The sequence below is a fragment of the Chionomys nivalis genome, chromosome 3 (genome assembly GCF_950005125.1).
Source record: "Chionomys nivalis chromosome 3, mChiNiv1.1, whole genome shotgun sequence".
Taxonomy (NCBI): domain Eukaryota; kingdom Metazoa; phylum Chordata; class Mammalia; order Rodentia; family Cricetidae; genus Chionomys; species Chionomys nivalis.
In genome coordinates this window covers 90120221-90375752 of record NC_080088.1, presented here as the reverse complement: position 1 = coordinate 90375752, position 255532 = coordinate 90120221, and the positions used below count along the sequence as shown (strand labels likewise).

Below are 255532 nucleotides of genomic sequence, written 5' to 3'. Positions count from 1 at the left end.
GGCACTGTGCAGGAAGATGTCTCCGGATGTTCCCTGCCCCAGACCTAGAAAGGAACTGTGCTCTATAGAACAAGCAAACCTTGTCATGTAGTCAGGCACATTTGGAGGGCTGCCTGATCACACCCAGGAAAGACTAAGCCCGGGCCGTTAGCTGGTGGCTCTGGGTGACTGCCAGGCACCGTTGGGCTGGGGCCCACCATCTATCCTCTGTTTGCTATGTGCAGCCACAGCTGAACTGTGCTCCAGTCCAGCTGTAGGCTGGGGGGGGGGAGCTCTGGGAGTGACAGCGTGCTCAGGGAGGCGTTGGTGGTGCCTGGAGCCCCCACCCGAGAAGATTTCCCCCTGTTCTCAGCATGACTCTGTGTATCAAACTTCAGGCAAAACTTAGGCACCCAAGAGTGTTCTGCTCAGGAAGTTATTCAGTTGATATCTGCACGCAAGCGATCATCGGGGTTGAAAGAGCCCTAGGGTTCGTTTAGAGGGACACACACTCTCCGGGAGAGGGTGACAGAAAACTGAGTTGAGGCGAGAGTGGTGCTTCAGGTGAGATGCTCTGGGCCTCTCATGGCTTTGCACAGGCATGGTAGGAGCTCCCTGAGTGTAGGTGTTGAAACCAGAATGGCTTCGTCCATATATGGACTGGAGCAGTGGCCCTGCATGAAGGCTGGACCGACTTCCTTGTACTCGGCTGTGCTGCTGGTAGCCGCGCACTTTGATGTTGCATAGGCCTTCAGGGTGGAAGGGTGACCCCAGCATGTCCTGAAAGTACACCCTCAGCTTCAGAGCTACCCAAGAGATTTGACAAAAGTCTTCTGCAGTCACCAGCCCTGGGCCTGAGAGAACTTTCCCAGCCTGTCCCCTCCCTGCCTCCCGGGGACGGGACTGCCCTGGTCCTGGCCCTGTATCTCTCGATTGTTCGGGCAGGTTGCCAGCTGCCTGAGGACCTGCCAGCCCTGCAGTTCACAGGTGGGGGTGGGGCATGGCGAATACCACCTGTCAGTGAAGACTGCCTGAGTGTTCCCAGAGGATCCCTGGCGGGGTACAGGGGAGGATGTGCTACCTACCACCAGGGGTGCAGGATGAGGTGGGAACCTCTGTGTGACACCAGGCAGCTTTACTAGGAAGGAACAGACCAGATTCCCAGGCAGGCAGGACCTGTGTTGCCACTCTGTCACCCCTTGGTCCTGGGACCGGTCAAGGGGCAGGCACTGGGGCCCCACCCGACCTCTGGAACAGTTCTCATCTATGCCACTGACTTATGGTTCTGTCTGTCTGCAGTGGCCATTTTCTAGTGTTCTCTTACACATTCTTGAGAGAGGAAGAGAAATTGATTCTCTTGGTTTATTAGAAATGTGTGTGTGTGTGTGTGTGTGTGTGTGTGTGTGTGTGTGTGTGAAGGGTTGTTTTTTGACAGGGCCTAGGCTGGCCTCAAATTCACTGTGTAGCCAAGTAAGCTTGAACTCCTGATCCTCCTGCCTCCACTTCCTGAGTGCTGTGATTCCAGGCATGTGCCACCATGCCCAGCTTCTCTTGTTTGTAACAAGTATCTTCCTATATAGCCCAGGCTGTCCTCAAACTCCTGATCCTCCTGCCTCAGCTTCCTGAGGAGCTAGAAGCCAGTCATGGTGGCTATTCAGCCTAGTCTTTTTTTTTTTTTTTTGGTTTTTCGAGACAGGGTTTCTCTGTGGTTTTGGAGCCTGTCCTGGAACTAGCTCTTGTAGACCAGGCTGGTCTCGAACTCACAGAGATCCGCGTGCCTCTGCCTCCCAAGTGCTGGGATTAAAGGCGTGCGCCACCACCGCCCGGCTCAGCCTAGTCTTAATACTTCAGTACCATCCCCAACCCCCACAACCTCAAACAAGCCAGCCCTTTGAGGGGCTCCATCACCCCCACTTCCTCCCACGACACACACACTGAGGGGTTCTGTTCTGTCAGATGAATGAGAGGCTGCCTGGCCTGGGCGTTCTCAGGCCTGAGGGAGGGGAAGGACCCTGAGAGGACCCCAGGGCAGGAGGGGGCCTGTGCTATTGAGTTTGGGGTGTAGACAGGGATACACTGATCTCAGAAAACAGGGTGGGGGTGGGGAGAAAGAGGAAGTGGAGGAAGGGAAAGGCAGAGGAAGTGAAGCTGGTCTCTGGAGAACTTTGCCCTCACAGAGAGCAGTCACTGTCAGGCAGTCAGGCTGACCCAGCCGATGCACGACACCTGTAACTTGAGTCCATTTTTTTTTTCTTCAAGAGTCCCCTATCCTGAAAGACCTTGGGACAAAAGAATTTTTACGGTCTCATTCAAGGCCTGTTCCCTGCCCTTCACTGGGAAGTTTCACTTCTGCTGGGAACATTTGAGCCCAGTTATCCAGGAAGACCCTAAGCCACACATTTTTAGAGAAGAAATTGAGGAAGAAGAGAACTTCCTGTTACACTGGCAAGGGTTCTGTCCAAGAGGGCGGGTTCCTGGAGACAGCAGGATGTCAGTTACCAGTGAGACAGTAACTAGATGAATGAGGGAGGGCCTGGGGTGTTCCAGAAAACAACCCCTTTTTACAGACTAGGAAACTGAGGTGGGACTGATCACTGCCCAGTGCCTTGAAATCCAGTCATAGGCCTCTGTACTCAGGGCCCCTCCCTGGGTAAAGTGACCTCTGGAATGTCCCCGGGGACTGGGTCCAAGGACCGCTCTGAAGCTGGAATTCCTGGCCCCACCCCCTCCTTCGTACATATTTCTAACTCCTGGGGTTCCATGGGGGCAAGCCGAAGGCTCCTGGTCCCAAGGTACCACTACAGGAGTCTCCTGGAAACCCGCGGGCAGGGTCCTCCCCAACCACGCTCCGACAATTCCAAGTCAGGCAGGGATTTTTTTAAAATAAGGTTATGGGGTTCCTCTAACTTGTCAGCCTTTGGGGCCCTTTCCAGGTCCAGGAAGAGCAAGTGATCCAGGTAACAATATGACCCAGAAAAGGAATAGCCTCGGGTCAAAGCAGAGAGACCTTTCCTCCCAAGCAGCTGCTGAGTTACACTGTTGCAGTACCTACTGCCTACTCTGCCGCTCCAGGAGCCGGAGGCACCGGGTGGGGGAGGGGGGAGGGGTGCTTTATCAGGCCCTGATTTGAGCAATGGGAATAATGTAGATACTTTGAGTTGACCCTCAAATCAGAGAATGCTTGCTGGTGTCAAGAAGGAAAACAAAAGATTTCTTTTTTCTTCCCCACGCCAGACAGACAGAAATTTTGGAGCCAGTCTTGGAACTAGATCTTGTAGACCAGGCCTCAAATTCACAGAGATCCGCCTGCCTCTGCTTCCCAAGTGCTGGGACTAAAGGCCTGAGCCACCACCGCCCAGCTGCAAAAAAAATCTCTTTAAGGCTGGCTAGGTAGTATAGTGGATAGAGGTACTTGCTTCCCAGCCTCACTACCTGAGTTCAGTCTCTGGAACCCAAATGATGGAAGGACAGAGACTAACTCCCTCAAGCTGTCCCCTGACCTCCGCGTCAGAACCGCACTGTGCATGCCCCCCCCAGACATAAATAAATAATAAATGTAGGGTTTTCTTTTTTTCTTTTTTTGGTTGATGTTGTTTGCCTTTGAGATAGGGTCTCACTGTGTAGCTCCAACTGGAACTTGTTATGTAGACTTAGCTGGTCTCAAACTCACTGAGCTCTGCCTCTCAAATGCTAGAACTGGGACTGGGATTAAAAGTGTGTGCCACCATGCTCCGGCTCTGAACTATTTTTTTAAAGATTTATTTATTACTTTTATTTATGTGTATGTATGTCTGTGTGCCTGTAGGAATTTGTGGGCACCATGTGAATGCAGATGCCAGACAGTTGAAAGCCACCTCATGGCCAGGCAGTGATGTCACATGCCTTTAATCCCAGCACTCGAGAGGCAGAGGCAGGCGGATCTCTGTGAGTTCGAGGCCAACCTGGTCTACAAGAGCTAGTTCCAGGACAGGCTCCAAAGTTACAGAGAAACCCTGTCCTGAAAAACCAAAAAAAAAAAAAAAAAAAAAAAAAAAAAGGTTTCCACCAGGCATGATGGCACACACCTAATCCCAGCAAAGGAGAGGCAGGCAAAGCTCTCTGTGAGTTCAAGGTAGGCTGGTCTACAGAGTGAGTTCCAGGACTAGGACTATGTTCAGAGACCCTGTCTCAATCAAGGCATCAATTAATCAGTAAGGTTTCCTTAGGAAGGGCACATGCTGAGGGTGCTTTTTAGATCTTTGTTATTTCTATTACATTCATTTATTTGTGTGTGTGCCACAGCGAACTTGGGGAGGTGGCTCTCCCCTACCACCTAGGTCAGGAGCTGGAGCCCCCTAAGCCACCTCACTGGGCTTTTTGTCTTTTTCTTTGCTTTGCACAGTCGCTCATAGTCTGGGCTGGCTTTGAATCCCACTGGATAACACAGACGTGCCCCACCATGCCCAGCTGTCGTTTTTGTTTTGAAACAGTCTCCCAAAGCTGACCCGAATCAGCTGTGAAGGGAGGACAATGACCTTGAGCTCTCTCTCTCTCTCTCTCTTTTTGGAACTGGAGTTATAGGCAGTTGTGAGCCAAATCCAGGTCTTCTTCTGAAAGAACAGTTAAATGCTCTCGCACTCAGTCTCCACAGGATTGATTGATTGATAAACCGTGTGTGTGTATATATGTGTGTGTGTGTGTGTGCGCACACGTGCACAGTGCGCTCCCTGTGATAGAAGAATCAGGTCCCTCTCTCTACCACCACATGGATTGCTGGGGATTGAACTCAGGTCATCAGGCTTGGTGGCAAGCTTCTTTACCCACTGAGACATCTCACTAGGCCACGTTTGCTTTTCTTAAATAATTTATTCATTTATGTGCACTGGTATTTTGCCCTCATGGATGTTGGTGTGAGGGTGTCAAGTCCCCTGGAACTGGAGTTACAGACAGTTGTGAGCCGCCATGCGGGTGCTGGGAATTGAACCCAGGTCCTCTGGAAGAGGAATCAGTGCTCTTAGCCCCTGAACCATCTCTCACATTTGCTTTTTTTTGGAAGGCAAGTTCTCATACTATAGCATAGCCTGGCCTCAAACTCACAGCCCAGTGTCGAGATTAGAAGCATGCTCCCCTGCCCTAAGCCAGGAATTGGGGAACTTCTTAGGCTTCTTGGGAGAGTTTTTAAAAATCCTTTTAAAAACTACCTTCTGTCTTAGTCCCCGAGGGCACCAGGAAAAACTGCCGCACCCTTCTGGGGAGTTCCCAGACTTGCAAATTCAAAGTGATTTATTCAGAAACAGAAGGGAAACTTCCAGGTCTTCCTTCCCCTGTGCACACACCAGTTGAGCCCTTTCTCTTGTCCCAGGGTGGGCAGAACTCCAGTCCCTTCTTCCAGATGGAAAGACCACTCAGTGTTCAGTGGAAAGGCAGTCAGAGGGATGGAAGGAGGCTAGTGTATCCACTAATCCCTGGATCCAAATCAACAACCTGCAAGGGTGTGGCCACCAGCTTGTCACCTGAAGGCTAAGGCATTCCTGGGGACCTTGGTCTCTTCAGGTTGTCCAGGTATTTAGAATGCTCAGTCGGGATGATCACCAGTTCAAGGCCTGCCTAGGGTGTATAGAAAGCCTGTTTCAAAAAGAGTTGGGAGAAAGAGCTTCATAGAACACCTGTCTAGAATCCCCAGTGAGGGGCTGGGGTGTGGCTCAGTGGTAGAGCACCTGTCTAGAATCCCCAGTGAGGGGCTGGGGTGTGACTCAGTGGTAGAGCACCTGCCTAGGATCCCCCAGTGAGGGGCTGGGCTGTGACTCAGTGGTGAAATACCTACCTAGATTCTCAAATTGAGGAGCTGAAATGTGTAGCTCAACAAAGTATGATTCCTAATTTATGTTGTGTGCTGTGGTCCAGATGTTTAATCCTAGCACTCAGGAGGCAGAGGCAGGTGGACCTCTGTGAGTTCGAGGCTAGCCTGGTCTACAGAGTGAGTTCAAGGACAATACCCAGGGTTGTTACACAGAGAAACCCTGTCTTGAAAAATAAAACAAAGCAAAACAAAGAGTGGTCCCTAACACATCCAAAATCCTGGGTTCCATTCCCAGCCTAATAAATAAACAATAAAATAGGTAGGTATTCTGGAATATATAGGGAGTCACAGTCTGAAGGTCAGGCCATTGCTGGGTCCTGGGGTCAATATGAGGGGCTTGTTCCCTTCCTGGTAGAGAGGGTTTAGCTTTAACAATATTCTGCCTAAAGCCGGGCGGTGGTGGCGCACGCCTTTAATCCCAGCACTCGGGAGGCAGAGGCAGGCGGATCTCTGTGAGTTCGAGGCCAGCCTAGTCTACAAAGGGAGTTCCAGGCAGGCTCCAAAGCTATAGAGAAACCCTGTCTCGAAAAACCAAAAAAAAAAAAAAAAAAAAAAATATTCTGCCTAACCAGTGTGATGGCGCACGCCTTTAATCCCAGCACTGAGGAGGCAGAGGCAGGGGGATCCCTGTGTGTTGGAGGCCAGCCTGCTCCAGAACAGCCAAAGCTACATGGTGAGACCCTGTCTCAAAAAAAAAAAAACAAAACAAAAAACAGACCACCACCACCAACAACAACAAAAAACCCTGCTTGCCGGAGATTTGGGGGGAGGGCTATGTTTGGAAATGCCCCTCACAAGTGGAGAAGTAGAGTTTTTACTGAGGGGGATGCCGGCCTTGGAGGAAGTGGGATTGGGAGGGAGTGCTGGGTAGATAGATGTAGGTGTGTCTGGCCACAGCTGACTCATAAACTGAGCTCCAGGGGTCAGCCTCAGTCCTGGCCTCCCAACCTGCTGAGTGCCTACAGGGTACTGCCTGCTACCCCTAGCTTACCACACCCCTACCCAGTCAGCCGGAATCTCCCCATCCCTTAGATGAACAATCAAGACAGTGTAAGACCAAATATGGTGGCATAGACCTATCCGTCCAGTTATCCCAGGGGCTGAGGCAGGATGATTGGGAGAACTGGAGGCTAGACTATCTAAAAAAACAAAACAGAACTTAACTAGGCATGATGGTTCATGCCTTTAATCCTAGTACTCAGAAGGCAGAGGCAGGTGGATCTCTGTGAGTTTGAAGCCAGCCTGGTCTAAAGAGCAAGTTCCAGAACAACAGCCATGGCTACATAGAAAAACCCTGTCTCCAAAAACATATATATTCTATTGAAATAAATAAATAAGGGGGCGGAGAGATGGCAGTGTGGCTGTGGTTAAGAGCATTTCTTGCACCAAGCGGTGGTTACACGCATCTCTAATCCCAGCACTCAGGCGGCAGAGGCAGGTGGATCTCCGTGAGTTGGAGGACAGCCTGGTCTACAAGAGCTAGTTCCAGGACAGGCTCCAAAGCTAGAGAGAAACCCTGCCTTGAAAAACAAAAAAACAAAAAAGTAAGTAAATAAAAAGGGCTGGTAAATCAGTCATGCTGGTTTATTCTTGTAAACCAATCACTTGGAAGAATGACACAGGAGGATTGCCCAGAGACCACTGGGGCTACATGTTGAGCTTCAGGTCAAGCTAAGCTATAGAACCAGACACCATCTCAGAAACACAAAAGCAAGGGCTGGTTCGTGGCTGGGCTGGTGGAGTGCTTGCCTAAGAAGCACAAAGCTCAATGTACCTTCTGCAACTCCACGTAAAACAGGAATGGTGGCACTCACCTGTAATCCGGGTATTTGGAAGGCAGAGGCAGGCAGATTGGAAAAAAGTCACCTTCAACTACATACAGAGTTCCAGTCCAGTCCGAACTCCACGAAGTCCTGTTTCAAACATACGAATATACCAACAGAAAGTGTGGTAGGCCAGTGAGCTGGCCCAAGCAGACAAAGATCCTGAAGTAGCAGACCTGACAGCCTGGGTTGGCTAGCCAGAAGTCACAAAAGCTGTCTGTCTTTCTACCTCCGTGTGCTTGTCACCACAGGTCTGTGTCTGCGGCCACACACACATCACACACACTATTAATATGACTTTAAATTTAAATAAAACCATCTTTAAGACGACAGGTTCTCACTTTGTAGAACTGGTCACCTTGGAACTCTCTGTGTAGACCAGGCAGGCCTTGAAATCACGGAGGTCTGCTTGCCTCTGTCTCCTGTGTGCTGGGATTAAAGACCTGCACCACTATGCCTGGATTAGAAAACAAAAATTTAAGATGGTGGAAATGTTGCTCAGTGGTAGAGCACTTGCCTAGCATGTAAGGGCCCTGTGCTTAAACCCTAGTTTGAGGACAGTGTGTACTACTTGAGAGCTTATGACCAAAAATAAATAAATAAATAAATTAATAATAATAATAATAAAACCAAAACCAACCAACCAAACAACAAACAAAAACAAAACAAAACAAAACAAAAAACAAAACCCAAAGCTAGGAGCTGGAGAAATGGCTCAATGGTTAAGACCACTGGCTGCACTTCCAGAAGACCCAGCACCCAGCATCCACATGGTGATTCACAATGGTCTGTAACTCCAGCTCCAGGGAATCCAACACTCTCACACAGACACACATACATGCGAAACACCAATACACGTAAAATTAAAAATCAATAAATTCTTAAAAAAACAAAGCTAGATGGTGATGGTCCACACTTTTAATCCCAGCACTCAGGAGACAGAGGCAGGCAGATCTTTATGTGTTTGTCGCCAGCCTGCTTTGCAGAGGGAGTTCCAGGACAGCCAGGATTACATGAAGAAACCCTGTCTCAAAAAAACAAACAAACAAACAAACAAAAAAACACAAACCAAAAACAAGACAAAGAGCTGGAGCGAGGCCTCAGTGGTCAAGAACACTCACGCAATGGCTCAAAATTGTCTGTAACTCCAGTCCTAGGGGATCCAGAAGCTTCTTCTAGCCTCTGACAGTACTGGGCACACATGTGATACACAGACATATATACAGAGAAAACACCCATGCACACAGAATAAAACAAAAATCTCCCGCCCGGCGGTGGTGGTGCACGCCTTTAATCCCAGCACTCCAGAGGCAGAGGCAGACGGAGCTCTGTGAGGCCAGCCTAGTCTACAAGAGCTAGTTCCAGGATAGGCTCCAAAGTTACAGAGAAACCCTGTCTCGAAAAACCAAAAACAAAAAACAACAACAACAACAAAAAAAAACCAAAGCAGAAAAACTCCTTTTAAAAAAAAAGCAATGCCGGGCGGTGGTGGCGCACGCCTTTAATCCCAGCACTCGGGAGGCAGAGGCAGGCGGATCTCTGGGAGTTCGAGGCCAGCCTGGTCTATAAGAGCTAGTTCCAGGACAGGCTCCAAAACCACAGAGAAACCCTGTCTCGAAAAACCAAAAAAAAAAAAACAAAAAAAAAAAACAAAAAAAAAAAATAAAAAAAAAGCAATAAAATAAAATAAGAACACAGTCTGATCATCACTAGAATGTACCAGAAGGCAATTGTTTGGGGCCTAGCACAGCACCATAGGAGGGCTTTGGGCCCTTCACAGAGTCCTGGATTTTGGGGGTGCTGCTGTTTTCGAGGCCCAGTTCAATGGGCACACAGAGGCTCTGCGAGCTCTGGCTCCTGCAGCTACAGGGCCTGAGCCCGGCCCAAGTTTGGAAACTTGATCAGCTGCAGGCAGGTCACCTTGTAACTAGGCTTTTCCCAGCCAGAAATCTCAGCCTCTTTCTGGGCTGGCCAGGAACTGGGAGCCGCCTGATGGCCCAGCTATCCAGGCTCTCAGAGTGCCTGGCCCCATGCCAGCTGTTGGGGATCATCATGCTATCGATATACACTATGTCCCACTGGGGACAAGCAGCAATACACTGCTTAGTAGAGCTCAATCTCGGCTTTGTGGGGTTTGTTGTTATTTGCTTGCTTGTTTGTTTTTGCTTTTTTGTTGTTTTATTTATTAAAAGACAGGGTTTTTCAGTATAACCTTGATTGTCCTGGAACTCACTATGTAGACCAGGCTAGCCACAAACTCACAGAGATCCCCCTGCTTCTGTCTTCCGACTGCTGGGATTAAAGGCATGTGCCTTTTTTGAGACAAAGTATGCCATTTAGTTTTGGTTGGTCTGGGACTCATTTGGTAGACCAGGGTGGCCTCAAACTCACAGATATGCTTGCCTCTGCCTCCCAAGTAAGTAGGATTAAAAACCAATTTGCAATTTGCACTGGGCAGGGGTGGCACATGCCTTTAATCCTAGCCCTTGGGAGGTAGAAGCAAATGGATCTCTGTGAGTTTGAGGTTAGCCTGGGTCTACAAAGTGAGTTCGAGGAAAGCCAGGACTATACAGAGAAATCCTGTCTCAAAAAACCAAAATCAAACAAACAAACAAAACATCAAAGCCAACTAGCACCACTCAGCTGTCTAGCACAGGCAGGGGCACAGAGGTTCCTGAGACTGGGGACCAGTTCATGGAGGGACCAGGCTGCAGAAATGATCCAGGCCCACCTTGGACTTGGTGGCAAACCCATTTTGCACATTGCCAGGGGCCAGAATCTTTGCCTTGATCATCCCAGAGAGCGCAGAGCAGCTGGGAACACATCTGTTTCCTCCCTCCCTCCCTCCCTCCCTCCCTCCCTCCCTCCCTCCCTCCCTCCCTCCCTCCCTCCCTCCCATTGAAGGTCTCACAGAATAGTCCAAGGTGGATCCTAGGAGCCACCTCAGGCTTTGTGTCAAGGATTCAGCTGTGTCACCTGCTGATGTCACCAGGGTCTGGATGTCCTTGGAAAGTCACTTGTAAAAATCTGGTGTTTTTTGGGGTGTGGGGGGATCATGGTTTCATCACAGTGCCTGAAGAGTATCCAGGAAGCTATTGGTGAAAGCATGGCCCAGCTGCAGCAAGAGATCCCAGAGTTTTGGTGTGCCGGTACCATGGGAGGACCACCAAGAACAGCCGGGGCTGTGGAGTGCAGCCAGTCAGAGCCTAGAAGACAAGCTGTGTGTGCTGCAGAGGGCAGAGCCAGAGAGGAGCCCAGGAGATCCTGAGTGAATCCCAAACACTGGACATTTATTTATGCAGTTGGAATTCAGTTTTGCTTTGATTCGATAGTGATAGTAGCTTGGTTCTTCTCTCTCTCTCTCTCTTGAGACAGGGTTTCTCTGTAGCTTTGGAGGCTATCCTGGAACTAGCTCTGTAGACCAGGCTGGCCTCGATCTGCCTGCCTCAGCCTCCCAAGTGCTGGGATTCAAGGCGTGCGCCACCACTGCTCGGCCAGTTCTTCCCTCTTGAAGTAGGAAGTATTTAACTTATTTTTTTATTTTATCAGAGCCCGCAGTTGAGAGACTTGAATTTTTAAAAGAGGTTTTGGAGTTTTGCATTTTGTTTGTTTGTTTGTTTTTAGGAGACTGAATTTTCTTTTCCTTTCTTTCGTTTTTTTTTTTTTTTTTTTTTTTGTCTGGTTTGTTGAGACAGGGTTCCTCTGTAGCCCTGCCTGCCCTGGAATTCACTCTGTAGACAAGACTTGCCTCAAACTCAGAGATTGGCCTGTCTCCACCTCCTAAGAGGTATATTAAAGGCATACACCACCACCAGAGATTGAATTTTTAACACATTTTAATTTTTAAGGCTCTGGGACTTTTTAAGTTTGTAAAATGTTTCTATTGTCATGTTGATAATATGTGTGATCTTGGGGATGAACAAGAAAGGAAAGGCTGTGGCTTGACGGTGGTAGCTTTGTGTGTCAAGCAGACAAGGGGTCAGTTGTGCCGGACAGCTGGACACTTCCTATGTAAACTTAACACAAGCTAAAGTCATCAGAGAGGAGGGAGCCCCACTGAGAAAATGCCTCCAGAACACCATGCTGTAGGCAAGCCTGGAGGACATTTTCTTAGTTAGTGATTGATGAGGGAGGAGCTAGGTCGTTGTGTATGGTGCCATCCCTGAGCTGGTGGTCCTGGGCTCTGTAAGAAAACCAGGGAGCGCCGGGTGGTGGTGGCCACGCTTTTAATCCCAGTACTTGAGAGGGAGAGGCAGGTGGATCTCTGTGAGTTCAAGACCAGCCTGGTCTACAAGAGCTAGTTCCAGGACAGGCTCCAAAACCACAGAGAAACCCTGTCTCGAAAAACCAAAAAAGAAAAGAAAAGAAAAGAGAAGAAAAGAAAAGAAAAGAAAAGAAAAGAAAAGAAAAGAAAAGAAAAAAGAAAACCAGGGAGCAGGCCAGTAAGCAGCACCCTCCATAGTTTCTGCATCAGTTCCTGCCTCCAGGTTCCTGCCCAGCTTGAGTTCCTGTCCTGACTTCCTTCAATGTGGATGCAGAAGCCAAACAAGCCCCCTCCTTCCCACTTTGCTTTGGGTGGTAGTGTTTCATCACAGCAATAGTAAGACCAACTAAGACATTCGCGCAGCTCAGTGGTTAAAAGCCCTGGCCGGCTGCTCTTGCAGAGGACCCAGGTTAGAGTCCCAGCACCCATGTGGCAGCTCACGACCATGTATAACTCTAGTTCCAGGGGATCCAGTGACCTCTTTTGGCCTCCACGCGCACTGGCACGGCATACATGAGGCACAGGGACAGCCACACAGGCAAAGCACTCATACACAAAAAACACAATTTAAGGCCGAGCGGTGGTGGCGCAAGCCTTTAATCCCAGCACTCTTCTGGGAGGCAGAGGCAGGCGGATCTCTGAGTTCCAGGCCAGCCTGGTCTACAAGAGCTAGTTCCAGGACAGGCACCAAAGCTACAGAGAAACCCTGTCTCAAAAAACCAAAAAAAAAAAAACCAAAAAACAAAAACAAAAAAACCCCACAATTTAAAAATAGTAAAACTTAATATATACTAAAAGCATAAATGTGTACTAATATAATAAAAATGATTATGTAGTTAAAATAAGTAAATAAAAGCTCCTTTGTCCGTCCCTGTGTCCTCAGGAATGAGACCGCACTCCTGACATGGTTAGACCTTGTCATGTAGGCTCCCCACATGGCCAGGCAGTGTCTTTTTTCTTTTGCGTTTTGGTTTGGAAGGACAGCAGGAAGGAAGGGAGGAAGCAAGGGAGGGAGGGAGGAAGGAAGGAAGGAAGGAAGGAAGGAAGGAAGGAAGGAAGGAAGGAAGGTAGGAAGGAAGGAAGGAAGAAGGAAGGGAGGAAGGGAGGAATACAGGAAGGGAAAGGAAAGATAAGCAAAAGAGGGAAGGAAGGAGGGAGGAGGAACTGACTCAGTATGGTATCAAAAGGGGCGGGACAAGGTGAGGCTGTGTGGTGACTGGCTGGGGAGGTGTCCCTGTTCAGGAGGGTGTGACACAGTCCTGGCAGGGAGTGTTTGTGACGCAGGGTGACATACAGGGAGGAAAGGACTGAGTTAGCTTGGTGCTTCCACCCCACAGCGGACGTTGGCAGCAGGGAGCAGGGGCGTGTCCCAGGAAGTCCTGAGCTCAGTGAGCGGCCACTGACTCACCCATAGGACTCACAGTTCAGACTCTAGCCTTGCTCTCCAGGGGCCCCCAGGGAAAGCAATGAAGTCTGATAGCTCAGACTGTGTAGCTGGGAGGGAGCCTTTCTGAAGGTCTGAAGTCTTTCAGAGTGGGTTTTGTAGTCTGAATAGGAGTCCACCTAGGAGTGGGCTTGGAAGAGGGGTTGACATAAAGGCATGTTGGGAAACCACGAGCTCCTGACACTTTAGGAAGGGTCTCTAGGGGCTTTCCCGAGATGGAGGAGGTGCAATAGTATTCTTTTTCTTTTTTTTTATTTTCGAGACAGGGTTTCTCTGTAGTTTTTGGTGCCTGTCCTGGAACTAGCTCTTGTAGACCAGGCTGGCCTGGAACTCACAAAGATCCGCCTGCCTCTGCCTCCCGAGTGCTGGGATTAAAGGCGTGCGCCACCACTGCCCGGCTGCAATAGTATTCTTGTGTTGGCCAACACCCATGCTGCCCATATCCTCAGGAAGGTTCCACCTGAGGAAGAGCCTAGTCAGCTGAGGGCTGGACAGCTGTGAGGGTTTGCTGGGGAGCCCTCACAGCACTGCCTGCTCCTTGTCTTTCTAGGACACAGCTTGGGAGAGGAAGGTCAGGAGGGACATCATACCCTTGGCCCTGTGGGATGTGCTGACCTTCACGTTGAGGTTCTGTTATCCGGCAGAGAAGTGGATGCTCCCACGTCTTTGCTCAGAACATCTTGGGCTCTGGACATCACAGGGGTAAGAGTGAGGTGTGGCTGGAGAAATGGCTCATCGGGATAGGAACACTGGTTCCAGAGAACCTGGGTTCAAGTCCCAGCACTCGTGGCAGCTTACCATCATATGTAACTCTAGTTCTAAGGGACCTAACAGCATCTTCTGGCCTCTACAGGCACTAAGCACGCGCAAGTGGTGCTAGACACGCGTGAGGGCCAAACATCCATACACAGAAAATTTCAGAAACAAGAGGTGGGATTCCCTGGGATTAGGCACTCCGACACAGGTGGACCCAGTGCCTCAGGAACTTAGCAGAGGGTCGGCGGTGGCTCAATTGGTAGAGTGCTTACCCCACAGTCAGTAGGCCCTGGGTTCTAGTTCCACATCACTGTAATGTCAGCCTTGGGGAGGCAGAGAAAGGAGGATCAAAAGATCAAGGTCATCCTTGGCTCCCTGGGAAGGTTTGAGGCTAACCTAGGCTACGTGAGAACCTGTCTCAAAAATAAAGAACTTGGTCGAAACTGGAAACCATGCTCCAGGACAGAGAAAGAAAGGAAGACCGCTGGGCGGTGGTGGTGCACGCCTTTAATCCCAGCACTTGGGAGGCAGAGGCAGGCGGATCTCTGTGAGTTCGAGACCAGCCTGGTCTACAAGAGCTAGTTCCAGGACAGGCTCCAAAACCACAGAGAAACCCTGTCTCGAAAAACCAAAAACAAAAACAAAAAAACAAAAAAAGAAAGAAGGAAGACCAAATGACAAGATGGTTCACTAAGTAAGAGTACCTGCCGCAAAGCCCGAACACTTGAGCTTGAGCCCCAGAATACACAGAGCGGAAGGAGAGAACTGACTCCCGGGAGTAGTCCTCTGACCTCCACACGTGTGCCTTGGCCTCCAGAACCCATACCTACACACCCACAGGACAGATTGTCACATAGGGCCACACAGCAGAATGTGCCTTGGGAACCCAGCCAGGTGGTGATAAAGCACTCTAGCAGGCTGGAGACTTGCTGGTGTCCTCAAAGGCCTGGGCCAAAGGTGTTCTTTGGTCCCAGGGCTGGCCAGGCCTCTCTGCAACTGTGACTTTGCTCTTGGAGGGTAAGAGGGGGCCGCTGAGAGTGTTTGAGGAGGAAAGGGGCAGGGGTAGGGGTCCGGAAGACGGGTCAACGTTGTAAAAGTCCCAAGGGACAACAAAAGGAAGAACTGAGTGGATAACCACAGAACCCACGTGGTAGAAGAAGGGCATGTCGTGTCTGCAGGGCGGCCTCGCCTGTGCATGTGTGTCAGCATACGCACAGCTCATGCCTGCAATAAAAACGGTGGATAAGTGCAATAAAGGCCTAAGAGGACTGGGCATGGAACTCAGCAGAAGAGTCCGGGCTTAGCATGGGAAAGCCCTGGGTTTGCAAGATAAGAAAATAATAATAATAATGAGAAGAAGAGGATTAATAGGGTTGAAGAAATCTCAGGAACTTTGGATTTTTAAAACAATGATGGTTTGGGCTGAGTGGTGGTGGCGCACGCCTTTAATCCCAACACTTGGGAGGCAGAGGCAGGTGGGTCTCTGTGAGTTTGAGGCCAGCCTGGTCTACAGAGAAAGTTGCAGGACAGGCTCCATAGCTAAAGAGAAACCTTCTTTCAAAAAACAAAAAAAAAAAAAAAAACAAAAAAAAAAAACAAAAAAAAAAGAAAAGAAAGATAGACTCCAAAGTTACAGAGAAACCTTGATTTGGAAAAAAAAAAAATGAAAAATGATGGTTTGGAGAGATTTGTTTTTTTTTTTTTTGGTTGTGTGTGTGTGTATGCCCATAAAAGAGGTGCCCATTTCCTGGAACTGGAGTTATAGGCAGATATGAGCAGCCATGTGGGAGCTGGACACTAAACCCAGGCCATCTGCAAGAGCAGCCATGGCTCCCAAATGCTCAGCCCCAGGGAACCTTGGATTTTAGGTTTTGCTTTGGCTGAGTTCGAGTCTGTTTGTGTTGTTACTAGTCAAACCCCAGAGGTTCCCGGAAGAACAACCTGTGTGTCTTATGAAGTCTTTTCACTTTTGGCATGTTTTGTAATTTGGCAGGTACCCGTGGAAACCTCAGAGGCAGCCGGTGCAGGGATTTTAGGGTTGTGGGTACTTTGCACCACTGTGGAGGTCTGGGACCTCTCTGGAGTGATGGGTGTGGCTGTGGCTGTGTTCACCGGGATGAGGTGAGGAGGTACTGAGCCTCTGTCCCTTGGCAGCTGGCCGGATACCTCTGAGGGTTGTCAAGGGCTGGGCCTGGAGGCACAAGCCTGTCATCCTGACTACAAGGGAGGCTGAGGCAGGAAGATCAAAAGTTCAGCATTACACAATGAGTTCCAGGGCAGTCTGGGTAACTTAGTCTCAAAATTAAGAGTAAAAAGAGGGTTGGGGTGTAGCTCAGTAGCAGAACACAGGCCTTGAATCCCCCAGTGAGGGGCTGTGGTTTGGCTCAGTGGTGGGGCACCTGCCTAGAATCCCCAGTGAGGGGCTGGGCTGTGGCTCAGTGGTAGAGCCCCTGCCTAGAATCCCCAGTGAGGGACTGGGGTGTGGCTCAGTGGAAGAGCACCTGCCTAACATTTCTTTGTTCCTGGATTCCATCCCCAAACCTAGCTGCCAGCAAAACTTCAGAAACTTCAAGCTATTTGATTACTGCTCATTCCTGGGAGAAGCCCAGGCCATCTGCCTGGAAGGAGGGGCAAAGGCAGGAGAAAAAAGAGTGTTCAGGGGTCACCTGATGTGCTAAATTTCCTGGTTAGATGATAGATAATCCAGACCCAGGGGCCCCTGAGCCCAGGGCAGAGAGCAAAGGGTGAAGGGTTGGGACACAAGGCAGCCTCCGCCCTATCATCCAAGGACTGCGGGTGTTGCCTATGCTGATAGTCTCCCTTCCCCCCTGCGGGTGTGCCAGGTGTGGCGCCAGCTGCCAGCTGAGCTCCCTACTTTTTGCTCCCCCATCCCTACCCCAGTCACTCAGGCCCTGGGGGCTGGAAAAAGGTATTTGCTAAGAGTCTCAGAAAGGCCAGGCACAGAATTTTTGTTTTGTTTTGTTTTGTTGTAATTTTGGCATAGTCAAAAGCTGAGGCAGTAGGATAGCTGGGGGGTTAAAGTTCAGCTGGAATTACCAAGTGAGTTCCCTATCTGACAAGGGTACAGAAAAGTCTCAAGAAAGAAAATACTGTAATAAGTAAGAGTAGTTAGTTAGGTGATGGTGGTGCATGCCTTCAATCCCAGAACTCAGGAGGCAAGAGTTAAGTGGATCTCTGTGAGTTCGAGAACAGTCTGGTTTACCGACTGAGTTCCAGGATAGCCAGAGCTACACAGAGAGACCCTGTTTCAAATAAACAAAACTTAAAAAAATAAAAATAAATAAAGTTAGTTAAGTTAGGCATGATGGCACAAGCCTGTGGATCCCCCCCCATCCCGCTCTGGTGATGTGGAAGTGGGTTCAGTCATTTCTGCTACATAAGGAGTTTGAGGACAGATGCTGGACTACCTGAGACCCTGTCTCCAAAAATAAAAATAATAAAAAATAAAGAAACAGGTGCTAGGGAGACAGCTTAGTGGGTCAAGTCCTTGCAGAACACCAGTAAGGACCTGAGTTTGGGTGCTCAGCACCTGTGACCCCAGGCTGGAGTCAGAGAAAAGAGGACCTGGGAGGAGAGCCAGGAAGACATCGGCATCCACCTACAACACAGCAGCACAGCGCGGGCAGGATAGAAAGGAACATCTAAAGTAGAGACATCATGCTTCCAGTTCCAACATTTGAGAGGCTGAAGCAGGGGGATCAGAAAAGCAACCTTGACTCCATAGCGAAAGTTGGAGGTCAGCATGGGCTCCAAGAGACCCTGTCTCAAAACTTAAATAACAGGCCAGTGATGGTGGCGCAGGCCTTTAATCCCAGTAGGGATTAAATCTCAGTAGGTAGAGAGGCAAGCAGATCTTTGTGAGTTCGAGGCCAGCCTGGTCTACAAAGCGAGTTCCAGGACAGCCAGGGCTACACAGAGAAACCCTGTCTTGAAAAACCAAAGGAAAAAAAAAAACAAAACAAAAACCAAATAACCCTTCCAAAACCAGTTCCAGCAGCTTTCAGACTGAGAGGGCTGAGATTGCTGGGGGTCAGACAGGCCCTGGGAACCCCAAGAACAGTGGCGGCACTCAGCAGAAGAGAAGGCAGCTTCTGGGTGTGGAAACAGGGGCGGGGTTGGGGGACTGTCTCCTGAGACTCACAGCCTGCGACCTCCACCTTGGGTGTGGCTGTGTCCTTTGCCAGAGGCCTGGCCATCTCTTAACCTCTGGCCACCCATTGGGACCCTTCCTGGGAGTCCTCAGAACAATAATTCCACTGTGGATACTTGTCAGGGACCCACACTTCAGAGACAGAACCACCACACCGCTCCTCCAGGGCCTGTGCTCTGCCATGTCAGCCCTGGGACTCCCCACAAAACGGGTAATGGAGGGTCTGGCCTCAGAGAGCACACACACACCCACACCATCCCCAGGGTGACAGGGGAGCTGCATTGCAATATAGAAAATGACTTTTTTTTCTTCAAAATATAGAGAATGATTTTTGTTTGTTTGTTTTCCGAGACGGGGTTTCTCTGTAGCTTTGGAGTCTGTCCTGGAACTCACTTTGTAGACTAAGCTAGCTGACCTTGAACTCACAGAGATCCACCTGTCTCTGCAACCCGAGTGCTGGGATTAAAGGCATGCGCCACCACTGCCAGGCTGAGAAGGACTCTTGATGGGAGTCAAGGAGGGTACGGAGGCTGAGAGGGGACGGAAGAACCCCAGTGGAAGGAGTTCCCCTTTTTTCTCTCGAGACAGAGTCACACTAAGTTTCCGAAGCCGACTTTGAACTTCCAGTCCTCCTGCCTCAGTAGTAACTGAGATGACAGGCTTTGGCCACCAGGCTCAGCTGGAATTTTGCTGTCAGTGTTATTCTTTTTTTTTTTTTATTTATTTGTTTGTTTGCTTGTTTAATTATTTCTGAGCCCAGGACCAGGGGTTTAGGTTGGGATTCACAGGCTCAGTAGCACAGGGCTTTGGGGCAGGTGATTACCTTTTATCAGACGCTAAGCTCAGGCTGGCCTGGCTTGGCTTGGCGCCTTCTGAATGTCCTCTAGCTATCTCAGTCCCAGGGCTATCTCAGTTCTGGCGATAAGGCCATCAGCCCCCTGCCTGTCCCTGTCCAGCACAGCCTGGCCCAGGCTCCCTGCAGGCCTAGGCCAGTCCCTACCCCACCCCCTCAGCTGGCCCAGCCCACTTGGCCTAACTTCCTCTCCTTAAAAGGCTAAGTTTGGGAGAAGAGTAGGGAGGGGGTGCTGGAACCTCAAAGCAGCTGTCCCCTCTACCCCGAGGGAGCAGTGGACCAGTCTGGGGAAACAGGATACGACCCCAGCTGCTGGGGTCCATGAAATCCCTGTCTGGGCCCCTACTCCAGGCTTCTGCTCAGGACCTTGTCATTTCTCTCTTTATCTCCTCTCTCCATCCCAAACTGTGCCTTTGAAGAAGATATTGAGGCCCCAGGGTGGCCAGGCCTGGGCAGTGGAGCTGTGGTTGGGGTGTCATAGGCAGAGTCTAGAACAGACAGCAGATGTCCTGGGGCCCCAAGGGGCTACCTTAGGTATACTTTTAACCCCCTCTTTTTTTTTTTTTTAAATAAAGATTGAACCCAGGGTCTTGTACATACCAAGAGTTCTATCCCACTGAGCAATATCCCTGTGTCTCTTTCTCCTTTTTATCTTGGGACAGAGTCACACTCGGTTTCAAGGGTCGGCTTTGAAGGTGAATCCTCCTGCCTCAGTGGTAACTGAAACGACAGGCTTGTGCCACCAGGCCCAGATGGGGTTCAGCTGTTGTTATTGTTCTCTGTTTCATTTGTTTTTAGTTTTGTTTTTGATTTTTGAGACAGAGTTTCTCTGTAGCTTTGGTTCCTGTCCTGGAACTAGCTCTTGTAGACCAGGCTGGTCTCGAACTCACAGAGATCCACCTGTCTCTGCATCCCGAGTGCTGGGATTAAAGGTGTGCACCACCACCCGGCTCTTGTTTTTTTTTTTTTTTTTGGTTTTTCAAGACAGGGTTTCTCTGTGGCTTTGGAGCCTGTCCTGGAACTAGCTCTTGTAAACCAGGCTGGTCTCGAACTCACAGAGATTCACCTGCCTCTGCCTCCCGAGTGCTGGGATTAAAGGCGTGCGCCACCACCGCCCGGCCCGGCTCTTGTTTTCATTTGAGGCAAGAGCTAGCTACATATCCCTGGCTGGCCTAGAACTTGCTGTATAGATCAGACTGGCCCCAAACTTGTAGTGATCCTCTTGGCTATGCCTGCAAAGCACTGTGTCTGCAGGCGAGGGTTGCCATGGCTGTCTTCTCTGTGTGTGTGTGTGTGGTATGTGTGTGGTGTGTGTGTGTGATGTGTGTGTGTCACACTGTGGAATAAACTAGCTGTGTTGATGGCCGTCCATAATGCCAGGACTTGGGAGGCGACGGCAGAAGGATGGGAAAGTAGCGGCCATCCTTGCCTACATAGGATAGCCTGTGCTATGTGAGACCCCATCTCAAAAACAAATAATAGCGGCTGGAAAGACGCCTCAGCGGTTGTTAAGAGTGATAACTGCTCTTGCAGAGGACCTGAGTTTGGATCTTGGCTTCCATGTCAGGTGGCTCCCAACGACTGCCTATAACTCGAGTTCCAGAGGATCCCGTGTGTCTAGTCTCTAAGGGCACACGCATACACAGACTCAAACAAAATGAATGGCAAGAAGGGCGTTGATACTACACAGCACACACCTTTGCTGGCAGAGCCTTGTGCTCACAGAGTTCCGGGCCAGCAGGGTCTACAGGAGACCCTGTCTCACCCCCCACCCACCAGATAAAGAAACAAATCTTAGCTGGGAGTGGTGGCACCCGGCTTTAATCCCAGCACTTGGTAGGCAGAGGCAGGCGGATCTCTGTGAGTTCAAAGCCAGCCTCATCTACAGATGAAGTTCCAGGCCAGTCAAGGTGCACAGTGAAACTCTGTTGGTTTTTGTGGGAGGGGTTTTGTTTGTTTTTGGAGACAGGGTTTCTTTGTGTAGCCCTGACTGTCCTGGAACTCGCTGTAAACCAGGTTGGCCTCAAACTCAGAGATCCATCTGCCTCTGTCTCAGCGCTGGAAGTTCTTGGTGTTTTGAGAGAGGGTCTCATCACTACGTAGCCCTGACTGACCTGGGACTCTCTATGACGAGGCTGGCCTTTAACTCACAGAAATCCGCCTGCCTCTGCCTCATCAGTGTTGATAGGCCAGTGTCACCATACCTGGCCACAAATACTGTTTTTAAAAAGAAAAGAAAAAGGAAGGCTGTGGCTATGGCTCCTTGGAATGTTCTAGGCCCTGGGTTCAATTCCCTAAAGAGCAACCCTGCCCACTTCCCCACCCCTTTTGGGAATGTCAGTCATCCATCCAAGCCAAGGGGCTGGAGAGCACAGTCCTTGGGTGTCCTTTGGCTTTAAGTACTGGGCAGGGACCTGCTGTTCGCCATCTAGCTCAGGGCCTCAGTTTCCCTTTCGGTACTTCAAGGAGGGCGGGGCTTGGCCTGCATATGGGGGAGGGTGGTGAGCAGCTGGGTTGAAGGAGGGTCAGGGGTTTGGCGGAGTTGGGGGGCTGGGGAGTCCCGTCCCTGTGGTCCCCGCCCGCGGCCGCTGCCCACGAGTCGTCCATAAAAGGCAAGGAGTGCAGGTCGCGCCAAACTTAGTCATGCGGCGGCGGCCGGCGGCTGCCCGCGCGACTTCCTCCGCCGACTTCCCGTTTCGAGAGCGGAGCCCGCAGGGGATGCGAGGTGTGGTCCTGCCTTTCGAAATGGGCCCTGATTCCCCTAAGGGGACCTGCGGGTCGCTGGGGACCCGCGATGCCTGGCTACCGCGCTGTAGAGGGGACCGCGAAGCGTCTGCAGGCGCACACCCGGGCTTGTGTTGGAGAGAGTGGGGGCTGTATAGCCCAGGCTGGCCTGCTTCAGCCTGGGAGTGCTGGGATCACAAGAGTGAGCCATTACTCTGGGTTTAGGAATGCATGAAGGGCTTCCAGGAGGCCCAGCTGTTATCCTGGAGGAGGGAGGGAGCTCGGATAGGAAGGTCTGGAGGGGGCATTGTTTGTTCGTTTTTTTTCTTCAGTGCTGCTGGTAGAAGCTGGTGCCTCACCTGCTAGGTCAGTGTTCCCCCTCTGAATGTTCTAGACTGTATATTTCTTTGAAACAGGGTCTCATGTGACCCAGGCTGGTCTTGAACTCTTGTTTTGTTTTGAGACAGGGTCTCTATGTATCCTTGATTGGTTTGGAACAAACTATATAGACTAGACTCGCTTCAAATTCACTTGCCTCTGGAGTGCTGGGATGATTCTCTCTCCACCTCGGGAGAGCTGGGGTGAAGATGTTTGCCACCATACTCAAATTTTTGTTTGTTTTATTTTCTTTCTCTATTGTGAGACAGGGTTTCCGTATGCAGCTCTAACTGGCCTAGAACTCACTCTGTAGACCAGGCTGGCCTTAAACATACAGAGATCTGCCGGCCTCTGCCTCCCAAGTGCTGGGATTAAAGGTCTGACTCATAATGCGTGCCTTATTTTCATTTCTTAACCATTTATAATGAGACAGGATCTTTTTTTTTCTTTCTTTCTTTTTTTTGTTTTGATTTTTTTGAGACCTGTAGCTTTGGAGCCTGTCCTGGAACTAGCTCTTGCAGACCAGGCTGACTTCGAACTCACAGAGATCCACCTGCCTCTTCCTCCCGAGTGCTGGGATTAAAGGTGTGCGTCACCACTGCCTGCCTGAGACAGAAGTTGCCCAGGCTGGCTTGAACTCATTCTGTATCCAGGTAGGCATTGATTTTTTTTTTTTTTTTTTTTTGAGACAGAGTTTCTCTTTGTAGCTTTGGAGCCTGTCCCCGAACTTTCTCTGTAGACCAAGCTGAGCTCAAACTCACAGAGCTCACAGAGATGTGCCTACCTTTACCTCTGGAGTGCTGGAATTAAAGGTGTGCACCCCACTGCCCGACTTTTTTTTTTTAATATTTATTTATTTTTTACGGGCACGGATGTCTGTGTACCACGTGTGTACAGTGCCTGAGGAGGCCAGAAGCCACCAGAACTGTAGTTCTAAATAGTTGTGAGCCACCACGTGGGTGCTGGGAAGTGAACCCTAGTCTTCTAGACGAGCAGCCAGTGTTCTTACCCACAGAGTTCCCCAGACCCAAGCACTGAACTTTCGATCCTTCTGGAATCACTGCAACACCAGGCTGAGTGAAGGGGACAGCTCTGATATCTCACTTTTCTTTGAGAAAAGAGCTGAATAAACATGAGATGAATCTGTTAGTCTGTGGGAGCCATAGTTCGATCCCTTCAGCTTCCCCTCCATAGATTGGAAACGTCTTACCTGGTGTGGTGATACATTCCTATAATCCTAGCACCAGGGAGATGGAGAGGCCAGGAGAGACCAGAGGAGTGGGAGTTGAATTCAAGGTCATTCGATTTGCAACAGTGAGACCCTGTCTCAAGAAAAGAGATGTTTCATGCTAGCTAGAAACGAGAGGGGAAAAAAAAGATAAAATGGCTATACCGACCTTAATGAGCAACCTCTTGGACCCTTTGTTTCTGGTAGGGCCACAAGGCACTGATCTCCCTAAAGCGGTGGTTCTCAGCCTCCCTTTAATACAGCTGCTCATGTTGTGACCTCCAATCATACAATGATTTTCATTGCTATTTCATAACTGTAACTTTGCTACTGTTACAAATCATAATGCAAATATCTGATGTGCAGGATATCTGATATGCGGCCCCCGGGAAAGGTCCGTCCGACCCCAGGGTTGAGAGCCGCTGCCCTGGGGGCTGTTTGTTATGGAACTGTGACACAGAGGACAAGCATGGGTCCCGTGTACACAGTAGGTGTTCAGCAAAGGAGGTTGCTGTATTAGGCTCTCCTTTGCTTCCGCCCCTCTGGGACGTCTCAAGATTTGTTAAGGTGGCTCACAATTCACCATAGCTAGTTTATGGCTGGCTGGAAAGGCTTCTGTTTCTAAGGAATGGGGTCAGCCAATCCCAGGCCCAGTCTGTTCAGTCCTTTCCTGTCTTCTGTCCCTGTCCCTCAGCCTGGGGTCACTCCAGGGAAGGCTCAAGGCCAGCGCACTTAACAGAACCCAGTTGGGCAGGTCACTTAGAGTCCAGTTCCAGGTGTCAGGACCTCAGCAGCCTGTTTGGGCACTGAGGACATCTTGGGCCAGGTGCAGTGTTCTGAGAACCCATGAGGTGGAAAGAATTATGGGATGATAAAGGCTCCAGAGACAGAAGAGCAAAGGGAACAAGCCTGGTGGCACATGCCTGGAATTCCAGGACTCAGGAGGCTAAGGTCAGAGTCCAGAAAGTTCCAGGCCAGGGCGAACAAGATGGCTTAGGGAGCGATAGCTTTGTACGTCTGAAGTCCTGAGTTCAGTGGCCGGAACCCATGGCAGAAGAAGAGAAGCAAAGAGTCTCCAAAGCGCTGTCTTCTGACCTCCACATGTGTGCTTCACATATATGTGCCTGCACACACACACACACACACACACACACACACACACACACTACAAAATGAATAAAAATTAAGACAGTGTTTCACTATCCCAGGCTAGCCCAGAACTCAGGTTCCTGCGTCTTTCTCCTGAGTACTGGGAATAAGGGCGTGGGCCACCACCGCCTGGTCAAAATTTCATTTTCATTTTTACACGCATATGTCTGTTTGCCCGCATGTATATCTATGCACCTGATACCCTTGCGGGTCAGAAAAGAGCGTTGGCTCCCCTAGAACTGTAATTACACGTGGTTGTGAGCCTATGGTGTGGTCTGCTCTTAACCCCTGAGCCTTCTCTCCAGCTCCGAGTCTTCCCCCAAGTGCAGGGAGATTTGAGCAACTTGGTCAGAAATAACTAAGGGTGGGGCAGACCTGGGGCAGCTAAGGCTCTGTTAGGAGCAGAATGGAAAGTGAAGGCAGGGAAACGGTTGAAGGAAGCGCGGGCGGTCCGCACAGAAACTGCGGAGGGCTTAGTCAGCGCAAGACTAGCAGGTCAGAGGCTCCTCTCGGGCGCCATCTAGTGGATGACCTTCTCTCTAGTCAACTCCCTGCTAGGTGAGCTGGAGCCGGTAATTTCCCTACCAGATGCATTAAGGACCCGGAGGAGCCAGCCTTGGCAGCTCACACCTACACCCTGAAGGTTTATCATGAATTCAAGATCAGCCTGGGCTGCCCGGTGAGTTCAGGATTACCCAAAACTACAGCAGGAGACCGTTTCTCAAAAAGACAAAATCAGGCTGGGTGGTAGTGGTGCACATCTTTAATCCCAGCACTTGGGAGGCAGAGGCAGGCGGATCTCTGTGAGTTCGAGGCCAGCCTGGTCTACAAGAGCTAGTTCCAGGACAGGCTCCAAAACAAAACGTGGGCTGACGAGATGGCTCAGCAGGTAAAGATGCTTGCTTCCAAGCCTGATGACCTGGTTCAGTTCCCGGCACCCACATAGTGGAAGGGGACAACTGTCTCCTGTAGCAGTCTTGTGACCTTTCTCAAGTGCCTTGGCAGGTTCACACACACACAGGAAGTACATAAAAATAATTGTAAAAACCCACCCATTTGTAAGTGACTTGGAATATATATAAGACGAAAACGATAAGCAAAGTGTTACTATACTTATTGCTTATTGACCAGAAAAAGATGTCAGTATGTTCAGTGCAGACAGTTTTGTAGGAAGTATTTCTAACAAAGCGTGGTAGCACATTCCTGTGTCTTAACATTCCGGAAGCTGAAGCAGGAGTGGGGGTCAGGCTAGGCTGGGTTACGTAGTCAGATTCTGTCCCTAAATAACCAAATAAAGGAATAAAAATTGGGGTCAGAGAGATGGTTCGATGGCATTTATCGAAGAAGCATGTATTACTGCTCTTGGAGAAACCCAACTTCGGTTCCCAGCACCCCACTGAAGGACGCACAATCACCTATAAGGAAGGGGATCTGACATTCTGGCCTCTGTGGGCATCTGCACTCACCCACCCAAACCGAAACAGTTATAGGTAATTACAGATAAAATAAGCCCCCCCCCCAGTGGTGGCGCATGTCTTTCATCCCAGCACTCAGGAGGCAGAGGCAGGCGGATCTCCAAATTTGAGGGTAGCCTGGTCTATAGAGTGAGTTTCAGGACAGTCAGGACTGCACAGAGAAACCCTGTCTTGAAGCTACCCACTAAAATATATATACAATATATAAATATATAATAAAAACATATAAAATTATATATAAGATGTGTTGCATTCTCTTATGTTGCATTTGTTTAACTCTGTGAAGCTGTGATTCTTTTTTTTTTTTTTTTCCAAGACAAGGTTTCTCTGTAGCTTTGGAGCCTGTCCTGGAACTTGCTCTTGTAGACCAGGCTGGCCTCGAACTCACAGAGATCCGCCTGCTTCTGCCTCCTGAGTGCTGGGATTAAAGGCGTGCACCACCACCGCCCGGCGAAGCTGTGATTCTTTGTCTGAAACACCAGATAGTCTAATAAAGAGCTGTACAGCCAATAGTGAGACAGGAGAAAGGATAGATGGGGCTGGTGGGAAGAAAGAACAAGAACAAGGAGAGGAGGACACTAGGGGCCAGCCACCCAGCACACAGCCACCCAGCACACAGCCACCCAGCACACAGCCACCCAGCACACAGCCACCCAGCACACAGCCACCCAGCACACAGCCACCCAGCACACAGCCACCCAGCACACAGCACACAGCCACCCAGCACACAGCCACCCAGCACACAGCCACCCAGCACACAGCCACCCAGCACACAGCACACAGCCACCCAGCACACAGCACACAGCCACCCAGCACAAGCCACCCACCCACCCAGCACACAGCCACCCAGCACACAGCCACCCAGCACACAGCCACCCAGCACACAGCCACACAGCACACAGCCACACAGCCACCCAGCACCCAGCCACACAGCACACAGCCACACAGCACACAGCCACCCAGCACAAGCCACCCACCCACACAGCACACAGCCACACAGCACACAGCCACCCAGCACACAGCACACAGCCACCCAGCACACAGCACACAGCCACCCAGCACACAGCCAGCCACAGAGCAAGAGTGAAAGCAAGATCACAGAAGTGAGAAAAGGAAAAAGCCCAGAGGCTGCAGGTAGATGGGATAATTTAAGAAAAGCTGGCTAGAAGCAAGCCAAGCTAGGCCAGGCATGTATAAGTAATAATAAACCTCCATGTATGTTTGGGAACTGTGTGGTGGGCTCCCCAAAAGAGTAAAAAGCCAAAGATGTAAAAAACAGCCAGAAAATATATATGTTACTTTTCAAAAGAAATAATTAAGAGTCTACGTATGTGGCCTTGGCTGGCCTGCAGCTCTCCATGCAGAACAGGCAGCCTTGAACTCAACAGAATCTCTGCCTCCTAGTGCTGGCATTCATTATGCAAGCACCACCACGTCTGGCGTCTGGCACCACTTCTTCTTTCTCCTCCTCTTCCTCCTTCTTCTTTTTCTCAAGACAGGGTTTCTCTGTGTAATAGCTGTGGCTGTCCTGGAACTCACTCTGTAGACCAGGCTGGCCTAGAACTCACAGAGATCCACCTGCCTCTATCTTCCAAGTGCTGGGATTAAAGGTGTGCCCCATCATGCCCAGTTTAGTCTTTCACTGTGATCCTCCTGCCTCCACTTCCCAAGTGCTGTGATGACAGGGACACAGTAACTCTTTCAGGGAATGACTATCATATCATGTCTATTTTTGTTTTGAAACTGGGTGTCACTATGTAGCCCTGGCCGGCCTGGAACTCAGAGAGATCCACCTGCCTCTGCCTCCCCCAGGGCTGGGATTGAAGGCTTGTGTGTCACCGTGCTTAGCATTATTTATGTTTGTTTATTCATTGTTTCAGAGCATGCTTCTGTGTAAGGGCCCTCAGAATTGACCCATAGGGAGGTCAGCTACAGACAAGTTGAGCTCTGGTGCCTCCAGTTTAATAGGGAACTGGCTGTCTGGCATCTGGGAGATATTGTCAGATCCTGTGGTCCAGAGACAAGTGGGTGAGGAGCTGGGAGCCAATAGCTCTGGGGCTAACACCAGGCCATCAGGGACAGTTTACTCTGGGGCTAACAGTACCTATGCTGCCCAGTCACATGGCTCTGGGCACATGGCTGCCCACTGGCACCACCCCACATCTGGACACTTCGAGTTTGTGCCTGGACAATTTTGTCCATCTGACCGGCCATCCGCGCCGTCTGGACTTGTAGATGTCCCTTTGCTGGACCAGGGACTTTGGCTGTGGCAGTGAACGGATGTCTTGGCTTGCAGGTGCACCGGGCACAGAGTACAGCTGGTGCACAGGTCCTGTGATGGCAGCAGGTTGCCGGTACAAGGGAAGTCAGTAGGGAACATGGTTAGCTTAGCTTCCTAGGTCATTGACCAAGCATTTACCAGTGGGTGAGCTTGCAGCCTCATGTCCTGAAAGATGCTTATTGTTCCCACAGCTGCAGCTGTGGGGCTTCGGACGTGACTCTGAAGCTGTTTCCTGGGAGACGGGTGGAAGAGAAGAGGTAGGAAGCAGCTGGGTAGGGCCAGGGAACAGGAGTCCAGACTGACAGCCTCGGGGTCTCTCCTCCCTAAGACCTCTGCAGACACAAGTGGCAGGGTAGGGGAATACCCCATGAAGGCCTAGCGTGGGAGAGGAGAGTTCCTTGTCGTTGAGGTGGGGATTCCACCCTGTCCCCTGCGAATTCCCATCTCTCAGTGTGGCCTAGGGCGGGGGTCTGACTCTATTTTCAGTCTGGAGCCTAGGCAGAGGTCTGGGCGAGCAAGATCCTTTCTGGAGTCTAACTCTCTCCCTCCAAATAAAGGCAGTCATGGGACAGAGAGGAGGATGGGGTCCTCGGGCATCAGTTACGGCATCACAGGTAGCTGATGGGGTATTATTAGGGGCAATGAGGGTAGTAGTAGCCCAGGCTGGGGCGAGGCATGCCTTAAGATCTGAGAGCACTGGACCAGCGTAGTGGTGCCAATTGCCCCTGTTCAGCCTTAGTCCGCACGCACGGAATGGGCTTAACAACCCTAAGAATGATTCTTGTTGGATTGGTAGGCTGAGCATTTGGGGTGGCACTCATCGGAAATAAATGACACTCCTAGGTCCCGAATCTAACTTGTCCTCCTTAGGGAAGAGGTCCACTATTGCCAGGAAGACAGCTCCAGGCCGGGGTCAACTCCAGCGTTGCTCCTTCCTAGAGACGGAAGAAGGGAGGCTCCCACTCTTGAATCCCAAGTAACCTAGATCTGAAAAGCCTAGCTCCTGGGTGGGTTGCTATGCTCCTAGCAGCCGCCAGGTGGCGATAGAGACGCAGCCACCGGGTCCGGCTGGGCGTGGCTGTACCTGCTAGGCTGAGGACTCCAGACCCATTTGAAAACCATTTAGAAGGAGAAATACTGGGTTCGAAAAGGCAAAAGAGTCTTGGCTTGGTGGCAGAGGTCTTTAAACAGGCACTCGGGAGGCAGAGGCTGGTGGATCTCTGTGAATCTGAGGATGGCCTGTTCTACATAGTGAGTTCCAGGACAACCAGGGATATGAAGATATATAGAGAGGCCCTGTCTCCATGGTCTGAGTTTGATCATCATACAAAAAGCAAAACAAACAAGAAAACAAAACAAACAAATAACAACAACAACAACAACAAAACTGAATTCAGTGGCATGCATCTGTAATCCCAGAAATCCTACACCACGAGAATCTTCCGGAAACTTGCTGGCTCATTGGTCAGCTAACCTGGAATAGGGGTAGAACAGCAGCAGAAATAAGATACCGTGCCTCAAAATCCTGGGTGAAGGAGCGAACCTTTAGCCTTCCAGAAACCATGACACAAATAACTAAATCAAAATTAAAAACAGAAAACGTTCACGTGTGGGTGTCAGTGTTGTGGCATGCGTCCTTCATACTGGCACAGAGGAAGCAGAGGCCGGGTGCGGGGTCTCCGGCGGCACGCAGCTTTCCTAAGAGTGCTGCTGTACACCTAAGTCAGGTCTTCATGTGTTTTTGCCAACTGAGCCATCTCCTCGGCACCGAGCTATTTTTTTGTTTGTTTGTTTGTTTTGTTTTATGATGGCCTCACATAGCCTGGGATAGCCTCAAACTCCTTATGTAGCTGAAGAGGACACTGAACTCCTGTTCTTCCTGCTTCTGCCTCCTGAGTGCTGGGATTGAAAGGCTTGTGCCACCAAGCCTGGCTTGTTTTCTACTGTTTTGTTTGAGACAGGGTTTCTCTATGTCCTGGAACTCCCTATTGAGATCAGGTTGACCTCAAACTCACAGAGACAGAGATCCGTCTGCCTCTGCCTCCCGAGTGCTGGGATTATAGGTGTGAGCTAGCACGTTGGCATTATCAGGTTTCTGGTTATCTAGTCTGTAGCCCAGGCTGACCTCAAACTGGTAGCATTCTCCCACCTCAGCCTCCTAAGTGCAGGGACCACACATCTTTCAGAAGATTCAGCCTTCTCTCTTCCCCCTCTTCATTAATTTTACATCCAAATATATCCCGAGACACCCGCTCCATTTTCCCGGCTTTGCGTTAAGAGGCCTACTGAATGCTGTGTGATTTTACAAGTCTGCAGCTTCTCTGGACTCCCACGCAGCACGTGGGCACAGGGAAGGGACTGTGGCAGCTCCGGCCTGTCTGTAGGAGTTGGAGAATCTTGTTTTCCTGGATCTCATTGGATTTAGAAAAGCAAGTTCCACAGAAGCCAGCCATCTATGTCCTGACCAGAAGCAGTCAACTCCGATCTGCTGAACTCCCAGCGGCCTCTGCAACGGGAGACAAAGGGTGGAGGTAGACACGACTCCCAGGGGTCTGCAGGTTATGATCCATCTCCCCAGAATCCCAAGCTCTGGAACCCTCCAGCTTCTCCCGAGAGCTCTGCCCACACTCCTCTGTTCTCGGATAAGTCAGCGGTTTCCGCTGGAACTCTCCAGATTGGTCCATCTCCCGTAGGTCCCACCCTACGGCACAAAGAGAGCGACACAAAGCAAGTTTTGATACACCCACTTCGCCAAGCCGCGCCCCCAGGTCCCCTAAAGTGCCCATCGCTCCCGTTTTTTGTTTCGGACACAGGGTCTATACTGGCCTGGAGCTAATTATGTGTAGCAGGGGACAAGGAACTTCTGATTCTCCTGCCTCCACTCCCCAAGTGCTGAGATAGCAGGCATTCACTACCATGAAATAGATGGGGAACGATGAACCCAAAGCCTTGTGCGTGCTAGCGAGCACTCCTCCAACTAAGCCTCAGTCCCAGCTCTTTGTTTTCCTGGTTTTGGAGCCTCTGTAGTCCATACTGGCGTGGAACTCGTGGTAATCCTCCTGCTTCAACCTCCTAGATTCTTGGATTAGAGTGAGTGTCCCGCAACAGTTTTTTTTTTTTTTTTTTTTTTTTTTTTTTGGTTTTTCGAGACAGGGTTTCTCTGTGGCTTTGGAGCCTGTCCTGGAACTAGCTCTGTAGACCAGGCTGGTCTCGAACTCACAGAGATCCGCCTGCCTCTGCCTCCCGAGTGCTGGGATTAAAGGCGTGCGCCACCATCGCCCGGCCCGCAACAGTTTCTTAAATGTTATAATTGTATTGTTACACTTGACCTACAGGAGGCCGGGAGCTGGATCCTGAATGGTGTGTGTGTGCAGATACAAGGATGGAGGCCAGAGAAGGACGTCCACTGGGCCAGCAGGTCCCAGACTTCTCTTGTCTCGTCAGCACTGTGCTTATACCTGGCTGTTTACAGGGGTGCTGGGGATTTGAACTCAGGTCCTCATGCTTGAGCCACAAGTGCTCTTACCCACCCCTCCTGTGTCTTTCTTGTCACTGCTGGCCTGGTTGAGGTGCCACCGATAATCTCTAAACCTACAGAGAGAAACTGGGAGTCTGGGCGTGGCTGTGCATGCCTGGAGTCCCTTGAGAGGAAGAGGCAGAAGGGTCAGGGTTTGGAAGGCTTTGGCTGCAGGGCAGTGTCCAAGAAAGGGAAGGTGGGAGGCCACAGAGATGGCTCAGCAGGTAAAGGTGCTTGCTGTCAGCCTGCCAACCTCAGTTTGACCTCTGGAACCCACGTACTGGAGAGAATTGACTCCTATGAGTCGTCTTCTGACCTCCACATATGTACCAGGGTCCATGTGCAAGAGCACACACACACGCACACTCACAAGCTTGTACACACACACACACACACACACACACACACACGGAAACAGAAAACAAAAGCAAAGACAGAACCAGGCGGTGCACACCTTTGATCTCAGCACTCCAGGAGGCAGAGACAGGCGGATCTCGTTAAGTTTGAGGCCTGCCTGGTCTACAGAGTGAGTTCTAGGACAGCCAGGGCTTCAGACTTGTTGTGTAACAGAGAATAACCTTGAAATCTTGTTTGTCCTGCCTCCTCTCCCAAGTGCTGGGGTTACAGTACAAAGAAACCTTGTCTCAAAAAGCAAAGCAAAACACCCCCCCAAAAAAATCAAACAAACACATACACACAAAAAGAAAAAAACAAAAAACAAACCAAACCCAAAACACCCCAAGACAGGAGCCTCTTTATAGGGTTAAGCTCCCGCAATGACTCAGAACATAGCAGAACAAACATCAAGTCAGTTGGCCATGCTGAGTTTCAACTGAGCGGGTGGAAAAATCACCTGTTGTCCGATCTTCAAAGAGATCCATAGATGGGCATAGCAACCTCATTTTCTGCAGACCAGTTTAAACCGCCAGGTAGCGAAGTTCAGGGAACCAGGAGGTAGCAGCGCGTGCCCTTTATCCCAGCCCTCTATGAGTTCGAGGCCAGCCTGGTCTATAGCGTGAGTTCCAGGACAGCCAGGGCTACACAGAGAAACTCTGTCTCGAAAAAAAAAAAAAAAAAAAAAAAAGAAATAAAGAAAAAAGACACTGGGATCAAGCAGGAGGGAGTAGATCAAACCTTAGTCTCTGCCTCCTGAGGTCTTTCTGCTGTCCTTTTAGCTCTAATGCAAGCCCCTCCCCAAGCACAGGACACTCCTGAGTCGATCTTTATGTGAAAAAGTTTTTTTTTTTTTTTTTGCTTTTGTTTGTTTGTTTGTTTTTTGAGACAGGGTTTCTCTGTGTAGCTTTGGCTGTCCTGGAACTTACTCTGTAGACCAGGTTGGGGTCAAACTCACAGAGATCCACCTGCTTCTGCCTTCCGAGCGCTGGGATTAAAGGCGTGTACCACCATGACCAGCTGTGAAAAAGTATTTGTAAAGATTTATTTTATTTTTTTTTTAAGATTTATTTATTTATTTATTTATTTATTTATTTATTTATTTATTTATTTATTTATTTTGTGGTGCTGGGTTCCAACCCAAGTCTTAGTCCATGCAACCTTATACGGCAAAGGCAAGGAGACAACCTGAGGTGGTTTGAAAGAAAATGGCCCCCAAGAAGGTGGCATTATTATAATAGGTGTGGTCTTTTGAAGAAAATGTGTCTCACTCAGAGTGACAGCCAGTTGGCTTCCTGCTGCCTTCTGGTGGAGATGTAGCGCTCTCAGCCCCAGCCCGCATCGACCTGCATGCCACCATGTTCTCTGTCACAATGATAATGGACTGACCTCTGAAACTGTAAACCACCACCTCAACTAAATATTTTCTTTGTAAGAGTTGCCAGGGTCAGCCGGGCGGTGGTGGCGCACGCCTTTAATTCCAGCACTCGGGAGGCAGATCTCTGTGAGTTCAAGGTTGGCGTGGTCTACAGAGGGAGTTCCAGGACAGGCTCCAAAGGTACAGAGAAACACTGTTTTGAAAAACAAACAAACAAAAAGAGTTACCATGGTCATGGTGTCTTTTTTTTTTTTTTTTTTTTTTTTTTTTTTTTTTTGGTTTTTCGAGACAGGGTTTCTCTGTGGTTTTGGAGCCTGTCCTGGAACTCGCTCTTGTAGACCACGCTGGACTTGAACTCACAGAGATCCGCCTGTCTCTGCCTCCCGAGTGCTGGGATTAAAGACGTGCGCCACCACCGCCCGGCGGTCATGGTGTCTTTTCACAGCAATAAAAACCCTAAGGCTCAGCTCCAAGTTAATTTTTAAAAAAAAAATTATTTATTTATTATGTATACAATGTTCTCTGTGTGTTGCCTGCAGGTCAGAAGAGGGTACCAGACCTCATTACAGATGGTTGTGAGTCACCATGTTGTTGCTGGGAATTGAACTCAGGACCTTTGGAAGAGCAGGCAATGTTCTTAACCACTGAGCCATCTCTCCAGTCCTCCAAGTCAATTTGACTTTTATTTTTATTTTTAAAAAACTCTGAGACTAGAGAGACAGTACAGTGGTTAAGAGCAAGTACTGTTCTTTTTTTTATTTTATTTTATTGATATTTATTGAGCTCTACATTTTTCTCTGCTCCCCTCCTTGCCTCTCTCCTCCCCCCTTCAATCTTCCCCCAAGATCCCCATGCTCCCAATTTACTCAGGAGATCTTGTCTTTTTATACTTTCTACTTCCCATGTAGATTAGATCTATGTAAGTCTCTCTTAGTGTCCGCATTGTTGTCTAAGTTCTCTGGGGTTGTGGTTTGTAGGCTGGTTTTCTTTGCTTCATGTTTAAAAACCACCTATGAGTGAGTACATGTGATAATTGTCTTTCTGAGTCTGGGTTACCTCACTCAAAATAATGTTTTCTAGCTCCATCCATTTTCCTGTAAAATTCAAGCTGTCGTTATATTTTTCCACTGTGTAGTATTCCATTGTGTAAATGTACCACATTTTCCTTATTCATTCTTCGGTCGAGGGGCATTTAGGTTGTTTCCAGGTTCTGGCTATGACAAACAAAGCTGCTATGAACATAGTTAAGCACATGTCCTTATGGCACGATTGAGCATCCTTTGGATATATACCCAAAAGTGGTATTACTGGGTCTTGAGGAAGGTTGTTTCCTAATTTTCTGAGAAATCGCCACACTGACATCCACAGGGGTTGTACCAGCTTGCATTCCCATCAGCAATGCAAGAGTGTTCCCTTTTCTCCACATCCTCTCCAGCATAAGTTGTCATCAGTGTTTTTGATCTTGGCCATTCTTACAGGTGTAAGATAGAATCTCAGAGTTGTTTTGATTTGCATTTCTCTGATGACTAAGGATGTTGAATATTTCCTTAAGTGTCTTTCAGCCATTTTAGATTCCTCTGTTGAGAGTTCTCTGTTTAGGTCTGTACTCCATTTTTTTTTAATTGGATTATGTGATCTTTCGGTGTCCAATTTTTTGAGTTCTTTGTATATTTTGGAGATCAGACCTCTATCTGATGTGGGGTTAGTGAAGATCTTTTCCCATTCTGTAGGCTGTCATTTTGTCTTGTTGACTGTGTCCTTTGCTTTACAGAAGCTTTTCAGTTTCAGGAGGTCCCATTTATTAATTGTTTCTCTCAGTGTCTGTGCTGCTGGGTTCTATTTAGGAAGTGGTTCCTGTGCCAATGCGTTCAAGTGTCCTTCCCACTTTCTCTTCTGTGAGGTTCAGTGTGGCTGGCTTTATGTTGAGGTCTTTGATCCATTTGGACTTGAGTTTTGTGCATGGTGATAGATATGGGTCTATTTTCATTCTTCTACACGTTGATATCCAGTTATGCCAGCACCATTTGTTAAATATGCTTTCTTTTTTTCCATTTGATATTTTTTGCTTCTTTATCAAAAATCAGGTGTTCAAAGATGTGTGGATTGATATCCAGGACTTCTATCAGTTCCATTGGTTCTCTTGTCTGTTCTTATGCCAATACCAGGCTGTTTTCAGTACTGTAGCTCTGTAGTAGAGTTTGAAGTCAGGGATTGTGATGCCTCCAGGAGTTCTTTTTTTTTTTTTTTTTTTTTTGGTTTTTCGAGACAGGGTTTCTCTGTGGTTTTGGAGCCTGTCCTGGAACTAGCTCTTGTAGACCAGGCTGGTCTCGAACTCACAGAGATCCGCCTGCCTCTGCCTCCCGAGTGCTGGGATTAAAGGCGTGCGCCACCATCGCCCGGCTCCAGAAGTTCTTTTATTGTACAGGATTGTTTTTGCTATTCTGGGTTTTTTGCTTTTCCAAATGAAGTTGAGTACCATTCTTTCGAGGTCTTTGAAGAATTTTGCTGGGATTTTGAATCTGTAGATTGCTTTTGGTGCAAGTACTGTTCTTGCAAAGGGCCCAAGTTCAGTTCTCAGAACCTACCCAGAAGTTCATAACTGCCTGTCCTCCAGCTTCAGGGGAACACTCTCTTCTGGCCACCTCAGGCACCTGCACACGTGTACCACCATAAGACACACACATATGTTTAAAAAAAAAAACTTTAAAAAATAAAAAAATAAAAATAAACCTTTTAAAAAGTTCACTCATTTATTTACTTAGAGACAGGGTCTTGTGTATCCCAGACTTACTTCAAATTCAGTATGTAGCTGAGGATGACTTTGAACTCTTGTTTCCCCTGCCTCCACTCCTGAGTGCTTGGGGTACAGGCATGGATCACCACGTCTTATGACTTTTAGTTTGTTTGTTTTTGTTTTTTGAGACAGGGTCTTTTAATGTAGCCCTGGCTGTCTTGACTCTTGCCATGTAGACCAGGCTGGCTTTGAACTCACAGAGATTCTCCTGCCTCTGCCTCCCAAGTGCTGAGATTAAAAGTGTGTGCCATCAAACCCAGTTTGTTTGTTTGTTTAATATTGAGAAGCCTAAATTATCTTTAAAAAGAAGAAGGTAGGTCTGCAGAGACAGCTCAGTGGGTATAATGCATGTACAATGTGTGCATGTGTGTCTGGGCATATGAGCTGGAGAAATAGCTCAACAGTGAAGGGTGCTCGCTGCTTTTCCGGGAGACCTGAATTCAGTGCCTAGCATGCACACCCAGTCCCAGGGATCTCACACCATCGTCTGGTCACCACAGGCACCCGTACACATGTGGCATACACTCACACAGACCCACACATTCACATAAATAAGAAATATAAATAATTTTGAAATTAAAAATAGTTTTTTAAAAAAGTTAACAGGGTGGGGGTGTAGCTCAGTGGTAGAGCATCTACGTACAACCCCCAGTGAGGCGCTAGAACTGGCTTGAATGGGTACAGGACCCGCCCATTTGGAAACCCTGAGTGCAGTCCCAACACCACAGAAACCAATTCTAGACCCTATGCACACTCTGCTGCTTTGGAGTCTTGCTTCCTTTTTATTTTTCTTCCTCCTTCCTTTCTTCCTCCCTTCCTTTCTTTCTTCTTTCTTTTTAATTTGAGACAAGGTCTTATGCAGCCCAGGCTGGCCCCAGAACAACTACAGACGCTGGGCTGGTCTTTATCATGATGCTCATGCCTCTGCCTCTTCCCAGTGCTGGGTTCGCCGTTGTGTGCCTTCGAGTCTGGTGTAGGTGGTGGCGGGGGATGGAGCCCAGGGCGTTGAGCACACTTCAGTGACTGAGCCCCCACACACCCAGTTCAGCTCCTCCTTCATTTTGTAGTCACGTGATTTGAAGGCTCCTCACGTCTCTCCTGGAACTGCGTCTGCCCCGGAGGAGGGTAAGGTCACTTCGGACCCCTCAGGATCCGAAGGGGCTGGGCCTGGGATCCTGCTAGTTGGATGGTACTAGCGGGGTCCGGTGAAGTAGAAGTGTTCTTCCTTGCAGATAATAGACTAAACCTGTGGCTGGAGATAAAAGGCCTTGCTGGCCAGGAGCCGCAGTCACGTGGCTCTTTTGCACTCTCGAGGGGACGGCTTCTGGCTTCCTGTCCCTTTACCTTGCAGTAGACCCATGAGAGACAAGGCTGGGAGCCTCTGCCAGGGTCGTTGGAATGGGATGATGGCTATGAAGTTGGGGTCCTGGAGACCCCTGACCCCGCCAGCGTGCCCTTCCTGACTGCTGTCAGCCATGTGTGGTGACACGCGCCTGTGATTTCAGCGCCAAGGGAGCTAAGACTGGAGGACTGTGAGCCTGAGGACAGCCTGGACTTGCACAATGAGGGGCTGAGAAGGAAGGGAGAGAGGGAGGGACGAGGAAAGAAAGGAGGGAAAGACCGAGGGCGGGAGTAAGGAGGGGCTGAGGGAGGGAAGGAGGAAGAAAGGAAGGGAGGGAGGGAGGACTCTTAAGGTCTCTGTGTATACTAGGCAGATGCTTTACCAATAAGATAGTTCCCAAAGTAAACTTTAAAAAATATTCCTATTAGGGGGCTGGAGAGATGGCTCAGTGGTTAAGAGCACTGCCTGCTCTTCTGAAAGGTCCTGAGTTCAATTCCCAGCAACCACATAGTGGTTCACAGCCATCTGTAATGAGATCTGGTGCCCTCTCCTGGCCTCCAGGGATACATGCAGACAGAATACTGTATACTTAATAAATGAATAAATCTTAAAAAAAAACTTAACATCATGTTTAAAAATATTTATTTTAAGTTATGCATGTATTATGTGTCTGTGTATAGGTCTATGCACGTGAGTGTATTGCTTGTAGAGGCCAGAGGAGATTTTTTGGCACGGAGACGGAGTTACACGTGTCGTGTGTCACCTAATGTGGGCACTGGGAACTGAGCCCAGGTCCTCTGGAAGAGTAGGGAATGCTCTTAACCATGAGCCACCTCTCTAGCCCAAAGATTTTATTTTATTTTATTTTTTTGGTTTTTCGAGACAGGGTTTCTCTGTAGCTTTGGAGCCTGTCCCGGAACTAGCTCTTGTAGACCAGGCTGGCCTCGAACTCACAGAGATCCGCCTGCCTCTGCCTCCCAAGTGCTGGGATTAAAGGCGTGCGCCACCACCGCCCGGCAAGATTTTATTTTTTAATTATGTGTATTGTATGTGTCTGTATATGGATGGGTCTGTGCACGTGACTGTGGGTGCCCTTGGAGGCCAGAAGAGGGCACTGGATCCCCTCTAGGAGTTCTAGGTGGTTGTGAGCTGCCTGGTGTGGGTGCTGGGAACTGAACCCAGGTCCTCTACAAGAACATTGAGCACCTTTAGCCTTTGAGCCATCTGCCCAGAGCCTTAAATTGTTCCTGGAACTAGCTCTTGTAGACCAGGCTGGTCTCGAACTCACAGAGATTCACCTACCTCTGCCTCCCAAGTGCTGGGATTAAAGGCGTGTGCCACCACCGCCCGGCATTTTAAATGTGTAGCCCAGGCTGGCCTCGAACTCGTGATCCTCCTGCCTCTGCCTCCTTCAGCAAATCCTACCGGCGTGCGCCACCACAACCGGCTAAATTGTTCTTAAAGTTCCATCTCGCCCTAGGCACGGACCTCTTGAGGAAGGGTTCTGTGCCTATCTAGGATTCTACCGCTGCTTACTGGTGGTGGTGAGGTCTCTGGGGCATCTCTAAGTGAGAATCTGGGAGGAAGTCAGAACCCAAAGTTGAGCATCTGGACTAGAGGTGGTTCAGGGGTAAAGAGCGCTGGCTGCCTTCTATCCCCAGCACCACACAGTGGCTCACAACAGTCTGTCACTCCTGCTCCTGGGGATCCCAAACACTCTTCTGGTCTCCATCCTCCCCATTCCTCCTCCATCCTCCCCCTGTTCCTCCTCCATTCTTGCCCTGTTCCTCCTCCATCCTGCTCTGTTCCTCCTCCATCCTCCCCCTGTTCCTTCTCCATTCTCCCCGTTCCTCCTCCATCTTCTCCCTGTTCCTTCTCCATCCTCCCTGTTCCTCCTCCATCCTCCCTGTTCCTTCTCCATCCTCCCCGTTTCTCCTCCATCCTCCCCATTCCTCCTCCATCCTCCCTATTCCTCCTCCATCCTCCCTGTTTCTCCTCCATCCTCCCCCTGTTCTTCCTCCATCCTCCCTGTTTCTCCTCCATCCTCTCCCTGTTCCTCCTCCATTCTCCCCGTTCCTCCTCCCATCCTCAAGGAACCCTCCTGCCCTTCCTCCTCTTTCCTCAGTGTGAACTTCCCCCCACGCCTGCCTCCTCCAAAGATCTGGGGATCTCATTAAGAGGGAGCTAGGGCTCAGGCTTCAGGTCTTTCCGGTGAAGAGGCCTTCCTTTCCAAACCTTCCTGGACATAAAGAGAAACAGCTGGCTGGGATTGCAGGGCTGTCCAAAAAACAGAACAATTCTGTTTCCTGGCCAGCACACTGTCAGGACTTCCTGAGGCTGCTCTGGCTCCCTGGGCCACTGCAGGAGGTCCGGCTGTTTACCTCATGTCCCCAGCTGGCTGGGTGCCCCTCTCTATGGGTGATGCCATCCTCTCAGCACATATGAGTCATCGAGGGGGTCACCCGCTGACTTTACAGATCCCCCAGCCACCTGGTGTGTGTGTGTGTGTGTGTTGTGTGTGTTGTGTGTGTGTGTGTCTAAGTGCAGGTGATGCATCCCCTGGTACTCAAGTAGAGGAGTTTTCAGAAGTCAGTTTCACCTTCCATTTTTTAAAGATTTTTATTTATTATGTATATAGGTTTCTTCCTTCATGTATCCTGCAGTACAGAAGAGGACACCAGATCTTATTACAGATGGTTGTGAGCCACCATGTGGTTGCTGGGAATTGAACTCAGGACCTCTGGAAGAGCAGCCAGTGCTCTATTCCTCTGAGCCATCTCTCCAGCCACCACCTTCCACTTTTTTTTAGGTAGCGTCTCTATATAAGACGCTCTATTATATCCGTTGCTTTGGCTGCTTCAGACTAGCCACGAGCCGCCCTTGGTGATTCTCCCGTCCCGCCTCCCACCTCACTGTAGACAGGCACCATGGAACCCAGCTTTTCTTCATGGTGTCCAGGAACGGAACCCAGGCTCTCAGGGTTGGGTGCCAGTGCTTTTACCTACCGAGTTATCTCACTAGCCCAGCGTTTTGAGGCAGAATCTCATACTAAACCAGACAGACCTCAAACTCAAAAGGTGCTGAGCCGCGACACTTGGCTTGTTTTGGAAACAGGGTCTATGTAGCACTTGGCTTCTGGAGATGCTGTGGTTACAGACCTGGGCTACCACGCCTTGCTGGGCTTTTTGTTTGCTTGTTTTGATAGGGAAGGTCTTTTGTGTCCCAAATAGGCCTTGAACTCATTGAGTACTAGTGACTAGCCTTGAACCTCAATTGTATACGGTCACACTCAGCTTCAGACGTGCTGAGGATCAAACCTCAAGCAAGCTGACAGCGGAGTCACTCCCCAGCCCCTCATTTCATTTTCTCTGCATGTGACTACACATGTGTGCATGCAGAGATCAGAGGACGACCGCCCTGTCATTGTTCAGGCAGGAACTTGTCAAGTAGTGTAGTCTAGCGGGCCAGTGAGTCTAAGTCTCAGAGATCTGTTGGTTTCTGCTTCTCCAGTGTGTGTGTGTGTAAGAGAGTCTGTGTGTGAGTGTGTGTCTGTGTGTGAGTGTGTGTGAGTGTGTGTGTGATGGTGTGTGTCTGTGTGTATGAGTGTGTGAGAGTACTGTGTCTGTGTGTGACAATGTGTGTATATGTATGTGTATGTGAAAGTACTGTGTCTGTGTGAGAGTGTGTGTGTGACGGTGTGTGTCTATGTGTATGACAGTATGTGGATGTGTATGTGAGAGTACTTGTCTGTGTGAGTGTGTGTCTGGGTGTATATGTGTGAGTGTGTATGAGAGTGTGTGTCTGGGTGAGTGTGTGTCTGGGTGTGTATGTGTGTATGAGAGTGTGTCTATGTGTGTGAGTGTGTGTGAGTGTGTATGAGAGTGTATGTCTGTGTGAGTGTGCATGTCTGTGTGTGAGTGTATGTCTGTGTGTGTGAGTGTGTGTGCATCTGTGTGAGTCACTGTATGTGTGAATGTGTGTCTGTGTGTGTGAGTGTGTGTGCGTCTGTGTGTGTAAGTGTGTGTGTGTGAGTGTGTGTGTGTGTCTGTAGGCAGGGGGGGGAGGCTGACCACCTCTGCATGTCAATTACTCTATTTATTGAGTAGGGTCTTGGCTGACCTGGAGCTCACCGACTGGACTAGTCCAGCTAGCCCCCTTGCTTTGGGGATCCTTTGCCTCTACTCCCCATCTGACACTTTATGTGGGTTCCGGGACCCACACCCATACCCTCACGCTCGGCCACAAGCACTTTACCCATTGGCCACCTCTCCGTCCCTGGGTGTGCACATTTCTTTGTTTTATTTTTTAAAATATTTTAACATGTTTAGATTTATTTATTTTGTGTGTATGAGTGTTTTACTTGTATGTACGTCTGCACACCACGTGCCTGCCTGATGGCTGAGAAGAACAGAAGAGGGCATTGGATCTATTAAAACTGGAGTTACAGGGCTGGAGAGATGGCTCAGAGGTTAAGAGCACTGATTGCCCTTCCAGAGGTCCTGAGTTCAATTCCTAGCAACCACATGGTGGCTCTCAATCATCTGTGACGAGATCTGATACCCTCTTCTGACCTGCAGAACACTGTATACATAATAAATAAATCTTAAAAAAAAAAACAAACAAACTGGAGTTACAGCCAGGCATGGTGGCGCACACCTTTAATCCCAGAACCCGGGAGCAGAGGCAGGCAGATCTCTGTGAGTTCGAGACCAGCCTGGTCTACAGAGCAAGTTCCAGGACAGCCAGAGCTACACAGAGAAATCCTGTCTCAAAAAACCGAAGCCAAACAAAACTAGAGTTGCTAAAAATAGTTGTGAGCCACTATGTGGGTGCTGGGAACTGAACCCAGGTCCCCTGACAGAGCAACAAGCACTCTTAACCACTGAGCCATCTCTCCTGCAGAATGTGCACGCGTCTTAATAAAGCATTAAAGACATCCAGGTGGCCGGGTGGTGGTGGCGCACGCCTTTAATCCCAGCACTTGGGAGGCAGACAGAGGCAGACGGATCTCTGTGAGTTCAAGACCAGCCTGGTCTACAAGAGCTAGTTCCAGGACAGGCTCCAAAACCACAGAGAAACACTGTCTCGAAAAACCAAAAAAAGGCCGGGCGGTGGTGGCGCACGCCTTTAATCCCAGCACTCGGGAGGCAGAGACAGGCGGATCTCTGTGAGTTCGAGACCAGCCTGGTCTACAAGAGCTAGTTCCACCAAAACCACAGAGAAACCCTGTCTCAAAAAACAAAAAAAAAAAAAAAAAAAAAAAGAAAGAAAAAAAAGAAAAACCAAAAAAAAAAAAAAAAAAAAAGACATCCAGGTATGGTGGTGCTTGCCTGGCATCCCAGTGCTCAGGGAACTGAAGCAGGAGGATTAAAACAACAAGTCAAATCAGTGGTGGCACATGCTTTTAATCCCAGCACTTGGGAAGCAGAGGCAGGCAGATCTCTGTGAGTTCCAGGACAGCCAGGGCTACCCAGAGAAACCCTGTCTCGAAAAACCAAACCAAAAAAAAAAAAAAACAAAAAACAAAACCCCACAACAAATCAAACCAACAAAACTGCAAAATAACAACCAGTGTCAACAATGAAACCCAAAGGAGTCTACTGGGTGAGAACTTTGCAGGGAAACTGAGCCTGAGTTAATTGCAGTTAACCTTCCCTAACGTAACCCACCCATTAGTGTCAGATCGAGGCATTTACCCACTGGCCGGGCAGAGACAGCCTCCTCCGTGGCGGACACTGAGCTCCGCTATGTTGATTGCTCAGGATTTTGGGAGGAGGATGTGGGATGTGGCGGTGCTGATTTGTAATCCCAGCACTCAGGAGGTAAAGGTGGGAGGATTCAAGGCTACACCCCGGCCTGGAGCTGCACACCGTTAGTCCCAGCATTCGGGACACAGAGGATTTCTGTGAGTTAGTTCAAGGCCAGCCTGGTCTACAGAGTGAGTTCCAGGATAGCCAGGGCCACACAGAGAAACCCTGTCTCGAAAAACCAAAACCAAAACAAAACAAAACAAAACACCAAAAGAGTTCAAGTCTAGCCTTGGACCCAGAGCAAGTTTAAAAGCCTGGGCTACAGGAGAAACCAATAAACAATGCTGGGTGATGGTGGAGCGCACCTTTAACCCCAGTATGGAGGCAGATCTCTGTGAGCTTGAGACCATCCTGGTCTACAAGGCAAGTTACACAGAGAAACCCTGTCTCAAACCCCGCCCCACCCTCCCCCCCCAAAAAAAAACAATAAATAAGTAAATACAAACTTTGAAGGGCCTGGTTTAGGTAAAGTCAGGGAGAGAAGATGTCTGGAGCCCAGGAAGCCACCTCAGGACTCCAAAGCTGTTTGTCCAGGGCATCCAAGACAAGGTGTAGAGAATATTCCAGGGTCTTTCCTGGCTATGTTCTAGTATAACCCTGGGAATCCCCCTCTTTGGGGGCTTTTTTTGTTTCTAGCCCTAATTCCTGTCTTCCTGTGTAACCAGCAGAATTGAACTTTTCTGGGTCTCCAATTTCAGCTCTCAAGGCAGAAAGGGGAGTCCCTTAGTAACCCGGGGAAGTTGACAGGGCAGACTCCAGCTGGCCTGCTCTGTACTTCCTGTCAGTAGAGCTGCCTGGCTGGGCTGGGATCTGACTTCCAGCAACTGCACTGGGGGCCTGAGAAAGGAGGCAAACACTGTGGAGAGTGGTTGGGTCTTAAGTCTCCCGGGGCTGCAGTTACAGGCAGTTGTGATGTGGGAGCTGGGATTCAAGTTTGGTTCCTCTGTTTGGTTTGAGACAGGTTTTTCCCTGTAGCCCTGGCTGTCCTGGAACTCCCTCTATAGACCAGGCTAGCCTTGAACTCAGAGACTGTCCTATCTCTGCCTCCTGAGTGCTGGGATTAAAGGTGTGCATCACCACTGTATGGCCCAAAAATACTCTTAAGAATCAGAACTCAGCTATCTCTTTAGTCCTTCAAACTCTTGGTATTTCTCCTGCCTCAGCATGAGGGTGTTGGAATAGGTGTGTGCCACCATGCCTGGCTGTTTTTCTCTCTTGAACACGGGACAAGCGCTTGGAGTTTATTGGATTAGGAAACCGTGAGGCAGGGTTCTGGAAGCTGGCTCGGCCACTCCAGCTTAGAGGGGAGTTGCCTGAGGTCCAGGCACTCTGAAGGACAGATGGAGTCTGAGGCCAGACTCTGGGCCCCAGCTCACCAGAAGTGGAACCTCGAAGTCTCTGAGGGGACAGACTAGGGTGGCTGCCAGGCAGGCAAGGCCAAGACCTGGCATCAGCCAGTGGCCCCTTTCCTGGCACAGATTCTTGGCATGTGCCTGGCTCTGCCCATGACACTAATGCTCTCTTAATTAGCCGGGCTCTTGCCAAGCACTGGCCACCATTGTCTCGTTTTAAAGGATTCACCTTGGATGCTGAGCAGCTCTGGCCCAGATGGGGACGGTGGACAGCCAGGTATTTTGTCCTTCCTCCGGGGGAGCTGGGCTCAAGGCTGGCTCCTGGGGCCAGCCCAGGTTTCTCTCTGAGAAACTGAAACCTGGCAATTGTGCACGATGGAGCACACCTCTATTCTGGAACTTGGGGCAGGATTGCTGAGAATTTGAGGCCAGCCTTGGCTAAATGGGGAGATCCTATCTCTACACACGTCCCCCGAAAATGCTGGAGAGACTGGGGAAGATATCTCAGTGGTTAAGGGCACTTGCTACTCTTGCAGAGGACCTAGGTTTGAGACCCAGAATCCACAACATGGTGGCTCCCAGCTGTCTGTACCTCCAGTTCCAGTGTTTCAATCAGCACCCTCTTCTGGCTTCTGGGGCACCTGCACTCATAAATGAGCACACAGAGACATGCACGCACACACACACACACACACACACACACCTGCACTCATAAATGAGCACACAGACACATGCACACACATATCCCACAAATGAAAATAAAATAATCTTAAACACAACAATGAGAACAACAAAGTACTGGACATGGGGACACCATGGAGTTAGAGGCAGGAGGATCAAGGATTGGATGCTCAAAGGTTAAGAGCACTAGCTCTTTTTCCAGAGGTCCTGAGTTCAATTCCCAGCAACCACAGTCCCACAACTGTCTATAGTGAAATCTGGTGCCCTCTTTTGGGGTGCAGGCATACATGCAGACAGAACACTGTATACATAATAAATAAATGAGTCTTAAAAAAAAAGACTTGGAAGCTAGCTTGAGCTAGGAGACCCTGTCGCAAACAAACAAAAACCCTTCAGGAATAGGTTGTAGGCTGCCTCCATCCTTTGGCCTCTGTCTCTTTTTTCAATGTATATCTGTTTTCAATATATCTGTGTATGTGTGTATGTATGTATATATGTGGGGTTTTTTATTTGTTTGTCTTTTTGAGACAGGGTTTCTCTGTCACTTTGGAGTCTTTCCTGGAACTAGCTCTGTGGACCAGGCTGGCCTCGAACTCACAGAGATCCTCCTGACTCTGCCTCTTGAGTTCTGGGATTAAAGGCGTGTATTTGGTTTTTTGAGACAGGGTTTCTCTATGTTGCCCTGGCTGTCCTGGAACTCACTCTGTAGACCATGTTAGCCTCAAACTCAGAGATCTACCTGCCTCTGCCTGCCGAGTGCTGGGATTAAAGGCGTGCGCCACCACCGCCCAGTTTCCTTGTTTATTTTTAAGACAGGGTCTCATGTAGTCCACGCTGGCCTCAAACTCACTATGAGCCAAGGATTACCGAGAATTCCAAGTTCAGGGACGACAAGCCTGCCTCACTCCTGGTTTGTGCAGTGCTGGGAATGGAACCTGGGGCTTCCCATGTCAGAGAAGCACTCCACTGAGCCTCTTCCCTACCCCCTCTCAGACTCCTTTTGTGACAGACTTTGGCAGGCCTCCTCCATCCTATCCCCCATCTCTTGTCTCCTGAGCACTGGGATAACAGCTGGGTGCGAAGCACTCAGCTGATATGGACTTTCTTTTTTTTTTTTCTTTTTTTTTTTTTTGGTTTTTCAAGACAGGGTTTCTCTGTGGTTTTGGAGCCTGTCTTGGAACTAGCTCTTGTAGACCAGGCTGGTCTCGAACTCACAGAGATCCGCCTGCCTCTGCCTCCCGAGTGCTGGGATTAAAGGCGTGCGCCACCACCGCCCGGCTGTTGATATGGACTTTCAAGGCGATCACATCCTCTGCTAGGCTAGTCTCGTGACTCTAATTGGGGCCACAGGGCGGGTCTGGTGTCTACGTTGGAGGGGGCATTTTAGGACCCAGGTGGAAGGTCACAATTTGTCTATTCAAGTCTGCTAAAAAAAAAGTTAGCTATTGTGCTGGGCGGTGGCGGCGCATGCCTTTAATCCCAGCACTCAGGAGGTTGAGGCAGGAGGATAATCACAGGTTTAAGGCCAACTTGGACTACACGAGACTGTCTATAAAAAAGACCAAACCAGGAGCTGCGAAGGTGGCCAATAAAACGCCTGATGAGCAAACTTGAGGACCTGTGTTTGACCCCTAGAACTTATTAAAAAGCTGGGTGTGAAGCCGGGCGGTGGTGACACCTGCCTTTTATCCCAGCATTGGGAGGCAGAGGCAGGAGGATCTCTGTGAGTTCGAGGCCAGCCTGGTCTACAAGAGCTAGTTCCAGGACAGCCAGGGCTGTACACAGAGAAACTCTGTCTCGGTGACGGGAGCTAGGTGGAGCTAAATGTGTTTATAATCCTGGCACTGGGGAAGCAGAGGCAGGTGAGTGAGTCTCAGGTTCACCAGCTAGTCTAATCTGTGAGCTCTAGGTTTGGGGAAATAGCCTGTCTAAATAAATGCAAGCAGGTATCTTCAGGAAGGACACTCAAGGCTGACCTCTGGCCTCGACACTCAAGGCTGACCTCTGGCCTCCACACGCATAGGCATGTTGCAAGGAACTGTTTGTTTGTTCTGGCCGCCCAGAGCTGAAACAATCACACAGAAACTTTATTAATTAAAACACTGCTTGGCCCATTAGCTCTAGCTTCTTATTGGCTAACTCTTACAACTTAATTTAACCCATTTTTATTAATCTGTATATCAACACGAGGTCGTGGCCTACCAGCAAAGTTTTAGCACAGCGGATCCATGGCATCTCTCTGACTCTGCCCTTTTTCCTCCCAGCATACAGCCTAACTTTCCCTGCCTACCTAAGTTCGACCCTATCCACAGGCCAGGCAATTTCTTTATTCATTAATGGTAATCACAGCACACAGAGGGGACTCCCACATCACCAGCAAAGATGTGCAACCCACACAAATGCACACACGCACCACAGCAAGCAAAAACAATAACAAAAACAAAACCATATTCTGCTGAATTTAATTTAGTTTGTGTGTTCGGGTACTTGGCCCGCATGTATGCCTCTGTGTCACAAGCATGCCTGGTGCTCTTGGAGATCAGAAGAAGGCATCGAATCCACTGGAGCTGGAGTTACAGAAGACTGTGAGCCACCTTTAGGGTTCTGGGAATTTAATTTGGATCCTCTGGAAGGTCAGACCATACTCTTAAATGCTGGACCATATAGATAGCTTCCCAAACCCATATTTTATAAGAGCCACGAGGGCAGAAAACTCTAGGCCAGATCCTGTTTGCTGTGTGCAGGCCTCAGTTTCCTTGAAGGCAGAGAGTATCTCGGTTGTTGACGGGGACAAAGCAATGGTAGGTGACAGCCTGGTCTGCCCTCCTGGTCAGGGGGAGCAGGACTGGAGTGGCTCAGGGCTGGGGGCAAAGCCCAGCTGGGGACTCAGCCCTTGAGTTGGCCCCTCCCACTTCCTAGACTCTGATGGGCAAGTGGCGCCAGTGGTACCAGGCTGCCTTGAGGGGCCCTTGGAGCAGGTGACCACAGAGCCACAAAGAGGCTATTCATGGTCTCTGGTTCACGGAGGCTGCCCCTTTATTGAGGGCTTGAACTGCAGACAGCTATGTGGTTTGCAGGGAAGCTAGCTTTGAGCTGTCTGGCCAGCTAATTTTACAATGCTAAAAATTATCCTACCATCACTTATACTTCTACCCCTAACATGACTCTCAAATAACAAAAAAGTGTGAATCAATGTGACAACTTATAGCCTCCTACAGTGATCTGTGTGTGCACATGATGCTTATCTATCTATCTATCTATCTATCTATCTATCATCTATCTATCTATCTATCTATCTATCTATCTATCTATCTATCTATCTATCATCTATCCATCCATATCTATGTATCATTTATCAGTATCTATCCATCCATATCTATGTATCATTTATCAATATCTATCTATCATCTATCTATCTATCTATCTATCTATCTATCTATCTATCTATCCATATCTATGTATCATTTATCAATATCTATCTATCTACCTACCTAGCTACCTGCCTGTCTACTTACCTGTGACAGGCTTTTATGTAGCCCCACTGACTTTAACACACTTCTTAACAGAGGATGGTCTTGAATTTCAGACCCTCCTGTCTCTACCTCTTGAGTGCTGGGATCACAAGTTTGCACTGCCATGCCTGGTTTATGAGGTTTTTCAGGCGGAACCTAGGATTTCACTACCAACTGAGCCACATCCTCAGTTGTATTCAGTATGCTTTCTTTGACATTCTTCTTTATGTGTGTGTGAGAGAGAGAGCACGTGTGTCATGGTGCTCATGTGTGGAGGTCAGAGGACAGCTGTGGGAGGCAGTTCTCGCCTTCTATCCTATGGGTCCTGGGAACCCAGGTCGTCAAGGCTGGTAGCAAGTGCTTTTACCTGCTGGGCCATCTTGGCCACCTCGCTGGCTGTATTATTTGCTCCTTTGAAATAGGGTCTTATGTAGCCAAGGCTGGCCTTCAATGCACAATATAGCCGAGGCTTGCTTTGAACATCTTAGTTTCTTGCCTCTGCCTATTAGGCACTGGGATTTCAGGTTTTGTGCCGTCATGCCCAGTTTTCTTGTCCCTTTGAGTGAAGGTCTTATGTGGTAGCTGGCAATCTTCCCGCCTCGGCCACCCTACAGTGGTCCAGCACTGATGTCCCATTGAGAGCAGGGAAACTGAGGTTCAGCTAGGACAAGGTCTCACGGAACTGTGAGGAGCCCAGTGAGCAGATCTCCTATGATGGCCTCTCAGGACCAGGCCATCTGTGTCCTCAACCACCAGAGCAGTGGAAAGCTGAACCCAGCCGCGCTCCTCCCCATAGCTGGGAGCTCCTGGGGAAGTGTGAATGAGATTTCCTGGAAAGCCAGGAGGTGGGAGACTGCAAAGGTGCAGTAGTAAGGGGTGCTAATCAGACAAGAGCCTGAAGCCTCCAGGGAGCTGGGGATGGTGGTACAAGCCTACCATCTCAGCACTTGGGAGGTAGAGGCAGGAGGATCAGGAGTTCAAGGTCATCCTTAGCTGCAGAGTAAATTTGAGGCTAGCCTGGGCTATATAGGTTCTTTCACAAAGAAAGGAAAGAAAAAAAAATCTTGTGACAACATGGGAGATGGGCGTTGTGCAGACCAGGGAATCACTGCTGGTCCCTGCTTTGCAGTGGCAGTCCTAGGGGATCTTTGGGATTCTGGGGACCCCCCAAGAATCCTCCCTCAGGGAATAAGTACAAGGCAGGTGTCAGGGAGCAGGGCAGCCTGTCCCTGTGGCCTTAATTCCTGTCTGGAACAAGTGCAGGGCACGGCATCCAGCCAGGAGCGACTCAGGCCTGGCCTCTGCTAAGTGCTCTGTTTTGTGCTGTGCCCTCATCCCAACAAGGATCAGGTGGCACTTGGAGCCCCATGGGGCCCAGGGACACAGTGTTCATGTCTCCATCTTTCCCCAGAGGGACCTGAGGCAGGATTGACGAGAAGACCTCGTGATGTGTACAGGGCTAGCTCATCCCTTGCAGGACACGGGGTGCCAGGGTTAGGGACACTTGGGGAAGGTGGGGCGGAGAGCAGGAGAAGCTCAGAGTGGCCCTCTCTGAGCTGGCCTACAACAGCGAGGCAGCAGCAGCAGCAGCAGCAATAGCAGCCCCGTGAAAAGCTCAGCAGGTACCAGACCCAGGCAGCTGCAGAGGTCTCAGTCCACAAGGACATCCTCCATCCCAGGAGCTCACCAGGGGACCTCGCCCCCAAGCCTTCACCACATCTAGAGCAAACGTTTATGTATCACCCACATTAGCTCAGAGCAGAGCGTGAAGGGGCCTCCCTGTCACCAGAGGCATCCAGTCTGAAAACATACAGCTGTGCTCCTGTGTGGTGTGCATGTGTACGTGCATGCGTGTGTGTGATGTGCATGCATGTGTGTGTGTGTGTGTGTGGTATGTATGCAGGCAAAGAAAAGTGGAAAACATTGGGAGTTGGTGATTGAAGGGTTACTTGTTGGGGATTTGGTTCAAACAAGCTCACTGTATGTGTCTGAATATTATGATGTATTGAAAAGGAATGAGAAAGCGATTGTTTTTCACAGAGAATGGATAGCAAAAGTAGAGCTGAAGACAGTAAGTGCTTACAGTACAAACACAAGGACCCGAATCCCATCCTGGAGTCCAAGGAAAAGCTAGGCTAGGTGTGGCCAGGCATGGTGGCACACACCTTTGGTCTGTGAGTTTGAGGTCAGCCAAGGCTACATAGCAAAACTCTGTATAAAAAAAAAAATAAAAAAAAAAATAGAAGAAGAGGAGGAGAAAAGAAAAGACAAAAAACAAGCAACCACATAGCTGGGTGAGAGGGTGCTTGCCTGTAATCCTAGCGCTCGGGAGGCTGAGAAAAGAGGATCAGGAGTTGGTATGCAGCCTTGGCTATATGAGAGCCTTTCTCATAAAACCAAAGTCAAAGAAGTAAAACAATATGAGATAGTGACTCAGCTGCAGAGTGCTGCCTAGTGAGGGGCTGGGGTGAGCTCAGTGGTAGAGCCCCTGCCTAGAATCCCCCAGTGAGGGGCTGGGATGTGGCTCAGTGGTAGAGCCCCTGCCTAGAATCCCCCAGTGAGGAGCTGGGGTGTGGCTCAATAACAGACTGCTCACCTAACATGCGCAAGGCTATGACTTTCATTGAAAATATCACAAAACAAACAAAGCCATCAGTAGAGCTGAATATGTATCCATGTTTACTTGTCTCCATTTAAAGATGAATGCAAGCAAGATCAGTAACAGGATGGAGGGGGTGGGAATGGGGCGGTGAAGGGTGTTTCCTCATTTATATTGAACTTTGTGGCTGTAGATGTATTGTTTGTTCCCAAGGGTGGCACATGAAATGATAACAATGGAGGTTTTGGTTCTGCTGAGATGAACCTTAATTCTGCACAGATGACCTCACCCCGAGGCAGATGGACTTCCCCCCAACATTTAAGCCTCTATTCTGAGTACTGGACCTGGGTTTGTTCCAAGGGGAAACCCAAGGATCCTCTCTGTGGTGTCCACATCTCATGTGTGTGTGTGTACACGCGTGTGTGTCTGTGCATGTATTTACACGTGTGTCAGGTAGACACTTCTTTCTCAATCACTCTCCACCTTATTTCTATTTTTGTGTGTGAGTGTCTGTGGGCACTGCATGGCATAGCATCGGGGGGGTCAGAGGAGAGCTATGGGAATCAGTTCTCTCCTTCCACTGAGTAGGTCTTGAGGAACTAATTCAGGTTTTCAGGCTTGGAGACAAAGACCTTAACCTGCAAAGACTTCTTGCTGGTTCCTCCATCTTTTTTTTTTTTTTTTTTTTTTTTTGGTTTTTCGAGACAGGGTTTCTCTGTGGTTTTGGAGCCTATCCTGGAACTAGCTCTTGTAGACCAGGCTGGTCTCGAACTCACAGAGATCCGTCCACCTCTGCCTCCCGAGTGCTGGGATTAAAGGCATGAGCCACCACCGCCCGGCTGGTTCCTCCATCTTATAAAAATTCTTGGGCTGGAGAGATGGCTCAGAGGTTAAGAGAAGTGACTGCTGTTCCAGAGGTTCTGAGTTCAATTCTTAGCAACCACATGATGGCTCACATCAATCTATAATGAGATCTGGTGCCCAGAACACTATATACATAATAAATAAATTTAAAAAAATTCTTAAAAGATCTACTCATTTTATTTTTCAAGACTGGTTTCTCTGTACAGTCTTGGCTATCCTGGAACTTTCTCTATAGACCAGGCTGGCCTTGAACTCAAAAAGATCCACCTCTTCTGCCTCCTGAGTAAAGGCATGCTCTACCACCATCCTGCCTGGGCCCTTTAGAAGAGCAGTCAGACCGGGTACTTGTGGCACATCCCTCTAATCTCTGCACTTGGGAGGCAGAGACAGGCAGATCTCTGTGAGTTCGAGGCTAGCCTGGTTTGCAGAATGAGAATGAGTTTCAGGACAGGCTCCAAAAAGCTAGAGAAACCCTGTCAGGAAAAACAAAACGAAGAAGAAGAAGAAGAAGAAGAAGGAGGAGGAGGAGGAGGAGGAGGAGGAGGAGGAGGAGGAGGAGAAGAAGAAGAAGAAGAAGAAGAAGAAGAAGAAGAAGAAGAAGAAGAAGAAGAAGAAGAAGAAGAAGAAGAAGAGCTCTTAACTGCTGAGCCGTCTGTCCAGCCAACCATCTTAGTTTTGAGATTTTCATACTGAACCAGAAGTCACTGACTTGGCTAGTGACTGGTCAGTGAGACCTAGCAATCCCCCTGTCTCCACTTTCCCAGTGCTGGGGTTTTAGATGTGCACCATATGCCTAGTTTTTTATTGGGCGTTAGGGATACAACTCCTATCTATCTATCTATCTATCTATCTATCTATCTATCTATCTATCTATCTTTCAGAACAGGGTTTCTCTGTGTAGTCTTGGATGTCCTGGACCTTGCTCTGTAGACCAGGCTGGCCTCGAACTCACAGAGATCCACCTGCCTCTGTTTCCCTAGTGTTGGGATTAAAGGCGTGCGCCACCAACCTCCACCGCTAGTCTGAACTTGTCCTTATTGCTTGTACAATCGGTACTTAGCTGATTGAGTCGTTTCCCAGACCTTATTTTTATTTAAATATGCATGTATGCATGTATGTATGTACGTATGTATGCATGCATGTATGGCGGGAGTGCTGGAGGACAGTTTGAGGAAGTCGTTTTTCTCCTACCACGAGGGTCCTGGAGCCGGAATTCAAATCTTCAGCCTTGTTTGGTGCGTGCCTTTACCCTTGGAACCTTCACTCCAGCTCCCACCTTTTTTTTTTTTAATTAAGCTTTTAAAATTTTTTTTTACTTAATTTTATTTTTATGTGCATCAATGTGAGGATGTCAGATTCTCTGGAACTGGAGTTACAGACAGTTCTGAGCTGCCATGTGGGTGCTGGGAATTGAACCTGGGTCCTCTGGAAGAGCATTCAGTGCTCTTAACTGCTGAGTCATCTCTCCAGCCCCCTTGAGGCAAGGTTTCATATAGTTCAGACTGGCCTGGAGTTCAGTATGTAGCCTAGGATGATTCTGTACTCCTGATCCTCCTGCCTGGTCCTCTGGTGTGCTGAGGTTAGAGGTTCGCACCACCACACCCGGCCATCCCCCACGGCTGGAGCCTAAGCTCAGGACGGATGGTGAATGCAGCCATGTCCTGACGATGCCAAGTGACTAATCAATAGCTAACCTTTATGGAGTCCTGACACATATCAGGCATTGGCTTAACTGCCTGGTGTGTAATGCGGCTGACTTGTCCGAGTCTGCCCGAGATGCTCATGGGCTAGACAGGTTTGAACAGAGTACCAGATCCCAGGCATCCCTCAGTAAAGGTTTCTCGGTGTTAATGCTTCCAGTCTTCGGACTTGTTCAAGGCTGGCCTTGAACTTGTAGCAATCCTCCTGCCTCTGCCTCCCACGTTCTGTATTACATGTGTGAATCACCATACCCGGGAATATATATCTTTACTACAGAAGAGGGAAAGCTCAGAGAGTCCAAGGAAATCTATCCAAAGTCACACAGCCAGAGAGGGTGGCTAGGCATTAACCTAATTCTTGATGACCTTTTCTGTGACCTCTAAGGGATTTCCCAGCAGGGATTGCTAGGGGCTTGTCTGGACTGACCTTTGCCATCTATGCTTTCTCTTCGAGGGTCCCTGGAAGGGACTGCCTGAGACAGGGATCTCCCTGAGGATTGGTCTGCCTGGGGCGGGGCAGGGCTAGAGGGCCAGATCTTGTGGGCAGCCTGTAGTAGGGCCAGCATTCCAGAGGCCGGCCTGGCATGTAGGGAATGCCCCATAGGTCTCAGTCTTCCAGAAACTCAAAGGAAAGTGTTCTTACATGGGGTGGTGGGTGGGTGCGAAGTGGTCTAGAACCATGAGGGGCTGTGCCATTCCAGGGAATTGTCCTGCTTTCTGGTCTTCCTCATAGAGACTGCAATTCCTGTCTTACTTTCCCTGCTTTCTGATCGACCAGCATCCCAGGGCTTGAGCATCTCTCGTAGGAACGTTGGTCACTGACTTAGGCCACAATCACCTCGGTTTATTTAGAGTCAGCAGGGTAGCTGAACTCTATGCTGGCTCTGGAATAGAAATCTCAGCTCCCGCGCAGGAGGCCCAGGCTGCAAGAAACCCTAAGGCGGGCGGGTAGGGCTCTGTATGTTTCTCCCTAGAGTCCAACGTCTGTTCTACCCCAGATCCCGTTTTCCAGTCTGTGTCTTCCGGTGTCTCTGGCCCCTTCAAGGAACATCTCTAAGACTACTTCCTGGTGCACCCTGGACCCCTCCCTCCATCGGGAACGCATTATTACCTTAAAGCTGGCTGATCCTTTCCATCTGTCGGGTTTGGGGGTGGAGTGCTCCAGGGTGGCCTCAGAGAGCAGGGGAAAGTTGAGGATCGGCCAAATACTGCAGTGGAGGAGCAGTTAAATGGACGAGCCAACACCCACGAGCCAGAGGTAGAAGGATTGCTAAGAGTTCGAGTCCAGCCTGAGTCACACAGCGACCTCAAGGATAGTCTGCACTACAGGGTGCGACCCTGCTTTAAAACCCAGAAAAACCCGCAGGAGACTCAAATGCAGGGGCCTCGGCGCGCTCTGCAGAGCCCCCTCCCCTAGCAGGACGGCTAGGGGCGTGGCCTAACACAGTGACGTCACCCGCTTATAAAACCCAGGGCGCCGCCGGGCTGGCTTTGTGGAGCGCTGCAGCGGGTTAAGCCGTGCTGAACAAAGAAGGTCCCGCACAGCCACCCAAGCTCCCGGGGCCACCGGGCCGCCCTTCGCCACCATGACTGCCAACGGCACAACCGAGGCGGTGCAGATCCAGTTCGGGCTCATCAGCTGCGGCAACAAGTACCTGACAGCCGAGGCGTTCGGCTTCAAGGTGAACGCGTCTGCCAGTAGCTTGAAGAAGAAGCAGATCTGGACGCTGGAGCAGCCTCCCGATGAGTCGGGCAGCGCGGCCGTGTGTCTGCGCAGCCACCTGGGTCGCTACCTGGCCGCCGACAAGGACGGCAACGTGAGCTGCGAGCGCGAGGTGCCCGACGCCGACTGCCGCTTCCTCGTCGTGGCGCACGACGACGGCCGCTGGTCGCTGCAGTCCGAGGCTCACCGGCGCTACTTCGGCGGCACCGAGGACCGCCTGTCGTGCTTCGCGCAGAGCGTGTCGCCGGCCGAGAAGTGGAGCGTGCACATCGCCATGCACCCACAGGTCAACATCTACAGCGTCACCCGCAAGCGCTACGCGCATCTCAGCGCGCGACCGGCCGACGAAATCGCGGTAGACCGCGACGTGCCTTGGGGCGTCGACTCGCTCATCACCTTGGCCTTCCAGGACCAGCGCTACAGCGTGCAGACGTCGGACCACCGCTTCCTGCGCCACGACGGGCGCCTTGTGGCTCGGCCCGAGCCCGCCACGGGCTACACGCTCGAGTTCCGCTCCGGCAAGGTGGCCTTTCGCGACTGCGAAGGTCGCTACCTGGCCCCGTCCGGGCCCAGTGGCACCCTCAAGGCTGGCAAGGCCACCAAGGTGGGCAAAGATGAGCTCTTCGCCCTGGAGCAGAGCTGCGCTCAGGTGGTGCTGCAGGCGGCCAACGAGAGAAACGTGTCCACGCGCCAGGGTGAGTTGGGGACATGTCCCCTTCTTAGGTCCCGATAAAGTGCACAAAAGCATTCCCCGACTCCTGCATCCTTCTGTTTCCTGATCTCCCCGTGCGCTTCCGTTAGGCCCACAGGCCTCTATGCCCCGCCTTGGGGAGGTGGTCTTCTGTTTTGAAAAACCCGGTCTCCTGTGTAGCCCTGGCTGGCCTGGAACTCACTCTCTGTAGACTAGGCTGGCCTTGAACTCGCAGAAATCCTCCTGCCTCTGTCTCTTGAGTGCTGGGATTAAAGGCATATGCTACCACCCCCTGTCTGGGACGTGCACTTCTGCCGGGAGGAGGTGACGTGGGGTGCGGCCTAGCACATCCTAAAGCAGTACTGTCCACCTCCCCGACCCCTTTTGGGGGCGTGGGGCTCCCTAGACCTTGGGTAGATCTCTGTCCCCTTTTCCCAATCTGGGTTGTCCCATTTGTGGGCTGATCCTCAAGGATAGGTTGCCCGCGGTCTTGGGAAGGAAGGTTTCCGCCTTGTCCATTTCCTCGTGCACCCTTCCTCCTGTTCCTCAGGCCTTTGGCCAGAGGGCCAGGGGACAGTCACCCCTGCTCTTCCTGCCTTTCCTGGCGAAGTGGTGGAGGTTTGGCGGGGCTTTTGATCGCGGCGGGGTGTGCGGGGCGGGGTCGGCACTGCTATGGGGAGGGGGGGCGTCCACGGGGGCTGCCCCTCCCCCACCCCGCCTCCCTTCGCTAAGGCCTGGCGCTCCGGGCCGCGGCCTTTGTGAGCAGGGGGGCGGGTCGCCTCGGCTGGGCCCTCCCTCGTCCCCTTTGTCCTGCTAGGGCTCTGCAGATGGGAAAACCAGATGCAGCGGGGCTGGGGGAGGGGATAGACTTAGGCGGTTCCCTCTGCGGAGGAGCCACCCCTACACCGCCCCCCCCCCCCCCCCCCCCCGGCGTCGTCCTTAGTCCTGGGTCCTGTGAGGAGGCGCGGAGCGCAAACGCCTGGGTCTTCCTTCGCACCCCGCCAGGCGGGCGGCGTGGCCCGGGTGGCTGCGCGCCAGGCACCCTTGCCCTCTCGTGCACACCTCGCGGTCCGGTTCTTGGCCCTGCGAGTGTCCAGCTCGCTCCAGAAGCCTCTACCCTCGAGTGAACCGGTCCCCAAGGCCATGGCTGGGAACAATCGTTTGCAACTGGATCTTCCCCATCCAGGGCCTCTAACAGTGCTGGAAGGCCATTCCGACCGGCATGGGCATGGGCGTGCCACAAGTAGACGCCTCCTTTCTGGTGTACCCCCTATTTATTTGCCAAAGGGTCTTTGCTGCCTACTGGCAGGCGCTTGTGAGATCTCGCTTCCTTGGGTGGGAAACTGGGCTCCAAGCCTTTGGAGATAGCTGGATGGGAGCCGAGTCTGTGGCGAGAAAGACCCTCCTCCCCCAATGCAGAGGGCTAAGCCCTGGGTGGGGCCTGCCTGAGTTTGGCTGAATTAACGCTCGGAAAGGTATAGCCGTTTGCTTTAAGTTACACAGTAAATCAGCAGCAACATGCTGCACTGGGTGTATTTGATTCCAGAATGTTCTCTCATTTTACACACACACACACTCCAACGCGTGTCAGCTTCTCTTGTTTCTGGGTGAAGGGAGTCAGAGTTCCCACCTGTTTAGCAAACACTGAGATACAAGAGAGAATAAGTGTCTCTTGGGAACGTGACTGGCACGTAAAGCAAGATTGGGGGTCCAGAACCAGGGTACTAGATGATCGGGGTCAGAGGTCCTTTCTGAGGATACATGAGCTGCCCCAGGAGAGTGGACAGAAGTTAGCAGGCATCAATTGTATGTATGGGCTGGTCTTGCAGGCAGAGGGCTCAGCCTGTGCCAAAGCCCCGGCAGGGAGGGGCAGTGAGCAAGCCCTGCATTTCTGGAAGGCTGGAGGAAGTCAGCCAGGCATTTGGGACTGGAGGGAACCCTGCAGATGCTAGGGACTTCCTAGCATAGAGACACTGGCTAGCTGTGAACTGTGTCCAAGGCTTGCTGCCCTGAGGAAGGTTAGGTGACTTAGGCCCTTGGGGCTACGAAGGAGCTGGAGGGTGTATTTTTGCGAGCCTGGGCAGGTATCCTTTTGAGGGTGTCCTGATTGTGGGTGATTCAGGCTGATGGGGCAGGAGGGGGCGGAAACTGGAGGTAAAGGGAACGTGGGGTCATGGTTAGACCTCTTCTGTCCTCATATGTCGGGGTCTGAGCCTCAGTCCCATGTTAGCCAACTCCTCCCCGTGCTTTTTGGGGTAGCTGTTGGGTGGGTGTGCCGGGGAGGCCATTTTGGGCAGGCCTGCGTGGCAGGGAGGCGGGACTGCGCTTCGGAAACACGTGCTGGGAACTGCTGGCCAGGATTAGGGGGAGGGAAGCCGCAGTCTGGGGTTGTGAATCATCCCTGCCGAGTTGCTTCCTGCTCCTCGGCCTCAGTTTCCCCATTTGTAAAACAGAGGTTCTTGGGGCTAGGCTCTGTTCCTGGGAGATGGAGATCGCATGAGAGGAGTGAGTAGTACGTAACTCAGGATTGGGGGGGAGAGTACCCCCAAATACCCACAAGCCCTTGCTGGCTCAAGAGACCCCTGTTGTGTCTCCCTACACTGCTCAGCCTCATTCACATGTAGGGTTCTAATCCTTGAGCATGTCTTTTATTTAGAAGGATCTTGTCCCCACCCTTCCTAGGGTGGCCGGCTGAGGAGTCGAGGATGAGGCTGGGCTTTGTAGGGTGTCTAAGAGGTCCCCATCCTTGGCAGGAATGGCACAGTTTTGACCACTGAGTAGACTCTGGTGGGGTGAGGTGAAGTCCTGGAGGATTCTAAGCTAAGCCCTCTTCCTAAATGAGATAGATGGGTTGTGGAGGATGCTTATTTGGAACAAGGCAAGAGAATCTGGCAAGTTGCTAAGCTCAGGAAGGAGGGTGAGGGTTGGGGGACCCTCTGAGTCACCACAGCCTGTGAAGCTGGAAGATAGCCACGCCCCCTCGCCTCCTAGGAGCCTGTGACTCAGGTTTTCGGTGCTGCCACTGTTGAAAAAAAAATCCCACAGAAATTCTGTTACCATGGCAACGCAGCTCCAATGTGATTCCAAGGCCAAGTGGGGCCTCCCCCCCCCCCTGGGCTGGGCCTTGGAGGGGCCCGCTCCTGCAAGGGGGCTAACTGCTTTCCCAGCCCTTCCTGCTGAGGTGGGAGGACCCCGTGTCTCCTTGGCAACAGGCCTTCACATCCTTTTGGGGTCCCAACAGAGATGGTCCTTTTTGACAGGGTGGGGAAACTGAGGCAGAGAGGGAAGTGCATTCTAACAAAGGCTGCCTGGAGTCCACCTTTGGTGCCTCTCCGGCCTCCTAGGCCTTTTGACACAGATTAGATGCAACATGCCTTTTGTCCCAGTACCTGGCGATGAAAGCCAGATGCTGGCCTGGATGAGCGCTTTTTGTCCTCGTCAGGATGACTCGGTTCTCGGAATCACTGCAAGGCTGATGGTTAGTGTCTGTCCCCTGCACTGCCCCACCTTGAACTCGGTGCCCACAACGTCTTGACCCTTGTTCAGGGATGGCTAGCATGTGGGGAAGCCGACTCCTCTGACTCCTTAACCCCGCTCACCTTAGTTTTGATTTTTTTTCTTGTAGCCCGTCTGGTTTTCAACTCTATTCTCCTGCCTCGGTCTTGAGTGTGCTGAGATGAGGGGCCTGGCTACCAGTTCTGGTTGGCTTCCTGCCCCCTTTTGCTCAACCTATCTTGGAACAGCATTCTGCGCCTGGGATGGCTGGGAGGGGCTTTTCTTTTTTCTTTTCCTTTTTTCCTGAGACAGGGTTTCTCTGTGTACTCACTCAGTAGACCAGGCTGGCCTTGAACTCAGAGATCCACCTGCCTCTGCCTCCCAAGAGCTGGGATTAAAGGCGTGCACCACCACTGCTGGGCAGCTTCTATCATTTGAGAGTTAAACTCAGAGATCCGCCTGTCTCTGGCGATTGTGTGCTGGGATTAAAAGTGTGCTTTTCTCTTATTGTGGGAATGTGATGTTGAGACTTGAGGCCTTGAGCAGGACAGGCAAGTACTCTACCAATGGCCACACCATCAGCCCCTCCGGGAGGGGATTCTAGACAATTGCCCAGTCACTGACCCACGCCCCCAATGTTGGCTTTTCTTTCTTTCCTTCTTTTTTTCAAAATAAAAAATTTAATCTAATTTCCTTTATGGAGTTATTTGTATGTGGGAGTGTTTGTATAGTGCATATAATTTGTATGTGGGGGCGTGTATATGATGTATATTATTTGTATGTGGAGGCATGTGTATGGTGTATATTATTTGTATATGGGGTGTGTATAGTGTATATTTTTGTATGTGGGGGTGCGTAAAGTGTATATTTTTTGTATATGGGGTGTGTATAGTGTATATTATTTGTATGTGGGGGCGTGTGTATAGTGTATATTATTTGTATGTGGGGTGTGTATGGTGTATATTATTTGTATGTGGGTGTGTATGGTATATATTATTTGTATGTGGGGGGTGTGTATGGTGTATATTATTTGTATGTGAGGGCGTGTATATGATGTATATTATTTGTATGTGGAGGCGTGTGTATGGTGCATATTATTTGTATGTGGGTGTGTATAGTGTATATTATTTGTATGTGGGGGTGTGTATAGTGTATATTATTTGTATGTGGGGGCGTGTATATAGGGTCACAACACACACATGAAGCCCAGGGGACAACATGGGAATGAGTTTTCTCCTTCAGCCAGTTGGGCTCTGGAGATGGAAGTCTGGAGGCCTGGTGACAAGAGCCTTTACCCACTGAGATCCCAATGATGGCTTTTACTGGCTGTTCCATCACCCTATGGGATTCCTTGCCCTCGCTGGCACTGGGTGTGGCTGTTCTGCCCAATGGGCTCTGCTGACTCAGCTTTCCCTGCACGTGGCAGCCCAATTCCAGGCAGGCAAGTGACAGTGGGCAGCACCTCACATTCACGTGGCCAGCTGTCTCCTCAATGCTTAGCGGTCTCTAGTATGGGCCAGGGACAGGAGCGAGGTTGAGCAGACTCCAGTCCAGAGCTGTGGCTTCAGGGTGGCCGCCTAGCCTGAGAGGGCCTCTCTACCCTCTACCATGCTTCAGTGGTAGACCCTGTGGGGGACACTGGGTCAGGATCACGGGTGACCCACCATGGAAGCCACACCTGCTGATCCATAGGTCTAGAAGGGAGGGATAAGGCATGGCCAGGCATTTGTCCATGCCCACTCCTGAGAGCCAAGAAACCCCTTGGTCTTGCTGGGTGACTTTGCCTAGGTCATGCCACCTCTCAATCTCATCTCCCACTCTGTGAGGTAAGGATCCCAGCTGCACAGCACAGACAGAGACATCGTTGGGTTAGGGTGGCACTGGTACACCCTTGGGTGGATTGTCAACTAAGGATGGGCTCCTAAGGGCAGGGTGGAGTAGGTGGCATCTGCCATCTTCTACTTGGTCCATGCTTCATAAAGACAAACAGGGAGCCCGGCAGAGTACACTGTGACCTGGCTGAGGATATTCTAGAAATGAGTCTGTCTAGGACCCAAGATCCTGCTTCCAGGTGGAGTCAAAGCCAGTGTACAGAGCAGGACTGCAGAGAAGGCCTTGGGAGCAACACCTTATTTGGGCTCAGTGGGGTCATGTGACACAGAAATTGCACAAGAACTCAGCAAGCCATGCTTGGGGTGCACACCTGTAATTCCAGCACTCAGGAGGCGGAGGAAGATAGATCACTGAGTTCGAGGCCAGCCTGGGATACACAGTAAGACCTTGACTCAAACCAAACCAAAAAACGAGAGCGGGCAATGGAGAGATGGCTCAATGCTTTAGAATCCCCTTTTTTGGGGGTGGGGCAAAATATCTCTGTGTGTCCTGGAACTCACTCTGTAGACCAGGCTGAACTCTAACTCAGTCCACCTGCCTCTGCCTCAGGAGTGCTGGGGTGAAAGGCGTGTGCCACCACCGCCTGCCTCTAGAACACTTGTTCTCACCAGCACTTACATGGCAGCTCATAGCCACGTGTAATCCAGTTCCAGGAGATCTGGCCTCTGAGGCACCAGGCACACATGTGGTACATACCCTACACACAGGCAAAGTATTCAGACATAGAAAATACAAGAAATCTTTTCTTTTTTGGGGGTTGGTGGGGGACCGACTGACCTCCAACTCACAGAGATCTGCCGGCTTCTGCCTCCTGGGTGCTGGGATTAAAGGCGAATTCCACCATTGCCTAGCAAGAAATCTTCTTTAAAATTAAAGAAAACCAATTTTAAAAAGAGGATATTATAAGGAGGCTGCCTGTTCATTCCCGGCTACTCAGCCCTGATATAGTCACACAGAAACTGTATTATTTAAATCACTACTTGGCCCATTAGCTCTAGCTACTTATTGGCTAACTCTTACATATTAATTTAACCGATTTTTCTTAATCCTCTTACATATTAATTTAACCGATTTTTCTTAATCTGTATATGGCCACGTGGCTGTGGCTTACCGGCTAAAGTTCCTGCATCTGTTTCCAGGAGCTCCATGGCTTCTCTCTGACTCCGCCATTCTTTTTCCCAGCATATAGTCTAGCTTTTCCCACCTAGTTCTGTTCTTCCCTGCCATAGGCTCAACGCAGTTCTTTATTAACCAACACAATAATAAATAATAAAAATAATAAAAGCAACCCATAGACAAAAGGACCTCCCACAGCAAGGGGAGAGGATGGAGGCTCAGTGGTCCTGTTTGGGTGGACATGTCCACTGGCCGGCAGATGCTACAGAGCAGGGTGAGGCTTCCGTGTTTGTGGCTGGCGGGGACAGGCTTAGAGAATGACTTCAGGCCTGGAGGGATGGCTCAGCCGTTAAAGGCTAGGCTCACAACCAAAATATAAGAGAATGACTTCATCTTTAGCCTTTTTGAGCATTTTTAGTTTTTCAAAGGGACATGTGGTTTTGTGTGTGTGTGTGGTACTGGGGATGGAATCCTGGGCTTCCCACCATGCTGGGCAAGCACTTGACCACCGAGTTATATTCCCTTCCCCTGTACATTTTATTTGTAGCCTTGGCCGAGAACTCATTAGCTAGACTAGGGTGCTCTCAAACTCAGAGTCATCTCTGCGTCCTGAGTGCTAGGGATAAAGACCACCACATCCATCTTCTCTCAAAAGAGGTCTGCTTCAGCCCGCGGGCCTCTGGCACACTTGTGTGGTGAGGGTGGGTGGCCCCCAAACTGTGGCAAAGGTTTAGATAGCAGAGTCAGTTCCCCTACCTCCGTGTTGGTCCCAGAGATCGAAGTCAAGTTGTTAGGCTTGGTGTTCGTGGCAGGTCCCTGCAGCCCTTCTGTGTGTGTGAGCACTTGTGCACATACACAAGGGGTGGTGGTAGTGTTGTCTCGTGTAGCTCAGGCTAGCCTTGAACTTCTGATCCTTTTATGCAGTTCTGGGGATGAACCCCAGGACTTTGCTCTATTTTATTTTTTGAGATAGGGTCTCACTCATGGCCGAGGCTGCTCTCGCCTCCTGAGTGCTGGGATGGTAGGCGTGGGTGGCCAAGTATAGCTCATTCTTCATTTTACTTTCACACATCCCCTCCACAGGAAGCGGGTAGCAAACCCCCTTTTGCCAGCACCCCACAATGTGACATTCTGCAGAACCGGCACCATCTGTGTGTTTATTCAATGGTTTTGGTTGTATTTAAAGCAAACTCCCGACACTGGAGCGACTTACCCGGAAACACCTCCATCTGTACCTACGAAACCAGGCCTACCTTACATAACGGCAGCATTGCTCAACTGGAACCAATCTTTAAAACCAGTCTCGGCCACAGGAGAGTTCTCATGCTTGGCTTTAGAACATCTTTGTGGGTGGTTCGTTTTGAAGTTTGAAGGCTTTCTTCCTTCCTTGTCTTTGGGGTGCTAGAGATTAAAGAAACCACCAATGACTGAGCTAAATCCCCAGTTATATATATATATATATATATATATATATATATATATATATACATACATATATATTCTTTTTTTTTTTTTTTTTTTTTTTGAGAGTTTCATGTATCCTGGCTGGCCTGCTTCAGTCTTCTGAGGACTGGCACATTGAATTTTTCTTTCTTTTTCTTTTCTTTCTTTCTTCCCTCCTTTCTCTCACTCTGTCTCTGTCTCTCTTTCTTTCTTGTTTTTTTTTTTTTTTTTTTTTTTGGTTTTTCGAGACAGGGTTTCTCTGTGGTTTTGGAGCCTGTCCTGGAACTAGCTCTTGTAGACCAGGCTGGTCTCGAACTCACAGAGATCCGCCTGCCTCTGCCTCCCAAGTGCTGGGATTAAAGGCGTGCGCCACCACCGCCCGGCTCTTTCTTGGTTTTTTGAGACAGGGTTTTGCTGTAGCTTTGGAGTCTGTCCTGGACTAGCTCTTGTAGCCCAAGCTGACCTCAAACTCACAAAGATCCGCCTGCCTCTGCCTCCCGAGTGCTGGGATTAAAGGCGTGCACCACCATCGTCCGGCTGGTGGATGGATTTAGGATCTGAGCAAGTGCCTAGTGCCCAGGATTACCATCTGAAGGATCTGAGCCACACTCGAGGAAACCCTCAGCCCGGTTGTGTACTGAGTGTGGGTGAGACAACAGTGGCCTGATTGTCTGGGGTCCCCCTCTACAGGAATGGACCTGTCGGCCAATCAGGATGAAGAGACTGATCAGGAGACCTTCCAGCTGGAGATTGACCGGGACACAAGGAAGTGTGCCTTCCGCACCCACACGGGCAAGTACTGGACGCTGACGGCAACCGGAGGGGTGCAATCCACTGCGTCTACCAAGTGAGTGAAACCCCGCCCCTGAGACACGTGGGCTGGCTGCCTGCCAGGCAGCCTGCTCGACCCTATGCTGCCAACCCCCCTCCTCTTCCCCAGGAATGCCAGCTGCTACTTTGACATCGAGTGGTGCGACCGGCGCATCACCCTAAGGGCGTCCAATGGCAAGTTTGTGACCGCCAAGAAAAATGGTCAGCTGGCTGCCTCCGTGGAGACAGCAGGTAGCCGCATGGGCATGCACCCCAAGCCTGTTTCCTTAATGTCTTAGAGGGTCGGTCACCCCATGGTCAATCACCTGTCCCACCTGAACCTCTGTGTGTGTACAACCCTTCCCTTAGGTTGGTGTACCCTCTGGCTGGCACCTTAGCTTCTTGAGATCCTTCTCTGAGGTACGCCCTGGCTGACCCATCCCTGTTGCTATAAATTCAATGGCCCCTTTCTCTGTGACAGGGGACTCTGAACTCTTCCTCATGAAGCTGATTAACCGCCCCATTATTGTGTTCCGTGGAGAACACGGGTTCATTGGCTGCCGCAAGGTCACGGGCACTCTGGATGCCAACCGCTCCAGCTACGACGTCTTCCAGCTGGAATTCAATGATGGCGCCTACAACATCAAAGGCAGGTTCTCTGGGTGGGGCTGCTTACAGCCATTCACGGTCATAAGGGAACGTGTGTCCTATGGCCATTGGGGCTAGCGACTTCCCCTCTTGTATGTAGAGAGAACTTTCCTAGTCTGTCCCAGGCAGATAGAGAAGGTGGGAAGTACCTGGGGATGGTAGGGAACAGCTTAATCTGGGAATCTGAGGCAGGAGGATAGTCTAGACAAGAGAAGAAAGGATGAAAGATGGAAGGTAAGGATATGACACCTTGGCTGTAGGACCAAAACTAGGGTGAGAGGACCCCAGCAGTCTAGAGGTGGTAAGTTGGAATCAGGACCCTGTGCTGTGTGTGGTCCCCTCCTTTCTTTACAGTACTGAGTACTGAACTCAGAGCCACACCCCAACCCCTCACTGGGGGATTCTAGGCAGGGGCTCTACCACTGAGCCACACCCCAGCCCCTCACTGGGGGATTCTAGGCAGGGGCTCTGCTGCTGATCTACATATCTATCTATCTATCTATCTATCTATCTATCTATCTATCTATCTATCATCTATCTATCTATCTATCTATCTATCTATCTATCTATGATGGAATATGATTATGTGGCTCTAGCTGTCCTAAAATTTGCTTTGTAGACCAGGCTGGCCTAAAGTCAGATCTACCTGCCTATGCCCCAAGGATGCTTGGATTTCGATATGTACCTATGTACCATCATGCCCAGCCCCAGCGCCTCCCCCCCGTTTTTTTAGTTTGGAATGAGGTGTCAGTAAATTTCCCAGAAGAGCCTTGAATTTTAGATAATCCTCCTGCCTCGGTATTAGGATTGAGTATTAGTGTTGTAGGAGTGTGCCCCACATCCAGCTGGCCGCACTCGGTTCTGAGGCTGACTGCGGGAGGGAATATCAATTCTTTCAGAGAATGGATTTATGGATCTGGGGTGGGAAACACAGCCTGACATGTAGTCGCCCTTCCCAGACTCCACGGGCAAGTACTGGACGGTGGGCAGTGATTCCTCGGTCACTAGCAGCAGCGACACCCCCGTGGATTTCTTCCTGGAATTCTGCGACTACAATAAGGTGGCCATCAAGGTGGGCGGCCGCTACCTGAAGGGTGATCACGCCGGGGTCCTGAAGGCCTGTGCGGAGACCATTGACCCCGCCTCGCTCTGGGAATACTAGGGCCACCTGCCCTCTGCGGGCCACTCATCCAGTCCCTCCTGCTATCCCCACTCGCCAGGTGGCCCTGCAGCAGGTGGCAAACCCCTTGCCTTTCAAACTGGAAACCCCAGAGAAAATGGTGCCCTTGCCTGTTGCCCTCTGTGGGTCCCCTCCCCCCTAACTCTCTGCTCCCCGTGGGTCAGCGGCTGCAGACTGTCCCTGGGAGGGACTTCGGGTCCCTCTGCACCCTTCTTTGCCATGGGGCATGCTGGCACCTTTCTTCTGAGCCTTATTTCCCCAGGAAGTGGCCTAGGAGAAGTTGGGGAGGGGGCACGAGGGAGCGGCCCCACCCCTGAGCTTGTAACTGGAAGCCCCTCCCCTGGAGATCACACCTCTCTCCGGTGTACCTGTTCTGGCCCCAGCACCTGGAGGCAAGCCTTTCGTGGGACTGAAGGCAAGTGTGGCCTGGTTTGCCCACAAGTTTTTTTTTCTGGATCATGGTTGGAGAGCGGTCTTTGTCGGACCCTGCAGAGGTCCGAATTGGCTCCTTGACTCAAAACTAGCTGGGTAGCACTGCCATGTGACCCCTGCACACTCTGGGATGGGGGTGGGCCTTGCTGCCATCTCTCCTCTTCACCCTGGCCTGACTGGAAGCAGAAAAATGACCAAATCAGTATTTTTTTTTTTTTAAAGGAAATGTCACTGTTGAAAGGGCCCCAGGCAAACTTGCCTGATTGGTTGTAGCTGTAAGTGGGGGAGATGCTTGACACCTGGCCTCCCCAGTGGGTTCCCTTCCTCCTTCCCTCTTGCCTGCTCACCCCCAGCCCTGGCCCTGTGATTGGTGCTCCATGTCATCCTGACATCTCGGGGCTCCTGGGGTGGGAGAAAACCAGGCGTGTCCCTTCCCCGGGGAGCCCTGGAGTAAACCTCAGGGGGGCACTTCCCAGACACCTCATTCTACCAGTTCCCCAACACCGTGCATCTCACTCACTCGGGGTGTCTCGGTCTTTTATTTTTTGTAACTGTCCTTTGTATTAACTCTGAAGACCCGTGATAGTAGCTTTGAACTGGAAAATAAAATAATGCCAAGTCTGCAGCCTCCCACATCTCACAGAGGAAGTGGGTGTGGGAGTGGGCGGAGGGTGGAAGGGAGGGAGCCTGCACCGATCCAGAGGACAGTCCCGTGTTCAGGGCTCAGACCCTGGTGGCTCCTGCACGCGCAGTAGTAGCCCTGTGCTGAGAAATGGCTGAACGTGGAGCTCCTGGATCTAGCAAGCCGGATCTTTAAAAGTGCAGGCCAGGGTCTGGGGAGAGGAATCAGCAGGTGACGTCATTGCCACTTGCCAAGCCTGATGTCCGACACCCACGTGGAGAAGTCCTGTGCGGTGGTGTGCACCCACCCTAGGGTTTGGGGGAAGGGGAGAGACAGGAGGATCCCTGGAGTTTGCTGGCTGCCCAGCCCTACCTAATCTAGGAGCTCTGGGTTCGCGACAGGCCCTGTCTCAGTAAGGTGGGGATGGGTTGAGGAAGACACCCCAAATAGACCTGGCCTCCACACATACACCCACAAAAGAAAAATAAGCCAGGCCTGTCATCCCAGCTACTCGGGGAGGTGGAGGCACGAAGATCACAGGTTCAAGGCTGCCTAAGTCGCAGAGTGAGTTCAAGGCTAGCCTGGGCACCTTGCTAGATATTTTTGAGACAGGGTTTTTATATGTAACAGTCCTAGCTGTCCTGGAACTAGCTCTGTAGACCAGGCTGGCCTCGAACTCACAGAGATCCGCCTGCCTCTGCCTCCCGAGTGCTGGGTTGTGGGATGTAGTTTGTGGGTAGCACAAAGTGGGTCAAACCGGGCATGGTGGCGCACGCCTTTAATCTCAGCACTGGGGAGGCAGAGGCAGGCAGATCTCCGAGTTCAAGGACAGCCAGGACTGTTAACACAGAGAAACTTTATATCCGGCGGGGGAAGGGGAGTGTAGGCTGCTGGTAGGTCACGTTCACGCTTGGAAGGCAAGCTAGGTTCTTGGTAGTGTGCCAGAGGGCCACTGGTTGGAGCCTAGAGGATTCCGGTGGCTTGCCTATGTACAGGTAGGTATTTTGCTGGGAGTTTTGGAGCATCCCAGAGTCCCATTTTATGGAGGGAGACACTGGGGTGTGAGGAAAAAAAATAAAAACAACAACCTTTGCTGGCTGGTGTGGGAGACTGCACCCCCAAAGCCCCAGCAGCTGGAGGCTCCGCAGAGGCGGCTGGAGACTCCGCAGAGGCGGCTGGAGAGCCACACTGATTGGTTGCTGATGACGAAATGAAGAGAGCGCGCTGTGATTGGCCGTTCCCGAGGGAAGGCGTGCGGGAGATTGACTGGGGCAGATGGCCACAAAGGGGCCAGTGGCCCCTCATGGTGGGAGCTCGGCCCCAAGCCAGGAAAAGTGTCAGTGACACGGAGCGACAGATGAGACCTGCCGAGTCCAACTCAGGCTCGCGCTGGGGGGAAGGAACACCGTGTCCATCACCACCAAGCACAGCATGGCCACCTGATGACTGTGGAAGTCCCACACGTGACTCTAGGCTCCTGCGGCCCTGGAGAGGAGGGTCCGATGGAGGGGACACGTGCTGAGTTGAATGGTGGGGGCTCAGCGTGTTGGGAAGTTCAGGGTCTAAGGGAGGAGGCACGAGTCTGAAGGGGATGGGAATGCAAGGGAGGACTGACAAGGCAGACTAGGGAGGTGTGAAGGACCTAATCCAGAAAAAGCGTCAGAAGAAACTCCTGGGCAAGGGACTTCCGGAAGCACAGACGCTGAGTAGAGGAAGCTATCAGAGAAAGGCTGGGCTATTGAAGCCAGGTTTTAGGGGCCCAGGCACCTTGGAGGGAAGGGGGCACCCGTGGACTAGCACACACCATAGATATGTCGATGTCCAAACCCTGAACTCGTGCATGTGGGTGGGCATGTAGAAGCACATTTGCACACACAGTGCCCTTACAGCCAGCTATGGCTGGGGACCAATGTCCCTGTCCCCTGTCCCCTCGTTTCTTCCAGTTGAATCAGGGGCCACCAGGGAGCCCGCAGCTCTGAGAAGGATCCCTATAAATCTATTTCTGGGTGTGAGTGTACCAATCCCACTCCTGTTAAACAGATGGGAAAAAGTGTGTGGATGACTGTTCTTCCTGCATGCATGTACACCACTGTAACACCCGAGTCAGTGTCACCCCCTCGGTACAGTTCGCACGCCACTGTACCGTATACAAGTCGGGCAAGGGCCTGGAGATTGAAAGAACACACAAAGAGACCTGGGTCATTTGAAAGGAGATCAGCCGAATGCCATTTATTTAACCTAGCTGCTGCACAAGAATTTCCGCCCAGGTAGGTGGGAAATTACCATGCCAAAGATGGAGTCAACAATGCCCTACAGCTAATCACCAGGCGGGTCGGGGAGCACAGGAACAAACAGAATGCTTTAGTTAGCTGACCAGAAACTGTCCTCAAGATGAACCCCAGGAACAAGGGTAGACCCGGGCCCTACACACCACGTATGTGTATCTGCTGCTTGCAGGGATCAGAAGGCATCGGGTCCTTGGAACTGGAGTTACGGATGGTTGTGAGCCACCATGTGGGTGTAGGTCCTCTGCAAGAGCAGCCAGTGCTCTTAACCATGGTGCCATCAGTGACCTCCACCACCATTGTTTTTGCTGGTCTGTTTTGGTTTTTGGAGACAGGGTCTTCTGTGGCTCAGGCAGTAGTCAAGGGTGACCTTAAATTTCTGCCTTTTGCCTCCCCCTCCTGAGCGCTGGGCATCACAGGTGTGCTGCCTTTGAACCTGTAGCCTTATGCATGCCAGGAGAGCACTCTACCAGCTGAGCCACATCCTTGTTTTGTTTTTTGTTCTGAACGAGGTCTTGCTATGTAGCCCAGGCTGGCTTCTCAGACTCACCTTCCTGTCTCCATTTCCCAAATGCTGCAATTACAGACTTGAGCCACTGTAGGAAAGAACAATGGGAAGCTATTCCGGGCCTCATGGGTTCCTCCAGTTCTGTCAGAGTTCAGAAGGCTTGGTGGGTGGGTGACAGTCCCCTCTGGAGCTCCTCAGGGCAGACTTCAGCTTGAGCACCTCCAGTTCTATCCCACAGGTCTGGCCTTCAGGAAGCCTCGATGAGATGGGGCACAGCCCTGACTGGTGCTGGCTAGATCTTTCTGGTAGGGAGCTGATGAATGTCACCTGGGAATTTCCCGACCAAATCCACACTGGACACCCTGTCCAAGACCTGCTTCTAATCCCTGCTGTGAGGACCTACACATCTGAGTCCCTGTAGGGCCCCATTTTCTCCAGAGCTGAGTGGCCTCTCCTACTGGAGAGACAAGACCTGACCTCACTAAAATGTTGAATGCAAGGAGCTGAGGAAATGTGGGTAAAATGCTTGCCTTGTGTCTTAGTCAGGGTTTTTAGTGCTGTGACCATGACCACAGCAACTCTTTTTTTTGTTTTTATCTTTTTTTCTCTGTGGCTTTGGAACCTGTCCTGGAACTAGCTCTTGTAGACCAGGCTGGTCTCGAACTCACAGAGATTCTGCACAGCAACTCTTAAAAAGAAAAACATTTAATTAGGGCTGGCATACAGTTCAGAGGTTTAGTTCATTACCATCATGGTTGGAAGCAGGGCAGTGTGCAGGCAGATATGGTGCTGGAGAAGGAGCTGAGAGTCCTTACATCTTGCTCCTCAGGCAACAGGAAATGAACTGAACATAGCTTGAGTAAAGGAGACCTCAAAGCCCACCCCCACAATGACATGCTTCCTCTAACAAGGCCACACCCATTCCAACAAAGCCACTCCCTTTGAGGGCCATTTTCTTTCAAACAACCACACCTTGCAAGCAAGCAATCGACTTGAGTTTGGTCTCCCGAGCTGGGAAGGTAGGAACCCACTGGGTTTCATTGGCCCCCACCAGCTGGTCTGAATTGGCGAGCTCAGAAACCAAGATGAATGATTCTTGAGGATCGGCACCCGAGGTTGAGCCCTGGCACCCTTATACGTGTGCACAGAAGCGTCTGCACACATGCACACATTCATATAAAACCCTAATCCTTTTGGGAGTGCATGCATGTAATTCTTGTACTTGGGAGTCGGGTAGAGGGTCACCTCCAGGTTGAGGCCAAACTGGTCTACATATCCAATTATTATTATTTTTTTTTGATTTTTCTTTTTTTTTTTAATTTCTTTTGTTTTTTCGAGACAGGGTTTCTCTGTGGCTTTGGAGCCTGTCCTGGAACTAGCTCTGTAGACCAGGCTGGTCTCGAACTCCCAGAGATCCGCCTGCCTCCGCCTCCCGAGTGCTGGGATTAAAGGCGTGCGTCACTACCGCCCGGCTACATATCCAATTATTAAGTGAGACTCTGTTTCCAACTCGAGGGGTGGCTCACACTGCAAATCCCAACACTCGGGAGGTCAAGACTGAAAGATGCCTAGAGAGGAAAGTTACTTAGAGTTCAGGGCCAGCCTGGACTACAAAATGAGTTTCAGGCCAGACTGAGCTAGCATAAGACCCTGTCTCAAAACTAACCAACCAAAAGATTCTACTGCATTTCCTTCAGAAAGAAACTTGCTGTGGTGGTGCACACCTTTAATTCTAGCACTCAGGAGGCAGAGGCCTGTGAGTTCGAGGCCAACCTGGTCTACAGAGTTTCAAGATAGCTAGGGCTACACAGAGAAACCCTGCCTTGAAAAACCAAAGAGGGGGGAGAAAAGATAATTTGAGCACACAAGCTGTGTGTGTGTTTGTGTGTGCATGCTTACTGTTACAGTAAGTCTAAGAGGCATCCAAGAACATCCTGCTGGCCTGTTTTTTCTGCATTTCTGTCAGTTCCTGGCCTCTCTGGGTTGTCACATTCTTGTCTAGATGTGGAGATAGGAAGGGACTCTGGTCCCTTGAGGATGATAACAGCAGAGGGAACAGATGGGGTCTCCCAGGGAGAGGGCTGTCTGGGAGGAAAGAGGAGGGGGGCTTTAAGTTTACCATGAAACCGGAGCCTCTTCCTGGGCCTCTGTCTTAAAGCCTCCCACAGTGGGCAAAGCCATCCCCCCGGGGGGCTGAGGGGATGGTCAGCATTCCTTTCCTGTTTCCTGGTATGAGTGCTGACCCTGGTGGGGAAGGGAAGGATGGGGGCACCGTCTTCTTGAGTCCCCTAACTACTGGCCAGGTTTCAGTAAACAATGCCAATATTTTTATTATCACTGCAAGAATAAAGATCCATGAGACAATCAGTGGGCAAGGTTGTTGACACCCTGGGGCCCATCCCTGAGACCCACATAAGGGAAGGAAAGAATGACTCTTGTAAGCTGTCCTATGACATCCACATGTGTGCGTGGTATAATTGCATGTGTGCCTATGCACTCTCTCTTTTGTATGCACATGTGTGTATGCACACACACATGCAAATAATTGAGTAAATGTAATAAAAATATAAACTAGGCAGATGTCTGTGAGTTCAAGGACAACCTGGTGTATAGAGTGAGTTGCAGAACACTCAGGGCTACACAGAGAAACTCTAGTTCAAAAACAAACAAAATTTAAAATAAAGAAGTTACAATCAAGAGGGGCATGTGAAGGATTAACTTATACTGCTTATTATTAATAAAAACTCGGGAGTCAGATATCAGGGTAAAAATCTGATCAGATAAGCATTGAAGAATTGATCAGAGACCTCCTCTTTCTTTCCCAGATGCAAAAGGCCCCTCAAATCATTCTAAACCCCTCCCTACTACTTCCCGTGTCGCTCTATATGTATCTTGTGTCCTCCAAAACCTCTATGGCCATTTCTGGTCAGCCAATCACTGACTCTGCCCTCTGACTCAAGGTAAATGTTATTGTCAGTCTGGGAGTGTCAGTGCAAACAGACACCCCGCCATAGACGTGGTGGAGCGCACCTTTAGTCCCAACACTCAGGAGGCAGAGGCAGGTGGATCTCCATGAGTTGGAGACCAGCCTGGTTTATATAGCACGTTTCAGACCAGGCTACATCAACCTCCCACCAAAAGAAATTAAGATCACAAATAAATGGGGTATAAAATCAAAGGGGAGGGAAATAGAAAAAGACGAGATCTCCTGAGTAAACTGGGGAGCATGGGGACCATAGGAGAGGGTTGAAGGGGAGGGGAGAGGCAGCGAGGGGAGCAGAGAAAAATATAGAGCTATATATATATGTGTGTGTGTGTGTGTGTATCAAAGGGGAGGGGTCTGGAAAGACAGCTCAGTGGTTAAGAGCACTTGCTGTTCTTGCAGAGAACCCAAGTTTGAGTCCCAGCACCCACATAGTGGCTAAAAGTTATCCCTAACTCCAGTTCTAGGGGATTTGACACCTTCTGGCTTCTGAGGACACTGCACACATGAGGTGCACACATATATAAGCAGGTAAAACACTCATGTACATAAAATAAAAATAAATACATAAAAATAAAATCAAAGGGGACTCAAAGATGTGAGTGCATTCTCTTTTTGGGGGGGCTAGTATGGGGGAGCTGAACCCAGGGCATCCCACTAACCCGCATCCTCGGCTCACCCTTTTATATTGATTTTGAGACAGTATTATTTTTGGTTTTCTTTTTGTTTGTTTGTATGGGTGTGGGATGTCTGTGTGTGAACAGATGTGTATGCCCGGCTGCGGGGAAGTAGGAATTTGATGCTGAGTGTCTGCCTCCTTCATACTCCACTTATTTACTGAGCAGGGCCATCGCTGTACCTGGAGCTGCACAGTCGCCCTGGGTAGCCAGCTCACGGCAGAAACCGCATCGCTGTCTCGAGAGAGCTGGTATTATAGGCTCCCTGCTATACCCACAGCCTCTGGTGCCCGGGATCTCGACCCTGGCCCTCATATTTATTTGGCAACAGCTTTCCCCACTGAGCCATCTGCTCAGCAGCCTTACCCCATTTTGTTTGGTAGGGTCTTACTGTAGCCCTGTGGCCTGGAACTCCTTACCAAGACCAGGTTAGTCTTGAACTTTTAGAGATCTGCCTGCCTCTGCCTCCTGAGTGCTGGGATTAAAGGCACTTGCCAGCATACTTGAAATACCTTTTCCCAGGCTGGGCGGTGGTGGCGCACGCCTTTAATCCCAGCACTTGGGAGGCAGAGGCAGGTGGATCTCTGTGAGTTCGAGACCAGCCTGGTCTACAAGAGCTAGTTCCAGGACAGGCTCCAAAACCACAGAGAAACCCTGTCTCGAAAAACTTAAAAAAAAAGAAAAAAAAAAAAAAGAAATACCTTTTCCCCCCTCAAGGCACAGTTTTTTGTTTGTTTGGTTTGGTTTGGTTTTTTGAGAAAAGATTTCTTTGTATAGCCCTGACTGTCCTGGAATTTGCTCTGTAGACCAGCCTGGCCTCAAACTCACAGAGATCCACCTGCTTCTGCCTCCTGAGTGCTGGGATTAAAAGCATGCACCACTACTTTCGTGCCTGTAGAAAGGATCTTTAAAGAGGTAAAGAGAAGATGGGCCTGGTGATGCAAGCCTGCAATTCCAGTGCTGGGAAGTTGGAGTTGGGAGGATCCAGGAGTTCAAGGCCAGGTTTGACTAAATGGTGGGTTGGAGGCCAGCCTGGGCTACATGAGAGCCTATCTCCCATTCCTCCCCTGCAAATAAAGAAAGAGATGAATGAGTTAAAGTGAAGTCAAATGGGCTGGGGGTGTAGCTTAGTGGTAGAAGGCTTATGTAGCATGTGCAACCCCTAGCAAAGAAGATAGATAGGCAGATAGATGATAGATAGATAGATAGATAGATAGATAGATAGATAGATAGAGAGATAGAGAGATAGAGAGATAGAGAGATAGATAGAGGATATAATACGGTCATTAGACAAGACCTGATCCAAAAGATTGGGGTTCCTATAAGAATGAATCAGGCTGGTCAGTTCTGGTGGCACCTGGGGTGGGGGAATAGAGGCAGGAGGATAGGGACTTCATGGGCATCCTTAGCTACATAGTGAGTTCAAGGTCAGCCTGGGCCACGCGAGATTCTGTTAAACCCTTCCCCACTAACAACAATGAAAAACCCCAAAGGAAAGCCTCCCGGCTAAATCATAAAGCCCAAGGAGCAGAGACAAGCTTCCCTGGGAAAACACGGGTCTTCAAGGCCACATGGTTTATTTGGGACCAGCCAAGAGGAAGCACTGTAGGGGAGGACTCAGACACAGAGAGGAAGGGACCAGCAGAGTCACCACGTGGACAGGAGAGCTGGGCAGCTCAGAGGAAGCAGCACACACAAGAGTCATCCGCCTAGGAGCTGGTCCGAGCTTCCTGCAGCATGGACCCAGCTACACCCAGGCATGGTGAGCACTTGCCTGTGAGCCAAAGGCGGACGCGGGGTAGAACTGGTGCAGGGGGCCAGCTCACTGCACTTGAAGGTGTGAGCCCCATGAAAGGAGCGGGCATCATGGTATCTGCATCAGCTATACTATATCTATGTCAGCTGGTCTCAGGACCCTAGCATCACAGATTCTATTACTATAAATAAAGGCCAGCCTGGTCTACAGACTGAGTTCCAGGACAGCCAGAGCTACACAGAGAAACCCTGTCTCAAAAAAAACAAAAAACAAAAAACAAAAAACCAAAAAACCAAAACCAACCAACCAAAAACTTTAAAATTGTGTGTGTGTATGTGTGCGTGTGTCTGTATGAATGTGTGCCATCCATGTGTGTTCAGGGGCCTGAGGAGGCCCCAAGAGAGTGTCCCAGAATTATAGATCTGAGCCGGGCGATGGTGGTGCATGCCTTTAATCCCAGCACTCGGGAGGCAGAGGCAGGTGGATCTCTGTGAGTTCGAGACTAGCCTGGTCTACAGAGCTAGTTCCAGGACAGGCTCCAAAGCCACAGAGAAACCCTGTCTCGAAAAACCAAAAAAAAAAAAAAAAAAAAAAAAACAGAATTATAGATCTGTTTGTGAACCATCTGACCTAAGTGTTGGGGATTGAACTCAGGTCCTCTGAAAGAGTAGCAAACGCTCTTAACCTCTGGTCCATCTCTCCAGCCCCTACTGTTTTTTAAATATTCATTTAAAGGTGCAGGATGGTACACATCTTTAATTGTGTGTGTGACTACTGGCAAGGGGGTAAATGTGTCACTGTACCCATGTGGAGGTCAGAGAATGACAACCTTCGGTGACCTTGTCTTACCTTTCACCTTGTTGAGGATGGCTGTTCCGTTTCAGCTGCTGTGTTTTCCACGCTAGCTGGCCTGTGACCTGGGTGGTTCTCTTGCTTCCAGTCTCGACTGATGAGGCTCCAGATGCATGCCGCAGAACCCAGCTCTCTGCACGGCTTCTGGAGTTGAACTCAGGATGTCAGGTTTGCATGGCTAGCGCCTTCACCGGCGGAGGCACCTCCCTAACCCTTCTGTCTGAGACAGGGTCTCACTATGTAGTGTTGGCTGATCTGTCACTTGCTCTGTATTCCAGGCTGGCCTCGAACTTTTGGTAATCCTCCTGCCTCTAGAGTGCTGTATTACAGGCATGTGCCATCGCGCCAGCTTAATTTTTTTTTTTTTCAAGACAGAGTTGTTGTTGCCCTGGTTGTCCTGGAACTCACTCTGTAGTCCGGGCTGGCCTCGAACTCAGGGATTCGCCTGTCTCTGCCTGGAAGTGCTGGGATTAAAGGCGCATGCCCTCACACCTGGCTAATTTTTAAGGAACTATCACAGCGTTTGCCACAATGGCCGTACCTTCTTCCAGTCCTCTGTGGCTGATGGGTCTGATTTTATTTGTTTTTACACATGGAATAGCAGTCGCCCCACAGCTGGGCTCTGGAGCTGTCACCTAACGAATGTGGATCGTCCTTATCTGCACACACAGGCCTGGCTGTGTCCCCACCCTGAGCTCTGGGAGGGGCGAATGTCGTGTCTTATCTACATCCCCCCCACTCACCGTCACAAACATCGCTCTTCATTCATCACGAACAGAAATACCCTGTGTGAGCCACTGTGTCCACAACCCTTTGTGCAAACGCCCAAGAAAATTCCCTGGAGGGCAATTCTTGGCTCATTTGACATTTTAATAGATGTGGTCAGATTAAGAGATAAAACAACAACAACAATAAAAATTTTGGTGGTGCATGCCTGTAAACCCAGCACTGGGGAAATTGAAGCAGAAGGCTCTGGAGTTTGAGGCTAGCCTGGGCTACAGGTAAGATTCTGTTTCAAAACAAACAAGATGAGATGTGGTTCAGTTGGTAGAGTGCTTGCCTAGCAAGCATGCAGCCTTGGCAGCCTGACGCTGGCTCTGTAGACCAGGCTGATCTCGAATTCACAGAGATTCACCCGCCTCTGCCTCCCGAGTGCAAGGATTGAAGCATGTGCCATCATGCATGCCCAGCTGGTTTTTGGTTTTCTGATATAGGATCTTTTGTTGTCGTTGTTTGTTTGTTTTTCAAGACAGGGTTTCTCTGTGGTTTTGGAGCCTGTCCTGGAACTAGCTCTTGTAGACCAGGCTGATCTCGAACTCACAGCGATCCGCCTGCCTCTGCCTCCCGAGTGCTGGGATTAAAGGCGTGTGCCACCACCGCCCGGCAGGGTCTCTCTTTGTAACAGTCCTGGAACTGGTTCTTGTAGACCAGGCTGGCCTCAAACTCACAGGAATTCACCTGCCTCTGCCTCCTGAGTGCTGGGATTAAAGGCGTGCACACACACACACACACCCCCCCCCCCCCCCCCGGCATATGGTGATACAGGATCTTACTATGCAGCCCAGACTGGGTTTGGACCCCTGATACCCTCACCTCAGATCTTGGTGATCAAGTTACAGGTTGGAGAACCACGATACCCCTTTCTTCAGAGCTTCTGGCCAGATCCTAAATTCAGCACAGTGCCTGGGCCAGGGCAATACCAGGGGAAGATCTCTACAGAGAAAGTTAGGGAACAGTGTTCCCCTTGAGTTTGGCAAGTGCAGACTTATAAGTGCAAATTAAAAGCTGAACAGAGAACTTTTTGATGTGCAGGAGATTGAACTTGTGAACTACCTGAGTGAGGTAACCCAGACCCAGAAAGATAAATATATTGTGAACTCACTCATAAGTGGATATTAGGCATAAAGCAAAGGACAGCCAGTCTACAGGCCACAACTCCAGAGAACCTAGGTAACAAAGAGGACTCTAAGAGAGACACACATGGATCCGCCTAGGAAGGGGAAAAAAGACAAGATCTCCTGAGTAAATTGAGAGTGTGAGGGGAGGGAGGAGTAGTCGAAGGGGAGAGGGGAGAGGGGGAGTGGGGGAAAATGTATAGCACATCCCTATCTAAACAATTAAAATGAGAAGGATTTTTTAAAAAAGATTTTATTGATTGATTTATTTGGCATAAAGTCACTATGTAGCCTTGGCTGGCCTAGAACTTATTCTATAGACCCGCCAGACCAGGCTGGCCTCAAACTCAGAGGTCTGCCAGTCTCTGCCTTCCAAGAGTTGGGATTAAAGGCGTGCGCCACTATTCCCAGAGAGAGTTTGATTTTGTATTTACTGTGTTGTGTGTATATATAGTTTGTGTACGTGAGTTCATGTTCGTGTCATGCAGCAAGTGTGGCGATCAGAGGAGTTGATTTCAGGAGTTGGTTCTCACCTCCCACCGTGGGATCTGGGGACTGAGCTCAAGTCATCGGGCCTCCCCTCTCCCACAAAGTCTCATTTTGTAGCCCTATGTTGGGGAATAGTATTTTAGGGTGTGTGACTTTTGTTTATATTGCATTCATTTAACTCTGCAAAGCTGTGTTTCTGTGCCTGCCTAAACACCCGATGGTCCTAATAAAGAGCTGTGTGGACAATAGCGAGACAGGAGCAAGGACAGGCGGGGCCGCAGGCAGAGGATAGAAATAGGAGAACTCTGGACGGAGACAGAAAGAGGAGCAAGAGAACAAGGAGAGGAGGGCGTCAGGGGTCAGCCACCCAGCTACACAGCAAGTCACGGAGAAAGAAGGAAAGAAAGATAAACAGAAATAGAGAAAGATAAAAGCCCAGAAGCAAAAGGTAGTCAGGATAATTTAAGATAAGAAAAGCTGGCAAGAAACAAGTCACACTAAGGCCGGACATTCATAAGTAATAATATGCCTTTGTGTGATTTATTTGGGAGCTGAGTGGTGGGCCCCCCTCAAAAAGTCAAGAGAATAAAATATCCTAGAATGGCCCTAGAATTTGTTAAGTAGACCAAGCCGGGCTTGACTGCAAAGGTCTGTCTGTGCAGGGATTACAGGCATGCACCACCATGCCCATCTAGTATACAGTCTTATTTCTTTTTATTACTACTAAGTGTATGTGTAGTGAAAGTCAGAGATAATTGTCTCCTTCCACATTTACATCCTCCGGCTTGGGTGGCAGGGGCTGCTCACCCTAGAATGCAGTCTTTGCTTTTCAGACAGGAAATCTCACTATATAGACCAGGCTGGTCTGGAACTCACAGAGACCTATAATCTCTACCTCCCAAGTGCTGGGATCAAAGGCTTGGCCCACCATGCCTGGCTAGAATGCATCTTGATTCCTACTTTATGACAGGTCCCAGAGCTTGGGCTCCGATCGCCTGGAGTGCTCACTGAACAAATGTGACCGACTTCCTGGGACCACCATAGCTGAGCTGTCTATTACCTCTGACAGCTGGGGTGGGTTGAGAATGACAGGAGAGATGGAGCCTTCACCCCGACGTCTCTTCCAGTCAAGCAAAACAGCCCCCAGCAGAGGAAGCAATGGGAGGAACTGACGCTGATTGAATCCTGCCTGATGAGGACTGAGACAGCCCCCAGGACTGTGGCAGTGACAGCCTCCCCAGTGGTCACGAGACTAGAGTACTGGCTCCGCACCTGTCACAGCACCAAGGGCACCAAGTTCAAGGAGGCGAGTGGAGCCTGTGGCAAGAGGGTGTGGAGCTCAGCTGCCACTCTGGGAGGGAAACCTTGCCGGGCCAAGGGGAAGACGGCAGAGCACACTGGCACATGGCCAAGGTAGGAGGAGTCCAAGTTCAAGATGCGTAGGGAGACTATTTTGATTACCACCCATCAAATGACAGGGAAGGAGAAAACTAAAGCATGTTTGTATCTCAGCAAAGAACTACACAAATACCCCTATCGAAAGATGTTATTCAGAAGGGGCTGGAGAGATGGCTCAGTCAGCAAAGGGCTTGCCACAGAAGCATGAGGATTGAGATCCCTATAAAAACTAAACCAAACCCCAGGCCAGGCGGCAGGCATGTGTAATCGAGCAGTAGCTGACTGGAAATAGGACTCCTGGGGCCTGCTGGTTAGCCAGCATAGCTAAGTTGGTGAATTTAGGTTCAGTGAGGTCTAAAAAACTTATTTACCTGGTAGTATACACCTCTGATCCCAGCAGAGGCAACCTACATAGTGAGTTTCAAGCCAGTTAGCACAGCATAGTGAAACCCTGTTATGCTTCACAGAACAACACAATAAAAGACACAGACCTTCCATAGGCTCACTGTGTACGCCCCCTGTACCCCTACAGATGCTACATAGGCAAGGTGTAATCCCAGCATGTGGGGCACTGAGACAGGGGCATTCTAAGTTTGAGGCCAGACTGGGCTTTGTAAGAGTGCAAGGCTAGCCTGGGCTACAAAGCTCCCTCTCCATGTTTGAGGGTGTTCCCTACCCCCCTTTTGGTTTTTTGAGACAGGGTTTCTTTGTGTAACAGTCCTGGCTGTCCTGGAACTTGAAAGGGATTTCAGAGATCCGCCTGTCTCTGCCTCCCAAGTGCTGGGATTACACCACTGTCCAGCTTTTTTTTTTTTTTTTTTTTTTTTTTTGAGGGTGGTCCTTCTCTTTTAGCATGTGACCTGTTATGCACAGGGTGTTTACTGAAGGTCTAGGTATAATGGCAACAGTGGAGACCTCTGGACTTCTATTTTAACTGGGGCAATGTTTGAGAGACCTAGCAAATCCAGGTGAAGTATCAGAGAAAAAACCCTGTAGGTTTCTGGGTGGCACGTCTTTAATTCCAGCACAGGAGAGGCAGAGGCAGGCAGATCTGTTCGAGACCAACCTGGTCTACATGGAGAGACCTTGTCTTTAAACAATGCCAGCACGCATGGTATCCAGGAAAGCGTATGTAGTAAGGAAGATTCTGGAAAGACTTGTTACCTAGAAGGGAGGATGGGCAGTTTTACTAATGCAACCCAGCTGCCGAGCCTTAGCCACCCATGTGTAACCCCTGCAGGTGTAGGTCGGGATGGCTGGGGGCAACTGAGGAAGGCTGGAGGCTTTGGAACCTGGGAATATAGAGAAATTTCATCCCCGAATTTCACTTCAGCAGAAATTCTTTCAGATATGAAACAAGGACTGTAAGACAAACGGTAGGAAAGGCCATGATGTCTTCCCAGAGTGTTGTTTTGGTTCTCCTGTCTGCAGTTTTGTTGTCTGGTGAGTGAGCTGGTCGGAGGGTTCCTGTCCATTTTGTCAGCCAGGCCAGAAACTCCCATGCCTGATTCAGTGCTGTTCTCTTGTCCCTGTCAGATGGATGAGGCTAGCTCAGGATCTGGATGTTGGGGAATGTTAAAGTGTATTACTTTTATTTATGCCGCAGAACATTTATTTAATGATGTAAAGATGTGTTTCTTTTGTTTATGCCGCATTTAACTCTGTGAAGCTATGATTCTTTGCCCCATGGTCTAATAAAGAGATGAATGGTCAATAGTGAGGCAGGAGCAAGGATAGGTGGGGCTGGCAGGCAGAGAGTATAAATAGGAGAAACAAACAGAGGGCGACATCAGGGGCCAGCCACCTAGCCACCCACGGAGTAAGGAAGAAAGATAAAAGCCAAGAGACAAAAGGTAGACAGGTTAAGAAAAGCTGGCAAGAAGCAAGTCAAGCTAAGGCCAGGCAATTATAAGACAAAATATGTATCCGTGTGACTTATCTGGGAACTGAGTGGGTGGGCACCTCAAAGAGCCAAAAAGCCAAGAGTAAAACATCACACATTTGAGGGCTACCCTCTAATGACACACTGGGAGCATCTGGAGAAGTATCCTATAAGGACTTCCTGTGCTTTCAAGGGGGCTCTCTGCTAAAACAACTTTTAACATTCTGTGCCGTGCGTGGTTGGGACTGGGCTTCTTCCTGGCAGGTGAAAGGAGCACGCCTCCCGCCCCACACTGCTGCATTAGGAGTTGCACACCCTTCACTGGGGAAGCCAGTGGCACTTGGTGCTTCTCTGCACTTGAGGGCTGCTTGGAATCTGTGATTGGAGTGGGACAAACAGCCAAGAGTAGAGCTCACAAACATTTATTTACACAAAATTCAAGTTACATATGATACAGTCTTTTTACACAGTAGTTTAAACAGACATAGTTTCTCTATTTTTACTACCAAAAAGGTAAAGAAAAACATTTAGCCATCTACTTCATTTTTTTAAAAAAATTTTTTTATATATAAAGCGAGATCATGCACTTTTCTCTTCTGAAATATTTTGCTAAGTGCAAATACTAAATTCTCTCCAGTTTTAAGGCAAATACACTGGGAGTGGCTAGGCAGTTTCTCAGACCAGGAAGCAGCCTCAGCCCCAGAGGTTAAGGTGCCAGCTGCCTTGGCGATTCCTGCTGGCACACAGGTTCTGGGAGGACACTAAGGATAAGAGGCCTTGATGGAGACAGGCAACAGCAGCCTTCTCTGCAGCCATGTGTGGCCACAGACAGACTGCATTTCAGAGGACATGACCCTGGCTTTACCTCTCTGAGGGCCAAGGTTTGGGTGGCACCTGTTCTTCCAGCAACCCCAGAAACTGCCAGGCTCCTCACCTGGCCTCTTGGTGGATAACGTGATAGGAGTACTGTGTCGAACCAGAACTGGGTGCCCAGTCCAGCGCCTCATGAGGCCTTGGAGGGCAGTGCTTGAAGTAACCACCCGGAGAAGTACAGGGAACACAAACACTAATAGTTAAGGTACTTGGAGGATCCTGTCATGCAGCAGGTGGCCCATCTTTCCAAGGCACTGTCATTCAGACTAGTAGCACTGTTCAGGTGACCCACAGAAGGGCTCCTGAGCCACCACTATGTGTGCCCCACCCACACTCAGGTGACCAGGGGTACCTCAAGGAGTCTTTCCCCCTTCCTACGGACATCTTCCCACTTCCAAGTCTGTACATTTTGAACGTGGAGCACCCCACAGCAACGGGAGGACAAGGGTAGTCAATACAATGGAGAAAATATCTGCTGCCAGTCCTGTTCTGCAAATAGTCTGGACAGGAGGGGACACAGGCAGCGGGAACATTCTCCTCTGACTTCAGGGAAGGCAGTCGCTCTCATCCTGGAGCGGGGTGGAGAGGCTCTGCCCCAGGAAAACCCAGAAACACCTTAGAGGAGATGCTGCTCATCCCAGGCTGGTGACAAGTGACATCTCCCCAGAAAAGGGCAGCCCAGGAATGAGTGACAGCTTCGCAAAATAGGCTTTTGTCTGATGTCAAGTGTTGGGAGGCTCTCAGCAGTTGCCAGCCCTGCGGAAATACTTCCAACTTGACTTTGCAAGAGTGGGGACAAACTCGAGTAGCTCATGAACAACTTCAGCTCAAACTACGTGAACAGGAGCAACTGCTTTGATAACAGAACAAAACTTGCGCCATAGATGTGTCTTGGAGGCCCTTGAACCTGAGTGGGCCTTGGGCAACAAGGAATGAGAGGCCCGGCCTGGGGATGCAGGCCACCTCGCTTAGCCTTTCAGTTGTCTGCTGGGGAGGGAGTGTAGCAAGTGATTAAGGGGCCCTCTTCATGGTCAGAGCCATTGTACTGGCTGCTAAGATGGCACAACCAGGGAGCTGCTGTAACACTGCCCCAGTGACAGCACCCAAAGGGTATCGGACCTGAAGGGTCAGCGAACCTTGCAAAGAGAAGAGCAAGAGGACATGAGCCCACCCTCATGAGGGAGGGAAGCAAAGACTCCACGCCTACTAAGGTGAGACTGGGTCTTCCTGCAGACTCCACGTGGCTGGACAGGGCTTTAAGTGTCAGAAGCGATGCCGTGGCTGGGGACCAAAGTGCATGGGCAGATTGTGCTCCAGGGGCACATGCACATGGCCAAACTCATAGTTGACACGCACGTTGGGCAGAGGGGGAACATAGGGTGCGGGCACAGGACCCATGTTAATGGGGAAATTGTTGAACACAGGCCGCACAGGTGGCAGGGGGAAAGGTGGGTGCACAAAGGCGTAGGGAGGCATCTGTGGGTGCAGGTTCTGTGGGACAGGCCGTGGTAGGGCTTCCACACGCTGTACTTTCTCAGCTGGCTTCTCCAGTGGAGGTCCAATGCGCTTGAAGGTGTTCTCTGAAAGAAAAGTGGGGTTCAGAGGAAGCAAACACACAGACAGAACCAGGTCCAATACACTTCTGCTTGTGACTAAAGCAACACACGACACTTATGACCCAGGGCTTGGAAGCCTAGGGACAGCCCAACAGAGGGCTACTTCTGACCCTCAGTATACTTTCCTCTGGGCCCAGAAACAGTGGCTCTCAAGAGTAGGCTGATGTCAAATTCAGGACAAAAGACACCCACTGCCTGTCAAAGCAATATGCCAAAGGCAGGCAAATCTACACTTTCCCACTGGTCACTCCTATACCCCACAGAGGGTGGTATGTTGTTTATCTAGCTTGGAACAGCCTTCACAGCCTCAGGAACTTGCTGTCATCTCAGTAAACCTCCACTGTGGTGAGGCAGGCAGTCTCCTTAGGCTTCTATTTGCCTCCAGAGCTCAAACTCATTCTTGGGAGTGTCCCATCATGAGGAACCCATGGTTTGAGAAGTAACCCCTGAGGGACAGTCTCACCCAGCCCCATCTGTTCCCGAGAAGAACACTTGCCTCCATTCTTCCTTTTCTGTTCTTCTTCAGCCTCCTTTTGGATTTCTTCAATCAGCTTTTCGTCATCTTCCTAGAATAAAATCAACATCAAGGGTGAGCCTGCAGCACTGCAGTAAGGCCATGGGTGGGGCAGAGGGCGCTGGGTCCTTATAGCACTTTCCAATCTCACACATCCTCTTCCTTCACCAGCTGGTTAGCCTTCTAACAAGGAGGTTGGGGCTGTTGAGTGGGGTCCATGCCAGAAAGGTGATTGCTTGGGCTCCCAATGAACTACATGAAGGCAGAGGGCAGATGATTTGAAACATTTCTGATCTCCACGGTGCATCTCTGGGGACAGCAGGTCTTTGGACCCACCTCTCTGAACATAGGCAACCTGCTAAGTGGACGCTGCCTGTGGTGCCTGGTGGTGCTCCTGCAGCAGAGGTTGGCCTCAGGGAGGCAGAAAGGAGAGAAGAGGGCAGTAAGAAAGCCAGTCGTCCCTTGTTGGGAAAGGAACTAGAGGCACCCTGAAACTGTGAGTGGAGATCTGGATTTTTGTCAGAACCAAGGCCCATGCTTGCTTCATGCCAGGGGCTAGGGTCATTCCATTCTTGAGCAGCCTGCAAAGTGTCTCTCTAGTTACAGTGGGACCAAAAGACTTCACTGTTTTGAAAACCCTCACCAAGGGCTGGGCGTGGCAGTGCATGCTTTTAATCTCTGCCCTGGAAGGCAGAGGCAGGAAGATCTCTAGAGAGTTCTAGTGAAAGCTGCATAGGGAGATGCTCTCTAAACAAAATCTACCAAGATGGTGAACATCTCTTCTGTCCAGCTGGAGGTCTCAAGGGGTGGTGGCCCATCAGAAGTAGGGCACAGCACTACAGCAGACTTTGACAAATCAACAGAACTGATTGGGAGCAAGTTAAAGAGCTTGCTAAGAGTTATAAACAGTCAAATTTAGTGCATGCCTGTGATCCTAGCACTTGGAAAGCAGAGGCAGGAATGTGGTGAATTCGAGGCTGGTCTGAGTTACCCAGTGAGATACTAACCAAAACTGAGTGTGCTGCTGTGTGCCTGTAATTCCAGCACTTGGATGGTGGAAGCAAGGTCAGGAGTTCAAGGCCATCTTGGGCTTGTCTCAAAATAAACCAACATGGGGGATGAGGCAAGTTTCAATGAGGTAAGACTTGGAAACACGTGATTCTCTGCAGGACCAGGTCACAAGCCTATCTTTGCTAATGTTGGTTTTCTTTCTTTTGTGTATGTGTATGGTTTTCTTTCTTTTCTGCTATGACACCTGTGTGGAGGTCAGAGGACAGGTGGCAGAAGTTGGCTCTGGCTCCTTTACCACCTGCATGATCTTGCTGGCTCTTTTCGAGACAAGGCCTGGTACTTGTGATGCTCTTGCCTCAGCCACCTGAGTGGTGTGCCATTAGGGTCCTCAGGCTGATCCGATGATACCCAAGAAGTGTTCTGAGATGAAAAAGGCTACAGTAGAGCCTGAAAGTGACGAAGATCACAATCCCGGACCTCTTGTTGCATAGACCTGTGGTCCCTACCCTTAGATGGAGGAGGGTCTGTGACTTCCAGGACAGCCTGAGTGACTTAGCTACGGCCCCATTTCAAAACAAAACTAAACTATGAGAAAAAACAAAAACAAAGAACTCTGAGCAGATATTGCACCAGTGGGCTTTTGTTGTGTTTAGCGACTTTAAAGGAATGTGTCTTTCTTAAAGAGAGAGAAAAGGCCACACACAGTCAGTATGTGACTTTGGTCACTTTGTATTTCACTGAGTGGCAGTCCTTACCCAGCAGTTCCCCTTCAGTTTACATTTCCTCAAGCTGATGCAGGCTGGACTGACATAAAAATCTTTATCTAACATCTACTTACTTTATCACAATCAGAGAAAAACCAGTAATGTTAAAAAGAATGAGGGAAGGCTGGGGTTTAGGGTTGATTCTGATCCTTTGGTCTGAAGACAGATGGGGCAATAGAGGCTCTATGGAGACATTCCAGGCCACCTGAGTGAGGGACACCGAGGAAGGGTTTGCTGTGGGGCTTATGAAAATGGGAACAATAGGAGGAAAGAGGATGACAGGCTAGTCCTCCAGCTCTTTTGGCCGAGTCACCTACAGGAAGCTGGAGCCTGCTTGTCACAGCCACATGGTAAGTAATGGATGTGAACAGAACACCTACAACTTTAGGGCCTCTACCCCAGGTTTGGGACTTAGCCCTAACACCACTCCCCACCCAGATAGAGGCATCTTCTATTGAGAAATTATGTCCACCAGACCCATCATAGGCAACTCTGGGGAATTAAGAACTCCTAACTATGCTGGGCAGTGTTGGCGCACACCTTTAATCCAAGCGGTTAATGTGGTCTACAGAATGAGCTGCAGGACAGCCAGAATTGTTTCACAGAGAAACCCTGTCTTAAAAAACAAAGCAAAACAAAAAAACCAAACCAAACCAAAACAGAAAACAAACAAACAAAAGAATTCCTAATTCATGCAAGCTCTGTCTTGCTCTGAACAGATGCTATTTCCCCTGCTCCCAAATACTTTCAGTCCATGGTTGGCCGAGTTATTGACTCTAGAGGGCCAAGGTATTCATATTAGAATACACGGGTTAGAGATGGTAGTTCAGTGGTTAAGTGCACAAACTACTTTTATAGAGGAGCTGAGTTTGGTTCACAGTACCCACAGTGGGGGTAGAGGCTCACAACCACTTATAAGTTCAGATCCATTGTATCTAACATCTCTGTACTATGGGCACACACAATGAAAAATAATAAAAGAGGGCTGGAGAGATGGCTCAGTGACTTAAAAGCACTAGCTGCTGTTATAGAGGACCTATTTCTAGTATCAACATGGTTGCTTACACATCTGTAACTCCGGTTCTAGATGATCCAATGCTCTGATCTCAGTGGACAGCAAGCACACATGCGTTACACACACATACATGCAGGTAAAACAGTAACACGCATAAAGCTAAAAAATAAAATCAGGACAAGGTGGTGTGCACCTTTAATTGAAGGCAGAGGCAGTTGGATCTCTGTGAGTTCCAAGCTAGCCTGCTATATATAGCAAGTTTCAGGTCACTCAGGGGGCTATACAGTAAAACCCTACCATAAGAAATCTTTAAAATAGTATCATATACTATTTGCTGGGTACAGTGGTACATGTTTTAATCCCAGTACTTGGGAAGCAGACACAGGTGGATCTCTATGATTTTAATGCCAGTCTGGTCTACATAGTTGAGTTCCAGGCTGGCCAATATCATACAATGAGTCTATTCTTAAAGTATAAAGCAGACATGCCCACAGGTCAATCTGATAGAAGGAATTCCTCAAATGAGGTTCCTTCTTCCCAGGAGTGTTAGACTGCCAACCAAGATCAGTCATCACCAAGTCCCTTCCATTTCCTTCGAACAACAGTTTCTCAAAGAACAGGTTGGGCAGCAGGGTCAGAGCTAGACTCCAAGTCTGGGTCTAGAGCCCTAAATTTAGGTCTTCTAGTAGGTCTTGATTAAAGTAATGCAATAACTATTGACAGTGGATGGTGTAGCTCAATAGCAAAATGTTCCATGGTGTGAACAAGGCCCTGGGTTTAACCTCCAGCTCTGAATATACAAATAAGATCCTCCTCCAAAATCAGCAAGCAAACAAAGACCCCCACCAAACAAGCAAAACCGACCAATCAACCACCTACTGATAATTTCTTACCAGAATCAACTCCTAGGAATACTTTGGTATATTTTCTTTTCTTTTCTTTTTTTTTTAAGGTTTTTCAAGACAGGGTCTCTGTAGCTTTGGAGTCTATCCTGGAAATAGCTCTTGTAGACCAGGCTGGCTTAGAACTCACAGAGATCCGTCTGCCTCTGCCTCCTCAGAGCTGGGTGGGATTAAAGGCGTGCGCCACCACCACCTTGTCATTTTGGTATATTTCCAACAATTTTTTTTCTGACTCCACTTTAATTCTTGAGATTTCACACTGGAAGGCTGGCCCGCACCTGTCACCCATGGCTTATGTTCACATAGGGACTGGCAGGGTACAAAAAGAGGGCACTGAAGCTGGAGATCCAGAGACATCCTGAGAGTCAGTCTAAGTGAGAGTGCAGTGGGGATAGGGCAGGAGGTCTAGACTCCAGGCAGTGCTCTATAGGACCTCAGGCTATCTTGAGCTCTAACCCCACCTGCCTGTCTTGGCCAGGGGAAACTGTGGGTAGAATCCTGCAGTGTTCTCTCCTGGCCTTCCCTGAGCCCTGGCTGTAAAAGGATGCTACAGGCCTGAATGAGTTTCTCTTTGTATCCTTTGTTGACTTATCCCAGTCTTTGGGGGTAGGGCAGGTATTTACTTTAAGCATACCTAACAGTTCCTTTCTGAAGAGCAGGGCCAGCTGCTAGGAAGTGGGTGGACACTGGTCAGTGTTGACACTGTCCCAAGACAAACAGGGTCTCAGAGGAAAGGGAGCAAGGCCACGGCAGGCTGACATGGAAGTGAGTCATGAAGTGTCTCTGTGGTGCTACAGCTAATCTTAAGCAGCAAGCCCTACGGTCACCTGAACTGGGTGAGAATGAAGCGTGTCAAGCACTCCACAGCGGGACAGCAATCCAGTTGCAGGGTCAGGACAAAAGATGAAGGTGTAAGTGGAGCCTCACACCCGGCAGATCCCTGGAAGAGTGCTTTCAATAGGACAAGGAGGGAGGGAGAGGTTTTATTTTCCATCCTTGAAATTTTTGAGTTCAGGAGGACTCAGAAGGCCCTGGCAAAACTTGTTTCTCATTCAAGGCTACAAGGCGGGTGGGTGGGGAGGGGAGCTGGGCACAAAGTTTGAGGGAAAAAGCAGCTGTTCTAGACACTCACAGGAAGTGAGGTAAAAATCACCAGAGAAGTTTTCATTGAGAGGAGAAATGCAAAGACCTTGGCTTGTCCCTCAAGCACAAGTGCCACAGCTGTTCACAAAATGGGGTTTGGACAAAGAAACTGCAGGAGAGAAACTACAAGTAGTGGAGTGGAGACAGAGATTGTCTTTGCCGGTCAGCCACAGCTTGTGGGGCCCAACATGTATGCCCGAGTTCCTGCTAAGACCTTCCAACTTGATGAACCCAAACCCCAATCTTATTTTTCATTACTGGCTTGTCTGCTGGCTAGGATCATATGACCACGGGAGACTTGATTTAGTTTTCTCTCCTCCTAGAAAAGTGATAGGCAAGCCTGCTGCTGCCCGACCCCAGCCCCTTCCCTCCATGATTCTGGTCATGTGTGGTCACAGCTGTTGTTAATAAACTTCCAAGGATTTTGCGAAAGGCTTCTAAAGGGCTAGAGATTTAGTTTCAAATTATTCCCAACTCAGTCGTGGGACTGGCTGAACAACAGCAGCCCTAGCCCCCACCCCCAGCTGTCTTCCCACAACAGGAAAGTGCAGTGGTGGTGGTGGAGGGGAAAACCCAGCTCAGGGAGACACATGCTGTGCAGAGGAAATGGACAATGTGCTGGGGAGGAGCAAAGATTACACAGGCTCTAGCTGCAGCAGCCATCTTCTTAGTCACAGAAACCAGACATTCAAATGCCTCTGACAGGAGGTAGGTGTGTACGTGTGGTGGGGACGTGGCACCTTCTCCACAGGTCCTGAAGAGGTGGAATGCATCAAGTTCTGACTCCAGGCAGGGTCAAGTGTTCAGGCTCTGCTGAAGATGGTGTGCATGGGCACTCACTGGACTGCTGCTGCTACCCTGATAGTCCAGTACCCCATCAAGGTGCTTCTCCTACCACCTGCAGCTTCCTCAGCTGGGAAGGAGGTCACTGAGTCCCCAACCTCTACAAGGCCTGCCTGGTTCGCAGGACTGAGACCCTGTGGGCACCTCTAGGCCACCTCCTGTTTTTGTGCACTGATGGGCAGAAGACCTGGGCTTTCTCTGTTTTTACCAAGTCCAGGATGCTGGACAGAAACCAGTGCCCCCCCCCCCCCGCCATGCGGTCAAAATCCCACCTAACACTTGCAAAGCAGAGTGCTGTGTACCGTGAGGAAGTTTCACAGACACTCCAAACGACGACACTCACTTTCCTTGCCCTCCTTCTCGCATTTTCTTACAGGAACACTGGGATTGAAGACAGTGACTGCGAATAACAGCCAAGGCCAGCTGCTGGAATTGGTGACTGCAAGCGTGTTTTGTTTTGTTTATTTTGAGACAGTCTCTCTCTATTATGTAGCCCCAGATGTCCTGGAACTTGTTATGTAGATCAGGCTGGCCTGAACTCTGCATCCCAAGTGTCTGAATTAAAGGCCTGTACCACCATGGATAGCTAGCTAGAAGGTTTTGAAACTGGGATTTAAGAGGGACAAGGAGGTCAACTGTTTTTGGGTAAGAGATTGTTTTAATACTATAGATGAAGACATGCAACAACATGGTGAGGGTTCTGAGAGATGAAGTCCTCTTGCATTTTAGAGGAAGGGAGAGGTTTATAAAATGTGATTGATGGGTAGTTCATAGCACGCGTTTACAGTCAAACTATCTGACTGTAGGCCAAAGGGGAGGAAGTGGGGGGGGGGATTCTGTAAGTCTAGGGCCTGTGTATAAAACGAGGCATGAGAGTGGGAATGTTAAACAACAACATAAAAACAAACACAAAAAACCACAGGCTAATATAGTTGGGCATAGTGGTGCATGCAAGTCTGTGGGAAATTAAGAATTCCTAGCTACGCTGGGCATTGGTGGTGCATGCCTTTAATCCCAGCAAGCTGGGAGTTTGAGGTCAGCCTGGTCTACAAACCAAGTTCCAGGTCAGGGCTACAAAAACAAAACAAACAAATAGGTGTGGCCCTCACTAACAGTGACCCTCGATAAGAGGCTCACTTCCCCGCGCCCCATGAGGCAAGCAAGGATCCCCCAAGCCCAGGCTGCCTTTGAACTCACTACGTAGCCGAAGACAACTTCTCATCTCTTTTGTCTCTATCTCCCAAGTCCTGTGATTGATGAGATAGGTGTGTACTACCATGCTCAGTTCTAGGAGAATAGAACACAGGGTTTCATGCATGCTAGGTAAGTACACTATCAAACAACCTATACCCCAAGTACCCCTTTTATTTTTGTAGAAAATAAAATTTAAAAGTTAAGGGAAAATGATGAGGGGCTGGAGAAATGGCCCAGTGATTTAGAGTGCTTACTGCTCTTGTAGAATACTGGGGTTTAGCCTTTCCAGCTTGGGCCCGGCAGAATGGCTCCCGCAAAGAAGGGTGGCGAGAAGAAGAAGGGCCGTTCTGCCATCAATGAGGTGGTGACCCGAGAATACACCATCAACATTCACAAGCACATCCATGGCGTGGGCTTCAAGAAGCGTGCTCCTAGGGCACTCAAAGAAATCCGGAAATTTGCCATGAAGGAGATGGGGACTCCAGATGTGCGGATTGATACCAGGCTCAATAAAGCCGTCTGGGCCAAAGGAATAAGGAATGTTCCATATCGTATCTGGGTACTTTGTCCAGAAAACGTAATGAGGATGAGGACTCACCAAACAAACTCTACACATTGGTAACTTATGTGCCTGTTACCACATTCAAAAATCTACAGACAGTCAATGTGGATGAGAACTAACCTACTGAATCTCAAATAAAGTTGGAGAACTGCCTTCAAAAAAAAAAAAAATACTGGGGTTTAGTTCCCAGTACCCACATGGCATTTTTGTAACCCTCCTGTAACTCCAGCACAGGAGATCTGACCAGGATGGTGGTAGGGGGTGAGCATGAGAGAATCTTCTTGCTAGGTTTCTATCTTTTCTTTTTAGGCCTCTCAAATTTATTTCTACAGCCTTTACTATTCCTGAGGCTCCTTGTTCTGTCTCTGAAGAGCCACTAGAACCAGGGTCTCCAAGATGCTGTAGCCACTCAGGGGAGAAGGTAGCCTGGGGACAAGAGACCTGAGCACAGGTGACCTGGGTAGGGCAGAAGCTGAGCTACTATTTACTGACCACAATCTCCAGCAGGTTTCACCAGTGAAACTGGAGCAAGACAGGTGTCTTAATGGTTTTAGCGTTTTCTCAGAACAGGCTCCAAACATATATTCAAAGAAGCCTGTTGTGATGGCTCGCACCTGTCATCCCAGCACTTGGTGAGATAAGGCAGTAGGAAAGCCAAATGAATCCTGTCTACAAACAAACAAACAAACAAACCCCAAACTAAAAACAAAGAAGAGCTCAGGATGTAGCTCAGTGGCAAAGTGTTAGCTTGGAGGGTCTTAGACCTTGGGGTCTACTGCTAGCACTGTAACACACACCCCACAGAACAAAAGCCTTAAACCCAAACCCAAGACGAACCCTGACTCTTTTTTTTTGGGGGGGGGTCTTTCTGAGACAGTCTCACTTTGTAGGGAGAGTAGTAGCCATGCCTGGCTCTTAAGATATCTGTCTGTCGGGGGCTGGAGAGATGGCTCAGTGGTTAAGAGCATTGCCTGCTCTTCCAAAGGTCCTGAGTTCAATTCCCAGCAACCACATGGTGGCTCACAACCATCTGTAATAAGGTCTGGTGCCCTCTTCTGGCCTTCGGCATACACACAAATAGACCATTGTATACATAATAAATAATAAATAAAAATTAAAAAAAAAATAAAAGAAGAAAAAAGATACCTGTCTGTCTATCTATCCTATTTATTTTTTTTTTGAGAAATGGTCTTACCCCTGGCCAATCTCAAATTCTGTGCTGGGATTAAAGATATACATCACCATGTCAAGTGTTTAATAATAATTATTTATTTTCTTTGGCTTTTGGGGGTGGGTGGGTGGTACTTTGAACTAAACCCAGGGCCTCCCATATGCTAGGTAACCACTGAGCTATCCTCCCTGCTTACTTATGTCTATGTCATCAATCCCACCATTCTAGTGCACAGTCTGCCAAGCAATGCTCTTGTGAACACAGCTCTAGTCAGGTACAGCTTTCTGGTGTTGGCTGCCTCATTCTTTGCTATGTGTGGACAAGCAGAATTCAACCCTGGGATTAGTCCTGTTCTGCACAATTCTCCACTGCAGAGCAACACCTGCCCCTCCCCTCCCCTCTTTTGGGCAACACTCTAGCATTGAGCTATGTACACTGTACCACATCGCTCCTGTTTTCCCTTCTTCCTAAAGAAGGCAGTTTGCTTCATGACTTGTTTCTGGCATACTAAGGTATTTGTGGTAGCAAACAAAGACAACTACTATTTGCCATCTAAGCCCTCAGCACAGAGTCCTTTCAGGCTCCTAAGCCACCTCTAGTTATTAAGGACTCAAAACTTTTCTTCACCCCAAGCTGTGCAGGAACAATTCCCCCTCTGACAATGCGAGCTTCTTCCTGGCCTGCTAGTTAATGAAGCAGAGGCTGGGGCAGGACAGTGTAAGCTTTGTCTCAGGCGATTCTGAATGGCTTTGTGTTCTCAGAGGACTCAGCAGATGCTAGGTTGGAATTCAATCCGTATCCTGGTGAGAATCAAGGAAACCAGGCTGATCCCTGGTTTGATGAGAATGGGATAAGTAGAACAAAATCTCTACTATGGTCCAGAGGAAATTAGGGGGACTGCCATTTGCTTGACCTTCTTTTCAAACTTTGAGTGACCACAGAACTTTCCTCAGCCTACAAGCCGGCAATTCAAGAAAACAGGGAAAAATACCTACTATGGTAGACAGAAAAGGTGCAAAACAGCATTTCATGTAGGGGAAGAGGAGGTATGGAGGAATAAGCTGCTGAACTCCCAACCCTGTGTGGCAATGCCCACTGTGCTGTTTCTTTTTTTTTTTTTTTTTTTGGTTTTTCGAGATAGGGTTTCTCTGTGGCTTTGGAGCCTGTCCTGGAACTAGCTCTTGTAGACCAGGCTGGTCTCGAACTCACAGAGATCCGCCTACCTCTGCCTCCCAAGTGCTGGGATTAAAGGCGTGCGCCACCACCGCCCGGCCACTGTGCTGTTTCTATAGATGAAGTATAGCTCTAGAAAGAGCCCCTGATTAGGAGTAAGACTCCATTTCCTCCTGAGCCTCTAGAGATGCAAGCTAGAGAGGTGGTTGCAGGAGTCAGTGAAATGACCAGGCCTAGCTCAAGGGACATCCTAAGCATCTCAAGTGTACCACTTTCCTTGCAGGCTGCCTCCCCACAACCAGCAATTTGGGAAGATTATACTTTCTACCCACAAAACCTCTTTGTTTCACAGACCCCCCTCTTGGAGACAGAGGACAGGCTGGCTGGAGGTTTCAGAACGACCAGGTAAGTGTTGAGACTGTACTGGCACAATAGCGGCAGGAGCCTGCTCACGGCGGAGGATTACTGATGCAGGCATGCCTGGCCCTCAGAACGGCACTGCTTTACCACTGTGGTAGCTCTGGAGGTGGTCTGATTTTATCCCCCTCTAACACGTATTTAAGTCAATCTCCAAGATAATCCATGGCTACCAGAGTGACTAACTAGTGACCTGGCTCCTTCTTATGATATGAATGCTGTGCATTTCCACACCAAAGGCAGAAAGCAGTCTTTGCTTTGGGTGACAGAATCCTGGATAAACATAAATTTCTACAACCAGAAGATTCTACACCAAGGAACAGATTTTCAGCTCTGGGAGCTTGAAGTCATGGTAACTGTAAGTAGCCTCCTGTGACCAGCATAAATGCCAAGGTGAATAACAGTCCCTGAAATAGGCCACACCCTCACCATGCTGGTTCCGCAGTCCTTAGTCCTGGTTGCCAGCTGGCCCTATGGTAATTGGTCTGTGGTCCCAGTTATTCATAACTCTTTTTTTTTTCTTTTCTTTTCTTTTTTGAGACAGGGTTTCCCCGTAGCTTTGAAACCTGTTCTGGAACTTGCTTTGTAGAACAGGCTGGCCTTGAACTCTCGGGGAGCTGCCTCCCAAGTGCTGAGATTAAACACACATGCCACCTTCGCCCAGCCCATATAACTTTTTCTATATAGCAATCTTTCACATTCTTTTCCATATTTGAAGAAAACTGACATGCATATGGCATTTTTGTATTATTCTAAACTGCGCATATATAAAATATGACATATATCATGGTTTCAGCTATTTAAAAAACCGTGGTTCTAGGGGCTGGAGAGATGGCACAGTGGTTAAGATCACTGGCTGCTCTTCCAGGACCTGGATTCAATTCCCAGCACTCACATGGCAGTTCATAACTGCCTGTAACTTCAGTTTCAGGTGATCTGACACCTTCACACAGATATACACACAATCAAATGAGTACACATGTAATAAAAATAAATTAATTAAAATGTGTTTCTAAATGTACAATCTTTTACTACAGAGCAGTTTTGTATACCTTTCTTAACTGGCCATTAACACATTAGTTGATACACATTCAAATTTCTGCTCTTGCTGGGAACATGCATGTGGCCATAATCCCAGTTCCTCGGAAGGCTTAAGCAGGAGGACTGCAAGTGGTCGATTAAGGCCACACAGGTAGCACAGTGAGAACCCATTGAAACAACAAACCCCTTTTGTACACTGCTGCCCCCACACTGGCTCTGTTACTTCAATGTGCATACTGCCACCTTCCCAATCCCTCAACAACATGGCTCCTACAAAAGGAAGCAAACTTTGATGGGTAATATGCCATCTCCATGTTCTAGATGATTAGGGGTGTCAGTACCATAACCCCAATAGGCCGTGGATAGGCAGGAAGCTGGCAGCTTTGTATGAGCTTCTCTGCTTCCTGTAACTTTTCACTTTCCTACCCATCTCTTCCAGCAGGAGTCAACTGAGTTGACTCACAGCAGAATATTTGTCTCTGCCACAGGAAGGGGACATTAGCTGGGTCCATCCCGATCTAAAATACAGGCAAAGTTCCTATCTCTGTTGCTAATGGAACCAAAGCAGAGGCGACAAGAGGTAGCGTCTATAGAGAAGCTTAACATTCCTGAGTTAGACAGGTAGAAGGAGAGAGCCCTTTTTTTTTTTTTCGGTTTTTCGAGACAGGGTTTCTCTGTAGCTTTGGTGCCTGTCCCGGAACTAGCTCTTGTAGACCAGGCTGGCCTCGAACTCCCAGAGATCCGCCTGCCTTTGCCTCCTGAGTGCTGGGATTAAAGGCGTGCGCCACCACCGCCCGGCAGGAGAGAGCCTTTTACCTCAGCCTTCTGAGTACAAGAACTACCATAGATACCTGTTTTTGTTTTTTCCTTTTGAGTTGTTGTAATTTTAAAATGCAGTGCAAGAGAGAAGAATGATGTGATGCGACAGAGCTCAGGTAGAAGGGTTTTGTATGGGGGGAAAGTGAATGGGAAAAGGGGGGAGGGAAGGGAGACTGGCCTCTGGAGACAGAGAGGCAGAGAGAGACAGAGAAGACACACACAGAGAGAGGGAATGTAGGGAATGTGGGCAGAAGGTACTCTTACTGGCTGCAGCTGAGAATGTATCATGTCAGGACCTCAAGGGCAGGCCAGTACTGATGTCTAAAGACTAATATCCTCCCCCTGCTTCCTCCTGACAGGGTTTCTATGTGTAACAGGTTGTCCTGGAACTTCATATGTAGACCAGGCTGGCCTCGAACTTGGAGATCTGTCTATCTTTGCCTCTGGTGTGTTGGGATTAAAGGTGGGCACCCAACATTTCCGGCTGACAGTGTCTTTTTTTCAAAAATTCTTTTTTTTCATACAATACATTCTGACCAAGGTTTCCCTCCCTCCACTTATCCCAGTTGCTCCTCCCCACACCTCCTCTATCCACTGTTCCTCAATTTCCCTTCAGAAAAGAGCAGGCTTCCCAGTGATCTCAAACAAATACGGCCTAACAAGATGCAGTAAGATGAGGCACAAACCCCTATATCAACACAAGGCAACCCAGGAGGAAAAGGGTGTGCTCTCTTTTTTTTGTTTTGCTATTTAAGACAGGGTCTCTCTGTGTAGCCTTGGCTGTCCTGAAACTTACTTGGTAGAACTCATAGAGATGTGAATGTCTCTGCCTCTGGTGCTGAGATTAAAGGTGTGTGCCATTACCCTGCCCCCCCCTTTAAAAAAAAATCTATTTATTATTTTATGTGTATGGGTGGTTTTGTCTGCATGTCTGTCTGTGTACCACATGTGTGCAATATCCTCTGAAGCCAGGGAGGGTATAGGAACCTTTAGAGCTAGAGTTACAGGAGGTTATGAGCCAACAAGTAGGTGCTGAGTATGAAACATGGGTCTTCCATAAGAATGGCTCTTAACTGCAGAGCCATCTCTCCAGCCTCTTGGTGATAGACAGGTTTGGTTTCATATAGCCTAGGAGGGCCTGAAACCTGTATGTAGTTAAGATGACTTAGAATTTATGATTTCCTTTTACTTTACCAGTGATGGGAGTGTAGGTGTTCAACAACACTCCAGGTTTATGTGGTGCCAGGAATGAAATCCAGGTCTCATGCAAACCATGCAAACCCTAACAACTGATACTCATTCCCACCATAAAGAAAAATATTCTTCTAATGCTACTATTTCTTAAAAAGATTTTATATGTATGATTGTTTTGCCTGCATTTATGCATGTAAATCATGAAGGTCATTGAGACTATCAGATCTCCTAAAACTAGAGCCATGGATTTGCTACAATGTGGGTACTGGAACCCAGGTTCTCTGCAAAAACAACAAGTGCTCTTAATTGCTGACCCATTTCTTCAGTCCCCTATTTTATTCTTCTTCTGTGGTATTGGATTTTGAACACAGGACCTCTTGCATGCTAGGCAAGTATTGTAACAACAACAACAACATTATTATTATTATTATTAGTTTGTTTTTGAGACAAGATTTCTCTTTGTAGCCCGGACAGTCCTGGAACTAGTTCTGTAGACCAGGGTGTGCTTGAACTCAAGAGATTCGCATGCTTCTGACATCTTTAGTGCTGGCATTAAAGGTGTACACTACTACCACCCAGCATAACATTTTTGAAGTTTATATCAAGAACAAAGCTGGGCGGGCAGGGTGAGGGGGTGTTAGTATTCAGACACCTGTACTGGCCTGCCCTTGAGGTTCTGACAGGATACACCCTCAGCTGTAGCCACTAAGAGCACCTCCTGTGCACACTCACTATGTTCCCTTTTAAAAGGACCCTGCCCACCTCCTATCTCTCTACTTCTCTCTTTCTCTGCCTGTCTCTGTTTCTCCCCCATCTCTCTCTCTCTGCCTTTTTCTTCTGCTGCTCCTGTCCCCAGAGGAGCAGATGTCCTAGCTCCCCTTCCCCCATTTTACACTCCTTTTTCCCTAATAAAAACCCCTCCACATAAACTCTGTTGCATGTTGTTTTTCTCTAGTGTGTTGCTTCTTAAAATTACAATGGGGGGTGGGGGATTGATGCCTTTAATCCCAGCACTCAGGAAGCAGAGGCAGGAGAATCTCCAAGTTTAAGGCCAGCCTGGTCCATACAGTGAGTTCCATGACAGTCAGGGCTACAAAAGAAGAAAAACAAAAATGCTGCCAATATTAAGCTACCCTTCCTTGTGTTTCTATAAGATACTGTATTCTAGACCTATAACACATTTATTTGGTTTTTAGATTTTTGGGAAGGGTCCCAAACCCCCTACATAGTCTTAAACTTGTAATCCTCCTGCCTCATCCTCTGAATATTGGAATTACAAGTGTGGGGTAATGTCTGTGACAGTCCTGAAAACGCTGCAGCACTTTCTAGTGAAAGCTGTGGGGCCTTGGTGGCAGTATTGTTTTGTTGGTAACACTCCATCATTCTGCACAATACTTCAGACGACAGAGAAAATGTTTATTTCCCAGGATTGGAGGAATTTGCCCACAAGCCTTTTTTTTTTTTTTTTTTTTTTTTTTTTTTTAATTTTTTAAAGATGAGGGTCACACTCTGTTGCTCGGTTGATCTCAGTGAGTCTCTGACCTCAACCTTCTGAGAACAGCTACAAAGCATGCCCATCACACCCATCATATTTTGTGATGAACATTTTTTGATGACATTCTTAGTTTTTCCTATGGTCTATGTAATCTCTTGTATGTTTCCATGAGTCAGAACCTGTTACATATAAACAAAATAGTTTTCATTACAGAAATGTGTGGCTGTTTTCCCATATATGGAACTGGGCTCTCATGCATCTACTTACAGTGGGGTCAGTCCAGAGGGAGCACCTGGAACATTCCTGGCAAGGGGCTCCTGGAGAACGAGGATGCTGGCAGAAATGGTCATAGCCATTGATAGAAACTCGACAGAGGTAGCACATCTGAGCACCACAGCGGCAAGACATGCGGTTGCAGCCTTCAGATTTGATGAGGCCAGTCCCACACTTGTGGCATTTTCTAATGCGAGCAGCAGTCATTTTTTCTTCACTGAGAAAAGAAAAAAACTGGAGTTGGCAGGGAAGGTAAATGAAAAATAGTATGATCATTAATATTATTTTTTCCACATGTAATGGTATTTGAGGTTTCTGGTGACATTTAAACAGTGAAAAGGGCTTATGTTTTGGAGTCTAAGTACCAGGTTAAAGTTTATCAACTATATTACGTTGGGTAAATTTCCCAACTGCCAGGAGACTCAGTTTCCTCCTTTTTAAATTAGAAAAACATGACATTCTAATGTTGTTTTTGGAAACCAGATTTAAAATTTGGATTCCATTTAAAATCATTAAAATAATTAGGCATAATGCCTGGCACTTAACATTTAGAAAAATGACTTCACCATTCTAGGAATACTACAGGCTGACAACGGGAAGAAGAAACTCAGCTTTTTCCTAATTCAAATTTTATATATACAAAGCTAGTACCTAAAAACTGGGAGCCCAGGGCTGGAGAGATAGTTCAAAGGTTAAGAGCAATGACTACTCTTCCAGAGATCCTGAGTTCAGTTCCCAGCAACCACATGGTGGCTCACAACCATCTGTAATGAGATCTGGTGGTGCCCTCTTCTGGAGTGCAGGCATACATGCAGACAGAACACTGTACACATAATACATACATACATACATACATAAATCTTAAAAAAAAAAAAAAAAAAGACATGGGAGCCCAAACCTTACACAACCTGGGCCTTTGAGCACTTGGCCTGAGAATGAGCAATTCTACGGCCAGTCCTATTACTTCCCTATCGAAAGAGCAGGCATCCCAAGTCAAAAGCTCATGCTTTCAAAGTGCGATTGTTCCTAGAACCATCTGAACTGATAAGAAGGGCACCCTAACTTTTTGCCAGGGACTTCTTGTTGTGTTGGTATTTTGTAGTGCTGCTCCCAATTACAAACCAACATTTCCACCTTTCTCTGTTACACCAAGGGCCTTCAAAAGGCAGAGGGAGGGCAGCAGGATCAAAACAAGTTTGCAATTGAGACAGAGGGTGGCCAGCTACAAGATGGAACCAGTGGGGTAGTTCAGCAGGACGTGCTGCAATCTAGGCAGGAAGTGCTTCCACTGCACTACAGATACTTAAATACTGCTGCAGTTTCCTCCCTAGACACCAGATCACTATCCAAAAATAACCAAATGTACCAGAAAACTGACTGCTACTTTTATTTAGGTACAATCTTTCTGTGGCCTGAAACGAAGAAAGCAGAACTTTAGTGTGGAAAGAATTTACACCCAGTTCAAGTTACAGAACAATAGGCAAAGTCTAAATTTTGTTGAATAGGGAGAACAAGCTTAATCATTATTATTTTCTTTTGGAATCAAGATCTCACTGTGCCTTGGCTGGCCTGGAGCTCATCACATAGGCTAGGCTGGCCTCAAATTCACAAAGCCTGTCTCTGCCTCCTGTATTAGGATTAAGAGTGTGTCCAGGAGATCAGGTTTAAAGTGACTTCATTACTACTGCCAAATGAGAGTAGTACATGAGTAAATGAACTTCTCAATATTGCTCAGTAAGACTCAAGGTTTTGCTGGGCAGTGGTGGTGCATGCCTTCAATCCTAGCATTTAGGAGGCAGAGGCAGGTAGATATCTGAGTTCTAGGCTAGCCTGGTCTACAGAGCAAGTTCCAGGACAGCCAGGTCTACACAGAAAGCCCGTCTTGAAAATCCAAAACAAGAACAAACACAAACAAACCAGAAAGGGCAAGAATGGGCCCACAACAAAAAGGACTGCCACTATGAGAGTGCATTGTTGCAGGGAACTGAGAAGCCATAGTTGCTTCCTTTGTTAGAGTGATCCGGCAACAAGACTGTAAACTAGGCAGGAAAGAGTCCCACAGGATGTGCTTCCAGAAGCAGGACAGGAAGAGAAGTCTAAGCTGAGGCTGGCTATGTTTGCTGACCTAATTAATGTTCAACAGGAAGACTCAGAGACATCCTCTGTGCAGCCACTGACATCCCATCATTCTGGCACTACTTGTGCTTCATTACCCAAGGATAATGGGAAGTAATCTTAGGGGGCTTCCTTCTCTTCTGTTCTCTCTACACCTCCCCAGCCCCTGCTAAATCTTACTATGCAGTCATGGCTGGTCCATAATTTACTATGTAGACAAGGATGACTTGAAACCTCTTTAAGTGTTGGGATTATAAATGTATGTCACAACTAGCTTAGGGCAATTTCTTTTAAAAAAAAATTAAGAAAAAGGGTTGGATAGCTCAGTTGGTTAAAGTGTTTGCCATATACAAGCATAACTTGAATTGAGATTCTCAGCACTCATGTAAAAGGCAGGTGTCTTAGCCTAGTACTGGAGAGGTAGAGACAGGAAGATCCCTAGGGTTTGCTGGCTAACTAGTCTTGTTCAATTGTTGGGTTTGAGGTTCAATGAGAAACCCTGTCTCAAAAAATAAGGCTAAATGCTGGTGAGATGGCTTAGTGGGTGGGGGCGATTGCCACCGGTCCTGGGACCCCACATAATAGAGGGAGAATGACTCCTGAATGTTGTCCTCTGATCTCCCAATCCATGAATGTGTACACTTTTTCTTCTCTCTCAAGAGATAGGGTCTTGGCCAGGTGGCAGTACACACCTTTAATCCTAGCACTTGAGAGGCATTAGCATAGGCATAGGCAGGCAGATCTCTGAGTTCGAGGATAACATACATGCAATTCCAGGACTATATGGAGAAGCCTTGTTTTGAAAAGCCATAAGACAGTCAAGGTCTTGCCTGGGCAGTGGTGGCAAATGCTTTTAATCCTAGCACTTAGAAGGCAGAGGTAGGCAGGATCTCTGTAAGTTTGACAGCCTAGCGAGCTCCAGAACAGCTAGGACTACATAGAGAAACCCTGTTCCCATAAACAAACAAACACCCCCCCCAAACAAAAACAACAACAAAAACAACAAGACAGACAAAAGAGACAGACAGGGTCTCATTGTGTAGTTCTGGCTGGTCAGGAATTTGCTATGTAGGCCAGGTTGACCTCTAAACCATAGAAATACACCTGCCTCTGCTTCATTAGTGCTGGAATTAAAAGTGTACATACTGTACCAAGCACATAAAAAAAAGTTTACTTAATCTTTGTATGAGTGTTCTGCCTACAACTGCGTGTGCAACATGAACATGCCTGGTGTCTATGAAATTGAAAAACGGGTGTCTGATCCCTTTGGAGGGGAGTTATGGGTGGTTTGTGAGCCACCATGTGGGTGCTAGGAAATAAACTTGGGTCTTCTACAAGAACATGCTAGCTCATTTTATGTCAACTTGACACAAACTAGAGTCATCTGAAAGGAGGAAATCTCATTTGAGAAAATGCCTGCTATAGAGATTTGCATTGACATGGATCTTGGTTTATTGATAGAAATTTAAGGTCAATTTTGTTATATGTGTATGTACATTTCTGCCCTTGATTAAGGTATTGTGTTTGTGTAGCTCATTTAGAAATGTAATGTATAATTAAGAAATACAGGTTAATAGAGAATCATCTATAATAGTCAAGCTTGTAGTCATGCTAGTTAGGTTTTCTAGATATATAGAGATATATTTCAGTTAGATAGGTATTCTTCAAATCTTTCAAAGACCTACGGAATATGGCATTTAAATGTTTTAAGAACTTAGGACTTTACATGATAAAGAGACACATCTGCTCCTGAGAGCACCAATTACTTCAAGAGGAAGATGGGCATTTAAGAGGCTCCTTATGGAGTTGGTTAGCCATTTGGGCAAGAAACTGCCCTTGCCTGGACTGCTTGATGAACTGGATATGTAGGACCTGCAGAGAAATGACTTGCCTAAAGGTGAGACTGTCCTTCAAGGTTCCTATTTCATAAAAGAGTCTGTAGACATTCTGTAGGACACAGAAAAAAGTGACTGACAAAACTACCAACATTGGTGGAACTGTCTTTGAAATTTCTTGCTTCGTGGAAAAGTCTGCTGGATACTATGGGCCTGTAGGCTGAAGACTGACGTCCCAACGGTGCAGAAGAACTTTGGGTGACTGTCCAGGCAGCAAGATGTCTCTGTCAATTCTAGAGTTTTGGACTTCCTGTTTACTTAGGCAATATTATATCCTTCTGAAGTCTTTGGAGTTGAAAAATAGATAGTAATATTGTAACTTTAATTCTTGTTTGATACCTGTTTTGATATATATATATATATATATATATATATATATATATATATATAGTAATTTTACTATGTTAAAGTTAAAATCTTCCTTTTTCTTTAATCAGAAAAGGGGAGGTGATGTGGGATTCCCCTCTGTATGCTGTGAATACCATTGGTTAATAAAGAAACTGCCTTGGTCTGTTGGTAGGGCAGAACTTAGCTAGGTAGGGAAAATTAAACTGAATGTTGGGAGAAAGGAGGCAGAGTCAGGGAGAAGTCATGGAGCTGCTGCCAAGCTGAAACTGCTGGTAGGCCACGACCTCATGGTGATGCACAGATTAATGGAGAAGGGTTAAATTAAGATGTAAGAGTTCGCCAATAAGAAGCTAGAGCTAATGGGTCAAGCAGTAATTTAAATAATACAGTTTCTGTGTGATTATCTAGAGGCTGGGAACCAACAAGCAGCCTCCTTACAACAAAAGCCTCCATAAGACCCATCAGTAGGACTTTTTCTTAATTAATGACTGATGGAGAAGGGCCCAGCAATTTACTGAGTTGTTACCATCCTTGGTCTGGTGATTCTGGGTACTATAAAGAAGGTCAAAGAGGCCAGTGAGCAGCACCCTTCCATGGGCTCTGCATCAGTTCCTGCCTTCAGAGGGATTCCTGCCTTGCTTGAGGTTCCTGTCCTGACCTTTCTTCACTGACAGACTATGGATGTGGAAGCATAAGCCAAACAAACCCTTTCCTCCCGAAGTTGCTTTGGTCATGGTGTCTCATCACAGTAACAGTAATACCAATTAAGACCAAGAGAAATTAAGCGCTCTTCAATGCTGAACTATCTCTCTAGTCCAAATAAAACAGTATATCTTTTAACAACAACAACAACAAAAAAGCTGGAGAGTGACTAAGGAAGACACATACCAGCCTCCCACCTTTTAAATTAATTAATTAATTAAACAATATTCTGTCTGTGTGTATGCCTGCAGGCCAGAAGAGGACACCAGACCCCATTACAGATGGTTGTGAGCCAACATGTGGTTGCTGGGAATTAAACTCAGGACCTTTGGAAGAGCAGGCAATGCTCTTAACCTCTGAGCCATCTCTCTAGCCCCTCAGCCTCCCACTTTTATCCAGAAACCAATCATTTTGTCTGCAGCCACTCTAGCAGTTACTTTGCTATGGTTTGACTTGGACTTCTCTGATGATTAATGCAACTGAACACTAGTGACTGCTTATCGCTCCCTCATTTTCTTAAAGAATATCTACGGAAATTATCTGTCTTTGGGTTCGACTGCATTCTCTTGCTGCTTTGAAGATCTTCTCTATTTGGGCTGAGACTAGCTCTGCAGGAGAGCACTTGCAGGCACGTGTAAGTCCTTAGGTTAATATTTCTAATATTGAAAATGAACTAAAATATGAAATTCCCCCCCCCCAAACTAAAACAAAGATCTGTTTGTTCCTTTTCTTAATTATTTTCTCTCCATTTTCCAACTGGATGATGTCAATTCAACAAATCTTCAAAAATTACATTTTTCCCCCAGACAGGGTCTCACCTACGTAGCTCTGGCTGTCCTGAAACTCACTCTGTAGTCCAGGCTGGCCTTGAATTCACAGAGATCCATGTGGTGCCTCTACCTCTTAGTGCTGGGACTAAAGGCATGTGTCACTAAGCCAGGCTCATTATTTTCTTTAATTCATTTTTTGATTTTTTTCAATGTGTACAAATGTTTTGATTTCACATATGGCAGTGCACCACTTGTGTACCAGTGCCCTCAAAGGCCAGAAGAGAGCCTTGGAGCCTCTCTGGAACTGAAGTTACAGATACTTGTGAGCTGCTATGTGGGTGCTGGGAATCAAACCTGGATCATTTGAAAGAACAGCCAACGTAATGTTAACCACTGAGCAATCCCGAGTCCCCTTTTCTTTTGGGACACAGTCTAATGCAGGCCTCAAATTTGGTATTAGCTGAAGATGACCTTGAACTCCTGATCCTTCAGTTTTGACAGCCTAAGGGTTGGGATTACAGGCATGTACCATTGTAACCAGTCTTATGAAGTGCTAGGAATTCAACTCAGGGCTTTGTGTATATAAGGTAAAAAACCCCTTTACCAATTGAGCTAACTTTTAGCACTCTCAGATTCTTTTTTTCTCCCCCAAGACAGGCTTTCTCTACTGAACAGTCCTGACTGTCCTGGGATTCACTCTGTAGCCTATGTTGGCCTCGAACTCAGAAATACATCTGCCTGCCTCTGCCTCCCAAGTGTTGAGATTAAAGGCATGCGCCATCACCACCCAGCCTCTGATTCATTCTTTTGCTCAAATCTGCTATGACATTTTTTTCATACTTTTTCACTGGTACTGGTACTTTCTGTCCATGGCTTCTTTTTACTCTCTGTTGATGACAATAGAATTTAAGGATTTGTATGCAGTATTTCCTCCTGCAAATAGGTCACACTTCCCTAGTTTCTTTGAATGCCCTGTAAATTATTGTTGAAAATTGGGTATTTTTAATACTGTAAGTGGAAATTGCAAATCAGACTGCTTCTTGCAGGTTTGGCAGTAATGAGGCTTTTTAAAGCTGTTTCATAAGCATTGTATTTTCCATTGTGTGGGGTTATGATCAGTGGTAGAACGGAGAGATATTTTTAAGCTTTGAAGCCAAACATACAGAGTCGTTCCTAGTCCATTCTGGTCTTCAGCTCACTGTATAATATGGGTTACTTGAAATTCTATATTTATTTATTTATTTATTTATCTATCTATCTATTTGTTTGTTTATTATGTATACAATATTCTGTCTGTGTGTAAGCTGCAAGCCAGAAGAGGGCACCAGACCCCATTACAGATGGTTGTGAGCCACCATGTGGTTGCTGGGAATTGAACTCAGGACCTTTGGAAGAGCAGGCAATGCTCTTAACCTCTGAGCCATCTCTTCAGCCCTTGAAATTCTATTATAGAACACCATCCTCTGCCAGGCATGGTGATGTACACCTTTAAACCCAGCAGTCGGGAGGCAGAGGAGGCTGATGTATGTAAAAAAGTTCTAGGAAATTCAGGGCTGTAGGGAGAGATAATGCCAAAGAAAGCTGTTCTCTGAGCATAACAGCCTTCACTATTTCCATCTGAGTAGCTGTGACTACCCACAGAGGATGCTAACCTGAGATTTCAGCTACTCCTTTCTCTTGTCTCTAATCTCTATGTATTATCTTCCTCTAACTTCTATGTAATTCTGCCCAAAGTCTTGGAAGGTGTAAGAGTATACAAGAAACAGGTGTGGTGGCACATGTCTTTAATTCTAGCACTGGGGAGAAAGAAGCAAGAGGATCTCTGTGACTTTAAGGCTAGTCATAGTGAGACCTTGTCTTAAAAAAACAAAACAGAAAGAGAAAAAGTATATAGAGGATGGAAGCCTAACTGAAGGGGTGAATGTCATCTACACAGCTGTAGGAAGTAGTTTCTCAGGTGGGACTTTTGGTGGGATGGCTGTTTTGGGATTACCCATGCTCTATAAGCAAGTCCAATAAATTTGTTCCCCAAGTTGGCCCTTTCTAGGGTGAGTAGACGTTTATTTCCATCTCCCCAGGAAAAGTTTACATGGCAACTTATTTATTCTGTCTGTCTGTCTCTCTCTCTTTTGGTTTTTTGAGAAAGGGTTTCTCTGTAGCTTTGGAAACTGTCCTGGAACTAGCTCTTGCAGACCAGGCTGGCCTTGAACTTACAGAGATCCACTTGCCTTTGCCTTCCAAGTGCTGGGAGTAAAGGTGTGCACCACCACTTGAGACCATTTGTCTGTGTAGTCCTAGCTGTATCTCGTAGACCAAGCTACTCTGGAATTCACTGAGATCCTCCAGCTTCTGCCTCCTGAGTGCTGGGATTAACAGTATGCACCACCAGACAACTTCTGCCTCTGCTGCTTTCATCTCCTGAATGCTGGAACTATGGGGGTTCCATATGCCTGCCTCTCTCTTTTTTTGTTAAAGCTACCCATGTAGCCATCAACTCCAAGATGTCTGGGCCTAATACTTGTTGTTTAGGAGCATCTGAAAATGGGCCAGGTGGACACTAAGTAGAGCTCAGCTCCTCTGTGAAATTTCCTCGCTAAAGTCATCTGACAGTGATGCTCTCAGATCTGACTCTAAGCTAGAGGACATACATGGAGGGAACAAGTCTGACAAGACTATGAGAAAACAGTCAGTGACAGACAGTTTTCTGTAGGCTGACTGTTTTTGTCAGAAGTCACCAACATGGTAAGCTATGCCAGCACTTGGGAGGCAGAGGTAGAAGGACCGTAAGTCTTGGGTCAGCTGGGCTGTGTGGTGACCACCCACTACATTAGGGGCAAAGCTTCTAGCTCATGAACCTTTAAGAGAAACAATTACATCCAAAGCCTAATGTAAGTTAGGCAAATGTTCTGCACTTAGCCTTCTACAGCTTTGCTCTGTGTGCGTGGCTATATTTTTGAAACAAGGTGTTTGCTGTAGAACAATCTTTGTACACTATGAATATGCATTACTCTCACTGGCTAATAAAGAGCTCACTGGCCTATAGCTGGGCAGGAGAAGGTTAAGTGGGAAAACCAGACTAAGAGGATGCTGGGACAAAAAGGGGCAGAGTTAGGAGTCACTAGCCAGATGTAGAGGGAGCAGAAGATGCTAATAAAGGTACTGTCACATGGCAGAGAGTAAATAGGAATATGGGTTAACTTAAAATGTAAGAGTTAGCTAGTAACTAGTCTGAATCATCGCCCGAGAATTTAATTAATATAGGCCTCAGAGTGGTTATTTGGGAATAGGCGGCTGGGACAGAAATGCCTTTTTACAGGTCTTACTCTGTAACCCAGTGTAGACTCTTCCTGTCTTAGCATCTTAAGTGTTAGGATTATGGCCCGTGCCACCATACCCAGCTAAGAATAGTGCCTTGCCAGGGTATCCAGTTAGAGCATTACCTCATAGCATTTCCCTGTGTACATCCTGAGCTTTCTTTTTCTTTCTTTCTTTCTTTTTTTTTTTTTTCTTCGAGACAGGGTTTCTCTGAAGTTTTTGGTGCCTGTCCTGGAACTAGCTCTTGTAGACCAGGCTGGCCTCGAACTCACAGAGATCCGCCTGCCTCTGCCTCCCGAGTGCTGGGATTAAAGGCGTGCGCCACCACCGCCCGGCCATCCTGAGCTTTCTTATTTTTGCTACTTGGCACAAGTATGATCCTTCGAGGTCAATATGGTAAGGAAGGCAAGTTAAAGCTACCTAAAACCAGCATCTAACTCCCACAGGCATCTTACAGACTGCAGTCAACACTGACTTCAAGGTTTACAATGCTGACTTCTCCTCTTCTGTTCTTTACTTGTCTGTGTGGCCTGTACAGAAGAATGGGACTAAGAGAGCAATGTGGCAGGTACACTGCCGATGGCTTATCAGGTACTGAGTGACTGCAGCTGCTGGTTCAGATGCTATTCTCACTGTAGCAATAAACAGCTCCTGGCAATTGACACACAGGTACTGATATGGAAAATGCTTTTATTCTTTTGTTCAATGGTAGAGAATAGCAGCTGACAAGGATCTCATCTGTCTCCCACCAAGACAATATACTAGTCTGTGATTCAGGTGACACATAGACACATCTGACTTGATGAACAAAGCAGCAGGTGACCTAGCATACACTGATATGGAACAGTGGTGTATGTCATCTCTACAAAGTTCTGGTGGTTGGGAGGCCAGTTTTGCACCAGGAGAGTCAGTCTTCCTAATAGCAAGTGTGTGCTGTGTATCTCAACCCTCTTCTATGTACAGTGAAGAGGAGGTATTTTTGGATTCTGGAACTGACAGACATTGTATTGGATGCTCTACTCTGATAGGTTTGTTGATCTAGAGGACTGTCAAGCTAAGGTCCAGGGCAATCAGAGATGCAGAACAGGAGTGTCTACTCTTAAAACAACCACAATCTCCCTGAGAAACATCCATGGCCTGCTGGCAAGATTCAGCTACCTTATACAGAGAAACAAGTTCTCCATTTTTGGGGGGCTGAAGGGTAAGGATTGCTCTTAGCTTTTAGGAGCTATCTCACTCCTTGGCTCAGGGCCCCTCCCTCCAGCTTTAAAGACAGCAATGGAAAGTCAGGTCCTAATGTCTCCAAGCCCACAGTCATTTCTTACCTGACTACTTCCAAAAAAGGCATTCCAATCAGATGAGTTCACTACCTTAAGGTCCCTAACTTTTAAACAGATTGGTAAGGCCCCTGTTTCATACGCAAAAACATCATGGGGGCCATATTATTTTTCCTACCACAGTTATGACACAGAGCACAACCAGAAGCCAAGTCCCTAGGTTAAAGTCCCTGTTATGCTAATTACTTGTGTGACAATGATCATGCTAATTGGGTTTTCCTTGACTAGACTGCAAAGTGAGGACAACAGGACCTATCTGTGATACAGATCCAGAGATTGCTAGCTGTCCCTAATGTCATTCTTCATCTTCTAAGCAACAAACTCCCATGCCTATTCTCCATATTTAAGCTGAACATGAATGAAGTCATTCACTTGGAGGTCATATACATCATTTCTACATTACTTTCAATTTGAGGAAAAGCTGCCTACCTAATAACCTATCTCATTCCTCCCTTCCTATACACAACCACAGAGAGGATCCCACCACACATAGGGATTCAGGAGTGACTTAATGGGATACAGCCCACTAGCCTGGCAGAGCTGGATTCTATATGAAAGAAACAGACTTCTATAGCACCTGGTGGCTGCATTTTTCTTTCCCTCCCTTCTTTCTTTTTATGGTTTTACCAGACAGGGTTTCTCTGTGTTGCTTTGGATCCTGTCCTGGAACTAGCTCTTGAAGAGCAGGCTGACCTTGAACTCACAGACCTGCCTGCCTCTGCCTACTGAGTGCTGGGAATAAAGGTGTGTACGGCCACTGCCTGGCAGGTGATTGCATTTTCATAAGTTAACATTTAGAAATTGCTCAGCCACAAAGGGAGCACCACACAGTGCCGGTCATTAAAATAATTGATACAGTCTTTTGCCTTCTGAAGGTTGGCAATTCTACTTACTGTCTCAGACCACCAGTATCCTACAACACAGGCAGAAATGATATCAATACATTCTTACCTATGAAGACCTGGTACACCTGCTTACTGGCTAGGCAGTACTACTACCTGACATTTGAATAGCTATAGGTTTAGAAACAAAGAAATCGGTTAGAGTCCTGCCTAAGATTCCTCTGGGTGGGGACGGCTCAAACTGGCACTTCCCTTAGAACCCTTGGCTCCTCTCAGGGCCAACTCAGCCATCACATTACTTACATAGATGTCCGGTACTTGATGTCATCCTTTTCTGCCAGCTCTTCACAGGTCAGGCCATTATGCTCTTTCCAGAGTCCTTGACACTTCCTACAGGTCTCCTGGGGAGACAGATACAAAGTTTCTGGTGAGTGCCATACAAGCTTCTGTTCACAAAATGCCTTTGAAATGAGCTTCTTGGGTCTGAGTCTCTGAGAACTGCTGTCCCAATGAGCAAGGCTACTTCTAAAGATAGAACAGCAGCAGAAGAGTGAAGCATCAGAAGGTACAGGCTAGTCTTCTAAAGTACTGTGAGTTGTTTAAGGGTGTATCTGTTAGGATCTTACCCTCCACAATTCTTCCAGCCAGGTTCTTGGCATAGAACTGAGGAATATGATCATCAGGGGAACTAAGGAAGACATTCCTAACACCTATCATTCATAAGCATGGATATAAACATTCATTGTTTCACTTCATTACAAACACAAACTGAAAAATGTCATTACTTTGGGGATGAGGAGATTGTTTGTCAAAGTGTTTGCTTTTGGAGCATGTGTGTGCACATAAACATCATTACCTTTTATATTAGTAACAAGAACATAAGAAAACATTAAACCAATGATCCATCATGGGCAGAAGTGGAAACTAAAATTCTGCTCAGTATAGCACAGGAAAAGACGGTGCCTGGGCTCTGGCCTTGTCAGGAGAGGATACAAAAATCAGGGATTTAACAAGCTGTCATTGATACCTAGAGAAAACAGCATTCTGGCCAGAAGATGCTGGTGGAGAAAACTGGGCTCTAGGGTACTGCGGCTGGTACAGATGATACAAGCAGGCTTGAACGAATATGCATGGGCCAGGGAAGTTCATGTAGATCCTACAGTGACCTACTTATTAGTTTAGTTTTTATTCCAGAACATGAAGAAGCATGAAGGTAACATGAGTAGATTTGTGATTTTACTAGACCATTCTGGGTGAGATTCAGACTAAGGGGAGGAGTTCGAAACACAGTTTCAGGGGATCCACAGCATTCTTCTGACCTCTGTGGGTAGCAGCCATACATGTGGCACATCTATATTCACGTAGGCAAAACACTCATGAACATAAAATAATCAGGACAGCTGGGAGCTAGTATGGCCACCTAGTCAAATGATGAATGAAGGTCCATGAGACCCTGCAGAGAAGCTGAAAGTTAACTGATATGGGAGAAACTTCAGAAAGCAAGCTCAGCAGGTTTGAGTGTGGGGATGAGGCTCCAAGAGGACTTTTTTCTGGTTTGGACAAAAGACATTAACAACACTGACATATTTTGAGTGGGAAGCAGACAAAACCCTATATGATCTGGATGGTGGTACAAAATAGACATCTCTTGGGAATGTGAAGAAGGGGGTTGGTGGCAAATTTTAAACTTAGGGAGAGGGCAGCACAGATGCTGCTTAGCTCTATAAGAGCTTCATGACAATTCTACTCTCCATAAGTAACTGGTGACTTAGGTGACTCTAGGCTTAGGATGGTACATATAGACACTACCACAGCACACAAGGGTGCGTGTGTGTATAGAGTTTAGAGGACAACCCTGCCTTTCATCTTGTTTGGAATAGGGTTTCTCTTGCTGTTCACCACTGCATACTTCAGGCTACCTAGCCTAAGCCCACAAGTGTCCAGACCATCCTCCAGTCTCTACCTCCTATCTCATGGTATCGACGGCTGTCAAATTCAGTTTTTATGTAAGTTCTAGAGATCTGAACTCAGGTTGTTAGGCCTGAACAGCATACTGATCCATCTTCTCAGCCAGAGACTGTTATTTCTACATAAGTACATGGCAGTACCGGCCTGGGGAACATCTACACGTTGGCGGGAGGAAAGAGAATGGAGTCTGAAAGCAGCTGGTGGTGGAGCAGACAGAATTAGCTGCAAGGACACTGCAGTACTAATGGCTCAGGTGAACTGACAGAAGACACAATACTTTTCATTGTAAGACTGTGGGGTGAACAGTCAGTGCTTTTAACCAATGAGCCATTTCTCTAGCCTCCTGCCTTGAACTTCTAGATTTGAGTGCTAAGATCACAGATAGATGGCACCTGGTTATTTTGTGCTTGGGATGAATACAAGGCCAGCCTGGTTTATGTAGAGAGTTCCAGGACAGTCAGGGCTACATAGAAAGACCCTGTCTCAAAAAAAAAAAAAAAAAAAAAAAAGACTTTGTGACTATTCCAGGAAAATGGCATAAACAACAGCTGGAAAATGGATGAGCTGGTGTCTGGATTTTGTCCTCCTCCTAAACAAGAACAACAAACCACCCACAGAAATGACAGCTTGAAAACAATGCATGGCAGAAAGGCAGTTCTTCTGAACATCCTTACTTAATTCATGGCCTGTCTTCTTATGTGAAGAAATCCCATTCTCCAGGTAAGGCCCAAGCCCACAAAATAGCTTATGGTTTATGAGCGTCAAAGGGAAGTCCTCTGGCTTGTATTCGATAGTACAGTGGTCAGCCTGTTGGTTATATTTCTTCACAGTAAAGGGCCCAGGAGTCTCAAAGAATAAGCCTCAATTGTATTCTGAAGAGGCACTGTAGCTAGACTCTGAAACCCAGCACAGAGTAGGCTGGGCAAACTTTATCATGTGGAGCACTCTGCATCATCTCTTTTAAGCATTGTAATTTTCTTCTCCCAAACTCAGCTAGGCTTTGTTCCTAAATATCAAGAAGCTTCTGTAATGTGACAACAACCACATTCTTTAAACTGGGGAGAATGAGAAATGCCAGAAGGCTATTTTGGAGGGCAGAGCACCCTGACAAGTAACTTACCAACATGAAGCACAGCACACCATGTCCACCCAACCCAGCCAGGCCTGAGCTTTCAGGCCCATCCCTTTCCTGGTGACTTCACCCCAGGAAAAAGAGAGGGGACACAGGTGCTGGCTAACCTAGGCAACTCATTAAAGGAGTTGCTGTTTGTTATGACATTAGGAGCCTGCTGCCTAAGTCTTATGGGGCCCATGGATCCTTGAAAAGCTAAGATATCTTGTAATATAGAGAAAACATAGGTGGCTGGGGAGATGGCTCAGTTGGTAAAGTGCTTGCCTTGCAAGCATTAGGATCTGAGTTCAACCCCCAGAACCCACATCAAAAAAAAAAAAAAAAAAAAAAAGTCAGGCATAGTAGAGAGTCCTTGTAATCTTAGTTCTGGGGAGGATGATCCCAGAGGCCTTAAGGCCAGCCAGCCTGTAGAAATTAGCAAGCCCTCAATGAGATCTCATTTCTAAAAACAAGGCAGAGGAACACCACTGGAGATTGATTGCTGCATTCATGTGTACACACACACACACACACACTAAACAAACACCAGCAATCCTGGTCAATTCCCTAGGGTCCATTAATGCCTAGTCAACTCTAGGGACCACAGGGATCACGCTTTCAGGCCACCTGTGTTCTCCAGCTGTTGAAGATGCTAAGTCCCCCTCAAGGCTATCCCCCAAAGTCATATGGGTTAAGAACCAGAAGATCTAGAAGGACACTGATTTAAAGACACTGTGACAGATGCAGTAAGTTGTGAGAATCAATGCAGCTCAGTTAAATCAAAGCCCAGGCAGATTCAGTGAGTTTCTGTTATTGAAGGAAGTCACTGGAGACCCCAGGGAATTCCCTTTCTTCCATACAAGGAAGAAATAACATCAGCAGGAGCCTGATCCTCATCCAAAATTTCAGTAGCTAGCTAGTTCAGTAAAGCAAGTTTGGTGCAGTGGTATGAGGTGACAGTGTGGATGCATACACATGTATATCTAGTGTGAGAGGGGTGGTGGCAAGTGCACTCTAAGGAGCTGATAATATCTTTTTTGTTATTTTGTTTTTTCTTTTTGAGACAGGGTTTCTCTGGGTAGCTTTGTAGTCTAGCCGATCTCGAGCATCCGCTTGCTTCTGCCTCCTGAGTGCTGGGATTAAAGACATGCATCACCACTGCCCGGATTGTTTGTTTTGAGACAGGGGTCTCTCTACAGAGCCAGAAGCTCTCTCTGTAGATCAGGCTAGCCTCGAACTTACAGAGATCTGCCTGCCTCTGTCTCCTGAATGCTGGGATTAAAGGTGTGTATTTTAATAACTGGCTGAGGTCTTAAACTAAAATTCTTGGGGAACACACGCCCACATAACTGATAAAACAGTTACCCAGTTTGGACCGACACTGTCTGGTAAGGTGTCTTTCCAGGCTCTGCTACCAACAATAACCAAATATCAAACATTCAAAACAGACCCTTGAACCAAGCAGCTCGACAACGAGATGCATAAGTTGAACTTCCAATGAACACAGAAGGGTTTCATATTAATAAACAAAAATTATTTCAGGGATTTCAGGGTATGGTTCATTACAAGCTGGGTTGGTGCTACTTGGGGTAGTCAGGAGAATCGTCAGTTTGAGGTAAGCTTGGGTAATACAATGAGACCATATCTTAAAAAAAAATAAAAAAAAAAAAAAGTAATGCCAGATAGGTCTGAGTCAGGGCTGAAGTTTCTACCACTTGCAAATTGATAGGGCTGTGGCCGTGGGCTATTACTTTTTTTTTTTTTAACTTTTCGAGACAGGGTTTGGGTTTCTCTGTGTAACAGCCCTGGGTGTCCTAGAACTCGCTCTGTAGACCAGAGGCTCTGCCTGCCTCTGCCTCCAAAGTGCTGGGATTAAAGCTGTGCACCGCCATGCCCAGGCCAAATTTGTATTTTAAGGGAACATAGTGTGCAGGATCCATAGCTGTCATGTAGGCAGGACATGGCACTGGAACGGCCATAGCCAGTCAGCCTAGTGGCTAGAGAGGTCTGTGGGGAATGAGATATTGAGATTGAACCCAGAAGGTGAGCAGGAGTCAGTCATTGATAGGAAAGTGCATGTTCAGGCGTGGTAGAGATGCAAAAGGAAGACCTGGGTCAGCAGGTTGTTGGTGCCAAGGCTACAAGGAAGTCAGGGAGAGTGGAAGGAAGTATGATGACTCAATGGTTGCAGTAGCAGAGGTGGTGATGGTGGTGGATTTGATTCCTTCTTCGGGCCTCCCTAGGCTCCAGCATGGTCATGGTGAACATAAACTCAACCTTACATACAAACACAAATATAAATGAAAAATGTATCTTTAAAAAAGGAGGGTGAGCTGGAGGTTGGAGAGATTGCTCAGTGGTTAGGAGAACTGGCTGTTCTTCCAGAGAACCCAGGTTCAATTCCCAGTGCCCACATGACAGCTCACAACTGTCTATAACTCCAGTTCCAGAGTATTGAGTACCCTCTACCTCTGTGAGGAAGAGCCTCCGCCATATACAGGTATGTGTTTTGAGGTAAACGAGAAAGGAAGCTGTCACATTACTTGGTCAAGGCCATGGAACTGTAGACAGAATTCAGCCTGGCTCCAAGCAGGCTTGCTCTTTCCCCTCTGTTCCCACTGCTTCCCTGTGTGGTAGTTGATGGCAAGAACTGGTCATTGTTTAGCAGAAAACTCAAGGCACAGGGTCATGAGACAAGCCATTAGGTCTCAATGGAAACTCGTGTAAAGAGGCCACAGATGGGCAACTGGCAAGGCTGCCCAGTTGCAGCTGTGCAGGATGGTGCTTCCTAAATGGGCTTCCTGGAGAGCTGAGAATGACACAGACAACAGAACAATGGAATGGGATCAAATATGAGGCTACCCTTTCTTTCAGATCATCACAGGAGCTTGCTAATCAGTATATCCTTAAACTGGTCACGTGCAAGGAAGTGGCTGTTCCTCCCTCCTTCAGCCACTTTGGACATCTGGTGGGGCAATAGAAAGACGTATATACAAAGACAGGCTCAATGTGTGCTTTCCACACCAGAGCCAAGGATCAGTAAGTCATTCTCCATGGCTGGCTAGTCCTGGATCCTTCCTGTGAATACTCATCAATTGCCTTTTCAAGAGTAGCTAAGACTCTGACCATTTGGATTTTTAATTTTTTTTTTTGGGGGGGGGTCCTCACTATATAGCACAGACTAGCTTATAGCCCACTAGCTTATAGTGTCTGCCTCCTGAGTCCTGGGACTTTAGATATATGTCACTGTGACCAGCTGTTAGGATTTGCTGATGATTATTACTGTCACAAAATTGGGTCAAAGTTCTGGTTTAGAGTGATATTCGAAGTAGCAATGATTTCTGCACTGAGTAATGAAAAAACATTTTCACTTGCCCATTCTTGCCTCTTTATCCAGTGCTTTGAATGTCAAGCCATCTGGCAGGGTTTCTCTCTGCAAAGGCCCAAGAGGCGGGCATTATGAGGCCCTCCCTTCTCCATTTCCCTCTAGGCTGGTGGGACATTATCAAGTCTTGCACTCCTCTGAGGACTGAGCATGATGAGGTCAGGTCAGAAAGGTAGGGTATACAGGTACAGCAGCTTCCCTTCCCTTAGAGAGCTGGAGTGAGAAGTTTAGAGAAACGACTGACTAGTCAGTATCTATGGCCAAGACCAGTAGCCCCTTACCAATGTACACACCCTCTGCATTTACTAATAGCATAGCTGTGTCAAATATCAGGGCATCTGGGAAATTTTGATGATCTGGAAATAAGATGGTGCTCTTTTCCTGAATACCTGGGGCACTTGGCTTACAATCCATTATATTATTATTATTATTATTAGAGAAAGGATTTCTCTGTGTAGCCCTGATTGTCCTGGAACTCGCTCTGTAGACCATGCTGACTTCAAACTTAGAGATCTGCTTGCCTCTGCCTCCTGAATGCTGGAACTAAAGGCGTGCACCACCACTGCCTAGCTACACCAACTTAGAAATGGTCTCGCCGTAACTCAGGCTGGCCTTGTATCATGTCTCAGCTTCCCAAATGCTAGGTTCTATGTCCCTACTCTTCTCCCACTCATTCTAAAGAAGTGGTATAATCAGCTCACATCTTTTAATGAAGTTGTGCTATATCTGCAGGCGTTTTTCACTGTTTCAAAACAAACCATCTCTCAGAAACTTCAACTTGGTGTGGCCAGCCAAGTACTGTGAAATCTTAAAATGACCCTGTTTTCCTCTCTAGTCTCCAGCAAAAGAGCTTCAGAAGGAAAAGACTGCCCTTAAAAAAATTATAGACATACACTAAATCCAAAGGATGTGCGCACTATTTCTCTACAGTAAAGGAACCACTCAGTGTTACTCTCATAGGCTAGAACTAGTCAAGTACTCTTTCGGGAAGATCTGGATTTCTGTCCTCATGCTGCCCTCTAGGGACAAGCGGGTGTAAAAGCACCCTGGTCTCAATCTACCCTACTTTGGGAAAGGACAAGTTGGGATCAGGGTTCTGGGATAAAAAGTGGCTGCCGAAGCCTTCTTGGCATCAATAACAATTCAGTTTACTTTTATCAGAATTGACTTCAAATTTAACTCACCAATACTCTCCCAGAAGTTATTAAAAACTAAAACTGGGTCTGGTTTATTTGAGGCCCTTTGACAGATCATCTGCAACACCTGGGCAAGTGGACACAGACGTTTAGAAACAACACCTGAGTTCCTTTCTAGGAACTCCAGGTCCTGTTCTGAGGGATAAAAGATTACAATTAATTCCGTGCCCACTAGGAAGTTACACTGGAGGGGGCTGATGACATGTTAAATAAGTGAAATACAAATAAGACAGGATTATAAGTACTAAGGGGATAAATGCAGGAAGGTGGGTCACCAGGGTTAGGGCTCAGGGCTAAAGTTTTCAGTCAGATAGATATCAGGGAAGGGCTGTAACGAAGTAAACTAAAAGTGCACAGAAGCCAAGGTGGTATGTCTTGTGATGTCTTGGGGAACTGCGAGGAGAGAGGCAGGTGACTAGTCAAGAGAATCAAGCAAGGGGCGTGGGGGTATGAGGCTGCCTGGTTTTGGAAGGTGATAACTAGAGCCTGGCTAGCACCCAGAGTAGGCAGAATCTCCTCGCAGTGATTGTACATAAAGCTGCTGGCTGCCCTTTTAAGCGGGACACTCTCAGGCTTGAGCTACACCCACTGCTAGGATGAGGTCTTGTCTGCTTCTGTGCCCAGGAGTTCAGTTCTCATAGCTCTGAAAGGGCAGGAGGGAAGAGGCCATGACTCACACCCTTTCAGAAGCATCTGCCTAATATATAGGCTCCACACAATTGGCGTTTGTGGGGTCAAAGTCACTACAGCAATGACTTTAAGAACTGTATCCCTTTGGTAAGGTGGTGAAATCATCCCATAAGATTATGATCAGTGGGTTTTGAACTAGGACAGAAAATTGTGCATCCCACATACTATTTTGTTATTTCAGTTAGATATTTATATACTCATGCACTGAATTTATGTTAAGTCAATATGTGCATAAGTTAATACAAATTTAATCATTCAAAAATTAGTTTGGAGGCAGAGGCAGGCGGATCTCTGTGAGTTTGATGCCAGCCTGGTCTATAAGAGCTAGTCCCAGGACACGTTCCAAAGCTACAGAAAAACCCTATCTCGAAAAAAACCAAAAAAGAAAGAAAACCTGATGGGGCTGGAGAGATGGCTCAGCAGTTAAGAGCACTGTTTGTTCTTCTAAAGGATCTATTTCACCATCCAACTCTCCCTTTCTTTCTGTTCCCACAGTCAGACAGACGTGTCTTATGAGACACATTTTATTGTTCCCCACCCTGGATGGATTGTACGTATAAATGATAAACAAAAAGTTAGTTATATTTTGCAGTCATGGACTCTGAGTCCTGGTTTCAGGTATATTTTGAGGTTGCTAACTGGGAAATCCCAGTGGTTTTCCTTCCACTTTTATTTTGAAGTTCATGTCCCCCCATTTGCTGCCCAGTGTCCTGAGAGGAACAGAAACAGAATGTATGTGTGTGGGAGGAGCGCAGATTTTAGCGACGGATATAGGCTAGAGTTCAATGCCTTGGCTCTGCTATCCTCTGGGCAGTGTAAGGACCAGCAAGGGTACAGATCCTGGCACTCAGTAGGCTGTCCTGAACACTGACCTCGTGGGTGGCTTGGCTCTGCCCCTCTGACATTTGTCTATACTTCTCTGACAAAAGGTTTTTAGGGCAGATTCTGTGCTGGCGTCACACATTTGAAAACTAATCCCCTTTCCACAAAATATAAAGCAGTTTAATAATGACTTTTAGTAAACTAGGTGCATACCTTTAAATTCCAGCACTTGGGAGGCAGAGGCAGGAGGATCTCCGTGAGTTGAGGCCAGCCTGGTCTACAGAGCGGGTCCCAGGACAGTTACCAAAGCTACATGGAGAAACCCTGTCTCTAAAATGCAAAACAAACAAACAACAAGAACCCCCACCCCCACAAAAAAAATTATAAACTTTTTAAAACACAGGTAAAGCTAACACAGAATAGAGATAGTTCAACCAGGCTCAAACACTGATCATCTAGTTCTCGCTACTTGGGATGATCAGCTATATTGTAACCTGGGGACTTGACACAGTGGTACGAAGGCCAGTCCTGAACCCACTAATCAAAAAGGCAGTTTGACAAGATTACTGAGTGATTTCAACACACTGCACAGTCTGGGAAGCCCTGACTTGTTTGACAGGTCTTGGTTTTACTAACCCCTTGAACACCTGTTCTGACTAGGTGAGCCCTCTGGAGACTTCATTTTTGTGTCGCTGAAGGACTGACAGAGTTCATGCACTGGCCTCCAAATAAAGGGTCCTGAGGGCGTTGGCATCCTAGCACTCGGGAGGCAGGCGGATCTCTGTGAGTTCAAGACCAGCCTAGTACACATAATGAGTTCCAGAATAGCCAGAACTGTTTCAGAGAAACCCCGTCTCAAAAAATAAAAAAAAGGCTACCGAGCTAACAGGAAGATTTTGATCTTATTTCATTATTTTTGTTGTTGTGCCACCAAGTTTGGCTCTGTTTTTTTCTTCTTTTTCTTTTTTTCTTAGATAGTGTCTTAACTATATAGCTATAGTATATATATATTTCATTTTTATTTTAATAAAGCTTGCCTGAAGACAAGAGAGCAAAACAGCCCCACTGGTCAGCCTTACAGACTAGGCAATGGCAACATACACCTTTAATCCCAGTAGCCACACTAGTTTGCCACAGAAACTGGATGGTAGTGATGCATGCCTTTAATCCCAGCCCTAGAGAGGAATATAAGACAGGAGGAGTCAGCTCTCACACAGTCTCATTCTGAGTATTCCTGGGGGCATATTCACCATTTTGGACTGAGACAGAGTTAAGAGTCAGTGACTGACTGTTTTGCTTTTCTGACCTTCAGGTTGAACCCCAATATCTGCCTCTGAGTTTTTGGGCTTGAAGCTGAGCGAACCACTGGCCTCTGCTTCCCAAGTGCTAGGATTAAATGTGTAGGTGGCCATGCCTGGTTTGTAGACATCAAGGACCAAATTGTGTGTGTCCCTATCAAATTCATGTGTTGATCCTTGAGCTCCACATTACATGACTATATTGAAGACTGGGCCTTTAAAACACAAGGGATTTAGCTTAGTGTATATGTAAGTATGTGCAAGACCTTGGGTTCCATCCTCTGCCCCACATACACAAAAAGGTTCAGAAGTTAAAAATGAATCTGGCAGTGGCCCAAATCCCATTCAGATATGTTCTCATGAGAAGATAAAACTGGATACACAGGAAGACACCAGGGAGGCACATGTAAGAGCAAGGACCTGATGTTACTTGGAAGGTAAGAGGATCCCAAATTCAAGGTCTGCCTGAGCAACCTATGGTGAGGAAAGATAGCTCAGTGGTTAAGAGCACTTGCTGCTCTGTGAAGGACCAGAATTCAGTCCCAGCACCCACACCAGGTAGCTCACAACCACATATAACTCCAGGTCCTGGTGATCTAACACCTTTTTCTGGCTTCTGTTAATATCTGTACTCACATGTACATTCTCATATACATACCTATGATAAAATAATAAAAATGTATTAAAAGAAAACCCAGCTTGGTTAGAGCCTGGTATGGTGACTCATGCCTTTAATCCTAGCAGTGAGGGAGCAGAAACAGAGAGATCTCTGAGTTTAAGGCCAGCATGATCTACAGAGTGAGTTCCAGGACAATCAAGGCTACACAGAGAAATTCTGTCTTGTCAGGGGAAGGGAACAACCTGACTGGAGACGGAGGTAGAGGAAGAAGAGACCATATGAAGACAGCAAGATGGCTACCTTATTTTCAAACTAAGGAGAGAAGTTCTGGGAGAAACTAATCTGCTCACCGTTTCTCTTGGTTTTCTAGCCTTCAAGGTTTTGGAAAAGACATAGCTAGGGCTTTGCAAGCAGAAAGGGTGGTAAGGTTGAGAAGTTGGGTTCCTTGTTTCACGTGCTGTGTCCTCCCAGATTGATCCATGTTGAAGGTATTCTGTCACAATTTTTGGGAATGATTGGAAAATTTACTTGTAGAGACTATGATTACTAAGTCCTCAAAAAATCAAGACAGATACCAATATTTTTTTCTATTTGGATGAGCATATCCTTTCAGAAAGCATGCCTTTAAACATTTTTGCTTGAAAGTAACCACAATCTTGAGATTAAAAATCACTCTGGTGGCGCACGCCTTTAATCCCAGCACTTGGGAGGCAGAGGCAGGCGGATCTCTGTGAGTTCGAGACCAGCCTGGTCTACAAGAGCTAGTTCCAGGACAGGCTCCAAAACCACAGAGAAACCCTGTCTCGAAAAACCAAAAAAAAAAAAAAAAAAAAAAAATCACTCTGGTCTCCGCTGATGTTTATAACAAATAATTCCAGCGTACAAAAAACGCTAAACTGGAGTGCTGTATCTGCTAAATTAAGTAGAAAAATAAACAAAGCACCCTGACTTCAGAGTAATACCACACATTTACTGCGGTGCCTGGAATACGACAACAGAATTCTTCTAGTTGACTTACTTCAATGAGACTAGATTATGTTCTAAGAACAGAGAAGGTTCCAGAATTCACAGAATCCATGTTGAATCAAATTTGTAGTTATGGTATTTAGTGTGATTGGCTATACCTATTTCAGCACTTATTGAATTCAAGCATGCCAGACACACTTGAAAAGTAAAAATTAAAGGTAGTCATAACTGTCTCTGACTTTAGTGGAGCATGGTCTAACCCAAATTTCATGAACACAAAATGCCTGCATGGAAAGAAGCAATGTGAGCTGAATTCGTTAACACCAGGGCTAATCGCAGCTACCAGGCAGGATGCAATTCCAAGTAAAATCTGGTTGCATGCAGTTCCATTTATATTGCTGGTGTTGGCACCAAACACATTTAGTAGGGCCTATGGTACTTATGTTCTAGAGGCCCAGATCACCACCTCTGGGTATGCACAGACTAGGGGCAGTCTAGCAGACCACTAGAACATGCTGAGCTGCTAGCACATAAACTGAACTTTGCTGTGGTTCTTACTCAGCCTCAAGCCCCTCTTGCCTCTGTCCTGTTCAAGAGAATGTTTTCTTCCTGCTTCTCTTTGATGACCTGGCCTCTCTAAAAGGTTACCGACATCAGCCTGCACCCTCAAGTGGCAGCATGTCCTCATGACTCACATCCTTGTTCGTTCATTCAAACCACTGCAAACAGGAACCACACAAGCCAGGAGAGGCCCGAGTGCTCCTTGATGAGTTCTTTCCATTCCAAAGACATTCTCTTTCTCACAGACATCAACTTTAGAATTTTATTTGACCTTAAAAATGTCTGTATCGGTGTTAACATCAGGTGAAGATGGTAAGGCTCCAAACCAACAGAAGTTCTGCCATCAGAAGAGTTGTGGAACCTCCTGGAAGCAATTACAGCTCAAGGCTGAGTCGGTAGCCCTGTCTCCCAATTGCCTCTTATCCTGTCCTGATGTCCAGCTGTTTGGCTGCCATTGTTCAAGGGGCTCTTGGAACACAAAGGCCACTTTTTGTGTGGACAGGCATAGCAGGGAAGGGAATCCACATACCACTAAAAAGAACATGGTGTGTGTGTGTGTGTGTGTGTGCGCGCGCGCGCGCGCGCACACGCTGTGGGGAGTCCTACCTAAGTTCCTATTCTGAAAGAATGGCATTTTAGGCTTAAACTGGGAAAGAAAGAAAAGATACCTAACCTGGTTCAGTTGAGCCATGACACATAAAAGTCCCCGGCCTCAGGATTCAGGCACTTCCCCTTTAGCCATTGTCCCATGCTTCTGTGAAGCAGGTGTGGGCCCACATGGGACCAGGGGTGCGGATATAACCTCATCCAAGGTCCATTATTTCCCATGGGTAGAAGAAATCATTGTTCTGAAGTAACAAAACAAAACTAAGACATACCAGACACATGAAATGATCCCAAGGAACAAGAGGGCCTGATCTCAGTAAAACACTGTATAGACTACATATATCCTGCAACAGATTTAGGATAATCAAAATGTATGGTTTATAGTAACAACTTCATTTCTCTGCTTCCATTCTTTGAAATAGGCTGGTTCCAGACCCACAATTCTCCTTCCCCAGCTTCCTGAGTGCTGAGATTATAAACCTGTGTTATAATAAATGGTTTAAGGAGTTTTCTACTAGCATGGCCTCTGAACAAAGTGTTCACCTGGGAGTAGATGCCCTTCACCTGGAGACTCCTCAGCCTCAAACAAGGAGTATTCCCTCCCTTTGAGATTTTATTTTTATTTTACAAGTATGGGTGTTTTGCCTGCTTATGTCTGTGCACTATTTGTGTATAGTGCTCATGGAGGCCAGAAGAGGGAGTCAGATCTCCTGGGACTGCAGTTATGGATGGTTATAAGTCACCATGTGAGTGCTGAGAATTGAACCTGGGTCCTCTGGAAATAACAGCCACATCTCTCCAATTCTTGGCCATTTTTTTTTGATTTATTCATTTATTTATTACGTATGCAGTGTTCTACTTGTGTGCCAAAAGAGGGCATGAGATCTCATTACTGATTGCTGTGAACCAACATGTTGTTGCTGGGAATGGAACAACCCAGTTCTGCAAGAACAGCCAGTACTCTTAACCTCTCCAGCCCCACTTGGCTATTCTTTTAGGAAGTTCTACCCTCTGCTTGATGGATAGTGTGGTCAATGTCACACGCTGTCATTAAAGGTGGCATTGGACAGGTAGTTCCCCCTCCCTTTTGAAGGTTGTGACTGTTACTTAGAGAACCATGTGGTATTGCTGGGGTTCTTTTTTGTTTGTTTGAGGGCTTTCTTGCTATTGTCTCAAGCTCTCCTCTAAAAAAGAAGAAGAAGAGGAGGAGGAGGAGCGGCGAAGAAGAAAGAAGAAGAAGAAGAAGAAGAAGAAGAAGAAGAAGAAGAAGAAGAAGAAGAAGAAGAAGAAGAAGAAGAAGAAGAAGAAGAAGAAGGTCTAGAATAATAGGAGAAATGACATGCAGGACCTCCATCTACTCACTCACCTACCCATCCATCCATTCATCTATCTATCTAGACAGGGTTTCTCTCTGTAGCTCTGGCTGTCCTGGAACTCCTTCTGTAGAAGAAGCTATCCTCGAACTCAGAGATCCACTGGACTCTGCCTCCCAAGTGGTGGGATTGAAGATGTGTGCCACCACTGCCCAGCTACAGGACCACAGTTTAAAGGCTACATATCTGTAAATTAGCTCCTGGCAGATTATAGTAATAGAAACATGCACAGAAGCCCCAATATTAGACCCCTCTACATCTTCTCTGTGTTACTGGTGCTTCCTTCCAGGTGAAGGGAGGCTGCTGGTTACTAGCTTGGGAAAGTCAGGCTTATGCTGGAATGTAGGTTTATTTGTGAGGCTCTAGGGACATCTACTGGCTGCTTTCAGGTACTCTTCTTTAGACCAACAAAATCTTCCTATGTTGCTATACCAACTCTGAGGCTCACAATTGATTCTCAACATTCAAGCTCACTGAAACACGTAAAAGAGCTATATAGTTCTTATGTGTTTTCTATGGTGTATTCTGCAATATAAATACTTTATCTACATTTTATAATGAGACCGAAGAACAATAAAGCTTGTGTCGGGCTTAAAAAAATACAAAAACTCTCACTAGAAGTTAAGGGGCATCACTATCTTGCCAAACACTTACCAGCAACCTCATCTTGCAGGACAGATTCTATGGCTTACATGATTTGGCCCAGAGCCTGATCCTAGACAGATCTAGTTCTCCTTAATCACTCAACACTAAGCAGCAGCTCTGAGCAAGTGGCCTTGTGCCCTAGCTTCAGTTTCCTTATGCATAAAATGAGTTATCAGGGATAAAGGAGATACATTCTAAGCACTCAGCAAGGTGGCTGGCCCCCAGCAGTGCTGTTCTACTGTGCTCTCACCATGTCAGCCTGGGTTCCTGGATTTTCTGTCCTCCTACTACAGTGACTCTGCCTGCTCATCGGGATGAGCTGGAAAGGCCACTCTCCACACAGATGGGGACAGATCACATTTCTGGACAGACCCAGACTCTAGGAAAGAGTGAGAACTTGACTGGACAACCTAAAGACAGAAAGAAACTTCCAGAAAGGTATAGCAAGAGAACTAAAAAACTGGAGCTAGTTCTGCAGACTTAACAACGAAAAGCTAAATACATGGCAAGAACCATTTTGTCAATGACTTCCCCAACAACTCTGACAACGAAGAGAGCAACAAGGGACGATGTCTTTTTTGTTTTAGGATCTCACTATGTAGGTCTATATGTAAGGGTATTCTGTCCTAGAATTCACTATGAAGCTATGTAGGCCAGGCTGGCTTCAAATTCAGAGAGTTACCTGCCTCTGCCTCCCAAGTGCTGGGATTAAAGGCGTGCAGCACTATGCCTAGCATCTTAAAAAGGAATGGAGTTGTGTAAGTCTAGGAGGAGGTGTGCACAGGAGGAATAGTGACAGCTACCTCTGAGGATCTTTTAGGGCTGAACCTCACTTACCAAGCTAACTATCTTCATTTCCCTTCCCTAGTCACAGAGAACTGTAACTGATATTCGAGGTGCCAGTGGAGGTCATCCAAACACAGGCCAACAGTCAATTCAGTCCTCTGAACAAAGGATCTGCTCTACTCCATCTAGTCACATGACTTGAGGCAAATTGGCTAGCTCCAGAATGGTGTGGAATAGGGCAAAGAGCTGAGTGGCCAGCTGCGAGAGGTGGGCAGGTAACAGGAGTCCACTGACATGAAGAGATAGATATGGTGTTAATGAGGCTGCTGGCGCACCATAGAAACTTGGTAAGGAGCTAGGGCAGCAGTAAACTTGTCTCCTATTTCTGGAGGCTGAGTGTTCATGGGATGAGTGTTTGATGGAGACTGCTCTGGAGCTATGGCAAGGGACCATGAAATTAAGACCCTGAAATCAGGCAAGAAAGATAGAACATCCTTATTATGGATTCTGCCCAACAAATGAATATATACTACAGCAGGAAGTGGACGAGAGAAAGGTGGAGGCACACAGGTTTACTCTATTCATAGAAGGCCTTTCTTGGTCTGCTGACATTTTCCTTAATTGGTCTCATGAGAGTAAGAACCGTTTTAGAACTGCCTGTCATAGCACTGATTTCATCATGATAACATGCATGGATGACAGAGTCAGCCTCACCCTAGCAACTTGGTGACCCTCAGATCAGTCTTTCTATCGAGCATCAAGAGTCTCAAGGCAGGTGAGTAAGGTGGCTTCATTGTCCCCACTAATCGAGCCCTCGAACAGGTTTCCAAAAGTCTCTTACTTTCAGCCCATTTACCAAATTGCTATCAAAATTATTTTTCAAAAAACTAAGACTGGTCTTAGCACTGCTTTATTCCACCCAGTATGAACAGACTGAAGCTACACACACAGGACATAGCCTAATTAACCATCATCATAACCTTTTAAATGAATATGTGGAAAGGAATTCGCTAACTCTGCCCTAAGTGTGAACTTACCTTGGTGTTCCCATCAAGCAGCCTCAGAATAACGACAACATAGCAGTAGATAAGCCCTGAGCAGTATAAGCAGTCCTCGGCTGTCTGTTGCTCAGAGAAGAAACAAACAAGAAACCGCATTCTGGCTCTTGTAGAGGATTGGTATTTACACTCTTACAGTTTACAGACAGACAGTGCCATTCTATTACCAGTTAGGTCAGATGAGAAGGCAGACCGGGCTGATATGAGGTTAAACAGATTGAGGCATGAACAAAACAGGAGGCAACACTGAAACTGGTCCTGGTTCTGGCATAACACGTGTCCATGGTTGGGCTTTGTGGAACCCTTTTTGTGAAGGGAAGAGGACTCACAGTGACTAGGGGAGGCACCAGCTGTACTTTTCAAGGATCTAGGCAGCACAGGTCCCCAGGGTTTCTGAAAACAGAAGCTGGCTGAGGAGGCAGGGGGAGGGGGGAGAGCACCTCATATGCCCATGTAATGTTTCCATTCTCTAGCTGGTGCTTTTCCCCACTGCAGAGGGAAGGGCACCTTACAGCTATCTTAGCAGGAACAGCAGTTGTTCCAATGGGCACTCATGTCTACTGAGACACCTTATGAATGCAAAGAAAAACAACTTATACTTTTGTGGTTTCTGCCTCTGATAAAGCGAATGAATAAGTTTCTTTGTTTCTGAGGTATATACAGGAGCACAGAGTGAAACAATCACTTTATTAGACCTTTGTTATTGAGACAAGGTCACAGTATAGTTTTGACTGCCCAGGAACTCTGTATGTAGACCATGGCCTTAAATTCAGAGATGCCCTCTAGAGGGCTGGAATGAAAAAGGGTTTTGACATGAAACTTTAAATACACGTGCTCTAAGGTATTCTCTTAGTCAGGTAACTTATTTACTTCTCCAAGAAGGAAAGAGGCTTGGGTACCCAGACAAGTTTGGGAAAGGGTAAGTCTCCTTTAAAAAACAGGCTTCAGGCAGCTAAAGAGGACATAGAACTGAACAGAACAAATGTCCAACAACCATGGTCTTTCCAGAGGGCAGGCTTCCAAATGATAAGGTACCTGGGTCTCTTAAGGGTTGTGAGCCACAACTCTGGATAGTACTGGCTCTCCGGGTGAACCCTCTGTATTGGCTACTGGTTGCTCATGCCACAGTGGGCCTGGCAGTTGTGAAATCATGGTCACCACCACTACAGATACATGGACAGTCAAAGACAGAAATGAGCTGGGGGGAAAAATGAGTCCCTGCTCTATGGTCCTCAGGACTATGACTGCATGGGGCTGGGTATAAGTGGCAGCTGGGCCATTGTTTCCCATGCCCTTTCTCCACATAGGTCTCTGGGACTCAGACCAGGGGCTAGAGAGGATTTTGGTCTTTTGGAGAGTAAGCGGTCATTGGTTAGCATTAACTGTCAACTTGACAGAATCTAGAATTTCCTGGGAGACAGGCCTCTGGACATGCCTATGGGGGATTACCTTGGTTACTTTATTTTTTTTTAATATTTATTTATTATGTATACAATATTTTATCTACATGTATTCCTGCAGGCCAGAAAAGGGCACCAGACCTTATTACAGATGGCTGTGAGCCACCATGTGGTTGCTGGGAATTGAACTCAGGACCTTTGGAAGAGCAGGCAATGCTCTTAACCACTGAGCCATCTCTCCAGCCCCCTTGGTTACTTTAATTGAGGCAGTTAGACCTGTTGACTGTAGATGGCACCTGGCTGGAGTGCTAGACTATAACATAAAAGGAGCAGAGCAGTAATACACATTCATCATGCTCTGCTTTCTGAATGTGATGTGAACACTCCTTCTAGCTCCCCTTGCCTTGCCCTCCCCATTACAGTGGACTGTACCCTTGAACTGCAAGCAGAAGAAACCCTTTCTCTCTTAGGCTGGGAATTATTTTTTTTAATAACAGCAACAGGAAAAGACATAAAGACACAGAGCTAGAGAAACTGTTCTATTACCTACTTTCCCAGGAGCCAGGGCAGGCACACGAAGCAGTACTGCTGCTGCAAACAGTGCTGTGAGAAGAACCTCATAAAGGCAAACTCTATTAACCCTTCCTCTCTCCTCCCCAGACACAAGACAAAGAGATGCATGCACTAAAAGCCAAAGGGAAGGGGACATTGTGGGGAAGTAAAAAGCTCAAAGCTGAACCTGTCAGAAGTCACAAATTCATCAACTATCCTCTCACACTCCCATCCAAATGGCAAGTCACCAAGGCTGCAAAAGCCTATCTCAGGAGTAATTAAATCAAATGAATCCCAGGAGACGAGCTTTAAATATTCAAAGCCCCATTAATCCTCATGCCTTGTAATTAAATATGTATGCTAAGAAGGCTTGGACAAAAGCAAAAAACACTTTCAAAATGTGTATTCTTTAAATCTGTTAGCATTAGTATGCATTTTTGTTCTGACCTTGTAGAAATCTATGTAAGAAATTCCATGAAGAATACACTGTAAAAACTGGTAGAAGAATGTAGATACAATTTCAGCCCATACTGAGTCGTAAAAATGAGCCCAAATAAACAGTTTTACTCCTCCTTTTTTCTTTCTGTTTCAGTGCTAGACCTGAGTCTAGGGCTTCACTCCTGTAAGGTAAGTGATTCACTACTGAGCTACATTCTTAAGCCCTCACAGATTCACTTACAAGGACCTGAATAATTGAGCCTGCAAATAATAGCCTCCACTTCCTTTCTGCAATCTGATCTGGACTCTCTGGGTTGCCCCCAACACCTTGGAAAGACTTTTCGTTTCCGCAGTTCTGAGCTCCTCAGTCCTCCAGGGCCCACCTTCTGTTTAAAGGTGGGGTGCTAACCCCAACATTACTTTCTGAAGGAGGGCAGTCAAGGCAGCACGGCTTTCCTTGCAGAAGTAATGTGTGTCTCAAAACTCCCAAGGAGACTTGGACTGCCATAGCTCTCTGATCTCTGTCAAAGCACCCTGGGGAAAGAGAATGTCTGTTTCTCTGGTGAGAAAGTCAGGGTGAATACTCTGTTGACGATCACACAGCACAGCGGCTGCAGGGAATTATCAGAGGCGTGGTGCACCTATGGAGTGTCAAGTGTCTACTTTCTGCTCTGCTAGAATCATTCACTTCTTTAAAATACATGAGCAGGGTTTAGGAAACTTGCCAAAGTAGCTGTCAAAGGCAGTGTTATTTTCAGCAATGGACTATTACCTATAGAAGGTCATAAAAATGAAAGCAGAAGCCCTGACCAGCCCAACTGGATTCATTACCACAGTCAATTGATTGTGCCTTTCAGGAACACCAGGTTCAGAATTAAGAGCTAAAAATTAAGGAATGTGTGAAATCTCTAGACAATAAAGAGTCCAAGGACAGTTAGCTCTGAGCAAAGAGTGCTGAAGGACCCTCTTCTCAGCACCAATGACTCAACCCTCTGCTCTTTACAAGATTCCAAGGTAAGGGGGTCTCAGAAATAGGATGAACCCTGTGAAGGTTACAAGAGCCAGAAAAACATAAAAACAAGCCAAAGAGCAGCACAGCAGAGGGAAAGGATAAAAGAATCTATTTGCATTTCCAAGAAACTGAAGCTGAAAGGTGCTAAAATAATTTTGTAGATGCCCCCAGCCCACTCACCCTTCAGTATTTCTATGTGTAGTGCTGGCTGTCCTGGAACTCACTAAGTAGAACAGGCTGGCCTTGAACTCAGAAATCAGCTTACCTTTGCCACCTGAGTGTTAGAATTAAAGGTCTGTGACACCACAAACGGTCCTGTTTTCCTCTTATCCTCTTCTGGCAGTAACCGCTTCATGGGTTATTAAACTAGGTTTATAAATATGTAATGCAATGCATTTTTTTTTGGGGGGGGGGGTCTTGTATCCCAGATTGGTTGGCCTTGGCCTTAACTTTTTTATTTTTTGCTTTTCGAGACAAGGTTTCTCTGTGTAACAGCCCTAGCTGTTCTGGAACTAGCTCTTCTTCTTTTTTTTTTTTTTTTAAAGATTTATTTATTTATTATGTGTACAACATTCCTTCCATGTGTGCCTGAATGCCAGAAGGGGGCGCTGGGTCTCATTATAGATGGCTGTGAGCCACCATGTGGTTGCTGGGAATTGAACTCAGGACCTCTGGAAGAGCAGTCAGTGCTCTTAACCACTGAGCCATTTCTCCAGCCCCTGAACTAGCTCTTCTTGACCACGCTGGCCTTGAACTCAGAGATCCACCTGCCTCTGCTGGGATTAAAGGTAAGCGCTACGGCCCCAGTGGCCTTAAACTTCTGATCCCCCCCTCCCTCAATCTCCTGAGTGCTAGGATTATAAGCATGTGCCAATTGTGTCTAGTTTATTCAGTGCTGGGAATCACAAACCCAGGATTTCATCCAGTTTAGGCAAGTACTCTACCAACTGCGCTGCATCCCAGCTGGAAGCCATTTTGCTAACATATCAAGGATTTGCTCTTTTTTTTTTTTTAAAGATTTACTTATTTATTATGCATACAATGTTCTGTTAACATATACACACCAGAAAAGGGCACCAGATCTCACTATTGAGGTTCTGAGCACCCGTGTGGTTGCTGGGAATTGAACTCAAGACCTCTGGAAGAGCAGCCGGTGCTCTTAACCTCTGAGCCATCTCTCCAGCCTAAGGATTTGCTCTTATCATTAAGAATGGCCTACAACTCTTAGCATCTGTCACCTCTGTCAATACAGTGGGGGTAAGATGGCCATCTAAAAGATGGGAGGCACTGGCTTAGGACAGCACATTTCTGCTGACATCACCAAGGCTACAGCTGGCGGGTGGAGACTCCAGGCTTTCATTTTGTTGTTAAAAGCAGAAAACTGTGCAAAGTAGAAAGCACTTCCAGCAATGTTTAGTTTTCTTTTCATTATTAGTTGACGGAGAGAAAAAGTAAAACATAAGAAAAAATGCAACCTGAAAGCAAATGAAATGAAGCTAAACTGCACACTGCAAATTCTATCACATCCTCATAAACCTAGGAGCCAAAAAAGAAATACCACTTGGTTCATTCTAGGAAGAACAGGGGAGGGATGTTCAGCCAAATCAGGATTATTTTAAATCTCTGCTAACATATGTGCATACCAAGAAGTACAAAAAGGCATATCACATTAAAGAGTGGACACTTGTGCCAAACCATCCTTTAGTTGTTGGATTCCTCCCAGAAAAACAAAACAAAAAATTATGCCTCTATTCAGATACTGGACATTTAGACACAAAGAACAGGAAGCTCACACTATGTTTCATGTCTTGCTCTGAGCTCTTGATAAAAGATTTCCTTATTAGCACTTACATGCCTCATGTTTTTGTAATGGGATATGAAAATTGATGACTAGGGGGCTGGAGAGATGGCTCAGAGGTTAAGAGCACTGGTTGCTCTTCCAGAGGTCCTGAGTTCAATTCCCAGCAACCACATGGTGGCTCACAACCATCTGTACTGAGATCGGCTCCCTCCTCTGGCGTGCGGGCATACATCAAGGCAGAATGTTGTATACATAATAAATAAATAAATAAATAAATAAATAAATAAATAAATAAATAAATAAATAAAAGAAAATTGATGACTAACACTAATTCTATGCGTTTCACTTTCTTATCAATGAAAGGGTTGCTTTAGATAACTATGACACATGATCTCATGCATGAGAAACATCAAGACATAAAACACTGTTTTATTTTGTTTTTATTTTATTTTACTTTGTTTTATTTGAGACAGGGTTTTCCTCTGTATATTCCTGGTTGTCCTGGAACTCAATCTGTAGACGAGGCTAGCCTCAAACTCACAGAGATCCACTTGTCCCTGCTGCCTGAGTGTAGGGATTAAGGATGTACACCACCACAACCACCTGGCTCAAACACGGCTCATAAAAGTACAACTTAGTGTATGCATGGCGATATCTAACTGTAAGCCCAGGCCAGGTGGAAGGAGAATCAACGAAACAAATGAATTGGTAAAATTAAGGAGACTGAATGCCAATGTTGACTGAATGTAGGATGGAAAGCAAACAGTGTTAAAAAACTAAACAAAGCCGGGCAGTGGTGGCACACGCCTTTAATCCCAGCACTTGGGAGGCAGAGGCAGGCGGATCTCTGTGAGTTCGAGACCAGCCTGGTTTACAAGAGCTAGTTCCAGGACAGGCTCCAAAACCGCAGAGAAACCCTGTCTCGGAAAAAAAAAAGGGGGGGGGGGGCTGGAGAGATGGCTCAGGGGTTAAGAGCACTGACTGCTCTTCTAGAGGTCCTGAGTTCAATTCCCAGCAACCACATGGTGGCTCATAGCCATCCATAATGAGATATGGTGCCCTCTTCTGGCCTGCAAGCCAGACAGAACACTGTATACATAATAAATAAATCTTAAAAAAAAAAAAGACTAAACAACGGTACTGTTCCTTCTTGTTGCCCCACAATCAATGACTCCATGTTTTCATGAAGCTCTTTTTTTTCTTTTTCAAGAAAAATTTAAGCTTGTGCTCCCCATCCTTTTCTTCCTTGGCAATAATTTTTAAACAGCCTGTCCTTTGAGACAGGGTCTCAATATATATCCCAAATGGGCCTCTAACTCCTCATTCTCCTTTATGTGCATGTTCTGCTGGCACAGCTATGTTCCAGGAACTTCAGATATTCTAATCATATACTTGCACCATGCACAATGTACACAATCACCAGGAAATCACTCTGATAGGCACATGCTTATCCAAGTACCCTAAGCCAGTGAGTATTCACCCCTTCCCTGCATTCTGCTATTTTCATATACAAAGAAACCTGTCCTCACTCAGGGACCTGCTGGTGATGCTGCTGGTGAGTGAGGTGAGGCACATTCCCTTCTCTAAATCCATGCCCAAAGTTACAAATTAAAGATTATCTCAATGCCCACCCAGCTGGGTCTGCTTGTCTGAGGGAACAAACCCAGCCACACCCTAAACACTCACAACAGACACCCTCTCGCTTGAGAGTTGGGGGTGTATTGCCAGAGTGTCTAAGGACTCTTTCCTCTACGCATCTCACTTTTGAGTTCCAAGTAGTCATCAGCAGTGTCAGGTCTCTGGTAAATTGCTTCAGGCCCACTAATACTGGAAGAGCAGGACTGGGAAGAAGGCACAAATATGCAACAGACAGAGGTTTCAAGGTTAAAAGCAGCAAAGGAACGAGCTTGGGTGGGCAGGAGAAAAAAGGTGCATGAACGTGTGGGAAAGAAAATGCCAGTTTCAAAGAGACTCTTTGAAATGCCCAGTCCCAAGCACGATGAAGCACAGCTACTGCAGGCATGGCTTTTTTCTCTGTCTGGGAGTGAGTGAACCCACATCCCTGGCCACCTGTCATCTCCAGTCCATCAGCACTGGAGAGCTGCCAGTGGATAAAACTGAGGTCAGAGGAACTATGCTGGCATCTTTTAAACCAACTTCCAATATCTAAAACAACTTATTTCATAAAGGGCCAGGCCTGCTTGTTCAGCAGAATGTGCCTGCTGACCACTTTTTCAGCCATAGCCAAGAGCATCAGCACACAGCAGCCTGGGTTGTGGCAGCTCCCTCCTCTGCTTGGGGGCAGGGGGTAGGGGAGAGTCAGTATTGCTGCTACTGCCTGCCTGGCTCCACAAATCTCCATGTCTGCAAGAAGGGATTTCAAAAGCTCCCACTACTGACATTCCTACGCAGAGCTTTGTAGACAAACTGAATGATGGCAAAGAAGCCTGCGAATTATGCCTGGGAAAGGCTTAGTTTGGCTATTTGAACAGCATCTGTTTAGGAGGAGGCTGCAGCCATATGTGAATTCTTCAGCTGTTTATACCCCACACTGCCCCCTCAGCAGAGGGATTTGCTACTCAGCCTTCAGCACGTACCAAAAAGCAAGCTGTGTCACATACTAGGAAAGCAGTGACTCTATCAGCTGTTCTCACAACCCGAACCAGACATTTTAAAAGCCTGTCATGGCAACGCTTCTTGACTCAGAACCCATCCTGACCTGCTAGTTAGGAGGGTCTCTGTGGGAAAGGGAAGCACTAGAAGCCGTCTTGAATCTCAATTACAAAGGCTGTATTACAGTTCACATCTAGCACAGCAGTGGCAGCTCCAAAGCAATTGCTGCGACTGGAGCTGGGGCAGAAACGCCTCAAGAAAAGTGGATTCACACAAATCTAGCACTTCACCTATGACCGAAACACTGAGGCATGCAGCCCTCATGGGGACCAGAGACACACAGACATAAAATTAGAAACACACAAACTTATTTTGACAATTCCATTTTCTTCCGTTTGAGTTCTCTTGAAAGGAACAAAACTCTTTAGCTCTCTCTTGAAGACTGAATGGGGGCTGGAGAGAACTCAGCAGTAAAATGCAATAGGTGCTCCTGCAGAATGCATAGGTTTGATTTTCAGAACGCACACAGGAGCTTATACCCATTTCAAACTCCAGTTCCTGAGGATCCAGTGTCCTCTTCTGGTTTCTATGGGCACTGCACACACATAGTGTACAGATATTCAAGCAGAAAAAATGACAAGTTGGTGACAACTATAATTTTTTGTTAAAAACATAGTATATATGCTTCTTCTCTTGACCCTCAGCAGGCCTACGTAGAGGTGTCTCCTATCAATTCCGTGTCTAGCCTTCCAATCCAGCTTTATGCATGTTAACAAACACCTTTTTCATTCCATTTAAGATTTCAATGTAGAGATGAGTATGGTGGTGCATGCCTGTCACCACAGCACTGAGAACAGAAGGTCTCTGTATCCTATCCAAACCAAACCAAACCAAACCAAACCAACTTAACACAGCCTATTTACTTGTTTATGTGTAACCTACAGTTACTTTCATGGCAAAAGCAGAAGTGAGCAGTCAGACAAGAGTGTATGTATGGTCTCTTTAAAAGAGGCTTGGCGCCTCCTATCTAGCAAATGCCCATAGTAATAACGTAGCTAATTATTTCCTATTCATAACTATCCAAAGAGAAAATGGAAAGCTTCCTCCCCATTTTTTGACAAGGTCTCATTCTGCAGCCAGTTGGGCCTCAAATTGTTCCTGTTTCTGACTCCTGAGCGCTGGGATTACAGCATGAACCATTAACTCTGGTCTTGGAAATGGATATCCTTAAGAATAAAAATATGGCCTGGTGATGACAACACGTTTTTAATCCCAGCACTGGTAGAGGCCAGTCTGGTCTACAGAGCAAGTTCCAGGACAGCTGGTCTATAGAGAGAAACCCAGTCTCAAAAACCAAAATAAAGCAAAGACCAACAAAATAATAGAATTAAAACTTATACTTGGGAAGAATTAAGGATGAGGAAGAAGTCAAGATTCAAGAGGGAACTTCAGAGAGAGCAACCACCTCTTCAAAATGTTACTTCTTCTTTGTAGAGGAAGTAAGAAGGGAACCATGGGGTTTTGATAAGAGGAAATTCCCCTCTGCTGTATGGGAGCTATTCCTTGTGTTTGTGTTTTTCTAAGGCTAGGCAACACTGCTTGGAACATACCGTAACCAAATTAGGAAACAAGCTGGCTGATATCTCTTAAGTGGTCACCACATGGTCAGGATGTACAGGCATGCAGAATAGACAGTGATGGATGGGAAGGGAGTATCAGTTCCAGAAGGAAATGCTATTTGCTTGAGAAATCAAGCTTAAAAATTACAGTTATTCAGAATTAATAATTTTTTCTTGCTGTGGCAGTCCAAAAAGGAAAAACAGGGTGGGGTGGGCACACACTTCCAAAAGGCTAGGTGTTGCAGTACACATTTGGGATCCAGCACTCCCGTGGAGGAGGAGCAGTATAGCATACAGCACACAAGTTTGAGTCTAGCCTGGGGTACATACATAGTAAGATGGGGGAGAAGGCAGAGAGACAGGAAGTTCCCAGAAACAAACCATGTGGACCAGTAAAATTTGCCACCTATCTTCTTGTACAGTCCCAGGACAGCACAGGTGAGATAGACCAGGGATATGGCATTAATCGGCATTTCAATAGATTAACAGAATCAAGAGGTGAAGATATGGCTGGTGACAGAGCAGTTGCCGGGCATATGCAAAACCTCGGGTTTTGGCTAGAAAGAAGAAGGAACAGAGAAAAGTCTACTTTAAAGACAGGAAAAAAGTAAGAAAGGGGAAAAAAAATTTCTGTGGTAACTTTTCAGGTTACCTATCCAGCTGCTCTACTTGCCGGAACAGTGATGCCAAGTTGGTCTTACAGCTTCAAAACAGGGTCTAGTTATGTGATACTTGACTCCCATGGACCTTGTTCTGCCACTTCTAATTAAAGATTCTCTTTTTCAGGAATGATTTGTGATTAATTTCTGAATGGGAGCCAGTTGAATACAGAACCTAGTCCAACCAGCACTGAGTAACAACGTTCAACCTTAGCCTTGTTTTCCTCCCAAATTTCTGAATCAGCAAGAATCTTGGATGATCTTTATTTCCTTAAAAAAATGTACTCCTCACAGTTCCAGCTTCCACAATGAAACTGGCCAGAATGGAGATTTAAAAGATAAAGCAAACTGCCGTTCTTTATAGGAAACCCTTACTTTGTCTTGAGGCAGCTTTTTCTTTCAGACACTTACTTGCCCAGCCATGTGTTAGGATGTTATCCTAGCCCTTTGGCTAGGGAGCACAGGGAGAAACTCCACAGTCACTATCTTAAAAGTATTCTATTAAAAGCATTCATTAATTTTAGGGGCTTGAGAGATGGCTCAGTGGTTAGGAACACTGGCTACTCTTCTAGAGGACTGGGGTTTAATTCCCAGCATCTACATGGCAGCTAACAACTGTCTGTAATTAATTCCAAGATCCGGCACCCTCACACAGACATACATACAGGCAAAACATAATGCAAATAAAATAAAAATTATCATTATAAAATATTTATTTTATTATCTTTAATTATGTTAATGTGTGTGTGAGAGAGAGTGGTGACTGTGAAGGCCAGAGACTTCAGGTCCCCTGAAGCTGGAGTTACATCTGTTTGTGAGCTGCCTAACCTGGTTGCTGGGAAGTGAACTTGGGTTCTCACCAAGAGCAGCAGGTGCTCTTAAGCACTAAGCCAACTAAGGCTCCATCCCCACTCAAAGTATTATAATGGTGTCAAAAGGGATGGGTGTTTGCTTTCTCTTTTGATGGTTTTTTTTTTTTTTTGAGACAGTGTTTCATGTAGCCCAGGCTGTCCTTGCCTCTTAAGTGCTAATACTGCAGATGTGCACTACCAAACTTGAGTATTTACTTTTTAAAAAGTACTTCTATGTTGGTTCTAACAATTATTATCCAGGATTTTTTTTTCAAGACAGGGTTTCACTTTCCAACAGCCCTGACTATCCTGGAATTCACAGAGATCCATCTGCTTCTGCCTCCTGGGAGCTGGGATTAAAGGTGTTTGCCACCACCGCCCAGGGTTTTTTTTGTTTTGTTTTGTTTTGTTTTAACAATTTACACTTTACTCAAATTTTATGCTTTCCAAATCACTCTGGGTGACTAACATAAACCTACCAATTAAAATTTCTACTGGCTAAGAACATTGGGGTACATGATCTCCCAAGTCTCTTTTAAAAACTGGATCTCTATAATTACAAGCCACGAGACCAAAAGTCAGTATTAAACACCTGAGCAGGCTCCACTGGACCAATTGAAAGGTAAGCAAACACCACATCTATCTTGAGCTTCTGTGCTCCAGTCTTATTGCAGGCAGGGCAGTGCAAATGAGTTCTCCTACCGCTTCCAACGTCATGCTGGAGCCTGCACTAAGCAGACCATGGCTAATCAGAGCAGCTCTCCTTGCCTGTCTCTGCTTTCTCCCATGGTACAGCAGACATGGCAGCTATAGACAAATCTCATTGTCCTTTTATGGTAGAAAAATGAATTGCTTGCCCAGTGTTGGGCCCCACAGATGACAGAAGGGGAAAGCTGTCATTTGTTGTGGTTTTTGGCAGCCATAGAATAGTGTTCTTACTTCAGTCACCCTTGGCTATATGGTGTACACCAGACATCTGCTAAGGAAGAGAGGCCTGGTTAACTGTTGGAGGCATTCTCCCTTAGCCTGCCTGTGAACGGATAAGCCTTTTATGAGGAGTGGTGAGCCTTGTTTTTGTGGAAGTGTTCTTTTTATAAAAACAAAGCATGAAAATGTTTTGTTTTGTGTGAAAGGTCTAAGCAGAGATGCCCCAGAAGTTAGAGTTCCAACCACTGGAATCAAGTACCTTGTCACAAGCTAGTGGGACTCAGGTGGTGCAGTGTACAAGACAGAGGGGATCAGTGTGGCCAAGGGTTCCCCATCTCCTGTGAAGCACAGAGGGCCAGGAAAACAGCCATCTACTGCAGATAAGTCCACCCCAGGAAAGCACAGCAATGTCCCAGGACCTTCTGCTGATAAAGCAGTAGTTTGCAACACAGTCCTTAAATTGTTTGCATTTCTGTCAAGAGGCCCACAGAAAAAAAGCAGGCTTCCCAGCAGCTGCAGACACACATTGCAAAAGGAGAATTAGGCAATTCTCTGTAGGCCCATCAAGAGTTAGGGAAATTAAGCTTATCTGAGTGAGAGAAATTAAGCTTATCCAACATGCTTTCAGCTGGAAAACAAGCCTTTTAAAATGGGGGGTGGGTAGCATACAACTGTGATGCTTCCAGTTTCTTCCACATTTAAAGTTTGCAAGGACAAAAAACAAAATAAAACAGAACAAAAAAGGCAAGCTGGCCTGTCAAATTGTAGGGCCACACCAACTGCCCAGGAATCTGCTCCAGGGACAACCACAGGAAACTACAAGAAAGAGGAACGATACTCCTGGGCATGCATGTTGGTCTTTACCTCATATGGCCCTGGACTGGCCTGTCTGGCCCAAAGCCACCTCTCATTGGCATCTATAGTTTTACCAAAGGATTGGTGCTTCTTCAGCCACTACCATATCAGCTTTCTGGAGAAAGAGCCATGCAAACACTCGGAGATTTGTTAACAGGCTTTAGGGTAAAATTAATTAAGGACTGCAAGGTCGCCAGCGATGACCTGTTGTGGTATGTTGACAAGGCTCCCTGAAGGTTTTTATCTACTACTGCTTTTTCTCGAAGTTAAAGGTTTACCCTCTAAAGCACTGTGAACCCACTGTGACCCATGTAATAGTTCCCTGGTATCTGCAGAACTAACTTCACCCTCCTTGTTCTACACTGTGATAGTCCATCATCTGGAGTCTATTTTGCTACCTTATTCTACTTCCTCCCACTATGGTCATACTTGTCTATTGGCTGACCACGAATACAGCATGGCTCACGTGATTCTCTGGGACCACAGCAAAATTCTGTCTCCACATATTAGGTCTCACTGTAGCACAATCAGATCAAAACCCAACTCACATCAGTGGTTTACTCACTCGCTGTGGCAAATCCTAGTGACGTTTGCTTCCTGGGAGTCCTACTATCTCCCACTGCTGTTTAGACGAGTCGGCCTATAGCATTCTTTCCACTACAGCTGTTGAATTACCACACTGTTCCTATAACTGTGGTGCTCTATTTCCTCTGTGCAGGAGATGTGGGGGGCAGAGGAAGAGGGCAGCACATGACAGTCTAGGTAATAAGCAGCAAGGAGACCCTTAAAGGAACACAAGCACTGGCCTTAGGGGCAAAAGGGAGGCTTTCATGGGTGAGAGAGCTTCGAACTGAGAGTGATATGGGAACTAGAGGTGTTTTTAGCCTCCAAAGACTGACAGTAGAGAGGAAAGAAAAAAGACAAGCTGTAGTCAAAAACAAAAAAAGAAAGAGATTGTGGTATTTTATTTGCTCTGGGCTAGAATCTGGATCAGCTTCTCAGGCACAGGGAGCTTTTGTAGCCAAAATGCTTTTCATATGAACCTCTGATGGGTAATAAATTGGGGGGGGGGGTGCTTTTATGAGGCTACTGGGATTTGATCTGAGAGACTCTTAGTCTATTTCTTTTTGAAAAGCAAATGCCAATCCTAGGTTTCTAGAAAGCATTGACTTTGGACCGGAAGGACACTAAGAAGATGACTTGCCTCTCTTCTGGCCTTCAGGTAGAATATCCTGTCTGCAAGCTGCCCTGGAGATGGACCAGTCAGCTGTATCCACACCACGCCTCCACAGTAAGAAAGGGAGGAAGAGGCCACACTGATGCAGGGTCTCCAGTTTCCAGAAGCCTCTCTGCTGGCCACACTATGGCACTTTGGGTCAGGATGAATTCCATGTGTGTAGCTCTGATAGGTTCTGCCTGCCCCACCTCCCAGGTACTGGTTAAAAAACACAGACTCTGAAAAACTCGACACAAAACCCTCCTTCTTCCAGGATGATGAGGCCTTTGCCCTCCCACAGGCAGTTGCTGCCATTTTTCTGTTACATTACCAATTTTCTCATCTCACAAAAGTGACTGACAAGCCATTTGAGGAGGTCTGTCCCGTCCCTGTTGGGGAGGCAGATGCATACTAACAAAGGAAAGCAGACTGGAGCACAGATAGCTAAAATGAGAAGATACAGATATGTTTACTGGGTGTTATATTTAGTTACTACACTGCTGGAACTTGAACCCAGGGTCTTGCACATGGCTAAGCAAGGGCTCCACCACCAAACTACACCTCCAACACTTAGTAATATTTTAATACTAATTATTTTTGGTAAGAAAAATGCAAAGGCAGATAATATAAAGAATCCCACACACCCAGCCACTAATGGCTACTAATGATTGACTCATGGCCTATCCTAGCTTATCTGCCCACTTCATCTTCTTCCATCCTTTACTGTATAACCATGAAACAAATTCCAGACTACTTGGTTCATTTATAAACAATTCAGTGTCTATCTCCAAAAGATAAAGACTCTGAAACTGACACAATAAAATCATTCCAAAAATACAGAAAGAGCGACTGGAAGCCCTAGGTTTGACTCCCACTGACAGCACTTGCTACTGTGTGATTCCAAGCATAAGGTAGCTCACACCCACTAGGGGAGAGCTCCATTAGACATGTCTCTGGATTTCAGTCTAAGGATGGTGTCAAGCTCTCAAGCTAGGGAGTCATGACTACACATACTGAGTTAGCCCTGACCTCAGCAGATCACAATCTACTTTTCTCCACTACTAACTCTGAGTTACCAAGGTTACCGAGTCATCTCAGGGTTCATTACCATGCAGTGCAGACACAGAGCACACAGTGCACTACAGTTTCAAAGGGACCGACATCTTCCCCTATTGCGGGCAGTGAGGTTTTCCAGGTCAGGGTAGCAGGCCAGAAAGAGACTTTGTTTTTTAACTGTGGTCTGTGAGAAGGTCATGGAGAGTGCGGGGAATAGTGAGTTAACAGTTGTTTCCTGTCAGGGAGGACTAAAGGGTCAGAGGCCATGAAAGAACCTGAATTCAGAGAAAATGTAAAATCCACAAAGAGCACCTATGGTCCCAGAGTTGCTCTCATTTTGCTTAGTAAATGGTCCCTCATCTCTATGCTACCACTTCCCTCCCATGTTCTATGCCTTGACACACACAGCACCTCCAGGACTGAGGAGCTTCCTGCCTCTGATATTGCCATAGCAACAATGTCTCTTCTACCTGGAAAAGCTGGAAACCCTGCAGTGTTCTGTGCTGAGAATGCAAAGGAGGGGACCCCATTGCCCATGCTCTCTCTGGCACCTCACTGCACATGCGTACTCTCTCACACAGAGCCCTTGCTCAAGGACATTACAATGAAATCATTAAAACAAATTAAAGTGCTGACACCTGATAATTCACAATTAGTGAAAATAAGACGGGGTAAATCATTGTTTATAAAGAGTTTGCTGATTATTGATTCTTGAGAGATTTTTAACATGAGATTTTAAAAGATAACCAAAACACATTTTTCTTTCAGTGAAGTAAAAAACACTGAAACTTTTCATTAAAACATAAGTAAACTGGTGTGTGGTTTTTAGAAAGAGCTCCTGGTAGACTGTGCAAATGAGATGGGGCTGTGATGAGCCTGAAAAGCAAAGCTAAACCATAAAGCAACTAAGAAGGGCAGTTTCTATTTCAATAGATTAAAAATCCCATCTTTTTCTGTAAGTAGTACAGAACAAACACAAGAGGTGGCAGGTATGTTCTGCTTCAAAATCAGCAGACAATAGCAGTCCTGACTTGAAGCAGAGGCAGGGAAAGTAGCCTGGACTCCAAGGGCTACAGCCTCCCATTAAGTAAAAAAATGTGACCAAGTCACACAGACATGCATATCTTATCTTTACTTTTTTTTTTTTTTTGATTTTCTGAGACAGGGTTTCTCTGTAACTTTGGTACCTGTCCTGGAACTAGCTCTTGTAGACCAGGCTGACCTCAAGCTCACAGAGATCCGCCTGCCTCTGCCTCCTGAGTGCTGGGAATAAAGGCGTTATGACACCACCGCCCAGCTGAGGCCTCCCTATTCTAACCCCAATTATGTAGTATGAAGAGAGCCTTCACATAAGGCTTAGCAATCTTTCTGTCACCAAGACATTTGGTTCTTGTCAATGCTAACTTCCTGATTAAAGGTCCTCTCTGATAGAACATGAGTCTAGGCTTCATCATCTCTGGACAATGTGAAGGCTTGGTTTGTCTAGGAGTCAGCACACTAACTGGATTCCCTCAATATAGTGTGGTTAGTAAGTGCCAATGGCCTTACTACCACAGTTGGAGCTGTTCTGACAAATGACAGCTGGACCAGATTACTTTACATTCTCTCCACACATTCATTCACTACTGCAGGAAGCTACAGATGCATAGTTTTTAACAGCAAACTGTTTTCCTGCAGATGTGATTTTTGGTTCTATTTCATAGACATGAGTTAAGAGCACTGGAAATGAGATGGAATAGGGCCTGACAGATGGGCAGGGAAGAGGGTTTGAGGTGGAATGGACAAATACACCAAACCCACATGATCTTGGGCAGAGATGGGCGATTACACAACCACATCCACATTCTCAGTGTCTACTAAAAGACCCCATACAAGATCTTCATGTTATTTTCATTCAACTCTTTATACTGGCTGTCTTTCCTTAGCACTTGCTTATTGTGGACCTTATGACCCTGGCCAATTTTCTAGGAAGCTCTACGTGTACTGTGGAGCATATAGCAGAACTGTAGCTCCAAAAAGATAGAGGTTCAACACGGAAATGTCTGATGTTACACAGAATATTTGAAGCCATCTCAGAACCTACAAAACCTACCATTCTTCCATTCCATACCAAATATACCCTTATCCACTGGTGAAAGCAGCATGGCAAAACAATGCTTTGCAAGCATACCAGGAAACTGAATGAACAGACAAGCACTTCATCACATCCATGAGACGCAACCTATTTCACATAAGAGAGTCTCACTCTTCAGGGATTTGGGCTGCAAGCCTCCCTCTTTCAGATAACGCCTCACTATAAATGCCTTATCTCAGAGTGACAGGTTCCTGGAAATCAAACTGGAGTGTAGGTTACTGGCAAACACTGCATGCAATGAGAAAGCAGATGCCTTTGGTCTTACCCAGGCCAAAATTAGCTTGTGGCTCATTTTTTGCACATGCAAAATTCTCAAGGATTAACTGCCAGTTTAGCAATCTTGTTGAAGAGAAAGAAGGTCACCTAGAGAATGAGGGCAAGTACAGAGGAAAAGGTAGATGTCCTTCCTAACAGAGCATCCATCTCTGCAGTGAAGTTCTGAATGCATGTATTGGTTTGCTTTAGCACTAACCTGGAAAAATTTTATCAATTCTGTTTACAAGACCGTTGTGCTGACAAAAATACTTCGTAAATACCCAAAGGGAAGAGAAACTGTAACTGTGGAGTACTAGTGCCACCTAGTGGCATTTTATTTCATAGCACATACAAGACAGCCTAACATGAATATTAGTCTGTTATGAGCTTGGTTTTTATTTTATCTCCCAGACCCCTTCCCCAAAAAACAAAAAAGGAACCTAGAACATGAGTGCCATTTTCCTTAGGGAAAGGTCTGAAGCACATGGCCCTGGAAGCTGTGCTACCCTGTGCTGCATTCTCTTCACTGTGAGTACTGTACATTAGGATGAAAAGGCTTGATGCTCTGAGAACCACCTAACGTTTGCACAGTATCAAACCACAGGCTCCAAGCTCTTTCTCCCATCAACCTCTTCAGACTGTGTGACCTGTCACTTTGCAAATGTGCACTGAGGAACTGGCAAACACACACAGACAAGATACTTAACTTCCACCTTGAAATCCAAATATGCTAAAAGCAACATCAACTTTTTTTTTCTGCTGAAATCCTGCGAGATCCCCATTCCATCATGCAGCAGATCAAAGCAGAAGACTCGCCTGTACCTTTCTTGCCTTACCCACATTTAGCCTGTAACTTACAACCCTGACCTGGGATCCTCTTCTCAAAAACTCTCAGCCACTTCTGGTCCTTGAGATTGGAAACTATTGCTGAGACAAACTTGAACCTCATGGTGCACCTCCATCTTAACAGGGGAACAGAAAGTGAACTATACATGCCCTTCCCTCTGCAAAACCTGTGACAAAAATTAACATGACATCCATTAGGAACTGCTAGCTAAAAACATGTTGTATAAGCAGATACCAACAACTTTTCTGATTCAAACTACTCACTGAACAGTAATTCTTTTATTTCCTCTCTTCTTAGACCTGGCAATTACTGTTCAGAATCCTGCTGCTTGCATCTGGTTGCTTTAAAAACTGTATGTACTTTTCTCCTGCCACAACCTTCTGACACGACATTCTGCTTGCCCAACAGAAACACAAAGAAATTCACCTCCAAGAAGCCAAAATATGTCTTTTCTCTTGGTAATCTGGTTATTTCAAGCATCTGCTTTAGTAATAGAAAACTAACACAGTTACCTTGTTCTTGGTCTCAGCAAAGAAACTTTCCATACATTTGAATTTTTCTGTTTTCTTGCTGCTACTGATTTTTAGCTTCACTCCACTGTGGTCAGAAAAGACACTTGGTATGATGACAATCTTAAGTCTTAGTACTTGCATTGTGAACTGTCATTCTATCCTGGAGATAGCACATTCATGTGTGCTTGCAAGGGGTTCTTTTACTTCTGATTGGCAGAATGTTCTGTGTCTGTTAGGTCCTACTCAGTCTATAATGTCACCGAAGCCTGCTACTTTTTCAGTCTTCTGTTGGGCTGCTCTATCCATCATAGATCTTGTTTGCATGCTACGATCCATTACTTTCTTCAATTCTATTAATGTCTGCTTCATAAAAGGTGCACATAGTCAGTCATCTCTTAGGTTACTGGATTCAGGCTTCCTGTGTGATTTGAATGAGGATGCTGCTCTACTGGCTCAGGCATTTGAACACTAGCAGTGGTGCTGCTTGGGAAGTTATAGGAGGTGCGGCCTTGCTGGAAGAAAGTCTATGCTGGGGGGTGGCTTTGAGATGAAATAGGTTTACCCTACACTTCTAATTTGCTCTTTCTGCTTCATGTTTGCTGTTAAAGATGTGATCTGTCAGTTTCCTGCTTCTGCCACCATACTTCCGTGCCCTTATAATCTCTTCCTTCTATAAGATGCTTTCCTTGATCATGGTGTCATAGCAATAGAGAAGTAACTATCAACCCCTTTGGGTAGCCAATTTTGCTAACGCTCTAGTTCCTATATGAAATTGCAACAGTATTTGTGTATAACCTATGCACACCCTCACTTAAAACAACCTCTTAGGGAAGAATGATAAAAATAAGTCTATACATGTTTAAAGCAGGAGCCATTTTTCCTCCAGGTATTTTTATCTGTGATTAGCTGAATCTATGGCTACAGATCCCATGGATACTGTCTTCTCTTTCACATGATAGTTTATAAGTTTATTTTGTTGAAGAATAGTCAACCTGCTCTCTTGGTTATTATTTCTGCTTAATACCTTTCCCTTCACCTTCGGCCAGCATATATTCACAAACCCAGTACAGGCTTTTGTAAATAGCATAACTCCAGAGCCTGACTTAAAGTACAGTCACTCTGCATGTCATTTGTTCAAGAATTTATTCCATGTTGCAATTAAAGCATCACCAGTAAGAAGGAACTTGATATCACTTTTTTTTTTTTTTTTGGTGTGTGTGTGTGTGTGGCTTTTTTGGTCCTTTGTTTCCTGTATCCCTTTATGCTTGGATTCCTTACCAACATTCCTTTTTCGGTTTTCTTTTGCATATTCTCTATAGAAGTCTTCCCTGAGGTTACCATGGAACATACATAGAATATCTTGTATTCATAACAATCTTTTAAACTGATAAAATTTAACTGTATACACTCTACTTTCTTACATCCACCCACTGTGGATTGACATCACAAATTACATCTTTTTTTGTTGTTGTGAATCTATTAGTACTTTTGAGGAGTTTTTGTCTTTTAAACTCTATATTATTTATATATAACCACCATATTACATAATTCTGTATGTCTATACAAATTCTCCCTAACATACAATAAAGTTTTATACCAACAGGCCCACTGTAAGCTGAAAATGCATTTGATTCACCTAACCTCCCAAACACCAAAGCTTAGCAACACAGTACAATATAGAAGGCTCACTGTTTACTTGTGGTTTTGTGGCTGACTGGTAACTGTAGATTGCTGTTGTTGCACAGTATCATATTAGAAGAGTATTATTATAATACGTTACTGGTCTGACAAAAAGATCAAAATTCAAAGTACAGTATATTAGGCTGAGCAGATGCCTTTGTGGGTTAAAGTGCTTACTTCCAAGTCTGATGACTTGATTTTGATTCCTGGGCTCCACGTGGTATAAAGAGAGAACCCATTCCTGTAAGCTGCCCTCTGACTTCCACATGTGCATACACCAACAGACAGACTGACATGCACACACAAATAAATGCAATTTTAAAAATACAGTTTTTTTTTTAGGGTAGAAAAACCCTAAATCAGGAAATATTTGTATATTTACTTGATAATCGACTTTATAATTTTATATACATTTCTGCTGCTATTTAGTCTTTTTCCCCAAATACTGGGATTACAGGAAAAGACCTGGTTTCTCTTCCCCTGATTTCCGTGTACGTGTGCACGTTCATTTATGTGTGTATATATGTATGCATGTGGATCCTGAGTTCAGTTCCCAGCAACCATTCAGAAGGACACAACCATCTACAGTGGGATCTGATGCCCTCTTCTGGAATAAAGGTGTGCATGTAGACAGATCACTTATACAGAAATAAATAAATCTTTAAAAAAAAGAGGGGGGTCTCTCACTGGAACTTGGGTTCACTGGTGAGAGTCAATTTCTGCCTCCCAAGTGCTGAGGTTGTGGGTGTGCCACCATACCTGGAACTGAAGGTATGATCTCACACTTATGTAGCAAGTACTTTACTGATTGTGCTTTTTCTAAGCCTTGCTTTATTCTTCTTTTTCTTCATTTTTAAAAAGCTTTTATCTGTCTGTCTGTCCATCTGTCTGTCTGTCTGTCTTTCTTTGGTTTAGGGATTCTATGTAGCTTTGGAGCCTATCCTAGAACTAGTTCTTATAGACCTGGCTGGCCTGGAACTCAGAGAGATCCACCTGCCTCTGCCACCACAGTGCTGGATTAAAGGTGTGCACCACCACTGCCCGGCTTTATTTTTATTTTTTTTAAAGATAGTATCTTACTAGATAGCCTTAGGTGGTCTGGAACTTCCTATGATAGCCTGAAACTCATATTGCTCTTCTTGCCTCTGCCTCCTGAGTACTGGAAATTAAGGGTGTGTGTCATTGAGCCTGGCCCTCTTCAATTTCTTTCAGCTACCAGACTTGTTTGCAAGGTTTCTGCTGAAAAATCCACTGAATTTTATGGATGTTTCACATGAGGGAGGAAAAATAAAGAGGGAGGAGGTGTCTTACAGAGTAGCCCCTGGCTGAAGTGGAACTTACTATGTAGACCAGGCTGGCCTTTAACTCACAGAGATCTATCTACTTACTTCTGCTTCCTTAGTGCTGGGATCAAAGGTATGAACCACCACACTTCGTTTGTTTGTTCTTTCTTCCTTTTTAAAATGTGTATGAATATTTTGCCTATATTTATTTCTGTGTGTCCCTGGTGCTTAAGGAGGATAGAAAGGCATTAGATCCTTTAGAATTGGAGTTACAAATTGTTTTGAGCTGCCATGTTGGTGCTGGGAATTCAACACAGGTACTCTGGAAGAAGAGTCAGTGCTCTCAACCTCTGAGCCATCTCTCCAGCCCCATTTTTTAATATATTTACTTTGTATGCATGTATGTGGGCACATGTACCACAGCACCATGAGTAGAGATCAGAGGACAACTTGCTGTACACTTTTTTTTTATATTTATTTATTATGTATACAATGTTCTATCTGTGTGTGTGCCTGCAGGCCAGAAGAGGGCACCAGACCTCATTACAGATGGTTGTGAGCCACCATGTGGTTGCTGGGAATTGAATTCAGGACCTTTGGAAGAGCAGGCAATGCTCTTAACCGCTGAGCCATCTCTCCAGCCCCCATGCTGTACACTTCTTACCAGCCAAACAGGTCTTCAATACTTTGCCACTCCTTTACTCAGGATGCAATGCCTGCTCTCACCCAGTTCATGAGCTTCCTTCACTTGTTCTATCTGCCAAACTCCAGGCTGATGCTACTTCCAGGCCAGAACATCCCTTCACCATTCACTTGCTTTACTTATGTTTCTATTTCTTTGTGTCTTAGCTTAGGCGCCGACTGCTAAAGTATTCCAGTGCCTGACACACGAGATACCCACAGGGACATCTTACTGTGCCTTCCTATTCCAAGAGGCCAGAATTGTGAGAGGACAATTTGTACACAACAAACTGAAGTAGGGACAACTTACAAAATGGCTATATCAACTATAAGAATATATAAAACTTTCACACAGAAATATTAATATTAAAACAATGGAGTAAAGTCTTAGTTCATTTGTGTCTTCTTCCTTCTCCAACCTCTACTTCAGAGTTTTTTCACTATTCCCAAAGTTCAAATATTCCAAAACTCAACTCTGGTCATGCATCTTTATAAAATGGCCTCATACACATCTGTTTAGAGGGAAGGCAATATCCACTAACTAAAACCCCTAAGTGGTTTATAAATAGCTGGTAAATTTTAGGACATTTTTATAGAGTAGAAGCCTTATTAAAGGACTTTCAGTAGTGAGGTGACTGCATAGCTCTGGTCATCTGAAATGGCTGATTATTTTGAAAGAGTCACGTGAAAACCTACCAGATAAAACAGAGATGCTAACACAGTGTCACTTGGAATTTGGAAGTGGCAGAAAGCATATCTGTGTACGTGCTGCATTTGAGCACAGAATAGGGAAAAGAGCAAGCAAGAAATACAACTAAGCAAAAGAAAAATAAAACCCTTCACGTGTTGTGTCAGAGTACCTGTCTTTATAAAATAACATAGAAAAGAGATCCTGAGCTTTGAAAACTGGAATCCCACAAGTAATCTCATCTTTAACAATGCTGATTAGATCTTCAGTGACTTCATGAAAAGGACCAGGCAAACTGTTCTCATGCATCAGCAAGCAGACAGACCATAAACTATATACGTCATCGGGATAATGCATTCAAGCAATGAGTCAGGAAAAAACTGTGTTCCTTACCTTTCGGCAGCGAGGATTAGGACAGCTGAACCTCTTCACATCGCTGTCCAACAGAGCAGGGAAGCTACATGAGGGGCATCTGAAATAAACAGGACAGTCAGATCACTCAAGTTGGTTAAAGTAGACTTCATGGGACTGTGTTACCAAATGGAGAGTTAAGTAAAACAGACAGTGCTGTGTACTCCTTTAGTTTTCATTCTAACATAGACTTACCAGGGAATATAGGCACCATCCCAGTGTTCAAATTTACTGTCAACCAAACACCACAAGCTTTCAAGAATTCTTTGTAACCATTACTTTTCCTCCCAACCAGGATACAGTGACTTAGCTACAGTCTGGAAGACCAGGTAGTAAATAAGGTACATAGAGTCTATTGATAGATGCTTTCGTTATAAAACTTAATAATTTCATTTCTCAGCAAGAAGTGCCAGAAAACCCAGACAAACCACTACACCACTGAATCTTCTTCCCTGATGAAATGCTCCAGCAGACTTTACTTTTTTTAAATTTGGGGAATCAGTAGACTCTCAGAACTCACCGAACAAGTTCATCAGCATAGGCTGCAGCGACTTCCTCTTCAGCTTTCCGTTCATAGTATTTGAACAGAATGGTCTGGGGAAGCACCTTCTCCAGTTCACTAGTCGGGAAGGAACATGTGCAGCTGCCTTCCATGCAACTGAGTTCTGACTAGAATAAAGTAAACAGCCAAGAAAAAAGTTAACCAGGGATTCAGAATAACTAAAGCTAAGGGACAGTGGTGGCAAGGACACAGTTGTAGCAAAGTCCTCCTCTTCTCTGAGAAATCATTCTTTAAACCAGGAAGCATTAACTAAGCACATAAGGGCTCTCCTCAATGCTAGAAGACTACCTTCAGCAATCCAAACTACAATCTATAAAGACTGAACACCAATAGCGAAGGTGAAATGGTTCAGCTGGAAGATGAGGCTGGTTATAGTGTCTGAAGTAAGCTGCTTCTTGGAAGGGGAGAGGAAAGGTGGTAACTAGGTAAGAAATGGTGAGGGAATAGTTTGGGCTTCTATTCTGATTTCCTATGGATGGAAATCAACATAAAGGAGGGAATGTTCAGAGTCGAGTGTGGCCTCAAGAATACCTATTTCAGAAGGGGTCATACTGCATACCTACAGGATTAGTACAGACAGCCCAGGAAAAATTTGAACATACAGTCTCGCAGAGTTTCTTTAGTCTATCAAACTCTGATGTCATTTTCACAAGTTGTCCATACTTTAATCCTATCGATGCAATAAAATCTCTATAAAAACTTAAAGGACAGGGTCTAGAGAACTTCTGGATTTTAAATACTGGAGGCTTACAGAAGGGGAATAAAACTCCAACCCTGCAGGGCATTGGTGGCACTTTAATCCCAGCATCTGGGAGGCAGAGGCAGACAGATTTCTGAGTTCAAGGCCAGCCTGGTTTATAAGAGCTAGTTCCAGGACAGGTTCCAAAGCTACAGAGAAACCGTGCAATCCCACCCCTTGCTAGGAGGGTGGTGCATCCTAGTTAGGGACAGAGCTCTTATACTAGGTAGCTTGGTCTGTCTGTCTCCCAATCAGTCTGCTGATCTGGAGCTTTACAACAACCTTTGTATAAGCAACGGAGGCATTTATATCTTAGGGGTAACCAACAGCCATTGGACTTAAGGCCAGTTTAATAGGAGGGAATTCATCTCTGATACTGTAAATCTAGTCTACTACCCATGGCTGTAAGGCCATTAAGGAAAACCTACTACCCTTAGTTTCACTGAGCCGGTATAATTTCAAATTACATTCTAAATACTAATCCCTGTACTGTACGTATAGCTCTGGATCCTCCATCAAGCTAGCCTACATCTAAGGCCAAAGGAACATCATAGAAGGTATGGAAAGGTTCTAAGAGCCAGAGGACCAGGATGTAGGCTACAAGAAAATGTCTTCTATATTTTACGGGGAGATTGTACCCACAAAATTTCTACATGTCAACACAGATGGGAGAAATCTCTTAAGGTAACACCTGAAATGAAGACATTTGGGTGATAAATGGCTGCTGATGGAGAAAGAATCCGTCTTCTCTAGGGATGAACCCCTTAAACACACATATAACACTAAAATAACTCAGCAGGTTATATGTGTTTATTCTCTTTCTCTCTCTCTTCTCTCAAATTAAAGAATACGAGGCTGCATGGGTGTTGGTGGCACACACCTTTAATCCCAGCACTCAGGAGACAGAAGCAGGCAGATCTCTGAGTTTGAGGCAAACCTGCTGACATAGTGAGTTCTAGGACAGTCAGGGCTACAGAGAGAAACCCTGTCTTGAAAAACCAAAAGTTAAGAGGCCAAAAATGTAAGGATGGTAGTCACAGGAGACAATGGATGGTTGGAGTGTCTGTGTGTGTGATGTAAATATAGTACATGCATATGACAATCCATAAAAATAAAAGTCCACGTTTTAGATCATGGTGTTAGTAGTTTCTTCTCTGTCTTCTTCTCTTTCCCCTCTCCCTCTTTGCCTTACCCTGCCTGAACTAGGGATGGAACCCGGGGTCTTACATATGTTAGGCAAGCACTCTAACTGCTAAGTCTATAAGGTCTTATATCCCCAGGTCCCCAGTCCTATTAAAAAAACAAAACAAAACAAAAAAAAAACAAAAAAAAAAAACTTTGAGACAGGATATCAACTAACTTGTTCAGGCTATCTTTGAATCTGTGATCCTTCTGCCTCAGCCTTCAATGTAGCTAAAATTACAGACCTGAGCCACTTGTCAAGCTTTTAATCATGTTAGTTAGATTTTCTAGATGTGCATAGATATATTTCAGCTAGATAGGCATTCTTCATATCTTTCAAAGACTGCAAAATATGGCATTTAAATGTTTTAATAACTTAGGACTTTTCATGACAATGAGACACGTCTGCTCCTGGCAGCACCAATCTACTTCAAGAGGAAGATGGGCATCAAAGAGGCTCCTTAAGGAGTTTGATAGCCATTTGGGCAAGAAACTGCTCTTGCCTGGACTGTTGCATAAACTGGACACAGAGAACCCACAGAAAGAGGACTGCTAAACTTGCTTAAAGGTGAGATGGTCTTTCGGGGTTCCTGACTCATGAAAGAGTCTGTGAGACATTCTACAGGACACAACAAAAAGTGACTGAACTGTCTTTGAAATTTCCTGCTTGATAAAAATGTCTGCTGGATACTATGGGCCTATAGGCTAAAGATGGATGCCCCAACGGTACAAAAAAACTTTGGGTGACTGTCCAGGCAGCAAGATGTCTCTGTCATTTCTAGAGTTTGAAGTTTCTTAGTTCTTGTTTACTTAGGTAATATTATATCCTTCTGGAGTCTTTAATGGAGTTAAAAAATGGTTAGTTATAGTTATAGTTTTCCTTAGTTATGATAAAAGATAAAATAGATATAAATATTGTAACTGTAATTCTTGCTTGATAACTGTTTTGCTATATGTAATCTTACTATGTTAAAATGAAAGCCTTTTTTGTTTAAACAGAAAAAGGGGAAATGATGGAGGAAGGTCATTGGTTAAATAATAAAAAAACTGCCTAGGCCCATTTATAGGCCAGCCCTTAGGTGGGTGGAGTAAACAGACAGGATGCTGGGGGAAAGAAGCCGAGTCAGGAGTCGCCATGATTCTCCCACTCCACACAGACGCAGGTTAAGATCTTCCCTGGTAAGCCAACTCGTTGTGCTACACAGAATATTAAAAATGGGTTAGATCAATATGTAAGAGCTAGCCAATAAGAGGCTGGAACTAATGGGCCAGACAGTAATTAAAAAAATACAGTTTCCGTGTAATTATTTCGGGTAAAGCTAGCCGGATGGCGGTGGGAAGCAGCCCTGCCGCTCTTATTACAACAACCTCTTACTACTATTTGTTGTGTTAAGTGAAAGGGACTTTGGAAAGAGAAATATGATCTTCTTACATCTATTATGACTTTTTAAACGAACTACAAAATCTTTATGTAAAAATATATTACTACACTTTCATATGCTCAAAAAATAAACTCTTCCTGAGTTCACCCTTTATCTAATTGTGACCAGGAAAGTGAGCGCTGAGGCAGGAGGCCCTGTGGAGCTAGACACAAGGCATGAAGGAGTCAGAACCAACATATCACCTATCAACAGAATTTTCCTCCGCACACAAGTACACTTGTTTATAAGCACAGTCATCTTTCATATTTATGTGCATGACATACTTCTTACCTTTCCAGACCCGAATACTGCCTCTTGAGCATATCTGATGAGGCATTCTTTGCAGAACAAGTGAGCATCAGCACACTGTGTCAGCTCCTCAAATGGGAACTCCCCATAGCAGCAGCGACACTCAATCAGCTGTCCATCCTGAAAGCCAAAGAAGATACATGTGAACACCCCCATACGCCATTCAAGAACTGTGGCCTTATCTTCCTTGAACCAGATTCACAATGAGGTGACACCAAATAACAGTGAACTTTTTTTGCTATCTAACCCTAGCACAGAAGCTGGGTATCATGACAATAAATGTATAATGACAATACTTAGGACACCAAGAAAGGAGAAATTAGAGTTTGAGGTCAACCAGGGCTATGAAGTGAGACCTTGTCTCAACAAGTAGGTAAACAAAAAACCTAAATCCAATTCAGACTGCTGCAAGAGATGCTGACGTGACTATAAAAGGGCTAACGGCATGACACGTTACCCAAGAAGCTGTCTAATGCTGGATTTGTTCCTCTTGTCAGAAGACAGGATGCAAAGCTGGCCCTAGCTTTTGGTTAAAGGATTAAGGAAAATAAAGTCACATCCTTAAGTACATGCAGAGATGTGATGCCACTGCTCATTGAGGAGATAGATCCAGTCAGCAGCCTGCTCTCAGTCATGCCAATAAGCAAGTTGGCAAATATGGCACAAAACCCCTGGCCCAAGGCTACACACAGGGAATCTGAGTGTAGGAATGTAGAACAGTCCCTTCTAGCAACTATCTAGTGAATTTCTGTTCATGCTCTTTGGGAACATATCTATCTCCTTCCAGTTCTGTTTTGGTCTTGTATTAAGATAACATCCACTAGCTGTTATACTGACTGTGGCTTAAGTCAACTGCAAATTCACAAGGCAAGAGGAGGTTATAAAAAATAAAAGTTTGCTTTGAAAAGCCCAATGAATACACCGAGAATAAATGAACTTTTTGAGATTTAAAAATACCTTTTGATATTGTTCTTCATTCATCTGAAGAGCAAGCAAAAAGTCTTCATGCTGAGGAACAAAAGAATCAAACATTCAGATGTAGAAAGGAGATTATAAGGCACAAGCATGGGTTTCAATTTATACACATTATTAATAGGTATCCCTTCAGTTAACATGGTTTAATAGTTGAAAAAGTTACCAAAGGATAAATCTGTAGAATGAACAAGGAACAGATCAACACAAAACACTCTGGGATAACAAAGAACAGCAAAAACAAACAGGAAGCTAAAGGTGCCAAAACCAAGTCTGATAACACGATTTGTTGGTCAAGTTGGGAACCACCAGCACCATGTATTGCTGCAGAAGATGTAAAATGGCTGATTATGAGGAAGCACATGGTGTCAACTCAACAGTGGGAAAAAAAATTGTTTGATTGTTTTTTGAGATAGGATCTCTCTATATAGTACTGGCCTGACTTAAAACTCACTCTGTAAATCAGGCTGGCCTCAAACTCAAACATCAGCTTGCCTCCTCCCCCACTTCAAGTGCTGGGATTAAAGCCATGAGTCACAATGTCTGCCCAAAACTTTTGTGACAGAGACACACTATAAAGCCCAGGCTGGCCTCGAACTCATGAAGATCTACCTGCTCTTGCTTCCCAAGTGCTAGGATTAAAGCTATATGCTATCAAAGTCATGCTCAGGAAATTGTCCCCAAGATGCTCTTAGGTATAAATATGAACTGACATATTTACACAAACATATTTACAAACAGCAAACCCTAGAAACAAGCCTTGACCCTCATCAAACAATGTTACGGGCAGTTTTAAAAAGCAAAGAGGAAGCCAGGCGGTGGTGGCGCACGCCTTTAATCCCAGCACTCGGGAGGCAGAGGCAGGCGGATCTCTGTGAGTTCGAGGCCAGCCTGGTCTACAACAGCTAGCTCCAGGACAGGAACCAAAAGTTACGGGAAAAACCCTGTCTCGAAAATAAAAAAAAAAAAAAAAAAAAAAAAAAAGCAAAGAGGAAGACCTCTGTGGATTGTAGGCAAAGGCTGCTTGTTTGTTCCGGCTGCCCAGACCCAAATTAACCACATAGAAACTGTATTAATTAAAAAACTGCTTGGCTAATCTCTTAGGCGTATTGCTAACTAGCTCTTATATCTTAAATTAACCAATTTTTTTCATTTTATATTTTACCTGTGGCTCATGGTTTAGCAGTACTGGAGTGTGGGCATCTTTCTCCTCTGGCGGGTACCTGGCATCTCTTTGACTCTGCCTTCTTTTCCCTTCAATCTCTGCTTGGAATTCCCACCTTGTCCTATTCTGCGCTGTCATCAGCCCAAAGCAACTTCTTCATTAACCAACCAAATTAAAGCATATTTACAGCATAAAGACAGAAATTGCCATTCTGTAGGCAGAGGATGCTTCTTCATTTCTCAGCCACCCAGACCCGAAATAATCACACAGAAACTGTAATAACTGCAATACTGTTCGGCCAATAACTTAAATGTATTTTTAGCTAACTCTTATATCTTAAATTAACCCATTTCTATTATATTTTACAAGTGTCATGCTGGTGTCTTTCTCCTCCAGTGGCTACATGGCGTCTCCTTGACTCTGCCTATCCTCTCCTCCATCTGCCTGCAATTTCTGCCTTGCCCTATTCTGCACTGCAACAGGCCCAAAGCCACTTATTTATTAATCAATGTTTAAGAATCATATTTACAGGGGCTGGAGAGATGGCTCAGAGGTTAAGAGCATTGCCTGCTCTTCCAAAGGTCCTGAGTTCAATTCCCAGCAACCACATGGTGGCTCACAACCATCTGTAATGGGGTCTGGTGCCTTCTCTGGCCTGCAGGCATACACACAGACAGAATATTGTATACATAATAAATAAAAAAAAAAAAAAGAATCATATTTACAGCATAAAGAGGGAAATTCCACATCAGGGAACGTCTGCTAGGATGCGGTTCTAAGTGAAATAGCAGGAACTGAAGAGTATCTCTCTTAAAAATTACTTGAAAATGCTACACATGTGCGCGGGGGGGGGGGGGGGGCACGTGTCAGAAGACAACTTTGTGAAGCCAGTTCTTTCCATATGCCTTCACATGGGTTCTGGGAGTCAAACTCAGGTCCCCAAGCTTTGATCAGCACATGCCTTTACTCACTAGGTCATCTTGCTAGCCTTATTTCCTTTTTAAAAACAATTTATTTCAAGCAGGGTAGTTAGTGGTGGTACATGCCTTTAATCCCCGCACTCAGGAGGCAGAGGCAGGTAGATCTCTGTGAGTTAGAGGCCACCCTAGTCTTCAAAGCTAGTTCCAAGACAGCTAAGGGCAGTTACATAGAGAAACCCTGTCTCTAAAAACCAAAAAGAAGAAGGAAGGAAGGAAGGAAGGAAGGAAGGAAGGAAGGAAGGAAGGAAGGAAGGAAGGAAGGAAGGAAGGAAGGAAGGAAGGAAGGAAGGAAGGAAGGAAGGAAGGAAGGAAGGAGAGCAAGCAAGCAGGCTGAGCAAGCATGGTGAACAAGCCAGTAAGCAGCACCCCTCCATACCCTCTGTATCAGATCCAGCCTCCAGGTTTTTGTTGTATTTGAGTTCCTGTCCTGACTTTCTAAGATGACGAAGGTTGATATGGTTAATAAAAGCCAAATAAACACCTTTTTCCTTATGGTGCTGTATCACAGCAATAGAAACTCTAACTAAGACAAGCCAGAGAAGACTAGACCATTTCACCACGTTAGAGCAAGGATATGGTCAGAGACTATCAGGTTAGAACAAAGGGGCTGTCAATGATCAGAGGATAGTTTGGATATAAGGTTAATAATAACTACAAATAACAGATAATCTATTAATTCTATAAATTGCTCTTGGTTAAGCTCTGTGATGACTTTTAAAATTTAATTCAATCTTATGTATATGGGTGTTTTTCCTACAATGTGTCTGGTGCCAATAGAGGGCTAGAGAGGAAGGCTTCAGATCCCCTGGAACTGGAGTTACATACAGATAGTTTTGAGCCACCATGTGGGTGCTGGGAATTGAGCCAAATTCCTTTGGAAGAGCAGACAGTGCTCTTAAACTCTGAGCTTTTTCTGTAACCCTCCATGGTAGTATTAATAAATGGATGGATCAAGATGAAAACTTTCTTCAAATTCTAATGTCTGCTTGAGATGTAGAATTTTATCCACACATACACACACACAAACCACCACTTCGTTATGAGATAGTGTCTATCCAAATACTCAATATTGATTAATCAATAATTTTCATGTTGTTTTCTTAAAAGTAAAAATGATACTCTATGAGTGGTAGAGAAATAATAAAGGTGTGGGGGGCAAGATTCAGCTGTTCTCAAGTTGACCAGTACCTCTCCTCAGGACCAGTTCTTATATCTAGATGATGACAGAACACTTATGTACTGCTTCTATGTTTTTGGTTTTTCAAGACAGGTTTTTTTTTTCTGGCAGGATTTCTTTGTAGACCAGGCTGACTTCAAACTCAGAGATCTGCATATTCTATTATTATCTGGGTGTTCTGGGAATTAAACATTGAACCACTCAGTCACATCCTTGGCTCTCTCTAAGTTATCTAGGCTAGCCTTGAACTTTCACTAATCCTTGGAATCTCAGCCTCCAAGGTAGCTAGAATTACAACACCACACATGGATAAGACTGGCATCTTAAAATACTGAGTGCAGGGAGACTGCTAAGTCACCATTGCTTTTTTCTATTGCTCCAAATTTGAAACAAATAAATAATAAAAAAATTCAAAAAAGCAAATTCTATTCATCCTTCTAAGAAATAAATGTGGCTTCAGGTGAGACAAGGTGGTATACACCTTTAATTCCAGAGTGAGTAAAGTTTACCTCTGGGAGTTCAAAGCCAGTCTGGTCTACATAGAGAATTCCAGTACACGCAAAACCATGTAGAGATATCTTGTCTCAAAAACACAAAACAAAAAACCACACAGGAACAAACACCACCCCTACCCCCCCCCAAATGTGACCTCATAGGCTTGGGTCTCCGTGAACTCAGAACTTGGGGTCACCAAAGCCTAGAAGATTTTTATTAAATAATTAATATAGGTATACTCCAATTGAATTGAATGTTTTATAACATTTGGGAAAGTTATAGAGCTAAATGAGAAGGTAAAGACATATCTTACATGCTTCGGTACAAGTGTGCCTACAAACATACACATAAATAACTGCAACAAAAAATTTAAACTATAGTTTTGTTTTGTTTAAAACCTTTCTGTGCTGAAAACAAACCTGAAGAAAAGAAAAATCACAGAAGAAGCCCTCTTCACAAAGTATTAAAACTTGTTTTAGTCCATAAAAAAGTAAGCAAAATGAATACAAAACATACACAATACAAACATATAGTAAGAAGGGAATAAACAAAACAAAAACTCAAAAACTTTGAGTTGGGTGTGGTGGTGCACACCTGTAACTGTCACCTAAGCAGTTGGAGTAATGAGGCAGAAAGATTTCCAAGAGTTCAATACCAGGCTGAACCACATAACTGAGTACCAACACAGACTGGTTTAAAAAAAAAAAAGGGGGGGGCCCCACCTTAAAGCAAACTAAACTTTACCACATAATCAATCAAAAAGGAGAAAATTTGGGCTAGATGTTGTAGCTTGGTGGCAGAATGCTAACTGCAGGTTCAATCCTCAGTATAAGGATAAATAAACCCTCCAATTCAAGATTCTCCTGTCTTAGCTTTCAGTGCTAGGCTTAAGGGATGGAACAACCACACTTTTCTTGAAAAGGAAGCATTGGTGTGATATTAGTGATGGAACCCAAGCTGGGCTATATCCGCAGCACCCAAAGGAACTCTTAATCCAACAGGGAGCAAACTAGAACTTCAGAACCACATTCCAAGATCAGAGCACAGCTTCCTACCTCTGCCATCTCTTTGATTTTCTGCTCGTAGAATTCCTGCTCTTGCTGCACAGCTGGAAGGAGGGCCTGCTGGTCATAGGATCTGCAGTGTCGACGCTTGTTTTCCAGAAAGAACATTCTCTTTTCTATTTTTATGTTACCTAGAAGACATATAACAAAGTGAAATCACAGGAACGACTGTTTACTAGGAATATAGGCCAGCCATTCTGTCTTCTACAACTTAGCACCACCCCACCAGCCCTGTGGCAGGGCACTACAGCTTCCAACAACTCATCTTACAGTTGAGACCATATGCCTTATCATGCTTAATCTGTGGTAAGGCTTTAGTCCTTTTTTACTTTTTTTTTTGTGAGCACCAACTGTAAAGCCTCTCCCATTCTGACAGCACTGCACTAGGTGAGCAGCTATTTTTACTTATTTATTTATATGTTCATTGGTGTTTTGCCTGTGTGTATGTCCATGCTATGAGTCAGAAATCCTGAAACAGGAGCTACGGTTGTGAGCTGACATGTGGGTGTTGGGAATTGAACCCAGGTCTTTTGGGGGAGCAATCAGTGCTCTTAACCTTCGTGCCATTTCTCCAGTTCTAGAGCATACAGTTTATTAGCATAACAGCGGCTTTAAAGTTCTTAACTATTACAGATATAGCTGGAATGCCCTGTGTTTTCTGGTCAATTTGCCAGTCACCAGGGCTTATAGGTAGTAGTTAGGACATGCTTTACATTAAGCTATAGAAAATAATTGCAATTTTTCCAAAGTGGTCTTTCCAATATATTACCCCTAACCAACAGCAATGTATGGGTTCCATCTGCTTCATGTCCTTGGTCCACACCTGATATTACCAGATGCTTCTTTCAGTCACTGGGGCAGATGCAAACATATATTATGCACGCTGAACTTTTTGTTTGTTTGTTTTCTTGAGAAAGAGTTTTTCTGTGTAGCTCTGGCTGTCCTGGAACTTGATCTATAACCACCCTGGTCTGGAACTCAGAGATCCACATGCTTCTGCCTCCCAAATGCTGGGATCAAGGTGTGTGCCGCCACCACCTAGCTACGTATTAAACTTTTAGTATGAAAATCTTCAACTACTTAGACTATCTAAAAGATCAGCATCTAAATTCACCAAAATCACATTGTAAGTCAGAACAACTGGCCTCCTCAAGCATTGTTTTCTTCTGTTAATTTATCCAGAAAATGATTTATATCCAGATATCCAATTACTACTCATTTATTCTTGATAATCTTTTAATTTTAACAGTATAAACTGTCTGGTTCCTCATATATTTATCCTCGTTTTCTCTTGTTCTTAAGCTTTTAAAAATGTAAACTTCTGCCGGGCGGTGGTAATGCACATCTTTAATCCCAGCACTCAGGAAACAGAGGTAGGTAGATCTCTGAATTTGAGGCCAGCCTGGTCTATAGAGCTAGTAGTTCCAGGACAGAGAAACAGTCTCAGAAAAACAAATAAAATATGTAACTTTTGATTTAAAAACCAGTCTTTTGCTTTAGGGATGGTGAAGCACGGTGCTAAGATTCATGTGTGAAGTCAGATCATCAAAACTGGAATCTCAGCTCATTTACTTATAGATGCATTGGCAAGGCACTCAGCCCTTTTATGCTTCAGTTTTTTCTTTTCAGCCACATGACCAGTAATTGTGACAGGAAGCTCCACGAGTGTATTTTGTCTTGATATAAAGAAGAGCTTTCTTGGGCCGGGCGATGGTGGCACACGCCTTTAATCCCAGCACTCGGGAGGCAGAGGCAGGCGGATCTCTGTGAGTTCGAGACCAGCCTGGTCTACAGAGCTAGTTCCAGGACAGGCTCCAAAGCCACAGAGAAACCCTGTCTCAAAAAACCAAAAAGAAGAGCTTTCTTTGTGAAAGACAGAGCTGGCCAACAAGGGGTAAAACATATTGTAAGGAACATGCTCTCCACTACTGAACACCAGAAACAATATCCTTATGGCTACATTTTAGTTTAGCTGAGTGAGAGATACTGACATCATAACCAGGGACCAATGAGACTGTTACATAAGAAGGTACTGCTCCTTAGACTGCTGAGGAACACTAGCTCTGAACCACAGTCTCAGGGAATGAAAGCCACAACGGAGAACTTACAAATCTAAAACCTTTTAAATTTTATTTAATCATACTTGGATGAGTTTTAGAAACACACACATAACAAGAGAAATGGCAACTTCCCATTTCTGATGTGAACTAAGAGCAATGAATTCCTTGTTGATGTAACAGAGTCACATGAAACGTTATAAAATCCTGCAGTCTGTGTAATGGGGTTTCAGAACCAAGTGATTTCTTTGAAAGACTTTCTGAAGTTATTCCAATGGGAATTTTATAAAAACCTGGCTATCAGCTACACTGATACCTAACTTTTGTATCTGGCTGATCAGGTACAAAACTGTCTCCCTATAGCAATTAATCATAAAGTGATTAGTGACTAAAGGTCAGTACAACTATACAGCTGATACATTTCGAGAGCAGTGTTTATCCATGATTAGCATCATTCCTTTTAGTCCACACAAAATCCTCCACTACACAGCATTTTCCTGATAGAATGTACCCAAGGGAAAAGGAGGCCAACAACTGCAGCTACTGTCTATAAACGGTGATATGCTGTTGAAACAGTCCTCTCAGTTACTCTTGCACGTGCCCTGCTTCGTGACCTCACAAAAAAGATTACAACTTTACATGGTTATCACCGACATTAAGCTTATCATTACCTTGTTCAAATTTGAAATCTATGAAAGAATACTGGTTCATTTCTTTCCTCTTTTTCCGTTTTCCACTGGCTTCAGGTGACAGCTCCTGCCATTTTTTAATAGCATCAGAAAAGGCCTAAAAATTGAGAAAGGGTAAGGTTACCATTATAAATGTAAAAAAAAAAAAAAAAGTTAATCCTTAAACCTCATCTTCCCTCACAGTGCCAGTTCTGCCTAGTGTGACAACAAAATGCTTTCTAACAGGCTAAAAGGCAACATAAAGAAACGAAAGGTGCCTATGCATGAGTAGAGGCTAAGTACCTGTGAACAGTGCTCTGGTTCCACAGTCTCAGCCTACACAGTATTTACGGTAGCAGTCCCTCTCTAGCCCCCACAGATTCCTTCTCTAGCACGCCAAGGCTCTTTACTACACACACACACAAACAGACACTACAGTCTGAAATCCTTAAACCAGTGTCTTCTTCCAACTCCAGCTTCTTCTTCATTTCTTAGATTTTCCAATCAGCACATAAAAAGACCTCATTCCCCTTTCAGTTAGTTCTAAGCCCACCTCTCTTCACCTCTTTGTGGTCAAAATAGCATCAGATGCTGTTTCACCCCTCCCTCTCCAAAGGGCATGAACTCACAGAGGCCATGCTTCTGACTTAACCTCGATTCAGTCCATGTACTAATAAGGGGTCAAGCACAGCCCTCCACACAAGACCTCATCTCCCTGACATCCCCAGCAGTGTCCATGTGCTAATGCTCCCACCTACTCTTCCTCATTCCTCGGCTAGCCCATGTAGTGAGTCCTCTTTACCTGAGAGAGATTCTCTAGATATATCACAGTGCAGGTTTGCCTTCTACAAACTGGTAACCCTCAGAATCCCATCTCTAGCAATTTCTCTAGCCTTTTCTGTCCATTCAACCACCTAACATATTGGCTGCCTCACACACACTACATTAAAGTCGCACCTTATTCTGTCCCTACAAGTCAGTTCTTTTCAGTTTCCCTCCCTACAGTCTTCTTCCATGCTTCCGGTTGTGTCTTCTGTAAACATACTTTATTTTTTCCTTTCAGATACATCTCAGTCACCAACAGCATGATTATTTGTTTGCTTCTCTGCTTAAAGTCATTTCCTCCAGCACACTATGAGCCTCTGGAGGACAGAATCTTGCAGCATAGCTCACGGCAGACCCTTGGTAACCTACAGTTTGTATGCACCACTTAAATGGAGATAAATAAACAGGGAGATATGTGTGCCACAGGCTAAAATGCATTTAGAATCTGTTCATCTTGGGGGAACAAAAAACAACATACTGTTGCATCAAAAGAAAATAAGCATTTTAGCTAACAAAGAGAGAAGGAGCACCTTCCACCGTATCTACCTCTTCTATAGGACATTCTAAGACCTGTTAAAAAAGTTGAGAGGAAGGGCTACCCCAAGTAAATCTCCAGAAAGAGGAAGAAAAAAAAAAAAAGGCTAGATTTGCAAACAGGCTAGAACTGAAGCTCCCCTCTTTGACAATACTACCTCATCCTCAGACAGATCTGGAGAAACCACACCAAAGCCTGCAAAAGGCAAAACCCAACATGCTTCCTTGGTGCTCTCCTTTGACTGTGGAACTTCCCATTTCCTCTTTCCAGTTTTCCAAACCCTCACGCAGCAATCTTAAAATTCTATCTTAGTACTTGGCTGTAAGAATATTATATTCATCAACTTTGGACTATAGATATGACACAGAAGTTAAGAGCAATGGCTATTCTTACAGAGGACCTAGGTTTGATTCACAGTATCCACATGGTGGCTCACAATGGCCAGGGAATCTGATACCGTTTAGCCTTCCCTAGCACTATACAAGCATGTGGTGCATAGATATATTTCAGGCAAAACATTCATAAACATATATTTTTTTTTCTTTTTGGAATTTCAAGATAGGGTTTCTCTGTTTTCTTTTCTGTTTTTGCCCAAGACAGGGTTATTCTGTATATCCCTAGCTGCTCTGGAACTTGCCAAACTGGCTTTGAACTCAGAGATCCACCTACCTCTGCCTCCCAAGTGCTGGGGTTAAAAGTGCACCTCCTCGTGACTAATACACAGTTTGTTTGTTTGTTTGTTTTTAAATATTAAAGATTCATTAAACACTACACCTTTGAACTGAAGCTATTTGCTAAAATTCTGGTAATAATTACATTTTACAAGTGAGGCCACTAAAGCAGAGGTGCTATCAGGGAGGTGAGCTTAGAGCTCCTGAATGGTGGTGCACTGGCTTGGTGGCCGCGACAAAAGAAGAAGCTCCATACTGGAGCCCTAGAAGGGTTGTTATTTCATTAAATGAGAAAGTTTCAATTAAAATGATCATTCAATACTTGCTAGGAAACTGTATCTTTTAAAATGTCATATATAAATTAGTCTCCAAGTTCTCACTTTAACAGCTGTATTTAACAGCTGTATTAGTAATCAGCACTTCTATTATAGTTGGCCAAATGCCTAATTATGTAGACCAGATGTAATCAGATTACAGGGTAAGAATAAGAATGTCTTGTGACCTGTGTCTATGCATGTAGGCACTCAAGTTACTCTCTTGCCTCTTAGCCATCTGCATCATGGCTATGGTGAAAGCATCTTTCCATCAAGGCTTTGCTCTAGTAACCTCTCAGCTTTCCCAGCTCTCTTATCTGCCTTCAGAGCATTTACCACACTGTGCCCCCAAACAGACTAAAAGCTCTTTAGAAGGAAGCTACTCTGTGTCCTAGTTTTCTTTCTTTATTCTTGTTCTTTTTAATAGTTCAGGGATGGAACACAGGACCTTGTGCATGGCAGGCATAAAGTTTCCCACTGAACACTGTTAACCCTATTTTGTGTTCTAATGATCCTCAGATCTTCAGGTTAGCTTACTTGCACACTAGGAAGTAAGGAATCAAAAAGACAGGAGCTCGAAAATAATGTTCTTTTAGCTTCTGTCTAATCTTTCTTATGAATTTATTTACACTTTTTAAATTGAACAGCCACTCATGTCACAGTTATAAGTCAAGGTAAGGTTTTAATACATCTAAAATAATGGTCAAAGTTACCTTAAGAGATACCTAGAAGATTAATAAAAAAGGCTTAGTGGGAGAAGGAGGATCCTGGAGTTTCAGGCTAGATGAGGCTACACAAGCCCCCATCTAAGAAGAGAGAGAGAGAATGAACAACAGCACAATAGGCATGTTGATATCTTAAAGAATTGGGGCAGGAAAAGACTAGAGCCTTGTGAAGGAGGAAGGGTAAAGGTAAGAAAATGCCACTCACACAAAACACAAGATGACTATTAAAGTTACATGGCAGGAGAAAACTTGGAAGCCTGGGAGTGGACACCTGGAGCAAGACCAAGTTAGAGATGACCGGCACCATTAGAGGCCTTAAATGTTCCTTTGATATTCGTGATGTGTGGGCTAGGACAGGTGATAAAAAAGCCTGAATGAATGGGAAAAAATGTACAGCTCGATAAAAACAAAACATTGTACCAGACAGATGACTAAGCATGTAAAGTGTTTGAAACTTGAGTCCAATTCCCAGAACCACAGAAAATTTGGAAAGAAGTGACCTCAGAGAGTTCCCCTTTGACCTCCTCACATTCACCATGGTGTGTTACATGTCCAAGCAATGGCCCAGATATAAGAAGATCCAAGGGAAAAGCTATTCTTTTTTTGCTTTCTTGCCTCTGCCCGTGCAGAAGTGTGTATCTAGCCTACGGCTGCTACCACCCTGAAATCCCCCTGAAACCTCAAGAAAGAAAACATAATAAAGAGTACGTTATTTGTCTGAGTAACAAATACATCCCAAAAGCCTTAATAAAGAAAATCCTGAAGCTGGATGATGGTGGAGCACACTTTTAATTCTAGTATTCAGGAGGCAGAGGAGGTGGATCTCTGTGAGTGAGTTCAAGAACAGCCTGGTCTACAGAGCTAGTTCCAGAACAGCCAAGGCTACACAAAGAAACCCTGTCTTAAAAACAAACAAAACAAACAAACAAAAAACTATGTTGATTTAAAAAAAAATCCTGAAAACAGATTTTCCAAAAAGTATATGTATAATAAACAGTGTGTAAGCCAGGTAGGTTTAATGCCAGCACTTCGGAAGCAGTTGCAGTCAGATCAGTTTGAGGCCAGCCTGGTCCACACAGCAAATTTCAGGCCAGTCAGAGCTATATAGTGAGACTTCTCTTTACCAAAGCAAGCAGGGTGAGGTGGTACACCCTTTAATCCCAGCATTTGGGAAGTAGAAGCAGGATCTCAAAACCAGTTGATCTATATAAATTCCAGGCCACAATGAGACTGACTCAAAATAAGTAAAAATAAGAGATGTCTCTTGTGGAGGACAGGAGGCAGACACAGGACTGATCTCCAAAATATACAAAGAACTCAAGAAATTTGACATCAAAGAATAAATAATCCAATAAAAAATGTGCAAACCTAAACAGAGAACTCTCAACAGAGGAATCTAAAATGGCTGAAAGATAATTAAGGAAATGCTCAACATCCTTAGTCATCAGAGAAATGCAAATCAAAACAACTCTGAGATTCCATCTTACACCTGTAAGAATGGCCAAGATCAAAAGCAGTGATGAAAATTTATGCAGGAGAGGTTGTGGGGTAAGGGGAACACTCCTCCATTGCTGGTGGGAGTGCAAACTTGTACAGCCCCTTTGGATATTAATACGGCGATTTCTCAGAAAATTAGGAAACAATAATACCTCTGTTGGGTATATACCCAAAGGATGCTTAATCATAGCACAAGGACATGTGCTCAACTATGCTTATAGCTGCACTATTTGTCATAGCCAGAACCTAGAAACAACCTAGATGCCCCTCAATCAAAGAATAGATAAAGAAAATGTAATACATTTACATAATGGAATATTACTCAACGGTAAAAAATCAATGATATCTTGAAATTTGCATGCAAATAGATGGATCTAGAAAAACCATATTGAATGAGGTAACCCTGACCCAGAAAGACAAAATATGAACTCACTCATAAGTGGCTTCTAGACATAAAGTGTGAGGAGCCACCCCTGCATACTCCATTACAAGATGGCGCCTGCATTCGGCAGCACCAACTGAAATTTCCATCCCTTGTTCTCTGCCTCTCCCGTGGCGTCATATGGGCTGACGAGCTGCAACCAGTCAGAGCGTGACACGTCGGAGGCGAGGACTATTAACCTATAAAAGGATTGGGCTTTGGTCCTCTGGGGTCTCCGCTCTGTAAGCTTATGCTCTCCCTCTCAAGACGCATTAAAGCTTTCTGCAGAAGGATCCTGTGTGTGCCGCGTCGTTCTTGCTGGCGAGACGGTTGCGCGGGACAATAAAGCAAAGAAAAAAAAACCAACCTACACAGTCTACAATCTCAAATAACCTAGAAGAACAAAGAGGACCCTAAGAGAGACATACATGGATCTACACAGGAAGGAGAAAAAGAGAAGACTTCCTGAGTAAATTGGGACTGTGGGGGTCATAAGAGAGGGGAGAAGAAGATGGGTAGGAAGGGAGGGGAACGGAGAAAAATGTGTAGCTCAATAGAAACAATTTAAAAACAAGAGATAACCGGGCGGTGGTGGCGCACGCCTTTAATCCCAGCACTCGGGAGGCAGAGGCAGGCGGATCTCTGTGAGTTCGAGACCAGCCTGGTCTACAAGAGCTAGTTCCAGGACAGGCTCCAAAACCACAGAGAAACCTTGTCTCGAAAAACCAAAAAAAAAAAAAAATAAAAAATAAAAAAAAAATAAATAAAAACAAGAGATGTGCATGTATAAGACCTCCCTATCACCATGAGAGAGCTGTGAAGTTTTCAAAATGATTCATTAATGACTTATGTGCAAATTATGAAGGCAAATGCTACAAAATATATAGAACTGAGCTGCTCAAGAGAGAAGCCTCCTGCCTGACACTCTGAAACTGCATACAGGCCAGGCAATGGTAGTGCACATATTTAATCCTAGCACTCAGGAGGCAGAGGCAGGCAATCTCTGTGAGTTCAAGGCCACCCTGGTCTACTAGAGCTAGTTCCAGAAGAGGCTCCAAAGCTAGAGAAACCCTGCCTCAAAATACCAAAAAAACAGGCAGAAATGGCACACAACTTTTAATCTCAGCACTAGGAAGGCAGAAGCAGGCAGATCTCTGTGAGTTTGGGGCCAGCCTGATCTACAGAGTGAATTCCAGGACAGCCAGGGCTAGATGGAGAAACCGTCTCAAAAAACAAACCAACAAAAAACAAAAACTGCATACAGGTATTTGAACAATATTTGATTTTTTAAAAGAACACTTTTTTTTTTTTTTGCTTAAACTGTTGATTTATTATTGATTTTTTACTCTTTTTTTTATGTTAGGTTTTTTTTTTTCATTTTTTTTTTTATTATTCTTTTTTAGTTAAAATTTCCAACTGCTCCCCGTTTCCCATTTCCCTCCCCCTCCTCCCACATATTGAAACTGGACTCTCTGAACAAGGCAGACAATGAAGGCTGATGAGAAGCCAAGGACAATGGCACTAGGTTTCGATCCTAATACATGAACTGGCTTTGTGGGAGCGTAGCCTGTTTGGATGCTCACCTTCCTGGACCTAGATAGAAGTGGGAGGACCTTGGTCTTCATGTAGAGCAGGGAATTTGGACTGCTCTTCAGTATCGAGAGGGAGGGGGAGTGGACTAGGGGAGGAGAAGTGGAGTGGGGATAGGGGGAAGGGAGCGGGGGGGAAGAACACTTATTTTTATGTTATATGTATGGGTGTGCTGCATATATGTACGCTTGTACACCACATACATGCAGTGCTCTCAGGGACCAGAGAAAGTGTCAGAGCCCCTGAGACTGGAGGTATTAAGTGTGTTATGGCTGGAACTTGCTTACTGAAACCCCACATGAGCCAGACACCAGGTCAAAGCTCTACACTATTATCCAGATCTAGAAATGGATTAGAGAACCTTTCTATACTGCAAGTAAACTTAAACTCAGTGTGCACCAGACACTTGCTTAAATCACAGCCTAGTAAGCAGCAGACCTTAATGTTCAAAGTCAGGGAAAGAGAAAAAGTAATCACCCCTACATTTCATCAGACTCAAGATCTAGAAATACAGGGAACATAAGCAGATGACACCTGGGGGCACAGCTGACAAAAATCCAGACTCTTGAAACCTATGGGATAACAACTTTTTCTTCAACAAACAAGTTTCAAGAAAAAGATAAAGCAGGAAAGAGACACTTAATAACCAATAGCTTTAAATAGGTTTAACTTAGAGCTTGGTATGCTGAACAAGCTATGAAGTGGTAGACACACACCATACTCCAGGCAACCTGCTTTCCACTGTAACATAACATCTTGTAGGGTCTTACAGAGGTTTGGGATTCCCTATTTCTCAGTAGCATTTTTTCTCATTATTAATTTCTTCTGATCAGCAATTACTGTCCCTGACAAACTCTAAAGGACTTTGCCATCACAAGCCACCTCAATCTATGTAATCTGTACACTTTTGTCTCTGAAATAGAATCAAGGAGTGATCTCAAAAGGAAGCCCAAGGACATACCTTACGGGTGATTGCATAGTGTCCTTTGAGCTCATGTAGGGCCCACTTGATGTCCTGGCTGCTGAGCATCTTGAAATCAGCCATCAAGAGGTCAGCAGCTTGGATGAAGCATCGTTGGTCAAGTGGAGTCAATTTGGAATAGTCAAAAAAGTCTATTTTAGGCAACTGAAATGAGACAAAAAGCATAAAGTTAGAGATAAGAGTATATTGCTCCACAAGGAATAACAGGAGCTGGAGAGAAGGCTCAACAGTTAAGAGCAATAGCTGTTCTTCCAGAGGAGAGGGGTTTGATTACAGGACACATACCAGACAACTCAGTTTCAGGGAATCTAATGCTAACTTCTAGTCCCCATGGATAACTTCATGCGCACCATGGTATACATTTATACACACTCATTTCCCACCCCGAAAAAATAACAAGTAAGTTTTCAATCCCACTTGGGATACAGAAGCAGGTGCATCTCTGAATTCCAGGCCAGCCTGGTCTACAGAGCTAGTTCTAGGACAGCTACACAGTGAAATCTTGTCTCAAAAATTCAAACCAAAAAACAAAGAAATAAATATTTTAAAAAGTATATATTACAGGAAAGAATCTTGTTTATTCTCAAAATTACTCTATAAGGAGGTGACCAAATTGAAACAAAAATGAAGAAGTGGTGGATAATCTTGGATATGGTGGTACATGTCTGTAATTCTGGCACTCAGAAGGCTGAGGCAGGGGATGATGAGTGCAAGACTAGCTGAGGCAACACATTAAGAACTCATCTCTCGGTCGGGCGGTGGTGGCGCACGCCTTTAATCCCAGCACTTGGGTGGCAAAGGCAGGCGGATCTCTGAGTTTGAGGCCAGCCTGGTCTACAAGAGCTGGTTCCAGGACAGGGTCCAAAGCTACAGAGAAACCCTGCCTCAAACCCCCAACTTTAAAAAAAAAAACCAAAAAACTAAAACAAACCCCCTCAAAATATATATATGTATAAAATGAACTGTCTCCTTGGTCGTAGAAACTTGAGCATGGGAGTTCAATAATGTTCCTGCAGACATTATACACCTTCCTTCCTTCTAGTCCAGGTTGCTTATTTTAATTTTATATATTACATATATACACACATATATGTATGTCTATTCATATACATATATACATATATATACTCAACATTATCTTAGATCAATTTTTGGCTAAGAATTAAAGTTATGAAACTTTTGACATCTTGACATGGGATGTGGCCCAATAGGTTGAACACAAATGTTGTAAGGATAGCTATCTGCAAGCCTAAGTATTCGCAGGGAAGTGTAGTAATGCTTTTGCAGTATTCTAATAAGTGGAGATCGAAGACAGAGATATTAAGAGTGGCTACGATAAAATTTTTTATAGTACTAGTGGTAAGTATACCAACAATTCATGTGAAGTATTTGAATTTTTACACAACTACAAAATATTAAGAAAAACAAACTAGCTAGGATGTCATGGAGCATGCCTTTAATCCCAGTACTCAGGAGGCAGAGGCAGGCGATCTCTGTGAGCTCGGGCCAGCCTGGTCTACAGAGTGACTTCCAGGACAGCCAGAGCTATACAGAGAAATCCTAAATCCTGTCTTAAAAAAGGAAAAAAATAAAAAGATAGTAAGATTAAAAAAACAAACTACGGACACTTGCCTTCACATCATCCTGGCTGGCGAGCAGGCTGCTGCTGGGGTGGATAATAATTCGGTCTTCTCTCTTTGGATAATCTGGGTTTTCCAGAAGAAAATTACAAAGTCTGCAAAAATCCCCACACAATGTTATTTTCATTACTCCTAGAACTTTCTAAATCCCATGCTTGCCCAGAGTCATATGAAATATTTTTTTTTTTTAAAAAGCCTCTAGTTAAAAGGAAAGGAAAGAAAAAGAAAAGAATTAAGATGCTGTACCCCAGAAAAACTAAACAAGTAAGACAGCCACATCAGCTTTCTAGTTTCACTTTGCTCAATGTAGTGGTACACATATAAAAGCCCAGGATTCAGGAAGGCTGGAGCAGAAGACTCTAAAGTCATAGCCAGCTGAGGCTGCACAGCAGGACTCTAGCTGGAATAGAACAAAAACAATGAACACCCTGACAAATGCAGACTCCTCTGAGCTTTCTCTATGATAGGAAGTCACTGAAATGAGTAACACTTAAACTGCATGGAACAAGAGAATATAGAAGGAAAGTAGCTAATAAAAGAAGTATGAGCGCTGGGTGGTGGTGATGCCTTTAATCCCAGCACTTGGGAGACAGAAGCAGGCGGATCTCTGTGAGTTTGAGGCTAGCCTGGTCCACAGAGCGAGTTGCAGGACAATTAGGACTACACAGGGGAAGCCCTGTCTTGAAAAACAAACAAAAGGGCTGGAGAGATGGCTCAGAGGTTAAGAGCATTGCCTGCTCTTCCAAAGGTCCTGAGTTCAATTCCCAGCAACCACATGGTGGCTCACAACCATCTGTAATGGGGTCTGGTGCCCTCTTCTGGCCTGCAGGCATACACACAGACAGAATATTGTATACATAATAAATAAATAAATAAATAAATAAATAAATATAAAAAAAGAAAAACAAACAAAAAAGAAAATAAGCGTATCAACAGGAGTAAATGTTGTGGAATATTTGTACACTGTGTGAAGACATTGTTATCATTACTGAAATAAAAAGCTAAATGGCCAATAGCTAGGTGGGACTTTTAAACAGAGTCTCTGGGAAGAAGAAAGGTGGTGGGGGGCTGGAGAGATGGCTCAGAGGTTAAGAGCATTGCCTGCTCTTCCAAAGGTCCTGAGTTAAATTCCCAGCAACCGCATGGTGGCTCACAACCATCTATAATGAGGTCTGGTGCCCTCTTCTGGCCAGCAGGCATACACACAGACAGAATATTGTATACATAATAAATAAATATTAAAAAAAAAAAAAAAAAAGAAAGGTGATATCACCAGCAGGACACAGAGGAAGCAGGATAGGCAGTACGGAGATGTTTCATGGAAGAACATAGATTTAAAAATATTGGTTAATTTAAGTTATAAGACCTAGATAGGAACAAGTCTAAGGTAGGCCAAACTTTTATGACTACTAAGTCTCCATGTCCTTATTTGTGAGCTGGAGGTCACAAAAAGAAAAATCCAACTACAAAAAAGTGTGTATTCACACTCACAAACACATTTGCTATGAGATTTAGTTGTTGCGCAAATAAATGAACCCTGAGATATCAATTCTCTTTATAAGCCTTGGTAATGCAAGACTGACTATGTGAGTCAGGCTCAGTTTATTAGCTAACTCTAAGACTGATGAGCAGACCATGTCTTCTTAGACAGATTCTCTATATACCAAACTCACGAGGCTTTCTCTATTCACTGAAGAATATTAATTCTCCACATCACTGTTGGAGTACTTCAAGATAAGATGAGGTAGTACAAGCTAATTCGCAATGACACATAAATGTAAAAACTCAAGCAAAGTCAACTATCCAGGCTCTTCATCCAGTAACCAAGCCAAATCAGAAGGCTGGACAGAGGAAGGTACAGCAGTGGTGAATAGGTTCATCCAGTAACCAAGCCAAATCAGAAGGCTGGACAGAGGAAGGTACAGCAGTGGTGAATAGGTCTCAGTAGCAAGAAAGTGTCAGCTCATAGGGAATCAGGATTTTCTTTGTGTTCTCCTCTCCTTGCTTGGGCATATTTGTTGGACAATCCCTTCTCTTAAAAACTCTCACCCAGCTTCTTTCTGGCCCAATGTCAGTAGTGTATCCCCGAACAGTATGACAGATGTTCCCCATTTTACCCAGGTGCCAATGGATTTACCTAAAAGAGGTATCATATGTAAGGGGCATTGACAAGCTGGGTGTAGTTGCATACACTGTTAATCTCAGCACTCAGGAAGCAGAGGAAGGTTGAGTAGCCCATCCAGGGCTACGTAGTAAGACGCTGTCTCAAAAAATCAGAGAATCATTAAATAGACATGGAAACTAGCTGCAAGCATCTCTTCCAAGTCTGATCCAGGGCCTTTTTTCTCCCAGTTTCAGAAAAGGACAAATGCCTTATGATTTCAGAGTTAAGAGATGCCTAGAATTATCTAATTTCCTGAGACTGAAATAAGGGTGATCTGGGGGCTAGGAGAGGGGATGAGGAAGTGTTCAATGAATAGCGTCTCAGTTTGAGATGATACAGTTTCTGGAGATCAACATTTGAAAAGTCTATATAATAATGAGAAATGTGTTTAATGACATCCAAGTGTACGGTTAAAAATGGACAAAACATTACCTGTATTTTACCACCAGAAAGAGAGAGAAAGCATGGTAGAATACTTACACATTCAAATCATAGTAATTCTTCAAATGAATTATCTCTTTAACATATCCATTTGCTACATCTGGAAATCTTGCTTCCTACAAAGTAGTAAACAGTACTTATATTTTGTTCCTTATAATGGTTCTGAAAGGCAATAAAACTGTACGGCAAAAAGTATATATAATGCCTAAAGACCAGAGAACAGCTGTAAAGCAGTTCTGTGCCTGGCTTAAAAGCAGCCCTTAGTTCCCAGGTTAGAGAGCACAGAAGAGGACTTAGAGGTCATCTATCCTATCTCACTTTATAGCTCCAGTCTTCATTCTTCCAATAACTACTGAGTATGAGGAAGGCACAATCCCCTGCCTGCCTTCAAGGACAACCTCACAATGTCAGAAAGACATGGCAAATCAGGATTAAGAAATCCAGGAAAAGCAACAAGCAGAAAACTGGTTTTCTGACCCCAGAAAACAAATACCTGCTTTGCTCTTTACTATAGGTATCCTCCAGAATTGTGGCTATTAAAATGACTGATGCACTGGAAGTAGAATTTGTTACTTCACTCAGTTGCCATAGACTTAAATGTAAATACCCACAGGGGCTAGCTAGTGCTGCTGAACTAGATGGCCTAGATCTAGGAAATCCATTAAATAGGAGTTTACAGGAATGCCAGCACCAGACACCATGATATACAGCTAGCACCAAGAGCACTTCTTGAAGGTAGAGTGTACAGTCTGGGTTGCAGGTTTTAGAGGTATCTGCATCCTTTCTAGATATATACTTCTTAGGAAAATAAAGTTTACACAAAGCATTTGTTTACTACAATGACAGAAAACAAGAGAACAGTAAAGAGGATTAGTAGTACAGTATTATTTAAATCATAAAAAAATTAAACTTACTGTTTCTTTAACTAATAGTGTAATAAGTTCTTGATCTCCTTCAGCAGCTTCTTGTTCCCACATGTTTTCCAAATTAGCCTGCTGAGATCCTGGAAGGGGGAAAGCTGGTCCAGGGTCTTCATCAATTGCTAACTGCTGGTCTTCAAGTTCTCCTAGAGGATGGGCTGGCTGAGGAGAAGCAGGGCCTGGAATCCCCTCCTGCGGAGGTTCTGGCCTTGGAAAAGCTGGCTCTGGGAAATCATGGCGGAAGAACATTGGACCCATTTCTGCTTCAGAATGTCGCTCTTGATTTGTTCTCTCCTGAGGCTGTGGATTCAGAGCCTGGAAGTATGTATGGTCCAGCCAGTACTCTTCTTCGATTACTTGGTCATCTACTGAGGCAGTTGACTCTCCAGGATTTGATAAGAGATCTGTCTCTGAGTCTTCAGATGATTGGTTCTGAGCTTTCAAAGGCTCACTTTTTGGGAAAAGAATGCCATTTTCTCCCACTATAATGACTTTCTGCTCCAATTTGGGGTTGACAATGTTGTTTGCTGTCTGCTTATTGCTCGGTCCAGGTTTGGTTTCTCCTTTTTTGCTACTCCCAAGATCCAGAAATTGACCATATTCATCCTCAGAATCATCCTGTGCCCCAGAATCAAATAGTGAGTCATTACAAAAGGAAAAATAGCTGTGGGGATCTGCTTCACAGTTTTCTCTAGACTTTCTAGGCCTTTCTTCTCCCAATCTGTTCAGATCTTGCCACTGGGCAGCTGGTTTGATGAGATTGGGTCGGGATGTCTGAGGTTTATGTTTCTAAGAAAAAAATGAAATTTTAATAATAAAAATTCGATTTCTTTCCTGTATCTATGCCTGCTTCTGAACTTATAGTGAAAGGAGAGGAAAGAAACAAAATTAGAAGCATCCCCTGAGAAAAAATACTATCTTTTCTTTAAGGTAGGGAGGATCTCACTATGTATTCACAGCTGGTCTCTAACCCATAGAGATCCACCTGCTACACCTTCTAGGTGATGGGGAGATGGCTTACTCAGGTGAAGTATCTGACACAAGCACAAGGACCCGAGTTTAATGCCCAGCGCATGTGTGTGATACCAATGTCAAGGAGGAAGAGACAGGCAGATTGCAATGGCCTCGTGGCTAACCAGTCTAGCCAAAATGGTGAGTTCTGGGTTCACTGAGAGACAAAATCAAAAACATTAGGTAGAAAACAACAAAGAAGACAGTAATCCCTAAAGTCTCCATATGCATATGTATGTCCACTTGTCTATGCATATAACACACACACAAAATGCTCGAATCACTGGTCACTGGGAAGTGTAAATCAAACCACAAAAATTAGTATTATCAAAACACACACACAAAAAAATCAGTAGCCAGGCGGTGGTGGCGCAGGCCTTTAATCCCAGCACTCCGAAGGCAGAGGCAGGTGGATCTTTGTGATTTCAAAGCCAGCCTGGTCTACAAGAGCTAGTAGGCTCCAAAGCTACAAAGAAACCATCTCTCGAAATACCAAAAAAAAAAAAAAAAAAAAAAAAAAAAAAAAAAGTTAAAACTAGTAGGAATGTAAAATGGCATAGCTGTTGGCAGAACTTAACAATTTCTGAGTGATTCAGCAACTCTACTTCTTGGCATATACAAATAGAAATAAAAATATACAGTCACACACAAACCTTTACATGAATATTTACTACAGAACTATACATTATTCATGGGAGTCAAAAGGTACAATTTAAATGACCGTCATCTGTTCTAAAATATTCTAAATGTTAATGTTCTGAAATCAATTGTGGACATATCTGTATAATTCTTAATTTACACTAAAATCACTTATGCAAACTAAAAGCATGCATAATAGGCCTGCAGTCATTAAGCTGTAATGTGATGTAATAAGAGGATAAAGATGCAGCTGGGTTGTGGTGACACACACCTTTAATCCCAGCCCTCAGACGCAGAGAAAAATGGATCTCTCTGAGTTTGAGGCCAGCCTGGTCTACAGAGTCAATTCCAAGACATCCAGGGTTGCTAAACAGAAAAATCCTGTCTCAAAAAAAAAAAAAAAAAAAAAAAAAAACTATAAAAAGGTAAACACACAATGAAAAAATAAGTAGTAAAGAAACCACATAATAAACAAAGTGTGTCAACATGATAAAGCATAAGAGAACTACTAAACACCAAAGCAGAAATCCATGCATGAGAAAAAAAATGCAAGCACCACCAGGTAAATTGCAGAGCTGCTTCTTTGGTAAAGAAAATTAATAAAACCAAGGGAAGGGGCTGAAATGATAGAGCAGCTGTAAAGGGCACTTGCTGCTCTTCCAGAAGACCAGTTTGGTTCCCAGCAACTCTATCAGGCAGATTACAAATTTAATGCCTATAACTTCAACTCCATCGATCTGATGCCCTCTTTTAATCAAGGACACTTGTACACAGGTAATATCATTCTCACAGACACATAAATAAAAACAAATCTTAAAAAGTTATGAAAAGGGCTGGAGAGATGGCTCAGAGGATAAGGGCACTAGCTGCTCTTCCAGAGGTCCTGAGTTTGATTCCCAGCAACCACATGGTGGCTCACAACCATCTGTAATGAGACCTGGTGCCTTCCTTGCCAGCAGTACATTGTATGCTTAATAAATAAACCTTTAAAAAAAAAAGTTATTAAAAACAAGGGAGGAAAACAATGGTTAGTTTATCAAATAAAAAACAATTACCAAAAAAAAACAAACCCCACCAGAGGAAATGCCCACTGTGGTAGTCCTAGCACTCAATTTAGTAGGTTAAGTCTCTTGTAACTTCAAGGTCAGCCTATTCTTTATATTCTGTATAACAAGTTCCAGGTCAGCCTGGAACTACTAAACACCAAAGCAAAAATCCATGCATGAGAAAACAAATGCAAGCACCACCAAAAAAACAAAAGAAAAAAACAAAAGAAAGAAAAGGAAACTGGAAAAGCTGCAGGAGAAGTAAAAAGAAAAAGCTTTAATTGTTTCTATATATTCAAAACCATAAAGAAAGAAAAACTCTTCTCATGAAGTCAATTTCAAGTTCATAAAACACTCACTTCTGTCAGTATGACATCATCATCCAGGTCATCATCTTCATGTTGCTCAGTAGCAGGAGTAACAAGCATGGGAATCCCTTCCTCATCAGAGGAGTCAGATATGGTGATGGGCCCATCTCTGACACTCATCCATTCTACACGGAAGCAAAAAACATGGTCACTGTGAGGTCAGTATGAGCACATTCAGTCCCTATATTCACTGTTGGTCCAAGTCTCAAGCCAAGTTCAAAGCTACTAACAGTTAACTTACCACCTCAAGTGCACACAGATTCAAGCAGTAAGAACTGTTTCCTTGTTAATTTTTGCCAATAACACTAAGAGATGACAGACAAAATGCTCAAAATGCATCAAATTTTTCTTTTGTTAAATGAGAGAAATCTGAAGTTTTTTTTTTTTGGTTTTGTTTTATGACAGGATCTTATGTCATGCCTGGCTAGCTTCGTACTATGCAGACCAGACTAGCCTCAAATTCCTGGCAATCCTCCACCTCAGCTTTTCAAATCCTAGGAACACAGGCATTTAATCTGCTCTTTAGTTGGGCGCATTGGTGCGTGTTGCAGATTCTAGCAGTCACAGCACAGAAAGTTAGGAAAGTCAGCCTGAGGGAGTGAGACTTTGCCTCAAAAAACAACTTTCCTGAATGAGCTATTAGGCCAACCACAAATTTCTTTTTTTTTCCCCACATAAAACTTTTCTAATTATGACACTGACATAGAACTGCCAGTTTCTTTAGAGATTCCCCATGTTTACTCCTTGAAGAAATAAAAGACCGGTTTAATTTAAACAGCTACATCTCAAAAAAATTAGCACTCAAAAATAATAATATAATTATTTAAGATTTAAAAATCAGCTTACTTTATACATAAGCTATTTAAGGAGAACTTCCATTTCAACCAAACACTTAGCATCTACCAAGCAATCACCTACCAAGGATACATCTGTAACACTGGGCAATTTTACTTGCCTGCTCTTCTTTTAAATGAAACTACAGTTAAATTCAAAAACCCAGCTCTCCAGGTAAACAATAGTTGTTGCTTGCTCTAATCTGTGGGTGGGTGTGGATCCAGCTGTGGAGGCTATTTTCCCTATTGGGGATATTATCTATTTTTGCCTTTTTGCTTAAAGAAAAAAACGTTTCTTATTTATTTGAATGTGGTGGCCCACAAGCACTTGTGTGTGAAGGCTAGAGGAGGATTTTTTTTTTTTTTTTTTTTTTTTTTTTTGGTTTTTCGAGACAGGGTTTCTCTGTAGCTTTGGAGCCTGTCCTGGAACTCCCTTTGTAGACCAGGCTGGTCTCGAACTCACAGAGATCCGCCTGCCTCTGCCTCCCGAGTGCTGGGATTAAAGGCGTGCGCCACCACCACCCGGCTTTCTCTCCACCTTATTTTCTAGAGACAGAGGCACTCACTAAACCTGGAACTGTCGATTCAGTCACACTTCTGTCTACGATTACCCAGCACTAGGATCACAGATACATATTGCTATGCCTGAAGGGCCCAGACCCACCCCACACACACCTTTAGCAGCCAGGACAGGCTGCAGAAAAGACTTAGCAATAGGCCCCTGACTCAGCAGAATGTGCTGAGCCCCCAACCTTGCTTGCCCTAACTACAGGGAGGATCAGAAGTTTTTCTCTGGACAGGCTTTACTAATAATGACGGAATGGAGTGACCCCCATGGCCTCCAGCTATAGCAACCTTTCTGCAGCTACAGTTAATCAGCTCGGACAGGTTCCCCCAGCAAGGAGGTGTGCCAATCCTGAGACTGTTACTGTGCAACTAGAAGACCCCCAGATGCCCCATCTTGTTCTACCCCCAAATACGCCGTGACCCACTGCAGTTCAGGGCCCCTTTTACTCACTCCACTGTGTCGGACCGATGGAGGACCCGCGTTAACTCAGAAATAAAAAGACTCTGCTTTGCATCAGATCTGGTCTCTTGGTGGTTTGGGGGGTCCAGATTCTGGGCACAAGAGTGCTATGCCTTTTTTTTTTTTTTTAAATAAATTTCTGTGGTGTATGTGAGCGCATATGAGCTCCTTTGTGAGAGTAACACCATGGCATATGTATTCCCATCAGAGGACAACATCAGATGTTGTTAGTCCTTACTTTCTACTTTGTCTGAAAAGGTCTTTTGTGCGCTGCTATGTAACCAGACTAGCTGGCCTGCAAGCTTCTAGACATTCTTCTGTTTCCACCTCCCATCCTGCTGCAGAAACACCAGTACTGTAGACAAGCACTATCATGTCTGTCTTTATGTAGGTTCTGGGGGACAGAGAGGGGAAGCCAAAGAAAGGTTCTGCTCAATAGCTACCCATTTCCCAGGGCTTCATGCATGCTAGGCAAGAGCACTATCACTGAGCTAGCTATATTGCTAGTCCTAATCTTGTTTTTACATTTTTTTTTCCTTTTAGACAGGGTATTACACTGTAGTTCAGGCTAGAACAGAGCTCACTAAGCAATTAGACACTACCAATCAAGGGTTTATCTCCATGAATTGCCACAAAATGACCGTGCAACCATGACAAGATCACGAACTATTTCTAACCCATTAGCAACCTCCTTGTTCCTCTTCCCATCACTGCCTTCTATCCTCAAAAGAGGACTTCATAAACTACTCATTCTTCCCTGATGGACGTCTGAGTTGGTGCTAACATGACGCTTATTCTGGATACTGTTGTTATGTACATGCTTTTATGTGCTCATATATCAGTTGGGAACATTCTAGGAATGGAAATGCTGGGTCACAAGGGGAAGCATATGTTCAATCTTAGGAGACACACTGTATTGATAAGTTGATACAACAGAGACACATGGTCATTATTTGGACCTACCATTTACTGATCCCTAACTTGGATTCTTAATTTCCCAGTTTTACTTGATATATAATACATGCATTTTTAGGCCTTAAATTTTCTTCAAAACATGAATTTCCATTGTGATAGGTTAGTTTGAAATCTTTTCTTTTTCTGAGACAGGGTTTCTCTGTGTATCCCTAGCTGTCCTAAAATTTGCTCTGTAGACCAGGCTAGCCTTGAACTCAAGCAATCTGCCTGCCTCTGTCTCCCAAATGCTGGGATTAAAGGCATGTGCCACCATTGCCTGGCCGGAAGTCTATTCTTATCTTCCACATATATAAGGATTTTCTTTTTTTTTTTTCTTTCTTTCTTTTTTTTTTTTTTTTTTTTTTTTTTTTTTTTTTTTTTTTGGTTTTTCGAGACAGGGTTTCTCTGTGGTTTTGGAGCCTGTCCTGGAACTAGCTCTTGTAGACCAGGCTGGTCTCGAACTCACAGAGATCCGCCAGCCTCTGCCTCCCGAGTGCTGGGATTAAAGGCGTGCGCCACCACCGCCCGGCCCCAAGGATTTTCTAATAAGAACTTGTGGGCCTAAAGAGATGGCTCAGTGCTTAAGATCACTGGCAACCTTTCCAAAGGTCCTGAGTTCAGTTTCCAGCATTCACAGGCTCACAACTGTCTATAATAGAATTGAATGCCCTTTTCTGGGGCACAGAAATACATGAAGACAAAACATCCAAATACATAAACATTTTAAAAACAACCTCTAATTTATTTGTCTTAATTCTAATATGTTGGGCAGAAAAATTCTAGCCAAGTCTCCCTCCCCCAAAAACTGTGTACTGCAGTTCCATGAAAAGGAAATCGAGTAGTGGCACAAAGTAGATTAGTGCCCTCCTCAAGGCAAGATGGAGTGGGGCACACCTGCAAAGAACACAGAGGAATAAGGTGACAGAAATGGTCTGCTCACAATTGTGAGACTGCAAGTTCGTTTCTCAGAACTCTTAAGAAAAAATTGCAAGGTGGTGGTGGCACGTGTCTTTAATCCCAGCACTTGGGAGACAGGTGGATCTCTGTTAGTTTGAAGCCAGAGCTAGTTCCAGGACAGGCTCCAAGGCTACAGAGAAAAAGCAAAACAAAACAAAACAAATCAAAACAAACAAACAAAAAAGTTTAAGAGAATGGCACAATAAAACTACTAATCAACTCTACATACCCGACAAATATCCTTAATGGGTAAAGCATGTTTTGTATTTGTTGAGAAAACAAAACAAAAACGACAACAATAAAAAAACCATTTCCAAAGTCAGTAATTTTCCATAAGGACGTAATTGTCTGTGTGTGTAGTTTTCTTGAGACAAACTCTCACTGTGTACCTTTGGCTATTACAGAACTATATAGACTAGACAGGTCTCAAACTGACAGAGATTCACCTGCCTCTGCCTCCTGTGTGCTAGGATTAAAAGACGCGTCACCACACCCAGCCTAGTAATTGTTTTTGAAAAACACTGCTCAACTGCACTTAAGGCCTAATTAAAAAATTCTAACAAGCCGGGCGGTGGTGGCGCATGCCTTTAATCCCAGCACTCGGAAGGCAGAGGCAGGCGGATCTCTGTGAGTTCCAGACCAGTCTGGTCTACAAGAGCTAGTTCCAGGACAGGCTCCAAAACCACAGAGAAACCCTGTCTCGAAAAACAAAAACAAACAAACAAAAAAAAATTCTAACAATTCAATATGCATGTGCAGAAGTCAGAAATGAGTGTGGGTACAAATTATAGCTAAGATTTCAAACTTTTTGAATAACAAGTTAAGGCTATTACAATCACTACCAAGTCATAATACATTATTAAACTCTTAAACTCAGTATTTCTTCTGTACCTATAATTTGTAAAGTTTGAATGATTCTGTTTCCTCTAAATTTATTCACGTGTTATTATTCCTACACTTCAAATTGCTAAAGGCAAAATGCATGATTTATTTCATACTAGGAAAAAAAATTGTTGTCAATTATAAAATGTCATCAGGAGAAAAAACAAAAGCTAGCTTAGCCTCGTCATGGAATTTGTACTCAAAAGAAATGAATATATTCAGGATTCTCTTTATTCATCAATATGATTTTTCCCTTTTGGACCAAGTATTAATAAATGTACATTTAGATTTGACAGGAAATTTCCCACACATTTAGGAATGTTATGCAAATGCTGGTACTCGTTTGTTCTTTGCAAATCAATGAATTTGTCAAAATTTTAAGGACTATAAACTGGGCGGTGGTGGCGCACGCCTTTAATCCCAGCACTTGGGAGGCAGAGGCAGGTGCATCTCTGTGAGTTCGAGACCAGCCTGGTCTACAAGAGCTAGTTCCAGGACAGGTTCCAAAGCCACAGAGAAACCCTGTCTCGAAAAACCAAAAAAAAACAAAAAAAAAAAAACAAAAAAAACAAAAAAAAAAAACCCAAAAAAACAAAAACAAAAAAAATTTAAGGACTATATATAAAACAAAGAACTATGTCCTAACATTCTCAATGAGGCTAAGTCAGAATCTTAAAACTAGAAAAAAAAGAAATTAAGTATCTAAGAACAAGAATGCCTAGCACTGTCTGGTATTTTAAATTTGACAGGCCCGAAGCTGGGCGATGGTGGCGCACGCCTTTAATCCCAGCACTCGGGAGGCAGAGGCAGGCGGATCTCTGTGAGTTCGAGACCAGCCTGGTCTACAAGAGCTAGTTCCAGGACAGGCTCCAAAACCACAGAGAAACCCTGTCTCGAAAAACCAAAATAAAAAAAAAATAAATAAATAAATAAAAAAAAATTGACAGGCCCGGAGTGCTCCTGTATGATCTCCATTTCCTCAAAAACCTCTAGAGGCAAATCAGTACAGTATAAATCTGCATAATTCTACTTTGACATTTTAAGCCCAATGTTCTAGGTCTAGCAGTGGAGTCCCCCTGGTTTTTTGAGATAGGGTTTCTCTGTAGCTTTGGAGTCTATCCTGGCACTAGCTCTTGTAGACCAAGCTGGCCTCAAACTCACAGGTATCTGCCTGCCTCTGCCGTCCCCCTGGTTTATATATGGTACAAAACGGGATCATTTCAAAGATACAACCATTGCAGTAAAGAAAAAACATTGAGTAAAGGGCGAAAGGACAAGCAATTTACCCTCTCCCTGGTGGCAGTGAAAGTTGTTCAAGTGAATGACCTCTTCTTTGTTGTTTCCTTCTGCCATTTTCAAATTCCGATATAAATATATATGTGATTGTTAGTACCCAAACATGGCAATCATCTATTCCACAGGGTCTGTAAAAGAAGAGAAAATAGCATTAACAACAGCAGTATAGTTGAGCGATAGCGGTACATATCTTTAATCCCAGCACTCAGGAGGCAGAATAGAGGGATGAATTTGAGGTCACCCTGGTCCACAAAGTGAGTTCTGGAACAGTCAGGAATACACAGAGAAATATAGTAAGCTTGAGGCTAGCCTAGTCTGCAGGATGAGTTCCAGGATAGCCAGGGCTGTTACACAAAGAGACCCTGTTTCAAAAGCAAAACAAAACAAAAACATCAGAATAAGCTGGGTAGTTGTGGTGTATGCCTGTAATCCAAGCACTCAGGAGGCAGAGGCAGGTAGATCTCAGTTCAAGGCCAGCTTAGTTGACACATCAAGTTCCAGGACAGAAAAAACTGAAAACCAACCAACCAAAGAAACAAACAATGGCAGTATAGACCTAAAATTCTCTGACTGGGGAGACTGAGGCAGGATGACCTTGCAGTCCACAACCAGCCTGAGACACACAGAGAAAGACCCTGACTCAAAAACAAAAAACAGGATACTAAAAATTCTCAAAAATATTGCCATATAGCTCATAGCAATAGCTAAAAAATACAATGGAATAACTCTGAAATTGGAAACTTTTAAAAGCTAAATATGTATCTTTATCAATGTAAACATATTATTTTGCTCCAAGGAATTTACCCCTCCCAAATATTTGAAGGAAAAACCCATTTAAGAATGTCCAGGTAGTCAGCAAGAAGGCTCAGTGGGAAAGATGCTTGCTGTGAAGCTTGACAACCTAAGCTGATTCCTGTGACCAACAGGATACATTTTTTTTTTTTTTTTGGTTTTTGGGTTTTTTTGGTTTTTCGAGACAGGGTTTCTCTGTGGTTTTGGAGCCTGTCCTGGAACTAGCTCTTGTAGACCAGGCTGGCCTTGAACTCACAGAGATCCGCCTGCCTCTGCCTCCCAAGTGCTGGGATTAAAGGCATGCGCCACCACTGCCCGGCGTGACCAACAGGATAGAATGAAAAAACTGACTCTAGAAGTTGTACTCTGACCCCACATGCAGGCCTGGTATGTGATGCTATTTCAGAGGACTACACTTGGAACCCAGAACCCACACTGGTCAACTCACAACTGTCTCTAACTCTTGTTTCAAGAAATGCCACACTCTTTTGTCCTTCTCAGGCACATGCATGCAAGTGTCAAACAATCATACATACACACAAAATTAAAAAAAAAAATCAGTAACAATCTAAAACAATGTTGGGCTGAAGAGATGGCTCAGTGGTTAAGAGCATTGCCTGCTTTTCCAAAGGTCCTGAGTTCAATTCCCGGCAACCACATGGTGGCTCACAACCATCTGTAATGAGGTCTGGTGCCCTCTTCTGGCCTGCAGACATACACACAGACAGAATATTGTATACATAATAAATAAATAAATATTTTAAAAAAATAAAATAAACAATGTTCAGAGGCTAGATAGTACAGTGGGCAGTGGGAAAGGGTGCCTCTGGGAATATGATTTAGTTCCTGGAACCCATGTGTGCACATGTAAAATAAAATGTAAAAAAAAAAATGAGCCGGGCGGTGGTGGTGCACGCCTTTAATCCCAGCACTTGGGAGGCAGAGGCAGGCGGATCTCTGTGAGTTCGAGACCAGCCTGGTCTACAAGGGCTAGTTCCAGGATAGGCTCCAAAACCAGAGAAACCCTGTCTCGAAAAAAAAAAAAAAAAAAATGTACATAACTGCTTTCATTACAGACACTAACTGAAAGTAGCCCAGGTCTCCATCAATAGAAAAACAGTTAAATTGGTAGATACTTATGCAATACAGACTGCTCAGCAAAAGAAGGAATTAATATTAGGGGGAGTTAACATTCAAAATACACTGTATGAAACTCTCAAATTAGTGAAAATATTGATTAAACAAGGAATCAACACAATATATGCAACATGGATGAATGCTGAATCAAAGAAATGCAACAGAATGCTGAATCAAAGAAATACAACAAGGGAATATAGTTTACATGCCATTAAAGAGATTTGGGTTTGTGCGCACAGCTCTCCGACACGGAGCTCAGCTGGTCCCTACTTTCACGTTTGGAGAAACTGAGGTATATGACCAAGTGCTGTTTCATGAGGAGAGCTGGATGTACAAGTTCCAAAGCTTCTTCCGCCGGATCTTTGGTTTCTATTTTTGTGTCTTCTATGGACAAGGCTTCAATCAAGGTTCCTTGGGACTCCTACCATAGTACAAGCCCATTGTTACTATAGTTCGGGAGCCTTTGCCCCTGCCCCGTATTGAAAACCCGAGCCCAGAGATGGTGAACAAATACCATGCTCTCTACATGGATGCCCTACACAAGCTGTTTGACCAGCATAAGGTCCAGCACGGCTGCTCCAACACCCACCCAGTAGCTGCTTTTCTTGTGATTGAAGAGACTCCCCTTGAGAGCACCTGCTTTGGAGAGAATCAGAGTCCTGGGAAAGGAAGACGAAGGAGGCTGTGCGCATGCTCCTTTCTGACAATAGTACTGCCCCTGCCCACACCCCCACAGGAGTTGTCCCTGAGGAGTTCCACCCACTCAGTCTTCAGAGGGGAACATCCTGAGGCCCTTCAAGTCTCAGGCCTTGCAGAACTTGAAACCCTAGATCCTGAAGGACTCAAACAATGACCAAGCAGTTACCACTCCAGTTTTTAAAAATCTTAATAAAACATTAAAATAAAAAAAAAGAGAGAGAGAGAGAGATTTGGGGACGAGCTCAGGAGCAGAGCTCTTGCTTAGAAAGAATAAGGGCCTAGGTTCAATCTTCAGTCCCAAGAGAAAAATAATTTTTTTCATACAGTACTTTCCTTTTTCTAGAGACAGGGTTTCTCTTTGTTGCCCTGGCATACCTGGATCTTGCTGCGAAGACCAGACTGGGATTAAAGGCATGTACCATTAAACCCAGTGTTATGGTACTTTCACAGGATTTAAATTTACTTCCTAAATATTTCAATAAAAGCTAATGATGACACATAAAAAAACCGAATTTTAAAATTAATGATTGACAAACTGAATTGCTGGGGAACTTCAAGGCCTTGCATATTCTAGGCAACCAATCTACCACTGAACTATACCCTCCACAAGCCTAATATTTCATTGCAATAAAGAATCTACAAGTGTGATCTTGGAGGGGGGATGCACACCTCTAATCCTGGCACTCAGAAGGCAGAGGCAGGTGAATCTCTGAGTTTGAGGTCAGGCAGGTCTACAGAGTGAGATCCAGGCCGTCCAGGCCAGATAAACCCTGTCTTAAAAAAAAAACTAACAGGCCGGGCGGTGGTGGCGCACGCCTTTAATCCCAGCACTTGGGAGGCAGAGGCAGGTGAATCTCTGTGAGTTCGAGACCAGCCTGGTCTACAAGAGCTAGTTCCAGGACAGGCTCCAAAGCCATAGAGAAACCCTGTCTCAAAAAACCAAAAAAAAAAAAAAAAAAAAAAAAACTAACAGGCAGGCGGTGGTGGTGCACGCCTTTAATCCCAGCACTTGGGAGGCAGAGGCAGGCGGATCTCTGTGAGTTCGAGACCAGCCTGGTCTACAAGAGCTAGTTCTAGGATGGGCTCTAAAGCCACAGAGAAACCCTGTCTTGAAAAAAGCAAACAAACAAAAACAACAACAAAAAAACCCAAACTAACAAAAAAGACCTGCAAGTGTGAAAGTTCATATAAATATGAGTTACATTTACACAAAAAAACACCTTTTTGGCTTTTTAAAAAAAATTTTTTTGAGTCAGGGTTTCACTGTGTAGCCCTGACTGGTCTTGAGAGATCCTCCTGTCTCTGCCTCCAGGGTGCTGGGATTAAAGACATTCACCAACACATAGTTTTTCTTCCTTTTTCACACAGGGCCTCACTCTGTGACCCAGGTAGGCCTTGAATTCACACAATCCTTCAACCTCATGTCTGAAACATTGGGATTACAGGTCTGCCCAGCTGGAGAAACTAATTTATAATGACAGAAAATCAAGAACTGCTTTGTGAAAGGAAAGATGACCTCAAAGACTATGGAGCAACTTTTTGAGGGGAAAAGGTGTTCTAGAGCTCAATGAGGTATCTATTACATGAGTCTATTACATGCACCTGTTGAGATGGAGCAAACTGGGAATGGGTCATATTATATCCTCAGTTATCTGTTCATGTCATTTAAATATAGATTATACTAAAAAATGTTAATTGAGAGGTTAGTCATAGAAGACAAACATTCTATCACAGAAGTGCCAGAGAATTCAGAAAAAGAAAATAAATTATGTGAAGCAGTTCTCAGCTCAAACCCTTGGGGGGGAGGGGTCAAAAGACTTTCACAGGGGTCAACTAAAGACTAGCAGGAAACACAGATATTTACATTATGATTCATAACTAGCAAAATATACTTATGAAGTAGCAACAAAAATAATTACAGTGTTCTGTTTGCATGTATGACTGCAGGCCAGAAGAGGGCACCAGATCTTACTACAGATGGTTGTGAGCCACCATTTGGTTGCTGGGAATTGAACTCAGGAACTCTGTATGAGCAATGGTGCTCTTAACTCCTAAGCCATCCTCTCTTCCAGCCCCCCAAAATAATTTTATGGTTGGGGTCACCACAACATGAGGAACTGTATTAAAGGGTTACAGCTTTAGAAAAGTTGAGAATCAATTATGTAAAGTAATATTTTAAAAGGTAAGATTTTTTTTTCTGAGTTGTCACAAATTGATACATTTACTTCATTATCAGTTTGGCAGAGGCAGATGCCACTTTAACTCACATAACTGCAAGGACATACTGGCTCAGTATACTCAGGGAGTATTCCATCCCGTATTATTACATATTTTACAACCACAAAGGACCGGGACTTCCTTCTCTGGGCATGGAGTGAAAGGGTCAGGAGAGGCAGCAATTTGGCAGAGTGCAGGGCATGTGATGGTATAGATAAGGCTGGTGGAGGTCTGAGCTGGGACAGGACAAGATCACAGATGAGTTCTTAAGAGAAGATGCAGAGTATGGAAGAGCAAATCTAGAGCTGGGAGAGGGACCAGGGCAGTAACTTCCTTTTAAGGTCCCTATGTACAATGACTGTGTTAGCACTTTTCCTTTTCATTCAGTCCTCCCCTGGGAGGAAACTGAGTTGCAGGTAGCACCTGAGAGAAACTGTATGCTCTGGGATTCAGATCCATAGCTGCCTGATTCTGAAGCCCACTTTCCTCTGTATAAGAAGTCACCCGAGATGACATTTGCTGTGACTCAAAATGGGATAAGGATGTCCAGAATAAATGAATTGTCTTCACAGTAAAAGAACAGGATTGGTGGCGCACGCCTTTTATCCCAGCACTTGGGAGGCAGAGGCAGGCGGATCTCTGTGAGTTCGAGACCAGCCTGGTCTATAAGAGCTAGTTCCAGGATAGGCTCCAAAAAAACACAGAGAAACCCTGTCTCGAAAAACACCAAAAAAAAAAAAAAAAAAAAAAAAAAAAAAAAAAAAAAAACAGGATTGGGACGGAAGGAACAAGAGACAGGTAAAACATCATATTCACCTCAAATCCCACCATTCCTGAATCGAAAAACCAATATAATGGATGCTAACATGTCCACCTGAGCTAGTATCTTCTATGATATCTTGCTTGTAGCTAATGAGGTCGAAGGACATTTTATAACTGCTGCTGCTCCTGCTTAGTTTCCAAAGACAGGCTTCTGAACTTTAAATGTCTAAAGGAATGTCTGGTTATGGGCTGTAGATTCTCAGAGTTTTGTTTTTTATTTTTTTAAAAATTTTATTTTTATTTTATGTGCACGTATGTCTGTGTGAATGTGCCCGATTCCCTGGAATGGGAGTTACAGACAGTTGTGAGCTATCATGTGGTAATGGGAACTGAACCTGGGTCCTCTGCAAGAGCAGAGCAGTCAGTGCTCTTAATCTCTGAGCCATCTCTTCAGTCCTATTTTTTCTTTCTTTTAATATTTATTCATGATTCAGTCAACATCTTCAATGGCTCTTTTTAATAATCTGCTGAATTCTCTCGGGCTTTTCTTCAAGCAGTGAAACTGTAAACTGTCTGACCTGATAGTGTGCTTGCTGAGAGTTGCCAAGAACAATGTAACAAGGACCAGTAATGCCTCTGGAGCAGTTCTACCCCTGGCAGCAGAGCCATTTGCAATTCCCAGTCCCATCCCTGCTAAGGATGACAACCTCAGACTCCTGTTTGTTATTTTGACACATGGTGTCACTGTGTAGCCCTGGGTGATGATTTGGATTTCACTGTTTAGACCAGACTGGTCTCAAATTTACAGAGATCTGCCTGCCTCTGTCTCCCACTAAAATCATGTGCCACCACACCTGGGTAAATTAATTATTCATTTATTCATTTTTTTCTTTTGTGATTTTTTTTTGGCTCTCTTGGAACTCACTTTATAGACCAGGCTGGCCTTCCACTCAGATACTTCTTAATGACTTTTCTGTCATGAAAGTACAACTATTTAGCATGCAAATAAAAGTATGCCTAAATGTATCCTAAAGACAAAGATTAAAACCATTAAAAACTGTAGAGATAAATCTGGTGGTGGTGGCCCACACCTTTAATCCCAGAACTCGGGAAGCAGAGACAGGTGGATCTCCATGAGTTTGAGGCCAGCCAGGTCAACAGAGCAAGTTCCAGAACAGATTCCAAAGCTACATAGAAACACTGCCTCAAAACGGCAAAAAACTGTAGAGATAAAACATTGGCTCTTTAGAAGGAATAATTTTTCAGATAATGAAAACTACTTTCAAAGGGTTATAAAACATAAATATGGGGCTGGCAAGATGGCTCAGTGGTTAAGAGCACTGACTGCTCTTCCAAAGGTCCTGAGTTCAATTCCCAGCAACCACATGGTGGCTCACAGCCATCTGTAATGAGATCTGGTGCCCTCTTCTGGTGTGCAGGTGTACATGGAAGAAATGTTGTATATATAATAAATAAATCTTTTTTTAAAAAAAAAAAAACATAAATATGAAACTAGAATCAATCAGTTAAAACAGTTCTGAATAAGGACTAAGTTATTTTTAGATATGCAGGGTTTACCACTCAAAAGATATTCAAAGAGCTACTTAAACCCACCCTAAAAAACAAAAACAAAACAAAACCCTTCATTAAGAGAAACTGGAATCTAGAATAACTATCTCCCTGCTCCCTGCATTGACTCCAATCCTTCACTATGACAGGAGCTGCAGGCAGGTCTTTTGTGAGGTAATATAACAGAAGGCTAAGGGGTGAAGCCCAATTATGGTTTGGCACCCTCAGAAGCAGCAGAACCAAAGAGCTTAGGTTTTTACTCGATTACCACTGAGACGGCAGCTGTCTGTGATCCTAAGGGAAAGTCCTCATGAGAGCCAGACTGGCAATCCTATTCCCAAGACTTCAAGCCTCCAGAACAGTAATAAAGTCAATTTTTATTGCAAATGCCAGCCAGTGTAACACATAAAAAGAGTTAAAAGAATCAGCCGGGTGGTGGTGGCGCACGCCTTTAATCCCAGCACTCGGGAGGCAGAGGCAGGTGGGACATTGGACAAGCTCCAAAGTCACAGAGAAACGCTGTCTCAAAAAAAAAAAAAAAAAAAAAAAAAAAAAAAACAACAACAAAAAACACCATCTACAGCATAGTAAATGAATGATGAAATCAAGTCTAAATTTTAGATGGCCACTCCATTACCACTCAAACTTAAAACCTTTTTCCAAAATTGAAATTAAAATCTTGCCAGGTGGTGGGTGGCGCATGCCTTTAATCGCAGCACTTGGGAGGCAGAGGCAGATGGATCTCTGTAAGTTTGAGGCCAGCCTGGTCTACAAGAGCTAGTTCCAGGACAGGCTCCAAAACCACAGAGAAACCCTGTCTCGAAAAACCAAAAAAAAAAAACCAAAAAAAAAAAAAATCAAAAAAAAGAGAAATCTTATACAATTATAAGGGTGATATACTAAGGGAGTCGTATTTACCAGATATCTGAATTATGATCCTTGATCTTGTTTGAGATAGTAACAACATAATGACAAACTAAAGTAAGGCATTTCTAATCACTTTCTCTGCATTAATGTTGACAATGCTCACAATCAACCCCGAGACCACTGACACTATTATTGACCTCTAGAGTCTTTCATTTTGGCCGTAACTCAGCATGTACAGATCAACTTTGAAACCTTTTTATATAAAACTACTGTTAAGACTAAATATATGAAACATTTTTTTGAAGGCAATGAAGAAAACCACACAAAATAGGGCTTTGTCTCATTTTTGAAATTTTTTTTTACCAAAAGTAATTTTACCAACTACAGGTTTGGGCTGGAGACATACAAAATGAGCCTGGAGCATCTTGTCATTCAGTATCAAAGCAGTTAACAAAGACTATGTGTCAAGACTAGGTTCTGGCAAAACTAGAAAACAAGTCTGGAGAAGTTCCCACTGCCCTAAAACAGAAAATCTTGACTTTCAATAAAGATATGAATTTATTTGGCATGGAATTCTTCAGTGTGTATAAATGAGAGTTTAAAATTTTGTGTGGTGTGTGCCCACATGTGTGTGGATGCCAGAGGCAAACCTTGGGTATCATTCCTAGGGCACTCCTCCCCCCCCGCGCCAAGTCAGGGTATCTCTGTAGCTTTGGAGTTACACTTGGTAGACCAGGCTGGTCTTGGACTCATGAAGATCCACCTGTCTCTGCCTCTGCCTCCCGAGTGCTGAAATTAAAGGCTTGTGCCACCACCGCCTGGCTCCTCAGGCACTTTTCAATTTTGGGTTTTGTGACAAATTCTCTCACTGAAAAGTGGGACTCACCAACCAATACGGCTAGGCTAATTAGCCAACAAGTCCCAAGGAGTCCCACGTCTCCAGTTCCCCATCACTAAGATTAACACTGTTTACAGGGCTGTTGGTAATCACACTTAAGTCCTCATGCTTTCACAGCCAGCACTCTACCAACTGAGCTATCTCCTTAGCTTCCGTAATTTGTTAAAAGTAATGTTCAGATGATGACAAGCAAAAGATGAATTATCTAGCAAATGAAAGCTGAATGTGGAGATTCCAGCATTTGGGAGGTCAAGAGATTAGATTCAAGGTTCTCCTCAACTACAGAATGAGTTTGAGCCCTGCTTGGGCTCATTAGACCCTTTCTTTAAGCTGGGCAGTGGTGGCACACATCTATAATTCCAGCACTCAGGAGGCAGAAGCAGGTAGATTCCTGAGTTTGAGACCAGCCTGGTCTAGAGAGCTAGTTCAAGGGCAGCAAGAGCTACACCCAGAGAAACCCAGTCTGGGGGGAAAAATAAACAAACAAAAAAGCCAACCAAACAACAACACGACAGTGCATGCTGGGAGGTGGTGCCTGCAAACTTTTAACCCCAGCCCTCAGGAGGCAGACAGGTAGATCTCTGAGTTCAAGGCTAGCCTGGCTAGACCAAATGAGTTCCAGGATGGGTTTCAAAGCTACAGAGAAACCAAATCTCAAAACAAGCAAGCAAACAAACAAACAAAAAAACCCACTTCAGAATGTAATGGTGTAAGTCTTTAATTCCAGCACTTGTGAGGCGGAGGAAGGAAGATCTCTGTGAGTTCAATGATGGAGGAATTACTTTCATTTAATAAAAAAACTGCCTTGGCCCATTTATAGGCCAGCCCTTAGGTGGGTGGAGTAAACAAAACAAAATGCTGGGAGAAAGAAGCCGAGTGAGGAGTCGCCATGATTCTCCCACTCCAGACAGACGCAGGTTAAGATCTTTCCTGGTAAGCCAGCTCGTGGTGCTACACAGAATATTAAAAATGGGTTAGATCAATATGTAAAAGCTAGCCAATAAGAGGCTAAAACTAATGGGCTAGACAGTGTTCAAAAGAATACAGTTTCCGTGTAATTATTTCGGGACATAAGCTAGCCATGCGGGCGGGCGGCCGGGTGCCGGGACGCAGCCCTGCCGCTCACACTTCAACAGAGAGGCCAGCCTGTTTCTTCTACATAGTAAATTCTAGGATGACCAGAACTACATAGAGACCCTGTCTAGGAAAAAAACAAAACTACAAAGAAATGAACATACAAAATTAATCAATAAATTGTTAAATAAGGACAAATAATTTGACATTCCCTTACTTTTCCTACATAAACTGAGTGACCAAATAAGTGGCTTCTTTATAAAAGTATTCTATGTAAAACAAATCAAAATTTTTTGTTTTTTTCAAGACAGGGTTGTTCAGTAGCTATGAAGCCAGTACTAGAACTCGCTCTATAGACTAGGCTGGCCTCGAACTCACAGAGATCCATTTGCCTCTGCCTCCTGAATGTTGAGAGTAAAGGTGTGCGGCACTACTGCCTGGCTACAAATAAAAACTTAATAAAAAGATAACCATCATTTTTCAGCCTTCAATGAATTGCTAACTCTAGACACTAACAAGTACTGGCTACTAGAGAAATCTCTTTAGGGACAAGAATCAGCCCTTTTTAAGGAAACAATATTATATTGCCAAACAAAACAGAATGCAAGTCTGGTCAGGCCACATTCTAGAATGAAAGCCTGAGGAACTTTTCATTACACAGCACTTAACAAGAAAAAGACATGTAGGGGAAAAAAATTCTTTTTTCTTTTGTTTTTCGAGACAGGTTTCACTGTAGTTTTAGAGCCTGTCCTGGTTCTTGTAGACCAGGCTAGCCTCGAACTCACAGAGATCCACCTGCCTCTGTCTCCCAAGAGCTGTGATTAAAGGCGTGCACCATCACTGCCTGGCTGAAATTTAGTAAGATTTTTATTTGTTTTTATTTTGGTTTTTTTTTTTTTTTTGATTTTTGATTTTTCGAGACAAGTTTTTCTGTAGGTTTGGAGCATGTCCTGGAACTCACTCTGTAGACCAGGCTGGCCTTGAACTCACAGAGATCCACCGGCCTCTGCCACCCAAGAGCTGGGATTAAAGGTGTGTGCCACCACCGCCCAACTGGGAAAAAATTTTCTAAACAATTCTATATAGGGAAATGGTAATTTAAGGCTAACAAATATTTATTAAGACTCTGGGAAATCATAGGTCTAGGGGACCAAGTTCAACAACAGATAAATTCTAAGAAAAGAATATGGATCCCAGCACTCGGGAGGCAGAGGCAGGCGGATCTCTGTGAGTTCGAGACCAGCCTGGTCTACAAGAGCTAGTTCCAGGACAGGCTCCAAAACCACAGAGAAACTCTGTCTCGAAAAACCAAAAAAAAAAAAAAAAAAAAAAAAAAAAAAAAAAAAAAAGAAAGAAAGAAAGAAAAGAATATGGAAGGGCAGCAGAGCATAGTAGTGCACGGCCTTAATCAGCACTCAGGAGGCAGAGGTAGGCAGACCTCTGGGAGTTCAATGCCAGACTAGAGCCATCTCACTGGCCCACAATATAAACTTAAGAACATAAGGTGGGTGGTAGTGGTACATGCTGTAACCCCAGCAATCTAGAAGGCAGTTGGATCTTTGAGTTTGAGGTCAGCCTGGTCTACAGAACGAGTTCCAGGACAGCCAGAGCTACACAGAGAAACCATGCCCCCACCCCCGAAAAATCAAAAAACAATAAAGAATTCAGCAAATATTTAGTGTGTTGCTACATGGCACAAAGATTTTATGATGCATGAGGAAGATATACAAAGAAAATCCCTCATGGAAAATATTGTTTTAAAGAACTTAGAGCAATATGGGCTGGAGAGATGGCTAAGTGCTAAAGGGACCTGAATGATCTTCCAGGACCAGAGGTTTAATTCCCAGATCTCAAAGTAGTGGCTAAGAGCCACCTATAATTATAGTTCCCTGGGATCCAATATCCTCTTCCTGGCTTCTGTAGGCACTGCATGCAAACAGTGCACAGATACACATGCTAGTAAAACACTGCCCCCACATACATACATTTTTTACTCCCCCCTTTTTTAGACAGGGTTTCTCTGTGTAGCTTTGGAGCCTGTCCTGAAACTCACTCCGAAGACAAGATTAGCCTTGAACTCAGAGATCCATCTGCCTCTGCCTGGGTGCTGGGATTAAAGGTGTGCACTACCACTTGTTGCAATAAGAGCGGCGGGCTATGTCCCCGGCACCCGGCCGCCCGCACAGCTAGCTTTATCCGAAATAATTACACGGAAACTGTATTCTTTTAAATACTGCTTGGCCCATTAGTTATAACCCCTTAGCTAGCTCTTACATATTGATCTAACCCATTTCTAATATCTGTGTAGCCCCACGAGGTGGTTTACCAGGAAAGATCTTAACCTGCATCTGTATCTGGTGGGAGAATCATGGCGACTGCCTGACTCCGCTTTCTTTCTCCCAGAATTCTGTTCTGTCTACTCCACCCACCTAAGGGCTGGCCTATCAAATGGGCCTAGGCAGTTTCTTTATTAATTAACCAATGAAAGCAACAGATTAGAAAGAAATCACTCCCACATCAGTCAAGTACATTCTATGTGATAGTCATGCAGTAAATAAATCACTTGAGACTGGAGAGACAAGCAGCTAGTAAAGTGTTTACCATGAGAGCACAAGAACACAGTTGTGATCCTCAGTATCAAAACAGAAGTCCAGGTATGGTGGCCCAAATTTGTAATTCCGGTGCTGGGGAGGTAGATCTGCACAGCCCACTAGCTAGACAGTATAGCCCATTTGACTTGTTCCTGGCCAGTGAAAGAACAAGCTGGACAGCTCCTAAGGAAGTTGATTTCTGGTCTACACACACACACACACACACACACACACACACACACGACCTGCACATCCAAGCACACAATGTACATGTGCACACATACACACAGAAATTATCCTAAGCAGGAGAGGACAGGTAGACAGGAACCATTTAGCAAGGCCAGCCACTTTAAACACCACCAAATGCTGTGCCATAATCCATCTTAGCCTTTAAGAGCACACAGTTCAGGGCTGGAGAGATGGCTCAGTGGTTAAGAGCACTGCCTGCTCTTCCAAAGGTCCTGAGTTCAATTCCCAGCAACCACATGGTGGCTCACAACCATCTGAAATGCGATCTGATGCCCTCTTCTGGCCTGCAGGCAGACACACAGACAGAATATTGTACACATAATAAATAAATAAAATATTAAAAAAAAAAAAAAGAGCACACAGTTCTGGAAGGCTAAGTCTGCATGGTCAGCTGGAGTCACATGGAATCCTCTGGCACTACAGACAACAAAACCCAAGACTTTTCTAGCAGTCTCTGATCTCTGACAAGGCTTGTGAGTAAAAAAAACCATGGCCATCTTAGCTGACAACATGCACCAGGTGAGTCCTCTTCTATCTCCACACTGTAAAAAAGCTGGGAACTTCAGCCTGGTCTACATATCAAGACCCAGACTCAAGAAACACACACTTGCTCCTCTCCTCTCCTCTCGAACACACACACTCTCTCCTCTCCTCTCAGAACACACACACACGCTCCTTCTCCCTCTCTTTTACCCCTATCAAAAGATTAAATGATTATATTGCCAGTACGTTTGGAGGTAGTTTGTGGTGTTGATAGGATGCTGAAGTTCAAATTATGTTTTCCAGCCAGTGGGAAACAGAACAATGAAAGCTTCATATTAGGAAGATCAGCTTTGCCGCAATGGGCAACGCAAGGACATTTTGTGCCAGGAAACCCAGTAAACAAGAGCCTAAGAAGCCTGAATTAGAGATGATAGTATATAAGGGGAAGGGAAACAGATACTGAATACAGAATTAGATTTAGGTGGAATTTTGAATATAATTGGCTATGAGGCAAGAAAAAGAAGGGAGTCTAAATCGACCTAGATGGTGAGATCAGGTGGAGAATGGCAGGACTATTAAGAACAAATAAAGAATAAGAAAATATAGTATGTTAATTTTAATATATAGACAAAATAAAATATGTAAGGTATAATAATATCCACATTTACAAATGTAAGTGTGCAGATAATATAAAATCTAAAAGTCCTATTATCAGAGTTTTTCTACAATAAAACTCACACCAAAAATTAAATTCACAATCCTCAGGTTGGTTAGCTAAACATTTTTTTTTTTTTTTTTTTTTTTTGGTTTTTCGAGACAGGGTTTCTCTGTGGTTTTGGAGCCTGTCCTGGAACTAGCTCTTGTAGACCAGGCTGGTCTCGAACTCACAGAGATCCGCCTGCCTCTGCCTCCCGAGTGCTGGGATTAAAGGTGTGCGCCACCACCGCCCGGCCAGCTAAGCATTTTTAAATAGTTTTATTTTGATTGTGCACACAAATGTTTGTCTCAATATATGTATGTACATTATGCGTGTGTCCAGTACCTACAGAGGCCAAAAGGAGGCACTGAAGCTGGAGTTCCAGGTGTTTATGAGCCACCACATGTGCTGGAAACCAAACCCAGAGCCTCTGCAAGAACAGCAACTGCTTTTTAATAGCAGAGTCATTCTTTCAAGCCTCAGAGTTAGCTGATGATTTTAATACAAGGACAGGTCTGCCTGGTAGCCAGGAAGCCGAGTTCAATGAGTACCACATAATCCTGGAATGTTGGTGAAGACCTTTGATTCCAGCACTCAGAAAAGGCAGAATGGATAGTACTAGTTCAAGATCATCCAGAGTTACATAGTGAGTTTGAGATCAGACTGCATGACAGGAAACTGTTTTAGAAAAAGTTAACATAAAATGTTAAGATTTTTCTCAACTGTTAAAAAATTGATTCTGAAATGGGAGCAGGTAAGTAAACACAGTCACTCACATTTTCAATCGGTTTTTAGTGATGGGGCACCGTACAAGAAATTGAACCCAGGGCCTGGCAGGTGCTAAGTCCCATACAGTCCTAGTCCTTGAAAATCATCTAGGAGCTTATAACGCACTGCATCTTGCTTTTAGTTCAAGTTCTGCCTTCTAGGCTCCACACTTTGACCTATTTAGCACTGGGGGTTGTTTTTGTTTGTTTTGTTTTCCAGACTGGCTGACCTGCAACATGCTATGTCGACCACACCAGCCTCTGCTGGGATTAAAAGCATGCACCTTCACACCTGGCTGCTTTTTAAATTACAAGTGTCACTATTACAGAACCCACGTCCTTACCACAGTATATAAAACAGGTTTCATAAAGCATTTGCTGATCCAAGTAGTGTCACCTGATAGTTTTTCCCCATTCTCTAGCAACAATGACTTGGTTCCTTGATCTTACCAAACTTACTTTCTCAGGCTGAATTCCCTTTGTGAGACTGCCTCTTTGGCCATGTTACCTATGTTCATCCCTCAATTCTGTACTCCCTCAGAGAAAAACCTTTCCTGACTAACCTGTAAGTGTCCCTGACCCATTTATTCAAAAAACATCCCTCAATTTCTCAACTACTACACAGTAACTTCAACAATTTAAGAAACTATACTTAAAAAAAAAAAAAAAGAAACTATACTTAATGTTAACCTCTTCTTCTGAAACTTAAATTCCAAATGCACAAGACCATGTCTTACTCAATACTTCCAAAGCCTGGGGACAAGAACACAGCCAGGCAACAAGAAGCTGGTCTAAAATCACATTTTGAATAGCATTAACAAGGTACAGCAGGGTAATCAATTAGAGGCAAGAACTGTGCAACCAAATGAGTTTCAGACTCAGCTCTGAACCTTACTACATTTGTTTCATTTTTCAGCACCTTCCTTCATACACACACACAGACACACGAGAGAGGAGAGAGAGAGAGAGAGAGAGAGAGAGAGAGAGAGAGAGAGAGCGCACAAGCATGATACTGGAGCACTTACCTCAATTGATAGGGCTAAGAATAAGAAAAACGCTTAAGAGTTGTACGTACGAGCCAGGCGGTGGTGGCGCATGCCTTTAATCACAGCACTTGGGAGGCAGAGGCAGATGGATCTCTGTGAGTTTGAGGCCAGCCTGGTCTACAAGAGCTAGTTCCAGGACAGGCTCCAAAACCACAGAGAAACCCTGTCTAGAAAAACCAAAAAAAAAAAAAAAAAAAAAGTTGTACGTACGTCACACCTAGCATCAGTTTTCTACAGATAAGGCTGTAGAGTCAGCACAACAGGTTAAGGGCACTTGCTGCTAAACCTGAAAGCCTGAGTTGGATGCCTGAAACACAAATGGTGGAAGAGAACTCATTTCCAAAAACTGTACTCTGACCATAAAGTGAAATTACGTGCCCATATACATGCTGAATAAATGTTTTTAAAAATTAAAGGTTTTGAGCCCAGTGTGGGGACACACGCCTTTAAGCCCAGCACTCAGGAGGCAGAGGCAGGCAGATCTCTTTGAGTTTGAGGCCAGTCTGATCTACAGAGTGAATTACAGAATAGCCAGGGCTACACAGAGAAACACTGTTTTGACAAAAGTGATGGCAATATAAGAATTCATTATGTCTGGAATATGGCAAAGCCTAGAATACAGTAATCATAAAAAGTAGTACTTCATACTGTAGTTAGAAAACAGTCTCACCAGGTTTCACAAACCATTTTTTTTTAACCTCCTGAGACAGGGTTTCTCTGTAGCTTTGGGGCGGGTCCTGGAACTAGCTCTCGTAGGTTAGGCTGGCCTTGAACTCAGAGATCCGCCTGCCCCTGCCTCCCAAATGCTGGGATTAAAGGTGAGACTAAATGTCGCCTGGCTGGCCAGGCGGTGGTGGCGCACGCCTTTATGGCTGACTTCATAAACTTTCAATCTCCATGAGCCGCAATTTTATTAGATTTCTCTTCAAGATCTTATTATTAGCCATTCTTTTTTTTTTTTTTTTAATTTGTTTATTATGTGTACAACATTCTGCTTCCCACATACCAGAAGGGGGCACCAGATCTCATTACAGATGGTTGTGAGCCATCATGTGGTTGCTGGGAATTGAACTCAAGACCTCTGGAAGAGCAGTCAGTGCTCTTAACCTCTGAGCCATCTCTCCAGCCCCCTTATTAGCCGTTCTTGTCCTTTTCTAATAAAAATCTCAAATGCCCAGCTGGATGGTGGCGTACACACCTTAATTCCAGCACTCACAGAGTAGGGCGGATCTCTGTGAGTTCTGAGGCCAGCCTGGTCTACAAGAGCTAGTTCCAGGACAGGCTCCAAAGCTACAGAAAAACCCTGTCTCAAATAAATAAATAAATAAATAAATAAATAAATAAATAAATAAATAAATAAATAAAATTGGGGCTGGAGAGATGACTCAGAGGTTAAGAGCACTGACTGCTCTTCCAGAGGTCCTGAGTTCAATTCCCAGCAACCACATGGTGGCTTACAGCCATCTATAATGAGACCTGGCGCCCCATTCTGGCTTGCAGGCACACGTGAAAGGAATGCTATACACATAATATAATAAATAAATATAAATAAATAAATAAAATTAAAAAATCTCAAGTCCCTAATGCAACAGGCTCAAGGATTTGTTCAAAAACTATACTCAAGATCCTCAGCCACTTCATGAAGTTCACCACCTTTTCTACACCCTAGGCACTGTCAATTTGGATTCAAACAGAATGCAAAGCTTGGTTATTTCTTAGTTCGGATAAACTAAACTGTCGGATGAGGTCATAAAGAAAAGGTTCTGAGTTCAAGGCCAGCCTGGCAACACAGAGAGAAACCCTGTTTTGAAAACAAAATACTGTTGGTCCCTTCCTCCTAAGAAGGGCAGGCACAAGCCCTTTCTCTTCATATGCTAAAATAGCAAGCGGTCGCAGCTTTCCTAGGCCTAGACACCTTTAGCCCCTTCACTCCCTTCACTCCCAAGGCAGAGGTACGTGAATTCCTACGAGTTCCAGGGGCCAACCTCATCTACTTCTCAGGTTCCAGGTCAGCCTCGGCTAGGCAGTGAGACTCTTAAAAGAAAGCAAGCAGAGGCAGGCGGATCTCTGTGAGTTCGAGACCAGCCTGGTCTACAAGAGCTAGTTCCAGGATAGGCTCCAAAACCACAGAGAAACCCTGTCTCGAAAAACCAAAAAAAAAAAAAAAAAAAAAAAGAAAGCAAGCAAACTCCAACTGGGAAACGACAACGCAGGAGAGGGTCCCAGGGTCACTGCACCCTTTGGACAGGCAAGGAGTTTGGGAATCACGAGATGAGCCACAAGGGGCCGCCTCGTCCACTCGAGCGTGGGTCTCGCCGCTCACCCAGCGTGCCACGCGCCACGGGAGCACCAGGGCTCCGTTTGCACGGGCTGTGTGTCCCCTTACTCCGGAGCGCTGGCTGGGATGACAGGCTTGTCAAGACTCCGAGGGGCCCGAACTAGCCCGGGCTGGAGTTCAAAGTCAACAGTCCGTCGCCTCTTCCGCTCCTCCAGGCCGCGGTGGGAAGCGCGGCCACCAAAGCCAGAGCCGCCAGCGAACCGTTTCTCTCGGCGCTCGTCGCCCCCGGGGCAGCAGGCCGGCCAGAGAAACTTCCTCAAGTGGCGGGAGGAGAACCGGCTGGCCCGCGGCCGTCTCCGCCGCTCCCCTCCCGACACCCCCTGTGCGGTCCCCTCCGGACCCCCGGGACTCCCGAGCGCGTCCCCCCTCGGCCCCCGCCCCCACCCCAGTGGCGCCCTGGCGGGAGGCCACTCGCCTCACTCGACCCGCGGCCCGAGGAGCCCACGCGCGCGCGTCCGTCACGTACCTGCCACGCAGCTAGCCCAGCTCCGCGAGCGCGGATCGGCGCCCGGAGTTCAGTCTCAAGTCACCTGAAGCAGCCGCTCGAAAAGCTTCGCCGCTGCTCCAGCTGCCGCCGCCGTTGCCGCCGAGGCCGCTACTGCGTTCCTTCCGGCCGCGCCACAGCGTCTACCTCGCGCCTGCGCGCAGCGCCCCCTCCCGACTAATGACAGGAAGAACCATAGAGGCACGCGGAGGGCCGGAGAGGAGGGGCCTGGAGAGCCAGACCATAGAGATGGCTGCGTAGCAGGCCTTCATCTGGGATCAACAGCGGCAGAGCCTTGACTCCCCCTTGCGGCAGGAGGACAAAGAAACTGCTGAACCCCAGGGCCATTGTCTCCTCTTAAAGCTGGGGGTCGAGGGGTATAGGCAGCTGACCATGGAATCAACTGATTGACCTCTTATCTGCCCCCTCTTTAGGTTTTTCTTTGTACCAGGTGAGTCAGGTAAAATGACCCTCCCCCATGGGTATCTGGTCAAGAATAAAACATTCATACATTCTATTCAATGTTTGTTAAATAAAGGCTGGAGAGCTGGTTCAATGGTTAAGAGCCCTGACCCGGATTTAAATTGTAGCACCTACCTTGCAGCTCAAAACAGTCTGTAACTTCAGTTTCAGAAGATCTGACGACCTCTCCTGGCCTCCGTGGGCAGCAGGCACGCAAGTGGCACACAGATAAACACACAGGCAAAACACCCATACACATAAAATTTTTAAATATAGACAAAAATAATTAAATTTTATTTCACAGCAGAGTGGTAACTCATGTCTTTAATCCCAGCACTCGGGAGGCAGAGGCAGGAGGATCTCTGCAAGTTCGAGGACAGCCTGGTATATACAGAGTTCCAGGACAACCAAGTTTATACAGAGAAACCCTGGCTCAAAAAAACAAAACAAAACAAAACAAACTGTTTCTTCATGAAAAAAAAACCAAAAAACTTAAGTTACTGCGTGTTTTGTTTGGTTTGGGTATGTTTTAATTTGTTTTTAAATTTGAACGCACACATGCTGCGTGTGTGCTTGATGTAAAGGGCAGATGACTTCAGAGTCTAGAAAAGGCCGTCAGATCCCCTAGAGCTATTCTGAGCCATGACTTAGGCATGCTGGAACTATGGTCCTCTGGTAGAATCACAAGCACTCTCAACCTTTGAGCCATTTCTATAGTTCTGTTTTGGGTTTTATTATTGCGTGCATGTGTGTGTATGTATGTGTGTGTTGCTGAGATTGAACCCCAGATCTCATACATGCTAGGTAAGCTGCCAAACGCTGAATTACATTTCCTTCCCTCTCTTTTACTTTTATTTAAATTTTGAGGTAAGAGCTTACTAGGTTATTTAGGCTGGCCTTGAACTCACTACAGAGCTTAGTCTGACTATGAACTTGTGGTCTTGCTGGGAAGTCCAAAGTCCAGAAGGCACTGTGGATCAGGAGAGAAACTCCTTACTGAAGCATAAAAATAGTAGAAAGGGCCGGGCGATGGTGGCGCACGCCTTTAATCCCAGCACTCGGGAGGCAGAGGCAGGTGAATCTCTGTGAGTTCGAGACCAGCCTGGTCTACAAAGCTAGTTCCAGGACAGGCTCCAAAGCCACAGAGAAACCCTGTCTAGAAAAACCAAAACAAACAAACAAACAAACAAAAAAGAGTGTGTGTGCTAGTTTAGGAGTCTCTTCCTGTTTATAAAGCCACTGACCTGACATCATTGTGAGAGCCCCACCCTCACGACCTCATCTAATCTCAAAAGCTCCATTTCCAAATACCAATAACACACAGAACCAAGGAGTATGTTTCAGGATGTGAACTTTTAGGGAGCAAATGCAGAGCATACTAGAAAAGAAGTCCAGAGAGCAGAGGCACAAGGAGCGGGGGTGACAGAGCCTATGGCCCTGCATCCAGGATTCAGTTGCTGCATTATTGTTGTTATTGTTACAGGGTCCAGCTATGTAGCTCAGGCTGACTGCCAATTTTCTCCCAAGTGCTGGAATTCCTAGAATTATAGGTATATACCTCCACGACTTGGGGTGAGGTTTGGGAATAACGTGGGTGAATGAAGCAAAGATGGTTAAGCCAAGTGCGGCGGCACCTACGTTGTTGTGATGAAACTTTTCCTAGAGAAATCTACTCACCCCGACAGGGAACTCACGCCAGACCCATGCAGATTCCACCCAAGTCCAACTTACCGAATCTGTGAGCTATACTGCTGTTACTTCCAGGGATATGGGTGAGAAGTTATTTACAGAGCAGAAAGGATTCAAAGACAGCTGCATCACCAAAGTTCACCCCAGCATGAGTGACAGCTCACAAAAGCTGGGGACCTGGACACACTGCACATCCTGCAGGCATCTCAACAGGCTGGAGTATGTCCCTTTTAGGCATCTCGGGTGATTTAGAACTCTTACAGAGAGCGCCACTGGTTTCCAACTCAAAAAAAAAAAAAAAAAAAAAACCTGGGGATCTGGGCCACACTACACAGCCAGCAGGCAGCTCAACAGGGTGGAGCTTGTCCCCTCCAGGGGCCATAGCTGGTTTAAACCTCTTCCAGGGAGCTTATTTGGTTGTGGCTTCTTCCTGGAAGCTGGTCTGGTCTCAAGTCTTTATGGGAGCTTTGCTCATCTGAGTCTTCCCTGCAGCTCGGCTCTGCTCTTCTGAGGGTGACTTCAGTTTTTAGTGCCTACTCTGGCAAGGAGGGCCCTAATGGATCTGATCAGTTTGGGGGTTTCCTGAAGCTAAAAGACTAGCTTGGTTCACAGGGAGCTCCAGGCCAGTGAGGGCTATGGAGTGAGATAGTCTGAAAAAAAAAAAATCCAACCAACCAACAGATCAAACAAACAAAACCCTCAAAGGAATGTTATTCAGTTTTTTTTTTTTTTTTTTTTTTTTTTTTTTTTATCTACGACAAAACACCTGAGAGAATCCATTTACAAAGAGAAAAGGTAACACAGACTTTCAGTTGTCCAGGTTCCAGCCCAAGATCAGGCCAATTGTACCCTCTGATTGGTGATCGAAAGGACAATAGTGGGGAAGCGCGTGATGGAGCAAATTGCTCAACTCCCAGCCAAAAAAGAAAGTGGGGGGGGGGGGAGGGTGAGGTCCTTACAACAACCTCCTTCAGGGCATGCCCTCAATGACCTACAGGCCTCTGACTAGGCTCCACCTCCTAAAGGCTCCTTCACCTCTTTGATGTTTATGTTGATTGGCAACCTGAAAGTCTCTAATCACCTGGGAGACAAGTCTCTGGGCATGCCTAGGAGGTGTCATCTGGATTAGGCTAGCCTCTGCTAATGTTTGTTGGGGGGAAGCCCATGCAGACTGCGCACACAGCAAACTGCCAGCAGAGCACCTGTGTTAATCTCTTTGCTCACTGATTGTGGATGCAAAGTGACCTCACACTCCAGCTCCCCTGCCCCCATCCCGACTGTACCCTCAACCTGTGAGTCAGACTCTTCCTGGGGCTAGAGAGATGGCTCAGCAACTAAGAGTGTGCACTGCTCTTGCAGAGGACCCGGGTTTGGTTCCCAGGACTGATGTCAGATGACTCAACTGTACCTCCTGTTCTTGGGGGATCTGACACCCTCTTGTGGCCTCCATGGGCATCTGCACGAACATGTGGATATTCACAAACACACACACAGGTAAATAAAAGTAAATCTTTAAAGCTGTTCTTCTCTTAAGTTGCTGTGTCATATTAATTAATACTACACCGAGTAGTACCACCCTCAGGACCAAATCTTTAACCCACGGATCTTTAGGGAATGTTTACAGTCCAAACAACAGCAAAAGACGCTGGGACTGATGGGTTCGCTCTCCAGAATTGTGCCCTTGTGCTAGCTGATGACCCCTTCTCGGACTGTTCTCTTTGACACACTGTGGTGCTGAGATGGAGGCTTGACTACATCTCCACCCATCAATCGATCCGTACTCCCAGCTCCACAGACTCCCTGATTGCCTTTCTCTGGTTGTACTTTGTTAATGTTCATTTGACCTATAAGACTAGTCTCAGTAATGCAGGGCTGCCGCTACTCCTGATGTGTATCCCATCTGTCTGCTCGCTCCCAAGAGCTATGTCCATTGTCATCAGCTTAATGTAGATGGAGGCCCTGTGTGTCTTGTCACAGAGAAAACTAGACCCAACTGGATCTGCTTTCAAAAGCAGTAATTTTCTGTCATTCTGGTCCATTATTATGAAAAAAGAAAATTGATGTTATTGAGGTATAATTTATATACAGAACACAACACCCAGATTAAGCATACTTTCTATCAGTTTTAACAAATTTGCAAATCACGAAACTATCATGCTACCAGGACTGAGCTCAGGGGGTGGAGAGTTGGCACAGCCCGTAAAGTATCGACTCTGCAAGCATGAGGACCCAAGTTCAGTTCCTCAGCACCCAGTAAAGTCTGGGCAATGACACCGGCAGCCCCAGCACCAGCAAGATTCAGACCAGCAGGTCTCTGAAACACACTGGCCAGCCAGCCTAGCCGAACTAATAAATTCCAGAAGCTCTCAGCTTCCCTGAGAGGCTGTGTCTCAGTTAATGGTAGCCGGGAAAAGGGCGTGATTTTCCTCAGTGGTGTGGCCACTGGTAAGTTAACGAACGATGCTCCTGTAAATAACCTATCTATGGCCGTACAAAATACCCTAATTAAACTAAGTGGCTCACACATTTTTAAAAACAACATGAAGGTGAAAAGGAGATTTATTGGGAAGAAAAAGGTTTCAAAGGGAGGAAGAAGGAGGGTTGAAGGGGTAATAAGGCAAGGAATGTATAAGATTCATTATATACATGTATGAATCTTAATGAGGAATTATCTAGATCGGGTTGGTCTGTGGGCATGTCTTGATAGCAGAATTGATGGGGAAAGACCTAGCCCACTGTGGGCAATACCATTACCTGAGTTTAGGTCCTGGACTGTATTAAAAAAGGAGAAGGAGCCGGGCGGTGGTGGCGCACGCCTTTAATCCCAGCACTCGGGAGGCAGAGGCAGGCGGATCTCTGTGAGTTCGAGACCAGCCTGGTCTATAAGAGCTAGTTCCAGGACAGGAACCAAAACCACAGAGAAACCCTGTCTCGAAAAAAACCAAAAAAAAAAAAAAAGAAGGGCCAGGTAGTGCTGGCACAAGCCTTTAATCTTAGTACTCAGGAGGCAGTTTGAACCTGAGAGGCAGAGAGGATGTTTGAACCCAAACAGATCTAAAGGACATCCAGGGGTACACAGAGAAACCCTGTCTCAAGAGAAAGAAAGAAGGGAAGAAAGGAAGGAAAAAAGGAAGGAAGAAAAAGGGAGGGAAGGACTGGACAGATCTCTCTCTCTTTCTCTCTCTCTCTCTCTCTCTCTCTCTCTCTCTCTCTCTCTCTCTCTCTCTCTCTCTGAGACAGGGTTTCTCTGTGTAGCCCTGGCTGTCCTGGAACTCACTTTGTAGACCAGGCTGACCTCAAACTCACAGAGATCCGCCTGCTTCTGCCTCCTGAGTGCTGGAATTAAAGGTGTGTGCCTGCATTGCCCAGCTCAATGCTCTTATAGAGGACCCAAGTTCCATTCCCAGCACCCATGTCTAGCGACCCACAACTACCTATAACTCTAGCTCCTTCTGGCTTGCAAAGACACCGCCACACATATGACATGCATTACACATACAGAGACATGTATATGCATCCAAAATAAATATGAAGGAAATCAAACACTGTGCATGTATGCATTTACCCTCCCTGCTCTTGACTAACTGTGACATGGCTTTTCAAAAAATTATGTACCTATGTAAGACTTTAAGACAATCCTAAATCCATTTTTGACTATTCTGAATCCTCTCAGCCTCCAAGTCATAGTGCTTCCCCTCCTTCCCTGGGAACCAAGGACCTAATAGCTACACTCGCACGTACTCAGTTCCTGAACAATTACCCATATACGTATGTTTTGGTTCGGTCCCCTGGGAAACGGGGTCAAAATGACCTCTTACCTCATCTGATCTGGCAACAGCTCTCCAGTCAATTATTGGTAATAGCCCTTTCAAATAAGCCAATCAAAATAGTCAAAGAACAACCCCCCTTGCTTCTGTGGCCCCTTTAAAAGTAGACTGTACCAGCTATTCGGGGGTCCCTCGGCTTCCCGAATGCTGGGGGACCCTGTCATGACAGAATTAATAAATCCTCATGCTTTTGCATCGGCTGTGGTGTATGAAGTGCGTCTCTGGGGGGCAACTCCTCCTTAGTGTTTGGACACTAGAGTCCAACATTTGGTTCCCTGACCGGGAAACGAGTCACTCCCAGACACGCTCTAGACCCAGTTGGAAGTATAAAGAAACGAGCTCATTTTTATGTCTGTCTGTTTGTGTATTGTGTTTCTGTGTAACTGTGAATCAGTAGTCTGAGAATTGTACTTGCGCAGGGTCTGTATTGAAACGGGGCTCAGGGAGGAGGCAGACGCGTCCTGAGATCCCTTGCCCCAGCCCTGAAAGACGTTTCATGGGCATTTATGGGAGGGAGGGGCGACCAGGTCGCCCTAGTCTCCAGGGGAGATGTGATCCTCCATCTGTAGTTTTGGATCTGCTACCGCGCGGCTTCTGCTATGTCTGTCTTTTTGTTCTTGTGTATTTTCAGTTCTACATCAGAGTGGTGGTGAGAGCACCAGCTTCTGGTTTTGAGTTTATGTCTGTCTCTTTGTATTTTTGTTTTTGTATGTTGGCTTGTCCTTGTTAAAATCCACCTGCAGGAATTCAGAACCTGGCACCGGCCGGGCGGTGGTGGCGCACGCCTTTAATCCCAGCACTCAGGAGGCAGAGGCAGGCGGATCTCTGTGAGTTCGAGACCAGCCTGGTCTACAAGAGCTAGTTCCAGGACAGGCTCCAAAAAATCACAGAGAAACCCTGTCTCGAAAAAACAAAAAAAAACCAAAACAAAACAAAAACAAAAACACAAAAAACAGAACCTGGCACCGGGCCCCCTGGCCATCATCAGTTTCCCTGATTCCGAAAGCAGCCCCACCGCTGGAGGAGGCGGTGGCTGCCCCTCCCCGAGCCCTTTGTCTTCTCTCTTTCCTGTACAGGAGTGAAAGAAACCCAGAATCCAGGCACCTCTGGTTCTTCCTGATATCCAGCCGAGCATGGCAGACTTCTCCCTCCTCCTCCCCGGGAGGAAGCACTTCGTTCCTGAGGAGCCCTGCTGGTCGGGCCCTAGCCCTGAAAACTTCAACACTCAGCGTCTACGCTGGGGCAGGGGAAGGATGAGAGTGACTTCCCAAGCATTTCCCCTTCGCTCAGTAGCAGGCCAATTACAATACTGCCTTTTTCTGCCTCTAATCTTTACTTGTAACCCTTCCTTTTCTTGGGACCCTCAGGCCGTGACCGGGCTTATAGAATCTGTTCTGGCTACCCATCAGCCCACTTGGGTGATTGCCAGCAGCTCTTACAGGTGCTCCTAACCACAGAGGAAAAGCAGTGAGTTATCTTTAAAGCTCAAAAGAATGTCCCAGGAGCTGACAGCAGACCAACCCAATCACCGGACATGATAGAGGATTGGACTTCAATACTCCAGCTGGTAGGGAGCAGCTCCGTCTTTATTGCCAGAGTCCAATTGGCGGGTCTAAAAAAAGGGGGGGTTGCAAAGCACCCCACTAATTTGCTAATTCGGCTAAAGTAAGAGCAATAGTACAAAGGTCTGATAGTACTCCTACAGGATTCTTAGAAAGACTATTGGAGGGGTACAGGATGTACACCCATTTTGATCCCACGGCAGCAGATCGCCAAGCCAATGTAGTGATGTATTTTATAGGCCAGTCAGCATCAGACAGCAAGTTGCAGAGAATGGAGGGACTGCAGAGATGCTCCCTCCAAGACTTAATAAAGGAAAAAAAAATTAGACAGATAGGGAGGCAACAGAAGACGACAGCTGCAGAGACCGTGCACCTCAGACAGAGCAGCCCCTGAGTGGCCAAATATGGACTTCAGTGAGGAGGAATGGCCCTACAGGACTTTGGGCTCGAGACACTTCCCAAAGCAGCTGCTGAGCAGAAGCAGGTCGGAGAACGGCGCCGAGCACATCCGGCTACTGAAGCAGCGCTCTGCCCACTTGAGAGGCAGCCACAGTGACTGAAATTCCCCCCTTGCTTACGCTGTGCACCCAGATGTCCGATTCTGGGATGTCGGGGGGCGGGGGGAAAGGGGAAGAGTTCCCCCTCGCTATGTCTAAAGAATTTGTTGGAGACTTTGACTTCCCCTACTGTTCTTTTTTTTTTTTTTTTTTTTTTTTTTCGAGACAGGGTTTCTCTGTAGCTTTGGAGCCTGTCCTGGAACTAGCTCTGTAGACTAGGCTGGTCTCAAACTCACAGAGATCCGCCTGCCTCTGCCTCCCAAGTGCTGGGATTAAAGGCGTGCGCCACCACCGCCCGGCCCCTACTGTTCTTCAGGGCTGTAAAGAATAGCAGGTTGCTCTCTGCTTTTGCCATGTCCACTGAGGAAGGCTTTGCAGCCACTGCCAGCTGAATCCTCCTTCCTGCTGCCTTGGTCACAGCCCAAGCCTGGAAACTCTGCTTACAGCCACCTGCCCCAGCAGGTAGCGACTGACTGAAGCGAGGAGGGGCCCTGGAGATGCCGGAGCCCAATTCCAAACAGCCTTCCCGAGCTGCTTGCAAGTTTCACAGAGAACAACTGCCCCCAGCTACCAGACCGCAGCTGTGGGAAGCTTGGGGTACAGCAATGCCCAAGCAGAGCCGGTTTTGGTGGTGTATTCTGGTAAGAAGGCAGGGTAGCAATGGTGAATGAGCTGAGCAGCCTACTTAAAGGGACATCGGCCGGACGGCAGAAAAGCTTCTTACCAGGACTAAGAAGATCAAAGAAGAAATCTTCTCGAGGTTTGGCCTGCTCAAGGTAATCAAGGTTGATGGTAAAACTGCCTTGTTGCTCAGAAAAGTCAGGGCATAGGTAAGACTGGGAAAAATTACATTGAACAACAGACCCCAGAGTTCAGGACAGGTAAAAAGGATAAACAAAACCAGATTAGCCTTTGGAATCTGACACTAGAGACTGGGTACAGCTCCTTCCCCTAGCCCTGTTCTGTGTATGAAACACCCTGTCTCAGCTTGGACTAACCCCCTATAAGATCCAATATAGGGGACCTCCCTCCCTTGGTTTCCTAAGGCCCCTCATGACCCATTTGCTCACAAACCCGATCTGCAGGCGTGGTTGAAGGCTCTCCAGATCTCCGAGCCCAGACATAGAGACCCCTGGCCACCCTGACACCTGGAAATCTCGCAGTCGTTCCGGAATTGACGCCTGGGGTATATCCGGAGGGACATGAGGAAAGCTGCAGCACCCCACAGCCAGAACAGCAGCTGCCCGCTCATACCTGCAATCCACGCCTCCTCAAGCCCTTGCTTTGATACCCCTGACCTCACCCCTGATTTCTGTCAACTAGTGGCAGGGCTACCCTCCTGGGATATCCAAGATACATATCCCCCACAGCTGCCCCTGGAGGCTGGCAGAAGATTTTCCCCTGGAGGAGATATTTGGACATGGGTGTTCGGAACATAGATGCCACTTAAAAGAGCTAGATTTTTATACTTCCCCAAAACAATGCTCCATGTGGAGCACAGGGACCTGTGACATCTCCCCCACTTTTCTCCCAGGGACGAGCAGCGGGACTGTCTCCATGGATGTCGGGAAGGACTTGGGGCATGAAATGGTATTTAGTTGACCAGAGCCTGCTGCTGCCGGCCAAACTAGACCCTCCCTAAAGGGGCCCTAGCTATCCCTGTTGCTGCCCGCTGGACTAAGCTACTCTCCCTGCTTCTTTGCTGGCACCTCCCAACACCAGTCCGGGCACCCGGAAATCTCACACCTGTTCCAGGTTGGCGCGATTCTGTGTACATTCAAAGATACCAGTCCCAAAACCTTGAACCTCGCTGAAAGGGACCCTACACCTACTGCCCTCAAATTGCAGCCTGGATCCATGCGTCTCACGTCAAGCCTACACCTCCACAGGATGACCCAGGACCTTTCAAATGAAAGTTTCAGCGTACCCAAAATCCTCTCAAGGAGGCCTGATTCTGCCAGGCTTGCTGATCTTTGCCTTGATGTTTATACCTCAGGACTTAACCTGGACCCTGACTAACTTTGATACTGGGCGAGCCTTAAGGAGTTCATCCCCTAAATACCTGGTTCCCCCAGCTAACTTTTTTTTTTTTTTTTTTTTTTTTTTTTGGTTTTTCGAGACAGGGTTTCTCTGTTGTTTTGGAGCCTGTCTTGGAACTAGCTCTTGTAGACCAGGCTGGTCTCGAACTCACAGAGATCCGCCTGCCTCTGCCTCCCAAGTGCTGGGATTAAAGGCGTGCGCCACCACCGCCCGGCCCCCCAGCTAACTTTTGACCTGTGTGTTTTAGCAAAAGTCTCTTGGGAGGATACTGAGCAAACCCCTGGAAACTTTTATCCTGTATGCAAATATTCTGAATAATATATTTGTCTGAGGGGAAAAACAAACTCTGCAGTATGGGGGGCCTAAAATATTTTATTGTGCTGCCTGAGGATGTAAAACCAATGTCAATGTCTCCTGGTTGAGGGTTAACAAAAAAAACTTAGTCTCTTTCACCCTTACCACACCAGAAAAAAAAAGACATAGGGATCTGTTCGCCCTGTGAGTTGCTGTAACACCTCCAATGGCCATAGTACTAGTGCCCAACCCGGTATTGCCTGACCAGGGCCAGCGAGCCCCTGCTGAGGTAGCTCCCCTTGTCAGGGCCCTGGGCCCCACTCCTAGTCCTAAAAACCCTTCTGCAACCCCTGCTTCACTGCTGGCAAGCTCTAATACAGGCCAGCAACTGTTTAATCTGATAATGGGAACCTTTTCTTTGCTAAATAGTACTGACCCCAGCTTGACACAATCTTGCTGGCTATGCTTGTCAGCAGGACCTCCCTAGTATGAGGAAATAGCCTCATCTGGCAGTTTCAACCATATCAGCTCTTATACGTTCTGTAATTGGGGACAAACCTAACTCTCCCAAGTCCCACGACGACAGGACCTGGTGGCCTTCTATTGATCTATGATGGGCCTACAACACTGGTTTGCTAATTTCTGTGTACAGATCCAATTAGTCCCCCAAATTTACTAATATCTCAAGATTGAGATATTTGACCAAATAAAAGGAGGGAATGTAAGACTTTAAGACAATCCTAAAGCCATTTTTGACTATTCTGAATCCTCTCAGCCTCTGTGCCATAGTGCTTCCCCTCCTTCCCTGGGAACCAAGGACCTAACAGCTACACTCGCATGTACTCAGTTCCTGAACAATTACCCATATACGTATGTTTTGGTTCGGTCACCTGGGAAACGGGGTCAAAATGACCTCTTACCTTATCTGATCTGGCAACAGCTCTCCAGTCAATTATTGGTAATAGCCCTTTCAAATAAGTCAATCAAAATAGTCAAAGAAGCCGGGCGGTGTTGGCGCACGCCTTTAATCCCAGCACTCGGGAGGCAGAGGCAGGCGGATCTCTGTGAGTTCGAGACCAGCCTGGTCTACAAGAGCTAGTTCCAGGACAGGCTCCAAAAAAAACCACAAAGAAACCCTGTCTCGAAAAACCAAAAAAAAAAAAAAAAAATAGTCAAAGAATAACCCCCCCCTTGCTTCTGTGGCCCCTTTAAAAGTAGACTGTAGCCGGGCGGTGGTGGCGCACGCCTTTAATCCCAGCACTCGGGAGGCAGAGGCAGGTGGATCTCTGTGAGTTCGAGACCAGCCTGGTCTACAGAGCTAGTTCCAGGACAGGCTCCAAAGCCACAGAGAAACCCTGTCTCGAAAAACAAACAAAAAAAAAAAATAAAAAAAAAAAAATAAAAGTAGACTGTACCAGCTATTTGGGGTCCCTCGGCTTCTCGAATACTGGGGGACCCTGTCATGACAGAATTAATAAATCCTCATGCTTTTGCGTCGGCTGTGGTGTATGAAGTGCATCTCTGGGGGCGACTCCTCCTCGGTGTTTGGACACTAGAGTCCAACACCTACATGTGACTACACATGAGTACGTGTATTTGGCAAATCCAGAAGAGAGCCTTGGATCCACTGGAACTGGAGTTACAGGCCATTGTGGACCACTTAATATGGGTCCTGGGAATGGAATTCAGGTCCTCAGGAAGGCAGTCAGTGCTCTTAACCACTTGGCCATCTCTCCAGTCCATGACTACGTATAAGTTTCCGCCACCTTGACTTCCCTGCTCTGATGAACTGTAACCTGGAGATGGGAGCTACAATAAACCCTTTCCCAGCTGGGTTGCTCTTCATCAGGGTGAACCAAAATGAGGACAGGAAGTAGTCGCAAAACCCAAGGGTTTCTGGAGGAAAGGATTTCTGCAGTAATCATCTGTGTTGTGGGAGGAATGGATTTCCTTCTCCAAGGCACCTGGTTCTAGAGGGAAAAAATGACTATGATAAGCTATGCTAATTCCATCATGGGTGTACTTCAGAGATTTGTTTTTCTTATCACTGAATAATGGACACCATGACTTCTAGTAAAACAGCTGTATTTGCTTCCAATGATAATGCCTGTGCCTTCCGAAGAGGATGAGAGTGTGAGCTTTCCATCTACCCTGTGAGCCTGACTGCTTCCCATGACTGGGACATGCTGCTGCTAACTGTAACACCCGCGCAGCCACTGGAGATTGAAAGAACACACAAGAGACCTGGGTCCTTCGAAAGGAGATCAGCCAAAGGCCCTTTATTCAACCTTGGAGAAATCCTTACTTACCTAGCTGCTGCACAAAGATTTCCCCCCAGGCATGTAGGAAATTACCACACCAAAGATGGAGTAAACAATGCCCTACAGCTAATCACCAGGTGGGGCAGAGGGAGCACAGGAACAAACAAAATGTTTCAGATGACTGACCAGAAACTGTCCTCAAGATGAACCTCAGGAACAGGGCAGACCGGGGCCCTACAGCTAACTAAGATGGTGGGGTGGCGCAACAGATGTGACTTGCTGATATCTTGTGAAATCTGTCAATATTTCAATGAAGCTACTGTGATCATGTCATACAGTATGAAATAAGTATTTTGGGCCGGGCGATGGTGGTACACGCCTTTAATCCCAGCACTTGGGAGGCAGAGGCAGGCGGATCTCTGTGAGTTTGAGACCAGCCTGGTTTACAAGAGCTAGTTCCAGGACAGGCTCCAAAACCACAGAGAAACCCTGTCTCGAAAAACCAAAAAAAAAAAAAAAAAAAAAAAAAAAAAAAAAAGAAAGAAGTATTTTGTTTTGTTCCTGGTCAGAGCTCCCCAAATACCATTGATTTCCTAAGCAGTAAGAGTGAATAGGACCTGGGTTCAATTTTTTAAAATATTTTTAAATGACCAGTTTTTAGCTATTTAATTAGTAATTTAGTGTGTGTGTGTGTGTGTGTGTGTGTGTGTATGAGAGAGAAAGAGGGAGAGAGAGAGGGAGGGAGAAGATAGCTTGCAGAAGTTGGTTCATCCATCCTGCCTGTGAGTCCAGGGATCAGACTTAGTTTCTCAGTCTTTACCCCTTGAGCCATCTTGCCAGCCCTGGGACTGTCTTCTGTTAGACTGCATCTGTGTTTGGTTTCTGTACCTAAACTCCAGGGAGATTAAGTTGAAAGAGATCTTCTGGTTTTGTTATCCCAGCAAGCTCCTTTCAACCACTCCTATCTGTACACAGTGAAGTGACTTCTATTTTTCACTTAGTTATTTCTGTTTGTGGGCAGCACATGCACCCATGTGTGAAGACCAGAGGTCAATCCCAGGGGTCTTCATTTTCCACTCTGACGATAAGGATTGAGTGGCGTCAGAGAAATGGCTCCACAGTTAGGACCACTTATTGCTCTTTCAGAGGAACCAGGTTTCTCCAGCATCCACACTGTGGCTCACAGCTGTCTGTAAATCCAGTTCTAGGAGGTTTGCTGTCCTCTTCTGGCCTCCGTGGGCATCAGGTACACATGTGGTGCACAGATTTACATGCAGGCCAAACACCCATTACACATAAAATAAAATTTTAAAAATTTAGAGTTCACGGAGGTCACTGGGAAAGTTTCCAAACTGCCACTTTTAACTAAATTAAAATTTTGTTTTGTTTTATTTTTGTTTTTCGAGAGATGGTTTCTCTACAGTTTTGAAGCCTGTCCTGGAATTAGCTCTTGTAGACCAGGCTGGCCTCGAACTCACAGAGATCCGCCTGCCTTGGCTTCCCGAGTGCTGGGATTAAAGGTGTGTGCCACCAGCCCAGCTTAAATTTAAATTTTTGTTTTTTTGTTTTTGTGACAGGGTTTCTTAACACTGGCTGTTCTGGAACTCTCTCTATATATAGACCAGACTGGTCTTTAAGTCAGAGATCTGCTTGCCTCTGCTTCCCAAGTGCTGGGATTAAAGGCATGGACCACTACCTGGCCTAAAACTTTTATATAATCCTGTGTGTATGACTATTTTGCCTGTATGCACATGTACTGTGTATGCCTGGGTGCTCTCTTGGAAGTCAGAAGAGGGCAGGGTATCCCCCTGAAACTGGAGTTACGGACAGTGAGCCATCATGTGGGTGCTGGAACTTGAATCCAGGTCCTCTGCAAGAGCAACAGGTATTCTTAACCTCTGAGCCATCTCTCCAGCTTTCCCTTCTTTTTGGGGTGCTGCGGAAAGAATGCAGGGCCTTATGTACACTAGACAGGTGCTCTACCCCTAAGCTCTACCTGTACTTCTGCCTTTTAATTGTGTGTGTGTGTGTGTGTGTGTTTGTGCGCGCATGCGGGGGCATGAGTGTGGTGGCACATATATACAGGCCAAAGGACAATCTGCAGGAATCAGTTCTTTCCCACAATGTGGATCTTGGAAATCAAACTCAGGTCATCAGGCTTGGCAGCAAGTAGCTGTACTCTGAGCCATCTCTCAGGACTACTGCTTCCCTGCCCCCTTTAATATTCCATTTCATGAAGGGAAAAACTAAAATTGCACAAGGATTTATTTCCATTTATTTCCTGTTTCAGCTAACTGGGAATAGAGGAATCGTTCATCCTGGTGTGAGCTGTACTTGTCGGCGCTCCCGGGGGGCAGAACTCTGTGGGCTGTCTCCCCAGAGTGGAATCAGCTGTTCAAAGAGGGACAAATGATGATGGTTATAAGAAGTCCCTGCCCCTGCGATCCATTCCTCCTCCATGACTTTGCAGTTCACAGCATGACTTTCGCTGCACTTCCACTCATGGTAGAGTCGACTTCTCTCTGTTTGAGCCTGGGCTTGCCTTGTGACTAGCCTGGGCCAGCAGAATGCAATGGAAGGGATATTATGGTCCTTCCAAGGCTAGGCCCCAAGAAGTGAAGGCAACTTTGTCTTTTGGGTTCTCTGTCAAAAAGCCAGGTCTATAGGTCTGGGGAAGGGGATCGCCTTAGTTAGGGCTTTTATTGCTGTGAAGAGACACTGTGACCATGACTGCTCTTAGAAAGGAAGGGGTGGCAGCTTACAGTTTCAGAGTTTCAGTCCATTATCATCATGGTGGGGAGCATAGCAGTGGGCAGGTAGACGTGTTGCTCGCTATGTCTTGAGAAGAAGGCCACACAGGAAGTCGACTGAGTCACTGGGAGGTATCCTGGGCCCAGGAAACTTCAAAGCCTGCCCCCACAGTGACACACTTCCTCCACCAAGGCCATATCCATTCCCAACACAGCCACACCTCCTAATAGTGCCACTCCCTATGAGATTATGGGGGCCAATTACATTCAAACTGCCACATGGATCCAGCAGTGAAGTGCCTGCCGCATAAGCAGGAAGACCCGAGTTTGATCCCCAACACCCATGTAAAAAGAGCCAGGTGTGGTCTGTAACTTTAACATGTGGGGTGGGGAGAAGTAGGGCAGTGATGGGAGAATCCCTGGAGCTCACTGTTCAGCTAATCTAGACAAAGTTGGGCACTGGATCCAGCGAGAGACATTGTTTCAAAAGATAAGGCAGGGGCTACTGAGATGGTTCAGTGCAATAGAGGTGACTGTCGCTAAACCTCGTGACTTGAGTTTGATCCTGAGACCAACAAGGGTAAAAAAGAGAATCAACTTCTTTGATCTTACAAGTTTGCCATGGAATGTGCACACACACACACAATGTAGTAAGAAAATTGAAGGAAATAAAAGATGATGGCAGGCCGGGCGGTGGTGGCGCATGCCTTTAATCCCAGCACTCTGTAGTAGGAGCTGTGGGCCTGCTTTTTATCCTGCCCGGCTCCTGTATGGCTAGCTTTACACCAGAAATAACAACACACAGATTGTATTCATTTAAACACTGCCTGGCCCATTTTTATTTATTTGTGTAGCACCCCAAGGTGTGTTTACCGGGAAGATTTTAGCCTATGTCCATCCTGGGTCAGAGCTTTATTGCGTCTGCCGGGAAGAGGAAGTGAGCTCAGACTCGACAGCTATTGGTCCTTATTGGAAAACAAAAGTTGTGTCCCAGTGTCAGGGGGCTATGATATAGGTATGAATAATTTGCATTGATATGGATTTTGCTTTAGTGATTTAGATTTAAGGTCAATTTTGTTATATGTATATGTATTTCTGATATTGATTAAGGTATTGTGTATGTTAAAGTTAAAGCCTTTCTTTTTTTTTGTTTAAACAGAAAAAGGGGAAGTGATGTGGGAGTGTCATATATCAATCTGTTGATTTCATTGGTTAAGTAATAAAGAAACTGCTTGGCCCTCATAAGTTAAAACATAGGTGGGTTGAGTAAACAGAATAGAATGCTGGGAGGAAGAGGAAGTGAGCTCAGACTCGACAGCTCTGCTCTCTGGAGCAGACACCATGCTCCCCTCTCCCTTGGACACTGAGCCTTGGACACTGATGACACTCTGACAAGGAGTCTCTTACTTTTCACCCGCTTGCGTCAGTGAATTAGTCAGGATCCTCCAGAGGAACAGAACATACAGAATGAATGTCGTGAATGAACGTAGCGACCCAAGGTTGTTAGATCGGTTTATTTGATTCAGGCTGGCTAGTCCAACAACTGCTGTCTGCGTGCTGAGAGGCTGGGAACTCAGTAGCTGCTCAGTCCACCAGGCTAGCTGCCTCCACAGTCCTGATTGGCACTGAAGGCCTGGAGGATTCCGGAGAGCTATTGGTCCTTATTGGAAAACAAAAGTTGTGTCCCAGTGTCAGCTGGGGACAATGGTGGTGGCCGCAGCCAGAGAGGGATGGATGCACTCACCAGCAGCAAGTGAAGGCGAGTGAGCAAACTTCTGACCTCCTCATACCTTGATTGCACTGGAAGCTTCCATCCACTCAGGAGGAGGGGCTTCCCCTCTTAGTTACTTCTTCTTCCAAATACCATATCGCCCCCCCCAGAGGCCCGTCTCTGATCAGATTCCGCATCCCACCAAGTTGATAACCAAGGTTAACCATCACAGAGGAGGAGGATAGTTTGGGAGTAAAGGGGGTGGGACAGGGGGGTGTATGATAACAGGTTTGTGCCCCCCCTTCTCCAGGTTTATGAGGATCCAGATTAAAGCCCAGCAGATGAGGCCCCTTCAGCTAGTCCACCTAAGAGCTGGGCGCTTCAAGAACAGGTGCTCTGGTTGGCTAACTTCCTTTCCACCTGCAGAGAAGGGAGGGCTCTTTCCCCCGCCCCCTCTAAGGCATCTCACCACCCTTGGACCCGGTTCCAGCGCCCAGAGATTCCACCGCGCAAAGACAGTCCTGAGCCCAACAGCTGGGAGAGCTGGAGTAGCGCTCACACCAACCATTTTCACCATTGAAATGGAGTTCCTGCCTGTGGCCAATTCCCAGAAAGGTTCTGCCCAGCTGAGTCCTGCTTGGCAACTTCCCGTGAGTGTCTCTCCTGGTTCAAGGTCATCATCAGTGTGGCCTGAGGGCTCTGATGAGTCTTAGCTGAGTCACTAAGTTTCCAGTGTGTTCTGGTTGGGACGAGGTGGTGATTTCCATGAATTTTACCTAACCAGTCCACAGATGAGAAGTCCTGCTGGATCATGGTCCAAACCAGCCTGGTCTAAATAGCAAGTTCCAGGCTAGCCCAGGCTACATAGTGAGACCCTGTCTCAAAATAAGTAAGGAAACACACAAAGAAACAAGCAACCCGCTTCCGGGCCACACATTAGTGTTGTGACTGCAGAGAGAATATTTTCCTATTATAATGCATAATTAGAGCTGATGAAAAGGACGGGCATTACCTTGCCAGGCAGCCCCAATAGCTGAGGGGGATGTGACCTCATTTGTGTGAAGGAGAAGTGAATGAAGTCCTTGCTCCGTGGTCTTCAACACTAACATTTCCACATTCATCCCTGTCAAGCTTGCTTTTCCTCCATCACTTGGGGGGTAAAAAACAATGTGTTTTATCTCCTTCGTTTCTACTAATCAGGTTACACATTTAAATTAGTTGGAGAATTGGCAAAGTGGGGGCTGGGAAAGTGGTTCTGTGGAGAGAGCATTTACTGTGCAAGCATGAGTTCAGTTCCTAGCACCCGTTAAGAGCCAGGGATAGATGTGTGTGCCTGTATTCCCCAGTCCTGGTCAGGGTAGAGATAAGGGGCTCCCAGACAGTCTAGCCAAAACAATGAGCTCCAGGTTCAGGGGAAGACCCTGCCTCAAAACATAAGGTGGGGAACAGTGGAGGAAGACAGTAGAAGTTAACCTCTGGCTGATACAGGTGCAGACACATACATACATCATACATACATACATACATACATACAGCACACATAGAGAGAGACATAGAGACAAAGACAGGGAGAGAGAGAGACAGAGAAAGTGGCTGGGCCATAGTAGCACACGCCTCTAAACCCAGCACTTGAGAGGCAGAGGCTGGCAGAGCTCTGTGAATTCGAGGACAGCCAGAGTGAGTTCCAGGACAGCCGGGGCTACACAGAGAAACCCTCTCTCGAAAAAGAAAGACAGAGAGAGAGAGAGAGAGAGAGAGAGAGAGAGAGAGAGAGAGGCAAAGTGGTAAAGCGGTTACTCCTAGGCTCATCCCTTTTGTACCATCATTCCACTATATTTCCTACGGATGACGCAGGTTTTGAAAGCCACCTAGGTGGTGCAGAGGGTTCTTGGTTTGTTTCTGTTTTTGTTTCCATCGAAGAGGTTGGACTAAACAGGTGCCATTGCCACCGGACTCCAAAGGACTATGATTCTGCGTTGCTATGGGGATGAGATGATTCAAATACACAGCATGTTCTGTTGCTAGGGCAATCGCTGACATCCTCACCTTTTCTGTCAGGAATGGCTTTGCCACCGATTTCACTTTCTTATTTCTTTTGAGGCCATGTATATGTTATATATGCGCATGTTCATGTGAGCATATGTGCATAATCGTGTGAGCATGTGACGGCAGAAGACAACTTGGGGAAGCTGGATCTCTCCTTCCACACATAGGAACCAGAGGAGACCTCAGATCCTAAGGGCTGGCTTCAAGCACCTTATTAAATGAGCTGTCTCCCTCACCCAAGTACTAATTTTTAATGACAAGGTTTTTACCATCTTCCTCTCACTTTAAAGAACTACCTGATAGACAGAGTTACTCTTCATCTATGATGCAGGATACAGCATAGCCCCCCACTTCCTGTAAGTAATTTGTCTGTTAACTCTGGGCATATTATTTTATGCAATGTAAATGCTTTATTTTTTACGTTCATATAGTTGAATCTTATTGTTAGGAAACTTCCCTGGTCTGAAGATGTGGCTCTGTTGGTAGAGTGCTTGCTCTGCATGTACGAAGCCCTGGGTTTGATCCTCAACACAGCATAAAGCAAGAATGGTAATATACACCTCTAATCCACCGGAAAGGCAGAGGAAGGAGGACCAAGCATTCAAAGTCACCCTCAACTACACAGAAGTACTCAAGGTCAGCCTTGGATTGTGAGACCAGATCTCAAATAAAACAGCAATAGAAAACCTTTCCCCATTACAGATTGTGGAAGAATTTCTACATATTTGTGTTTTTCTCTGTGTATGGTTTATTTTTTCTTCCTTTCGCTTTTCTCTGGAAAGGTTTCTCTGTGTGTAGCTCTGGCTGTGCTGTAACTCTCGCGGTAGATCAGGCTGGCCTCAAACTCAGAGTTCCGCCTACTTCTACCTCCCAAGTACTGGGATTAAAGGCGTGTACCACCACCGCCTGCTTGTTTTTCTCTTGATATGGTTTCATTTTAAAAATATTTTAGCCGGGCAGTGGTGGTGCACGCCTTTAATCCCAGCACTTGGGAGGCAGAGGCAGGTGGATCTCTGTGAGTTCGAGGCCAGCCTGGTCAACAAAATGAGTCCCAGGACAGGCAGGACTGTTACACAGAGAAACCCTGTCTTGAAAAACCGAAATAAGAATCTTTTAAAAATTTGACTCCAAAACCACAGAGAAACCCTGTCTCGTAAAACCAAAAAAAAAAAAAAAAAAAAAATTGAATTAAGCCGGGCGGTGGTGGCGCACGCCTTTATCCTAGCACTTGGGAGGCAGATCTCTGTGAGTTCGAGGCCAGCCTGGTCTACAAGAGCTAGTTCCTGGACAGGCACCAAAGCTACAGAGAAACCCTGTCTCAAAAAACAAAACAAAATTTGAATTAAGTGTATGTGCCTGTGTGTGGGTACGTGCATGTGAATGCAAGTCTCTGAGGAGGCCAGAATTGGGTGCTGGATCCCCGAGCCACTTGATATAGGTGTGGAACAAAACTTGGGCCCTCTGCAAGACCAGCAAGTGCTCTTAACTGCCGACCAGGCTCTAGTCTCATCCCCACCCCCCATTTCAATCTTTGGTTCATTTCAGATGTATAGCTGGAGGGAGTGAAGACGGGATTGCGTTCTGTTTCCATCAGTCCAGCTGGCTATCCCACCATCACACATGGGCGGCTTTTATCCCGCTTCCTGGCTTGAGATGCTATCTGTATTGCATGCTGGCTTTGCATCTGTGCTGGGTTCTATTTCTAGATTCCATTTTTCCTGCTTCCCTGTGGTGTCTGCAAATGATAGTGTCTTGATTTAATGACAAAAGCTTAAAATATGGCTCAATATATGGCCACCCGCTGTCTTTCAAGAATTGCCTCGCTTGCCTTAATTTTTTTGTCTCAAAATGATACTCAACTTGTCTCTAACTTAAAGATGGGGGAAATGAATAGTGGTTTTATTGAGTTCATGCCTGGTTTATTGATTCACCCAGAAAAGATGGGTGTCCCCAGGAAATTAAAGCCATCCAACAATGGGCATGTCTTCACATTTGATCCCTTTGATCTCACCTGCCTTCTGTCATCCAAGTGTTCATGGTTGTCTTTTTTCCTGTGAGCTCTGAATATTTCTTTTAAAGCTTATGACTCATTTTCTTCATTTTAATTAATTTTTCATTTAATACTTTATTTTTTATATTTTTGAAATAGGGTCTTCATTTTCCTCAGCTAACTTATTTCTACAAAGTTGACCTGGAACTATGCTCGGTCTACATCGGTCCACCTATCCAACTCTCTTCCCCTGCATTTCCTTCCTCCCCACCTCCCTCTTCACGGTCATCCTTTGTAAGCCTGGATGTCCTGGAGAAAACAGATAAATTTTAGTGGATATGAGTGTATGTATGTGTATGTGTGTACCACGTGTTACCCAGTGCCGGTGGAGATTATAGGATCTCTTGGAACTGAAGTTCACCCCCATCCCCCAAACAGGGTTTCTCTGTACAGCTTTGGAGCCTGTCCTGGCAATCACTCTGCAGACCAGGCTGACTTCGACTCAGAGATCCACCTGCCTCTGCCTCGCACGTGCTGGAATTAAAGGGGTGTGCCACCACCCGCCAGAACTGTAGTTTTTTTTTTTTTTTTTTTGGTTTTTCGAGACAAGGTTTCTCTGTGGTTTTGGAGCCTGTCCTGGAACTAGCTCTTGTAGACCAGGCTGGTCTCGAACTCACAGAGATCCGCCTGCCTCTGCCTCCCGAGTGCTGGGATTAAAGGCGTGCGCCACCACCGCCCGGCTCAGAACTGTAGTTTTTAATGGCAATCAAACCCAAGCTCTCTGCAAATCATGAAGTGCTTCAGACCTGTGGTTCTCAACCTGTGAGTTGGGACCCCAGGATGTGAACAACCTTTTCACAGGGGTCGCCTAAGACTATCTGAAAAGAAAAAAAAGAAAAAGGTATTACGAGTCGTAACAATGGCAAAATTGAAGTTATGAAGTAGAAATGAAAATAATTTTATGCTTGGGGATCACCACAACATGCAAAAGTAAAGGGTCGCAGCTTTGGGAAGGTTGAGAGCTACTGCCCCCAAGTGTTGATCTTTTGATAATTAATTCTGCATGCTCGCGCAGGGCATATCCACGTGGTATCCTCGAAGGATACAATTGGTACGCTTAGAGGATGTAGTGCCTCACAACTTCCAGGACCAGGAGTGCCACGAAAGCGTCTTCAGGCCACGCCATGTAGCTAATGGGATTCGGGAACTGGGTCACATCACCGGGCCCTGTCAGGCTGTAGACGGAAATGCGTCATTGATGACCGGAAGTGCCTCGCTCCAGTTTGCCGCGGTGACCTTCGGGAGTTGTATTCTATTCACCCACAGGTGTGGGGTCTTTATGCTTGTTTTCAGAGGTCTGACGGGGATGTGTGTAATTCTGGACATACACACTTCCAAGCAGTACGGTGGCAGCTGCTGTCCCAGCTGCTCCCAGAAGCATAGCTTTGGTCTTTGGCAGTGCTGAGTATGGTTTCTGTAGAGCGGGCTGTGTTGTGCATGGTCCGGGTGTAGAAGTCCTTCTAGTGTCCGTATGTCCAGCCTATCATCTCACTGACCATCTCTTCTTCAGCTCTGCCTACTCAGAGCCCTGGTCCACCAGAGTCTGCCAGATGCCATGACACTACGGACCCCAGAAAGCTGCCCGGATATCAACCCTTCTTTCCCGAGAGCATTTCCTTCCATCCCTTCACTTGTAGCTTACTGTCCATCCAGGTACCTGAACGCCACTCCTGTCCACTCCTGTGTTTGGGTTTCTAGAGGAAGGAGGAGCTGCTAAGCAAAGGCGGTGCACCCCACTCTTTGTTTGTTGTTGTTTTTTTTTTTTTTTTTTTTTTTTTGGTTTTTCAAGACAGGGTTTCTCTGTGGCTTTGGAGCCTCTCCTGGAACTAGCTCTTGTAGACCAGGCTGGTCTCGAACTCACAGAGATCCGCCTGCCTCTGCCTCCCGAGTGCTGGGATTAAAGGCGTGCGCCACCACCGCCCGGCCACCCCACTCTTTTAGAGAATATTTTCCCTTCTTTCATAGTCTTCCCTGGCTACTGCTGACCCCATCTTACAGCCAGCGTTAAATTCAGAACAGTGAGAAAATCCAAGGAAGGTTTTTGAAAAGTGTTTTTTATTTCAGGGGGTCTGAACTTATTTAAGAAACATTTGTGTGCCGGGCGGTGGTGGCGCACGCCTTTAATCCCAGCACTCGGGAGGCAGAGGCAGGCGGATCTCTGTGAGTTCGAGACCAGCCTGGTCTACAAGAGCTAGTTCCAGGACAGGCACCAAAGCTACAGAGAAACCCTGTCTCGAAAAACCAAAAAAAAAAAAAAAAAAAAAAAAAAAGAAACATTTGTGGAGTCGGGTGGTTGTGGTGCACATCTTAATCCCAGGCGGGAGGTAAACCTCCAAGTTGGAGGCCAGCCTGGTCTACAGAATAAGTTCCAGGACAGCCAGGGCTACATAGAGAAACCCTGTCTCAACAAAACAAAACAAAACAACAAAACAAACAAAATACAAAATAAAATGCCCCCCAACTAAAAGAAAGAAAAGAAGGAAGAGAGAGAGAGAGAGAGAGAGAGAGAGAGAGAGAGAGAGAGGTCTGGAGAGATGGCTCAGTGGTTAAGAGCACTGGCTGTTTTTCCAGAGGACCCAGGTTCAATTCCCAGCACCTACATGGCGGCTCACAACTCTCTTTAACTCTTGTTCCAGGGCATCCAGAATCCTCACACAGGCATGCATGCAGGCACAACATCAATGCACATAAAATAAAAATAAATAAATTATTAACAAAAAAGAAAGAAAGAAAGATTCATGGGCTCTTAAAGAGGACCAAAGTTGAATTCCCATCACCAACATTTGATTGTCTCTCTGTAACTCCAGCTCTAGGAGATCTGCGTCTTCTGGTTTTCATGGATGCTGGCATCCCAGTACACACACACACACACACACACACACACTTACTTAAAATGACAAATATAGAAAAAGAAAAACATTTCTTGAGAGTCAAGATCAGATGAGAGGGAAAGCAAAGACTCAGTTCTCATTCTTATCTGGAGTCTTGCTGAATTAAACACTTACAAGGGTACCTCACAATGCAAAGGCACCCCTAATCATTCTGTATACTGGATGAATGGATACCCCACTTGGCAAGGGGAAGCTGAAGACTTCAAAGCAGCATCCATGCAGGTGAAGGGGGAGGGTGTTCCCAGCTGGAGGGGGAGTATTTGAAAAGGAAAAAGGTGGGAAATAAGGAGCCTATTGGGGTCAGCCTGTTAGATATGGTCATAGGAGTGATGGAGGCTGGCGGGCTGGAAGAAGGGTGTGGCTGTCTATGCTCCAGCCCGTGACACAGCTCTTGAGGAGAGTGGCATCTGTATATTTGAGTTTTGATCAGGATGGACCCATAGCAGGTGGAGCTGATGAAGGTGAACTGAGGGAATGAAAACCGAGTAGGAAAGTGGATGTGAGATCTGTAAGATCTGAGGCAGTAGCTGGACAAGGTGAGCATCTCATCAGGTGGACTGGGGTGGAAAGTGCGAGGGAGAGGGCCGTCTTAATCCTACAGACATGAGGAGAAAGACCATTGACCTCAAATTATGGCCAAATCAAAGTAAGCTTTATTGTGCACGTCCGAGAGCCAAATCTGTGGCTGTCTCCCACGAACAGCCCTGAATCAGTTTCCCGAGCCTCTTTTATAGGGCAAAACCACAAGGTGACAGGTTTTATAGGCAAGTGTGGTTACAGTAGCAAGACCAGGAAGTTAAAGAAATCTTCCTGAAACATTTGTTACAGACCATTCTGTGTTCACAAGGGTGGGGCACTGCCCAATACCAAGAAACAGAAACTTAAGTTTTACAGTAAATAAAAACCTAATTTATCTAGAATCTAAAAATGGCTTCCAGGGATAAAATGGAGTCTATCTGGTTTCTCAGCAACCAGTACTACACACTATTTTTTTTCCTTTTCCTTTTCTTCTTCTTCTTCTTTTTTTTTTTTTTTGGTTTTTTTGAGACGGGTACCATGCTGACTCCTCCCTACTTCTATATCTCCCTTCCTCTGCCTTTTCTTTCTCTCCCTTCTTGTCGCTCTTCCTCCCTTTTCCTTTCTTTTCTGTGGTGCTGGACAGTCTAATCAAAGGCTTTAAATATACAAGATGACCACATTCAGATTAGGAAGGAAAAAAAATACATTTTCAGATAGTAAATAAATAATTAAAACAAGTATATATTGCTTCTCAGCCTATGTTTCAAGATTTCTTGTTGGACTTTCTTTGGAATGCCAGTCCCCAAATAATGACACAGAGACTTATTATTAATTATGAAAGATTAGCCTTATCGTAGGCTTGTTCCCAGCTAGTTCTTATAACTTAACCCATTTCTATTAATGTATGATCTGCCATGTGACTCTTTTTTTTTTTTTTTTTTTTGGTTTTTTTTCGAGACGGGGTTTCTCTGTGGCTTTGGAGCCTGTCCTGGAACTAGCTCTGTAGACCAGGCTGGTCTCGAACTCACAGAGATCTGCCTTCCTCTGCCTCCCGAGTGCTGGGATTAAAGGCGTGCGCCACCACCGCCCGGCTGCCATGTGACTCTTTAGCTCTCCTACTTCCTCCGTGTCCGCCTGGGGAATCCAGCCAAATCCTTCCCAGAGTTCCTCTCTCTCTCCCCAGAAGTCCCGCCTCTCCTCTCCCGCCCAGCTATTGGCCATTCAGCTCTCTATTATACAATCAGAAGGTTCCCTGGCAGAGACACATCTTCACAGTGTACAAAAAGTTTGTCCTGCCGGGCGGTGGTGGCGCACGCCTTTAATCCCAGCACTCGGGCCGGGCAATGGTGGCGCACGCCTTTAATCCCAGCACTCGGGAGGCAGAGGCAGGTGGATCTCTGTGAGTTCGAGACCAGCCTGGTCTACAAAAGCTAGTTCCAGGACAGGCTCCAAAACCACAGAGAAACCTTGTCTCGAAAAACCCAAAAAAAAAAAAAAAGTTTGTCCTACAACACAAGCGCTAGAAACAGATATAAGGAGAAAATTTTAGAGAATCAAAGACATAATAGAATGGAGTTTTAAAAATCCCAGATGCAAATGTATTATCTGAATCTAATTATGTAAAACATCAACCTATATTGAAGAACATAAGTATACCATAAGTAATCTGTAATTCTTTTACAAATGCAAATATTCCAAAAGACAAAAATTAAGGTAAAGACAACTCTACCATAATATCAGGGGTCAAAGACACAGGAGAGGCAATGCACTCTGGGATGGGATATTTCTCTTTTCCAGAAAAGATATCAGGGCGATTAGTGAACTGTGACTGGGGTCACACTGGAGTGGTACATAATGGAATGTCCTTTTCACGGAAAATGCACACTGAAGCGTTCCCCTGCTCACTCCCATAGGTACCACCGAGGGAAGACAGAGAAGTCAGCAGTAAACAAGACAAAGATGGTCTCCCATTAAAATTTTAGGGACGGGGTATCATGTGGCCCAGGCTTGATGGGGAATCTTTGTCAGCCAATTATCTTTAAGAGGGGGGACCAAGTTAGGGCATGGCTTTATAGGTACCCTGAGAAAAATGCCGTATGGCCCAGGTTTTCCCTCTCTCTCTCCCTCTCTCTGGTTCCCACTCTTCACAACTGAGCTTGGACTTCTCGTTCCTGTTTTGTGTGTTTGCCCCTTATAATAAAGAAAAATAAAATTGCTCTATCTTTTAGCTGGCCTGGTTCTTTCTCAACCTGAGATAATGCAGCACAGGCTAGCCTCTATTTCCTCTGTAGTCAAGGATGACCTTGAATTCTTGATCCTCCTGTCTCCATTTCAAGAGTGCTGTTAAATACCACCCCCATTTAGCACTAGGGATTAAACTCAGGGCTTCTGTATGCTAAACAAACACTTCACCAATTGAGGGACACCCCCACCCCGCAAATCTTCAAGACACCTCTGCCACCTAGGGGTGGGGTCTTTCTCTATTGATCTGACTTCTCCATTGGAGATTCCAATGTGGAATAAAACATTACTACATGAGGATGTGACAGCCAGCCCTAACCTGATGGCACTGTGTTTGCCTGCTCAGGAATAAACTGCTCTGTCCCAGTCAGTAGAGCCCTCCGACCTGAGTGATAGTTTACACAGGTCCCCTGTGAGGACTGAAGAAACGGAATCTGGAGCCAGGCATCCCTTAAGGGCTGTCGACCTTTTGTTCAGAATGCTGGGAGATCCAAGGGCCTGCAGCTGAGATAAGAATAGGGTAATGGGCTGTGCGCTGCTTATTTGAGGAGCTCCCAGGAACTAATGCTACCCCTGAGGCACCCCTCTGTTCCCAGGAGAAGAAAAGTTGTGACAGCTGTGAGGTTAACAGCTGCCTTGCTTCTATAAAGCTCACTATTGCAACGGGAAGGGATGAAATGCTTTTTTAATTCTGTACAGCATGAACATAAGAAACAACTGAGGAAGTAAAACAGTTTTTTCGGCCCAACTGTGGATTCGGCTGATAGTTGTGCTTTGAAAGAAAATGGTCCCCCAAAAGGCGTGGCACTATTAGGAGGTGTGGCCTTGTTGGAGGAAGTGTGTCACTGTGGGGGTGGGCTTTGAGGTCTCTTAGGTTCAAACTTCCCTCAGTGTGATTGCCAGTTGACTTCCTGTTACTTACAAGATGTAGCACTTTCAGCTCCAGCCGCGCATCTGTCTGCATGCCAGCCACAATCTCCACTTCCAGCAGCGCATCTGCCTGCATGCAGCCTTGATTCCCACCTCCAGCAGCACATCTGCCTGCATGCTGCCATTATCCCCACAATGATGGATAATGGACCCCAGCCGTGCATCTGCCTGCACGCAGCCATGATTCCTACCTCCAGCTGCATATCTGCCTGCACGCTGCCATGATCCCCACCATTGATGGACTGAACCTCTGAAACCGCAAGTGAGCCACCCTTCCTTTATAATAGTTGCTGTGATTGTGGTATCTCTTAGCAGCAATAAAAACCAAGATACATGCCTTTCTGGTGTCTGCCTTAAAACCTCACCTTAGGCAGTGGTGGCACATGCCTTTAATCCCAGGACTCCGGAGGCAGAGAGAGGCAGAGAATCTCTGTGAGTTTGAGGCTGGTCTACAGAGTGAGTTCTGGAACAGCCAGAGCTACACAGAGAAACCCTCTCTCCAAAAATCAATCAATCAAACAAACAAAAAAACCCCAACACCAAAACCTTAGCCCTCTTCCCTGCCCCCGTTCCATACAGCATTCTGCATTGGCTCTAAGGCTGCCGTCCTTCTGCTAGCATTAAGAATAAATTTATTTACTATAAATCCGAGTTGAGTTTAAGTCTGCTTTTTGTCCGTGGATTCGAATGCCACAATTGTGTGAAGCATCTCGAAGGAGGGTTTACGGGACTTCTTGGTACCGTACTTGAGAATCCCCTTTAAGTCAAAACTTGTGCCTTTAAGTCAAAACTTGTGTCCAAATAGAAATTAAAATAAATTCTTTTTTTTTTTCTTTTTTGATTTTTCGAGACAGGGTTTCTCCGTAGCTTTTGGTTCCTGTCCTGGAACTAGCTCTTGTAGACCAGACTGGACTCGAACTCACAGAGATCCGCCTGCCTCTGCCTCCTGAGTGCTGGGATTAAAGGCGTGCGCCACCACCACCCAGCTAAAATAAATTCTTAGAACAAGATGAAGACCAGTTCGAAAAACCCTGTCTCGAAAAACCAAAAAAAAAAAAAAAAAAAAAAACGATGAAGACCAGTAAGATAATGGGTTTGTGTTTAAAACTAATAAAACAGACAAGCTGGGAATGTAGCCCATGGCCTGGAACTCGAGTTCTCCCTGACTGTACCTGTAAACCGTAAAGTTAGGGAGGCTTGGGCGGGAGAATATTGTAGCCCAGCCTGGGCTACAGAGTGAGTTCAAGGGAAGCCTGGGTGATAGAACAAGAGTGTCTCAAAATAAACTAAGAAACACCTAAAAGAGACTCACAACTCATCCAGGGAAGACAAACATAAACTTATTCCTGGTCCTGAAAAATGGGATGACTTCAGATAAGGTTTTTACATTAAAAATTATGTGTAACTGTGGCCAGGTTGTAAAGTTGAGAGAATAATAAATAACAAAAATTGGGCTGGAGAGATGGCTCAGAGGTTAAGAGCACTGACTGCTCTTCCAGAGGTCCTGAGTTCAATTCCCAGCAATTACATGGTGGCTCACAACCATCTACAATGAGATCTGGTGCCCTCTTCTGAAGTGCAGGCAGAACACTGCATACCTAGTAAATAAACAAATCTTTAAAAAAATAACAAAAATTATGTATGTAGGTGCTTTGTCTACATGTACATCTGGGCACCATGTGCATGTAGTACCCTCAGGTACAGAAGGGGGCATCAGATCCCCAGAACTGGAGTTAACAGACTGAACTGCTGTGGTGTGCTGGGTATCAAACCTGAGTCCTCTGCAGGAGAGTCAATGCTTTTAACTACTGACCCATCTCTCTGGCCCTTAGCAATTTGACTTTTAGAAATAACTGAAAATCATTTAATACAACACATTCAAAATTAATGAGGCACTATTTTAGAAAAGTGGAAATTACTAAGAACCAACCAACAACCTGAATAAGCTCTACATACAGTTAAGAATCTTGAATCTGATAAATCAACATTTATAACATTCCTTAAAAACAAGGGATGGCTAGATGGCTCAGCGGGTAAAGGTGCTTGCAGCCGAGCCTGACTGCATGAATTTGAGCCCCAGGCCCCACGTGATATAGAAGGGAATCAACTCCTGCAGTTACCTCCTGACTGTCGGGGACCCTGCAAGCATCAGGACCAACAGGGAAGAGATCCAAGCAAGGTGAAAAATGAACTCGAGTCAGCACCACTGTGTGTGTGTGCGTGTGCACGTGTGCGTGCAAGAGAGAGAGAGAGAGAACACACATTTCACAGTGCCAGTGTGAGAAGACACCTCTGCGAGTCACTTCTCTCCTTCCACCTTTACATGGGCTCTGGGGATTGAGCTCAGTCAGGCTCATACAGCAAATTATTTTGACCCGCTGAGCCATCCCCCAAGCCCTGAGCCAAAGATTTTCATAAATGTTTTAAAATTTGTTTATTTTGTCAAAACGAGGTCTCACTGTGTAGCTAGGGTTGCCCTAGAACTACTCTGTAGGCCAGGTTGGCCTTGAACTCACGGAAATCCTGAGTGCTGGGATTAAAGCTGTGCATCACCGCACAGCAAGACCTGCGGTGTGCATCACCGCACAGCAAGACCTGCGGTGTGCATCACCGCACAGCAAGACCTGCGGTGTGCACCTGCACTCCAAGTACTGCAGAGGCCTAGAGGACCCCTGAAGCTCACTGTCCTGCCAATCTAGGCGAAGCGATGGGCTCTGGCTGGGTTCAGGGAAACCCTTCTGAAAACCGAGGTGCAGATGATTGAGGAAGAAACCTGATGCCCACCTCTGAGGGCAACATGCCCAAACGCAAGCCTTTATACCCTCATGGGCGTGTGCACACATGAACACGTGCCCTGCCCCATACCCACGCATACAAAAAGTCAGTACAGCCCTGAAGAAAATGACTGATCAGAATGGGATATATCCAAGAGCCGCAGATGTTACCAGTGCCCTGTCGATGTGTATCTGCCGTATCTGGCTTTAAGGAGGCAGGATAAGGGGCTGTGGGAGAGGGTGGCTCAGCAGATAAAAGCACTTGCTTTGCAAACATGAGGACATGAGTTTGAATCCCCAGCACACACATAAAGAGCCGTGCACGCCTGCACATGTCTGGGATTTCAGCATTGGGTGATAGAGACAGGTGGATCCCAACGGCTCATTGCCCCTGCAGCCTAACCAAAACAGCGAGAAAACAAATCATAAGGAGACTGGGGGCTGCTGTTACTTAGTGGTGGAGATCGCAGGACCCTAGGATCAACTTTCAGTTCTGCACCAAGCACAACCAAACCTCGAGTGTGTGTTTTAGATTTGAGGAAACAGCTCGCCACAGGTTCTGATTCGCTTGCTCTGCTCCCGGGGGCAGGGAAGAAAGTCTCTAACCACATTTTCCTGCTGTTGGTTTATCTTATCACTTAGCGGTTGGCGAGAAGCTGCTTCGGGGATTTCCCGTTACTTAATGAAAAGCCAACACTGGTTTATCATTGGCTGCGCACGATGGGTGAGGATGTCTCTGGTTGCTTGCCAATAGGTGGCACATGGAAAAACCTTCCTCTCCTAATTCCTGGACTCCCTGCCTACCCTAACATGCCTGGCTTAATTTTAAGCAATTCACTTTGTCTTTTCTTTTCTTTCCTTTCTTCTTCTTTTTGTTGCTGTTTCAAAAGGCTTTATTTTTACTTGGTCCAAGACTTGAGAGGGGCTCCAGGGCCTTACAACGCTGCCTAGTGGCTTCTTGAGAGGTTCTGGTGAAGGCCCTGTGGCGGGCTGGTGCAGAGCAGAGGTGGGAGCCCCTCGGAAGGAGAGGCCTCCTAGTCATGCTTGAGAGTGAGCCCCTCAAAGAGGTACTCGCCCAGAGACGCCTGGGGCCCAGCAGCCAACCTGCGGAGGTTGGTCAGGTGGTTGCCCATCTTCTTAATGACATCCAGGAAGTGGTTTTCAAGGAAGTCACAGAGATGAGGATCTGTGGGGGCAGAGCCCAGGGAATGAAGATCCAAGAGGGCCTGGTTCAAGTTCTTCTCCAAGGCCAGGGCAGCTTCCATGGCCTCCTGGGTTTTACCCCACTCATCTGGAGATGGCTTCTGCACATCCTGAAAGAGTGCACGGCCTCCACGATCGTTCTGCAACTTGAGGAGACGCTCGGCGCCCTCGCGCTTCTCCTCGGCCAATTTGTGGAAGAAGTGGCCTACACCCTCCAGAGCCACGTCATCCCGATCAAAATAGCCCAGAGAGAGGTAGGCGTAGGAGGCCCGCAGGTGCACGTTGACCAGGCGGTTCACGGCAGCCTCCACTTCGGTGGAATAATTCTGACGAACCTGGGAGGTCATGGCTGAAACGCAGTCTGGAGCAATCCATAAAGAGACGGTGCTGGCTGGTCTAAGGAGCTGAAGGCGGCGAGGTGATGGTCCCGGAGGCTGCGACAGGAGAGGACAAAGAGTGGTGGAAGCTAACAGAGGGAGGCCCCGGGTCTATTCAGTCCAAACACTGTTGAAGCAAGACACAGATCCACGGGGTCTCCTAGGGCTGCCGCGAATCACTTTTCTTATGTAATTTGAAGCAAATGAATTAATTTAAATGTGTTTGCAGTGCACTTGTGCATGTGTGTGCCACCGTGTGCGTGCAGAGGCTGGAGGAGAGTTTTTAGAAGGCAGTTTCAACCTCTACAAGGCCAGGTTTCTCTTGTTCTTGTGGCTGTGGTGGGTACTCCTGGCTGGCCAGTCCACGAACGCCCCTGGTAGAAGCTCCTGTCTGTCTCCAATCTTGCGGCAGGAGTGTTGTGATTACAGGTGTCTCCCTCTGAAATCTGCTATTTACCTGGGTTGCAGAGATGAAACTTGGGTTACCAGGCTTGTATGGCTAATGCTTTTTAACCGTTTGAACCACCTCCATAGTCCAGACAATAAAACTCTCTTTGCTTTTTTATGTGTTGGTCACACTTGTTTTTTTTTTTTTTTTTGTTTTTTGAGACAGGGTTTCTCTGTGGCTTTGGTACCTGTCCTGGAACTAGCTCTGTAGACCAGGCTGGTCTCGAACTCACAGAGATCCACCTGCCTCTGCCTCCCAAGTGCTGGGATTAAAGGTGTGCGCCACCATCGCCCGGCGGTCACACTTGTTTTGGCTTTGCATTTGGACTTCATTGTGGTTTGTTACAAATAGGCTACTTAAGTATATTGTGTTTTGTCTTTGGCAGCACTAAGGATGAGACCCAGGGCCTGGTATATGCTAGACAAATGCTACACACCCTGCCCTACCCCTTCTTGGGGGGTTCTAGGCAGATGGTTCATCTAACAGAGCTACACTCATCAGTTCAACATGGTCAGCGTTTTCTCCTTTATTGGTCTCTCTCTCTCTCTCTCTCTCTCTCTCTCTCTCTCTCTCTCTCTCTCTCTCTCTCTCTTTGTAAAACCCAAAGGACTAGAAGGCATTTGTAATATGGAATGAAACTTTAGGAGGGAGGAGTTGGGTAAAGTGGAGCTTTGAAAGAAAATGGTGCCCATAGGGAGTGGCACCATTAGGAGGTGTGGCCTTGTTGGAGGAGGCGTGTCACTATGGGGTTGGACTTGGAGGTCTCCTTTGCTCAGGCTAAGCTCAGTGTGACACAGCTGCTTCTGCTTCCTGCGGATTAAATATGAAACACTCATCTCCTTCTCCAACACCACATCTGCCTGAATGCCACCCCCCATAACATAATGGAAACCTGTAAACCAGCCCCAATTAAATATTTTCCTTTATAGGAGTTATTGTGATCATGGTGTCTCTTCACAATAATAGAAATCCTAACTAAAATAGGTAGATATGGTCAATATGTGTTAATATATATATTTGTGCATGTATGGAATTCTCTCTCTTGTTTCTTTGAGACAGGGCTTCTCTGTGTAGCTCTGACTTTACTGTACTGAATTCACTCTATAGACCATGCTCTCCTTGAACTCAGAGATCCACCTGCTTCTGACTCCTAAATTCTGGGATTAAAGGTGTGAGCCACCCCCGCCAGGCCTGAAATTCTCAATGAGCAAAAATGTTACATTAAAAAAAAAACTATTGTTTTGCAGTCTGAGCTGTTAGATTTGAAAAACAAGCCTCATCTTCCTTCTGAACATTTTTGAAGTGGCTCTATGACATGAACCTGGAAAAATGAAAAAATTTGTGGGTTTTTCTCATTTTGTTTTGTTTTTCCCTAGAAGTCTGGCAAGTGGATACCCAAGTGTACAGGGCAACAGAGACGTTAAGACACATAGCTGGGACAGGTCATTCAAGATGCAAGATGAGGAAATTAAAAAAAAAAAAACCGCCGGGCGGTGGTGGCGCACGCCTTTAATCCCAGCACTCGGGAGGGAGAGGCAGGTGGATCTCTGTGAGTTCGAGACCAGCCTGGTCTACAAGAGCTAGTTCCAGGACAGGCTCCAAAACCACAGAGAAACCCCGTCTCGAAAAACCAAAAAAAAAAAAAAAAAAAAAAAAAAAAAACCAACCAACAAAGTGCTCTGTGAGTGTGACAAAATAAAAAAAATCTCTACAGTTAGAAATCTTCTCTCAGGGCTAGAGAGATGGCTCAGTGGTTAAGAGCACTGGTTGCTCTTCCAGAGGTCCTGAGTTCAGTTCCCAGCAACCACATGGTGGTTTACAACCATCTGTAATGAGATCTGGTGCCCTCTTCTGGTGTGCAGGCATATATGCAGGCAGAACACTGTATACACAATAAATAAATAAATATAAAAAAGAAAAAAGAAATCTACTCTCAGTCACCAACTTGGTGAGACATTGTCAAAATAAAAAATGCAAACATCCCCTCACAAAATTTAAGAACTGAGAATGTATCCCAGCGATAGGGCACTTGCCAGACACTCGGAAAGCCCTTGGTTTTATCACCAATACCTTTATCAATCAGTCAATCAATTATGTATCTGCCAGATGTAGTATTGCATGCTTGTAGTCCCAGCAAACAAGAGGCTGAGGGGGAAGACTGTAAGTTCAAGGTCGCCTGGGCTCCATAGAAAGGTCCTGTCTCAAAAAACAAACCATACAACAAAAAGCAATCAATCACCTTTCAAGCCCATTTTACATTTGATCATTATTTTGTTTTATTTGTGTGTGTGCATGCTTACCCTTGCATGCGTGTGTGTCGACCAATAGGGTATGTTCTTCAGTAGCTTGCATCCTTTAAAAGTTGTTTTAAATGACTGGAGAGATGGCTCAGTCCTCAAGAGCACTGGCTGCTATTCCAGAGGACCAGGTTCGATTCCTAGCATGTATCTGGCAGCTCACAACTATCTGTAACTCCAGTTCCAGGGGGATCTGATGCCCTCTTCTGGACTCCACAGGTACTACGTGCATGCCCACCTAGACATATATGTAGTCAAAACACCCATAAACATAAAATATAAATGAATGAATAAAGAAATAAAAATTTAAAAAAGTACATACTGTTCTTGCAGAGAGCTCAAGTTCAGTTCCCAGCACGCACATGAGGCGGCTTACAATGGCTTATAACTAAAGCGCGAGGGACTGCAACACAGCACCCTCTTCTGGCTTCTGTGGGCAATTGCATGTACAATCACATACCTATACACAGATAAATACCGATTTAAATTTAAATTTTATTATTATCAGTGCCTGTGTGTGTATGTGTGTGTGTGTATACATACTATTTCACACATGTGGAAGTCAGAGCACACCTTTGTGGAGTTTGCTTTCCTTTTATAGGTTTCAGGGGCTCTGGGAAATCAAACTCAGCTGTGTGGCAAACGCCCTTATTCCCTTAGTTCTCTCGCTGGCCTCCCCACCTTAGTGTCTGAGACGGGCCCCTCACTGAGCCTGGAGCCTGCTGACGACTGAGTTCTTGGGAGTCTCCATTCCTTCAGGTCCTCATGCTTACACGGGCAACACTTTACTAACTGAACCAGCTCTCCAGCCCTCAGGCTGATTCTAGATGACCTGGTTATAGAGGAAGGGCAGTGGGGCTTCATCACCACCCAGAGGGTGATGATGGGCTGGTCTCGAGGGATGCAAGGATCTGCACAGGATGAAGCAGAGAGGGTACCAGGCACCCAACAGCGCAAGCAGCGGGTGCTGTGAAGGATCACTCTGCCCAGACAACCGGAATCAGCTCAGCTTGTTTACTACAATGAGAGGCACACATTTTCAGTGTGCACGAGTCTCAATAGATCTCGATAGAGTTTTTAAAATTATATTTGTTTATTGGGGGTAGGGGACTCTGTGTAGAGATCAGAGATCAACTTTTAGAAACTGGCTCTCTCCTTCCACAATGTGGGACCCAGCCATTGAACAGGCACCTTTAGCTGCTGAGCCATCTTGCTGATCCAAAGCAAGAAAAATAGTAATTCTAGCATCCAGACAACATTCCTGATATGTCCCTCGTCGACCCTCGTGTCTCACCAGTCTCTGGACACCAGCCATTTTCAATGAATTGTCATCTGCTTGGGAGTCCATGGTGTGTGCTCTGTGGCTGGCTTACTAGCCTTTGGGCTGTGTCTGTGCTGATGTCTTTGTGTGTTTCTGACGACTCTGGGCTGTGTCTGTGCCGATGTTTTTGTCTGTGCTGATGTCTTTGTGTGTTTCTGACGACAGCAGTTTGCTCCTTCTCATTGCTGTGTAGCAGGCCACAAGGAGTGTACTCCTGAGTATTCCATACATATGCGATAGGCTATTTATAGTATGTCTACATTTGCAGATACTTAAAACTCTCTTATTATTGTTGTGCATATGTGAGCATGAGGGGGATGTCATGGCCTGGTGGGCGTGTGGAGGTCAGACAACACTGTGGGATTAGTCATCTCCACTCATCTTTACGTGGGGCCAAAGGCTCAGACTCAGGTTGTTAGGCTTACTCAGCAAGCAGCTTTAACCAGCCAGCCCTCTCACTGATCTCTACTTTTCTTTTTTTTTGGATTTTTTTGAGACAGGGTTTCTCTGTAGCTTTTGGTTCCTGTCCTGGAACTAGCTCTTGTAGACCAGGCTGGCCTCGAACTCACAGAGATCCGCCTGTCTCTGCCTCCCGAGTGCTGGGATTAAAGGCGTGCGCCACCGATGCCCGGCTTATCTCTACTTTTCGTAGTGTGACGGATGCTTCTGAAAGCTTCTTCTGCATCTGTCTAGGAGCTGCTGTTTGGCTAGGGCTTAGAGCATTGGTTTTACCCCTCAGAGGTCTTTGGTTTAACAACATTTTTAAGATTTAATTTTACTAATTTTCTTTCCTACACCCCTCCGTCCTTTCTTTTCTCTCTCTCTTTTTTTCTTTCCACATTTTCTTTTTCTTTTTTTTTTTTTTTGAGACAGGGTTTCTCTGTGTTTTTGGAGCCTGTCCTGGAACTAGCTCTTGTAGATCAGGCTGGTCTCAAACTCACAGAGATCTGCCTGCCTCTGCCTCCCGAGTGCTGGGATTAAAGGTGTGCGCCACCACCGCCCGAGTCCACATTTTTTTGAACATTTTTTTCCCCAGAGTCTTACTATATATCCCTGTCTGAATTTGCTATGTGGGCCAGGCTGGTCTCGAACTCACAGAGATCCACTTGCCTCTGTCTTCTGAATGCTGGGATTGAAGGTGTGGGCCTCCACACATGGTCCTTTCTATATATATATATATATATATATATATATATATATATATATATATATATATTTTTGGTTTTTCGAGACAGGGTTTCTCTGTGGTTTTGGAGCCTGTCCTGGAACTAGCTCTGTAGACCAGGCTGGTCTCGAACTCACAGAGATCCACCTGCCTCTGCCTCCCAAGTGCTGGGATTAAAGGCGTGCGCCACCACCGCCCGGCCCTTTCTATATTTTTTAAGACAGGAATTCATGCAGTCCAAGCTGGCCTCCAGCATTCCATGTAACCATGAGGATGACCTTGAACCCCTGATTCCTCCTCCCAAGTGCTAGGAGTATAGGGGTGAGCCACCACCCCCAACTTCTTTGGAGTTTTTTTTTTTTTTTTCCAGACAAGGTCTTCCTGTGTAAGCGCATCCTGGCCTTGGATGTTTTTTGATCCTCCTGCCCTGCCTGCTGAGGGCTAAAATTACAGGTGTGAGTCTCCACACCTGGTTTCCGATAACATTTTTTTTTTTTTTTTTTTTTTTGCTTGTCACATCTTGACCAGCAGACGCCGCCAGCATTCGGTGAGTGGAGACTTGAGGTGCTGCTGAACACGCATCCCCACTACAAAGAGCTATGTCAGTCTGAACCTGAGCAGAAGCGTTGCTTGTCTGAAGTTCAGTTTGGAGGTCTTCGGATGCTACGGCCACGTTTACATCTGGCAGATGAGGAGGAGGTTATGGATGATAGCTGTTGCGTGGCGTGATTCCCATCAGCACCTCCAATAACACCTGGCATCTGCAATTAGGCCGGATCAGCTTGCTGGACCGCACCCATTGTCCTCTGGCTGACTACCCTTTGGAGGGCGCCCTGCATGTCCCGATTGCGCAGTGTATAGATGGCTGGGTACAGGAGCGGTGTGAGGTTTATGTAAATGAGGGACACGAGCTTATCTTCCTCCAGGGAGCGGCTTCTCAGGGGTCTGGCGTACATGGCTGTGGCACAGCCATAGTGGAGCACAGCCACCGTGAGATGGGACGCCACTGTGTTGAAGGCCTTGCGGCGGCCAGCACCATCTCCCACCCCCAGGATGACCACCAGTACCCTAGTGTAGGACATTAAGATGAGGATTAGGGGCAGCACCAGCAGAAGCATGCAGGCTGCCAGTAACGCGTGTTCCTGAAGGTCCCGGTTCCCACAGGCCAGAACCAACACAGCTGGGAGGTCACAGAAGACGTGATTGACAAGGCCGCCATGGCAGAAAGGCAGCTGGAATATAACAGTGGTGAGACCTAAGGCTAGGACAGAGCCACCCACACAACAGGAAGCTAGAAGGGCCCAGCAGAGCCCAGAGGTCATGAGCTGAGGGTAGTAGAGAGGGCGGCAGATAGCCAGGTAGCGGTCCAAGGCCATGGCTGCCAGCAGCAGACACTCAGAGCCACCCAGAGCCACGAAGAGACCCATTTGGGCCGCGCAGGTAGAAGGCGCCACCGCCTGGCCACCGGGAGGCAGGAGAAACCCAGCCAGCATCCGTGGGGTGAGTACCAGGGTGTAGGCCACCTCAACTGCAGACAAGGAACCTAAGAAGAAGTACATGGGTGTGTGCAGAGTGGGTTCTGCCAGGGCCAGGCCCAGAATGAGCAGGTTCCCAGCCAGGGTGGCCAAGTAGAGCGGCAAGAGGAGAGAGAAGAGCAGCATGCGGAGGCCCGGGGGCCACCCCGAGAAGCCTAGGATGACAAATTCCTGCGGTGCCGTCCAGTTGGGCTCAGACCAGTGGCTCGTGTTGGGGCCTGGTGGAGGACAAACCAGAGGGGAGTATCAAGGTGGACATCTTCCTCCCAAGATCCGGGTGCCTTTATCTTCTCCCAGACCCAAGGACTCTGCGTCAGCTCTCCAGAGCCCGCTCTGTGATGGTTCGTTTTATTTTACTATTTACGTGTGAATATGCCGTGGGAGTCAGAACAGGGCACGGGGTCCCCTGGAGAGGGAGTTACAGGCTACTGTGAGCTGCCCAGTGTTGGTGCTGGCAACGGAGCTTGAGGCCGCCTGGTAACAGCCAAGGGTCTTTATGAGCAATAAATGGCCTCATGCGATTACCTGTCTCAGGACTGAGCCCTCCCCTTCACTCCATGCTTCCTTAATCCCTCTTCATCTTATTTTTCCATTCGGGGTCCCTCATTGAACCTGGGGCTTGGAAATTCTGTTAAACTGCCTGGCCGGTAAGCTCCCCCATCCTGGACACTTGTCGGCATTGTGCCATTATGCCTAGCTTTTTAATGTGGGTTCTGGGACTTGAACTCAGGCCTTCAGGCTTGCAAACAAGCACTTTGCTGACCGAGTTATCTCCCCAGCTTCACATTTTATTTTATTTTACTTTGATTTTTATTTTGAGACAAGGTCTCTGTATGTCAGGATCCTCCTGCCTCAGCCTCCCAAGTGCTAGGTTTACAGGTGTGCACCACCAGACTTGGTTGTCCTTCTAACGACTTTACCACCAGCTAGAGTGAATTTTTATCAGAGCAGAAGTCAGGTCCTTGCTTCATGACCTCATCTTTGCTTTCAGGATGAGTTCACTTCCCTCAGCTCTCCTCATCCAGTCTCCTCTCAGCACCATAGCCCACGCAGGAAGGTCTCCATTGCTACACGCTCCCTCTCTTTTTACCTGCTGTTTTCTTCCTGGATTTCCCTGGAGACCTCATAGTGTCTATCTGGAATTATTTAGGCTGAGTATATAGTTCTTTTTTTGTTTGTTTGTTTGTTTTGTTTTTGTTTTTGTTTTTTTGAGACAGGGTTTCTCTGTGGTTTTGGAGCCTGTCCTGGAACTAGCTCTTGTAGACCAGGCTGGTCTCGAACTCACAGAGATCCGCCTGCCTCTGCCTCCCAAGTGCTGGGATTAAAGGCGTGCGCCACCACCACCCGGCTGAGTATATAGTTCTGCAGTATAGAACTCATCTAGAATCCCCCAGTGAGGGACCGGAGTGTGGCTCAGTGGTAGAGCCCCTGCCTAGAATCCCCCAGTGAGGGGCTGGGAGCCTGGTTCTGTGATAGAACACTTGTCTAGAAGGCATGAGACCCTGGCTGTCATCCCCAGCACTACCAATAAAACAAAACAAAATAGCCAGGTAGTGGTGGCGCACGCCTTTAATCCCAGCACTCGGGAGGCAGAGACAGGCGGATCTCTGTGTGTTCAAAGCCAGCCTGGTCTACAGAATGAGTTCTAGGACAAAGCTACAGAGAAACTATCTCAAAAAATCAAAACAAACAAATAATAACAACAACAACACACACACACACACACACCTCTAGACTGGAAAAGTTCTATTCAACCTCCGAGGCTGCTGTACTTGCATGTCTGTCCCTAGGCTCTCTGAACATCACTCTCTGAAGCTACAGTTGCCACAGCAACATCACTAATTTCAGCCTTCTTGGACAGACAGTCTGAGCTTTGTCTGTGTGGTTTGCGAATTACTGAAAGTCGAGGAATCAGTTATGAGGAATCAGTTATTTGAGCCTTAATCTTTACATGTTTATATTGCGCGCGTGCACGCACGCACACACACACACACACACACACACACACACACAGAGTTATTTTCCTAGCTTGAGTTTTCAGCCCTGGACCTCATAGCACCCCTGGCCTCACTGTTCCCTACAGTAATTGCTCCAGATTCTTCTGGATTCTTCTTAAATGTGTTCCTAGCACTTCCTATCATTGTGGCCCTCAGCTTCAGCTGGGATGTGCAACTAATCACTTTCCTGTTCAACGCCTCCCCAAACTACTAGAATTGACCCATTTCCACACTCGGTTACCAAAGGTCATGTTCACTGTGACATGCAGCTTATCTCCTTCCTCTTCTTACCCTCCATGCTTTCACATCTTCCTTCATATCTCCACCATCTTCACCATCACCATCATCGCCACCCACCATCATTTTTTTTTTGTTATGTTTCAGATAGAACCCAAGACCTTTTCTGAATGCTAGACAAGTGTTCTACCATTGGATGACATCCCTACGGAATGGTAATTTTGAGACAGGGTCTCACTGTAGAGTCTCTAAAACAGTAGTTCTCAACCTATGGGTTGTGACCCCTTTGGGGGTCAAATGACACTTTAACAGGGGTCACATATCCGATATCTTAAAATCAGATATTTACATTATAATTCATAACAGTAGCAGAGTTACTGGAAGTAGCAACAAAAATGATTTTGTGGTTGGTGTCGTCACAACATGAGGAACTGTATTAAAGGGTCGCAACATTTGGAAGGTTGAGAACCATTGCTCTGAATCCTCCTGCTACAGCCCGCTGAATATTGGTAGTATAGGTATATGCTACTGCATCCAGATATGTTTAATATTTTGAGGAGCCTGAAATATCTTTAGAGGCCAAACAAGCATTCTGCCACAGAGTCATGTCTGTAGTCCCCCTTGGAAACTAACTCAGATTCTGGGGCTTCAGAGATGGGCCCAAGAAATGGGAAAGTATCGTACTGTGAGCCTGAGGACCTGTGTTCAATTCCCAGGTCCCATTTTTTTAAGTCAGGTGTGGTGACACACACCTGTAACCCCAGCCCCAGGGAGGTTAGACATAGGATTCTTAAGGTGCACTGGACAGGTAGTGTAGCCTAGTTGGTGGGATCGTGGCAAGCAAAAGACCCTGTCACAAACAAACAAAACAAAGCCCAAGGCGGATGGCAGCTGAGGAACCACAGTTGAGGCGACCTCTGTTGTTCACATGCATGCACACAGGTGTACCTGTGTACACTCAAACATACGTATAACACACACACACACACACACACACACACACACACACAGAGCCAACTCAAGCTCATCTCCCTCAAGAAGTTCAGCTAGCAGGGTTCAGTTCCTGCTTCCTCAGAGGCGCTCACCCACCTACCTTCAATGCCATGAGCCCGAGAGAGTAGGCTGAGGTGAAGTCCACCATCACTGGGGCTGTCCTCTGTCATTAGTAAACACTCCCTCTCCTCCCTGGAGACTCCTGATGGACCAGTTGTGTCGCAGAGCTCAGCTGCACAGAGAACCCTGAGGTCAGCCCTCCGAGGCTCACTGCAAGATGCTGTCCAGGACACAAGTCAGGGCCCACTGTAAAATGAGAGTCGGGTCTTTCTGTCCCTTCTGTGTCTGCTATTTTGTGGCACTGTAAAAAAAAAAAAAATCAAGTTTGAGGTTATGTTTTTATTTTCAAAATAAACCATCTTCTATTTTTTTTTCAGTCTTTTTGAGACAGCGTTTCTCTGGCTGTCCTGGAACTTGCTCTGTAGACCAGGCTGGCCTTGAACTCAGAGATCTACTACCACCTGGCTATAAATTGTCTTTAAAAAACTATGTGCATGTGAGTACATGCACTTGCCTGTGTGAGTGTGTGGGTCACCCTGGAGATCTTTCTCAACAACTCCCTTCTTTTACAAAGATTTTATTAGTTCTGTGTTTCTGTGTCTCCGTGTGAATCTGTGCACCTCTGTGTGGCTGTGTGAGGAGGCCAGAAGAGGCTGCTGGATCCCCTGGAGCTGGAGTCACAGGCGACTGTGGATCACCGAATGTGTGTGCTGGCAACTGAGCTTCCCCCCCTTGGGCGCAGCCAGTGCTCTTCACTGCTAAGCCATCTCTCCAACCCCTCCACCTTATCTTTTGAGAAAGGGTTTCTCACTGAACCTAGCGCTCACTGATTTGGCCACGACAGGTCAGCCAGTGAGCCCGTGTCCACCTCCCCAGCCCTGGGGCTGCAGACACACACTGCCACACCTGGCTTTACAGGAATGCTGGGGATCTGAACTTGGGTCCTCATTCTTTCATGGCACACATTTTACCCACCGAATTTTCTTTTCAGACCCCATCTTATTCTATTCTATTTATTTTTGAGACAGGGTTTCTTTGTGTAGCCCAAACTGTCCTGGAAGTCACTCTGTAGACCAGGTTGGCCTCATATTTACAGCAATCCGCCTGTCTTTGCCTCCCGAGTGCTGGGAGTAAATGCCTGCACACAACCTGCTTCGTCTTATTCTTTTTAAAGATGGTTTAGGCTTCTCAAAAAATTCTAAAAACATTAAGACACGGTGGCAAAAGCCTGTAATCCCAGTACTGGAAAGGTTAAAGCAGGAGGCCTGTGAGTTCAAGGCCAGTTTGGGTTCAATAATGAAGCCCTGTCTCGAAAGCATCCGCGAAGGCAGCAAGGTGGCTCAGTGGGTACTGGGCCTGCTGCCAAGCCCAACAATCCGAGTCTGATCCCCAGGACCCACACAGTGGGAGGAGAGCAGCGAAGTCCTCAAGTTGCCCATTGACCTTGCACACGAGGAGGAATAAATGGATGTTTTCTGAAGGTGTGCGATACTCCTTTGATTCAAAGACTGACAAGCCAAAGGCAAGCAGATCTCTGGGACTTCCAGACCTGTTTGGTCTACAAAGAAAATACCTGGCCAACTACAGCTATGTAAGCCAGAGTCTGTCCTTAAAAAGACACTTTAAAGGGAATAATTTTATCAGCAGATGGCTTGGACTGTTGTTCAGTGGTGGGACACTTGCCAAACATGCAAAGCCTTGAGTCAATTTTCAGTACCTCAGGAAAGAAAAGAGAAAAAAAAAGAGGGAAGACATTGTCTTGATTTAGAGAGAAGTCCGTTGGTCTTAACCTAGGCATAACTTGGATGGCATTTTTGGACAGATCTTAGAAGTATTTCTGAACAATGTACTTATCCCAAGGGCTCTTTCGGGCCGGTGAGATGATTCTGTAGGCAAAGCCACTTGCTGCCAAGGCTGATGACCCAAGTTCAATCTCTAGGACCCACACGGTGGGAGGGGAAAACTGACTCCTTGCAAGTTGTCCTCTGACCTTCACGTGTGCTATGGCACATATGTGAGCTCAGACAAGCATGTGCTCAAGTGTGCACGTGCGCGAACACACACACACACAAATGAATAATAAATATTAAAAACAAACAAAGGCTCTTCCTACCTGTTTCAATGTGTGTAGGTGTCTACACTTGTGCTGGTGCACATTGCATTCTGCCCTGGGCTAGCCTTAGGTAACAGTCAACTCTGGAAGTAGAGTCAGAGCTTTGGCCTTTGATGTGGTGGTGCTGTTATTGAAACAGGGTCTCGTGTAGCCTAGGCTGGCCTAGAATTCACTACATAATTGACGATGACTCTGAACTCCTCCCTCCTCCCTCCTCCTCCTCTCTGAGAGCTGACCCAGAAGGCATGTGCTGCCATACCTAGTTTCTGTGTACAGAGACAAGCACTCCCCCAGCTGAGCCAAGCCCTCAGTCCTCTGATGTGCTGTTGTCTCCCTAGGTGTCAGGTTCCTCACCCGAGGGGTCTCATGGGGCTTTGGGACTCACCCACATTCTGATGAGATGGTGTCAGCCATCAGTGATCGCAGGGAGATTCTGGTCTTAAACATCAGCAAGACCCTTGGCCCACAGGGTGGTGTCAGTGATTGTTTTAAATGGTGTGTGTGGCGCATCCGGTAGAAGAGTCCCTGTGTTTAGAAAGTGCCAATGAATTAAAAAAAAAAAATACCAGGGTAAAGGTGCTTACTACCAAGTCTGTCAACCTGAGTTCAATCCCTGAGACCCACTTGTAGAAAGACAGCTGACTCCCAGAGCTGATCTCTGACTGCAATATGTGCTTTTTGTATTTGTGCACACGTGCACGCACGCATGTGCATGCACACACACACACACTAAATAAACAGATAAATGTAATAAAAGTTAAAAGAAAAGCTGGGCGTGGAGAAACACACCTTTAATCCCAGCATTTTGGAGATAGAGGCAGGCAGATTTCTGTGAGTGTGTAGTCACTTCATCTATATATCAAGTTCCAGACCAGCTAGGGTTGCATAGTGAAATCCTGTCTCATAAATAAACGGATGAGAAAAGAACATACAAGACTAAGACATCAAGATGTGTTTGAAGCCGGGCGATGGTGGCACACGCCTTTAATCCCAGCACTCGGGAGGCAGAGGCAGGCGGATCTCTGTGAGTTCGAGACCAGCCTGGTCTACAGAGCTAGTTCCAGGACAGGCTCCAAAACCACAGAGAAACCCTGTCTCGAAAAGAAAAAAAAAAAGATGTGTTTGACTTTCTCTTGGCTCCCTGACTACCACATCCTACTTTAGATGCAAATATTTATCTTATCTGGGGAGATGGAGCAAGTAGTGGAAGAGAGAAAAAAGGTGGGCAGAGACTTGCAACATACTCAGATTCAATTTGCCGGTTGCCCCAACACCAAAACTCTGATGCATTTAATACCCAGCTCTGGACAAGGGAGATGGATAAATCACTTGCTGTGTGTGCCTGAGGACCCGGGTTCAATTCCCTAGATCCCACGTAAAAGTCAGATGCGTAGCATGCATACGTAATTGCAGGGCTCCTGTGGGGAGATGGAGTTGGGTACAGGAGAACTTACAGGAGCTGGCAGGTCAGCTAGCCTGGTGTATGCAGTGGTGGGCAATAGAGAGCCTACTTCAAAATAAGGTGGAAGGTGAGGGCTGAACTTTTGTCCTCTGACCACCACTTGCACACTGTGTCATATGTGTGGTTTCATAACACACACACACACACACACACAGAGAGAGAAAGAGAGAGAGAGAGAGAGAGAGAGAGAGAGAGAGAGAGAGAGAGAGAGAGAGAGAGAGAGACTAGCCTTCATCTCAACCCCATTCCTATCCCTACAGTCCCATGGTTTCCTGGGTCTCGACATCACTTTCACCTTACTCTTCAGTGGCCATGTCTCTTCATCCCCTCTAAACACTGACCGGACAGGAAACCAGAGTGAGAACAGTGAACACTACCACAGTTGATGTGGCTACCTCCATCCACGCACGCTATCACTGCCTACATTGATATGGCTACCACTATTGACCCATCACAGGCACGGATGAGCGCTATACACGCATGCTATCACTTCATACATTGATATGACTACAACAATTGGCCCGTCACAGGCACTGATGATGCTCTGAGCGCTATACACACACGCTATTACTTTCCACATAGCCACAACTTGTGATGCTGCAGGCAATTATGTAATAGGCATTATTATTGATTCACAGGCGGGGAAGCTGAGACCAGAGAGGGTGGCTTATCAAAAGGTAGCAACACAGCTTCTCCCTGCACTAGGTTTTTTTTCCAGATGCTGATATAAAAATCTGCTCTTATGGAGGGGGGGCTTGCTGCACTTTGTATCTCTCTTGTATGCCTGTGTCTCTCCATCCATCTGAGGAGATGAGCAGAGAATGGAAGAAAGCTGAAGACTTTGAGGTTCACAGAGAGACGAAGAGACTCATAACTGGGGGTGCCTTGTCAGGCTGCACACTAAGCAAGCCAGGCAAATGAGGACTAGAGACGGGTGCCATTGATGGAGCAGCCCAACTCAGGTGCCTCAGAGGGCTCTGGGCTGCAGGAGTACTGATGGGAGACAGAGAGAGATTTATAGGAAAAGATCAGAGGAGAGAGACGGGGAAAGAAGGGGGAGAGAGATTGAGAGATATAGACAGACAGACAGATAGATAGAGGGGCTGATAGGAAAAAAATTTGTGTGTGTGTGTGAGAGAGAGAGAGAGAGACAGAGACAGAGACAGAGAGACAGAGAGGGGGAGGTGAGGGGAGACTGGGAGAGAGAAGACATTGAAAATGAGGAGAGAAGTTTAAGAGGAAAAGATAAGATGGAGGAGACAGATTTGAGAGGGAAAGATTAAAGAGATCAAGAAAAAAATCAAGAGAAAAGAGGAGAAAGAAACAGAGAAGAGGGGAAAGCCTGAGAAGGATGGGTGAACAGGGAGGCAGAGAGAAATGAAGAGGGAAAATGAGAGAGGTTAGAGAGAGTTTGGGAGGGAAAGGTGAGAAAGAAGAGAGATGGGGAAGAGGGAGAGGAAGAGAGAATAGAGATTACCCTGGAATTCAGGAAACATGACTCCATTGGGGAATTCTATTGGAAACTTTGCACATCAATCCCTGGCAGTCACACTCTATCCTCTATGGCGCCTTCCCTGCCATGCCTGGAGCAGAATGACCAGAGTATGGAGACAAGGCCCGGAATTGCAAACCTCTTAGCCTCCTGCTTGGCCAGCCCACCGCCCACCTATCGACTCTGGCAACAATGAGAAGTCCCACTCAGGACCACAGATTCGCATCAGGAAGGTGACTTGGGTCCTGTCTAGATCTCTAAGCTCCACCTATCACAAGAGAGACCCAGCACCGCTACTTCTAAAGTTCTCTCCCTTCCATGTTCTGCCTCAGTCATTAGCAAGTTCCCCAACAACGTGCATATGTCCTGACCATTGGTGTCTCTCTGGTCTCGCCCACGCGCCCCTAACATCAGAATGTCATTTTCCCACCTGGAAATGCACTCACTCTTCAAAGTTCACATCGAATACAAGCACATATATAACAGAAAATAATGCAAACCAGAGTGATAAGATACCAGCATCAATCATGGAAGGCTTTTGTAGAAACAGAAGCAGACTGGCCCTATCAAGCCTCCGTCTTCTGACTCCCCTGATAGTCCAAATTCTTTCAAAATGGAGAGAAGATCTTTGAAAGAGATGCTTAATGGGTTTCCCAGGGCCCACTTAAGGGTCTAGCTTGAGCTAAAACCCCAGAGTCTTGTTAGCACCTTCTCCCCACAACTGTGCTGTCTGAGGAATGTGGGGGTCTCAGAAGGATGGGGCTGGAGGGACGGGAAGGAGAGCAACGTGGGAAATCAGAGCTTCGGTATCTTGGGAGAGCCTGAAACTTCGGTCCAAGGAGACAAGAAGGCTCTCCCTGTGGTGATGACAACAGAAGGCTCTCCCTGTGGTGATGACAGCATTGAGATTGGGGACAAACTTGACCTCAGAGGAAGGAGTGGCCCAGAGCACTTTAAGAGAAGCTCCCTGGAGAAAGAAACGAAAGTTCACTGCCTCTCTGTTCAAATTTTCATAAAATTTACCAAAAGTTTGGACCCAGAAGCGACCAAAAGTGTCATGGTTTAGGAGACACTGACTAAGAGCGATGCCAATAACATGGTAGCAACCTCACAGTAAACTGTTCGACATCTATCCACGAGCTAGAATACTCTGGGAAAGCCTGCGTTCGGATAAGAAGCCACAGAGGGTTGGAGGGATGGAGTAGCCCATGCTTGCTGCATAAGCATTGAGGGTCTGAGTTCTGAAGCCCTAGAACCCATCTCAATAGCTGGGCACAGTCATACACACTTGTAGCCCCAACATTGGGGAGGCAGAGATAGGAGGATCCCTGGGGGTTGCTGGCTGGCTTGCCCAATCAGAGGGCTCCAGCTTCAGTGAGAGACTGTTTTTTTTTTGTTTGTATGTTTTTTGTTTTTGTTTTTTGGGGGAGAGAAAATGATTGAAGATACCTATCCCCAACTGTCACAACTCAGAGAAGAGTGGATCCTTGCACAAATCTGCAAGGAGCACACGAGTGCATGCATACACACACACACACACACACACACACACACACACTCACGCACCAAAGGCAATAGAACACTGGTAAATAAACAAAACAGATCTCCAGGAACTGGTCCTAAATAAGGGATTTCTGTATTACCAGAAAAGAGATTTTAGATAATGGCCTGGATAGATGGCTCAGTGTTTATGAACACTTGGTGCTCTTCCAGAGGACTTTAGCTTGATTCCTGACCCACATGGCAGTTCACAGAGAATAATGAAATATTTTCAGTGTAAATAATTGTCTTAAAGGGGCTGGAGAGATGGCTCAGTGGTTAAGAGCATTGCCTGCTCTTCCAAAGGTCCTGAGTTCAATTCCCAGCAACCACATGGTGGCTCACAACCATCTGTAATGAGGTCTGGTGCCCTCTTCTGGCCTGAAAGCATACACGAAGACAGAATATTGTGTACATAATAAATAAATAAATAATTAAAAAAAATAATTGTCTTAAAGACACCCAAAAGGATGACTCAGCATTGGGAA

At 46.1% G+C, this 255532-nt stretch overlaps 4 protein-coding genes and 1 pseudogene across 5 annotated transcripts; 2 read left to right on the top strand and 3 right to left on the bottom strand.

Moving 5' to 3' along the window:
- The first annotated feature begins 55784 nt into the window (after positions 1 to 55784).
- Fscn1 (fascin actin-bundling protein 1) lies at positions 55785 to 68365 on the top strand. The gene is made up of 5 exons (XM_057765797.1): positions 55785 to 56724; positions 65358 to 65514; positions 65608 to 65729; positions 65959 to 66126; positions 67085 to 68365. The coding sequence occupies exons 1-5, from the start codon at positions 55893 to 55895 to the stop codon at positions 67285 to 67287; spliced, it is 1482 nt and encodes a 493-aa protein (XP_057621780.1). The 5' UTR covers positions 55785 to 55892; the 3' UTR covers positions 67288 to 68365.
- Positions 68366 to 83500: 15135 nt separating this feature from the next.
- Positions 83501 to 206340, bottom strand: Rnf216 (ring finger protein 216). Of its 2 annotated transcripts, none has more exons than XM_057765282.1 (17): positions 206184 to 206340; positions 187522 to 187659; positions 181574 to 181707; positions 178513 to 179307; positions 177638 to 177714; positions 174986 to 175088; positions 173333 to 173497; positions 165797 to 165911; positions 163060 to 163199; positions 158173 to 158223; positions 157198 to 157335; positions 153523 to 153671; positions 152985 to 153063; positions 112732 to 112829; positions 101099 to 101321; positions 86070 to 86139; positions 83501 to 85537 (listed from the first exon to the last, which is right to left on the bottom strand). In XM_057765282.1, the coding sequence occupies exons 2-17, from the start codon at positions 187586 to 187588 to the stop codon at positions 85221 to 85223; spliced, it is 2721 nt and encodes a 906-aa protein (XP_057621265.1). In that variant the 5' UTR covers positions 187589 to 187659; positions 206184 to 206340; the 3' UTR covers positions 83501 to 85220. The 2 variants fall into 2 exon arrangements, with proteins under 2 accessions (XP_057621265.1, XP_057621266.1); XM_057765283.1 differs by having other exon boundaries at positions 178513 to 179136.
- Positions 93246 to 93670, top strand: LOC130871720 (60S ribosomal protein L31-like; annotated as a pseudogene).
- Positions 206341 to 237839: 31499 nt separating the features above from the next.
- On the bottom strand, positions 237840 to 238355 carry LOC130871994 (ferritin light chain 1-like). The gene has a single exon (XM_057765781.1). It carries the CDS (start codon positions 238353 to 238355, stop codon positions 237840 to 237842), a length of 516 nt encoding a protein of 171 aa, XP_057621764.1.
- Positions 238356 to 244383: 6028 nt separating this feature from the next.
- Positions 244384 to 247446, bottom strand: LOC130871375 (olfactory receptor 10AC1-like). The gene is made up of 2 exons (XM_057764714.1): positions 247440 to 247446; positions 244384 to 245369 (listed from the first exon to the last, which is right to left on the bottom strand). Exons 1-2 carry the CDS (start codon positions 247444 to 247446, stop codon positions 244384 to 244386), a joined length of 993 nt encoding a protein of 330 aa, XP_057620697.1.
- Between the last annotated feature and the right edge of the window lie 8086 nt (positions 247447 to 255532).

Coding starts and splice junctions, on each gene's coding strand:
- Rnf216 (XM_057765282.1), bottom strand. CDS start 187,588: ATGGCAGAAGGAAACAACAAAGAAGAGGTCATTCACTTGAACAACTTT. Junction 86,140..101,098: donor CCCTCTGGACTGACCCCACT/GTAAGTAGATGC, acceptor ATTTTATTCTAG/GAAGATGACGAAAAGCTGAT. Junction 85,538..86,069: donor ACAGAAAAGGAAGAATGGAG/GCAAGTGTTCTT, acceptor CTTTTCTTTCAG/AGAACACCTTCAAGCGCATT.
- Fscn1 (XM_057765797.1), top strand. CDS start 55,893: ATGACTGCCAACGGCACAACCGAGGCGGTGCAGATCCAGTTCGGGCTC. Junction 65,730..65,958: donor TGCCTCCGTGGAGACAGCAG/GTAGCCGCATGG, acceptor TCTCTGTGACAG/GGGACTCTGAACTCTTCCTC. Junction 66,127..67,084: donor TGGCGCCTACAACATCAAAG/GCAGGTTCTCTG, acceptor CGCCCTTCCCAG/ACTCCACGGGCAAGTACTGG.
- LOC130871994 (XM_057765781.1), bottom strand. CDS start 238,355: ATGACCTCCCAGGTTCGTCAGAATTATTCCACCGAAGTGGAGGCTGCC.